The sequence below is a fragment of the Dendropsophus ebraccatus genome, chromosome 4 (assembly GCF_027789765.1).
Source record: "Dendropsophus ebraccatus isolate aDenEbr1 chromosome 4, aDenEbr1.pat, whole genome shotgun sequence".
NCBI lineage: Eukaryota > Metazoa > Chordata > Amphibia > Anura > Hylidae > Dendropsophus > Dendropsophus ebraccatus.
Window position 1 is genome coordinate 148,099,036 of NC_091457.1, and position 288,358 is coordinate 148,387,393.

Genomic DNA, 288,358 nt, shown 5'->3' on the forward strand with positions numbered 1-288,358 from the left:
TGGAGGCCAGTAAAGGCCCAGCAGTAACCAACATGGAGGCCAGGGCAGGAGCAGCAGTAGTCAACATAGAGGCCAGTACACGAGCGGCAGTAGTCAACATAGAGGCCAGTGAAGGCCCAGCAGTAATCAACATGGAGGCCAGTACAGGAGCTACAGTAGCCAACAAGGAGGCCAGGGCAGGAGCGGCAGTAGTTAACATGGAGGCCAGTGAAGGCCCAGTAGTAGCCAACATGGAGGCCAGGGCAGGAGCGGCAGTAGCCAACATGGAGGCCAGGGCAGGAGTGGCAGTTGTAACGGGGCAACATATGCAGTGGAAGCAGAATAATGAGGTCCATGGACAGGCGAGAGGTAGCAGGGCAGCAGGAATGGTGGAATGACCAGTAAGGTCTAGTTCACATATATGCCATAATATAAGCAGAAAAGGTCCTACATCTTGGTGAAAAACAGGACCAAATCCTACTCTGTGGTATCAGAAGCAGGTGTCACAAAGTCCTTATCTCTCCATGTGGCATTCATTTTGATGAAAGTCAGACATTTCACACTATCAGAGGACAATCTGGCCGGACAGGAGAGTATGTCCAAAGTAAATTTAGCGAGTTGTGGCCAGACATTTAATTTTCCCACCCAGTAGTCCAGGGGTTCCGGCACGTAAGCGTCAATCATGGACATCATGCCACCCAAGCTGCTAGAGGAGGATGTGGAGGAGGCAGCGCTGCTGGTGTGGCCCTGGTGGGAATGGCGTGAATGAGAGCGCCGTGTTCCAAAGGTTGCCACTAACTGTGCACCCAGCTCCTCTCTATAAGGGTGAATGAAATCACACAGCTTGTTTCGGCAGGTGTAACACATGACATGCCACTGCTCAAGCTCCAGGTTACACAGGGGAGTCGCCGTGTCCGCCTGCATCAAGAGGAAATCAGTCAAGGCCTTCCTCTGCTCATAGAGCCGGTCCAGCATGTGGAGGGTGGAGTTCCACCGCGTGGCTATATCACAAATGAGACAATGGTTGGGAAGACCATTCCTCCGCTGCAGGTCGAGGAGGATGTGGTGAGAGCAACTTGAATGGCTGAAATGGTTACACAGCTTTCGAGCCATTGACAGCACAGTCTGTAAATGGGATGAAGACTTTAGAAAGTGTGTAACTATTAGGTTTAAAACATGTGCCATACACAGGGCGTGCCTCATACCGTCTTGAGCAGGCGGTGCAGCTCTTCCCCTGTGTGTCTCCTTTCCCCCAGGTAGGCTAGGTGCAGCACAGCGTGACACCTCCGTGCTACACCCAAGGGGTACAAGGAAGGACCACTGGCGGTTGAGGAGGTTTTGGACCTACTGGGGGAGGTGGAGGAGGACCGCGACACAGGAACCCTGCTGTGAAAACGGGGTGGTGTCATCGCCCTTCCCTGGCCAAGTTGCTGGGGGTCCACCGGCCATATTACATTTACCCACTGAGCAGTAATGGACATATACTGCCCTTGCCCATAATTACAGCTCCAGATGTCTGTGGTTACATGTACATGTCTGCTCACTGAATGGCTCAGCGATTGAGCAACCTTTTCGTGAACATAGCTATACATGGCCGACATAGCTGTGTTGGAAAAGTAGTGTCGATTCGGCACCTTCCACCGTGGCTCCGCACACAACATCAGTTCACGGAAAGGTGCTGAGTCGACCACTTTAAACATCAGAGCCTGAAGCACCAGCAACTTGGCCAGGTGGGCGTTCAGCTTGACTGCTGGGGGATTGCTGGGTGCATATGTCTGCCTCCGGAATAGGGACTCCATTATGACAGGCTGCCTACTGCTAGCAACACAGGGGCCACCAGCTGAAGAAGGGAGTGAAGCCACACTCCCTTCCACAGAGGAGGTCTGACTCTGTGAAAGGCCCCCCTGACTACTCCTGCTTCCTGCTGCTGTTGACCGCGGGTCAGCCTGGGCCTACTGTGACCCACTATCTCCCAGGCAGAAAGGTGGTGGCACTTCATATAGGCAGCCATGGAGCTGGCACTTTTTAAAAAACTGCCATACAGGCGAGGTGTAGAGTCTAGTACCGACAGGCTGGCAGGATGGGCGGGCGCTGCCGATACTAGGACCTGCAGTGGAGGAGGGTTCCCCAGTGGCCATCTGTTTGTCCCGGCTACGCTTCAGACTTTTTATTTTACTACTGCTGCCTGTCTGCTTTTTAGTTGTGGCGGGCCTTCTGGCGGACGGATTCCCGGTTGACGAATCCGCCAACTCCTGCCGTGGATCCCATGTAACATTCGATGTAGAATCATCCAGTTCCAGAATAATGCTTTTATCCTCATCAGGCTCCTGCCCAGCCCTCTCTCGTCTACTGCCTAATGCTCTCCTGCCAGGCCTATCATGGGTCTGCTCTGATATTGCCTCCGACACAGCTATACCCTCCACTTAATTGCCCCCTGTCTCTTCCCCCACGTGCTCATGGTCATCAAAGAGCAGTTGGCTGCTCAGATGCCAACAGTTCCCTTGCAGGCGGCGGTTCAAAAGTTAGTGGGATGTTGCTGATGACGTCAGATGGAGGAGGTGGGGGAATTGCTGCTTGCCCGTGCCAAGTCAGGGTTGTGTCCAAGGTACCCACAGATACCTGTCTGTCTGTCTCACTACTCATCCTTGTGGACGTCGAAGTGTGAGCCAGCCACTCCAAGACTGTGGAATTAGACATGTGGACACGACCCTGGTATGACAAAGGAAGCTCAGGCCTGCCACTGGACCCTCTTCCTGTGCTACTTCCTCTTCTGCCCCTTGAGCCAGACTCTCTGCCTTGCCCTCTGCCTGAAACGCTTTGTGAGGTTTCATGCTGCCGCTGTGCCATGACTTTATATTCAAATTATTTGTCTTAGGATAAAACGTATGTCATATACACTCTCACAAGGATTCAACTATTGTACTTGGAATATCTATAGAGCACTTTTTTCAGAGTTTTATTCTACACAAATGCACAAGGTATATTTGTGTCTTAGGATAACACGTTTGTCATATACACTCTCCCAAGGGTGCCAGTATAGTACTTATATATCTGTTTAGCACGTTTTTGTTCTGTTCCCTTTGCTCTCCTATGCCTAATCTATCTATCTTTTGCCCTCTCTATTTTTCTCTCTCAATCACTATATGTTTCTCCTCTCCGCTTTCCTAATAACCTTTTGGTCTTTGCTTTTGTAAAATATCTTCTCAGTAGTCAGTACAGCAGCGTACAGCAGCAGCAGCGTTTTGTCACTGAAGAGCTGTGTGCAGTAACAGTCTCCTTCCTCTCTCTATGCAGACTGCGTGTGACCGCTCTTCTTAAATCAATACCGACGTCACACAGGGGGTGGGCTAGTACAAGATCCCTGCTGATTGGATGTGTTCTGGGCATCATGGGAAAGCACTTTTCCCACCCGGAACACTTCATGCTTTCTAAAATAGCGGCTGCCATTTTAGAAAGCAAGAAAAAAAAATCGGAGGGGACTTTCAAAAATTCAAATTCGACCGGACTCGGACTTTTGGAAAAATCTTAACCTGATCCCATACCGGCCGAACCGGTTCGCTCATCTCTAGACAATACCTATCCTTTTCTAGGGAAACTACTTGTTCACTAACCTGAGCTCTTGTAATAAAGTTCAAAATTTAGGTAAAAGGAGACAAAGGACACCCACAGATACCAGGAGACTTAAGACTTTTTTAGTTTTTTTAAATCAATCTTTATTTTAGATTTAAAAAGAAATACAGTGGTGCCTTGGATTATGAGCATAATTTGTTCTGGGACCGTGCTTGTAATCCAAATCCACTCTTAAACCAAAGCAAATTTTCCCATAAGAAATCATAGAAATGCAGACAATTGGTTCCACACCCCAAAAATAATGATTTATTATTCTGAATAAAATGTAAAACTAATTAAACAAACATTCAGAAACAGCAGAATATGTGATATTATAAGTTACTGTACAGTAATGGAGAGGATAGAAAACACAAGGGCTGACAGAGACTGCAGGGAGCATGAAGGAATGAGCAGTCTCTGTCCGGGGAGAAAGGGGTTACAGCTAGGAAGAGATTACCTCCACAGTCCTGTCTCCTGATGCAAGCCCCAGCCTGAAGTGGATCTGCTATGATTTGGAAGGTGAGGGAGATTTCCTGGGTCAGAGTACAGGGCTGTAGACCCTGCTATGCAGACCATGCCCCTCCCCCACTCACACTCCCACCCAGTACAGGGAGCTCTTAAACCAAAACAATGCTCTTAAACCAAGTCACAATTTTTAAAAACTGTGAGCTCTTAAACCAAAACGCTCTTAAACCAAGTTACTCCTAAACCAAGGTACCACTGTATTACATTCCATATTACAATCTTATTACAATTTTACCCTTGAACCCCCCCCCCATCATATACCCTAGAGGCTGAGCCAACAAGTAATAGACAAAAGAGTAACATTCCCTGTTACTTGTGTCGAACAATCAAGTATCTATCACATAGTAGTTTACGCACAAAGAGCCCAAACCTTATCATTTGGGAGGATAGTGATAGGGATGGTGATTTTCAGTTTCCTTTAAATGTTGTCAATGACCTCCTGCCCTCTCAGTCATCTTACATTTCCAAATAAGGCAAAGAAAATATGCCTCCCCCTCCTCTTGATGTTTAGGGTATTTCCCAGCTCTCCTGTATATAATTTTATACAGGATTTTAGGGGTTAAATATATTTTTATTTATAATGTTAAAGGAGAAGTCTGGCAATTTCTAAAATGTGGCAGCCGGCAGGGGGAAATTGATTCCAAGTAGGAACTTACCTCTCCCTGTGCCTGTGGTGAGCAGCAGGACCGGCCTCGCGACCCCTACCGGGCTCCAGGATCTCCATCGCTGACATGTCACTACACCGGCTGATGGACTGACTGCTCAGCCAGTTAGTGACTGGGGCAGGACGCTGTTCCAGATATTGCTTGGCTGAGTGGTCAGTCCATCAGCCGGCACAGGCCTTCCAGCGGGGTCCCAAGGCCGATCCCACCACTCAACGCAGGCACAGGGAGAGGTAAGTTCCTACTTGTAATCGATTTCCTGCTGGCTACTGGATTTTAGAAATTGAAGGACTTCTCCTTTAATCTGCACCAGTCTTAATAAATGTCCCCCAATGTGACTTGGTGTATATTAGACTTTGAATCCAAGGATCTTCATCTCCCTTCCCTATATCTGTCTTCTATTTCCTCTTCCTCACATTAATTTGTATACAGGTGTAATGTACATATCTAACATTTTTATATATTCGTGATAAGAAATCGGTGTTTCCCCCCTTCTTCCATTTCCAATAAATCTAATACCCAGTGCTCCAAAACATGATAAATTCCCTTTGTTTGATCATTTTTTTTAAATGTGTGTACTACCCCTTTCTATCTCAGCCAGTACACAATCTCAGAATTCCTTATTTGTCTCAAATCTAATAACTTATCAAATCCCCTGTGACGTCCCACACTCCACCAGGAGTACGGGAGGTCAGCTGGGTATTGATTTACACCGCCACCCTGTCCACGTGGGTACAGGAAGACTGGTAAAGCTGCCACCAGCTTCTTGTTAAGATATAATAATAATATATCGGGCCAGAAGCCAGCCCCGAGTGATAGCGTTAGCTTGCGAACAAGGGCGTATGGGTGCGTTGATCGAGACAAAAGAACAGCCACAGATTAAATAGGATATTTAATTGCCTTAAGGGCGCACTAAACAACACACAATATACACAGAATAATATATACAGTGGTCAGAGACAAAGTACAGGTGGTAACACAGACAGTTTTAGCAATTGGTCGTTACCGTAATTTGGGTGGTAAAGCGAAGCATGGGAGGCGTGTGCTTGCTGCGTTGGTTTTCAGGAACTTCTCCGACCTATCGTCATGGCTTCCCCGGACAAAGAACAATGGGTCCTAGCTAGCCCCTGGGATATATACACCTGGCCGCCACGCCCCCCTCCCAGGTGTGGGCTGGTCTCAGCTACTCCCCCTTGGGCTTACAGCCCAAAACCCCTATAACCCCAAAGTGGGTCATATCCTTCTAACATTGGGTCATAGGGAGATGGTTCTGTACCACCGGGTCCGGCTGGGCCCCTAGAACGTTTGGAGACCAAACACGACTCCTTTACCCAGCTCGGTCTACCAGTTCTCCGTATCTCCCTATCCCGGGGTCCCAGAGAGGAGTGAGACACAGAGGGACGTTCGGGTGGGTCAGACGATTCAGAAAATATACTTTCCATATGGCTAGGCCGCACGGAAATTCCATAACTCATTATGGAATTATGGTGCCACTCAGTCTGGAGATATTGCTCTGATCTAGGTAGGGGAATCTGTTATCAGGGCTTTGGATGCCTGTTGGCCTCTCAGAGTAATACTTTTCACACTTAGGGACCTGGAGGGCTCTGGACACTAGACCCCCCTGCGGAGTATGGCTTCCTGGCAGATGGTGAGCCATGGGCTATATTGATATATAGTTATATCAATATATTGATGAACCATACTCCCTTTTCCTCACATCCCTATTTTAAATCCTTTATCTTAATAACCCCTCTACTATTTCAAAATATACTACTATAGACTAAATATACTAGTAGACTACTAAAATATTAACATATTACATTTTTGTGTAAGCTAAAAAAAACAAAACTAGTGAGAATATAATCAAACTGCTCAATGGGTTCAGACAGCTGTAGACTAGTACCCGACTAGCATCTAACATCTCGTACCGCATCAGGAAAAAGATATTAGGCACTGCAGCAAGCAGGCAATGGGTGGTTTGTACTGGCCGCAAGAAGCTTTACCATTCGAGTCACGGGGAATTCACCTTATTGCCACAATACCCCCTGACACATAGGTGAAAAAGTCGTTCCTTATAGTGGCATCCCTGTTCTTTGCTCAGGAACCAAGCCAGAAGCACGATCCCAGCTGGGATCTCTGGTCAGCACAGACAAAAGCCGTGTTAGCGGACATATAGTGAACCGTCTACCTATACACTACGTATCCAGTATATGACTATGTTCACACTACGTAAAATTACGGCCGTAGTTCTCGTCGTCAGTTTTCTCCGGCCGGAATTCAGTGAATTCCAACTGCAGAAAGACCTGTCAGTTCACACAGTGAAGTGAGCGGCTCCGGCCTGTGGGCTATGGTAAGCTCTGATGCGGGTGCGCGCTGATGTGCCGGCATCAGAGCCCTGCGGCCGGAAAGAACATCTGGCCGGTACTTAAGTACCGGCCGAGATGATCCAGCGTGAACATAGCCTATAGCTGTATATCACATTGACTATACTGCAGAGACTTTTACATTTTTAAACTTTGTTTCACTTTTTGGTTAAGATACCAATAAAAGGGGGAGGCGGCCACTGACCGACACGGTGTGGAGTTAGCGTAGGGACCCGTGTGGACCAGAGGACCTGCGCGGTGGTACACGGGGCAATATGGCTTGATCAATTCATATACAGACACTCTGGTGTTGATTTTTAATATAGGCCTAGCGGCATTAGTATCAGCCATAGATGGGATGTGCAGCCGTTCCATTCTCTCCAGTTCGTGTTTTATAGTTCTCCCTCTCTGAACAGCTCGCACTCCTTTATAAGACCCACATGACCAAAATTAGCAGGATATGCCTGTGCTCACATGTCCGGACTTTATGTCTTCCCCATTCTGTGTGAGCAGCAATGGTAAGTGTAATACCATACCCATACTTGTGTCGTTTGGGGGCAGCCTTCCCTGCCGATGGTGCTGGCCGGGTTCTAGTGGGGCTTTTTGGGTTTGGTCCTGTGACATTGGGGTTGCAGGGCCGTTCCATGGCCTCCCTTCCCTGTACGTGCACGCTTTGCGGGGGAGGCGGCCACTGACCGACACGGTGTGGAGTTAGCGTAGGGACCCGTGTGAACCAGGGGACCTGCACGGTGGTACACGGGGCAATATGGCTTGATCAATTCATATACAGACACTCTGGTGTTGATTTTTAATATAGGCCTAGCGGCATTAGTATCAGCCATAGATGGGATGTGCAGCCGTTCCATTCTCTCCAGTTCGTGTTGTAATGTAAACATTGTATACATTATTACATTCAAACAACGTAAAATTTCTATTAATCACGGCCGTGGTGATTAATAAAAATGTCATATTGCACTGCAGTCAGAGGGAATCCTGTATGGAGTATATACACATAGGGCCACATGTATCATCCGGCGAACGGATGATTTTCGGCGGAAAGTGACGATTTGCGTATTTTTTTATACGCAAATGGCCGATTTGCGAATAAAATATTCGCAAATCGGCACTTTCCGCCGAGTACGCCAGGGGGTGGAAAAGGAGCGTGTAGTGGGCGGAACGGAGGGCGCGGACTCAAGAGTCCGCGCGATTTACCATCCGTTCCGCCAAAATGTACGCCGAAAAACCTACTCCAGTCCTCAGCTGGCGTAGGTTTTCGGCGGTGCGCACCGGCGCGCGCGGGATTTATGTAGAGGCAGTCCGCCTCTACATAAATCCCCGTACCGCCGGAGCGTAAAAAACGCCGGACTTAATAAATGCCTCCCATAGTATACACTCTGCCCGGGATCCCTAGCGGCCGCAGTAAAAACAGTCAGTTTTGTGCGGCCGCTATTCATTGCGGCCTTTGTCAGCTATCGTGAATTGGGATGCGGGCGCACACATGTGCCCTCATTCCAAATCGATAGAATTTAAAGTGACAATGTCACCTCCTTTTTGCATTCTGACATCTCTACACAGGTGTAAAGGGTAAATTTAGTGGTTTTCATACCTTATTTTATATCATATGTCATGGTGCTTGTTCAAGTAAAAAGGGAACTTTTATCAACTGCAGATTGTGTTAAGTGGGCGGGGCCTCGCGACATTAGCGCCACTTAGCCCACCTAGCCCGCTCGTTTACTGGGCCTATTCCATGGCCCGATGATCGCCGAGCCACACTCAGCCAATCACAGGCCGCGGCGGTCCCGGCCTGTGATTGGCTGAGCGCTCCGTCAGCTGACAGGCCATTCTGAAGATAGAGCGGCGCAGAAGAAGCCTGGACAGGTTATGTATGATTATGCTGCTGCTGCTTCTCAAATCGTCGGTCGCCCACCGCGCACCGCTATTCAACCGTAGCGATGGGCGGTGGGGGAACAATGATTTTAGGTCTGGCCCTAAATGAACGATCATCGGCTGATCGTTCTCTCTCTTTCACTGAACGATAATCGGCCGAATCGGGCCAAATGGGGCCGATCCGGCCGATTATGGTTACTGTGGAATAGGGCCCTTACAGTATCCACTATGTCAGTAGGTTTATGCTGTCCTATCTCAGGGTAGCACAAACTAGTGACAGAGAAGCTGAACAGAATGATGTATCATTTACATTGCTCTGTGCAGCTAATTTGAAGATATTCTCCTAAATAACATGGACAATAAGTAGGACTCTCCATTATTTGTGTGAAAAAATGTTTGTTTGCTTTGCCTCATGGAAATCAGTATGTTCTATACTCTCCTTGAATATGGACAGTATACAGATTATGGTTATGTGAAGGAGGCCTGAAACCTCCAAAATTCAGTAGAACCATCTTTAGTATCTTCGATGACTGTTGACAGGATTGACGTCTTGGTTTTCAGCGAATTTTGGACATTTAAAGGAGACTGCAAAAAGAAGATACAATTATTATTCCTCCATTAGTCTTCTTACCACATTTATATATCAAAAGGGCTAATGTTTTCTGATGAAAGTGGCATTGGAAAAAAAATTTTGATTTTTTTTTTCTCCATGTGGTTTCTAGTAAAGATTGAAGGTAAATCATTAAAAATATAATATTAGTAGAAAAATGGGTAGAACAACACATTGGGTCTCAATCTATACAAAAGTAGGAAGAATCTCGGCACTCACCAAATGAAGAAATGCTCATTTATTCAGTGGAAAAACATTAAAGGATACAAGAGCTGATGAAGGCTACGAGCAGCAACGCGTCCTCCTGTATCCTGTAATGTTTTTGCACTAAATAAATAAGCATTTCTTTATTTGGTGAGTGCCGGGATTCTTTCTACTGCTCTACCTGGGACGTTACCCTACCTACACACAGTGCTGTCTCTACTACCATACAATATCTACCTATACAACTACCTGTGATCAAGAATCCATTACTCCTTATTGTTACAGACTTTTCACCACCCTATTTATAGATCACTTAAAGGGGTATTCCATCCATGACCTTTAACCCTTACCCGCACGAGGACGTAACGGTACGTCCTCGAGCGGGACCGCGCAGCGACCCTGCTCTAAACCGCAGTGGTCCCAGGTGCCGCTTGTAGCCTGGGACCACCGGTATTAGCGGGCACGGTCCGATCGCCGTGCCCGCTAATACAGTAATCAGATGCAGCTGTCAAACATGACAGCTGCATCCGATTACTGGATACAGCATTTGGTGTCTAGTGGCGGAGATCGCTCCTCCGGGACGTTGTCCGTTACTGAAGCCGGCCGGGGTCTGCTCCAAGATGGTGCTGTCCCCTGCTCGGCACTCGTTTGTTTCCGGCTGCAGCAGCTGAAAGCAAACGAGTGCCGATCTCATTGATCTTTGCTGTATATCTATACAGCAAAGATCTCAATGAGAGATCAAAGTGTATATACTAGAAATCCCCAGGGGGGCTTCTAGTATATGTGTATAAAAAAAAAAAAAAAAAAAAAAAAGGATTGTCATTAGTAAAAAGCCCCCGCCCCTAATAAAAGTCTGAATCACCCCCCTTTTCCCAGGTTTTAAATAAAAGTAAATAAATAAATAAACAAACAAACAAACATGTTTGGTATCGCCGCGTGCGCAATCGCCCGATTAATTAATCACATTCCTGATCTCGCATGGTAAACGGCGTCAGCGTGAAAAAATCCCAAAGTGCAAAATTGCGCAATTTTGGTTGCATCAAATCCCAAAAAAATTTAATAAAATGCGATCAAAAAGTCGTATATGCGCAATCAAGGTACTGATAGAAAATAAACATCATGGCGCAAAAAAATGACACCTCATACCAAAGGATAAAAGCGCTATAAGCCTGGGAATGGAGCGATTTTAAGGAACGTATATTTGTTAACAATGGTTTGATTTTTTTACAGGCCATCAGATGTATACAATATAAGTTATACATGTTATATATCGTTTTAATCGTAACGACTTGAGGAACATGCATAACAAGTCAGTTTTACCCCAGGGCGAAAGGCGTAAAAACACATTCCCCCCAAATAAAAGAAATGCGTTTTTGTTTTTCAATTTCACCACACTTTGAATTTTTTTCTGGTTTCGTAGTGTACTTTATGCAAAAATTCAGCGAGTCATTGCAAAGTACTATTAGTGACGCAAGAAATAAGGGCTCATGTGGGTCTGTAGGTGTAAAAATGCAAGTGCTATGGCCTTTTAAGCACAAGGAGTAAAAAACGAAAACGCAAAAACTAAAATTAGCCTGGCCCCGAAAGGGTTAAAAAAAAAAAAAGCCAGGAAACCCCCTGGTCCTATTTACGGATTTTTTTTTTTTTTTTAATAACCCACCCGCACTCCTCAGTTCTATATTTTACTTACTAAAAGACTTACTAAAGTGATTGTCCCTGGACATGGTTGTAAAATGTAGTGAAGTAACTTGCACAGTAAGTCCAGCTCTCCTGCTCTAATGCCAGCATGCAAGGCGGCGGAGGACACTGCCATTATTTATCATATGCAACGACACATGGACCAGCATTTCAGACTGATTATTCTATGCAGGTTATACGTTTCACCTTTCCTATTAATGGAAGTTTTTCTGAGTTTGAAATAAAGGTCAACAGTAGAGATGAGCGATTAGTGAAATATTCGACTTTCGAAAATTCAAATCGAATAGGCACCAAGATTCGACTATTTGAACTAATAATCAATCCAATTATAATCTTTGGTAAAAAGATTTTGCGGCACTTGGAAGTCCAAATTCGACCACTTGGAGGTCACCAAGTCCCCCATGAAACCTCCCTTAACGATGCAAACACCTCCGGAATGACACTGGGACATTAGGGGGAGCATGCCTGGGTGCACCCAACACCTTAAAATCGCAGTATAATGCCACTCTCCGCAGTTGTGAAGGAAAAATATTTACGACCGATTTACAAATGTTTACGGCAATGTTCACACATTTCGTTCGTATTTCTTGCGCAGCGTTACATACATGATTCCAATTTGTGTCCGTAGAGAGTCATGTTATTGGCGCGTATCATGCTGTGCGAACTTTATTTCCCTTGGCCCTTAGTGGGCTACTGAAACAGTATGTAAAACGTGCCCTTAGTGGGCTACTGGAACAGTATGTATGATGTGCCTTTTTCTGGGCTACTGCAACAATATGTATGACGTGCCTTTTACTGGGCTACTGCAACAATATGTATGACGTGCCTTTTACTGGGCTACTGGAGCAGTATGTATGATGTGCCTTTTTCTGGGCTACTGGAACAATAAGTATCACATGTAGAGATGAGCGAACCTCGAGCATGCTCGAGTCCATCTGAACCCGAACATTCGGCAGCGGTAGCAGCTGAACTTGAATAAAGCCCTAAGGCTATGTGGAAAACATGGATATGGTCATTGTCTGTATCCATGTTTTCCAGACAACCTTAGAGCTTTATCCAAGTTCAGCAGCCCCCGCTAATCAAATACCGAACGTTCGGGTTCGGATGGACTCGAACCCGAACCCGGTTCGCTCATCTCTAATCACATGCCTTTTACTGGGCTACTGGAACAGTATATATCAGGTGACCTTAGTGGGCTACTGGAACAGTATGCATAACGTGCCCTTAGTGGGCTAAACCAGGGACAGTATAAGTCACTTGTACACACAGGGTACTGGAATTAATACACCAACTGATGCTGCTATCATCATCTATTTCTTAGCACTGAGAAGAGCTTTGGATTCAGAGATGACTTTTTCGCTGGATCTTAGCAATGAAAAGGACTTTTTGGTTCTGTAATAAGCCTGCCTAACCAAAACCTATCTCTCCCTGCTCCAAGATCTTTCCCTGGCTAGGTTGAAAGCTCATCTGCGGTTGAGAGGCGGGAGCCAAGTATTTAAGATTCAAGATCATGTGGTTCAGCCATCCAATGAGGGTAGACGCCGTTTTAGCCTGCGTGCATACTCCCAGGGTCCCTCACGGCCTCCCTGCATGGAGATTGGATTAAAAAAAGCGCCAACTACGATGGGAGGGCTTTCGAATGTTTCCCGCGTAATTGCCACACTCGATTGAATTTGAATCTTTCGAATACCGCAATATTTGATCGAATACCATTCGCTCATCTCTAGTCAACAGTTTACTTATTCCTTGTCTCCGATTTATGTTTCTTTGTGAATCTCTGAAGTAGTCTTCAAGTTTTAGACCCATATTTGGAGTATATGCACAACAATGTGGGCATAGCCGGGTGTGCCCGCGCTCCAATTAGCCATAGAGCACAATGTAAAGTATGGCCGGGAACCGTACTTTACTTTGTGAGTACAGGCTATCTTGTGCGGCCGCGGTTCACTGAGTAGTGGTCACGAAAAATAGACCTGTCAGTTATTTTGTGCGCCCTCATAGAACACCGGCCTTAGTCTATCCAGCATGTATACACTACGGGCATTGTACTATACACGCTATATATAAATATACTGTATATGTTTATTGCCCACATACAGCGTGTGAGCATGGCCTAAATATGTGACTGGTAATAGGAAATATGATTTGTTCTGTACATGAAGATACATCAGAGAATACAAGCGCTGCACAATATTCAATGTTGAAATACTACAATTAGTTTTATCACTTACAGCTTATTGCTCATAGTACTGGATCTCTTCAATATAACTGCGAGTAGCGTGCACCCCCAAAACGTTTGGTACTGCTGCAAAGAAAAACGATCAATGTAAATAATCATTTTACATCAATACTCAAACTAATTTTATATCTAATACGTGTCATACAGAATATGAACTTACTTTGGTGGGGTTGTTCTGTCTGCTGTAAAAGGAAAATATCTTGGGTGAATATGTGGCAGTAATGGTATTCACGCTTCTATCTATTGAGATAGACAGACTATAGGTCATGTTCACACAGGGCAGTTTCTAGGTAATTTTGACTACAGGGCGAATCTTGATAAAAGCATCCCCCCCCCCCCCATGATTTACTTGGGTCGTTGCTAGAAAGAAGCAGTGTGTGTATTATGGCATAGTTTCAACCTGTCAAAAGTCATTCAGTGACTCACCGGTGACATCTTCTTTGATCTTAGGAGTCTCCATCCGGCCCAGATCTCCATGATGATTTCTTGCAGCTGCAATTCATCTCTTCTGAACCTACCAAACATGCAGCCGCCCCCCTCCACACACTATCCCCCCTGCAGCCCCCCCCCACACACTATCCCCCCTGCAGCCCCCCTCCACACACTATCCCCCCTGCAGCCCCCCTCCCCACACTATCCCCCCTGCAGCCCCCCTCCACACACTATGTCCCCCCTGCAGCCCCCCTCCACACACTATGTCCCCCCTGCAGCCCTTCTCCACACACTATGTCCCCTGCAGCCCCCCTCCACACACTATGTCCCCCCTGCAGCTCCCCCTCCACACACTATGTCCCCTGCAGCCCCCCTCCACACACTATGTCCCCTGCAGCCCCCCTCCACACACTATGTCCCCCCTGCAGCCCCCCCTCCACACACTATGTCCCCCCTGCAGCCCCCCCTCCACACACTATGTCCCCCCTGCAGCCCCCCTATACACACACTATGTCCCCTGCAGCCCCCCTCCAAACACTATGTCCCCTGCAGCCCTTCTCCACAAACATACACACTACCCCACCTGATCTGATGAGTGCTGCAGCAGTTGTAGCGGCAGCCTCACCTACTGCCCGCCCCAAAGAACGCATGCGCCACGGCCGGGCAGTAGGTGAGGCTTAGGGGTGGGGGGGTCCGGCCAGGTGACGGTCTAGGTGTGGAGGCGCGTGGTGCGCTATCCAACCCAGGCTGTGTGAGGTCCCAGGGGTGCCATCAGTGCCCCCTAACTGTCTGCGCCCCGTGCAGTTGCCCAGCCCTCCCGGTGCAAGAAACGGCCCTGTGTTCACACATTGCATACAGTGGCCATTCTGTGACACAGCCAGGTCATAGAACGCCCGCTGTGTTTTTGTATTGGAATTTGAATTCAATTCTTTTGAATCGGGATGGGACACATTCAGGAGTGCCCCCATTCTAATTACCCATAGCACACAATGTAAAGTGCGGCTGGAGCCGCCCAGTCAATTTCTTGTGGCCTCTATTCAATGAATAGCAGCCGCACAAGATTGACATGTCAATTTTCAGTGTGGCCACATGGAATCCTGGCTGGAGTGTATACAGTGTATATACACTCAGGCAGGGATTCTATAGAAAACAATGTAATTTTATATTTCAAGAAATAGCGTCCGGTGTTGAAAACTGCATAATGGCTGTTATTCATTGAAATAATACAGCGTGTGAACGAAGTCTAAAGGTCATCTTGATGTTGGCCATTTACCTTTTTTACGCCACCACTTTACAAGGCAGATGACAAGGCAGATGATGAGAGCGAATACCACCACCGAACCAAAAATCCCGACTGTCATGTATATGATGATTTCTCCCAGAGCTATAGGGGAAAAACAGACATAAAATCTTAGAATATGAGAGGTGCAATATAGATAATAGATATAGTTGTGAGTAATAAAACACCCAAATAACAGCTTGGGGCTTCTGTATTCCACTTTCCATTACTTTCGCATTTCAGAGTATCGGTTCCATTCAGTGTCCAAGGGTATGTACAAGAAAATGTGCACACTGTGCCATATCCACGATTCTTGTCACTACAATTAGTATCTCCCATTGCTGGAGCAACCAGAGCATCGCACCGCACAGCTACAATAACAGAAAGGGAAATTATAGAGTTGCTAATTTTCAGATCAAAGCAGATATTTACGAGCCAGAAGAAACAACAGCAACCAACCCCAAAACCACACATATATAATACTCCAGAATACCCCACATATAATACTCCAGAATACACCCCCCCATATATAATACTCCAGAATACCCCACATATATATTAGTCCAGAATACCTCATATATATTATATAATACTCCAGAATACGACCCATATATAATAGTCCAGAATACCCCACACATATATAATACCTCACATATATAATACTTCAGAATAGCCCACATATAGAATACCATAATATATATATATATATATATATATTGTAGGGATCTTCCCGGGGGATGGTGTGTTTGGACACAGTTCACATCAGACTTGGACGTATAAAATAACAGCTTGGCGTTTATTTGCAGCATAAACAGTCCAGCAAACAGAAATATAGCAACACCATGCTTTTAAGAGCAAAACAAACAAAAAGGTCTTGCCCGTCTGGGCGCTTACTAACAGGTTGGCTCACCTATCTAACACTTATCACAGTGAGTCTTTCACCTGGATACCACAGGGTATACATAAGCTCCAGCAGAGGCTTTATTCCCAGGTTGCTCCCAAACAGACACCCAGGCTGTTCACTCCTGGCTGAGAGCAAACACTGGATCCTCTGCAGGGCTTTTACCTTGTCAGGCTGATTAGGGTCAGAAACACCTGACCCCAAAACCTGACCTGGATCGGGGGGAGGGAATGGCAAATCCCACTACCAAAAACCTACCTGCCATTCCATGTAAGTCCAGGCCCAGCAATAATGAATAATAGCTCAGCAGCATAACACTGCTGAGCACAGATGCCTCCTGGACTTACCATCTCACGCTACGTATTAACCTGGGCGAGATGTACATCCCCTCGAGCACTTTACCAGTGACATGTCCACATATCCCCCCCCTCTTTTTCAGACCGGAGGGCTGAGCATTTTGTCCCCACAGGCAGTGTACCCTTGATAGGGCGTCAGCATTTGCCTGTAATTTCCCTGGCCGGTGTTCCACACTGAAATTAAAGTTTTGTAGGGACAGAAACCATCTAGTCACCCTTGCATTTCTCTCCTTATTAAGCTTCATCCATGTTAGGGGGGCATGGTCTGTCCTGTGACCTGGGAGAGGACGGCACCTAACCCTGTGTTAGAGGCATCTGTCTGGACTAGAAACTCTCGCCTAAAGTCAGGGGTAACTAGCACAGGTTGTTGACACAAGGCAGACTTAAGGCTTTGAAAAGCCTTCTCGGCCTCTGGAGTCCATGTCACCATTGCGGACTTCGCACCCTTTGTCAGGTCAGTTAGTGGGGCTGCAACTGAAGCAAAATTCGGCACAAACCTTCGGTAATAGCCCGTAATACCCAGGAAAGCTCTGACCTGTTTCTTTGTGAGGGGTTGAGGCCAATTCTGTATTGCCTCAATTTTATTTAGTTGTGGTTTTACTAACCCCCTCCCAATAATGTAGCCCAAGTATTTGGCCTCCTCTAAGGCTAGTGCACATTTCTCTGCATTGATGGTTAACCCCGCATCACTTATGGCATCTAACACCGCCTGGACCTTACAGAGGTGACTTTCCCAATCCGGGCTAAAAATGACCACATCATCGAGGTAGGCAGCGGAGTAATCACGATGTGGCCGCAGAATCAAGTCCATCAACCTCTGAAAAGTGGCAGGGGCTCCATGTAACCCGAATGGCATCACTACGTATTGTAAGAGCCCATCAGGGGTGGAGAATGCAGTCTTCCTTCTAGCCTCAGGAGTGAGGGGGATCTGCCAGTAGCCCTTAGTGAGATCGAGGGTAGTTTTGTACCTGGCATTACCCATCCTTTCTATCAACTCATCTACCCTGGGCATGGGGTAGGCATCGAACTTGGAGATCTCATTTAACTTTCTAAAGTCATTACAGAACCTCCAAGTTCCATTGGGCTTTGGGATTAGCACAATCGGGCTGGACCACTCGCTCTGGGACACCTCAATGACTCCTAGGTCAAGCATACGTTTTACCTCGCATGATACTGCCTCCCTCCGTGCTTCTGGTATCCTATAGGGCTTAAGGTTTATTCTGCTTCTAGGCTCAGTTTCAATATGATGACTAATGAGATGCGTACGCCCTGGGAGGTCAGAAAACTTGTCTTTATTTTTCTGCAGGAACTCCTTAGCTTCCTGCTTCTGGGACACTGATAGGGTGTCACCAGTCTTGACCGGAGGGATTGGTGGTGACAGATGACCAACAGGATTTGTCGCCACCAAGGATTCCCTGTCTTTCCAGGGCTTGATCAAGTTTATGTGATAAACTTGAAAAGGCTTCCTTCTACCTGGTTGGTGTACCCTGTAGTTGACCTCACTGACCTTCTCTACAATTTCATAGGGACCCTGCCACTTTGCTAAGAATTTGCTTTCTACCGTGTGGAACAAGTATGAGGACCCGGTCACCTGGGCTAAATGTCCTGATTCTTGCCGAACGATTGTAAATTCTGCTTTGGCTCTCTTGCGCCCTCTGGAGGTGTTCCCTTACTAGAGGCATTACAGTGGCTATACGGTCCTGCATTTGTGCTACATGCTCAATAACACTCTTATATGGGGTGGACTCACTTTCCCATGTCTCTTTCGCTATATCCAATAAACCCCTAGGGTGACGACCATAGACTAATTCGAAGGGAGAGAACCCGGTGGATGATTGGGGCACTTCCCTAATAGAAAACATCAGGTAAGGAAGTAAGTGATCCCAATCCCAACCATCCTTTTCCACCACTTTCTTTAACATATGTTTCAGGGTTTTATTAAACCTCTCCACTAACCCATCTGTCTGGGGATAATATACAGAGGTACGTAAGGGTGAGATTTTAAACAGTTTGCATAGCTCTTTCATCACTTTTGACATAAATGGTGTACCTTGGTCAGTCAAGATTTCCTTGGGGATCCCCACCCTGGAAAACATATAAAACAATTCCCGTGCAATTGTTTTAGATGCAGTGTTTCTTAGGGGTACAGCCTCAGGATAGCGGGTCGCGTAGTCTAATACAACTAGAATGTACTGGTGACCCCTAGCTGACTTTACAATGGGACCCACCAAGTCCATTGCGATCCGGTCAAACGGTACCTCTATGATGGGAAGTGGGACCAAAGGACTGCGGAAATGCGACACTGGAGCGCTAAGCTGACATGTGGGGCACGACTCACAGTATTTTTTTATATCAGCATAAATCGCAGGCCAATAAAACCTCTGGAGGACTCTCTCCTGCGTTTTATCCATCCCCAAGTGGCCCCCAAGGACATCACTATGGGCCATGTCGAGTACCTGGCGCCGCTACGACTTAGGCACCAGAAGCTGTTCCACAACCTCATCATTAATTTTAGTGACTCTATAGTACAGATCATTAGTCACAGAAAAATGTGGAAACTTTTTCTCAGCTTCTGGTTCCTGAGGTACCCCATTCATAACAGTGACCTGCTCTCTCGCGTTTTTGAGAGTGGGGTCCTGTAACTGTGCAGTACCAAAATTATCCCTAGACACCTCTAAGTCTGGAACATTCTGCGCAGTGGGAGGAGCCTCTTCCTCACCAGCCAGGACCTGCAAAGGAAAAACATCATTTTCATCCTGTACATTTTTATCATTTACCGTGGGTAATGCAATAGACTTAGGGGTCTCCTCACTCCTTTCAGGGGATTGTTGTTTTCCCCATAGAGCCCAGAACAATGGAAAATCACATTATGCATAAGGTTTTTAACCACACCCACTTCATATTGTACAGCGCCTAGTTCAGTCCCGACATTAGCCAGTACTATAGGTACCTTTGTATCACCATGTATGCACACCACACTCATATGTTTGTTGGACACAAAGTCCCCAGCCACCAGACTGGCATGCACCAAGGTGACAAGGCTTCCTGAGTCCAGCAACGCCTTAACAGGGAAGTCATTTACTGAAATGTTGCAGACTTGCGGTTCAGTCTCTAGTCCAGTGACCGCAACAAAAGACGGTTCCGCAAATAGCGACTGACGCCGGCTAGCGTCACACTCCATGGGCTCAGTGGTAAGAGGGCAATGGGCAGACATATGTCCCGTCTCATGGCATCTCCAGCACTGGATAGGGCCTGGTCTCCTTGGCAGGGAGTCCTTTTTAGGGCCACTTAGCCACCTGGGACCACCACCAGTCTTTTGCCCCTGAGACACCGCCTGAGCACTCTTCCCTCTATCAGCACCCCTCCACATTCCCCCAATAGATGGAAGTCTCTTACCAGCTGAAGGCACAGATCTGGCACTCCGGGGAGGTGAAGGTGCTGCAGGAACATCACGGAGGTAGTCCTCAGTCGCCTGGAACCTCTCCACAAGGTTGACAAGTTCGTCGGCACTCCTAGGGTCACCTTGTCCCACCAAGCGTTGCAGATCAGCAGGAAGGGCTCGGAGGTAGCGATCCATCATGACTCTCTCTAGGATCTGGGCAGGAGTAGAAGTGTCTGGCTCCAGCCACTTTCTTGCCAAATGAATCAGGTCGTACATCTGGGACCTCGCTGACTTGTCCAGACTGTAGCTCCAGTTGCGGACCCTCCGGGCACGGACAGCAGCAGTAACTCCTAGTCGGGCAAGTATCTCAGCCCTTAGCCGAGGATAGTATAAATAGGGCGCAATCACTTCTGCCCACTCAGTGGCTGGTAATTTCTCTCTCTCAGCCTCACGCTCAATGACAGTTAAATAGGCCTCAACATCGTCATCAGCCGTCATCTTTTGCAGCGCACGCTGCACAGCTCTTCTCACAGGAAAAGTCTCTGGCGCGGCTGCTGCCACCGGCTGTGGATTAGCTCCTGCAGACGCCTCTTGCTTTGCTATCAGGTGCTCAATAAGTTTCTGTTGTTGAGCAATCGCCTGTTCATGGCGAAGGTTAGCGGCGGTCAGTGCCTGTTCATGGCGCAGGTTAGCGGCGGCCTGATCCTGTCTAGCGGCTGCCTGAGCCTGTTGTTGTTGCAAACTCACTTGCATTACCTGCTTCATCATCTCCTCCATGTTGCTTGTCTGTTTCTGGAGTGAAGCCGCAGCCTTCACCCAGGACGTCCGCAGCTGTAGCCAAGTTGATGCACACCGTTGCCCCTAGCAACCATTTTGCCCGCTCCGCAGCACCAATTGTAGGGATCTTCCCAGGGAATGGCGTGTTTGGACACAGTTCACATTAGACTTGGACGTATAAAATAACAGCTTGGCGTTTATTTGCAGCATAAACAGTCCAGCAAACAGAAATATAGCAACACCATGCTTTTAAGAGCAAAACAAACAAAAAGGTCTTGCCCGTCTGGGCGCTTACTAACAGGTTGGCTCACCTATCTAACACTTATCACAGTGCGTCTTTCACCTGGATAACGCAGGGTATACATAAGCTCCTGCAAAGGCTTTATTCCCAGGTTGCTCCCAAACAGACACCCAGGCTGTTCACTCCTGGCTGAGAGCAAACACTGGATCCTCTGCAGGGCTTTTACCTTGTCAGGCTGATTAGGGTCAGAAACACCTGACCCCAAAACCTGACCTGGATCGGGGGGAGGGAATGGCAAATCCCAGTACCAAAAATCTACCTGCCATTCCATGTAAGTCCAGGCCCGGCAATAATAAATAATAGCTCAGCAGCATAACACTGCTGAGCACAGATGCCTCCTGGACTTACCATCTCACGCTACGTATTAACCTGGGCGAGATGTACATCCCCTCGAGCACTTTACCAGTGACATGTCCACAATATATATATATAATACTCCAGAATACCCCACATATATATATATAATACTCCAGAATACCCCCATATATATATATATATATAGATAATATATAACAGTCCAGAATACGACCCATATAAATAATAGTCCAGAATACCCAACACATATATAATACTCCGGATTACCCCACATATATATATATATATATAATACTCCAGAATACCCCCCAGGTATAAAATACTCCAGAATACCCCCCAGGTATAAAATACTCCAGAATACCCCCCAGGTATAAAATACTCCAGAATACCCCCCAGGTATAAAATACTCCAGAGTACCCCCCTATATATATATATAATACCCCATATATATATATATATATATATATATATATAATACTCCAGAATACCCCACATATATAATAGTCCAGAATACGACCCATATATATAATAGGCAAAAAAGGGGTCAGTGGAGCCTCAGTTACGAGTCTCAAAACACAGGAATAGCCAGATATCTGGGATATCTGGCTATTCCTGTGTTTTGAGACTCGTAACTGAGGCTCCACGGACCCCTTTTTTGCATATTCAAATTTTGTATGGGACAATCAATGGAGACTCGTAAATGAGTACTCCATTGGAATTTTTCACTGTTCTCCCTCAGTTCAGTGATTGTTGTGTTTTGTTGGTCCATATATATAATAGTCCAGAATACCCCACACATATATAATACTACGGATTACCCCACATATATATATATATAATACTCCAGAATACCTCACATATATAATACTTCAGAATACCCTACATATATATATATATATATATATATATATATATATATATATATATTATATATTGTAGGGATCTTCCCGGGGGATGGTGTGTTTGGACACAGTTCAGCAGCACACTTGGACTTATAAAGCAGCTTGGTGTTTATTGGTAGCATAAACAGTCCACAACAGAAATATAGCAACACCGTGCTTTAAGAGCAAAACAAAACAAAAGGTCTTGCCCGTCTGGGCGCTAACTAACACAACAGATCCCCTCTCTGCCACTTCAATCACAGTAGCGCAGGGTATGGACAATCCCTAGCAGCAGTGGTATCTCTTGCTCCCAGCAAATACAGCATGCAGGCTGTTCACTCCTGTCTGAGAGCAAGGACCTGTACACTGTGTGAGCTTTTTACCTTCTCAGGCTGATTGGGATCAGAGCTCACCTGATCCCAAAACCCACACTGGATCGAGGGGGAGGGAATGGCAGATCCCACTACCAACCTATCCGCCATTCCAGTAAATCCGGCCCGGAAAAATAAACAACGACTCAGCAGCATATCACTGCTGAGCAACCAATCTCTCCCAGATTTACCATCTCACACTAAGTTGTAACCTAGGTGAGATGTACCTCCCCTCGACCACTTCTCCTGTGACATGTCTACATATCCCCCCCCCTCTTTTTCAGACCGGAGGGCTGAGCATTTTGTCCCCACAGGCAGTGTACCCTTGATAGGGCGTCCGCATTTGCCTGTAATTTTCCTGGCCGGTGTTCCACACTGAAATTAAAGTTTTGTAGGGACAGAAACCATCTAGTTACCCTCGCATTTCTCTCTTTATTAAGCTTCATCCATGTTAGGGGGGCATGGTCTGTCACTAACCTGAATCTCCTGCCTAGTAAGTAGTACCTCAGGGACTCTAGGGCCCACTTCACTGCCAGACATTCTCTCTCAACAATGGCGTAGTTTCTCGGCCGGGGATAGCTTTCTACTCAAGTACATCACCGGGTGCTCCTCGCCATTCACGACCTGTGAGAGAACGGCACCTAACCCTGTGTTAGAGGCATCTGTCTGGACCAGAAACTCTCGCCTAAAGTCAGGGGTAACTAGCACAGGTTGTTGACACAAGGCAGACTTAAGGCTTTGAAAAGGCTTCTCAGCCTCTGGAGTCCATGTCACCATTGCGGACTTTGCACCCTTTATTAGGTCAGTTAGCGGGGCTGCAACTGAAGCAAAATTCGGCACAAACCTTCGGTAATAGCCCGTAATACCCAGGAAAGCTCTGACCTGTTTCTTTGTGAGGGGTTGAGGCCAATTCTGTATTGCCTCAATTTTATTTAGTTGTGGTTTCACTAACCCCCTTCCAATAATGTAGCCCAAGTATTTGGCCTCCTCTAAGGCTAGTGCACACTTCTCCGCATTGATGGTTAACCCCGCATCACTTATGGCATCTAACACCGCCTGGACCTTACAGAGGTGAGTTTCCCAATCCGGGCTAAAAATGACCACATCATCGAGGTAGGCAGCGGAGTAATCACGATGTGGTCGCAGAATCAAGTCCATCAACCTCTGAAAAGTGGCAGGGGCTCCATGTAACCCGAATGGCATCACTACGTATTGGAAGAGCCCATCATAGGTGGAGAATGCAGTCTTCTCTCTAGCCTCAGGAGTGATTGGGATCTGCCAGTAGCCCTTAGTGAGATCGAGGGTGGTTATGTACCTGGCATTACCCATCCTTTCTATCAACTCATCTACCCTGGGCATGGGGTAGGCATCGAACTTGGAGATCTCATTTAACTTTCTAAAATCATTACAGAACCTCCAAGTTCCATTGGGCTTTGGGATTAGCACAATCGGGCTGGACCACTCGCTCTGGGACACCTCAATGACTCCTAGGTCCAGCATACGTTTTACCTCGGATGATACCGCCTCCCTCCGTGCTTCTGGTATCCTATAAGGCTTGAGGTTTACTCTGCTTCTAGGCTCAGTTTCAATATGATGGTGAATGAGATGAGTACGCCCTGGGAGGTCAGAAAACTTGTCTTTATTTTTCTGCAGGAACTCCTTAGCTTCCTGCTTCTGGGACACTGATAGGGTGTCACCAGTCTTGACCGGAGGGATTGGTGGTGACAGATGACCAACAGGGTTTGTCGCCACCAAGGATTCCCTGTCTTTCCAGGGCTTGATCAAGTTTATGTGATAAACTTGAAAAGGCTTTCTTCTACCTGGTTGGTGTACCTTGTAGTTGACCTCACTGATCTTCTCTACAATTTCATAGGGACCCTGCCACTTTGCTAAGAATTTGCTTTCTACCGTGTGGAACAAGTATGAGGACCCGGTCACCTGGGCTAAATGTCCTGATTCTTGCAGAACGATTGTAAATTCTGCTTTGGCTCTCTTGCGCCCTCTGGAGGTGTTCCCTTACTAGGGGCATTACAGTGGCTATACGGTCCTGCATCTGTGCTACATGCTCTATAACACTCCTGTACGGGGTGGACTCACTTTCCCATGTCTCTTTCGCTATATCCAATAAACCCCTAGGGTGACGACCATAGACTAATTCGAAGGGAGAGAACCCTGTGGATGCTTGGGGCACTTCCCTAATAGAAAACATCAGGTAAGGTAGTAAGTGATCCCAATCCCGACCATCCTTTTCCACCACTTTTTTTAACATATGTTTCAGGGTTTTATTAAACCTCTCCACTAACCCGTCTGTCTGTGGGTGATATACAGAGGTACGTAAGTGTGAGATTTTAAACAGTTTGCATAGCTCTTTCATCACCTTTGACATAAATGGTGTACCTTGGTCAGTCAAGATCTCCTTGGGGATCCCCACCCTGGAAAACATATAAAACAATTCCCGTGCAATTGTTTTAGATGCAGTGTTTCTTAGGGGTACAGCCTCAGGATAGCGGGTCGCGTAGTCTAATACAACTAGAATGTACTGGTGACCCCTAGCTGACTTTACAATGGGACCCACCAAGTCCATTGCGATCCGGTCAAACGGTACCTCTATGATGGGAAGTGGGACCAAAGGACTGCGGAAATGCGACACTGGAGCGCTAAGCTGACATGTGGGGCACGACTCACAGTATTTTTTTATGTCAGCATAAATCGCAGGCCAATAAAACCTCTGGAGAACTCTCTCCTGCGTTTTATCCGTCCCCAAGTGGCCCCCAAGGACATGATTATGGGCCATGTCGAGTACCTGACGCCGGTACGACTTAGGCACCAGAAGCTGTTCCACAACCTCATCATTAATCTTAGTGACTCTATAGAAGAGATCATTAGTCACAGAAAAATGTGGAAATTTTTTCTCAGCTTCTGGTTCCTGAGGTACCCCATTCATAACAGTGACCTGTTCTCTCGCGTTTTTGAGAGTGGGGTCCTGTAACTGTGCAGTACCAAAATTATCCCTAGACACCTCTAAGTCTGGAACATTCTGAGCAGTGGGAGGAGCCTCTTCCTCACCAGCCAGGACCTGCAAAGGAAAAGCATCATTTTCATCCTGTACATTTTTATCATTTACCGTGGGTAATGCAATAGACTTAGGGGTCTCCTCACTACTTTCAGGGGATTGTTGTTTTCCCCAAAGAGCCCAGAACAATGGAAAATCACGCCCCAATATCACATTATGCATAAGGTTTTTGACCACACCCACTTCATATTGTACAGCGCCTAGTTCAGTCCCAACATTAGCCAGTACTATAGGGTAAACCTTTGTATCACCATGTATGCACACCACACTCATATGTTTGTTGGACACAAAGTCCCCAGCCACCAGACTGGCATGCACCAAGGTGACAAGGCTTTCTGAGTCCAGCAACGCCTTAACAGGGAAGTCATTGACCGTAATGTTGCAGACTTGCGGTTCAGTCTCTAGTCCAGTGACCGCAACAAAAGACGGTTCCGCAAATAGCGACTGACCCCGGCTAGCGTCACACTCCATGGGCTCATTGGTAAGGGGGCAATGGGCAGACATATGTCCCGTCTCATGGCATCTCCAGCACTGGATAAGGCCTGGTCTCCTTGGCAGGGATTCCTTTTTAGGGCCACTTAGCCACCTGGGACCATCACCAGTCTTTTGCCCCTGAGCGCTATTCCCTCTATCAGCACCCCTCCACACTCCCCCAATAGATGGAAGTCTCTTACCAGCTGACGGCACAGATCTGGTATCCGGGGAGGTGAAGGTGCTGCAGGAACATCACGGAGGTAGTCCTCGGTCGCCTCGAACCTCTCCACAAGGTTGACAAGTTCGTCGGCACTCCTAGGGTCACCTTGTCCCACCCAGCGTTGTAGATCAGCAGGAAGTGCACGGAGGTAGCGATCCATCACGACCCTCTCTAGGATCTGGGCAGGAGTAGAGGTGTCTGGCTCCAACCACTTTCTTGCCAAATGAATCAGTTCGTACATCTGGGACCTCGCTGACTTGTCCAGACTGTAGCTCCAGTTGCGTACCCTCCGGGCACGGACAGCAGCAGTAACTCCTAGTCGGGCGAGTATCTCTGCTTTTAGCCGAGGATAGTCCTTGACCTCTTGCTCACTGAGGTCATAGTAGGCCTTTTGAGGTTCGCCTGTTAAATAGGGAGCAATCACTTCTGCCCACTCAGTGGAGGGTAACTTCTCTCGCTCAGCCACACGCTCAAAGACAGTTAAGTAGGCCTCAATAAGTTTCTGTTGTTGAGCCATCACTTGTTCATGGCGCAGATTAGCATCTGCCTGAGCCTGTTGCTGTTGCAGACTCACTTGCATTAACTGCTTCATCATCTTCTCCATGTTGCTTGACTGTTTTTGGAGTGAAGCAGCAGCCTTCACCCAGGACATAAGCAGCTGTAGCCCCTAGCAACCGTTTTGCCCGCTCCTCAGCACCAATTGTAGGGATCTTCCTGGGGGATGGTGTGTTTGGACACAGTTCAGCAGCACACTTGGACTTATAAAAACAGCTTGGTGTTTATTGGTAGCATAAACAGTCCACAACAGAAATATAGCAACACCGTGCTTTAAGAGCAAAACAAAACAAAAGGTCTTGCCCGTCTGGGCGCTAACTAACACAACAGATCCCCTCTCTGCCACTTCAATCACAGTAGCGCAGGGTATGGACAATCCCTAGCAGCAGTGTTATCTCTTGCTCCCAGCAAATACAGCATGCAGGCTGTTCACTCCTGGCTGAGAGCAAGGACCTGTACACTGTGTGAGCTTTTTACCTTCTCAGGCTGATTGGGATCAGAGCTCACCTGATCCCGAAACCCACACTGGATCGAGGGGGAGGGAATGGCAGATCCCACTACCAACCTATCCGCCATTCCAGTAAATCCGGCCCGGAAAATTAAACAACGACTCAGCAGCATATCACTGCTGAGCAACCAATCTCTCCCAAATTTACCATCTCACACTAAGTTGTAACCTAGGTGAGATGTACCTCCCCTCGACCACTTCTCCTGTGACATGTCTACAATATATATATAATACTCCAGAATACCCCATGTATAAAATACTCCAGAATACCCCCCTATATATATATAGTACTCCAGAACACCTCACATATATATAATACTCCATATAATCACAGAATAGTACAGAAAGTGTAATCTGACTATATATGGAACCCTCAAAATCAACAATAATCACAGTTAGGATCCTATTAAAACTTAACCTTTAATATATACTAGATTTAAAAATATACTAACACCATAATGTGCGCAAAAGAAACCTCCACCATCACATATTCGGACCCGAAGTCCACACGCCTATATATATATATATATATATATATATATATATATATATACAGTAATAGCCTATATAGACGTCGGTCAACACAATATAATTAGTTCATAGACAGTATATAAATACATTAATAAAAACGTCATGTAAACCATCTAAATAAAGTGCATACGTCCGTACATAGGCCAATTAACAGAGGAGCAGATCCTTGTGTGTGGATAGGTGGTGGGAGTGACAATCCCCATAGCTCCCTATAGGTGCACCACACTATCTCTGCTCGCTCAGGGTGTAGCGGGGTGATCGCCCTAAAAAGGGCGGCCCCTACCCCGTACTACCCCTAACGCCACTCACCCTATAGTATCCCTTCCTAGATACACTCCCGACACCAGTGTTTCGTATTGATACTCATCAGGGGGGTCTCAGTATTTAGACAGGGTGGGCAATATATCAAAAACAAAATAAACAAAATAATGTGGCTAAAGCAGTATAACCCAAATAGGTTAGGGTTACTGCACTCACGTGGCCCAATGGCCTCAGGTAACGGGCGGCGATAATTATGCGGCTCCTGTCCACCTTTCATCAATATGGAGATTCAAATACCTTGCGGTCCAACATGCATCCGCCGCGTCACTCCCTACTTCCGGTTAGGTGGAACGCAGAATGCGCTCCACAGCCGTCACTTCCGGGGGACCGTCAGCTCAATAATCATGTGACCACTGTAACTAGGCAACTATAACACAGTCGCTCTAAAGATATAATATCTGGAGATTTACAAGGAATAGTAACCCAACCCATGTTACAGACACTGGCATATGTATAAACTGAACTATATACAGTAACTTACTATTTACAACCTAACAACGTACTACATAGTACCCGGTGATATTTACATGCAGATATTTACAGAAGAAATAAGAGATGGAGATGCAGCGGGGAACGAAAGGGGGGGCGAGATATAAAAGGAAACAGCAATCCCATAATAGTTCAGGGCATTATGTGGAAAAAATACATCCCAACCATATCTCTTATCATAGAAAACAGGCATAGGTAAGCTGCTCATTTAAGCCACTGGGAAAGACTGTGCGCATCCGGAATATCCACTCCGTTTTGCGCTGAAGTATAAGTCTGTCCCAGTTGCCACCATGAACAGGGGGTTTCACTAGTTCCAATCCTTAAAACTTAATACAAGCAGTATCTCCTGCATGAACCATATTTATATGTCGCGCAATGGGTTTATCGGTCTGATTTATGATATCACGTATATGCTCTCCAATGCGTCGACAAAACTCCCGGATCATTTTACCAATATATTCCAGACCGCAGTCACATGTAGCCTTAGCCTTCTAGCACCTTACGAACCTCACTGGATGCGGCATCGAATGTGCCTATGACTCTGGTGATGGCCTTTTCCTCTTGCTTTTTCTTAGGTACCAGCAACTCTTCCCTCCTGGAATTACCAGCCGCCTGATATGCCTTTCTCAAAACTGCGTCTGGGTATCCCTTTCCTTAAATCTTTCCCTTAGGGCAGTTGCCTGTCTCTGATATTCAATTGGGTTGGAACAGTTTCGTTTAACTCTTAAATATTGTCCCCGTGGTATCCCTAGTTTAAGAGGTTTAGGGTGATGACTATCCCAGGTTAACAACGCATTGGTGGCAGTAGGTTTCCTAAGTATGTTAGTTTCAATTTTCCCACTCTCTCTCCTCTGTATAAGAAGGTCTAGAAACGGCAGCTATGTTTTCTCGATCTCAAAAGTGAACCTTAGTCCAATTTCATTACTATTGAGTAGATCCACAAATTGTACAAACTCTTCTCGACGACCGTTCCAAATCAGGAATATATCGTCTATGTACCTTGCCCATAATCCCACATGCTGAACAAGATGGGACTGTAGTTCACCAAAAACAAGCTCTTCCTTCCACCAGCCCAGGTAGAGGTTAGCAAACGTGGGGGCACAAGGGCTCCCCATCGCCACCCCCCTGAGCTGGTGGTACATCTTCTGATTGAAGAGGAAGAAATTATGGGCAAGGACATATTCAGTCAATTCCAGGATAAACTGATTGTGTGCCTGAAACTGGCACCCACGTGATCTAAGAAAAAATTAAACGGCTCTTAGACCTGGTCCGTGTGGTATGGACAAATAGAGCGCCTCGACGTCAATAGATGCCAACCATGAAAACCTAGAGCAAATAAAAGTGAGATTAAGTGATCAGGTGGAAGTCGCTGAGGGTTTTTCAGGTGAATCTGAGTTCGCTGCACAAGAATTACAACTAAAAAATACGATTGAGCGATATCAATTTCACCTGAAAGAAAGAAAACATAAACAATATAAAAGGGATTCTCAGGACTTCAAAGATAATCAAGCATATACATTTTTGCCAAAGGGCCCTCCTAAGATATCGGAGGCTGAAGCCTCCTCAACTGATACTGAACTATCTGACAGTGACAGGGAAACCAGGAGAGGTGGTTAAAGAGGTGGTAGGGGTAGGGGGAGACTGAGAGGAGGGGTGAGAGGTAGAGGAGGACGCACTGGACAATATAATATTGAAGAAGGACGTTTTTCAGACAGGGCCCCGACAGAGACAGGCTATCCACTTCGCAACCGCAACAGACGCTAGAATCACAGGACAGACTACAAGTTGTTAATTTATCCTCCAGAACCCTTACTGAAATTGAGATGTGTGTGTTAAGTAAGGGGCTTTCTTTTGTTCCTACAACAAGGTATAATCATTTCAATTGGGTGCGTGACATTAATTTGTTTGCAAGTTAAATTAGATGGCATAAGTACTATCAGATTAAGGCAAGAAAAAGGAGTGAGGAGCTTAGTATACCACAGGACACCCTGGCAGGGGTGGAGATGCTTACTTCCCTGTTGTCAGAAGGTGAGAGAGCACGTGGCTTGGGACCATTCACCGAATTAAAGTTGAGAAGTACAAAGATGCCACCCCCCTTTGGTGACATATCTTGTATTGATGTGTTTGTTGAAATGGTCACTAGAGACTTAGAAGTTTTGGAGGGTAAGAAATATCAAAGCAACTGTAGCCATGCTGAGATGCAGGCAACGATGAGCCTTGAGAGGGACGAGTCCATCGTCATAAAACCATCTGATAAAGGTGGTAATGTGGTGGTGATGACTCGTCCCAATACAAGGATATGTGTATGAGGCTTTTGGACGACCGGGAGTGCTACGCAGTTCTAAGTAAGGATCCAACTGCAGTCTTCTTGAAAGAACTAAAGGGACTGGTGGACAGAGCATTTGAGAAGGGTCTAGTGGGGGAAGAGGAGAGATCCTTTCTGATCCCGAAGTTTCCAGTGAAAGCGACCTTTTATGCTCTGCCTAAGCGGCATAAGGGCACCCATCCGCTTAAAGGTCCACCAATTGTGTCGGGCATTAACAGTGTATCTCAGAATGCCGGCATATATGTTGATAAGGTGTTGCGGTCCTTTGTAACTGGTTTAGCCGCATGTACTCGCGATTCTATGGATTTACTGTTAAAAATAGAAGATATCACATTGGATGAGCATGCATGGTTGGCATCTATTGACGTCGAGGCGCTCTATTCGTCCATACCACACGGACCAGGTCTAAGAGCCATTAAATTTTTTCTTAAATCACGTGGGTGCCAGTTTCAGGCACACAATCAGTTTATCCTGGAATTGACTGAATATGTCCTTGCCCATAATTTCTTCCTCTTCAATCAGAAGATGTACCACCAGCTCAGGGGGGTGGCGATGGGGAGCCCTTGTGCCCCCACGTTTGCTAACCTCTACCTGGGCTGGTGGGAGGAAGAGCTTGTTTTTGGTGAACTACAGTCCCATCTTGTTCAGCATGTGGGATTATGGGCAAGGTACATAGACGATATATTCCTGATTTGGAACGGTCGTCGAGAAGAGTTTGTACAATTTGTGGATCTACTCAATAGTAATGAAATTGGACTAAGGTTCACTTTTGTGATCGAGAAAACACAGCTGCCGTTTCTAGACCTTCTTATACAGAGGGAAGAGAGTGGGAAAATTGAAACTACCATAATTAGGAAACGTACTGCCACCAATGCGTTGCTAACCTGGGATAGTCATCACCCTAAACCTCTTAAACTAGGTATACCAAGGGGACAATATTTAAGAGTTAAACAAAACTGTTCCAACCCAATTGAATATCAGAGACAGGCAACTGCCCTAAGGGAAAAATTTAAGGAAAGGGGATACCCAGACCCAGTTTTGAGAAAGGCATATCAGGCGGCTGGTAATTCCAGGAGGGAAGAGTTGCTGGTACCTAAGAAAAAGCAAGAGGAAAAGGTCATCACCAGAGTCATAGGCACATTCGATGCCGCATCCAGTGAGGTTTGTAGGGTGCTAGAAAGGCACTGGGGCATCCTCCTCCTGGATCCGGACATCAGGGAAACGATCAGTGAAAGGCCCAAATCACTTTTAGAAGGGGGCGGAGTCTATGTGATAGACTGGTTAAAAGTCATTATATTCCCCACAATCCCAAGGTACTTGGCTAGAAAGGAAAGTAGTAGGTACCTTCAAATGCTGTGGATGTGTAGTCTGTGCTTATATAAAGGTCAGTAAATCGGTGAAAAGCAATGTGACAGGCAAAGAGTATCAAATGCGGGACTACATCAACTGCAGAACCAGAGGAATTGTGTATAAGGCTACATGTGATTGCGGTCTGGAATATATTGGTAAAACGATCCGGGAGTTTCGTCTTGTATTAAGTTTTAAGGATTGGAACTAGTGAAACCCCCTGTTCATGGTGGCAACTGGGACAGACTTATACTTCAGCGCAAAACGGAGTGGATATTCCGGATGCGCACGGTCTTTCCCAGTGGCTTAAATGAGCAGCTTACCTATGCCTGTTTTCTATGATAAGAGATATGGTTGGGATGTATTTTTTCCACATAATGCCCTGAACTATTATGGGATAGCTGTTTCCTTTTATATCTCGCCCCCCTTTCGTTCCCCGCTGCATCTCCATCTCTTATTTCTTCTGTAAATATCTGCATGTAAATATCACCGGGTACAATGTAGTACGTTGTTAGGTTGTAAATAGTAAGTTACTGTATATAGTTCAGTTTATACATATGCCAGTGTCTGTAACATGGGTTGGGTTACTATTCCATGTAAATCTCCAGATATTATATCTTTAGAGCGACTGTGTCATGGTCGCCTAGTTACAGCGGTCACATGATTATTGAGCTGACGGTCCCCCGGAAGTGACGGCTGTGGAGCGCATTCTGCGTTCCACCTAACCGGAAGTAGGGAGTGACGCGGCGGATGCATGTTGGACCGCAAGGTATTTGAATCTCCATATTGACGAAAGGTGGACAGGAGCCGCATAATTATCGCCGCCCGTTACCTGAGGCCATTGGGCCACGTGAGTGCAGTAACCCTAACCTATTTGGGTTATACTGCTTTAGCCACATTATTTTGTTTATTTTGTTTTTGATATATTACCCACCCTGTTACCAGCACCTATCCACACACAAGGATCTGCTCCTCTGTTAATTGGCCTATGTACGGACGTATGCACTTTATTTAGATGGTTTACATGACGTTTTTATCAATGTATTTATATACTGTCTATGAACTAATTATATTGTGATGACCGACGTCTATATAGGCTATTACTGTATATATATATATATAGGCGTGTGGACTTCGGGTCCGAATATGTGATGGTGGAGGTTTCTTTTGCGCACATTATGGTGTTAGTATATTTTTAAATCTAGTATATATTAAAGGTTAAGCTTTAATAGGATCCTAACTGTGATTATTATATAATACTCCAGAATACCCCACATGTATAATACTCCAGAATACCCCATATATATATATATATATATATATATATATATATATAAAAAAAATACTCCAGAATACCCCGCATATATATATAATACTCCAGAATACCCCACACAGATAGTACTCCAGAATAGACCACATTATAAATAATACTCCAGAATACCCCATATATATTATATATGTAGGAATTCTGGAGTATTATACAATATATATGTAGGGTATTCTGGAGTATTATACAGTATATATGTAGGGTATTCTGGGGTATTATATATATGGGGGTTATCTGAAGTATTATATATATGTGAGGTATTCTGGACTATTATATATATGTGGGGTGTATATATAATACTCCAGAATACCCCACATATATATAATACTCCAGAATACCTCCGTATAATCACAATTAGGATCCTATTAAAACTTAACTTTTAATTATACATTTTTAAAAATCCAACACACCTAATGTGTACAAAACCTCCACCAATAAAATACTTGGACCACACGCCTTTATATAAATGCCAGCCTCTACAGACGACGGTCAACACAATATAATATAGTGGTTATTATAGTGCTTGAAAAGCACTATATTGTAATCAGTATTCTTCTTCCGTTTCTTCTTCTTCCAGCCATTTTTCTGCGCGTAATACAGCCCGAACCGCTTTGTGCACACACTCCATTCAAACTGCGTTTCGAAGCCCTCGGCGTTGTGAGGTGTGCTATCTATTTTTCGTTTCGATCGGATTTGTCGTTTTTAAGAAATTTACGTTTAAAGACCCCGAATTTCCCATAGAAAATAATGGCCCATTGCAAATAATGGCCACACTCTAACCGCTAACAGCCAATCACAGCACATATGCAAATAGCTGAAATATAGCAGCCAATAGGAACTCTAAGGTCTTGTCATGCAATGTATTACACCATCCACAGTCACATGTCCACTATTGGCCAATAGAAGATGTAATATATGGAAGGTCCTTAACCATTTTGTCTCACTGACATGAGTAAGATTGTCATGGTAACCGAGCAATCATCTTTACCATTATAAGTACTCAGATCGCTCTTAAAGGGACCCAGGTCGCCCTTAAAGGAACACAAGTCGCTCTTAAAGGGACCCAAGTCTCTCTTAAAGGGACGGGAGCCATGTCGCTCTTAAAGAGACCCAAGTCATTCTTAAAGGTACCCAAATCGCTCTTAAAGTGGCGGGACCCAAGTCGCTCTTAAAGGGACGGGACCCAAGTCGCTCTTAAAAAGTCCTATGTAGCTCTTAAAGGGATCCAAGTCGCTCTTAAAGAAACGGGACCCAAGTTGCTCTTAAACGGACGGGAGCATGTTGCTCTTAAAAGGGACCCATGTTGCTAGGGCGATCTGGGTCCCTTTAAGAGCGGCCTGGATCCTTTTAAGAGCAAAATAAGTCCTTTCAAGAGCAAAATATGTCCCTTTAAGAGCGACCTGGGTCCCTTTAAGAGCGAAATATGTCCCTATAAGAGCAAAATTGGTCCCTTTAAGAGCAAAATTGGTCCCTTTAAGAGTGAAATTGGTCCCTTTAAGAGCGACCTGGGTCCCTTTAAGAGCAAAATATGTCTCTTAGAGCTAAATATGTCCCTTTAAGAGTGACCTTGGTCCCTTTAAGAGCGAAATATGTCCATTTAAGAGCAAAATGGGTCCTTTTAAGATCAACCTGGGTCCCTTTAAGAGCGAAATGGCTCCCTTTAAGAGCGAAATGGGTCCCTTTAAGAGCGACCTGGGTTCCTTTAAGAGCGACCTGGGTCCCTTTAAGAGCGAAATGGGTCCCTTTAAGAGCGAAATGGGTCCCTTTAAGAGCGAAATGGGTCCCTTTAAGAGCGACCTGGGTCCCTTTAAGAGCAAAATGGGTCCCTTTAAGCGTGAAATTGGTCCCTTTAAGAGTGAAATTAGTCCCTTTAAGAGCGACCTGGGTCCCTTTAAGAGCGACCTGGGTCCCTTTAAGAGCGAAATTGGTCCCTTTAAGAGTGAAATTGGTCCATTTAAGAGCGACCTGGGTCCCTTTAAGAGTGAAATATGTCCCTTCAAGAGCGACCTGGGTCCCTTTTAAGAGCGAAATATGTCCCTTTAAGAGCAAAATATGTCCCTTTAAGAGCAAAATATGTCCCTTTAAGAGCAAAATGGGTCCCTTTAAGAGCGACCTGGGTCCCTTTAAGAGTGAAATGGGTCCCTTTAAGAGCGACCTGGGTCCCTTTAAGAGCGAAATGGGTCCCTTTAAGAGCGAAATATGTCCCTTTAAGAGCAAAATATGTCCGTTTAAGAGCGAATCGGGTCCATTTAAGAGCAAAATGGGTCCCTTTAAGAGCGACCTGGGTCCCTTTAAGAGCGAAATGGGTCCCTTTAAGAGCGAAATGGGTCCCTTCAAGAGCGAATTGGGTCCCTTTAAGCGTGAAATTTGTCCCTTTAAGAGCGAACTGGGTCCCTTTAAAAGCGAAATATGTCCCTTTAACCTCTTAAGGACATATGACGTACCGATACACCGATATGACTTACCGATACATAACAAGTCAGTTTTACCCCAGGGCGAATGGCGTAAAAACACAGTTCCCCCAAATAAAAGAAATGCGTTTTTTTTTTTTCAATTTCACCACACTTTGAATTTTTTTCTGGTTTCGCAATGTACTTTATGCAAAAATTCAGCCTGTCATTGCAAAGTACAATTAGTGGCGCAAAAAATAAGGGCTCATATGGGTCTCTAGGTGGAAAAATGCAAGTGCTATGGCCTTTTAAACACAAGGAGGAAAAACCAAAAACGCAAAAACGAAAATGGGCCCCGTCCTTAAGGGGCTAAGAGCTAAATGGGTCCCTTTAAGAGTGACCTGGGTCCCTTTAAGAGCAAAATATGTCCCTTTAAGAGCAAAATATGTCCCTTTAAGAGCAAAATGGGTCCCTTTAAGAGCGACCTTGGTCCCTTTAAGAGAGACCTTGGTCCCTTTAAGAGCAAAATGGTTCCCTTTAAGCGTGAAATTGGTCCCTTTAAGAGCGACCTGGGTCCCTTTAAGAGCGAAATATGTCCCTTTAAGAGCAAAATATGTCCCTTTAAGAGCAAAATGGGTCCCTTTAAGAGCGACCTGGGTCCCTCTAAGAGTGAAATTGTTCCCTTTTAAGAGTGAAATGGGTCCCTTTAAGAGCGAAATTGGTCCCTTTAAGAGTGAAATTGGTCCCTTTTAAGAGCGACCTGGGTCCCTTTAAGAGCGAAATATGTCCCTTCAATAACGAAATCTGTCCCTTTAAGAGCGACCTGGGTCCCTTTAAGAGCAAAATGGGTCCCTTTAAGAGCGACTTGGGTCCCTTTAAGAGCGACCTTGGTCCCTTAAAGAGCTAAATGGGTCCCTTTAAGAGCAAAATGGGTCCCTTTAAGAGCGACCTGGGTCCCTTTAAGAGCAAAATATGTCCCTTTAAGAGCAAAATGGGTCCCTTTAAGAGCGAAATTGGTCCCTTTAAGAGTGAAATTGGTCCCTTTAAGAGCTAAATGGGTCCCTTTAAGAGCAAAATGGGTCCCTTTAAGAGCGACCTGGGTCCCTTTAAGAGCAAAATATGTCCCTTTAAGAGCAAAATGGGTCCCTTTAAGAGCGAAATTGGTCCCTTTAAGAGTGAAATTGGTCCCTTTAAGAGCAAAATGGGTCCCTTTAAGAGCGACCTGGGTCCCTTTTAAGAGCGAAATATGTCCCTTCAAGAGCGAAATATGTCCCTTTAAGAGCGACTTGGGTCCCTTTAAGAGCGAAATTGGTCCCTTTAAGAGCGACCTGGGTCCCTTTAAGAGCAAAATATGTCCCTTTAAGAGTGAAATATGTCCCTTTAAGAGCAAAATATGTCCCTTTAAGAGCGAAATATGTCCCTTTAAGAGCAAAATGGGTCCTTTTAAGAGCGACCTGGGTCCCTTTAAGAGAGTAATGGGTCCCTTTAAACGTGAAATTGGTCCTTTCAAGAGTGAAATTGGTCCCTTTAAGAGCGACCGGGGTCCCTTTAAGAGCAAAATGGGTCCCTTTAAGAGCGAAATGGGTCCCTTTAAGCGTGAAATTGGTCCTTTTAAGAGAGAAATTGGTCCCTGTAAGAGCGACCTAGGTCCCTTTAAGATCGAAATATGTCCCTTTAAGAGCAAAATAAGTCCCTTTAAGAGCGACCTTGGTCCCTTTAAGAGCGAAATGGGTCCCTTTAAGAGCGACCTTGGACCCTTTAAGAGTGAAATGGGTCCCTTTAAGAGCGAAATGGGTCCCTTAAAGAGCGACCTGGGGCCCTTTAAGAGTGACCTGGGTCCCTCTAAGAGCGACCTGGGGCCCTTTTAGAGCGAAATATGTCCCTTTAAGAGTGACCTGGGTCCTCTTAGAGCGACCTGGGGCTCTTTAAGAGCGAAATATGTACCTTTAAGAGCGAAATATGTACCTTTTTAAGAGCAAAATGGGTCCCTTTAAGAGTGAAATTGGTCCCTTTAAGAGCCACTTGGGTCCCTTTAAGTGCAACAGGGGCCTTTTAAGAGCGACCTGGGTCCCTTTTAGAGTGAAATGGGTCTCATTAAGAGCGACCTGGGTCCCTTTAAGAGCGACCTGGGTCCCTTTAAGAGCGACCTAGGTACCTTTAAGAGCGACCTAGGTACCTTTAAGAGTGACCTGGGTGCCTTTAAGAGCGACCTGGGTACCTTTAAGAGCGACATGGGTCCCTTTAAGAGCGTCCAGGATCCCTTTAAGAGCGACCTGGGTCCCTTTAAGAGCGAAATATGTCCCTTTAAGAGCGAAAAGGGTCCCTTTAAGAGCGAAATAGGTCCCTTTAAGAGCTAAATAAGTCCCTTTAAGAGCTAAATAAGTCCCTTTAAGAGCGACCTGGGGCCCTTTAAGGGTGACCTGGGTCCCTCCAAGAGCGACCTGGGGCCCTTTAAGAGCGAAATATGTCCCTTTAAGAGTGACCTGGGTCCTCTTAGAGCGACCTGGGGCTCTTTAAGAGCGAAATATGTACCTTTAAGAGCGAAATATGTACCTTTAAGAGCAAAATGGGTCCCTTTAAGAGCCACCTGGTTCCCTTTAAGAGCCACTTGGGTCCCTTTAAGTGCAACAGGGGCCCTTTAAGAGCGACCTGGGTCCCTTTTAGAGTGAAATGGGTCTCATTAAGAGCGACCTGGGTCCCTTTAAGAGCGACCTGGGTACCTTTAAGAGCGACCTGGGTCCCTTTAAGAGTGACCTAGGTACCTTTAAGAGCGACCTAGGTACCTTTAAGAGCGACCTGGGTCCCTTTAAGAGTGACCTGGGTCCCTTTAAGAGCAAAGGGACCCACGTTACTCTTAAAGCGACCCAGGTCGCTCCTAAAGGGACCCATGTCGCTCTTAAAGGCACGGGAGCCAAGTTGCTCTTAAAGGAATGGGACCCAAGTCGCTCTTAAAGGGACGGCACCCAGGATTAAAGTTAAATGGAAGTCACTGGTAAAGAGGCGCTCTTTTCAAGCACTATGTATTTCCCTGGAAATGCAAATCTAGTATTATTTTGTAATCCGTATTCTTCTTCTTTCAGCCATTTTTCTGCGATTAATACAGCCCAAACTGCTTTGTGCGCAGACTCCGTTCCAACTGTGTTTCGAAGCCCTCAGCGGTGTGTGGTGTGCTATCTATTTTTCGTTTCGATCGGATTTGTCGTTTTTAAGAAATTTACGTTTAAAGACCCCGAATTTCCCATAGTAAATAATGGCCCATTGCAAATAATGGACACACTCTAACCGCTAACAGCCAATCACAGCACATATGCAAATAGCTGAAATATAGCAGCCAATAGGAACTCTAAGGTCTTGTCATGCAATGTATTACACCATCCACAGTCACATGTCCACTATTGTAGCAGAGGTCAGTCAGTAAAATAGCAGAGCTGAGGGGACGGTACCGTAGTCACTCTTAAAGGGATGGTACCGAAGTCGCTCTTATAGGGACAGTACCGAAGTGCTCTTATAGGGACAGTACAGAAGTCGCACCTAAAGGGACGGTGCCCAAGTAGCTCTTAAAGGGATGGTACCGAAGTCGCTCTTAAAGGGACAAGACCCAAGTTACTCTTAAAGGGACGGTACCCAAGTCACTCTTAAAGGGACGGTACCCAAGTCGATCTTAAAGGGACGGTACCCAAATCGCTCTTAAAGGGACGGTACCCAAGTTGCTCTTAAAGGGGTTTTAAATAAGTCGCTCTTAAAGAGACGATACCCAAGTTGCTCTTAAAGGGGCATTAAATAAGTCGCTCTTAAAGGGACAGTACCCAAGTTGCTCATAAAGGGACAGTACCCAAGCGGCTCTTAAAGAGACGGTACCCAAGCCTCTCTTAAAGGGTCAGTACTTAAGCTGATCTTCAAAGGGACTGTACCAAAGTTGCTCTTAAAGGGAGGGTATTAAGGGTTAAAGTTTCTCTTATAGGGAAGTCACCGTTAAAGGGCTGCTCTTTTCAAGCACCATGTATTTCCCTGGAAATGCAAATCTAGTTTCAATAAATAATTTCATTCTATCGACCACAATACTATCACCCACATGTCTGTAAATAGGCCAATCAATCAGAGGAGCAGATTAATTCATATGGATAGGTGGTGGGAGTACTGATCCCTATCACTCCCTATTAGGTTAGGAGACACTACATGTATAAGATTTGAAGGAATGGAACTGGTGGATATTCCGTATGCGTATGGTTTTTCCCAATGGTCTAAATAATGAGCTCACCTATGCTTGCTTTTTGTGATGCATGTTCCATGTATACGGAGGAGATGATATAGTTTTACTGTGATGCAGGTTATACATGGTATGCTGAGATACTATGCCATATAACTCTCTTTCTTTCTATAATTTAAAGCAACCGTGTTATGGTTAGTGTGCTAAGTAACAGCGGTCACATGACTATTGTGCTGTCCTTCCCTGGGAGATGATGGCGGTGGAACGCATGTTGCGTTTCCCCGAACCGGAAGTAGAGAGTGACGCAGCAGATGCATGGAGTTCCGCATAGTATTTGAATCTCCATTCAAGAGCAAGGTGGACAGGAGCCGCATATTGACTGCCGCCCTTTACCGGAGGCTATTGGGCCACGTGAGTGCAGTATCCCTAACCTATTTGGGATATACTGCTTGAGTTGCCACATTGTTTGCTTTATTTTGTTTTGTATCTTTCCCACCCTGTCCTAATGCTGTTACCCCCCTGATGAGTATCATTATGAAACACTTGTGTCGAAAGTGTATTTAGGGAGGGATAATTCGGGGTGAGTGGTGTTATAGGTAGTGCGTGATAGGGGCCTTCCTTTTCAGGGCGATCACCCCACTACACCCTGAGTGAGCAGGGATAGTTTGGTTTACCTAATAGGGAGTGATGGGGATCAGTACTCCCACCACCTATTTATATGAATTAATCTGCTCCTCTGATTGATTGGCCTATTTACAGACGTGTGGGGGATAGTATTGTGGTAGATAGAATGAAATTATTCATTATTACATAACCACTATATTATATTGTGTTGACCGTCGTCTGTAGAGGCTGGCATTTATATGAAGGCGTGTGGTTCAAGTATTTTATTGGTGGAGGTTTTGTACACATTAGGTGTGTTGGTTTTTTAAAAATGTATAATTAAAGGTTAAGTTTTAATAGGATCCTAACTGTGATTATTGTTTAGTTGAGGACTCCCGAATTGGTCAGATTTAATTTTCTGTACTGTTCTGTGATTATTTATACCTCCATATACTCTAACAGGACACATGGACAGGATAGTACAATAACATTAGAGCGGTTCTGATTTTCTGGATACTGGTGGTAAAGGTTACTAGAGATGAGCCAATACTATTCGATCGAAAAGCTATTTGATCGAATAGTATGCTATTCGAGGTATTCGCCCTCCCACATCCCCTGGTGCTTTTTTCCAGCCAATAAACATACAGGGGGGAGGGACAGGCACTGGAAATAAGCATGATGTTAAAAAAAAACCTCTAATTGTGATTGACTGGCTAAACCATGTGACTCCCTGAATAGAAGAATAATAATTTGAGATTCGTGTCACTTGCTGGTTGGAGCTAGAGAGGAACAGACTGTACACCAGGGAGGGAGAACTTTTAGGTGAAGTTAGGTAGGAAGGAACCCCCAAAAGCCCTTGTTAGGGCTAAAAGTATTAAAAAAAAAAACCAGAGATTTTCAAGCTTTTGTGAGACAGGCAGTGTTTCTACACTGTATAAGCTGTTGTGAGACAGGCAGTGTGTATACACAGTGTGTATACCCACTGATAGTGTATACAGCTGTATACTGTAATTGTGGTATAATACCTTTTATCTTGCTACTACAGATTTGCGCAGTCTGCGTCCAGTGAAGGCGTTGACCAGCCCTTTATTTCTATTGTTGTAAAAACAATTTGATATCCGGTATACAGCTGTAGGCTATGTTCACGCTACGTATATTTGAGGCTGTATGTTTGAGGCTGTATAGCAACCAAAACAAGGAGTGGATTGAAAACACAGAAAGGCTCTGTTCACACAATGTTGAAACTGAGTGGATGGCCGCCATATAACGGTAAATAACTTCCATTATTTCAATACAACAGCCGTTGTTTTAAAATAACAGCACATATTTGCCATTAAATTACGACCATCCACTCAATTACAACATTATGTGAACAGAGCCTTTCTGTGTTTTCAATACACTCCTTGTTTAGGTTGCTATACAGCCTCAAACATACAGCCTCAAATATACGTAGTGTGAACATAGCCGTATACTGTAATTGTGGGATAATACCTTTTATCTTGCTACCACAGATTTTCGCAGTCTGCGTCCAGTGAAGACGCCAACCAGCCCTTTATTCTATTGTTTTAAAAACAATTTTATATCCGGTATACGGCTGTATACTGTAATTGTGGGATAATACCTTTTATCTTGCTACCACAGATTTGCGCAGTCTGCCTCCAATGAAGGCGCTGACCAGCCCTTTATTTCTATTGTTTTAAAAACAATTTTATATCCGGTATATGGCTGTATACTGTATTTGTGGGATAATACCTTTTATCTTGCTACCACAGATTTGCGCAGTCTGCCTCCAGTGAAGGCGCTGACCAGCCCTTTATTTCTATTGTTTTAAAAACAATTTTATATCCGGTATATGGCTGTATACTGTATTTGTGGGATAATACCTTTTATCTTGCTACCACAGATTTGCGCAGTCTGTGTCCAATATCTGGTATACAGCTGTATACTGTAATTGTGGGATAATACCTTTTATCTTGCTACCACAGATTTTCGCAGTCTGCGTCTAGTGAAGGCGCCAACCAGCCCTTTATTTCTATTGTTTTAAAAAAAATTCTATATCCGGTGTACAGCTGTATACTGTAATTGTGGGATAATACCTTTTATCTTGCTACCACAGATTTTCGCAGTCTGCGTCCAGTGAAGGCGCCAACCAGCCCTTTATTTCTATTGTTTTAAAAACAATTCTATATCCGGTATACGGCTGTATACTGTTAGAGTGGGATAAATAAAAACTAAATTGTATTGAAAAAAGTTAAACGGCTACTACAATGCGTAGCGCAAAGCAAAGAGGACAGGGATGCGGAAATGCTGCTGGGGTTTCAAGCCGCGGTCAAGTGATTGGGGATACCGCGCCTGCTTTAGAGGGACGTCCAGTATCGCCAGGGCCGGTTTTAGACTAGATGTGGCCCTGGGCAAAGTTAAAGGTGGGGCCCCAAATGCTGAAATATTTTAGCAACAATTTAAGGTCCCCATACATGTTACTCTTTTGTTGGTGGTACCTGTTGCTCCTGGTGGGTTCGGCCATCAGCGTAAGGTGTATGGGGCTCTCTGGACAGTCCTCTGACAGATGATATCAGTGGACATAGGGGGTCGAGCTTGATGGAAAATCAACGCCCAACCTCTTTGTTCTCAGAGATAAGCCGGCATCAGATCTGTATGGCTATGGCTTTCCCCTCTCATAGAGAACACAGGAACACTCAGATGTGCCAAATTTCTGTGTATGGGGAGGACGGGACCGGATGGGACAGATAATTGTCAGCTGAAGGATTGTTCAGCCAGCAGTTATTGGAAGTGTACGGCCACTTTTAAGGCCGTATTACACGGCCTGATATTCCGCAGAAGCGAGCGCCAATCTGGTAGAATGGAGCTCGCTTAGAGAGCCTACTACATGGCTCTTTTATGATGCAGCAAAAGCTATGGAGGAGATTTATCAAACTGGTGTAAAGAAGAATTGGCTCAGTTGCCCCTAGCAACCAATCAGATTCCACCTACTTAGAATGTGAGTAATGAAAGGTGGAATCTGATTGGTTGCTAGGGGCAACTGAGCCAGTTTCATTTTACACCATGTTTGATAAATTTCCCCCCCTATGTGTATATATACAGTATATCATTAGTGATGTGTGTGCAATCCTTGCTGTATATAGTAAACAATAAAGATATATACTACCTGATTAAGGTCCCCCGGTGTCCTCAGGCCTTGTCTGTGATATATACTACCTGATTATGTTCCCCAGTGTCCTCTCAGAGCGATAGCGTCCTGATTCGGACAATTTTCGCTCCATGTATTAGGGCCCTTACTCAGTTCAGAAGGTTACATGCCGGGACTGCCGCTATATGCCAGGACTGCCGCTACATGTCAGGACTGCAGCTACATTATGGGTCTGCCGCAACATGTTGGGACTGCCGCTACATGTCGGGACTGCCGCTACATGTCAGGACTGCCGCTACATGTCGGGACTGCCGCTACATGCCGGGACTGCCCCTACATGCCGGGACTGCCCCTACATGCCGGGACTGCCCCTACATGCCGGGACTGCCCCTACATGCCGGGACTGCCGCTACATTATGGGACTGCCCCTACATTATGGGACTGCCCCTACATTATGGGACTGCCCCTACATGGCAGGACTGCCGCTACATTCTGGGACTGCCGCTACATTATGGGACTGCCGCTACATTATGGGACTGCCACTACATGCCAGGACTGCCGCTAGTGGTGTAAACACAAGAACTATTTATATGAATTGCATAAAAAAAATAAAATAAAAAAATCACTATAATCAGGACCAAATATTACCTCCATACCGTTATTGAAGAAAACACACTATATATAGGCCAATATTACCACCATAAAAGTGACCGCCCCATAATGACTTTATATACACTATATACAGACCAATATTACCGCCATAGAGTGACCACCGCATGACTCTTTATATACACTATATACAGACCAATATTACCGCTATAGACTGACCACTGTATAATGAATGACTCTATATACACTGTATACAGACCAATATTATGTGTCTGTAACTCTATGGCTGTACTTTTGGTCTGTATATAGTTTATATATAGAGTCATTATGTGGTGGTCACTGTATGGCGGCAATTTGGCAATATCATTATGTGGTGGTCAATCTATGGCAGTAATGACTATATATACACTATATACCGACCAATATTAATGCCAAAGAGTGACCACCGCATAATGACACTTTATACAGACCAATATTATTGCCAAAGAGTGACCACCGCATAATGACACTTTATACAGACCAATATTATTGCCAAAGAGTGACCACTGCATAATGACACTTTATACAGACCAATATTATTGCCAAAGAGTGACCACCGCATAATGGCTCTATATACAGACCAATATTACCGCCATAGACTGACCACCACATAATAACTCTATATACAGACCAATATTACTGCCATACAGTGACCACCACATAACTCTATATACACACTATATACAGACCAATATTACCGCCATAGAGTGTCCGCCACATAACTCTATATACACACTATATACAGACCAATATTACCGCCATAGAGTGACCGCCACATAACTCTATATACACACTATATACAGACCAATATTACCGCCATAGATTGACCACTGCATAATGACTCTGTATCCAGACCAATATTATGTGGCGATCACTCTATGGCTGTACTATTGGTCTGTATATAGTGTATATAGTCATTATGTGGTGGTCACTGTATGGCGGTAATATTGGTCTGTATATAGTGTCATTATGTGGTAGTCAATCTATGGCAGTAATGACTATATATACACTATATACAGAGCAATATTAATGCCAAAGAGTGACCGCCACATAATGACTCTATATACAGACCAATATTACCGCCATACAGTGACCACCACCTAAGGACTGAATACCACCTTATTTTTTTTTCTCACCGTATTGCCTTATATACATAGGAGCTGCAGCCAATCAGCGGCCTCAGTGGTCACCTGCAGCAATTACATAGGACTGATGAGGCCAGAGAATGGCTGCAGCTCCTATATACAGTCTATTCACCTCAACACTTGGAGTCAGCAGTGCTAATACACACACACCATTATATATATATATATATATATATATATATATATATATATATATATATATATACACACACCATTATATATATATATATATATATATATATTCACACCATTATATATATATATATATATATATATATATATATATATATATATACACACACACACACCATTTTATATATATATATATATATATATATATATATATATATATATAATATATATATACACACACACCATTATATATATATATATATATATATATATATATATATATATATATATAAAAAATTGAACACGAGGACGGCACTCCAGTAGTGTATAGTGAGGATTTATTCACCCAATCACAAACAGCTATATATATATATATATATATATATATATATATATATATATATATATATATATACATATATACACACACACACAGCTATATATATATATATATATATATATATATACACACACACACACCATTATATATATATATATATATATATATATATATATATATATATATATATATACACACACACACTCACACACCCATGAAAACACATTATACAGATACAAACCATCCAGTCCACACACTATACACAGGACATGTAACACACACTGCATTCATGCATTATACACCTACATTCATACACATTACACACTACATGTACAGTATACTTACCCCCTCTAGCATGCTGGGTGTAGTGGTGAATCCCCCTCATGTACCTTGCAGCAGCAGCAGGCTGTCATCCTCACCCGGCAGCCCTCTCCTCCATCGTCCCGACAGCTCCACACCAGAGCAGGAAGTCACGTGCAGAGAGGAGCTGGAGGGAGGGGGAGGGGGAGCTACACACACGGAGCAGACACCAGCCCAGCGTCCTGCAGCCTCTGCGTGACCCCTGATGGCAGCAGCCGGGGATCACTGCCAGACGCTGCAGGACGCTGTCTGTGCTCTCCTCTCCTCTCCACTGGAACTGCGGTAGGGGGCCCCTGGGGGATGGGGGCCCTGGGCATTTGCCCTGCTTGCCCCCCCCTAACGCCGGCCATGAGTATCGCACGCATCCACCATCCCTGGCTTTATAGGACAGTTGTGCAGGAGGCGGGGTACACAACTGTCAAGGCCCGATCAGCGTGACCAAGTGTTACGATGGATGTCGGAGAGTGTTTCCAGTCATTTATCCACTCACTCCAGTCTCGAGGCTAGCCAAGAGTCTGACACTCATGTCTCCAAACCTGCACAATTAGTCCATCATAGTCATCCCACCCTTGCCCACTCCGAGGAGCTCTTTTCGGGTCTTTTTCCCCAATTGGACAGTGTTCAAATACTTGATGAATCCCAGGAGCTACCTGAGGATTTTATCTGTAGCAATGCACAAAATCTGGAGCATTCGCCATGTCCAGTTGATTTTGCTGTTGTGGACCGGCAACCTAAAGTCATGAGGACTGACAATGAGGAGACCCCATTGCCGTTAAGCCAAACAGTTGACATGCCCAGTGTGCAGGAGGAGCAGCAGAGTGAGGAGATAGAGGAGGAGGGGCTGGACAATGAAGCGAACAACCCAACCTGGCAAGGGGTGATGTCCAATAGGGAAAGTAGTGAAGGTGTGGAGGCCCGCACCGCACCAAAAAAAAAGGCAGAGGGATGTCCAGAGGTAGAGGACAGATGAGTCAGCGAAGGCAGGCCAGAGTCACCAGGGCTGAAGCTTTTCCCTGAAGCAGCCAGTCGCGCCAAGCTCCCCCTTGAGGTCATGCAGTTCTTTGGTGTGGAGGTTTTTAAATGTTTGTGCAGATGACAAGCTGAGCGCGATGTGCTCGCTATGTCACTCCAAACTGAGTAGAGGCTCGGAAAAGAGCAACTTGACCACCTTGATCATGCGGCATCACCTGGAAGCAAAGCACTGGGCTCAGTGGGAAAGAGCAAGCACAGGAGAACCTGCGCACGGCGTTGCCACTGCTGACTCTTTTCCTGTTCTCTCTGCTAGCGCTACAGTCCAGATCACCACCAGCCAGGACACCTCGCCATCTGCCTGTGCGTCGGCCACTTTAGTGCCTTCTTCACCTTCCTCTTTGCTTGCATCTGCTCCTTTGCCTGCACCATCATGCGCCTCTTCACTGCAATTGTCCATTAGTCACGCATTTGATCGCAGGCGTAAGTACACCTCTACTCACCCCTCTGCCCAAGCCTTAAACTGCCACACCTCCAAATTGCTGGCCATGGAGATGTTGCCGTTTAGGCTTGTGGAGACGCAAGCCTTCCGTGACCTGATGGCAGCTGCCGCACCTCGTTATTTCGTCCCTAGCCGCCACTACTTTTTCAGGTGTGTCGTTGCTGCCTTGCACCAGCATGTATCCCGTAACATCGGGCGGGCCCTAAGTTACGCGGTTAGCGCGTAGGTCCACTAGACCACCAACGCTTAGACAATTGCTTGCGGCCAGGGATGCTATATCTCACTAATGGCTCACTGGGTGAATGTTGTGGAGGCGGATACCGGGTCTCAATCAGGGACAGCCTCCCTCCTCCCCCCACCTAAGATTGCCAGCACGGGCTCTGACAACCCCTCCCTCTCCTCCTCTGTAAAATCGTCCTCAGCGGTGAGCTGGAAACGCTGCAGCACTTGCGTGGGGAGATGTCAGCAGGCCGTGCTCAAGCTTAACAGCCTGGGTGATAAGAAGCACAACACCCCAGAGGTTAAGGATGCCATCTTTCAGCAGGCAGAAATGTGGGACCAGGCGTGGTCGTGTGTGAAAATCGCCGTAACTTGGTGATGGCTCTGGATCTTGGAGAACTCCAACACATTCCATGCCTGGCCCACGTTCCACACTGCTAGCCTTAAAAAGCTACAAAAACACCTGCATTTGCCCGAACACCGGCTGTTGTGCGATGTCAACACTCGCTGGAATTCTACTTATCATATGTTGTCCAGGGTGTGTGAGCAGCAGAGAGCTCTCATGGAATACCAGCTCCAAAACCCATGGGTGCCTTCAACTCAGCTCCCTCAGTTTGCCAATCATGAGTGGCCATGGATGGCAGACTTATGCGATGTTTTGAGGAGTCCACCATGAGGATCAGCTGCGACGATGCCATAGTGAGCGTGACCATCCCACTCCTATGTGTCGTTAAAGAATCCCTCATCGCCTTCAGGGAAAACGCCTTGCACGCACAGGAGACTAGGATGGGAGGAGACGGGACAGAACTAGACAGTCACACTACACTCCTGTCAGCTTCGATTCCTGGAGGAAGAAGAAGAGGAGGAGGCTGTTGGCCACACTGTCGGCGAGGCTAGCGGTGCAGTTGTGTGTGGCCTATTGGTCCAGCGAGGATAGGGCCAAGAGGAGGCAGAGGAGGAAGGGCAGGAGGAAATGTTGAGTGGTCCTTCTGGTGGGGGCAGCAAAGTGATGCCAATTCACAGCCTGGCACATATGGCTGAATTTATCTTGGGCTGCTTTGCGAGGGACAAACACGTTGTCCACATAATGGGGAGCAAGAAACTGGGTTTTCCCAATGCTAGACCCCCAGTATAAAGATAATGTCTCCTCGTTTATTCCAGTAGAGGAGAGGACCACCAGACTACTTGAGTACCAGAGAGAACTGCTGCAGAATATGATGGAGATATTTTTTTACCTTCCATTGCTGGCGGCAGTGATAAGAGTTCCTCCCAAAGCCGGACAACATCCATCAGGTCCACGGCTAACGGGAACACTCTCCAAAGTATGGGACACGTTTATGGCACCCCTCACCAAAGTACCATCACTGCAGGGCCTAGTACGGACAGGAGGGACAAGTATCGGCAGATGTTGCGGGAGTACCTGGCCGACCACAACCCTGCCCTCCTTGATCCCTCGGCGCCCTACACGTATTGGGTCTCCAAGTTGGACATGTGGCTCGAACTCTTATTATATGCCTTGGAGGTGCAAGCCTGCCCTGCCGCCAGTGTTCTGTCTTTAGCGCAGCTGGGGGCATCATCACAGATAAGCGCAGCCGCCTGTCAACTGACAGTGGTGACCGGCCTCATAATATGAGCAGATGATGGGAGGAGTAGTACTAGGGAGATCCGCGGCACCAAGCCCCCCCCCTCAGCCGACATTGCCCCCACACCCACTGCACAGCTGCTGCCGACGCCGGTGCCGCAGGTACCCTCCCCGCATCTGGCCCCCCAGCCGTCGCTAACCTCCCTGGACCAGGCCCCCCAGCCTCTCCCGCCGTCGGTAACTTCCTGGACCTAAATAATTCATAGCTTCCAGGAGCTCTTTTTGACTGTTATATGTAAGAACTTGCTTTATCTATATTAGTTATCTGCTTGTTTTTCTTGCAATCTTATTTTGGGGACTTTAAAACCAATTACCAGTTTTGTGTGGCTACTCATCTAGGATTTTAACGGCTAGTGTGTCTGCATCTATTTTTGCTTCCGCCAATCCTGTTCTGCCTTCACCTATTTAAAGTCATTTCACCTGTATTTGGTGCAATTGTGCGAGATACAAAATGTATGAGATATCCGGACATATGCGATCTCACACTTAGGCCTTACCCACACATCAGTTTTGAAAACAGTTGTTTACGTACCCTCCCATCAGTTTTTGCAGAAAAACTAAAATGTGGATAAGGCTTTAGCTGCAATGACCAATACTGTGCCCACATTCGTATGTCATGACTATTCCATGTTCTACCACGATACAATAACACTATGTATGTCAGATTAGTTACTTGAAGAATAGTTAGGTTTAGAAATCCTTAGTACCTTTACATTGTGGGCTTTCTGCAGACCACCGACCAGGAGTCACACACTGAATTGATGAATTTCCCTCCAAGATGAATCCTTTGTCACAGGTGATGTTACATGCAGCATTATACGGCAGCATTTCTCCGTCACCGGAACAGGCTATTGCTCCATTTTTTGGTGCTGGAGGACGGTCGCACTGAATAGCTGAAAAAGGAAGAGAAAGTCTAAATGATCATCTCAGTTTGGAGGCAACTTCTACTTTGGGAGCAGCAGATATCCAGCATCATTACCTTCACATGTTGGGGGGCTTCCCGACCACTGCCCAGGAGTTGTACAAAGCAATGATGAAGATCCCACCATGGTGAACTCTTTTTTGCAGCTGAAATTACACATGGAATTTTCTGGAAGATGGTCTCCATGATGAGAACAGTTCATTACTCCATTGTATGGCACGTCTGGGCACTCGCATTGAATAACTGTTCAAGAAGAAGAAATATTAGAAATATAGTTGTTCAGTAAATTGATAAGAAAGAAATTACATGTGCCTTTGTATTTACGAAGCCCAGTGTAAAGTAAGGCCAAGTTCTTATATGTCTGGTAAACTGGAGCCAGATGGGAATGCTGGATCCAACAAGCTGGATTTAGTTGTTTCTTTACTAAACATGCATTGTTCATGAAATATTACAATATGTACACTAGTGGCAGTTATTTCTTAATAGAAAAGACCCTATATGCCAAATCCTGCTTGTGAGGTCAAAGACATTCAGATCCAGCGAGGAAGTGAAAAAATGCAAAAGAAAAAAAAATAGATCTATAAATCATCAGCATGTACAGGAAACCCTGATGTGATCCTTACAACAGGTATGTAGTTCAGCTTCTTAAGGCCCTATGACACCAAATGATTATTGTCCATACTTGGCAGATTACTGGATGTTCCGGAGATTAACCGTAATCGTTTGTTAAAACACCACGCTCAGATGACATGCAATATGTTGGCTTATCGCAGTCTCTTAACATGTTGAAACGTCCCGATCAGTGCATCGACGGTCTGCGGCACATCACTCCATGTAGCAGACCATTGTTGACTTCAATGGGCCGCCTGGGCAATCTAAGGATCATCCAGGCAGCCCCTCCCACTGCTCCCCGCTCGCTGTCTGTGTGTGTAATAGTGCAGACAGTGAGCAGGGAACAAGGAGGACACGAGCGCTGACCTGACAGGCGCTCGCATCCTCCTCAGTATTGTGCACTGTAAAATGGTCTATACTCCTTATTACAGCCATGAAGGGTGTGTGAATGTACCAAAAACGCCTAGGTGTCTTTCTAGATATTACATCAGGGGTTTCCTGTACAAGCAGATGGTTTTATAAATAAATGTTCTTTGCACCTTTTTTGTACCAGTTCGCTGGATTCAAATTTCTACACAGTATTGGAGGGTGGCTCCTCTCAAACACAGGAAGGACTTCATAAATGGCAAGCTGGCCTTTCTTTTTCATTTACTATACAGTGGTCCCTCAACTTACAATGGCCTCAGGTTACAATATTTTCAACATACAATGGTCCTTTCTAGACCATTGTATGTTAAGTCTGATCTCAAGTTACAATGCTACAGACCATCAGGATTTGTGGAATATGTGAAAAGGGAAATGATCAAGCAATAAAAGTGGCCATTTCATTGCAGTGCATGCAGTGATCGGCTGTCTAGTATCTCCTCTGTACAGTACCGTGTAATACTACACGTCCTGTGCTGCTCTTTACCTGTGCTAGGATAAGTTGCTCCTTTAGACACCAGGTGAGGGCAGCTTCATTTCATTTATCTGGGACCCTGTGTGATCTGTACAAGACCCTTAAAATGCTCTAAATAGAAAATAATTCATAGCTTCCAGTAGCTCTTTTGACTGTTGTATGTAAGAACTTGCTTTATCTATATTAGTTATCTGCTTATTTTTCTTGCAATCTTATTTTTTTTTTCTCATTTTGGGGACTTCAAAACCAATTACCAGTTTTCCATAGAGATTTGGTCTCAAAATACAATTTATTCAACATACAATGGTTGTTGTGGACATGTAGTGTGGCTATATTTGTGGTTGGTCAGGACAAAATATTGGTGCATTTGACTATATTCTTTGGTCACAAATAATACAGCATATTCTGTTCTCTTTGTTGGTCCTAGCTCTTCTGGTGTCGCTTGGATTCCTCGCTCCTTCAGGTCTCTGTTGCTGGCTTCCGGCCATTGCTGCAGTGTCACCTTTCACCATTAGGGTGCATGTGTGGCTACTCACCTAGGTTTTTAATGGCTAGTGTGTCTGCATCTATTTTTGCTTCAGCCAATCCTGTTCTGCCTTCACCTAGTCATTTCCTCTGTATTTGGTGCAGTTGTGCGAGATACAAAATGTATGAGATATCCGGACATATGCGATCTCACACTTAGGCCTTAACCACACATCAGTTTTGAAAACAGTTGTTTACGTACCCTCCCATCAGTTTTTGCAGAAAAACTAAAATGTGGATGAGGCTTTAGCTGCAATGTCCAATACTGTGCCCACATTCGTATGTCATGACTATTCCATGTTCTACCACGATACAATAACACTATGTATGTCAGACAAGTTACTTGAAGAATAGTTAGGTTTAGAAATCCTTAGTACCTTTACAATGTGGGATTTCTGCAGACCACCGACCAGGAGTCACACACTGAATTGATGGATTTCCCTCCAAGATGAATCCTTTGTCACAGGTGATGTTACATGCAGCATTATACGGCAGCATTTCTCCGTCACCGGAACAGGCTATTGCTCCATTTTTTGGTGCTGGAGGACGGTCGCACTGAATAGCTGAAAAAGGAAGAGAAAGTCTAAATTATCATCTCAGTTTGGAGGCAACTTCTACTTTGGGAGCAGCAGATATCCAGCATCATTACCTTCACATGTTGGGGGGCTTCCCGACCACTGCCCAGGAGTTGTACAAAGCAATGATGAAGATCCCACCATGGTGAACTCTTTTTTGCAGCTGAAATTACACATGGAATTTTCTGGAAGATGGTCTCCATGATGAGAACAGTTCATTACTCCATTGTATGGCACGTCTGGGCGCTCGCATTGAATAACTGTTCAAGAAGAAGAAATATTAGAAATATAGTTGTTAAGTAAATTGATAAGAAAGACATTACATGTGCCTTTGTATTTACGAAGCCCAGTGTAAAGTAAGGCCAAGTTCTTATATGTCTGGTAAACTGGAGCCAGATGGGAATGCTGGATCCAACAAGCTGGATTTAGTTGTTTCTTTACTAAACATGCATTGTTCATGAAATATTACAATATGTACACTAGTGGCAGTTATTTCTTAATAGAAAAGACCCTATATGCCAAATCCTGCTTGTGAGGTCAAAGACATTCAGATCCAGCGAGGAAGTGAAAAAATGCAAAAGAAAAAAAAATAGATCTATAAATCATCAGCATGTACAGGAAACCCTGATGTGATCCTTACAACAGGTATGTAGTTCAGCTTCTTAAGGCCCTATGACACCAAATGATTATTGTCCATACTTGGCAGATTACTGGATGTTCCGGAGATTAACCGTAATCGTTTGTTAAAACACCACGCTCAGATGACATGCAATATGTTGGCTTATCGCAGTCTCTTAACATGTTGAAACGTCCCGATCAGTGCATCGACGGTCTGCGGCACATCACTCCAGGGCCGGGACAAGGAGTTTTGGTGCCCTAGGCAGAGAAGGCAAATGGCGCCCCCCCCCCCCACATTAGAATTGGTTCTCCTCGCACAGTATAATGCCCTGAATGTACCCCCACACTGTATTAAGAGCCCCAATACATACAGTAGTTACCTTATAACACTATTTCCACCATACAGTGATTACGTATTACATGAAAACTGCACTGAACAGAACAGAAAGATATCCCCAATGATACCATTCCGTAATACTGCCACACCTTGACCCCTATCATTACAACCCTATAACTGTGCAGTTACATCCAGTGACTCACATGGGCCGTCTTCTCCGATCTGTCACATTTTCTTTTTCCCTCCATCCAGCCTGGGCCACCTAGAAGTCGTCTTCTGGCTGTGAATCTTCTCTCCAGAATCTGTCAGAGAAACATTTTAGGCTCCAACACATACAGTAGTTAGCCCCCTCTGTACCCCTATATAGTAGTTACACTCCTCTGTGCCCCCATAGTTTTAAGGTGTCCCTGTGCCCCAGTATTGTAGTAAAGCCCCTCTGTGCAGCCCCAATATAGTATAGACTGCTGTGTGCTGCCCCCAGAAATATATAGACCCCCTGAGTGCTCCCCCATAAATATATAGATCTCCTGTGTGCTCCCCCAGAAGTATATAGACCCCCTGTGTGCTCCCCAGAAGTATATAGAACCCCTGTGTGCTCTCCCAGAAGTATATAGACCCCGTGTGCTCCCCCAGTTATATATATAAATCCCCTGTGTGCTGCCCCCAGTTATACATAGACCCCCTGTGTGCTGCCCCCAGTTATACATAGACCCCCTGTGTGCTGCCCCCAGTTATACATAGACCCCTGTGTGCTCCTCCAGTTATACATAGACCCCCTGTGTGCTCCTCCAGTTATATATAGACCCCTGTGTGCTCTTCCAGTTATATATAGACCCCTGTGTGCTCTTCCAGTTATACATAGACCCCCTGTGTGCTGCCCCCAGTTATACATAGACCCCCTGTGTGCTCCTCCAGTTATATATAGACCCCTGTGTGCTCTTCCAGTTATACATAGACCCCCTGTGTGCTGCCCCCAGTTATACATAGACCCCCTGTGTGCTCCTCCAGTTATATATAGACCCCTGTGTGCTCTTCCAGTTATACATAGACCCCCTGTGTGCTGCCCCCAGTTATACATAGACCCCCTGTGTGCTCCTCCAGTTATATATAGACCCCTGTGTGCTCTTCCAGTTATATATAGACCCCTGTGTGCTCTTCCAGTTATATATAGACCCCTGTGTGCTCCCTAACCCTTCCCATATAACAGTAATTCTCCAAAACAGACAAAAAAAACCCCACTTATACTCACCTGGGCCATGCGTCTTCTCTTCACTGCACTCTTGTGGCAGAGTTACCTGCGGTCACAAGAGGCCGCTCTCCCCATCGCATAACAGTGCACCAACACACCCCTGACCCTGCAGAGCATCACATAACAGTCCACCCACACACCCCTGACCCTGCAGAACATCTCATATCTATGCACCCACACACCCCTGACCTGCAGAACATCTCATATATATGCACCTACACACCCCTGACCTGCAGAACATCTCACATCTATGCACCCACACACCCCTGACCTGCAGAACATCTCATATCTATGCACCCACACACCCCTGACCTGCAGAACATCTCATATCTATGCACCCACACACCCCTGACCTGCAGAACATCTCATATCTATGCACCCACACACCCCTGACCTGCAGAACATCTCACATCTATGCACCCACACACCCCTGACCTGCAGAACATCTCACATCTATGCACCCACACACCCCTGACCTGCAGAACATCTCACATCTATGCACCCACACACCCCTGACCTGCAGAACATCTCATATCTATGCACCCACACACCCCTGACCTGCAGAACATCTCACATCTATGCACCCACACACCCCTGACCTGCAGAACATCTCATATCTATGCACCCACACACCCCTGACCTGCAGAACATCTCACATCTATGCACCCACACACCCCTGACCTGCAGAACATCTCACATCTATGCACCCACACACCCCTGACCTGCAGAACATCTCACATCTATGCACCCACACACCCCTGACCTGCAGAACATCTCACATCTATGCACCCACACACCCCTGACCTGCAGAACATCTCACATCTATGCACCCACACACCCCTGACCTGCAGAACATCTCACATCTATGCACCCACACACCCCTGACCTGCAGAACATCTCATATCTATGCACCCACACACCCCTGACCTGCAGAACATCTCACATCTATGCACCCACACACCCCTGACCTGCAGAACATCTCACATCTATGCACCCACACACCCCTGACCTGCAGAACATCTTATATCTATGCACCCACACACCCCTGACCCTACAGAACATCTCATATCTATGCACCCCCCCCCCTGCAGAACATCTCATATTTATGCACCCACACACCCCTGCAGAACATCTCATATTTATGCACCCACACACCCCTGCAGAACATCTCATATCTATGCACACCCCCCCCCTGCAGAACATCTAATATCTATGCACACACACACACACACACCTGCAGAACATCTCATATCTATGCACCCACACACCCCTGACCTGCAGAACATCTCACATCTATGCACCCACACACCCCTGACCTGCAGAACATCTCACATCTATGCACCCACACACCCCTGACCTGCAGAACATCTCATATCTATGCAACCACACACCCCTGACCTGCAGAACATCTCATATCTCGCACCCACACACCCCTGCAGAACATCTCATATCTATGCACACACACACTCCTGCAGAACATCTCATATCTATGCACACACACACACACCCTACCCCTCCCCCTGCTGACCAGTGCCCTCAGTGTGGCTTACCTCCTGCTGATCTTATACACTGCCCTCACTGCCTCATAAACAGCCTAGGAAACTAGCTGCCTCATAGAGCCTAGCAAAGGAAGATAGCTCCTCCCACACTGGTCACATGGGCATGATGTCATCAAAGGTCCTTTACACCTCCTGGACACTCTATTCCTGCTGCTGTATGTAACAGTTACAGTGCAGGGCGGGCCGGCAGACAGGCAGGGGGGCGAGCGGGGGACAGGATGGATGGGTAAATAAATTACTTACCCATCCAGATGGCGCCCCCTGACGTTTGGCGCCCTAGGCCATCGCCTACCCCTGCCTACTCTTTGTCCCGGCCCTGCATCACTCCATGTAGCAGACCATTGTTGACTTCAATGGGCCGCCTGGGCAATCTAAGGATCATCCAGGCAGCCCCTCCCACTGCTCCCCGCTCGCTGTCTGTGTGTGTAATAGTGCAGACAGTGAGCAGGGAACAAGGAGGACACGAGCGCTGACCTGACAGGCGCTCGCATCCTCCTCAGTATTGTGCACTGTAAAATGGTCTATACTCCTTTTTACAGCCATGAAGGGTGTGTGAATGTACCAAAAATGCAGAGGTGTCTTTCTAGATATTACATCAGGGGTTTCCTGTACAAGCAGATGGTTTTATAAATAAATGTTATTTGCACCTTTTTTGTACCAGTTCGCTGGATTCAAATTTCTACACAGTATTGGAGGGTGGCTCCTCTCAAACACAGGAAGGACTTCATAAATGGCAAGCTGGCCTTTCTTTTTCATTTACTATACAGTGGTCCCTCAACTTACAATGGCCTCAGGTTACAATATTTTCAACATACAATGGTCCTTTCTAGACCATTGTATGTTAAGTCTGATCTCAAGTTACAATGCCACAGACCATCAGGATTTGTGGAATATGTGAAAAGGGAAATGATCAAGCAATAAAAGTGGCCATTTCATTGCAGTGCATGCAGTGATCGGCTGTCTAGTATCTCCTCTGTACAGTACCGTGTAATACTACACGTCCTGTGCTGCTCTTTACCTGTGCTAGGATAAGTTGCTCCTTTAGACACCAGGTGAGGGCAGCTTCATTTCATTTATCTGGGACCCTGTGTGATCTGTACAAGACCCTTAAAATGCTCTAAATAGAAAATAATTCATAGCTTCCAGTAGCTCTTTTGACTGTTGTATGTAAGAACTTGCTTTATCTATATTAGTTATCTGCTTATTTTTCTTGCAATCTTATTTTTTTTTCTCATTTTGGGGACTTCAAAACCAATTACCAGTTTTCCATAGAGATTTGGTCTCAAAATACAATTTATTCAACATACAATGGTCGTCGTGGACATGTAGTGTGGCCATATTTGTGGTTGGTCAGGACAAAATATTGGTACATTTGACTATATTCTTTGGTCACAAATAATGCAGCATGTTCTGTTCTCTTTGTTGGTCGTAGCTCTTCTGGTGTCGCTTGGATTCCTCGCTCCTTCAGGTCTCTGTTGCTGGCTTCCGGCCATTGCTGCAGTGTCACCTTTCACCATTAGGGTGCATGTGTGGCTACTCACCTAGGTTTTTAATGGCTAGTGTGTCTGCATCTATTTTTGCTTCGGCCAATCCTGTTCTGCCTTCACCTATTTAAAGTCATTTCACCTGTATTTGGTGCAGTTGTGCGACATACAAAATGTATGAGATATCCGGACATATGCGATCTCACACTTAGGCCTTACCCACACATCAGTTTTGAAAACAGTTGTTTACGTACCCTCCCATCAGTTTTTGCAGAAAAACTAAAATGTGGATGGGGCTTTAGCTGCAATGACCAATACTGTGCCCACATTCGTATGTCATGACTATTCCATGTTCTACCACGATACAATAACACTATGTATGTCAGATTAGTTACTTGAAGAATAGTTAGGTTTAGAAATCCTTAGTACCTTTACATTGTGGGCTTTCTGCAGACCACCGACCAGGAGTCACACACTGAATTGATGGATTTCCCTCCAAGATGAATCCTTTGTCACAGGTGATGTTACATGCAGCATTATATGGCAGCATTTCTCCGTCAGTTGAACAGGCTATTGCTCCATTTTTTGGTGCTGGAGGACGGTCGCACTGAATAGCTGAAAAAGGAAGAGAAAGTCTAAATTATCATCTCAGTTTGGAGACAACTTCTACTTTGGGAGCAGCAGATATCCAGCATCATTACCTTCACATGTTGGGGGGCTTCCTGACCACTGCCCAGGAGTTGTACAAAGCAATGATGAAGATCCCACCATGGTGAACTCTTTTTTGCAGCTGAAATTACACATGGAATTTTCTGGAAGATGGTCTCCATGATGAGAACAGTTCATTACTCCATTGTATGGCACTTCTGGGCACTCACATTGAATAACTGTTCAAGAAGAAGAAATATTAGAAATATAGTTGTTAAGTAAATTGATAAGAAAGACATTACATGTGCCTTTGTATTTACGAAGCCCAGTGTAAAGTAAGGCCAAGTTCTTATATGTCTGGTAAACTGGAGCCAGATGGGAATGCTGGATCCAACAAGCTGGATTTAGTTGTTTCTTTACTAAACATGCATTGTTCATGAAATATTACAATATGTACACTAGTGGCAGTTATTTCTTAATAGAAAAGACCCTATATGCCAAATCCTGCTTGTGAGGTCAAAGACATTCAGATCCAGCGAGGAAGTGAAAAAATGCAAAAGAAAAAAAAATAGATCTATAAATCATCAGCATGTACAGGAAACCCTGATGTGATCCTTACAACAGGTATGTAGTTCAGCTTCTTAAGGCCCTATGACACCAAATGATTATTGTCCATACTTGGCAGATTACTGGATGTTCCGGAGATTAACCGTTATCGTTTGTTAAAACACCACGCTCAGATGACATGCAATATGTTGGCTTATCGCAGTCTCTTAACATGTTGAAACGTCCCGATCAGTGCATCGACGGTCTGCGGCACATCACTCCATGTAGCAGACCATTGTTGACTTCAATGGGCCGCCTGGGCAATCTAAGGATCATCCAGGCAGCCCCTCCCACTGCTCCCCGCTCGCTGTCTGTGTGTGTAATAGTGCAGACAGTGAGCAGGGAACAAGGAGGACACGAGCGCTGACCTGACAGGTCGGCGCTCGCATCCTCCTCAGTATTGTGCACCAGAGCCGGACTGGGGCTGAAAAGCAGCCCGGGCACAAAACCCCCACCAGCCCCCATATATATCGTTGCCCCCCCACACACACCCATTTCGCCAACTATTTCGAACAGAAGAATTTTTAGCTCTACTTAGTCACATTACTTTCTTACATATGTAAAGCCCAGAATTATCACAAAAGAAAAATAAGTGTACACTACCAATATAATCAATAATACTGCCATACACTGACCATATAGTCACCAGATACAAGGTGTACACAGATGTAGCAGACTATTACACCTTCAAGACTACAGAATAGAATATAGCAGTGATATCAGCTACCAGGTGTACACAGATGTTGCAGAGTATTACACCCTGCAGACTATAGAAGAGTATACAGCAGTGATCAAACGCAGTCACAGGTAGAATACAGAACAGTTACAGAGGCTCTGTCCGCTCTCCTGTCATTGTGCTGTTCCCCTATCAGACTCCCAAATATATTATATATATTATCCCTCGCACAGTAAACACTTGCTGTTATTATTACTATGTCACACACTATTAGTACTATTATATAGTGTGTGAGCAGCAGGACTATCCTCAGAAGATGCAATATTAGCTGTCAGCAGGGGTGGACACAGACAGCAGAGGATCGCTGTGCAAGGATGTGCCTGAGCCCCCCATAACCTAAGTATCCCCCCACTCTTGCCCCTACATAAGTGATTACACTGGACTCACAGGTGGCGTCTTATCAGAGTCGCTCACTTTCTTTTTTCTTTCCCATCAGGCCCGGCCATCATGACTATTCTCCCGAGCACAATTCATCTCCACAGAATCTGCCAAAGAATTTAGGCTCCTGGCATTAGCACCATCCTTACTTCTATACACAGTCCCCATGTATTGCCACACACTGTAATAGTGCCCACTCTGTGCCCATATAATAGCCCTCTCTGCACCCCCATATAGTATACATAGCCCCCTTTGTGACCTCATATAGGGTATATATATCCCCACTGTGCCCCAATATAGTATATATATATCCCCACTGTGCCCCCATATAGTATATATATATCCCCACTGTGCCCCCATATAGTATATATATATCCCCACTGTGCCCCCATATAGTATATATATATCCCCACTGTGCCCCATATAGTATATATATATATATCCCCACTGTGCCCCCATATAGTATATATATATATATCCCCACTGTGCCCCCATATAATATATATATATCCCCACTGTGCCCCCATATAGTGTATATATATCCCCGCTGTGCCCCCATTTAGTGTATATATATATCCCCACTGTGCCCCATATATATATATATATATATATATATATATATATATATATCCCCACTGTGCCCCCATATAGTGTGTGTGTATATATATATATACCCACTGTACCCCCATATAGTGTATATATATATCCCCACTGTGCCCCCATATAGTGTATGTATATCCCCACTGTGCCCCCATATAGTGTATATATATCCCCACTGTGCCCCCATATAGTGTATATATATCCCCACTGTGCCCCCATATAGTATATATATATATATCCCCACTGTGCCCCCATATAATATATATATATCCCCACTGTGCCCCCATATAGTGTATATATATCCCCGCTGTGCCCCCATTTAGTGTATATATATATCCCCACTGTGCCCCATATATATATATATATATATATATATTTATTTATATCCCCACTGTGCCCCCATATAGTGTGTGTGTATATATATATATATATATACCCACTGTACCCCCATATAGTGTATATATATATCCCCACTGTGCCCCCATATAGTGTATGTATATCCCCACTGTGCCCCCATATAGTGTATATATATCCCCACTGTGCCCCCATATAGTGTATATATATCCCCACTGTGCCCCCATATAGTGTATATATATCCCCACTGTGCCCCCATATAGTGTATATATATCCCCACTGTGCCCCCATATAGTATATATATATATCTATCCCCACTGTGCCCCCATATAGTATATATATATCCCCACTGTGCCCCCATATAGTATATATATATCCCCACTGTGCCCCCATATAGTATATATATATATCCCCACTGTGCCCCCATATAGTGTATATATATCCCCACTGTGCCCCCATATAGTATATATATATCCCCACTGTGCCCCCATATAGTGTGTATATATCCCCACTGTGCCCCCATATAGTATATATATATCCCCACTGTGCCCCCATATAGTATATATATCCCCACTGTGCCCCCATATAGTGTATATATATCCCCACTGTGCCCCCATATAGTATACATATATCCCCACTGTGCCCCCATATAGTATATATATCCCCACTGTGCCCCCATATAGTATATATATATCCCCACTGTGCCCCCATATAGTATATATACATCCCCACTGTGCCCCCATATAGTATATATATATCCCCACTGTGCCCTCATATAGTGTATATATATCCCCACTGTGCCCCCATACAGTATATATATATCCCCACTGTGCCCCCATATAGTATATATATATCCCCACTGTGCCCCCATATAGTATATATATATATCTATCCCCACTGTTCCCTCATACAGTATATATATATCCCCACTGTGCCCCCATACAGTATATATCCCCACTGTGCCCTCATATAGTATATATATATCCCCACTGTGCCCCCATGTTCGTATGCCCCCTCTATGCCCCATATAGTTTTTAAATGCCCCTTTGTGCCCCATAATGTTCTATGCCCCCTCTTTGCCCCCTACAATGTATAAAGTATTTCTGTGTGCCCCCTTAGTTTTATATGCCCCATATGGTTTTTAAATATCCCCTCTGTGCCCATATATAGTTTTTTCCATGCCCCCTCTTTGCCCTAAATACTTTTCTATGTCCTGTGTGCCCTTGTTATGCTATGCCTCCTCTGTGCCCCGTATTTTGCCACCACCCACAGTGCCCCACCAGCAGTGACCCATCCATAGTGCCCTACCCGCGAAAAACAAACAAACATCATCTTACTTGTCACCCGTTCCTGCCGCTCCTCCCCCGGCAGCGCGCGTCTTCTCGCTCATCTTCCGGTGCAGGCAGCATAGTACAGGAGACTCTGCCTGGGCCGGACGTCGCAGCCTCTATCAGACGTCAGCGTGTGTGTGTGTCTTTAAGACGCACACGCTGACGTCACACGCTGACGTCTGATAGAGGCTGCGACGTCCGGCCCAGGCAGAGTCTCCTGTACTATGCTGCCTGCACCGGAAGATGAGCGAGAAGACGCGCGCTGCCGGGAGAGGAGCGGCAGGAACGGATGACAGGTGAGTTGTTGTTGTTTATTTTTTTTCCCCCTCCCGGCCCACCACGCAGTCTACAGCCCGGCAGCGGCCCTCTGCTACTGATTAAGCAGCACAGCGGCAGAGGACAGCGGCGGTGCTGTTTATTTATAATGTCTTTTTTTTTTTGCAGTCTGGGCGGCCCCCGGACTGGTAATCCGGCCAGCCCAGCGGGCATTTGCCCGGTTTGCCAGATTACCAGTCCGGGTCTGTTGTGCACTGTAAAATGGTCTTTACTCCTTATTACAGCCATGAAGGGTGTGTGAATGTACCAAAAATGCAGAGGTGTCTTTCTAGATATTACATCAGGGGTTTCCTGTACAAGCAGATGGTTTTATAAATAAATGTTATTTGCACCTTTTTTGTACCAGTTCGCTGGATTCAAATTTCTACACAGTATTGGAGGGTGGCTCCTCTCAAACACAGGAAGGACTTCATAAATGGCAAGCTGGCCTTTCTTTTTCATTTACTATACAGTGGTCCCTCAACTTACAATGGCCTCAGGTTACAATATTTTCAACATACAATGGTCCTTTCTAGACCATTGTATGTTAAGTCTGATCTCAAGTTACAATGCCACAGACCATCAGGATTTGTGGAATATGTGAAAAGGGAAATGATCAAGCAATAAAAGTGGCCATTTCATTGCAGTGCATGCAGTGATCGACTGTCTAGTATCTCCTCTGTACAGTACCGTGTAATACTACACGTCCTGTGCTGCTCTTTACCTGTGCTAGGATAAGTTGCTCCTTTAGACACCAGGTGAGGGCAGCTTCATTTCATTTATCTGGGACCCTGTGTGATCTGTACAAGACCCTTAAAATGCTCTAAATAGAAAATAATTCATAGCTTCCAGTAGCTATTTTAAACTGTTGTATGTAAGAACTTGCTTTATCTATATTAGTTATCTGCTTATTTTTCTTGCAATCTTATTTTTTTTTTCTCATTTTGGGGACTTCAAAACCAATTACCAGTTTTCCATAGAGATTTGGTCTCAAAATACAATTTATTCAACATACAATGGTCGTCGTGGACATGTAGTGTGGCTATATTTGTGGTTGGTCAGGACACAATATTGGTACATTTGACTAAATAATGCAGCGTGTTCTGTTCTCCTCGTTGGTCCTGGCTCTTCCCTTCAGAAATGCAAAAAAACTGAAGTGTGGATGAGGCTTTAGCTGCAATAACCAATACTGTGCCCACATGTCATGACTATTCCATGTTCTACCAGGATACAATAACACTATGTACAGTATGTCAGATATGTTACTTAAAGAATAAATAGTAAGGTTTAGAAATCCTAAGTACCTTTACATTGTGGGCTTTCTGCAGACCACCGACCAGGAGTCACACACTGAATTGATGGATTTCCCTCCAAGATGAATCCTTTGTCACAGGTGATGTTACATGCAGCATTATATGGCAGCATTTCTCCATCAGTTGAACAGGCTATTGCTCCATTTTTTGGTGCTGGAGGACGGTCGCACTGAATAGCTGAAAAAGGAAGAGAAAGTCTAAATTATCATCTCTGTCTGGAGACAACTTCTACTTTGAGAGCAGCAGATATCCAGCATCATTACCTTCACATGTTGGGGGGCTTCCCGACCACTGCCCAGGAGTTGTGCAAAGCAATGAAGAAGATCCCACCATGGCGAACCCCTCTTTGCAGCTGAAATTACATATGGAATTCTCTGGAAGATGGTCTCCATGATGAGAACAGTTCATTACTGCATTGTCTGGCACTTCTGGGCGCTCACACTGGATAACTGTCCAAGAAGAAGAAATACAATTGGTAAGTAAATTGATAAGAAAGACATTACATGTTCCTTTGTATTGCAGGGAGCAGGGCACAGCAACTACATAACCTAGATGTGAACTAGTCTTACCTGTGTGTAAGAACCACCCATAGTGGGATACCACACAATTATCAGTTTTTAATAGAGTTTGGGTCAAGATACAATGTATTCAACCAGGGGTGTCACTAGGCATAAATGTCCAGGGCCCAAGCCCCAGACATTTAAAGCCTAGCCCTGAAAGTTTAACCAGCTTGATGGAAAAAAACAAAAAAATGTAACTTACCTGTCACTGGGCGACACGCACGCTCTCCTGTCATCTCCCGACACAGGCAGCGGGGTACAGAGACACTGCCTGCGCTGGATGTCCCTATCCCTGCAGCCTCTCCATCATTCATCATCTGCGTGTGTGCTTGTGTGTGTGGGAGCCATCGGCACCGGAGGGGGGGCCATCTATAATAGGAGTTCTGCACAGGAGGGAACCATCTATAACAGGAGGCCATCTACTAAGAGAGACTACGCAGGGTGCCATCTACTATATAGGTGACCTACACGGGGGCTATCTTCTATATAGGGGAGGCACAGAGCACACTGATGGGAGCAAGCTCACACTAGGGGCCTGTGCACTGGGGGAGGGCAGGTTGGGTGGACAGCCCGGGGTACACTTAATATGCCACTGATATGGGACAGTATTAGGAGAGATAACCTCCTATATGGAACATTATTGGGAAATTAAAGCAGTAATTCACAAAGAAAAAATTCTTTCATATCAACTGATCCCAGCAAGTGCCAGAGATTTGTAGCTTACTTTTTCAAAAAATCTCCAGTCTTCCAGTACTTATCAACTGCTGCTGGTGGTAATACTGTATGAGGTCATGGCACGGCGGTATTACTTTGTTATATTAATATAGTGTTAGTAGGGTTTTCATTTAAGATATTTTTTGTCTATAGGGTACATTTTTGTTAGTGTGTCCTGCATTATAATTTAGATTTATGATGCTTGTAAGAGGAGTGGCATTACTAGTAAATTTCATTAAAATGGGCTAGAATAGATCAGGAATCAGCTTTCTCCATTCTTAACAGTTAGTGCAAACCGCTTGTTGCAAATTGATGCAACTGTTCATTTATGGTGCGTTCACACCTACAGGATCTGCAGCTGATTTTCTGCAGCAGATTTCATTTAAATAACTGAACACAGCATCAAATCTGCTGCAGATCCTGTAGGTGTGATGCACCCTTACACAGGAAAATTATCTGCCAAAGATTTGAAGCCAAAGCCAGGAATGGATTTGAAAAGAGGAGACATCTCAGGCTTTCCTTTATGACCTGATCTCTGTTTATAGTCTGTTCTTGGCTTTGGCTTCATTGGCACATAATCTGTCAGATAATCTTTCTGTGTAAATGGACCCTTAGAGATCCTGTGCCCTAGATGTTGTAGGACTCTAGGAACACTCCTGTATTCAACATACAATGGTCATCCTGGAACCAATTAATATTGTAACTTGCGGGACCACTGTATCCTGTTTGTACCTTTACATCTTGGAATCTGGTGTCTCCACTCTTCTTTTCCATTGTAATGTATTTCCACTGTAGTGTTTTCAGAGTCATCCAGCAAATATCCATCAGGACATGGGAAAATACAATTTAAATACATTGTAGAATTTGCGCGTTCAGTTGAGCACATGACGGATCCATAATTGATTCCATTGATCTCTGCATGGGCAACAACTGGAAAATAAAGTGCATAGTGTTAAATTCATAGAGATAGATAGAGAGATAGATAGATAGAGAGATAGATAGATAGATAGGAGATAGATAGATAGATAGATAGATAGATAGATAGATAGATAGATATAAATCTCAGTGTTTACAGGTGGAGGTGGCTGCACATACAAAGAGCCTTGCAATAAAAAAAATCAAAATGCATGTAGTAGGATCAGTAGTAGTAATAGGCTAGGTTACCACTACGTAAAAAAAGAGGAACGTCTTTCATAAGGACGGTCGTCATTTTGCAAAATAACAGAGGTTATTTGCGCAGTGATGGAGTTGTTATGAATAACACCCATCATTTTTTCATAGTTTGAACCTAGCCATAAAGTGTGAATGAAAAGTAAAATTTGTGCACACCTTAGAGTACACAACTGATCCATAATGGTATTCACTGATCTCTGGACAAGTAACAATTTTAAAATTATATACAGCGGGAGATTTATCAAACATGGTATAAAGTGAAACTGGCTCAGTTGCCCCTAGCAACCAATCAGATTCCACTTTTCATTTTCCATAGAGTCTGTGAGGAATGAAAGGTGGAATCTGATTGGTTGCTAGGGGCAACTGAGCCAGTTTTACTTTACACCATGTTTGATAAATCTCCTCCTATAGTTTTATAATTAGAACTTTTGGATCCTATGAAGATTATATTATATATGATTACACGTTCTAATAAAAAAAAACATTTATCACCATGTTCACGGGTGGAAGCAGCTGTAAATAAAAGCATATTGCAATGAAGGAAATAAAAGGGCAGGTTCTACTCAATGGATGTACAGTAGTAGGATTAGCATTATACGGAATAAAATATATGCCCCTTACCACAGCTAAGTAGGAAAAGGTGGATTGAATGCTTCATTGTGATTAGTATAGTCAGTCACAAGCAGGATGGCAAATCTGTAAAAAAATACAAAAAATATCTAAAATTATTTTTTTTTTATTAAAAAATAAATCTGACACTTTTAGATACAACAAAAGGATATGGACTGTGAACTGAATGTAGCTTCTGAATAAATAGGGCATGGCTTAGGATGCGATACACTAGGGGGTGCTTCTGCCATAAGGCCAGTTGCAATGGTTGCTTTATGTGACGCCACCTGCTGTCAGAAAGGTGGTGAAAAAAACACCCAAGCCCAGCACTTGCTGACAACTGCATTACAATGGGTTGGTTGTCAGCCCTGGCATCAGCGCCTGTGAGGGGCAGGAGCTGCACCTAGCCCTTTAATCTAAGGGCCGGTTCACACTACGAAATTGGCGCTGAAATTCTGTTCGGAACCCCCGCACATTCCGCCTGCTATCTGTTTGCATGGGAGGGCTTGCGCGCCTCTGCTCTCCTCCCCTCTCTTGTCAAAGAATTGACCTGTCAATTCTTTGAGAGGAGAGGCACCAGCCCTCCCATTCAAACAGATAGCAGGCAGGATTCGGCGCCGAGGGCCCTGAGCACTCGGGTGGGGAAGAAAACACTGGGGCACTGCACTGGAGCCAGGTGAGTATGGGAGTTTTTTTAATATGGCATAACGACTACATGGGAGATACTACCTGCAGGTGGGTATAACTACCCAAGGTGACTACCTATAGTAGGATACTACCTACTAATGGGTATAACTACCTAGGGGTAATACCTACAGTAGTATGCCTACATGGGGGATAATACCTACTGGTGTGTATAACTACCTAGGGGGACTACCTACAATAGGATGTCTACATTGGGGATACTACCTACTGAGGGGCTTGCCTATACAGAGAGGCCTAACTACTTCTGCATAAAGGGGCTTAATACTATGGGGCTACACAAAGGCATCTCACTATTTGAGGGGGGGGGGGGGGGCAGAATTGGATTTATATTTTATAGGGGGCACAAGAGGTCTTTACTATTTGGTGTCCATAAAGGCCTAAATAATATATGGGAAGATGGTGAAGAAAAAAAAACAACTCTGATCAGAGGAAATGAAACCTGTGAGTCACAGGATATACGTTACTGCCATCATTTGTACAGGCTGCAGAGAATGTGTGGCACTGGTATCTACTACTAATACAGGGGTGTCAAACTCAAATACACAGTGGTCCAAAATAAAAAAATTGCACAAAGTCGCGGGCCAACTTTTGATTATTGAAGCGTGAATGCTGCGGTCCTGTCAGAGCAGCGCGCAGCATTTCTGCCACTATCAATGGTGTGCATCTCCCAGCATTGTGCACTATGATAAATGACATAATAAATTGCTATGACATGATTAAACCCCAACCCATGTAATAGCCCTCCCCAATAGTCACTTATAGTAGCCAGCCCTCCCCCATGGTCTTATATAGTAGCCAGTCCTCCCCTGTAGTCTCTTATATAGTAGCAAATAGGGATGGTCCAAACCTGCCGAGGTTCGGGTTCTTACGAACCAGAACTCTCGGCAATGATTCTCGCTGTCTTCCACCTCAGCTGGAGGACCGCCTGGAAAACTGGGATACAGCCTATGGCTATGGCTGTACCCCAGTTTTCCAGGCGGTCCTCCGGCTGTATCCACCCTCTTCACGGAGGGGGCAGACAGTGGGAATCATTGCCGAGAGTTTAGGTTCGGACCATCCCTAGTAGCCAGCCCTCCCCATAGTCTCTTATATAGTAGCCAGCCCTCCCCCATAGTCTTATATAGTAGCCATCCCTCCCCCATAGTCTCTTATATAGTAGCCAGCCCTCCCCCCATAGTCTTATATAGTAGTTAGCCCTCCCCCATAGTCTCTTATATAGTAGCCAGCCCTCCCCCCATAGTCTTATATAGTAGCCAGCCCTTCCCCATAGTCTCTTATATAGTAGTCAGCCCTCCCCCATAGTCTCTTACAGGCCCGGACTGATAATCTGGCAGGCCGGGCAAAAGCCCGCTGGGCTGCTCAGATTATCAGTCGGAGGGCCGCCGACCAGCCCCCCTGCTAAGCATACCATCGGCCGAGCCACCACTCACTCGGAGAGCTAGCCCTACCGGCTGCCGCCATCGCCATCTTCATACCACCCCCCGCCCGCACAGGTCGCGGCTGCAGGGAGTTTGTGTGGCCGCTCTGCATCTACCGTTAGCTGCTTACTGGTTCCGTGATCAGCAGCCCGCATCTGATGAAGACCGGCCCCGGAGTCTCACAGCTCCGGCCCTGCGGCGCCTGCATCTCTCTCATCTACTGCTCGGTGGCGGGCAGTAACGGATGACGTCACACGTCCGCCGACGAGCAGTGGATGAGAGAGATGCAGGCGCCGCGGGGCCGGAGCTGTGAGACTCCGGGGCCGGTCTTCATCAGATGCGGGCTGCTGATCACGGAACCAGTAAGCAGCTAACGGCAGAGGACCAGAGAGAATCAAAGAGAATCTGCTGGATCCGAGGTGAGTATATATATATTTTTTTTTTTTACATGAATGCTCCTTCACTTGGGGCCTATAACATGGGGTTACAGTTACAGAGGGGGTTCTATACAATGTAGGGGCTGTACAGGGGGAAAATGCCATGTGGGGGCTACAGAGGGATGCATTTACCATTTACTAAGTGGGGACTACAGGGGGGGGGGGGATAATATGTTGCGGGCAACGCTATAATATGTGGGGGCTGACTACACCAGGACCTATACTATGTGCGGGGCTACATGGGGGGGGATGGGGGGTAATATGTTGAGGCTATGCTATGTGGGGGCTGGCTACACAGGGACCTATACTATGTGGGGGACTACAGGGGGGATAATATGTTGTGGGCAACGCTATAATATGTGGGGGCTGACTACACCAGGACCTATACTATGTGCTGGGCTACATGGGGGGGGGATGGGGGGTAATATGTTGAGGCTATGCTATGTGGGGGCTGGCTACACAGGGACCTATACTATGTGGGGGACTACAGGGGGGGGATATTATGTTGTGGGCAAAGCTATAATATGTGGGGGCTGACTACACCAGGACCTATACTATGTGCTGGGCTACATGGGGGGGGGGGAAGGGTAATATGTTGAGGCTATGCTATGTGGGGGCTGGCTACACAGGGACCTATACTACGTGGGGGACTACAGGGGGGGGATATTATGTTGTGGGCAACGCTATAATATGTGGGGGCTGACTACACCAGGACCTATACTATGTGCTGGGCTACATGGGGGGGGGGTAATATGTTGGGGCTATGCTATGTGGGGGCTGGCTACACAGGGGCCTATACTATGTGGGGGTTACATGGGGGGTAATATGTTGGGGCTACACAGGGACTTATACTATGTGCGGGGCTACATGGGGGGGTAATATGTTGGGGCTATGCTATGTGGTGGCTGGCTACACAGGGACCTATACTATGTGCGGGGCTACATGGGGGGGGGGAATATGTTGGGGCTATGCCATGTGGGGGCTGGCTACACAGGGACCTATAGTATGTGGGGGCCACAAAGGTAAGATATACTTTGCAGGCTACACAGGGGGATGGGCTATACAATGTGGGGGGGCCTATATTATGTGGGACTGCACAGGGCATCTATATTATGTGTGGGGGGCTATATTATTTAGGGGCTGCACATGATGTAAGGTTCTGCTGCTCAGTGGGACCTATGGTATATGGGGACTGCTGCTCAGGGGAGCCTACTATAGGGGAGCATTGAAGTCGCCTGTATAATGACATAGCACAGAGAGGGTCTAATACTATATAGGCACACAGAGCTGCCTGACTACTATTTGGAAGCGCATATTGGGCCTAACTGCTTATGTGGGAGCACAGAGGGGGCACTGTTACTGTGTAAAGGAATGGGGAGTGTAAGGTTATGATTAGGTATAAGGTTAGGATAATGCTGGAGCGTGGAGCCTAAAGTGTTTGTCTCGCAGATTCTGGGGAGAAGAGTCATGGCTGGAGAAATCTTCATCATGTGCTGAGCCAGATGAAAAGAAAAGGAAAAAACTGACAGCTTTGACTACCATGAACGTCACTCATGATTCATGTAGGAAGACGCCGCCTGTAAGTCACTGGATCTAACTGCACTATAGTCACTTTTTGGGCGCATTTACACACACAGGATCTGCTGCAGATTTGATGCTGGGTTCCGTCATTAAGTAACAATGATATCTGCAGCATGAAATCTGCTGCAGATCCTATATGTGTGAATGTACTCTTAAGGCATGTAGATCCTTTGTATAGCTGGATCTCTACCTCTATTTGGTCACTGCTAGAGATGAGTGACCTTACATTAAGTTTAGGTTCACATGAACCCAAATCCTCTGAAATTCATCTCTAGTCAATGCTGAGGTAGAATATTGTATTTTATATACTGGTAGTATAAAGGGAATATTTTTAATAGACAGTACAGCAGTATTATCCAGTCACTGTATGATGGCGGTGGTCATGGTATGTCGGTATTATTTGTCCTGTGTATACTCATTTTATTGGTAATACTTGTGTTCACGTAGTGGATTTTCTTCAGTGACAGTATAGTGGTATTAGTCATGTTGTGATGATGGTAGTGGTCACAGTGTTGAGATATTATCTGTTACTTGTAAACTGTAATAACGGTAGTATCAGTCTCTATAATAGATTGGTCAGTAACAATATGGCGGTAATATGTATAATGATAATATTCGCTTTCTGTATACTAGTGTTGTTTGGTAACTATGACAGCTATTTAGAGATATACAGTATTATAAATTGTCTTATCAGTGCTAACATTATACAGGATATGTGTAATATTATTTTACATATCCTAAAAATTTCCCTAGGACCCTACTTATATATATTATCACCGCTGTAGCCTGTTGTTGCATAATGGACAGGAGATAGATAGATATTCTCAAGAATTCCGCAGCACTTTCTTTAGTGAAAAATCCAAATGTGTTTATTCCATAACGGTCAAAAGATACATGCAACTTTCTGCCTCATCATGAGGCCTTTCTCAACATGCTTGAGTAAGGCCTCGTGATGAGGCAGAAACGTTGCATGTATCTTTTAACCGTTATGGAATAAACACGTTTGGATTTTTCACTAAAGAAAGTGCTGCAGAATTCTTGAGAATATATAGTGGGGAGACGTGGATTCAGCCTCCAGCTGCTGGCACTCCGACTGCATTTACCTACAGTGCACTCCATTGTGGATTTTTAGATAGATAGATAGATAGGAGATAGATAGATAGATAGATAGATAGATAGATAGACAGATAGATAGATACACAGCATTGCTGTGCTGTGTTTCGATAGATACATAGAGAGAGAGAGAAAGAGAGAGAGAAATCCAAGAGTTTGCAGCACTTCCATATGGTGAAAAAACTTGTAAATGCTTGAGAAAGGTCTCGTGATGAGACAGAAACGTTGCACTGGCTGATAATTATTTGAAATAAAATACCACAAGTTTTTTCACCATATGGAAGCGCTGCAAACTCTTGGATTTGTTTGAATAGGGGACGTGGTTCCAGTCTCCATTACTGACACTCCAATCACTTTTTCTGTGAGTGCACTCCATTCTGCTGTTTAGATAGATAGATAGATAATAGATAGATAGATAGATAGATAGGAGATAGATAGATAGGAGATAGATAGATAGATAGATAGATAGGAGATAGATAGATAGATAGATAGATAGATAGATAGAAGATAGATAGATAGATAGATAGATAGATAGATAGATAGATAGATAGATCAGAAGAATACCGCAGCACTCATGGGATAGAATTCAACACAACGTGTTTATTTCCCCAAACCGCGACGTTTCGCTCTCCACACTGAGAGCTTTTTCAAGCAGTGGTGGAGAGCGAAACGTCGCGGTTTGGGGAAATAAACACGTTGTGTTGAATTCTATCCCATGAGTGCTGCAGTATTCTTCTGATTTATATTACCTATACCGGGTGGTTGCTGGTATATACCGCCTGGCACCACATTCATCGCTACACAAGTGCTGCATTCATTCTGAATTTCTTAGATAGATAGATAGATGATAGATAGATAGATAGATAGATAGATAGATAGATAGATAGATAGATGATAGATAGATAGATAGATAGATAGATAGATAGATAGATAGATAGATAGGAGATAAATAGATAGGTAGACTTTGCACCATTCCCGTCAATGGAACTGAGTTGCAATACAACACAACCTAAGGACACAGTGTGATATGGTATGTGGGCTGGTGGGGTGTGAGTGTCAGGGCTGATTTTCAGTCCCAGTCCGGCCCTGGTCTCTTATATAGTAGCCAGCCCTCCCCCATAGTCTCTTATATAGTAGCCAGCCCTCCCCCCATAGTCTTATATAGTAGTCAGCCCTCCCCCATAGTCTCTTATATAGTAGCCAGCCCTCCCCCCATAGTCTTATATAGTAGCCAGCCCTTCCCCATAGTCTCTTATATAGTAGTCAGCCCTCCCCCATAGTCTCTTATATAGTAGCCAGCCCTCCCCCCATAGTCTTATATAGTAGTCAGCCCTCCCCATAGTCTCTTATATAGTAGCCATCCCTCCACCATAGTCTCTTATATAGTAGCCAGCCCTCCCCCCATAGTCTTATATAGTAGCCAGCCCTTCCCCATAGTCTCTTATATAGTAGTCAGCCCTCCCCCATAGTCTCTTATATATTAGCCAGCCCTCCCCCATAGTCTCTTATATAGTAGCCAGCCCTCCCCCCATAGTCTTATATAGTAGCCATTCCTCCCCCATAGTCTCTTATATAGTAGCCAGCCCTCCCCCATAGTCTTATATAGTAGCCAGCCCTTCCCCATAGTCTCTTATATAGTAGTCAGCCCTCCCCCATAGTCTCTTATATAGTAGCCAGCCCTCCCCCCATAGTCTGATATAGTAGCCATCCCTCCCCCATAGTCTCTTATATAGTAGCCATGCCTCCCCCATAGTCTCTTATATAGTAGCCAGCCCTCCCCCATAGTCTTATATAGTAGCCAGCCCTCCCCCATAGTCTCTTATATAGTAACCAGTCCTCCCCAGTAGTCTTATATAGTAGCCAGTCCTCTCCAGTAGTCTTATATAGTAGCCAGCCCTCCCCATAGTCTCCTCTATAGTAGTCAGCCCTCCCCTATAGTCTCTTATATAGTAGCCAGCCCTCCCCCCATAGTCTTATATAGTAGCCAGCCCTTCCCCATAGTCTCTTATATAGTAGCCAGCCCTCCCCCATAGTCTCTTATATAGTAGTCAGCAGGGCCGGACTGGGACTTAAAATCAGCCCTGGCAATCAAACCCCAGCAGCCCACATACCATATCATGGTATATCAATTCTGCTTCATTTAGCCATGTCCCCCACTACTCCCTTAAAGGGAACCAATCAGCCCGTTTGAGCTGATATGGTTCCCTTGAGCATTGTATAAAGTACCTGGAGCGGCCCTGGCACGTACCGTCTGCAGCAGGTGCTTTATAACGGAGAAAATGACTTTTATTCCCCGGCTTGTGACTAGATACGAGCGGGGAAGTAGTCATGGTGGTCGGCTCCCCGCTCGTATCTAGTCACTGCGCTCTGCCTGTCAGCGCGCTCGGCGGAATGATTGACAGGCAGAGAGGCCAGTAACGGACCTCTCTGCCTGTCAATCATCCCCTCTGAGCGCGCTGACAGGCAGAGCGCAGTGACTAGATACGAGCGGGGAGCCGACCACCATGACTACTTCCCCGCTCGTATCTAGTCACGAGCCGGGGAATAAAAGTCATTTTCTCCGTTATAAAGCACCTGCTGTGGCCGCGGCCGGTACATGCCAGGGCCCCTCCAGGTGCTTTATACAATGCTCAAGGGAACCATATCAGCCCAAACAGGCTGATTGGTTCCCTTTAAACATGTGAACTCCACCATCAGCACCTAAAAATAATGATATAACATAATCTGCTGTGGATTTGATGTGGCATATTTATGTGTTTATTTCAACTGATTAAATCAGAAGCATCAAATCCGCATTGGATTAGGTATGAACGTGCCCTTAAAGGGAACCTGGGAGGTCTATACCAGGTACAGAGCTGTAGATCCCAGCGTACAGATCAGGGACCTGACCTTTAGTCCAGTGTAAACCTCTATAATCATTCTTTTTATTACCAGCTGAAGTGTCACAGAGGTGGAGCCACAGCAGCAACTTCTGCCCCCGTCCCTTCCTGCTCTGACTGATGGACGTATAGGTTGGTGCTGCTGCTGCTGCTGTTGTGAAAATTTAGTTGGTAATGAAAAGGACAATTATAAAAGTTTACACTGGACTAAAGGTCCTGTCAGTGATATCTCCCTCACACCTGTCTGCTGAGATCTACAGCCCTAGACCTGGTATGGACCTCACAGATTCCCTTTAAAGGAGAAAAACATGGCCACCTTCTTCCAGAAACAGCGCCACACTCTTCTTCAGTTTGTGTGAGGTATTGCAGCTCAGTTCCATTGAAATGAATGGAGCCAAGTTGTAATACCTCACATAACCTGAAGACAGGGGTGGTCCTGTTTTTGGACAAAAGTTACTATATTTTTTTTAATCCCTTTTATCCTGACTATGTCTGCACTCCATATAATGGCGGTAAAAGTAGTAAGGTTTTAATTATTAAAATGTGTCTGGTTGTGATCTCATGTGTAATCAAAGATACATAATAAGCTGGTAGATAGATATTTCCTACTGGATATCTATCTATCTATCTATCTATCTATCTATCTATCTATCTATCTATCTATCTATCTATCTATCTGTCTCCTATCTATCTATCTATCTATCTATGTATCTATCTGTCTCCTATCTATCTATCTCCTATCTATCTATCTAGAACTTTCTGTGCATGATAATAGTCATAGTTAATAACACCAGTAAGCAAATATTATTCCCATACTGTACACATTTCTGCCATACTGTTTCTAAGCAAACCCACTAATATTGCCAATACTACCAGTATATAAGTAACAAATAATATCACCACACCATGAGCACAGCCAATACCACCACATAATGACTAATACCGCTACACTGTGACTGAACACAATCCACTATATAAAACACTAATATTACCAATAATACGAGTAATACCATCACACCATGCCCACTACCCTCAGCATACGGTGACTGGATACCACTATACTGGCACCAAATAACAGCCACCATATAAAGACCAATATTCTCCCAAAGCAGTGACAATAGAACACAGGTGTTACACTCTGTCCCTCCAGCTGTTACAGAACTACAAATACCATCACGACTGGACAGCTAAAGCATGACGGGAATTGTAGTTTTGCAACACCTGGAGGGCCTGAGTGTGACACCCCTGGTAGTAGGTAGATCCCAGCTGTGTAAAGGTTCTGCAGACCTTATAAGTGATTATAGTGCAATTACATCCTGTAACTCACAGTAGGCGTCTTCTCTGCATGAAGAGACGTCCACTTTTCCTTTTCTTCTCCATCTGGCTCCGGCCATCATGAAGGCTTCTCTGGCCATTACTCCTCTCCACGGGATCTGTCAGACAGACATTTTAGGCTTCTTGCTCCAGCAACATCTTCCTCTATACATCCTCATCTATACATCCCTCCATATATAATAGGCTCCCCTCCCCCGCTGCACATCTCTCCATATAGAATAGCCCCCCTGCTGTACATCCCCCCCATATAGAATAGCCCCCCGTGCATCCCCCAATATAGAATAGCCCCTTCTGCATCCCCAATATAGAATAGCCCCCCCGTGCACCCCCCAATATAGAATAGCCCCCCTGCATCCCCCAATATAGATTAGCCCCCCCTGAACATCCCCCCATATAGAATAGCCCTCTAAGCATCCCCCCATATAGAATAGCCCCCCTGAACATCCCCCCATATAGAATAGCCCTCTGAGCATCCCCCCATATAGAATAGCCCTCTGAGCATCCCCCCATATAGAATATTGCCCGTTTGCAAACCGTTCCCATTGAATAAGACGTCGTTCGGTTGTTCGCAGTAGAATACCCCCGTGCATCCCCCCAATATAGAGTAGCCCCCCTGTGCATCCCCCAATATAGAATAGCCTCCCCTGTGCATCCCTCAATATAGAATATCCTCCCCTGTGCATCCCCCAATATAGAATATCCTCCCCTGTGCATCCCCCAATATAGAATAGCCTCCCCTGTGCATCCCCAATATAGAATAGCCCCCCCGTGCATCCTCCCAATATAGAATAGCCTCCCCCTGTGCCTCCCCCAATATAGAATAGCCTCCCCTGTGCCTCCCCCCAATATAGAATAGCCCCCCTGTGCATCCCCCCAATATAGAATAGCCCCCCCTGTGCCTCCCCCCAATATAGAATAGCCCCCCTGTGCATCCCCCCAATATAGAACAGTCCCCCCTGTGCCTCCCCCCAATATAGAATAGCCCCCCCTGTGCATCCCCCCCAATATAGAATAGCCTCCCCCTGTGCCTCCCCCCTAATATAGAATACCCTTCCCCTGTGCCTCCCCCCAATATAGAATACCCTTCCCCTGTGCCTCCCCCCAATATAGAATAGCCCCCCCTGTGCATCCCCCCCAATATAGAATAGCCTCCCCCTGTGCCTCCCCCAATATAGAATAGCCTCCCCCTGTGCCTCCCCCCCAATATAGAATAGCCTCCCCCTGTGCCCCCCCCCCCCCAATATAGAATACCCTTCCCCTGTGCATCCCCCCAATATAGAATAGCCCCCCCTGTGCCTCCCCCCAATATAGAATAGCCCCCCCTGTGCCTCCCCCCAATATAGAATAGCCCCCCCTGTGCATCCCCCCCAATATAGAATAGCCTCCCCCTGTGCCTCCCCCCTAATATAGAATACCCTTCCCCTGTGCCTCCCCCCAATATAGAATAGCCTCCCCCTGTGCCTCCCCCCTAATATAGAATACCCTTCCCCTGTGCCTCCCCCCAATATAGAATAGCCTCCCCCTGTGCCTCCCCCCTAATATAGAATACCCTTCCCCTGTGCCTCCCCCCAATATAGAATAGCCCCCCTGTGCATCCCCCCCAATATAGAATAGCCTCCCCCTAATATAGAATACCCTTCCCCTGTGCCTCCCCCCAATATAGAATAGCCCCCCTGTGCATCCCCCCAATATAGAATAGCCTCCCCCTGTGCCTCCCCCCCAATATAGAATAGCCTCCCCCTGTGCCTCCCCCCCCCAATATAGAATACCCTTCCCCTGTGCCTCCCCCCAATATAGAATAGCCCCCCCTCTGTGCCTCTCCCCCCAATATAGAATAGCCCCCCCCCCGTGCCTCCCCCCCACCATGGCTACATGTTAAGGGGTTAAAAAAAAAACACACATTCTCACCTGTCACCTCGCTCCCGGCAGCTTCATCCTTCCGGTCCCGGATGTTCAGTCTGCAGCCTCTTCTCCCTGCTGCAGCGCGTCGGCATCTCTTCTCACAGGTCCTCAGCGGCGCGTCAGGGAAGTGACGTCAGCCGCTGGGGTCCTGTCAGAGGTGCCTGCAGACGTGCCTGCGCGCGGCACGTCTGCAGCCCCGGGCCGGCCCTGACACCTTCCAGCTAGGAAGACTGGCCGGCCACAGGAGTGACTGGCAGGGCCGGGGGCCAATGGCTCCCTGGCTCTGTCAGTCAGAGGCAGAGTGCGGCCGCTGCAAACTGTGAGCGTTCATCTTGAACGCTCACAGTTAAAGGGCCAGGGCGCCGGCCCTCTGCAGAGGCTGAATGAATAGCGCAGCGGCCGGCTGCGCTATTCTTGCAGCCACTGCTGGGGGCCGGCGCACATGGGGGCCAGGAACGGCGGCCCCCGGATTGGTAATACTGGCAGCCCAGCGGGCATTTGCCCGCTTTGCCAGATTACCAATCCGGGCCTGGTAGTCAGCCCTCGCCCATAGTCTCTTATATAGTAGCCAGCCCCCCCTCGTAATCTTATATAGTAGCCAGCCCACCCCATAGTCTCTTATATAGTAGCCAGTCCTCTCCAGTAGTCTTATATAGTAGTCAGCCCTCGCCCATAGTCTCTCATATAGTAGCCAGCCCTCCCCCCATAATCTTATATAGTAGCCAGCCCTCCCCATAGTCTCTTATATAGTAGCCAGTCCTCTCCAGTAGTCTTATATAGTAGCCAGCCCTCCCCATAGTCTCCTCTATAGTAGTCAGCCCTCCCCGATAGTCTCTTATATAGTAGCTAGCCCTCCCCCCATAGTCTTATATAGTAGCCAGCTGTTTAGTAGGTGCTGTTTTTTTTTTTGTTGTTTTTTTTTTTGCAAGAAAGTAGCTGTGCTTTTTCTAATTCTGGAGAACACCTTCAAGAAAAAACATCATATAAAGTATTGTTTTACAAGTGTATAAAATGTCACAGCTGGCTTTCTGGAAACAATAGACTGCAGCATTATTTAAAAAAAACGACAGACAAAGAAACCAGAAAAAAGCATACAGTTGTGGCTTTTTAGGGTGTATAATAGGTAATTTACTTTTGTACAAAACTGTGGCCAGCTGCATTTTACTATGGTTTTATTTCTAATAATGAACCGGGACATGACTTTCACTTTTTTTTCAGCAATTTGTTCAATTTTACCAAAAATGTAACAGTGCTGTGATGGTACCACAGCAAAAAAAACTGCAACGTGTGGATAGTAACGAAAATGGCGGTGAGACAGGTAAGGAAATTCTCTGTAAACTACACCCCTCCAAGAACGCTGGTTTTAATAGAGATTCTTACGGGAGCCAGGGGAGGTAGATGTGAAAAAAATTAAAGTTAAACATACAAATGTGTTTTTTTTTAAAAAGCAATTGCTGCCCCCCCAGCCCTCTAGTCCCTAATGGCAAACACGGTCCTGTCTACAATGTCTAAGAATTTTCTTTTTCTTATCCTGCTATAGCAGAAAGCAATAGTATAAGTATAATAGTATAAAAATGAATATTCTTACTGTGTTGAGCAGTCAGTAGTCCGTACTGTGAGGAGTGACAGCTAATCCTTGGAGGTTTTCTGCAGATTGTACTTTTACCGTTTAATTCAGCGAGCAGAGGAAACCAGAAATGTACCAGATATCATTTGCATAAAACAGCAGAGTCTTTCCCACAGAAGTGATGATGAGTTTCTGAGAACCATTTTGAGTCATAAACTAGCCTGGCACTTATTATCTTAGGGTACAAACACACACACCGTATACGCAGCAGATCTGCAGCAGATTTGATGGTGCAGTTTTGATGCTGTGTTCAGTTATTTAGATCTAATCTGCTGTGTATCTGCGGCGTATCTGCTGCGTATCGCAGCAGAAAATACGCTGCGTATACAGTGTGTGTGTTTCTACTCTTATAGTACATTGAAAATGAGTCCTGTCATGTTGTTTCATATGTTCATTGTATTTTAGGGGCCTATTCCACGGAGCGATAATCGGCCGATTATCGCTCCGTGGAATAGAGAGAGATTAGCCGATGATCGTGTCAACGGCTGATCGTTCATTTAGGTTCAAACCTAAAATCATTGTTCGCCACCAGCGCATTGGAATAGCGGTGCGCGGCAGTGACCAACGACTTCAAAACTTCATACCTTACCAGTCCAGGCGCAGGTCTTCTCCTTCTCTCGGTCTTGCGGCGCAGCAGGTTCGGAGTGGGGTTGTCTGAACTGACAGACCGCTCTACCAATCATTGGCCGGAAGTTCAGACAGCCCCGCTCCGAACCTGCTGCGGCGCGGGACCAGGAGGAGAAGACCTGCAGCCTGGACAGGTAATGTATGAAACAAAGGCTTCAAGAAAATTTGTAACGATGTCCCTGCAGCCCTCGCTAAACGAATGTCAAGGCTGTGGAATAGGACCCGTAAACGAGCGCCGATCTAGCAGATCGACGCTCATTCACATCGTTGATCGGGCCCTGCTCGGCCCGTGGAATAGGACCCTTACTCATGCAAGCTTAGATTTTGCTTTAAATTTATTTATCTGTCAGAAACGTACACTTTCCAATATCTGCATTTCCTACCCGGCAAGTGATTCGGGATGGGAGTGCCAAGGATACCCGCCCATCGCAAGCAGCCAATCAGAACAAGGAACGTGTCTCAGCTGCCGGCTCCAGTAATCAGGGACTATCAGGGGCTCAACTGCAAATGGCCCAGTGGGTCTGTGTTTGGAGTTCATGCTGCCCTTGGCACTTTGAGTGCTGACGCCCCAAACCAACACTCCACGGGGTGTCCTAACATTGTGTTTATGTTAACAACACAATGTGAAACACAGTGTTTGAGCACTTTGTAGATGATGTTCACTGCTGTACTAGCTGCAGAGGCTAGCATATATGCTTATGAACTGCAGACAGAACCTGGCCCGGCAAGTTCAGGACCCACCTGCCGATCACAACCACATGTGGTGGCTACAAGTGCAGCAAGTTAGAGTACCCTTCGTTTGCTAACCTTTTTTTACGCTCCATTTTTTGTCTTTCAGATAACAATAGCTAACAAAGTCACTGCGTTATTAACCTGCTACCTACCACCACAGAGCTATTGGGAACTGGGCTGGCACTGGCTGTTTGATAAATCTGTAGCAAATGAACACTTGTAAATGAAAGGAAAGTGCCAGCTTACCCCTCCTATTTTGCATCCAGCCTGGGCTCCCGCTCCAACCAGTGTGTATGTAGATATGGTAGTAGTACTACATTGCTGGACGATGCACTCAAACTTTTGTTTGCCGTAAGCAGTTAGCCTTGGATTCCACTTGAAATTCCGCCCGTAAAATATGAACAGAGCAATGTCCTGTTGTGTTCAATGGGATTTCCACTCTGTTGTTCACACAGTGGAATTTTCGCACTGATTTCACTAGATTTCGAATTCCACTAGAGAAATCTTATAGAAGTCAATGTCACTTTAATTCTGCTTGAATTCTGCCAGAGCTGAATAGGCAAGGAATTTCAAGCAAAAAACTCTTCTTCAATTGCTCACTTATTCCTCACTGTGCACATACCCTTTTAGACCAGTTTAGACCAAGTATTTGCTTAGGATATGTTTCCATGCTGTATTTTTGCTCAGTATTTTGCAACCAAAACCAAGAGTGGGTTGAAAACACATCAAGGCTATGTTGAATTTGAGTGGATGGATAATTGATAATTATTTTAAAATAACGGCTGATGGAGTGGGAAGTGGCTGGTAATCAATCTCGCACAAACACAATGTAACACAACACATAAATGACATTAACCCCTATAGACTTCAATGTGTTGGCAGAAAGACAAGGCAAATATTCTTTTGTGGTATCTTGTGGCCACACAGGGTATGTGGACACTACAGAAACCGTGCAGATAACTTTCAGCAGATCCCGTCTGCGCTCCCGTTTAACCTTTTAAGGACCGGGGCAATTTTGATTTTTGCGATTTTGTTTTTTCCTCCTTGTGCATAAAAGGCCATAGCACTTGCATTTTTTCACCTAGAAACCCACATGAGCCCTTATTTTTTGTGCCACTAATTGTACTTTGCAATGACAGGCTGAATTTTTGCATAAAGTACACTGCAAAAGCAGGAAAAAATTCAATGTGTGGTGAAATTGAAAAAAAACCCACATTTTGTGTTTTTAGTGGATATGTGTTTTTACACCGTTCGCCCTGGGGTAAAACTGACTTGTTATATATGTTCTACAAGTCGTTACGATTAAAACGATATGTAACATGTATAACTTTTCTTGTATCTGTTGGCCTGTAAAAAATTAAAACCATTGTTTACAAATATACGTTCCTTAAAATCGCTCCATTCCCAGGCTTATAGCGCTTTTATCCTTTGGTCTATGGGGCCGTGTCAGGTGTCATTTTTTGCGCCATGATGTGTTCTTTCTATCGGTATCTTGATTGCGCATATACGACTTTTTGATCGCTTTTTATTAACATTTTTCTGGATTTGATGCGACCAAAAATGCGCAAATTTGCACTTTGGGATTTTTTAGCGCTGACGCCGTTTACCGTGCGAGATCAGGAATGTGTTGCAATCCGTAAACAATTGATTTCAATGAGAGGATCCGTAAAAAAATCTGGGTCCGCACTGGGACATGTCATTTTTTTTCCTCGGCATTGATTTTCATCCGGTTCATCTACTGATGTGAATAGCCCAATAGACATTAATGTGCACTAACTCAGATACGGAAATATGGATCCGTAAATTACGGGACGTGTGAATAAGGCCTCATAGTGCAGCTGAGTTAAAAGGGTAATCCAGTATTAGAAAAACATGGCCACCGTTTTCCACAGACAAAATGACTCTTGTCTCCAGGTCAGGTGTGGTTTATGTAGTGGCCAGGGGTGACCTTACTGCGGTTGCCGCGGGTGACGGTGGTACTCCGAGCAGTGTAAGGGGTGTTAAGGCCTTGGCCCCTGAAGCAGACTATCATGTAGATGATGTTCCTAGTTCCTTAACCTGGTTGCCGGGTAATAAGTAATCCATAGACACAGGCTTTTCAATGAACAGTGCTTTTACTAGCAGGAACTTGTAAGTGACAGGATACAGTTCAGTAACAGGCAGACTTTTGGGGAGTCAGTGGACTAGCAAGCTTCTGGAGCTCCAGGGCAATAATGCATCTTTAGAGTCTTTAGTGTGTTGTGCTGCATGTATGCAGGTGTGTGAGGAAGAGAAGACAGACCTGGTTTCTGTAGTATAATTGCGAGGTCCTGGAACTGGACCGGAGGACCCTGTGACAGGAAGCACGGACGTCTTCTGTAATACAACTGGGTTCCGGACACAGGATACTGAAGAGAGGTCCACAGCGTGCAGAGGTTTGGACTTAGGTCTAGTCAGCTTCTCACATAGTGTGTGTGCAGACACTTAGATGCTGCCCTGGGTAATGCCAGGCTTCCACTGACCAGGGATCTGGAAGATTCCCTGTACAGGAGAATTAGCTCCACCCATTGATGACATTCCTCATCACATGCACCAATCGAGCTAGCTTGCTAGTGCTCCTTACCTCACAAGGAATGCTGGGGGACCAGCTTAAGGTGGTATACACCAAATTACCACTTTTACATTTTACATTACCACTACAATACACTAAAGGGAGCATGGGACCGAGGAACAGACAGACAGCATATACCTGACTGGTATGTTACATACTCCCCCTCTTGAAATAAGCCGTCCTCGGCGCTCTGTGCAACACTTTCAGTAGCAAAGCAACACAATACTTGTGGAACGTAAATAAACGTTTGGACTCAGTCTCTGGTGAGCTACAGGAACAAGGGGAGTGTTCTTTCGGGAGAGTCTTTCTTTTGAGGCAATAACAAACATCGTCCATATCCAAAAGGCTCTGGTGAAGCACTCTGAAGAAATAGTCCATTTTTGGAGGAATCTTGGGAAGACCCAGGTGTGAGACTTGAATACAGTTGCTAACTAACTAGCCTGAGCTAACTTTTGTCAGTATACATGTGTACAAAAGAAGAGAAAATTTTATTAATCTCTGTAGCGGGCAGGCGGTGTCCCCCGGGTGCTTCGCTCTGACCGCCTCAGCTCTTGAACTTCTTCTGGTGCAGGAACCTGGAACACTTCCTCTGGAGCAGGAATCTGAAACTCTTCTGCTGGAACAGGGAGGTTGTAAGGCACTGGGCCAGGCATGAGATAAGCGGCTTGAGGAGGTGGTACCGGTAAAGGAGCAGCCACAGGGGGAGCAACTGGAACAGGAACCGGCATCGGACCCTGTGGGTAGAGCGGGATGAGATACTGGAAGGTGCTGGCGGGCCCTTCTGCAACGGGTGGTCTTGATACTTCAACTGCATGCACTGGTGGTGAAGGAGAAGACCTCATTGCCAAATCTTCCTTGGTACAAAGCTTCACCCGGTTTCTATGCACCGTTTGAGGAGCCATCCCTGGCTTCTGAACCTCATACACATCCGACTCTGGAAAGGGAATACCCGTCACTAGGTATGGCTCTGTTTCCCACAAGGAGTCCAGCTTTCCAGCACGGTGATACTTGCGAAGCCACACTCTGTCACCCACTTGAAGTGGAGGGGCATTGGCCATCCGATTATAGGCCTCTCCTTGTCTGTGCTGAGCTTCGCCCATACGATGGTTCACAATCTGTTGGGCTTCTTTCATTCTGTGCTGATGTTCAGAAACCCAGTCAGTGTTTGGCAGAGGATTCACTTCATCTGGGACTTGGATCCCCATAGCCCGATCTTTTGGGAGCTGACCCTGCCGCCCAAACATCAAGTAGTAGGGTGTGTACCCCGTAGAGCAGTGGATGGTGTTATTATAGATCTCCGCGAGTTCGTCCAGGAGCTGGGGCCACTCTGCCTGCTTGGAGACTGATGCTGTTCTGAGCAGGTTTATAAAGATCTGGTTGACCCTTTCACAGAGTCCATTCCCTTGAGGATGATAAGCTGTGGTTCTGAGCTTCTTGCACTGGTGGAAATGACAAAGTTCCTGGAACAGCTGGGACTCAAATGCAGGTCCCCTGTCAGTCAGCACGGCTTTGGGAGAGCCATAATGCCTTACATACTCCCGGTAGAAGACTGCAGCTGTGGTTCTCGCCGTGAGGTCCTTCACAGGGGCAACTACAACCCACTTGGTGAAATGGTCGACCATGGTCAGCGCGTAGGTATAACCTGAGCGAGTTGGAGCCAACTTCACGTGGTCCAGAGCCACCAGCTCATTAGGCCTCTGTGAGGTAATGGAATGTAAAGGAGCTCTTTCACTTCTCCCAGCTTTGCTGAGGTTGCAGGCTGGACACTCTGCCACCCAGTTCTCGATGTCTAGGCGCATCCCGATCCAGTAGAATCTCTGCCGGATAGTGGCCTCAGTCTTTTGCACCCCAAAGTGCCCGGATTGGTCATGATAGAGGTCCAATATTACGCGAGCGTCTCTTCGGGGTATCAGGATCTGGTGGATCCGCCTCCCAGATACGGGATCAAGGGAATTTCGGAGAATGAGCCCTCTTTGAATAAAGAGTTTCTTCCGATGCCGCCAGAGCCGATCGAGTTCCTGGTCAGGGCGGGGACGCTTTCTGCGAGACCTTTTTCCAGCACATAGAGCCTCATACAGCTCTCCCAGAGTTCTAGACTCCTTCTGCAGCAGCAACCACCTGGATACGTCCAGCGAGGGGTCAGACTCTGAGGGGGAACCTTCCTCAGTCGGTGTGGCGACCACTGAGCTCTGGTTAGCAAACCTCTGGTAGAAGGGTGGCATCTCTACATCCTCCCAAACATCATCCTCAGGGGGTTCCTCTCCTTTTGCCAACCGAGACAAGGCGTCAGCGTTGGTGTTCGTCTTGCCACTCCGATATTTGATGTCGAAGCAGAAATTGGCAAGTCTGGATGCCCATCTTTGTTCAATAGCCCCCAGTCGGGCAGTATTCAGGTGAGCCAGAGGATTATTATCCGTGAACACGGTGAAGGGGGTGGCTGTAAGGTAGTCCCTGAACTTCTCAGTCACCGCCCAGACAAGAGCCAGTAGTTCTAATTTGAACGAGCTGTAATTCTTATCGTTTTTCTCTGCACCCCTCAAGCTCCGGCTGGCATAGGCCACGACACGTTCCTGGTTGTCTTGGACTTGGGACAACACAGCTCCCAGACCGTCAAAGCTGGCATCTGTGTATAAGCGGAAGGGTCGACTGTAGTCCGGATAAGCCAGGATGGGGGGGAGAAGTCAACAGGCCCTTCAATGTATGGAAGGCAGTGGCCTGTCTTTCTTCCCACAGGACCGGAAGGCGTCTGTTATAATTCTCTTTCGGGCATCCTCGAAGTAGCTCTGTCAGTGGTTCTGCCACTTGTGCAAAATGAGGAATGAAGCGGCGGTAATAGCCCGCGAAGCCCAGAAAACTTCTGACCTCCTTCACTGTCTTGGGGGTGTCCCATTCGTGGACAACGGAGATCTTCTCCGGATCTGGCTGAATACCCTCAGCACTCACCAGATGGCCCAGGTATTTCACCTTTGGCTTTAGCAGGTGGCATTTGGTGGGCTTGATCTTCAGGCCATGTTGTGTGAGCACCTGGAATACTTCGGCTAGATGGTGGAGGTGCTCCTCGTACGAGCTAGAGTACACGACCACATCATCCAAATAGAGAAGAACGCTCTGGAAGTTCAAGTGACCAAGACATCTCTCCATAAGCCTCTGGAAAGTGGCAGGGGCATTGCAGAGCCCGAATGGCATGCTTGTAAACTCATAGAGCCCCATCGGAGTGGTAAAGGCCGTCTTCTCCCTATCCCCAGGGGCCACCGGGACCTGCCAGTAGCCACTGGTGAGGTCGAGAGTGGAGAAGTAGCGGGCTGAGCCCAGTGCTGTGAGGGATTCTTCGATCCGTGGAAGAGGATATGCATCTTTGTGGGTTACATTATTCAATTTTCTGTAGTCTACGCGGAAACGTATGTTCCCATCCTTCTTCTTCACCAGCACTATGGGGGCAGCCCATGGGCTCTGGCTCTCCTGAATAACGGATGACTCCCTCATTTCTTTCAGCAGTTTCTTGACTTGTTGGTAGTTAGCCGGAGGGACTGGTCGGTGCCTTTCTTTAATGGGTGCATGGTCACCTGTATGGATCCTGTGCTCAATTAGATTAGTCTTCCCAAAGTCGAGAGGGTGTTTACTAAAGGCCTCGTGATACCTCTTAGCCAACTTTCTCACGCCCTCTGTGTGCCTTGAGGGAGTATTGGCATCACCGATGTTCAGCTCTTCCCACCAATGAACAGTGGGGGTGTAAGAGCCCTTTGAGACCGACTTGATGGATTTTTGCTGGGCAATCATCTCTTCATCCAACACATCCTCAGGGTCAATGCAGAATAATTTGGCCACAGTGTTAAATTTACGTAACTTCGCTGGTGTGTCCCCCAAATTAACAAGCCGTACTGGGACTCGCCCGTTCGAAACATTGACTAAGCTTCTGGCAGCTTTAACTAGGGGTAATCCTTCCAGCTGGTATGAGTCCAGTAGAGCAGTGTAGTCTTCATTGTTTACACCGGGTCGAGCCCGACACCAGAGAGTGGTCTCACTGTTGGCAGCCAGGGTGATGGGTCTTGAATCTGTGACTCTTACCCGACAGATCTCCCCATTCTGATTGGCAAACTTCTGCTGAGCGGAGAGCACTTTGATAGTCTTCCGCACCGCCTGCCTGTAGGGGAGGGAAGCAGAGGGGAGAGAGGCATGCAATGCAGCAAGTAATTCAGAAAATACATGACGTATGACATTCATGCCTAACACTACCGCTGTGGTATCTCCCTGAGCCTCCGTAACTATCACACCTTGAGAGGGCAATTGTCGGTCCCCAATCTGGATGGTGGGTTCCCAGTAGCCCACCTGGGTAATGGACTGTCCATTGCCAGCTATAAGGCGTAAGTTGGTTTTACCAACAGGGTTGATGAGACTGTGGTCCCAATGCTGTTCAAAAGCTCTTCTATCGATAGTAGTGACTTGGGAGCCAGTGTCTATGAGAGCTTCAAGTGGGACACCATTTATTTTCAGCGTGATGTAGGGACATTGGGACAAGAATCGATCGACCCACTGCTCCTGCGAGCCTTTGGAGGGACCTCCCGAGGGGCGGCTCTTTGCCTCGGGGGTTGCCCGTTTAACTGATAGCATTGGTATCTGAAATGTCCTCTCCGTCTACAGTGGGTACAATAAACACAATCCTCGGCTGGGGGGTCCTCAGGTGGGGGCTGTTCAACATTAGAGCGGCTGGAACAGGGCCCTGAGTAACTTGTCTGAGTACAGGGGGGCTCACAGGCAACCGGGGGTTGAGTCTTAAATTCTCTGAGAGCCTGACACAGGGAGTCCACTACCTGTGCCAACACATCCAGGGTATTGGGGTCAGACGCCTGGGCAGGTGGAGCCGCCTGCCTGGGGGAACCCTGAGGGATCGCAGCAGAGGTAGAAAACAGAGTGACTGAGTCAGTTGTGTAAGAAGGAGCATGACCGGTGCCGGGAGTGTCAGTACCCACGACTTTCAGAGCCAGTGTTTTGAATTCCGGAAAGGTCATGTGAGGATTCTGGGCCGCCAGCATGCGAAGCTGGCCCTGTACTAATCGGGAGTCCACTCCTTCTATGAACCGGTCTGTAATGATGCCTTCCGCTACTGTGGGGTCCAGCCGATCAATACGTTGTAAGGCCCTATAAGCAGACTGGAGTGCTAAAGCATATTCTCGGAGGGTCTCACCTGACCTCTGACGCCGGTCGTAGAAGTTCAAACGCACCTCTGTTGGGGATTGATGTTCAAACTCCTTGCGTAGCCGGGTCAAGATTTGTCTCACGCTGGTCTTTTCAGTGAGGGGCCAGGAACGGACCTCTTCGGCTGCTGGGCCCTCTAGCTGTCCAAGCAACAGTTGTACCTGCTGATGAGGTGAGAGAGTTACAAGTTCAAGAATCCTAGTAATGTTCTCTTTAAATTCGGAAAAAGAGTGGGGGTCCCCCTTGTACTTGAGCAAACTGGGGGTGCCCAGAAAAAACGTCATTCCAGTTGGGGCCGCAGGGGGGGCTGGAGCCGCAGCAGCAGCGTCAAGTGGTTGGATGATAGGGCCGACATTCCCTAGGGGGCCGGCGGGGTTCTGCACATTCCCATGGTCTGGCAGATTGGCAGCAGCTGCCTGACCTCCGGCACTTGGGTCAGACATGGTTCCCCTTTTAGCTGGCTGGCAGTCTTTGGCACTTTAAGAGCGCGTCGTAATAACTCAGTCTCTGTCCTCCCGCTTCCCCTCTTGAGCAAAGCCCGTTGAGAAATACAATCAAAGGTAGTTCACTTATCTGGTTGGTAAACGGGGGCGGTTCTGGTGCTCTGTAACAGTGCAGCAGCTTGTTTGTAACCTTTCCAAGATGGCGGCATACATGCAGCAATCCAGAGCCAGTGGGCGGAGCTTGAGTCTTGCCGCGCGGGAAAGTCGGTTTAACCTTTTGCAAGCCCGTGATGCACAATTCCAGGTGGATAAAGTCTGTTTTAACACACACAATGTTGAGAGCAGTAGTGATAAGACACAAAGATATCGTTGTTCGTGACGCCAAATCTCATGTAGTGGCCAGGGGTGACCTTACTGCGGTTGCCGCGGGTGACGGTGGTACTCCGAGCAGTGTAAGGGGTGTTAAGGCCTTGGCCCCTGAAGCAGACTATCATGTAGATGATGTTCCTAGTTCCTTAACCTGGTTGCCGGGTAATAAGTAATCCATAGACACAGGCTTTTCAATGAACAGTGCTTTTACTAGCAGGAACTTGTAAGTGACAGGATACAGTTCAGTAACAGGCAGACTTTTGGGGAGTCAGTGGACTAGCAAGCTTCTGGAGCTCCAGGGCAATAATGCATCTTTAGAGTCTTTAGTGTGTTGTGCTGCATGTATGCAGGTGTGTGAGGAAGAGAAGACAGACCTGGTTTCTGTAGTATAATTGCGAGGTCCTGGAACTGGACCGGAGGACCCTGTGACAGGAAGCACGGACGTCTTCTGTAATACAACTGGGTTCCGGACACAGGATACTGAAGAGAGGTCCACAGCGTGCAGAGGTTTGGACTTAGGTCTAGTCAGCTTCTCACATAGTGTGTGTGCAGACACTTAGATGCTGCCCTGGGTAATGCCAGGCTTCCACTGACCAGGGATCTGGAAGATTCCCTGTACAGGAGAATTAGCTCCACCCATTGATGACATGCCTCATCACATGCACCAATCGAGCTAGCTTGCTAGTGCTCCTTACCTCACAAGGAATGCTGGGGGACCAGCTTAAGGTGGTATACACCAAATTACCACTTTTACATTTTACATTACCACTACAATACACTAAAGGGAGCATGGGACCGAGGAACAGACAGACAGCATATACCTGACTGGTATGTTACAGTTTACAATTAAGCTCCATTCACTACAATGGAACTGAGTTGCAAAACCGGCACCCAAACTGGAGACAAGAGTCCTGCCTTCTGTGTTGAGACGGAGAGACCCTGCTGTCAGAGAAGATCATCCCGGCCTGTACTGCAGTACCGGCCAGATAATCTTCACTTCAGCTGAATTAGGATGCAGGCGCATCGGTCCATTGTGTGAACTGACAGGCTCTCTGCAGCCGCTATTCAATGAAAAGCACCTGCAAGACTCGTAAATGAGTACTCCATTGGAATTTTTCACTGTTCTCCCTGACTTCAGTGATTGTTGTGTTTTGTTGGTCTATTTATCATTGCCCCAGTAGCCAGAATCCTGCTCCACACTGACGAGGGGAAAATACCCCGAAACTGCAGTCTGTGGATGGATGCCTAGCCTTGGTAACCCTTGTCTTATGTCGTTATACTCGCCACAGAGTTAGACTTTGACTTACAGGGGCCACCCTGGTGTTTCCCTATTTAGGTTCCAAAGCTCGCAACAGAGTGAGGACCTGAGGGACTACGTATCAGGGTGGTTTGGTGCTCTCCCCACTTGGAGGCACCCCTTGGCAATGGGCTTCCTTCTCTGGAGAGAGGGATATCTGGCTATTCCCGTGTTTTGAGACTCATAACTGAGGCTCCACAGACCCCTTTTTTGCACACCCGCATGACATGTCAGCTCTTTGCGGGGCCGCTAGCGATCATGGCCGTTGTGTATATTATGTGTATACACTCCAGCTGGGATTCCTTCTAGCTGTAGCACAATGTAAGTTCAACATTAATCACGGCATTGTTGAAAATCGGCAACAATGGCCGTAAATAATATTGAACTTACGTTGTGTGAACATAGCCAAAGTAAGCAATAAAGAACTTCCCTGCCTGTCCCGCAGCCCTTTAAATTATTGTTCACATGTTTTTGTTGTGGTACCATCACAGTACTGTTACATCATTGCTACAATTGTACAAATCGCTGTAAAAAAAAAAAAAAACTGCAAAAAATGTGTTTAAACCCATGACCAAAGAGTGTATTCAAATGCAGCAGTCACATCCTTGTTTATGACATTTTTTTAATACTTTTTTATTTGCACATATCGCTGCAGTTAATGGTTTCCTGAAAGCCAGCAGGTACATTTTATACACTTTTAAAACATTGCTTTATATGGTGTTTTTGTAAATGGGTTATCCATGATGATAAGGAGCACAGCTACTTTATTGAAAAAACAGTACCACCCCTGTGTGTGGGGAACCCATGTACCACTGCTAGGTATCTGTATATGTCAGCCAGGACTGGAGTTATTTTGTAACGGGTTATCCTATGCTTTCATGAAGGGTTTATCCAGCCTAAGGCTCCGTTCACACAACGTCAAAAAAGAGAAACGGCGCTTGCTTTTTCTATTGAAAAAGACGTCCGTTATTGCCGCGATTTTACTGACTGCAATGCATTGAAGCCAATGGAATGTCGGATGTCCAATGCACGCAGTGTATAAAATAGCAGACGTTATCTGCACAGACGTCAAAATAATGATCGTGACAATTATTTTTGGACGTCTTTTGAAAACAGCGGGGGTTATTTTTAGTTGTTCACACAGTGTTTCTTTTTTCACTGTCCCTTCTCCATTTTACTATTAAATTCAATAGACTTTTCAATTAAAGACACACCCAAAGGCCAATCAGTCCCCCTGAACTAGAATAATGGACCAACAGCCGTCCCTGCACGGATAGCCAATCCTCAAAATTATAAACTGACAAGAGAAAAAGTTGTGTGAACATAGCCTCAGGCCACAGAGTAAATTTGACAGAATTCCGCGGCAGAGCTTTCGCGGACGATTCGCGGATCTCCACTTCCACGAAATAACATTCAAAGAGTTAACAAACTGACAAAGATTTATCTGACAGATTTTTGAAACCAAAGCCAGGAACAGACTATAAACAGAGAACATGTCATGAAAGAAAGACTGAGATTTCTCCTCTTTTTAGATTCATTCCTGGCTTTGGCTTTAAAGCGACTCTGTACCCACAGTCTGACTCCCCCAAACCGCTTGTACCTTCGGATAGCTGCTTTTAATCCAAGATCTGTCCTGGGGTTCGTTCGGCAGGTGATGCAGTTATTGTCTCAAAAAACAACTTTTAAACTTGCAGCCCGTGCCATATGGGAGTATCTGTGCCCTAACTTTGCACCACCCCTCTGTCCCTCCTCCCCACCCTCTTCATCATTAGGAATGTCACTGGATCATTTTCTCCATGCTGAACATTGCACAGGTCCTTAACAATCATGCCCATGTGCCGTCCTTACACAGGTGGGGAATAGGAGGCAATCTGCCTGGAGCATTCCTAATGATGAAGAGGGAACTCTATTTCCTGGACATATATCTGTATGACAATAACACACAGTATATTTGAAAGGTATTTCATCTACAAAACTAACAATAGGGGGCTTTTACCCACTCAGTATAAATAAATAACCAACTCGTATAACGTATTCGTAATTCATATAACAGATGTTGAGATTATTTAAAAAAAAAATTATTCAGCAATGCAAACTGACAAAAATGGGCTTTTTACCCACCAAGGATAAATTTAACCACTTACTCCTCTGTACCAAAGATTGATTCATCTAACAGACGTTGAGACTATTTTTTTTTTTTTTTAATTATTCAGCAATGAAAACTGATAAAAATGTGCTTTTCACCCACTCAGTAAAAATTTAACCACCAACTCCTCTGTCTCAAAGATTGATTCGTATAACAGAGGTTGAGATTGATTTTTTAAAATTATTCTGCAATGCAGACTGTCAAAAATGTGCTTTTTACCCACTCAGGAAAAATGAAACCACCAACTCCTCTGTATCAAAGATTGATTCATATAACAGATGTTGAGATTGATTTTTCAAAAGATTATTCTGCAATGCAGACAGTCAAAGATGGGCTTTTTTATCCACTCAGGAAAAAATGTAATCACCAACTCCTCTGTATCAAAGATTGATTCGTATAACAGTTGTTGAGATTGATTTTTCAAAAACATTTTCTGCAATGCAGACTGTCAAAAATGGGCTTTTTACCCACTCAGGAAAAATTGGTACCATTGGTGGCAGCGAGAAGAGCCCAGCGGGGAAGACGGAGGTTGTGTTTCAACTAAATTAGGTAGCAGAACATGGCAGAAGAGATGGAGGCATTTAAAAAATGACCATTTGGGGGTCTACGAAGAGGATGAAGAGAAAGAGGTGTATGCATTGCGCATCAAGTTCATACAGGTGTATTTAAAAAAAAAAAGATTAGCTGTAACACTTGGAACACTAGCTGTGGGCAGCAGTAGAATCCACTTTTTAGAAGCAGCAGGCATAGGAACTACAGACGTGAGATGTAATGTAGTGGAAATGTGTTTTTCACATTTTCAAGAAGACATGCTACAGTCACTGACATCGGCAAGGGGGGCAACAAAATGGTCAGAGATCCACACTTTAGGGCCCTATTTCACCGGACGATTATCGTGCAGATTATCGTTAAATTGTTCGAATCTAAACGATAATCGTTCGGTTGAAATGCAGTTAACGAATAACAACCGAACAAGAAATCGTTGATTGCTTTATAAGACCTGGACCTTTTTTTATCGTTGCTCGTTCGCAAATCGTTCGCATTGAATAAGACGTCATTCAGTCGTTCGCAATAGAAACGAACGCAATAGCGAAGAAAAAAACGATCGCAATTACGATCATAAGTAACGATTATCATTCCATGGAAATGAGTGAACGTTTTCAGATCTTTCACAATAGTGGTCGTTTGAGATAATCGTCCAGTGGAATAGGGCCCTCATTTATTTTTATAAATGTCAAATGATCCACATTGTCAGAGGACAGACGGATACGTTTGTCAGTTATCATCCCGCCAGCTGTGCTAAATGTGCGTTCCGAGATAACACTGTCTGCTGGGCAAGATAACACTTCAGGCCATTAATCCAGATTGGACACCCAGAAGTTGAATGGGTCAAGACCAAGTCGAAAAACATTGATGTTAAGGCGCAGATAGTCATAGACCATGGTCTTAAGGTTGTCTCTGTGTGTCATAATGCTGCCCTGCTGTCAGGAACTTACTTGACCGCGCTCAAGCCGGGACAGACAGCGCAGTGCTGCCTTCCTCTCCAGAGCTGGGTGACGTCACGGAGACCCGACGGTGTCCCTGGTTACCAAGAACGCCGCGGGCTCCGTTGTACGCTCAGCTGAGCAGTATCAGGCTCAAGCTGAGTGGCAGACACTGCTGCCACCCGGCTTGCAGCCTGCACAGGTGTTTCAATCAGGACTCAGGAGTCCAGACCAATCACACTCTGGCCTGGGCTCCTGTATTTAAAGAGCCAGCAGTCATTTACTGATCGCTGGCTATTAGGTTAACTCCCTGGTCCCAGCTCCCATGTGTCTTTCCCTGTAAAACCCTTCCTACTCCCGCTGACTGTTTGCCGTGTTATCTGACCTCCCACCTGACCTTTGACGATCCGATTGCCTTCTGACTTTGTGCTGCGCTGCCCATCTGGTTTTCGACTTGGCCTGTTTACTATACTTATTGTGTTTGTCTGTTTGTCTCGTTCTGTGTTCCACTTATTCAGTACAGGGAACGCCTTTGTGGTTGTTCACGGCTGCCTAGGGACGGTTGCGGCAAGTAGGAAGGGACAGTGGGGTGGGTGCAGACCTAGGGCCCACTGTTTTGTCCTGTTCATATTCCGCAATTCTGACACCTTCCTTGCCGGCATTGGTGAGGTGGTAAAAATTGATTGCTAAATGTCAACCAGTAGGGTTTTGCCACACTGCCTGTTGCTGATGCGGCTATTTGTGATTCTACTGCTGATGCTGTTCCACTGTGACATTAGAATGTGAAGACCCAAAAGGTGTCTCGAGTTGGTCAATGAGCATTGTCTCAAAATCTTGCATTCTACAATCAATTTCTGTGGGAGGAAGGAAATTGCTCACTTTGGTCTTGTAACGTGGATCAAGGAGGGTTGCCACCCAGTAATCGCTGTTCATTTTTATTGCATTGATGCATGGATCATGTTGGAAGTAATGTAGAATCCAAGCACTCATGTGTGAGATGCTACCAGGATCTCCCAAGCCTCGGGGTCGAAGGGCACTAACAGGATCTTCATCCTCTTCCTCCTCCTCCTCCTCTTGTAATCTGTGCCATCCTCTTACCAGTGAAGGGTAATCAGTACCGTTTGTGTCCACCCCTGCCTCCTCCTCCAATTCTTCCTCCTGACCGTCATCAAAGGCCTTGCTAGTCTCATGCGCTCTACCGTGGGAGCTGTACTGCTGTCCTGCATCCGCCCTCGACCTAAAACCAGTGTCTAAAGGAGACCTATACAACTGTGAAACAGTTGGGTCCTCTACATCCTCCGGTGACTAAGGTTCCGTGTCTGCCTCCTACTCTTCCTCCTCCTCCCCCTCCTCCATCATTGCTGAGACCTGCTGCTGCAAAGTGCCTAACGCTTGTTCCAGTAAAAATATCAACAGAACGGTGATGCTGACAAGGGCATCGTCTCGACTGACCATTTTGGTGGCCTCTTCAAAACTGGCAAGACTAGTGCACAGATCTTTCATATATTTTCTGCAATGGGCCAGGGCAGGGACATCTTTTCTTGCAAAGAAATGCCTGCTAGGCATCTGATACTGGGGGCATGCAAGGGCCAGAATGTGGCGGAAGCCATCTGTGTCCACCAGGCTGAAAGGCAACAATTCCAAAGCCAAAAGCCTGGCAATACCGACATTACGTTTTTTGGCTTTGGGATGGTTGGGGTGAAAGTGTTTCTTATGCTCCCACAACTGGTACACAGAAGGCTGGCTGCCAGACTGGCAGCTGTACATCGAGCAGGTCACACTGGTGGTAGGAGAAGGTGTGAGCTGTGTTCCTGGTGGTGGAAGGCGGCCGACAGTATTTTTCACTGGAGATGGTGCTTGCCCATGCTGTGCGGCACATCGGCAGCAGAGGGACGCTTTGGCTTGAAAGTGGAGGAGGAGGCAGAAGATGTCACGGTTGGAAGCCCAGGACCTGTGTGGCCTTTTTTCTCCAAGCGACTATTCCACAGCAATTCATGCTTTCCCTGCATGTGTCTGTTCATGCACGGGGGACTTAAACACTTTTTATTTTTTCCTCTACTGACGCGTTGCTGGCAAATATGACATATCAACTCAGTCGGAGAATCAAACACTTGATCAAAAAAGGCCCAGGCTTCACAGGCTCGGGACCTCTTAGACGGCGAAAACCTAGTACCGGTCTCCCTGCTGCCACCACTGACCATAGGTGGTGGAGTAATATCAGCGGACTTCTGCGACTGCCCTCTCCCTTTCTTAGGGCGAAACCGCACTGTAACTACCCCATCCTGCACTGATGATGCCCTCGGCAGCCGTCACTCCAAAGAACTGGATCTGCAATATCATCATGATCGTCATCACAGGTGACTTCCTTTATCTGACAGTCTACATCCTCAAGCTGCGGGCTAGAAGCCACAGGCACTTTCAGGTATTGCTGACCACTTGGTATTTCTGAGGATAGACCAGCTTCCTGATCCTCCTCTGATGGCATCAGCAATTGGGCGTCAGAGCAGACTAAATCATCCTCTTTGGCCTGTTGATCTTTTGAACCACCTTCTGACCCCTACTGCATTGTGTGGTCAAAAAACTCTACAGAATCTGGATTATTTTCAATGGCCTGTATATTGGGTAGGGATATTCTACCCATGTTTGCTTCCAGTTGGGTTGACGATGATGATAATGATATTTGTGGCCGTGACTGAGAGAAAGAGGAGGTCAAAGCGCTTGATTCAGGGTCCGATAATTACTGAAGGACAGATTGGCGACGCTGTTCAGTAATAAGGCACACAGGGAACCAAGCAAGAGATGGCAGGTCTGTCGATCATGCGACTGGCAATGTTCTTGTTTGTATGTTGGCCGGAGCACTGGAAGGAGTGCCTTGTCTCGTACCTCTATCTCCCCTTCCTACACCTGTCATTGCTCGCTTACCACCTCTAGTTCTTACCATGTTCAAAAGGCTAAGTAGGATAGCTATGATAAAAGATATAACAAAAAAATACAGCTCTACCCACTCTGGATAGATTACAGTACACTAATCCTATGTACGATTGATTACTGGGTATAACAGATGCAATTACCGTATTTTCTATCAAATAAGGCGACTGGGCGTATAAGACAACCCCTGACTTTCAATCAGATTGTCAGGGATTAGCCTTATACGCTGGAAAATGTTAACCCCTGCCTGACCGCAGCGCTGCTACGATCAGACAGGGGAGCCGAGCGTCTCTGATTAGACGCTCGGTTGCTTGGGAGGACTTCGGGCATCCCCAGCGCAGCCAGCCGGAGAAGAAGACGCACAGAGGCCGGGAACAGGCCCAGGGGAGTAAACTGTTTGTTTTTTTCAAATGGTCGCCCTATACGGTGGGGATGTGGCCATTTTTGAGCCCCCCCACCGTATGGAGCGACCATACCCGGCGTATAAGACGGCCCCTGAATTCTGACAAGATTTTTCGGGGTTAGAAAGCCGTCTTATATGTCGGAAAATACAGTAATTTTTTTAACTAAAGAAAAATACAGCTCTACCCACTCTGGATAGATTACAGTAGACTAATCCTATGTACGATTGATTTCTGGGTATAACAGATGTGATCACTTTTTGTAACTGAAGAAAAATACAGCTCTACCCACTCTGGATAGATTACAGTAGACTAATCCTATGTACAATTGATTACAATAAACTTGCAGCCTGCAATACTAAACCTATGTATTGCTGTCTATGGATAAGAAAATGCTTGTGGTGAAGAGTTCGAGAAAATCGTGATGTTCGACTCGAACTTAACTTTTCTCGAATGGTTTGGTCATCACTAATTGTAATAAAAGGTCTTTTGTCCCAGGCTTTGGCCTGAGGGTAGTTAGTTAATACATTTGCAAGCTGTAACAATGGGGGTCGTGGATCCTCAGTACCGTCACCAGCGATGGCATAAACCGCACCAGGGAGTGGAGTCTAAGGGGCCGCTGGTTTTCCCCAGAGCCCGCCGCAAGGCGGGATGGGCTTATTGCGGCAGGCGACCCCCAGGTCGCTACCCCTGGTTTGGTTTGCTAGTGACAGCGAGCAAGGTGTAGCAGGAGTAGTAGGCAGGTGACTGTGCAGACGGTGGTCTTAGGCGTAACCGCAGGTGGCAGAGACAATGGACGGGAACCACGGACAAGGGCAACGGACAGGAACAAGGGACAAGGGCAGCGGACAGGAACAACAGGGAGCTGGGGCTAAACGCTATGGGAAGCATGTGGAGGCTCCAACACGAGGGACAGGGCATGCTGGGATTTATAGGGAGCGATTATATGCAACTACCAATTAGGGGCGGATTGGCCCTTTAAATCTGTGACAGCCGGCGCGCGTGCCCTAGGAGGCGGGGACGCGTGCGCCGGCCGGGACAGACGGAGACAGGAGCGGGGCGAGTTAAGGCGTCCCCGGGGGCCGAACTAGCCGCAGCGCCGGGTCCCTGCACATGGACACCGGCGGCTGCCTGGGATAGAGGGGGGTTGCGGTGGCGGCCCGGGACACGGGACATAAGCATGCATTGTGACCTCTGTGGCAAAGTCATTCCACAGGGAGGGGATGGCTTAGCAGCTAACGTCTTGGCTACAAGTATATACTGATGTCACTTTAATTCTGTACTGATCATTTTCCAGCAGCCCCCTACTTATCATCACAGACAGAACAGGAAGTCTAAGTGGGAAGAATAAAGGTTTTAGGGTTATTTTTTATTATACATAGTCGGAATGTATAGACTCCATTTTAGTTTATAGCCTCCATTTTGTATCTCAAAGTTTTGTACAAGGGCAGGGAGCAGCAACAGATGTTCTTGATCACTAAAAGAGGGTATTTTGCCATAAAGCCACCATAAGTGTTGTGATATAAAATTTCTGCTTATACGTCAGGAAATGGCAATCATTCTTTGATACGGCGCTCTAAGTGTCATGGGTGTCATTTCATTCTCAGAGCTCATACTCGGGTGCCTACAATTTGAGGCACAGCTAGGATTAGGAAAAAGGTAAGGGTTATTTTAAAATTAACCGGTTACTCACCCAACATCCAGAGACTACAAAAAACGCTGCAGCAAGGTAAGAAGTACATTTTTGCTTCTATTTTTTACTTTCACTAAGATGAGCACATATATTTTCTCATCTAAGAACCATGATGTTTATGCTCCCCTTGGTGGTTGGTCTTCACACCTTTACTGTGTTTATTGTGGCCGCCATGGAGGGGAGTGTACATCCTGGGATTGTGTTTTGGCAGATGGCCTCAAAGGTCTGATGTACAACAATCCACAAAAACCCTTTTGTGCAACTATGTTCCCCTTTGTATGTGGTTAGAGGGAATGTATCATCAGAAAATGACCTATTGCTTAAATCAAGTTTTCATATTAAACATATTTTAATTGATTAGGGATTCCAGTAGGTTTGGTCGAATATAGTATATAATGCAGTCCATAGGCTGAACACTAGGTGGAGAAAATGAGAATTATTGGGACTTGAACGAAAGGAATGTTATTTTTTTTTACACACTTTATAAATCCCCCTAAGGGACTTATATGTGCAATCATTAGATTGCTTATACTGATCAATGTTGTGCCTTGCATAGCATTGAATCAGTATTATTGGCAATCTTTAGAGAGTTTTCCTAAAGGCAGACTCTATGAGAATATCACAGATCCAACAGGATGGAGGTAAGTATTAAACCTCTGTTAATGTAAGTGATTGGGACCTGATCCGTCAGTGACAAGTGCTTCTCCAGTCACTGACTCCCTTAAATATTTATTGGTAGGCAGCTGTGTGGTCACAGTTGCCTGTAATTATCCCTGGCTGTAGGCACACTAATGTGTGCGGGGCTGATCACAGTGAAGCAGCCCTGCACACATTAAAACCCCCTTCATGTAAGGAAATTTTTTACAATCCGACTGAAATGTTTAGCGGAAGAACTGGCTTGTGGAAGCAGGTGTTCTAAACTAAACAGCTGTCCCACCCACACAACAAGCTGGATCTCTGCCTGGCATAAAGCATAAAACTTTTGAATTTTACATTTGTGGGTAACGAGATGGCCACCTTTGCACAATATGTTCCTGAAGTGGGAACATAGCCACTAAATTGGAACTAGAGTGTCAAAGGAGCTTACATATTGGGTTAAATTGTCACAGAGAAAACTACGAAGGAGAAGACATCCCAAACATACAGTACCTGGGGATCAATGCATCTAGGGGACCCGAGGTGTCACCCTATGTAACTGAAACATTAGACATCTTGTATAGAAGGATGAGGTCTGAGGCTAAGTTCACACTACGTAAATTACGTAACAACGGCCATGATTCTTGCGGAACTTACGTAGTGCTGCAGGCTAAGGGAATCACGGCAAGAGTGCATACACATAGTATACACTCTACCTATCCGTAGCGGCGCTGTAGAAAACTGACATGTCAGTTTTCTGCGTCCGCTATTCAGTGAATAGCGGCTGCAGAAAACCCTGTTAGTTCACACAATGCGACGAGCTGCTCTGGCCACACGCTCCTTAGTGTGCTGTGGGTAGTTCTGATGCAGGTGCACACTGATGCACCCGCATCAGAACTCTGCCGCGCTAAAGATCATCCGGCCAGTACTGCAGTACCGGTCGGGATGATCCAATCTGAGACCAGCCTTTCCGCGACCCGGCCGGGTCACGGAACGGCTGATCTCATAATACATATGATCATAGCCTGAAAATGTGAACAAAGTGATGATTAGAGTTGAGCGAAGCAGCTGTAAATTTGTTTTGCAAGCTTCGCAAATTTGGGGTCAAATTTGTTAAGATTGGCGAATCAAATCCTAACGAATTTCATTAAAACAGCCAAAACTTTTGTTGCTACAATACTGGGTCTATTACAGAAGGAGGAAAAGTGTAAAAAATTGGAAAATCACAATTAAAAAAATTGTCAATCATCCAATTTCCACCAATCCTCTCTTCTCTGTCCCTATATCTCTCTGTTAGTCTCTCCCCGCTCTGCTGTAACTGCCTGCTGCCATCCTGCTCTCTCCTCCACACACAGCCGACTGGCCACCTCCGATACCAAACCACCTTATATAGAGGGGGAGGTACTTACATCACAGAGGGGCCTGCAGCTGATTGGACGGGCACTAGGGATTATTGTTAATCCCTTTATCCCGCCCAGTGACGCTCCAGACAGCATGTGCGGCCCCCATTTTGTTTTGTTTTTTGCAAATTTCCTAACAAATTGACAGGAATTCGCTTTGCAGAACAAAGTGAATTGATGGCCTGATTCACAGCAAATTTTGATTTGCCGCATTCGCTTCGCTCTTCTCTAGTGATGATCATTATAGAATCCCTCAAGTGAAATGTCTTGATGAAATGAATAGCTAAGGCCTGGGGCCTCACATACCGGTCCTGGGATTTGAAAGGTCAGTGTTCTAATGCTATTCTTCAGCGTTCTCTGTGATACCACAGAGAAAGGAAATTGACTTTATTCACCACAGCGGTGACAGTTTTCTCCAGTCACATTGAGTAGGTACAGCGGTAACCACAATTGAGTCATGGTAAATAAAGTTCAGTTTCAACTTTTTGTGAGATTGTAGAGAGCTCAAGAGAATAGCATCAAAACCCTGCTCTCCTGGTCTGTCAGGTCCTGAGGCCATAAAGAATTCACTTTATTGATGACCCCCGTAGATAGAGTGTTTCTGCCCGCCTACAAAGTGTTTACTGCTTTTTCTTCCCCTTCCCTGAAAAGAATACTCAAAACTTGTACAATGGATAAGAACTTTTTTTTTATTTTTAAAAAGTATATGTATATTGACATAAGCACAGAATTCATAAATAAATTATATAAATACCATTAAATATTATTAAATGTCACATCTTAAAAAATAATTAAGAGGATGAGCTCAGCCGCTGCTGTATAACACATTATATACTGTATAACAATATTCAAGGAGTTATAATAAAGAAAGAAATTGAAGCAAAAGACCTGTGGTGGTGTGATAGTGTTGGTGGTCTATCTTCCTTAAGAACGGAAGGATCAGGTATGTTGAAATCCAAGTGCCTGATCCTTCTCTTTTCTATCAACTCCTTTTGGGGGAAAGTTGGAAGGCCCTGAGATGCCTAGATCGTCTAGATGGTCCACCAGTTGGCCAACAATCATTTAATGGCCACTAACCACCATTTCTACATTTACGATGCTCCTTGGTGTGAAACTTTTTCTGAATTTTATAAATACTGTTGGATACCTGAAGGAGTTTTACTAAAAAAAACACATCTATGAGATGTCAATCAGCAAGGTATAAAGGGTCAGATGAGTGGCAGCAAGGCCCGCCATGCTGGCATATTCACTCTCCAGTGATTGACATGCCATAAAAATTTTGGGGCCAACACCAATAATACTTTTTTATACATGAAATAAAAATTATTCTAAGAAAAATACATCTATATTTATCCCATTGGGATGACAAACTTTACAGCCTGTTATAAACAGATACATATCTTATACTGCATTAAAAGATTTCTGATAATCCAGTATGGCCGCCTCCACTATGAATATCTAACCTACAGTACAATAAAGTACATAGGAGGGAAAACTGAATGCAGATGGGGGAGCTTCAGCCTTCCGGCTGTTGCAAAACTACGATTCCCATCATGTCTGTTTAGTTTAGCAACAGCCGGAGGACCAGAGCGTCCCCATCCCTGCTTTAAAGCTTAACAACACAGGGCTTGTGTCTGATGGTATACCCTTTTGATGTGGAAAAGACGCATGATAATACATGTAATGCAGCAGTCTGCAGTCACTGACATCTCCGATGCCCAGGTTTTATCGGTGGTAGAGAAGGTTGACATTTTTGGATAAGACCACTAAACTTCAGTAGTACCATCTTTAGTGTTTCGTATCACCAGTGGCAGAATGGATGTCTCGGTTTTCAATGAGAAATTTTCAAGTGCAAAAATTCTAAACTCTGCAAAAAGAAAAAAAAAATACAGTCTTTTATTTTTTTTCTATCTAGAAAAAAAAATTTCCCCCCCTATAAATGACATTGGAAAATATGTGTTTTTATTTTTTTAGTTTGTTTCCATTGTAGTTTTTATCATAAATAGAATATTTAAGACTGGTAATAGGAAATATGATTTGTATCTTTCATCAGAGAATTTTAAATGTTATACTTGTTAAAGTCACTTACCGCTTCTTACACGACTTCCAAGCTCCCGTCATTATTCTGGTAGACCCCTGCTCCTTCAAGATTTTGGCAACTGCTGTAAAAAAAAGCAAGAAGTCATGTAAAAAAGCAATCTTCCTATAAAACAATACTCAAAATAAAAATGCTATATACTATAATAGGGATCATTAAGAATGTCAACTTACTTTGATGGGGTGAATTTCTTTGCTGCAAAAAAAAAAACAAAAACATATGGTTAATATGTGGCATTAATGATATTCCCTCTTCTATCTTTAGATGTTTACAGCCTATAGGTCATCTTAATGTAGGTCATTTACCTGTTTTCCGCATACGCTTTACAAGCCAGATGATGAGAGAAGCGGCTGACATCACAGAAGCCCCGGATGTAACAATCCCGACTGTCGCATACGTGGCCGTTTCTGGTGAAACTTTCACGGCTATAGAGGAAAGACGGATATAAGACCTTAGAATATGAGATGTCGGACTGGCCCTCCGGTAAGCCCCCAACTTTAAAACCTGCGCATACACTGACTGACATACTGTTTCTCACTGGTTCTTCATTGGTGGGCCCCCAGGATCATTTCCTTTGGTGGGCCCCAGATACCCCAGTTCGATACTGACAATATATATAAAGCAAATGGTTGTAATCTAATAAATCTTACCTTCGCAGGTTGGGGCTTCTGTATTCCACTTTCCGTTACTGTCACACTCCAGAGTATCGGTTCCATTTAGTCGCAGATCATATTCACAAGTGAATTTGCACACTGTGCCATATCCAATATCCATGTGGCTACAATTCATTTTACCCATTGGTGGAGTAACCAGAGCATCGCACCGTACAGCTACAATAATAGAATGGGAATTTTTAGTTTCTAATCTTTTGGTTACTTGGTAGAACGTTACTAGTAGACATGAGTGAACCGGGCTTAGGTTCAGGTTTGTACCAACCCGAACCATTGGCATTTGACTCCCACTGTCTTACCGTTCTGTGGGGAAGGTGGAGACAGCCCGAGTGCTGCCTGGAAAAAAGCCTAGGCCATAGGCTATACCCCTGTTTTCCAGGTGGGACTCGAGCTGTCTCCACCTTCCCCACATAACGGAAAGACAGCAGAAGACTAATGCCCATTGTTCGGATTCGTACCTCGGCCTGGTTTGCTCATCTTTAGTTACTAGTGAGATTTCTAATGCAAATAATATAAATTTACCTTCACATGTGGGAACAGATGACGACCATTCTCCAGATGACTGACAGCTAAGTATGGGAGATCCAATCAACCTGAAGCCTTTCGAGCAGCCAAAGGAACATTGTGACTTGTAGTTTGTTGTATCATGACAAGACACATGGCCGTCCTCAGGAGCAGTCAGAGAGGGGCATTGAATTGCTGCAAAATAATGGAAATAGAGAGGATGAAGCATTGACTTATAAAGACTAAATACTCTCTGATCTTATTCATACAGATGGATAAACACGTTTCACCATTTACCTTCACATCTGGGAGCAGATGACGTCCATGTTCCGGAAGACTGGCAGGTAAGCACCGGAGATCCAATCAATCTGAAGCCTTCCGAACAGCTGAAGGAACACTGGGACTTGTAGTTGGTTGAATCTTGGCAGACCATGCGTCCGTTCCTCGGAGAAGTCAATGACGGGCATTGAACAGCTGTAAGTCGGGAAGGAGCATTGAAAAATATTAATTAGTTCACACCAAATTAGAGATAAAAACCTGTATTATGTGAAGAGTTCTCATCACAAGAAAGTTGTTTGTTTTTTTACCTTTACATAGAGGCGCTGAGGATGTCCACTGTCCAGAAGACAAGCATTGGAGCTCAGATGATCCTATGAGTTCATAGCCTTCAGAGCAGGAAAATGTACAGGTGGAGTTGTAGTTGGATCCATCCTTGCATCCCATAAGACCATTCACCGGGGCGGTCAGGGAGGAGCACTGTATGGCTGATCAAAGAATACTTGGATTTAGGATTTGTTTTTGCTAGTTCGTACAGTGTGTATCTATAGTGTATACGCAGAATAAAGAAAACTCTCTAGCGCCACATATAGGTTCATATCATGTTAACGTTTCAACTGAAACATGAGTAGACATCAGGGTTATGTGTCAATGTAACAGAGGTCTCCCCAGAATATGCTGTGGGCCATTGCTTAGTAAAGTAGGGAGCCTTACCTTGACATTTTGGAGGGTTTTCAGTCCATTGGCCAGTAGCTGAACATTGTGTAGAAGGAGACCCAACCATAGCAAATCCTTCATCACAGGTGAACGTACATGCAGAGTTATATTCTAACATCTCTTCACTGTTCGCACAGTTCATTGATCCGTTCTCTGGTTGTTCTGGCCGCTCACATTGTATAGCTGAGAGACAAGAATGTTCAGGTTATAGGATTAGATTTACAGTAGACAACTTGCTTATACATTTGACTACATGGCTCACAAATAATAGAGCTGAAGGTTGGTCCGCATTAATCCAAGGATATGATGCCAAGATGGACATGCCAGGTGCAAGAAGATAAACATGATGAGCCTAGCTTCCTCTCTATTGCACCATTAGATTTAATTAGACACAGCATCAGACCTACTGTATGGTAATGGTGCCAGAACTGTCAATGAACAAAGCATGCATCAGTTTTTGATTTAGTGAAACCTCGCCAGATAGGAGATATATAAGATTATGTTATCTGACGTATGTGATCTTCCACTAAACTTCAATATTTAAGAATTTGTTCATGACCGTATGCCATGACTATTCCTACCAGGACTATGTTCTACCAGGATACAATGATACTATGTATTTTAGACAAGTTACTTGAAGAATAAGCAGTCAGATTTAGTTATCCTTAGTACCTTTACATTGTGGGCTTTCTGCAGACCACCAACTAGGAGTCACACACTGAATTGATGGATTTCCCTCCAAGATGAATCCTTCGTCACAGATGAAGTTACATGTAGCGTTATATGGCAGTGTTTCTCCATCACTGAAACAGGCTATTGCTCCATTTTTTGGTGCTGGAGGACTGTCGCACTGAATAGCTGAAAAAGGAAGAGAGAAAGTCTAAATTATCATCTCAGTTTGGAGGCAACTTCTACTTTAAGAGCATCAGATATGAAGCATCATTACCTTCACATGTTGGGGGGCTTCCCGACCACTGCCCAGGAGTTGTGCAAAGCAATGAAGAAGATCCCACCATGGCGAACCCCTCTTTGCAGCTGAAATTACATGTGGACTTCTCTGGAAGGAGGTCTCCATCATGAGAGCAGTTCATTACTCCATTGTCTGGAAGTTCTGGGCGCTCGCACTGGATAACTGTTCACGAAGAAGAAATATTATAGTTGTTAAGTATATTTAGAAGAAAGACATTAACAATTGCCAAATCTTAAAACTAATGTATGGTAAGGTCAGTTCTTATATATCTGGTAAATGAGAGTCATCCTGGACAGGAATGCTGGATCCAACAAGCTGGACTTGTAGTCTCCGTTGTTGTCTATGAACACAGCAATGGCCTATGGGTACTGGATAAAAAAAATGTTGCATGCAGCCTCAAAGTAACCATACCAATTCTCTCTTGACATACAAGTAAGTGTCTGTGTTTTTAGTGCTTGATCAAAGACCCTCTATAGCATATCCTGTATGTACCTTTACAATGTGGAATCTGGGATCCCCAGTCTCCATTTCCATTGCACTGTAGATTTTCAGATCCGACCAGCAGATATCCATCAGAACATGCAAAATTACAATTCGACTGGAAGGCAAAATTCCCGTGCACGTGAGAGCACACAACTGATCCATGATCAATTCCACTGATCTCTGGACAAGTAACCACTGGAAAATAAAATGCCTAGAGTTATATTCAGAACTATAAGATGCTCTAATGATTTTATAAGATTTGATAAAGTAAAAAATAACACAAATTACTTACCATGTTCACAGTCTTTGCCAAAAAATCCATCAGAGCAATTGCAGGTGTAGCTATTGATGGTTTCTATGCATTCTCCGTGGTTGTTACAGGAAGAGGTGTTGCAAGCAGCTGCAAAATAAAAGAGCATTGCAATAAAGGAAACAAAAATGTATGTTCTATTCAAATGGCATAGTAGGATTAGTAGTCATTGGACATCTACTAGATCCATGTTCTCCAGACTGTCCAATTGTTGCAAAGCTACAAATACCATTATGCCTTGACAGAGTATGCTGGGAGTTGGTTTTGCAAAAGCCGGAGAACCAGAGGTTGGGGATCTCAATCTTTTCCCCTAAATCTCTATGTGTTATACCAGTCTGATGGCCTTATGTCCTACCTGTGTAACACAGAGCCACTTTCTTCTTACTGCATCGCTCATCGTTCCATTTTCCTGCATCTTTCACTCTTTTTACGTACATCTCGACACAGTCCTCGTTTTTGGTCTCGCTCTTGTTGTTGGGTTCATCCTCAGCCCAATTTTCAGCCTCCTTGGTCAGTTCCTTGTTGGTGCCCACCCAGGTCCATTTGCCGGTCTTAATGTCTTTGCGAATACCAATCCAATAGTAGGCAGGATTAAAGGGTAAGATCTGGCTCAGATGCCTATTCTCTTCTTGGTTTTGAATCGCGACCATATCAGTGTACTTTTGCCGACAATATGTTTTGGCATCGTCGTAGGTCATGATGTGGTTTGAATAGTGATAGGTCCAGGCGTGTGTAAAATATATTGATGAAAAGCCTGTAGGGAAGTAGAGACCATGAGTGAATGACATAAATGACATATCCTTAGATTATCAGTTCTTACAGTATAAAGATTGAATGACATAGAAACATAGAAGATTGTTGGCAGAAAAAGACCACTGGGTCCATCTAGTCCGCCCTTTTAGTATTTGCCTTCTTATTATCTTTGGATAGATTTATGTTTATCCCAGGCAGGTTTACATTCTGTTATTGTAGATTTACCAACCACATCTGCTGGAAGTTTGTTCCACGCGTCTACTACTCTTTCAGTAAAGTAATATTTTCTCACGTTGCTTTAGATCTTTTCCCTCAATAACTTCACTCACTGTGTCCTCTTGTTCTCGAGTTCATTTTTTTTTTCTTATAAACTCTTTCCTCCTGATCCTTATTTAGTGCTTTAACACACTTAAAAGTTATGACCATATCCCCCCTTTCTCTGCTTTTCTCCAGACTTTTAAAAATAAGGAAATCAAATAAGCAATATAAATCACTTACCACAGCAAAGTAGGAAAAGGAAGATTAAATAAGTCATTGTGCTCAGCAAAGTCAGTGACAACTAAGATAGTGAATCTGTAAAAAAAAAAAAAAAGATTATTTTTATACATTTTTACAGAACTAAATACAGAAAAATCTGATAAACAACCAGAAGACAAATGTTACTATGTCTAACCCCAATAATATCAAAATATTTAACACAGAATATTAAACTTTGCTCCAAAAAAAACACAATTTTACATGACTTGCACCACATTTACTATGTGTTTTTTAGGCACTTTTCTGTTGCATCCAAAAAGGTGGATGGTAAAAGGATGCTGCTTTGAAAGAAACAGGGCATGGATGTAGATGGAGCGCTGGTCCAGATTTACTATTGCAAATGTGACAGAAATCTTTTCAATTTATAAAAAATATTTAGTATTTAGGCACTTTTTCACCATTCCTGAGGTATGGTTTTGTTAAAGGTGCTTGGATTAAGATACGATACCGTGATACCCCAAAATTCTATTGCAAAATCCTGGAACTAAATAGTTGTTCTAAATTAAAACTTGCCAGTCTAAGAATGCAATAGATTTATTAAGCAGCCAGAGGCAAAATTACACATCTGGCACCTCCCTAAACTGTTTAATCATTGGCTAATAATCAAGAAAACATCTGTCATATAGATAGAAAGATGATCGATAGATAGGAGATAGATAGATAGATAGATAGATAGATAGGAGATAGATAGGAGATAGATAGATAGTAGATAGATAGATAGATAGATAGATAGATAGATAGATAGATAGATAGATAGATAGATAGATAGATGATAGATAGATGATCGATAGATAGGAGATAGATGATAGATAGATAGATAGATAGATAGATAGATAGATAGATAGATAGATAGATAGATATGTAAAGTAGTCGTCACGGCACTCCCAAAGTAGTGTAGCAAAAAAATATGTTTATTCCATAGAAGTCAGCACAGCAAACAAAAATCAAGTGGCAATGTTTCTGTGGCCTCTCGCCACCATTTTCAAGCCCGTGGCTTGAGGCCACAGAAACGTTGCCACTTGATTTTTGTTTGCTGTGCTGACTTCTATGGAATAAACATATTTTTTTGCTACACTACTTTGGGAGTGCCGTGACGACTACTTTACATATTTAGTGTGAATCCTGTGGTTGGAGGACTTGTGCACTGGCACCCGCTACCTAAGACTGTGCTGCTGATTATACTTCAAGATAGATAGATAGATAGATAGGAGATAGATAGATAGATCGATAGATAGATAGATAGATAGATAGATAGATAGATAGGAGATAGGAGATAGATAGGAGATAGATAGGAGATAGATAGATAGATAGATAGATAGGAGATAGATAGGAGATAGATAGGAGATGGACAGATAGATAGATGATCGATAGGAGATAGATAGATAGATAGATAGATAGATAGATAGATAGATAGATAGCTCTATCCTATCTTTTTATATGAAAGCTAGTGGAAATATGAAATTAGTCGTTGACAATAGCAATAATTGACACCAATCTAGCTAACACCATTATCTTGGAATATTATAGAAGAAGAATATATTGGCTATACTTACAGTGTTGAACAGTCGGTGGTCTGTATTCCTGAAGTGACAGCTAATCCTGGGAAGTTTCCTGCAGATTGTGCTTTCACTGCCAGACTCGTGCCCCTCTTATACAGCTTGGGGAATGACGTGTCTCATTTGCATAAAATAGAAGGATATCTCTCTCTCAACACAGAAATTCCTGACTCGGAAATTTCCCAGAATCATTCCATGTGTTAAAATAGCCTGGTAATCAGTCTCTTACAGAAGACTGGGAGAATGAGCTCATGTTATTTCATACAACATACATTTTTGTATAGATTATGTATATATATCACTAAAGGTTAGGGTCATTTGGGTTACAGGTGAAATTTCAGGATGAGCCTAAAATGCCCTTTAATTTTTACATGTGACCTTATCTAAACTTTTGTATACTCATGTCCAACTGTTCAATGTTTCTGGTGGTGGTACATGTGGGCAGGTGTGTGTGGTGGTGGTGTTACAGTGTACTGGGCAGGTTGTCTAGTGGTGGTGGTGTTACAGTGTACTGGGCAGGTTGTCTAGTGGTGGTGGTGTTACAGTGTACTGGGCAGGTGTGTCTAGTGGTGGTGGTGTTACAGTGTACTGGGCAGGTTGTCTAGTGGTGGTGGTGTTACAGTGTACAGGGCAGGTGTGTCTAGTGGTGGTGGTGTTACAGTGTACTGGGCAGGTTGTCTAGTGGTGGTGGTGTTACAGTGTACTGGGCAGGTTGTCTAGTGGTGGTGGTGTTACAGTGTACTGGGCAGGTTGTCTAGTGGTGGTGGTGTTACAGTGTACTGGGCAGGTTGTCTAGTGGTGGTGGTGTTACAGTGTACAGGACAGGTGTGTCTAGTGGTGGTGGTGTTACAGTGTACTGGGCAGGTTGTCTAGTGGTGGTGGTGTTACAGTGTACAGGACAGGTGTGTCTAGTGGTGGTGGTGTTACAGTGTACTGGGCAGGTTGTCTAGTGGTGGTGGTGTTACAGTGTACAGGGCAGGTCTGTCTAGTGGTGGTGGTGTTACAGTGTACAGGGCAGGTGGGTCTAGTGGTGGTGGTGTTAGGTCCCTATTACATGGAGCGGTAATCAGCCAAATCGTCCCTTATCGATCCGTGTAATAGAGACAATGATAACCCAATGACAATGATCACCAGCTGCTCATTGATTAAGGTTTGGACTTAAAATCGTTGGGCGCCGACCTTGCATCGCTACATTTAATAGCAACTGACAGCTGACAATTCCCCAAACACCTGACACCTTAACTCTCCCCGCTTCCGGTCTTCTCTCCTGTGCTCTGCAGCTTCCCATTCCTGGCGGCTGCAGCGGCTGAGTGACCTGTCAGCTGACAGGCTGCTCAGCCAATCACAGGCTGTGGCAGTCCCAGCTTGTGGTTGGCTGAGCGGCCTGGCAGCTGACAGGTCGCTAACAATGCCCATGCAGCCCTTACTGCCCGATTATTGGGCCATCTAATCCAGTAAACGAGTGACAATCTAGCAAATTGTCGCTCTTTTTCTAAAATGATTGGGCCGTAGTCAGCCTGTGTAATAGTACCCTTACAGTGTACAGGGCAGGTGTGTCTAGTAAATACAGAGCTGCTCTACACTGTGTGAATGGCACAGTGGCAGCCCATACTACCTGTATAACAGTAATTGTGCATTTGCATAAACAGCACAGGCATCTAATGTCATCTTCATGGAGGACAATGCTCCAGCTTATCGAGGTCACAGCATCATTAGGGTAGCGGCTGCTAGAGACTGGGGGACCTCACATGGAGCGGCCACTGCTGGAGACTGGGGGACCTTACATGGAGCGACTGCTGGAGACTGGGGGACCTCACATGGAGCGGCTGCTGGAGACTGGGGGACCTCACATGGAGCGGCTGCTAGAAACTGGGGGACCTCACATGGAGCTGCTGCTGGAGACTGGGGAACCTCACATGGAGCGGCTGCTGCTGGAGACTGGGGGACCTCACATGGAGCGGCTGCTGGAGACTGGGAGACCTCACATGGAGCAGCTGCTGGAGACTGGGGGACCTCACATGGAGCGGTGGCTGCTGGAGACTGGGGGACCTCACATGGAGCGGCTGCTGGAGACTGGGGGACCTCACATGGAGCGGCTGCTGGAGACAGGGGAACCTCACATGGAGCGGCTGCTAGAGACTGGGGGACCTCACATGGAGCAGCTGCTAGAGACTGGGGGACCTCACATGGAGCGGCCGCTGCTGGAGACTGGGGGACCTCACATGGAGCGGCTGCTGGAGACTGGGGGACCTCACATGGGATGGGTGCTGGAGACTGGGGAACCTCACATGGAGCCGCTGCTGCTGGAGACTGGGGTACCTCACATGGAGCGGCTGCACTCTTTTTCTTCTCTAGACCTGAATCCCATAGAAAACTTCATGGGATCAGCTCAGTCACCGTGTACCTTGGAATCTCAATGACCTGAGGGCCTCCCTTCACAGAGAGTGGGATGCCATGCCTCAGCAGACAATAAGGAGACTTGTGAACAGCTTAGTCGTAGTCGTCAAGCTGTAATTGATGCTCAAGAGCACATGACAAGTTTTAGTGACAGTAACATGTTGGGGTATACCCACCACTGGGGGGCAGCTTATGTATCAATAAATTGTTTGAGAAATCACCTTTACTGCTTCTACTTCACACTACAGAATCAGCACTGAAATTCTGCTTGGAACCCCCGCCTGCGGACTCGGACATGTCAATTCTTTGAGCTAAGAGGATGAGAGCAGAGGCGTGCGAGGCCTCCCATGGAAAGAAATAGCAAACAGGATTCAGTGCCGAGTCCACGGGCGGGAGTTCTGAGTGGAATTTCGGCACCGATTCTGCAGTGTGAACAGGCTCTAATGCTGTATGATGTAATATCACTGTATTGGAAACATTTTAGGTTTTCCATAAATTTTTCCATAACCATACACCTAACAGTAGTGCAAATACATATTTTTAATTGAACTCTTCTTCAAACTAGTTATAATGATTTTGTGTTACTTTATTTAAAACTATTTTGACCCTCTAGAAAACACTTGTAATTCCATATAATAAGATGACATAAAATTTTTAAGGAAACTACGCAAATGTGGTTTCGCTGAGTAATTTCCTGGAGATATGAACGGCTGGATGTAAGTGGAACTCTTAAATGTTGACAGCAGAAAATATGCCAGAGAAACTAATATGACAATGCAAACAATAAAGTTTAGAGAACGAGTCAATTTACTCATTTCAAATCTGTCAACATAATATGACAAACACAAAACACAATGTGCCCTAATAATAACACCATACAGTCCCCAAATCATAAGGTCATACAGACTATATACAGTATACCGTCCCCAAATCATATAGTCATAAACAGAACAAATAAAAGCATATAGAGCAACTATCACCATACAGTTCCCCAAATCATGTTGTCATGTTGATCATTAATAGGATCAGCATACAGTCCCCAAATATTATAGCCATATAGAGAGCATACATAGTACCATATCATATAGTAATGTGGACCAAAATCATGTTACATACCACAAATAATAGCATCATACACTCACCAAATCATGTAGTCATAATAAGCAAATACATTACCATATAGAGCCCAAGTTATATAGTCATGTAGGGAAAATATAATAAAATATGAAACATATAGGAGGAGATTTATCAAACTGGTGTAAAGTAGACTTGGCTTAGTTGCCCCTAGCAACCAATCAGATTCCACTTTACATTCCTCACAGATTCTTTGGAAAATGAAATCTGGTGGAATCTGATTGGTTGCTAGGGGCAACTGAGCCAGTTTCACTTTACACCATGTTTGTCCAATCTCTCCCACAGAACCCAAATCATATTGTTATACAAATCCCAAATAATACGGGACATATGGTCCCCCACACTTGTAGGCATATAGAGCCCAACTGATATAGTCATATAGTGCAAATATGATATCATTATACAGCAACTAAACCATATTATTATTATTATTATTATTATTATTTATGATGCCTATATGAAGGATAGCTCTATAGAGGTCACTACTTACTTACTTACCCATCACCACCCTGCTGGTGCAGTGCGATCAGCACAGCAAGGAAGCAGTTAGGTGGGAATTCACAGTATTGCCACTTAACCCCCTTGGGGCCAGACAGTAATCAGTGATCCATACAGTTCGCTGTTACTGTAATGGAGCAGAACACCTATCAAAATGATGAGTGTTCTGCTCCTCAGTCAGGACTTAGCACTTACCGTTCCCTGCTTCTGGCTGTGTCTATAACGGCACTGCAGCCTGTTTTAATGGCCACATGATCACTACAGGCTGCAGAGCAGAGTAAAATGTGATACAGTCAGGGGCCGGCAGAGGTAAGTGTTAGCCTATATTCTCACATTGCGTTTATGTAAAAATGCCTGTCTTAATTTTTGAAAAATAATAATAAAAATAGAAAACACATAGGGCGACATGTATCATCCGGCGTACGGATGATTTTCAGCGGAAAGGGCCGATTTGCGTATTTTTTTATTCGCAAATGGCCGATTTGCAAATAAAATATTCGCATATCGGCACTTTCCGCCGAGTACGCCGGGAGGCGGGGAGGGGGTGTGGAGGGGGCGTTACGGGGGGCGCGGACTCAGAGTCCGCGCGATTTATCATTTTTTCTGCACAAAGATACCCCGAAAACCTACTCCACCTTTCAGGTGGCGTAGGTTTTCGGCTGTGCGCACCGACGCGCACGGGATTTATGTAGAGGCAGTCCGCCTCTACATAAATCTCCGTAGCGCCGGAGATGCGGGGACATTTATAAGTCCGGCGTAAAAAACGCCGGACTTAATAAATGTCCCCCATAGGGTCCTCTGCTTTTCTATAACCAGCCAGGTAAAAACCAAACAGCAACAGCCTAGTATTACCAGGGTGGGAAAAGGCCATTAATTTTGTTCCTTTCCTGCCTAATAATACTAGCTTGCTACTGACTTAGACCAGGAGCAACATGTTTTGACACTCAGGTACTGATGGTACCCAGCTTATCTCAGTACCCTTGTGGTGGTGGATACTGGAGTAATAATGTGGGGGTTAATGGTAGTCATTTTATATGCTAACATCAAACTACTGTTTAGTAATGGATGACATCTATCAGGCAGCTTCTACTACTAATCCTGTAAAGTGAACAATAAAACAAAATACACAACACAAGGTTGTCTGGAAAACATGGATACAGCCAATGACAATATCCATGTTTTCCACATAGCCTTAGGGCTTTATCCAAGTTCAGCAGCCACCGCTAATCAAATGCGGAAAGTTCGGTTTCGGATCGACTCGAGCATGCTCCAGGTTCGCTCATCTCTAATATCTAGTAAAGATTTCATTTTTTTAAGAGAATTTATCTTGGTGATGGTTAGTAAGCTGTAGTTCCAGAAATCCTGTTGTATTTAAAGTGGTAGTAATATTGAGCTATTCGGTGTCTATACCAAAAAGAAGCAAAAACAAACTAAGTAAAACTGAGCTGATTAATGGTGGTAAAAAAAATTTAAGGGGTATTCCACTCAAACATAACTTTTTAAATGTGACTGCTCACGTTGAGAATATCAATTCCTTCTATATTTGATATTATCAATTTAGTCTCCTTTCCCCAGTTCTGAGCTGCTGCTTTCTGCTGAAAACATAACAATCTGTGTGTGAGCTTTTCTCTCCCCCTCCCCCCTCTCCCTTCTGAGACAGATGATGTGAACAAGTCCCTGGCAGGCTATATCTGCAACATTGTAGCTTCTCTGTAATGCTGGGAGGGTTATTCTAAGGCCGAGTTGCTGATGAACTTACTGTGAGTACAAAGAAGCTACAAAGTTGCAAATAAAGCGAGTCAGGGACTTGTTTACATCAACTCTCTCAGAAGGGGGAGGAGTCTTACCATGGGCAGAAATATATCAAAAGTTATGTTTGAGCAGAATACTCCTTTAACTATAGAGGAAAACACTTAGCATAACATACATGAACAATAGAAACAGTATATTCTAAATAATAGCGGCCCATCAAGGAAATACGGTAGGTCACACAATAGGCTCATTAAGAAAGATCAATATGATATCACAGCTGCTTTATCATTACAGTAACTTTTGGAAAAGAGTCAACTAGTCTGGCTCTTCTTCAGTCAGAAATTTTTCCCCTAACGCTAAGCGCACAGCTTTTTCGAGAAGCGTGCCATAGGAAAACCATTAACACTTCCCAGAAGGAAGGAAACCTAACAACTATGATTACTAACCTTTGTGTGCCCTCCGCCAGACCTTATGTCGGCTGCTCCAGGCTCATAGTTAATCTTGGGTGTTTCGCTTTCTGCAGTTTTCTTTGGCTTATGCTGCGGTTCCTTTACTAAAACTGTTGATTTTTCAGTTTATAACAATTATTATACCTAAAAATAACTTCTGTTAATAACTTTCCATTGTTACTCGTATCTTATTTATAGATGGTAGAAAAATCAAAGGCAAAAGAGACCAGCAGCTACTGTAAACCGGGATCATCACAGTAAAATCCCATCCCCCCCCCCTTGGGTTTTGCACTTTCTAGCCATGTTCTGTAAATTGAAAATGTCCCTTATTATATTGCTGGGATACGTTGCAAAATTCACAAAATTTCTAAACTTGTTGTTTCCGCCAGAATTAGACTTCAGAGTTGTTGAAAATAGTAACATAAATTATCATTATCAGCTGAGGCTAGATTCACATTTTTTTGGGGTTGAAAATTTTAGAAGCTCCATGCAATAATCAGTAATAAAAACGGACATTACTGTACGCCATATTGTTGAATCCTTTTCCCATTGAATTACATTATTTAAAAAAATGGATCAAAACATATGTTTTGTTTGTTTTTTTACATATACAATAATGTGGTTGGCTGCGTTTCTCTGTACGTTAAAAATAAAAGTACTGGAACAGAAATGGGCAAAAATGCAGTGTGAACCCGGCCCAAGCCAGAGTTTTGTTAGGCTGGGTTCACACTATGTTTTTAATGTGTTTTTTTTTCATCCATTTTTGCAGAAAACAGATTGAAAAATGGGTGCAATTGTGTGCATCTGGATTGATCCGTTTTTTCATTGACTTCCATCATAAGGCTATGTTCACACTTAGTAAGAGACCGGGCGTTTCGTGACCCGGCGGCCGGTCTCTGAAAAGATCATACCATCATACCAGCCGGTACTGCAGCACCGCCCAGATGATCTTTCGGGCCACAGAGTTTTGATGCACCCGCATCAGAATTCCCCACAGCACACAATGGAGTGTGAGGCCGGAGCCGCTCGCTATATTGTGTGAACTGACAGGGTTTTCTGCGGACAATATTCATTGAATAAGCGGCTGCAGAAAACTAACATGTCAGTTTTCTACGGTGCCGCTAGGGATCCCGAACAGAGTGTATACTATGTGTATACACTCTGGCCGGTATTCCCTCAGACTGCAGCACCATGTAAGTGCCGCAGGATTTCTGCGGCACTTACGTTGTGTGAACATAGCCTAAAAGAGAAAGTATCAAAACGCATCTGTTTTTTTTAACGTACACAAAAATAAGGTCAGGTACGTTTTTGTGTACGTTAAAAAAAAAACATGCGTTTTGATCCCTTTTTTATAATGGAAGTCAATGGAAAAACGAATCAAAATGGATGCACACAATTGGATTTGTTTTTCCATTCATTTTTTGCAAAGACAGATTTAAAAAATGCATTGCAAAAACGTAGTGTGAACCCAGCCTTACATTACCCGGTTAAAGGTGGTAACAATGATTTTCAGGCTCTCACTACTGTTACTGTTCCTTTGACAGTCCTCTCTATTGTGCACAACTATTTCGCATTCTCTCATCTGAGCATGACTATTGCTGGGCTGTTTTCTAGTAGTACACACACAGTGACCTTCTCCCTTACTGCTCTGGCCTTTCAAAGCTCAGTACATACTCCACTCTGCTATGCCACAACATAGTACTGGTAAGTATGCACTGGAGCAAGACTGGGGAAATTTTTGTACAACTGCAACACTGTGTATGTACTTATAAAAGAGACAGCTGTTCAGAACTTTATGGGTGGTCAGAGAAATTGGCATCGGTAGCACAAAAAAAAATAGAAAAGTTTATGCAATATATCAAAGGGGTAATCAGCTCAAAGTAAATTTTTAATATGTTGCTGCCGTAGAGGAGAACATAACAAACAAGCTATTCTTACTTTTACTTTTCCCCAGTGTTATCCTGCGCCATCTTCGGGTCCCCGGCTGTACGATCCTGCCCCCACTTCCTAGAGACGGATTGGTCTCAACAGTGACAGCCTGCTCAGCCAATCACTGACTGAGACAGGACAGTGCCACGGCCAGTGATTGGCTGAGCGGGCTGTCACTGGAAGTGGAGGTGGGATCATTCAGCCAGGACCTGAAGATTAAGTAGGAGGACACAGGGACAGCACAGGAAGATAGGTAAGAATAGGCTGTTTGTTATGTTCCCTACAAGGGCAGCAACATATTAAAAGTTTAGTTTGAGCAGAATACCCCTTTTACGTTATGATTTATAAAAGCAGGAGGTCGCCATCAGTAAACTTACAAAAGTGATCCCTCAAAATGAACATTTCCTGGCATCTCCTGAACTTTCCTGCTATTATCCTTTCTGGCTCACACTCAAGAATTGTTCTCCAGTGAAGTACTATGAATGTTACATTGCGTATACTGTACTTGAGAAATTCTAGTGAAAGGAGAGCAGTGCACTACCCTAGGCTTCCGTATAGGAAGTTTCACTTACTTTCGTAAACTTTATGAATGCATCGGGAAAGGGTTGTAGCCTGCATTTTTCCCAAGTAGGTAACATTGATCGGTGGTTTGTAGCTAAGATTCCATCATGTAATTTCTGCCTAACAATTATACTTATCATTCCACATTATGGGGGCAGCGCCAGAGAGGTCGTAGAAAGTTTACGGTCAAAATATATAAACACTGTAAGGTGAGAGAATGTGGGAAGTAATAGAAAGTGATGAGACATGGAAGTGCCACATTGCAGAGAGCTTTGCAGCAATTGTAATAGAATTATACTGTACAGGGAAGAAGTATCCGTTGTAATCAGGGCCGTTTCTGTTATGAGGTGAAATAAGTTTATTGCTCAGGGCAGCAGATTTTATGGAGTAGCCTCTCTGCTATACACCTCTGACTTCATTGACCCCGTGACTTGTAAATGATAGGTGGACACAGACATAGAATGGAAGGATACTCTGCAGGTATTGGTATATGTGTCAGGCATCACTACACTACAAGTGATCACTGCCCCTTTATATGGAGCACAAGGTGTAATGGTGGTATGACCATGAATAAGAGCACCGGAAGTAGTCACACTGCACTGACTCCTAGTAGTCCCAGCCCTCCCATCCAAATGATCCATTGTTTCATGAAATTTGAGCATTTTTCACATCATTGTGTGTCACACCATTCAATGAATAGTGGCTGCAGAAAACTGACATGTCAGTTTTTTGTGTGGCCACTAGCGAACCCGGCCGGAGCTTATCCTATATGTATACACTCCGGCTGGGATTCCCTCTAGCTGCAGCACATGGTATGTAAAGTATTAACACTTTACTAACGTTGTGTGAACATGGCCTTAGACTGTATGAAGGAAGGGACACCCAAATTCAATACCCAGAATGCACGCCCCATCCAAGGAGTAGTGGGGTGATCGTTTGGGATCGTTTGCTGGATAAAGTTTACCACCTGTATGTGGATAACTTTTATACCAGCATCTCCCTGTTCCGGTCCCTCGCTGCCCGAGCTACTGTAGCTTGTGGCACGATCCGAAAAATTTATGGTCAAATATAAGGACAAACGTGATGTCCCTATTTTGACCACAATTCACAGGAGCCACCCCTGTCCCTGTACCTGGTACCACAAATGGGGTGAACAATCCTGATTGTGTTCTAGACTTCAATCAGTATATGGGAGAAGTTGATCTCTCAGATCAAGTCCTCAAACCATATAACGCCACAAGAAAAACCAGAACGTGGTATAAAAAGGTGGCCGTATATCTGGTGCAGACAGCGATGTGCAATGCTTATCTGCTGTAACGATGTGCCGACCACCCGGGGAAATTCCTTGCATTCCAGGAAGCAGTGATCAAAGCCCTGATATATGGCAGCCATGGAGCGGACCCAGCGCTTCTGGATATGAAGGACCCCGTATCGCACCAGGGCAACATTTTCCAGGTGACGTCCCGCACACTGGAGAAAGGGAGACCCCAGAAGAAGTGCAGAGTGTGCCATAACAGGGGGATCAGGAATGAGGCTACTGTCATCTGCCTCACGAGGGTTTTTTGCCTTCCTCTGGATTAACACAGGAAGAATTTGATGGACTCCTGTCCTTTTCAACCTTATAAACTAATAATTGGCATAGAACCCACAAATAAATTAAAAATTGTCCCTTTTCCCCAACTAAATAGGCATGGCCCCCATTCCCATTAGAGGATGCCATGTTACATTTACAAAGCCCCTGTGCTGCTAAGACAGTAAACCCCCCCCCCACAAGGGACCCTATTCTGGAAACTAAACCCCTTAAGGAATCTAAGAAGGGGGGCAGCGGGATATGGCCCCCTGGTGACTCGCACATTTGTGCTGTGAAAATGAAAATAAAAAAATAAATATTTTCACAGCACGTTTTACATTTGTGCCCGTCACCAGTGGGGTCCATAACTCACTGCACTCCTTGTTAGATTCTTTGATGGGTGTAGTTTACAGAATGGGGTAACTTGTGGGGGGGTTTCACTGTCTTGGCAAAAAAAGGGCTTTGTAAATGCGACATGGTCCTTGAAATCTTACCTTTTGGAGGCTCGTCTTGCGGCCACATGGCACTTTATGTCCACATGTGGGCTATTTCCGTACTCGGGACAAACTGCTCTTCACGTTTCTGTTTTTTTTTCTCTTTTAAACCCTTATGAAAATGATAAATTCATAGCTAGGCAACTGTTTAAGTGTAAAAAATTTAATTTTTACACAACATCATTGATCAAGTCTTGACATTTTTCATTTGAGCAAGGGGTTAAAAGAGAAAAAACAAAACATGTAGAGCAATTGGCCCTGAGTACGGAAACACCCCACATGTGGACATAAAGCACCATGTGGGTTCAGGGCAAGCCTCCGAAGGAAAGGAGCGCCATTTGGCTTTTGGAGGCTGGATTTAGCTGGAATGGATTTTGAGGGCAATGTCTCCCTTTACAAAGCCCCTGTACTGCCAAGACCCAAACCCCCCCCCACAAGTGACCCCATTCTGGAAACTACACCCCTCAGGGAATCTAACATGGGGTGCAGTGAGGATATGGACCCCTTGATGACAGGCACATTTTTGCCGTCACATTGTTCCACATTTGTGTCCCATCATCAGTGGGGTCCATATGCTCACTGCACCCCTTGTTAGATTCCTTGAGGGGTGTAGTTTCCAGAATAGGTTCACTTTGGGGGTTTCCCCAGTTTTGCCAGCACAGGGGCTTTGTAAATGCGACATGACCCTTGAAATTTATTCCAGTGAAATCCAGCTTCCAAAAGCCAATTGGCGCTCCTTCTCTTTGGAGGCTCGTCCTGCGCCCGCTTGCCACTTTATGTCCACATGTGGGGTATTTCCGTACTCGGGAGAAACTGCTCTACACGTGTTTTTTTTTTTCTTTTATCCCCTTGTAAAAATGAACAATTGAAGGCTAGAACAACATTTTTAGGTTAAAAAATAAGATTTTTCAGTTTTCACCCCACAATGTTCTGAAAATCTGTAAAGCACCTGTGGGGTCCAAATGCTCACCGCACCCCTTGTTACATTCCTTGAGGGGTGCAGTTTATTAAATGGTGTCCTTATAGGTGTGTTTTTTAGGTTTTGGCACCCCAGAGCCTCTGCCAACCTGAAGTGGTACAGTCAAAAATGACCAAATATAATGGAGGAGTTGAAATTCACTAGGCGCTCCTTTATATCTGAGGCTTGTGATTGTGTTAAATAGCGCAATAGGGCCACATATGGGGTATTTCTATAAACTGCAGAAATGGGGCAATAAATATTGGGGTGCATTTCTCTGGTAATATGTTTATAACTATGAAAGATAATGGATTACAATAAAATTTCTGCACAGAAAAGTAAAATTTTCTTACACTCTTAGCTTTTATTTCTGTGACTCACCTAAAGGGTTAAAAAAAATTCTGGATGTGCTTTTGCACAGTTTGGAGGGTGCAGTTTCTGAAATGGGGTGCTTTGTGGGGCTTCTTAGCATATAGTCCCCTCAAATACACTTTAAACCTGAACAGGTCCCTTAAAAAAATCAGATTTTAAAATTTTTGTGAAAATTTGGAAAATTGCCGCCAATGTTTTAAGCTTCCTATTGTCTAAAAGAATGGAAAGAAAGTTTAATAAATGCTGTCAACATAAAGTAGACATATTGCTAATGCTATTTAATATATATTTCATGTGGCATAACCATTTTCTGTACAAGCAGAAAAATTTCAAAGTTGGAAAAATGCAAAGATTCGAAGTATAAGATGTCACGAGAAAACAATCTCAGAATCAGCAGGATAGGTAAAAGCATTCCCAAGTTATTAATGAATAACATACCACAGGTCATATTCATGAAATTTGCCTTGGTACTTAAGGCCATTTCAAGCCCGGTCCTTAAGGGGTTAAATAAAGCAGTTCATACTGTATACTGTGTTTGTATTGAAATCAATAATAAAATAGTATGCAGTAAGCTCACTAGCTCTCCCTAGTGTTGGATGCAGGTAGTCAAAAGCTTTTTTTGTTTTCAATTTTTTGTCTATGTTGAAGATTTGCAGCTCTGCGTGGGGAAGAAAATGAAGCTGTAAACACTGTGAAGATAACAGAATGCTTAGCGTTATATGTATGGGGGTATATACAGTATATATACTGTATGTATGTATATATATTAGTGTGCTACTTCTATTGGATTATAGTTGAGCTGTCAAGTCCTCTGGCAACATTTATGCTCAGGAAAAAACAAAGATTGTGGCTTTCAGATCCTTTATTCTCCATATACTTCTTTTGCGGTATGGCGGGCATCAGGACTGAGGAGACAGATGTCACCATAATGAGCGAGATCCGTAAATTTTTGTCTAATGCGTATAGCCGGGTAGTGTTGCGTTGCGTGATGCGTATATACACGGGTAGTGTTGATGGATGGTTGTAGAGATTTTGTTGTCTAGACTATAGGGCTCTGTAATAATTAGTAAGTGTTGCTCTCACAGAGCGCTGTGAAGCATTGTCTTCCAGAAGGACGGACTTCCTCTGTAATCTGGCAGCGCTAATGTTTTCTTAGCAGGGAATTTTCAGGAATAAGCGGTGGTGCTATTCCCATCAATCTGGTAAGGATACCTGCCCTTTTACTAAGAAATAGCTCTACAGTACGATCATCTTATAACATGATATAGTTCCTGTAAGGTGACTGGTGTCTGCTGCATTATTTGTACTATCTTAAAATTTAAAGAGTCAGATAGATCAGATAGCTACCAGTAGGATTATACTTGATATGCTGCATAGGTCAATGTAAAGGTTTAAAATAACTTTAAGAAGCTCTAGAATTCAAATTTGGTCTGTTATAATATGAAGATTAAAAAAAAGCAAGAAAAAGTCCATCTTGGGTTTCATGCACATGACTATAAGAGGAATATGCAAAAGAAGAGCTCGTGGAGCCCCATCTCAAAACACAGGACTAGCCAGATATCTCTCTGGGAAGGACCCAGCTAAGGGGTGGCTCATGTAAGGAAACCACCAAAACCACCATATTAAGTGGCCCTATAAGTCAGTGTAATGACAAGGGAAAAACCAAGGCCAGGTATCCATCCACAGACAGCTGTTTCGGGCAGTTGCCCCTCATCAGTGTGGAGCAGGATTCTGGCTAGGTGGGAGCAATGCCTAGTAGAGCCATAAGAGAAACAGATCGTTGATCTCAGAGAGACAAGCCAAGGTGCTAGGTGCATTGCTCTCTGGGAAACATGAATATGCAAAAGAAGAGCCCGTGGAGCCTCATTGAAGAGTCTCGAAAAACAGGACTAGCCAGATATCCCTCCGGGAAGGACCCAGCCAAGGGGTGGCTCCTGTAAAGAAACCACCAAAACCACCATATTAAGTGGCCCTAAAAGTCTATAAAATGTATCAGTTTTACCTGATCAGGAAATATTGGTCCATTACACTGAGCTGCAGTTTATTAAATGGAGTCCTTATAGGTGTGTTTCTTAGGTTTTGGCACCCCAGAGCCTCTGCCAACCTGAAGTGGTACAGTCAAAAATGACCAAATATAATGGAGGAGTTGAAATTCACTAGGCGCTCCTTTATATCTGAGGCTTGTGATTGTGTTAAATAGCGCAATAGGGCCACATATGGGGTATTTCTATAAACTTGAGAAATGGGGCAATAAATATTGGGGTGCATTTCTCTGGTAATATGTTTATAACTATGAAAGATAATGGATTACAATAAAATTTCTGCACAGAAAAGTAAAATTTTCTTACACTCTTAGCTTTTATTTCTGTGACTCACCTAAAGGGTTAAAAAAAATTCTGGATGTGCTTTTGCACAGTTTGGAGGGTGCAGTTTCTGAAATGGGGTGCTTTGTGGGGCTTCTTAGCATATAGTCCCCTCAAATACACTTTAAACCTGAACAGGTCCCTTAAAAAAATCAGATTTTAAAATTTTTGTGAAAATTTGGAAAATTGCCGCCAATGTTTTAAGCTCCCTATTGTCTAAAAGAGCGACGGCTGCGGCGAAAAAGAAGATGGAAGCTTCTCTCCCCTCGGCGCGGACACAACAGCATGGTGCGCGGCCTTGGGAGCCCTTCCTTCCTCATACAATTGCGCTGGAGACGGAGTGGGGTGGCAGACTGCTCCGTCACCCACTGCCACACCGGGGGCTAAAAAAGGACCCGCCGCAGCCCGCACTGCTCACCCTCCGCAAAAAGGTAACGATTGGAGCAAACAACAGGCGCATATCGCCTCCCCCGGACCCTTGTCGGGCTCGGACGTGGAAACGCGGCATAGATCATCCGCTTCACTTGTATTCCCCCGGTGTCCCTCATCCCCTCGGAGAGCAGACGGGCCACATGAACAGCAGATCCCGGCATCTCCCTCGGTCACAGCACCCCAGGGTCTGAGTGCCTCTTCCCCGCTGTTTATTCCATCATCAGCTACGGCTACACAGCTATCTCAGGAAGACCCCTTTGACAGCCTTAACATCCCAGAGACTCAGCTGACTACCACATTACTTAGGGAGATGCTGTTTGTTTTCCGTGAATCTATTCAACTGAGACTGGATCATACCATCGCGGCTCTCCGTGACTCAGTTTTAACCGCAGAAAAACGCATAATGGCAGTGGAAGGGAAAATTGTTGACATGGTGAAGGTATTCAATGACCTCGTTGACTCTCACTGGCAACTTAGTGAGGAGGTAACTCGACTACGTGCAACACTGACCACAGTGGATGACAAGTCCTGTGCCCTTAACCTCAAGCTTCGGGGTATACCTGACTCTATACTACCACCTGCTGGCCTGGCTAAATATACTTGTGAGTTCATTAAGGCTACACTACCTGACTGCCACCCGAATGGCATAGCGGTAGATTGGGCTGCCGCGGCCGACTCATTTGCCTCCGGACATCCCTAGGGATACATTGGTGCGTGTCCGTCATTTCCATGTCAAATCAGCTTTCCTTGCTGCAACTCGCCAACGTACATCAGTGCCAGCTCACTATTCAAAAGTTGCGGTCTTCCCTGATTTGTCTGTGGCTACCCTGCGTTTCCGCAAGTAATTTGCTCCCGTCACAGCTGTATTGCAAGCAAATGGAGTTCCGTATCGTTGGAGAAGCCCCTTTGGTTTAGTGGCTTTTAAAGGATCGGACTGTGTAGTGATTCGGGACCCGGAGGAGGGAATACAACAGTTGCAAGATTGGGATCTCCCCTGTCCTCTAATGAACAATCCTCTACAACAACAATCTCCGTCCTTACCGCCTTCTCTGAGCTCTATTTCTGTTTGAGTGATCCTTCACTGTGACAGTTTGGGAACTGATGATGATTACCGTGCTATGTGATTGACCTTGCCAGTAGCGCATTTTCTCTTCTCTTCAGCTGATTTAAACTGGGCTATGTGCCCAACACTTAGACCGCGAACATGGGTCACTCCCCGTTGCCCTTAGCGGCCCCTGTGTTATGTTGTTTTGTCCGCATCCCTGTTTGTCTGACCTTGTCACCCCTTTTAGTCTTGTGTCCCCCCCTTCATGTTTATCTGTTAGCTACAGTTGGGTTAGAAGCTGTGCCTTCCCCAAGCGACCCTTTTTATGGTTTGCCTTCTGCCCTCTCATGCTGGATAGTCATTGTTGGACAATATTACTTATAAGAGGTTGTAACGATTCGGCTGTACTCATTATGCATGGTTTTCTAACACCTACACTTCTTCCTTATTGCTTCCTTTTGCATCTCACGTTACTTTAATGCTACTACCTATGTGTTATTATATGGATGTTCTTATGCTACTGTTGCATTGCTATATTGTCATATGTCTTACTACAAGTATACGGATTGAGCACTTTTTTTTTCTCCAACTTGGGGGAGTGTATGTCCCTTACTTTCCCATTCTGTTCTCTTCCCTGATATGTTCCCCTTGTTCCTCCCCCCTTCTTTTCCCCCTCTCTCCCCTATCTTTTCCCACAATGTCCTTCCTCCCTCTCCCTCTCCTCCACCTCCCCCCCTTCCCTACCTGCTTTCCCTCTCACCTTCTTTTCTCCCCTCCTTCCCCCTCCTTCTTTCTCGTCTCCCTCCCACCTTCTTCCCCCGTCCCCGTCCCCCCTTCCCCATTAATGTGGTAACTAGCCATTACATTTGTTGTCAACTGTCATTTTGAACACTGTTGCTTTGTGTAAAACTTGAAAAACTCCTGCCAATAAAAATTATTGAAACACAAGTTACAAGGCAATTCAAAACCTTGGGTTTTTTTCTAAAAAGTTTTTCTTTTTTAAGTTAGTAAAATAAAAGCAAAAAGTATATTATTTGGGTATCACTGTAACGGTACTGACCTACAGAATAATGATAACATATCAGTATGTAGAAGCAAAATCCCTTAATAGTTGCAAAAAATGAGCCCTCATATGGCTCATTATATGGAAGAATATAAGGAGTTACTAATTTGCCAAAAACTTTGTATGAGAAAAGTGGGTTAACCCCTAGACGACCCTGGGCGTACCTGTACATCCAGGGACGCCTACGGGTGTTCAGAGCAGGACCGCCGCGGTCCCGGGTGCCGCATGTAGCCCGGGACCACGGCTATTAGCGGGCATGGTCCAATCTCCGTGCCCGCTAATTAAGTAATCACATGCAGCTGCATCTGATAACTTGTATGCAGCCATCCCTGGTGTTTAATGGGGTGACGTTGTCCCAGAGGAGCGATCCACACATCCAGCTCAGGCCGTGGTCTGCGCCGTAATGGCGCTAATCCCAGGTCGGCACTCGATTGCTTCTGGCTGCAGCAGCCGGAAGCAATCCAGTGCCTATCTCATTGATCTATGCTGTATAACTATACAACATAGATCTCAATGAGAGATGAGTGTAGTTATACTAGAAGTCCCCCAGGGGGAATAACCCCAACCCCAGGAGGAATAACACTTACCCCAGGGGGAATAACACTAACCCCAGGGGAAAGAACCCTAACCCCAGGGGGGCTTCTAGCATAAGTGTAAAAAAAGAAAAAAAATTTTTATTATTAATAAGAAGCCCCCTCCCCTAATAAAAGTTTGAATCACCCCCCTTTTCCCATGTTATAAATAAAAATAAATAAATAAACATGTTTGCTATCGCCACGTGTGTAATCGCCCAAACTATTAATTAATCACATTCCTGATCTCGCACGGTAAATGGCGTAAGCGCAAAAAAATCCCAAAGTGCAAAATTGCCCATTTTTGGTTGCATCAAATCCAGAAACAATGTAATAAAAAGCGATCAAAAAGTCGCATATGCGCAATCAAGGTACCGATAAAAAGAACACATCATGGCGCAAAAAATGACATCTCACACTTCCCCATAGACCAAAGGATAAAAGCGCTATAAGCCTGGGAATGGAGCGATTTTAAGGAACATATATTTGTTAACAATGGTTTGAATTTTTTACAGGCCATCAAATAAAATAAAAGTTATACATGTTACATATCGTTGTAAATCGTAAAGACTTGAGGAACATATATAACAAGTCAGTTTTACCCCAGGGCGAGCGGTGTACAAACGAAATCCCCCCAAATAAAAGAAATGTTTTGGGTTTTTTTCAATTTCACCACACATTGAATTTTTTCCTGCTTTTGCAGTGTACTTTATGAAAAAATTAAGCCTGTCATTGCAAAGTACAATTAGTGGCACAAAAAATAAGGGCTCATGTGGGTTTCTAGGTAAAAAATGCAACTGCTATGGCCTTTTAAGCACAAGGAGGAAAAAACGAAAACCCAAAAATTGAAATTGGCCCAGTCCTCTAAGGGTTAAAGTGGTGACTTATTGCTATGGGCCAATCAGACAGTTTTTATTTATTCCCCTATTGAAAGGTAACATTTTTGGGTGCAAACTGCACTCCATTTTTTTTTAATAACAAAACGTGATGATGGTCTAAAGACTCCAAAAAAACATCTGGCTTTGAGGTTTTAGGGGGGAAAAAATAAATTTGAGATGTGGAGCAACTGTAAGCCTATATAAAACACCTATTCCCCATAATGCTTCCTGTTACATGACCCTGATAGCCACATTAGGAGTCAGGGCCACAGGCTTTTTTCAGCTCAAGCTGCTTCTACAGGAAGCGGACAGACATCTATTAGCCGTCAACCAGCTAAGATTTGCCCTCGGGAGAGATATTAGTATTATACTTTTTCCTACAGAATATTTTTTGGCTTATTCCCGTATCCATCTACAAAGAAAGATAGAATTCCCACAACATTTCTATTGTTACTTGCTGTGTATCCGCTTGTATCTGGGTAAGTTCGGGACTTGCCGTAGAGCAGCAAAACAATATTTTTAAGAAAAATAAAATAAACATGTAGCCCTTGCCAGTGGGAGACCTCAGCTGTGAAAACCAAGATTATTACAGATATGAACTATATATATCAGGGGTCCCCAAACTACGGCCTGCGGGCCTCATGCGGCCCCCCGAGGCTATTTATTCGGCCCCTGCCGCACTTCCACACCGCCGTCGTCATCATCCCCGGGCGGTCCGGGCCCCTTGCACTCTTGGAATCCCTCCGGTCAGTCGCCGGAGGGATCCCCCAGCAGGTGCAGCGACGTCATCACTGCCCCTGCCGGAGGATCCCTCAGAGATTGTTTCCAGGTTACATCTGTGGCGGGGGGTCGGTGGTCCGTGCGGTGCCGAGGAGGTAGCCTGCAGGGCAGATATCTCACACTACTCTGGGATCTGAGGTCCGTTGCACTACCCTCCGGGGGGGGGGGGGGGGGCGGGGGAGTGGGGGGGGAGAGATGTGCAATGGACCGCAGATCCCGGAGCAATGTGAGATGTCTGCCCTGCCGCCTGCCTCCTCGGCACCGCACGGACCACCGACCCCCCGCCCCGGATGTAACCTGGAAACGATCTCTCAGGGATCCTCCGGCAGGGGCAGTGATGACGTCGCTGCACCTGCTAGGGGATCCCTCCGGCGACTGATTGGCTGAAGAGGAGAGAAGAGGCCAGGAGAGATGAAGACAGTATTAGGTGAGTATAATTTATTTTTTATTTTTTTTGTAGCAATGCAGTGGGACATTATAACTATATGGAGAGCAATATGGGGGACAACATAACTATATGGGGGACATTGCAGGGGGACAATATAACTATATGGGGGACAATGTGAATATGCTAAAGAGGAGCCCGTGGAGCCTCATTGAAGAGTCTCAAAACACAGGACTAGGCAGATATCCCTCCGGGAAGGACCCAGCCAAGGGGCAGCTCCTGTTAGGAAACCACCAAAACCACTATATTAAGTGGCCCTATAAGTCAATGTAATGACAAGGGATAAACCAAGGCTAGGTTACCATCCACATACAGCTGTTTCAGGGCGTTGCCCCTCATCAGTGTGGAGCAGGATTCTAGCTAGGCAGGAGCAATGCCTAGTAGAGCCACAAGAGAAACAGATTGCTGAACTCAGGGAGACCAGCCAAACGACAACACTGCCGGCTGCTAATGAAAGCGCTCAATGCAGTGAAGTCCTAGGTGCATTGCCCCCTGGGAAACATGAATATGCAAAAGAAGAGTCCGTGGAGTCTCATTGAAGAGTCTCAAAACACAGGACTAGCCAGATATCCCTCTGGGAAGGACCCAGCCAAGGGGTGGCTCCTGTTAGGAAACCACCAAAACCACCATATTAAGTGGCCCTATAAGTAAATGTAATGACAAGGGATAAACCAAGGCTAGGTTACCATCCACATACAGCTGTTTCAGGGCATTGCCCCTCATCAGTGTGGGGCAGGATTCTAGCTAGGCAGGAGCAATGCTTAGTAGAGCCATAAGAGAAACAGATCGCTGAACTCAGGGAGACCAGCCAAACGACAACACTGCCGGCTGCTAATGAAAGTGCTCAATGCAGTGAAGTCCTAGGTGCATTGCCCCCTGGGAAACATGAATTTGAAAAAGAAGAGTCCGTGGAGCCTCATTGAAGAGTCTCAAAACACAGGACTAACCAGATATCCCTCTGGGAAGGACCCAGCCTAGGGGCAGCTCCTGTTAGGAAACCAACAAAACCACCACATTAAGTGGCCCTATAAGTCAATGTAATGACAAGGGATAAACCAAGGCTAGGTTACCATCCACATACAGCTGTTTTGGGGCATTTCCCCTCATCAGCGTGGAGCAGGATTATATGGGGGACAATATAAATGGGGGACATTGCAGGGGAACAATACAACTATATTGGGGACATTGCAGGGGGACAATATATATGGGGGACATTGCAGGGGAACAATATAACTATATGGGGGACATTGCAGGGGGACAATATAACTATAACGGGGACATTGCAGGGGAACAATATAACTATATAGGGACAATGCAGGGGGACAATATAACTATATGGGGACATTGCAGGGGGACAATATAACTATATGGGGGACATTGCAGGGGGACAATATAACTATAACGGGGACATTGCAGGGGGACAATATAACTATATGGGGACATTGCAGGGGGACAATATAACTATATGGGGGACATTGCAGGGGGACAATATAACTATAACGGGGACATTGCAGGGGAACAATATAACTATATAGGGACAATGCAGGGGGACAATATAACTATATGGGGACATTGCAGGGGGACAATATAACTATATGGGGGACATTGCAGGGGGACAATATAACTATAACGGGGACATTGCAGGGGGACAATATAACTATATGGGGACATTGCACGGGGACAATATAACTATATGGGGGACATTGCAGGGGAACATTATTACTATATTGGGGACATTGCAGGGGACATTATTACTATATGGGGGACATTGCAGGGGGACATTATTACTATATAGAGAGCACAACAGGGATTTGATTATAGTTTTTTTTTTTTTTATAGTCCGGCCCACCAACGGTTTTAGGGACAGTGAACTGTGAAAAGTTGGGGATCCCTGATGTATATTGTCCTTTGCACCTCTGTACATAGGCGTATGCTTTGCATGTAAAGGATCGCTTACTGATACTGTTTTTACATTTATGTGTATGCGGAGGATTGTGATGTATATCTCGCAGGGAAATGATGAAACCAGGGATTTGATCAAGTCACGGAAGATGTTAAAATAACAACTCTGTGGGGTGATTTTTCTAAAGAAAGTATGGTAAGTGATTTGATAATATACTGTCTGTGCTGACAATAAACAAGTTTTACCTCACCGCTCCCCTCTGGTATCCATTTTCCTCACTTCCCTGCAAAGTTTTACCTCACCACTTACCTTTGGCGTTGCGCTTCTAGCGTAACACTCCCCTCCATTTTACCTCACCGCTCCCCATCATTTCCCTAAGAAGTTTTATCTCACCGCTACCTTCCAGCGTCAGTGCCCACAATAAGCAAGTTTTACCCCCTCTGGCATCAATGCCGGCCAGCGCCAGATGACACTCCCCTGCAGCATCCAATTTCAGCATTTTTCTGCAAAGTTTTACCTCACCACTCCCCCTTCGGCGCCCATGCCGACCAGCGCCACGCTTCTGAAGTGACCAATTTTGCCCAGAAAACCTTTTAAACACTGCTATTATAATCTTTTCCAGCTTCATCTGGCTCAATAACGTGTCTTCTAAAAAATTATAATTTTTTTTTGCTAACTAGGCAAATTTGTTGCTAAGTAGGCTTTATGTGCTTTTTTTTTAATGGATGAACCCCCTGTAAAACCAATCTTATCTCCTTTTGAAAATTCATTGACACATTTATTGTTTCCTTGCACTGTGGATGTTTACTCAATATACAAAAAAAAAAAAAAAATGAACAAAGAAGAAAAATGTTTGTGGTGCTAAATTAAATGGTGTTTTTCTATAATTGTGACTTAGATATTAATAACACCTTTTAATAGTAACCAAATCAAGATAATTCTTACTTTTTCCTGCAGCTATAGTGTCCCTGGGTTTTAGTCTAAAGGGGACCCTACACATCTTTTTTTAAATTATTTTAAAAACCGCGTTACAGTGACCCCCAAATATTCAAAATAATAATAATAATAATAATACATTTATTTGTATAGCGCCAACAGATTCCGCAGCGCTCAAAACATTCCCTGCTCCCGGTATGATATTGATACATCATGCTAGGCACTGCAGGGCTTCCCAGTCTACTCTTTATGGAACGTGAGAATAAGCCCTTAGACCAGGGGTCCTCAACTGGCGGACCGCGGTCCGAACCCGGACCGCGGAGGCCAGCTGTCCGGACCCCTGGTCAGACCTCCTAACCGCCCCGGATCCGGTCCGTCCCGGGGCGGTTAGGAGGTCCCGCTCCCCACCGCACTGCCTCCCGCCCTATAGGCGTACTGTCCTTAGATGTCAGTACGCCTGTGGGGCTGGGGGCAGTGTCGGTCCGGTCCCCGGCTGATACGCGCTCTCTGGGGATGTCCCTGGGATTCCCCAGCAAAGCGCGCACCACAGACCTCAGTGTACGCTGCCGGCCTGTCCTTCCCGGAAGTGCAGGCCGGCGGCGTACGCTGAGGTCACTGATGCGCGCTCTGCTGGGGAATCCCCGGGACATCCCTACAGAGCGCGTATCAGCCGGGGGCCGGACCGACGGGAAGAGAAGAAGACAGCCGCAGCAGGGAACGAGGTGCTAGGTGAGTTGTTTTTGTTATTTTTTTTTTCTGTCTGGGGGGCATCTACAAGGGGAGAGCGCACAGGTGGACTATATACTACAGGGGGGACCTCACAGGGGGCTATTTACTACTGAGGGGGCTATATACTACTGGGGGGAGCACACAGGGGGCTATATACTACAGGGGGGACCTCACAGGGGGCTATATACTACTGAGGGGGCTATATACTACTGGGGGGAGCGCACAGGGGGCTATATACTACATGGGGGACCTCACAGGGGGCTATATACTACTGAGGGGGCTATATACTACTGGGGGGAGCGCACAGGGGGTTATATACTACAGGGGGGACCTCACAGGGGCTATATACTACAGGGGGAAAGCACAAGGGGGGCTATATACTACTGGGGGGGACCTCACAGGGGGCTATATACTACTGGGGGGAGCGCACAGGGGGCTATATACTACACGGGGGACCTCACAGGGGGCTATATACTACTGAGGGGGCTATATACTACTGGGGGGAGCGCACAGGGGGCTATATACTACAGGGGGGACCATACAGGGGGCTATATACTACTGAGGGGGCTATATACTACTGGGGGGAGCGCACAGGGGGCTATATACTACAGGGGGGACCTCACAGGGGGCTATATACTACTGAGGGGGCTATATACTACTGGGGGGAGCGCACAGGGGGCTATATACTACAGGGGGGACCTCACAGGGGGCTATATACTACTGAGGGGGCAATATACTACTGGGGGGAGCGCACAGGGGGCTATATACTACAGGGGGGACCTCACAGGGGGCTATATACTACTGAGGGGGCTATATACTACTGGGGGGAGCGCACAGGGGGCTATATACTACAGGGGGGACCTCACAGGGGCTATATACTACAGGGGGCAAGCACAAGGGGGGCTATATACTACTGGGGGGGACCTCACAGGGGGCTATATACTACTGGGGGGAGAGCACAGGGGCGCTATATACTTCTGGGGGGAGCTCACAGGGGGCTATATACTACAGGGGGACAGCGCACGGGGGGGCTATATACTGCAGGGGGAGCTCACAGGGGGCTATATACTACAGGGGGGAGCTCACAGGGAGGCTATATACTACTTGGGGGGAGCTCACGGGGGCTATATACTACTGGGGGGAGCTCACAGGGGGCTATATACTACAGGGGGAGAGCACAGGGGGGCTATATACTACTGGGGGGAGCTCACAGGGGGCTATATACTACTGGGGGACAGCACACAGGGGGCTATATACTACAGGGGAGAGCGCACAGGGGGGCTATATACTACTGGGGGGAGCTCACAGGGGGCTATATTCTACAGGGGGAGAGCGCACGGGGAGGCTATATACTACTGGGGGGAGCTCACAGGGGGCTATATACTACAGGGGGAGAGCGCACAGGGGGGCTATATACTACTGGGGGAGCAACAGGGGGCTATATACTACTGAGGGAGAGCGCACAGGGGGGGCTATACACTACTGGGGGAGCAACAGGGGGGCTATATACTACCAGGGCAGTCACCCCCTTTGTACCTAATATCAAAGGCCTGGTGAGAGAGAAAAAAATGCCAGTTTTCCCGCTAAGCAGCAATTCTGTATATAAATAGTTGAACGTTTGTGACAAAGTAACAAAACACGTTTCTTACTGATGTTCAGCTCGGACCTTCACCTGACAATAGACCCCGGTAAGTGGACCTTCACTAAAAGTTGTTGAGTACCCCTGCCTTAGACTAAACAGTTTAGTAGAGCTCCAAATTTTTAAATGTGTCCTTACGGGGTACTCTGTAAAAAAGAAATTGTTTTCAAATCAACTGATGTCATAAAGTTAAACAAAGATGTAAATTACTTCTATTTAAAAAATTCTAGCCTTCCAGTACTTGGACAGTTCCTGACATGGACAGAGGTGGCAGCAGAGAGCACTGTGTCAAACTGTAAAAAATACACCATTCCCTGCAGGGCATACAGCAGCTAAAAAGTACTGGAAGACTGGAGATTCTTAAATAGAAGTCATTAACAAATCCGTGTAACTTTTGCTTTAATTCTTTTTCTCAGAGCACCCCATTAACTTATTCTTTCAATAACTATTACTCGACTAAAACTACACTAGAATTTGAAGCAAGAATTTTGATGCATTTCTGTCGTACAGTGTGACGACATATTTATAAAGATATTTTCAGTATTGTTTATCTTACACTATATCATATTAAATTATAAACCTATAAACTAATGAAAATGGCAATAAAAATTAAATAATCCTGGGAAAAAATGGATTTTCCTATGTTGCTACTAGCAGTATTTGTATTATTTTCAACACCATTTTTCATGTAAAATGTATATATATATATATATATATATATATATATATATATATATATATATATATATATAATTTTTTTTTATTATTATTATTATTTTTATTTATTTATTTATTTTTTTTCATTTTTTTCCCCTCTAAATTAACTATTATTTTATCATTGGGCAACCTCACCTCTGGAGTCAGGCAGGCAGACTGCTATGAGCCGTGATTCAGCTTTTTTACAGTTTTTTCCAGGGGATTTTCCTTTATTATCAAAGAAAGTTTTCCAGTGGGAGCGTGAATTGACGCTTAGTCATAGATCCTTAGAGGCGATCACCTACGCTTATTCAGGAAGACTAGATGCTGTTAAGTAAGAAATCTTTTATTGTTCTATTGTGCATCATTGTCTGCCGCATGCCGCAGGACGGGACAGAAAACACCCAGAGCTTCTGATTCATTTGTTCTCTTCAGCGTTATAATGTATGAAAACTACTCAGGAAATGCCACTTCTATATATTACTACATTGTGTAAACATTTACGGAATAACTAGCGGTTAATAGGAGATCAGGCTACCTTAAATAACTGGTGGTCAGTCAGAGATCATGCTACCTTAAATAGAAAGAACATTATGTTCAGAATGTAGATACTTTTGCAGGGGTAATCTTCATGAGCTCCGAACATTTAGGGATAAAAATTTGGGTGAAAAAAAAGCACACAGGGTTTGTCATAGATACAGGGGTTTACATAGTGCTGTCACACAGGGCACAAATAACAGTACCACACGGTGGACAAATTACACATTTTCACGTTATTGCTAAAATTGTATGATTACAAAATGGAACACACTTAGAGGCACATTTATTAACGCATCCTTTTTTTTTTCTTCTTGCGCTCATGTTACTTTAAATTTCCCCCGTTTCCTGGCGCTGGATTTATCAAGAGGCGCTGCACGACAGCCTGAAAAATCTATGCCAGCTCAGAGCTGGCGTAGATTTTTGGCCTGTTTTTTGGCTAATCCAGGCACAAATATTGATACTGATTGATATTGATTGATCACCACCCATATGGCGCACAAGGCACAAACGTGGAAAAAAAACCATAGTATATATATATTTTTATTTTTTTTTAAGTTTGCACCAGGTGTAGACCTTGATAAATGTGCCCCTTAATTTTAGTGTGACCCAGGTCCAGTCTCTTGAAGACTGCTATATAACAGCTATACTTACTTGTATCCAGGTCTAGTCTCCTGAAGACTGCTATATAACAGCTATACTTACTGTATCCAGGTCCAGTCTCCTGAAGGCTGCTATATAACAGTTATACTTACCTGTATCCTCGTCCAGTCTCCCGAAGGCAGCTATATAACAGCTATACTTACCTGTATCCAGGTCCAGTCTCATGAAGACAGCTATATACCAGTTATACTTACTTGTATCCAGGTCCAGTCTCCTGAAGGCTGCCATATCCCAGCTATACTTACTGCATCCAGGTCCAGTCTCCTGAAGGCTTCTATATAACAGCTATACTTACTGTATTCAGGTCCAGTCTCCTGAAGGCAGTTATATAACAGCTATACTTACTGTATCCAGGTCCAGTCTCCTGATGGCTGCAATATAACAGCTATACTTACTGTATCCGGGTCCAGTCTCCTGATGGCTGCAATATAACAGCTATACTTACTGTATCCAGGTCCAGCCTCCTGAAGGCAGTTATATAACAGCTATACTTACTGCATCCAGGTCCAGCCTCCTGAAGGCTGCTATATAACAGCTATACTTACTGTATCCGGGTCCAGTCTCCTGAAGGCAGTTATATAACAGCTATACTTACTGTATCCGGGTCCAGTCTCCTGAAGGCAGTTATATAACAGCTATACTTACTGTATCCGGGTCCAGTCTCCTGATGACGGCAATATAACAGCTATACTTACTGTATCCAGGTCCAGTCTCCTGAAGGCAGTTATATAACAGCTATACTTACTGTATCCAGGTCCAGCCTCCTGAAGGCAGTTATATAACAGCTATACTTACTGCATCCAGGTCCAGCCTCCTGAAGGCTGCTATATAACAGCTATACTTACTGTATCCAGGTCCAGTCTCCTGAAGGCTGCTATATAACAGCTATACTTACTGTATCCAGGTCCAGTCTCCTGAAGGCTGCTATATAACAGCTATACTTACTGTATCCAGGTCCAGTCTCCTGAAGGCAGCTATATACCAGCTATACTTACTGTATCCAGGTCCAGTCTCCCGAAGGCAGCTATATAACAGCTATACTTACTTGTATCCAGGTCCAGTCTCATGAAGACAGCTATATACCAGTTATACTTACTTGTATCCAGGTCCAGTCTCCTGAAGGCTGCCATATCCCAGCTATACTTAATGCATCCAGGTCCAGTCTCCTGAAGGCTTCTATATAACAGCTATACTTACTGTATTCAGGTCCAGTCTCCTGAAGGCAGTTATATAACAGCTATACTTACTGTATCCAGGTCCAGTCTCCTGATGGCTGCAATATAACAGCTATACTTACTGTATCCAGGTCCAGTCTCCTGAAGGCTGCTATATAACAGCTATACTTACTGTATCCGGGTCCAGTCTCCTGATGGCGGCAATATAACAGCTATACTTACTGTATCCAGGCCCAGTCTCCTGAAGGCAGCTATATAACAGCTATACTTACTGTATGCAGGTCCAGTCTCCTGAAGGCAGTTATATAACAGCTATACTTACTGTATCCGGGTCCAGTCTCCTGAAGGCTGTCATATAAGAGCTATACTTACGTCTCAAGGTATCAACCAATCAAATGGCTGCCTTCTCTGTATACAGATTACCCTAACTTCCCATGTTTAGTCTGTTTTTTTTTTTCAAAGAGTCTAAACACAGGAAGTGCGGTGTTTTCCATGATAACGAGAAAAAAAATAATGAATGTAAATTGAAAACTTGCTTTATATCACATTCCCTGCTGATTAAGATATTGAAAGTTATGACTTAAATGTAATCATGTTGTCATCATGTTGTTATCATGTAATTATCATGTTGACCTTTAAAGGGAGTAGACTGGCCTCCTGGTTCCTGTTGATGCTATCCCAGCATTGAAGTGTCATTATCGTTGACTTTCAAAATCTTAATCAACATTAGATCTGAAATAATGCAAGCTTTCAATTTACATAAATTTTTGTTTCAGTTATCATGGAAAACGTTGCACTTCCTGTGTTCTGACTGACTTTTTTTTCGCAAAGAGTCAGAAAACAGGAAATCCTGTGTTTTCCAGGCCATCTGAGTGCTCACAGAGAAGGCCGTCATGTTATTGATGGACACATTGAGCCGTGACTCTCTGGCTGGAATTTAATGTGTTTAGTCTCTTCTTTTTTAATCAGCACAAGACTAAAACGCTTCAGGAGACTGGACCTGGATTTTTGGTAAGTATAGCTTTGTTTTACAGCATGATAACAACAAAAAATAATGAATGTAAATTGCAAACTTTATATCCCATCTACTGTTGATATAGATTTTGAAAGTTATATCAGGTACACTTTAAAGCAGTGCTTCTCAAACTTATTCTACTGGAGCCTCACCCAGCAGACCAAGACAATGCCTGGGCCTCACCAGACTGACCAAGAGGATGCCTGGGCCTCACCAGACTGACCAAGAGGGCACCTGGGTCTCACCATCTGTGGTGAAAGTCCATTTAAAAGCTGAAAATAATGCTAGGGCTGCCTTTCACCCATCTGCCAAGCTCTATCTACTAATAAAGCAAGTACAAATTAAATTAATAATGTTGCTAAAATGGAGATTTTGGAGGACTGTGCAGATCATAGTTACTTTTGTGAAAACTGGCTCCCCAGCTGGGCCTCACCAACAACTATGGTGCACCTCACAGTTGGAGAAGCACTACTTTAAAGGGAACCTGTCACATTGGCACCTGGGGCAGAACCCCCCTGAATAAAGGATGATATACTTACCCTCTCCTACTGGTCCGGCTCTGGATGCCAGTCCTGATGCAGAGAAATCGCTGCCCGCTCTTCTGCACGCTCACTATACAAATGAGCAAAGATGAGTTCATAGAAAATTACTGGAGCAGCAGCAAGGATAGGGAGGTTTCTGCCCCAGGTGCCAGGGTTCCCTTTAACTGCCCTTCTCAGCCAATCACTGGCCATATTGGTTTTCCAGTATCAGGGATTGGCTGGGAGGAGGGGTACCTGGAAGGATGATGTTCACTAGAATTCCGCCAGACCATCAGCGTCAGTGCGGCAACTTCAGCGGATGGGGGCGGGTAGATATAGCTTCTTGAAATTTTATGCCAACCCCCATCGACATATATACTTTGTATATCCCCAGATAACTAACAAGTTGGAAATAATGGGATATACCACTTGCAAGTCAATGCAGGATCATAATCTATTGTAAGGAATAATTAAATTAAGGATATCCTATAGTGCAAAGTGCACAGTCTACTATTGGTAGATATAAGACGCAACTCATTGTCTGCTGGTGACTACATACAGGACGGGCTTTTCTTCTTCAGAGCAGTATACTATCTTATAGAGCATAGTCAGGATGTAACTAAGCAATATGATGATACCGACTTGAATGTCAACTTTCACTTATCACATGACCAAAAGGAAAAGTGGTTTGGATGTGATGAATTGTGACCTAGACATTTAGAGACAGCAGAATTAATGTTGTCTGTTTGTCTAAAGTAACATTTCTTATGAAGTAAAGTACATAAAGGAGGAGGGAGAAGTGGAAAGTTATGAAGACAGAGTCCAGCACTTAAAGGGGTTATCCAACGCTACAAAAACATGGCAACTTTGTTCCAGGGACAGCCCCACTCTTGTCTCCAGTTCGGGCGGAGTTTTGCTGCTCAGTTCCATTAAAGTGAATGGAGCCTAATTGCAAACCGCACCTGAATTGGAGACAAGAGTGAGGCTGTCTCTGGAAGAAAGTGGCCATGTTTTTGTAGCACTGGATAACCCCTTTTAACAAGGATAACACTTTACTTAAAACTGTCAGTGCAATACAGTTAAGACTTTTGAAAGGTGAAAGTGCGCCAAAAATAATCACAAAAATACAATGCCTTTCCTTTGATGGGCAACACAGAACTTTTAGTTTTGGTTGCTTGGAGTGCAGATAGTAGGCTAAGAAGTATAGCTGAGTTGGATAGGTTGAGGAAGTGTAGTTGGGATGAGTAGGCTAGGGGGCTGTCTTGGGGACTTTCCTAAAAAAGATGCCCCAACTACCCTACCCTCTAGCCTAAAGCAAGGCACCCCCTTAAAAAAAGGCACCCCCCCAACCTTAAGCTAGGGCACCCCCTGAAAGTAAGGCATCCCCTGAAAGTAAGGCTGCCCGTTGCCAACGACACCACCCAGGACTCACCTAATCCCTTTGTGGAGCTTCACTGCCGGCGCCACAAGCAGCTTGGTCCATGGCCCCCTCGTCCTCGTCACGTTTTGCCACATTCCACCACACGCCCTCCACACGTCCCAACACCATGCCACTGCACGTCCGACGCACGTCCTTATGCACGCCACCGCACAACGCTGCACGTCCCCCTGCACGCCGCCACCCATCCTGCAAGGATGTAAGTATTTTGGGGAGGTCCGGGGGAGATGTCTTATTTCTCTCCCCCCAGCCAGCGGGAAGATAAATAAGACATACCACGAAAATAAGATAGTGCCTGTTTTTGAGTAAAAATTAATATAAGGTGCTGTCTTATTTTTGGGTAAACACAGTACATAGAAGAACCTAGTGTGATAAACCCTTTAGGTTTTAGGGTGGCTACTGATTCTGGTGGTGATGATCATTTGTTTCTCACAACCTTATTAGAACTTGCAGAATCCAGTTAGGACCCCAGAAGAACCAGAAATAGAAGTACAGGCGTTTTTGGGAGCCAACAAGTCATCTTTTTCTCCACCCATAGCACCAGGAGGTTCATTGAAGCTTTTTACTAAATCAGTTTTGTTTTGTTTTTTAAAGAATTTATTACAAAATCAGTTTTGAAGGAAGTTAAAGCATTAGGGCATGTGCACTAGAGATGAGCAATTTTTTCAAAAGCTCGGTCTGATCGGACTTTCGGATTTTTTCGGAAAGTTTGGTCCCACCGAATTTCGGATTTCTTCGGATTTCATTGTTTAAAGCATCTATATGATACAGGGGTTGTGTATTTGGTTGAATTTAGGGCTTTACATGTCAGTAACATCATTATCTTTTTGATATCTCAAACTCAATTTTTTTTTTAGACTTCAATATTTACCATTACAGGATCTATGCATGAAACTCACCATTACAGGGTCTATGCAGGAAATTCACCATTACAGGATCTATGCATGAAACTCACCATTACAGGGTCTATGCAGGAAAAAGGTCACAAATGCAGTGAAGGAGCAGCAGTAGTCATTGGAGGCCAATGGAGGTCCAGCAATAGTCATTTGAGGCCAGTACAGGAGCAGCAGTAGTCAACATGGAGGCCAGGCAGGAGCAGCAGTAGTCAACATGGAGGGCAGGCATGATCAGCAGTAGCCAACATGGAGGCCAGGCAGGAGCAGCAGTAGTCAACATGGAAGGCAGGCAGGATCAGCAGTAGCCAACATGGAGGCCAGGCAGGATCAGCAGTAGCTAACATGGAGGCCAGGCAGGAGCAGCAGTAGTCAACATGGAGGGCAGGCAGGATCAGCAGTAGCCAACATGGAGGCCAGGCAGGATCAGCAGTAGCCAACATGGAGGACAGGCAGGAGCAACAGTAGCCAACATGGAGGCCAGGCAGGAGCAGCAGTAGCCAACATGGAGGCAAGGCAGGAGCACCAGTAGCCAGCAAGGAGGAAAGGGCAGGCACACCAGTAGTCAACCTTGATGCCAGTTAAGGCCCAGCAGTAGCCAACATTGAGGCAAGGGCTGGCACAGCAGTAGTCAACCTAGATGCCAGTCAAGGCCAAGCAGTAGCCCACATTGAGGCAAGAGCAGGCACAGAAGTAGCCAACCTAGATGCCATTCAAGGCCCAGCAGTATCCAACATTGAGGCAAGAGCAGGCACAGCAGTAGTCAACCTAGAAGCCAGTTAAGGCCCAGCAGTAGTCAACATGGAGCCAAGGGCAGGAGCAACAGTAGCCAACATGGAGGCCAGGCTGGAGCAACAGTAGCCAACAGGGAGGCCAGGGCAGGAGCGGCAGTAGCCAACATAGAGGCCAGGGGTGGCAGTAGTCAACATGGAGGCCAGTGAAGGCCCAGCAGTAGCCTATATGGAGGCCAGGGCAGGAGTGGCAGTAGCCAACATGTAGGCCAGGGCAGGAGCAGAAGTAGTCAACATGGAGGCCAGTGAAGGCCCAACAGTAGCCTATATGGAGGCCAGGGCAGGAGCGGCAGTAGCCAACATGGAGGCTAGGGCAGGAGTAGCAGTTGTAATGGGGTGACATGAGCAGCGAAAGCAGAATAATGAGGTCCATGGACAGGCGAGAGGTAGCAGGGTGGCAGCAGCAGCACAAATGGTGGAATGACCAGTACGGTCTAGTTAACATATAGGCCATGATAGAAGCAGAAAAGGTCCTACATCTTGGTGACAACACAACCAAATCCTACTCTGTGGTATCAGGAGCAGGTGTCACAAAGTCCTTATCTATCCATGTGGCATTCATTTTGATAAAAGTCAGACGTTCCACACTATTAGAGGACAATCTCGTTCTCCTGCGACTGACAATATGACCTGCTGCGCTGAAAACTCGCTCGGATGACACACTGCTGGCCAGACAGGAGAGAATGTCCAAAGCAAATTCAGCGAGTTGTGGCCATACATCTAATTTTCCCACCCAGTAGTCCAGGGGTTCGGGGACGTTAGGTGGCAACGTAGAGTCCAAAAACACCTGGACTTGCTGTTTGAGGTGTGCCGCCATGTCCTGCTGCTGTGCGGGTGCTCCTGTTACCCCGGCCTGTGGCTGCATGAAAGCGTGCATCATGGACATCAGGCTCAGACTGGTGCCGCTGCTCATGCCACCCAAGCTGCTAGAGGAGGATGTGGAGGAGGCAGCGCTGCTGGTGTGGCCCTGGTGGGAATGGCGTGAATAAGAGCGTTGTGTTCCAAAGGCTTCCACTAACTGTGCACCCAGCTCCTCTCTATAATAATTCATTTTTTCCTCCCGTTGGGAAGGGTGAATGAATTCACACAGCTTGTTGGGATACCGTGGGTCCTGTAGTGTGGCCAGCCAGAACTCGTCCCATTGACGAATCTTTTGCAAGCGTGGATCGGCCCGAAAGCATATCAACATGCGCTTAGCTATTTCCACCAGGGAATGGGAAGGAGTCCCCGCCTCCGTCTCCACAGCATACTGCCAATGGGTACTGCCTTCATCCTCCTCATAGCCCTGCATATCCTCCTATGGCCCCCCTCTGGTCTGGCAGGAAGGCTCATCTCCTTCTCCTCCACCCGCCTCCCCTAAGAGTTCCTGTGCGTTCAGGTCCTCCTCCTCCTCCTCAACTTCCTCTCCGTCCTCTTCCGCCAAGCCTTCCTCCAGCGACCCAGGCTGTGACAGTGGCAAGACCTCTTCCCCCTCGCCACTGAGTCACATCAGTATCAGCTCCAATACATGAAGCATGGGTATGATGGAACTCAGTCCTGTGTCTTGCCCACTGACCAGAAAGGTGACCTCCTCAAAGGGTCGTAGCAAGCGGCAGGTGTCACGCATGAGCTGACACTGGCCAAGCTCCAGGTTACACAGGGGAGGAAATCAGTCAAAGCCTTCCTCTGCTCATAAAGCCGGTCCAGCATGTGGAGGGTGAAGTTCCGCCGCGTGGCTACATCGCAAATGAGAGGATGGTTGGGAAGACCATTCCTCTGTTGCAGGTCAAGGAGGATGTGGTGAGATCGACTTGAATGGCTGAAATGGTTACACAGCTTTCGAGCCATTGACAGCACAGTCTGTAAATGGGATGAAGACTTTAGAAAGTGTGTAACTATTAGGTTTAAAACATGTGCCATACACAGGGCGTGCTTCATACCTCCTCGACGCAGCGCGGAGAGAATGTTGCTCCCATTGTCACTCACCACCGTCCCAACTTTAAGATGGCGTGGAGTCAGCCACAAGAGGATTTCCGTCTTGAGCAGGTGGTGCAGCTCTTCCCCCGTGTGTCTCCTTTCACCCAGGCAGGCTAGATGCAGCACAGCGTGACACCTCTGTGCTACACCCAAGTGGTACAGGGGAGGAACACTGGCGGTTGAGGAGGTTTTGGACCTACTGGAGGAGGTGGAGGTGGACCGCGACACAGGAACCCTGCTGTGACAACGGGGTGGTGTCATCGCCCTTCGCTGGCCAAGTTGCTGGGGGTCCGCCGGCCATATTACATTTACCCACTGAGCAGTAATGGACATATACTGCCCTTGCCCGTAATTACAGCTCCAGATGTCTGTGGTTAAATGTACGTCTGCTCACTGAATGGCTCATTGAGTCAGCAACCTTTTCGCGAACATAGCTATACATGGCCGGTATAGCTGTGTTGGAAAAGTAGTGTCAACTCGGCACCTTCCACTGTGGCTCCGCACACGACATCAGTTCACGGAAAGGTGCCGAGTCGACAACTTTAAACGGCAGAGCCTGGAGCACCAGCAACTTGGCCAGGTGGGCGTTCAGCTTGACTACTGCGGGATTGCTGGGTGCATTTTAGAAAGCAAGAAAAAAAAATTGGAGCGGATTAAGGGTAGGTGCATACTCTAGAATTAAGAGAGGAATTTCAAGAGAAGTCCGCGCTGCAGGTTCCGCTTGAAGTTCCATCTGCCCCATTGACTCAATGTGAATTCTCAAGTGCAATACGTGATCCTCCCAAAGAATTGACATGTCAATTCTTTGGGCAGATTACGAATTGTATTTGAGAAATCACATTGAGTCAATGGGACAGATGGAACTTCAAGCGGAACCTGCAGCGCGGACTCCTCTTGAAATTCCTCGCTTAATTCTAGAGTATGCACCTACCCTTAATGTAACCTATAAAGTACACATGTAAAATTCAGAGCGGAAGGATCTGATAGTCATGAGGGGTAGTACAGTGGTCATGTCAGTGGCACGTTATAACAGAGAGGCAGGGAGACACCTGGGAGATACTTTGGTGTATCAGGTGGTCTTGGTTACCTTCTAACATAATTTTAGAGCTTTTCCTTCCTCTCTTTTCAATATTTGTGAACAGGGATCTCTTATCGGAAAAAACTGCAGAAAAATTGATCTTCATGTATCCTAAGAGACCTAGATGGTACTTTCTCACAAAAGTCAATGAACCAAACCCCAGACCGCCTCATTCTGGCAGGGATCGGCTCAGTGACTGAAGCTCTCTCTGAATACGTAGATTGGCTGCTCAGGCCTTTACTTCCAGCAATTCCCTCTAATTTATGATGATAGGGGCGAAAATGATTATTTTTTCACTGCCCCCTAAAGAGGAGTACAGGCAAGAAGCTTTCATCTCATTTTCATTGATATGGAAATCCTGTACACTAGGATCCTACCAGTGTTGGACTTGTGTATCTGGGGCCCACCAGAGGAAATTATCCTGGGGGCCCACCAATGAAGAACCAGTGAGAAACAACATGTCAGTCAGTGTTTGTGCCGGTTCTAAAGCTGGGGGCTCACCGGAGAATTCTCCGGTCCTCTGGTGGGCCAGTCCAACACTGGATCCCGCACAAGGCAGATGTCTAGGCGATTGATGAATTTTTGTGAGCTTTAGGACCTTAATATGTGAAAATATGTGTATATACTGGAAAGAGATCCAGAATCAGAGACTGTAGTGCATACGGTACAAAAGATAATACATATTTTATCCCCTTCAAACCGCTAACAATCTAGTAGCATGAGATCTCCCATAGGGGACTGCAATGATTGTCTATTTATTCAATTTTTTCTAAAAACAATCTCTTGATGCTCTATGGCAAGTCCCGAACTTACCCGGCCAAAAGCGGATACACAGCAGGTAACAATAGAAATGTTGTGGGAATTCTATCTTTCTTTGTAGATGGATACGGGAATAAGCCAAAAAATATTCTGCAGGAAAAAGTAGAATACTAAAATCTCTCCCGAGGGCAAATGTTAGCTGGCTGGCAGCTAATAGATGTCTGTCCGCTTCCTGTAGAAGAAGCTTGAGCAGAAAAAAGCCTGTGGCCCTGACTCCTAAAGTAGCTATCAGGGTCATGTAACAGGAAGCATTATGGGTAATAGGTGTTTTCATGGTGAACTTGCTCCACGTTTAATATAATTTTTCTAATAAAACGACTTTTTTTGCATAGTCATGTTTCCCAGGCAGCAATGCACCTAGGATTTCACTGCATTGAGCCCTTTAACCAGCAGCCGTCAGTGTTATCTTTGGCTGGTCTCCCTGAGATCAGTGATCTGTTTCTCTTATGCTGCATTTACATGAAGCGATAATTCGCCCAATCGATCGTTTAACGGTTTTAAAGCAACTATTTGGTTTTTATAACGATCAGCGTTTGGACCAATAAAGTGTTAGAAAAATCGTTATTGCGAACGTTTTTGAGATCTCTTAAGCCCATCTTTCACATAGGGTAAATCTTTAAAAGACTGTTTACACGAAGCGATCTGCGAATTTTTCGCGAACGACGATTTGAGAACAAGTTGAAAGATCAAAATAAACGGTTTCTCGCTCGTCGCTTGATCGTTTACATGGAACAATTATGCCTCAAATGCAATTGTTATTGCGCAAATTCGAACGATAATCGTTCCGTGTAAACGCTATGGCATAGCATTGACCAGTATATTCAATCTAATGATTCAATGTAATAGTACCTTGGGGGGATTTAAAAAGTGTAAAGAAAAAAAATAGGATTAGTCTTACCGGTAAGACTGTTTCTTCGAACCTTCACGACGGCACCATAGGAGGATGGGTTGTACCCTAGGGACAGGAAAAAGCACGAGAGGTTAAAAGCCCCTCCCTTTCCTCCCAGCACCAGTGCCTTTATAACAACCAATAGCACCACGTGAGTATCATATTAACATACAATACTAGGGAGGGATACTGGTGCCGTCGTGAAGGTTCGAAGAAACAGTCTTACCGGTAAGACTAATCCTATTTTCTCTCCTCACCTTCACGACGGCACCATAGGAGCAATACCAACCATTACTCTTAGGGGGGGACCACAGCCTGTAGCACCTTCCTGCCGAAGGACAGATCTTCCCTTGACTGCAGAAGTAGTCTATAGTGTCTTGAAAATGTGTGGGGGGACGACCATGTCGCGGCCCTGCAGATCTGTTCCAGAGAGGCCGAAGCCCTTTCGGCCCATGATGTGGACATCGCTCTAGTAGAATGAGCTCTTATATTAATGGGAGAAGGTAGGTCTTGAGCTTTATAGGCTTCTGTTATTGAGTCTTTTATCCATCGGGCGATGGTACTTTTTGAGACTTTTTTCCCTTTGTTTTTTCCCTGGAACTGGATGAATAGATTTTGATCAGTTCGCCAGGGAGCCGTAGTTTCCATATACTGTAGGACTGCTCTTCTAACGTCTAGAGTATGGAATTTTTCTTCTAATGAATTTTTGGGATTTGGACAGAATGATGGAAGGATAATGTCCTGATTCTTATGAAACTCTGTAACTACCTTAGGTAGAAAAGAAGGATCTGTTTTTAAGGTAATACAGTCTTCTGAGATAGTACAATATGGTTTACGGATAGTTAAGGCCTGGATTTCACTCACCCTCCTGGCTGAACATATCGCGACCAAAAAGACTGTTTTGTATGAAAGAAGTCTTATATTAATGTCTGTTATGGGTTCAAAGGTAGGTTTTGTTAAGCCTTCTAAGACTATATTCAGGTCCCATGGCGGATGAATAGTCTGAGGTTTAGGATTAATTCTAGACGCAGCTCTTATAAACCTTTTGACCCATCTATGGTCAGCTAAATTTGTGTCATAGATTGCCGATAAGGCCGAAACCTGTACTTTAAGGGTGGCTGGTCTAAGGCCTTTAGACAGTCCCGCCTGTAAGAAGTCCAGGATTTGGGCTATGTTTGGTTCTGCCGGAATTGGTGGAGGAGATTTACACCAAGAGGAGAACACCTTCCAGACTTTTAGGTAGATGGAATTAGTTACCTTCTTTCTGCTTTTCATGAGGGTGGATATTACCTCCTCTGATAAGCCTCGGCTTCTTAATATTGTCTCTTCAGGATCCATGCAGACAACTGTAGTTTCTCTGGTTCTGGATGGAGAATCGGACCCTGAAAGAGAAGGTCGGTTACTTGTGGAAGTAGGACTGGCTCCTCCACTGCTAGTGTCTTGAGGAGGCCAAACCAGCTCCTTTTCGGCCAGTATGGAGCTATCAGAATAACCTTTATTCCCTGATCCCTGATCTTCTGGAGCACCTTTGGTATCAGTGGGATGGGAGGAAAGGCGTAAGCTATTTTTACCTTCCAATTTTGTGTCAGGGCATCTACTGCAGTAGGATGGTCTGATGGGTTCAGTGAGTAGAAGTTTGTCACCTTCTTGTTTTTTCTTGTGGCAAACAAATCTATCTCGGGTTTCCCCCAGCGTTCTACTAGTTGACGGAAGATCTGATCTTTGAGACACCATTCCCCTGGATGAACCTGGTGGCGACTGAGAAAGTCTGCCTGAGTATTTTCTGTCCCTTTCAGGTGGGTTGCTGAGAGAGACAGAAGATGAGACTCTGCCCAAGTGAATATTTGTTTTGAAACTGACCATAGGGGATTGTGTTTTGCACTGCCCTGGTGTCTTAAGTGAGCTACCGTGGTGACATTGTCCGATAGAACATGCACATGGGTGTCTTTTAAGGTGTTTTGAGCCGCCTGTAACGAATTCCTGACTGCCTTGAGTTCTTTGAGGTTTGAGGAGTCTTTTAAATCGTTTGTGTCCCAAATCCCCTGAAAGAATTGGGTCCCGACTTGGGCTCCCCAACCTGTCTGGCTTGCGTCTGTTTTTACTATTACCTTGGGTTGAGGGTTCCACTGTACCCCTTTTTGTAGATTCTTTCTTCCTTGCCACCAGCGAAGTGATTTTTTCGTCTGGGGGGTGAGGGAAAACTTTTTGTCTAATCCCGAAGGTTTTTTGTTCCAGGTCTTTAGAATCTGGGCCTGAAGTGATCGGGAATGGGCTTGACTCCAAGGCACCGCTGGGATGGATGAAGTCATTGAGCCTAGAACTGACATTGCCTCTCTCACAGACGTCAGTGAGCTGTTCTTTAGTCTCCTGATTTTTGTGAGGATCTTTTGTATTTTTTCCTCCGGAAGAAATGACGTCTGAAGGGTTGAATCTAGGAGGATTCCTAGAAACACTTTCCTGTGAGATGGCACCAGGTCGGATTTGTCGACGTTGATGATCCACCCTAGAGATGTTAGAAGGTTGCGAGTTGTCTCCAGATCTTGTATCAGCTTCTTTTGTGTGTCTGCTATGATGAGGAGATCGTCCAGGTAGGCCACGATATTTATTCCCTGGAGATGGAGAAAAGATATCACCTCTGACATCACGTTGGTGAAGATTCTTGGAGCCGAGGAGATCCCGAACGGGAGAGCTCTGAACTGATAGTGACGAACCTCTTTCCCTATGAGAATCGCAAACCTTAGATATTTTTGGGAATCCTGGTGTATTGGAACATGATAGTAGGCGTCCTGGAGATCTATGGAGGCCATCAATGCCCTGGACGCTATTAGGGGTGTTGTCGTCTGTATTGATTCCATCTTGAACCTCTGATATTTGACATATTGGTTCAATGGTTTTAGGTTTATAATTAGACGGAAGGAGCCGTTGGGTTTTTTTACTAGAAACAAGTTCGAGTAGTGACCCGCTCCTTTCTCCTTTGGTGGAACTAGGGAGATTACTTCCATACTGTGTAACTTCCTCACGCTTTTCACTAATTCTTTTTGTAGGGGATCTGAAGACTGACGTGAGATTGTAAATCTGTGTGGGGGAGGGTGAGTTAGTTCTATTCGGTAGCCCTCCCTGATGATATTTGTTACCCAGTTGTTGTTGGTAATATATGTCCACACATCTGAAAAGTCCTTCAGTCTTCCCCCTACCGGGCCGGTGTCACTGTTTGTCTTGGGAGGACTTGGGGTTGAAAAAAATATTTCTCCCTTTCCCTCCCTTGGAGTAACTCCAGCGGCCCCCTTTCCCTTTACCGCGGTAGTTGTCCTGAAACCTCGGTCTTTTGTACTGTTGTTTCTTTTGTGGGGGTTTCTCTTCTGGTAAGGCCTTCTTTTTATCTGCCGACTTTTCTATAATTTTATCCAGATGTGTTCCGAACACATATTGACCTTCAAATGGTATACCGCACAGATTTGATTTGGCGGTATTATCTCCGGTCCAATTTTTTAACCAAAGCGCCCGGCGGGCAGCATTGGTTAGTGCGCCATCCTTAGCTGCGAATCGGATGGATTCTGCTGTGGCGTCAGCTAAAAATGCAGTGGCATCTTTTAGTAGGGGTAGGGAGTCTACTATTTGTTGTCTCGGACATTTATCATTTAAATGGCCTTCTAGCTGTTCTACCCAAACATGGAGGGCCCTGGCAACGCAGGTGGCAGCAACGTTATTTTTTAATGAGTACGATACTGTTTCCCAGGATTTTTTTAAGAGGCTTTCCGCTTTACGGTCCATGGGATCCTTGAGCTGAGAGGAATTCTCAAAGGGCAATAAGGATTTTTTTGTGGTCTTGGCTACCTGTGCATCTATTTTAGGAATATCTCCCCACTTAGACGTATCTTCTTCCCCGAAGGGTAACCGTCTTCTAATTTCGCTGGGCACCTGTAACCTCTTTTCTGGTTCTGCCCACTCATCAGTGATCAACTGTTGTAATGTGTCATGGACTGGAAAAACCAATTTGTGCTTGGCTTTCAGTCCCTGAAACATCTTATCTTTAGGGGCTACCTGCTCCTGAACTTGTTCTACACTCAGGGCATCTCTGACCGCTTTGAGTAGGGCAGAGGTGTGTTCTGAGGGAAAGAAGTACTTCCTTATTTCTTCTTTCTGTTCAGTCTCATTATCGCTCATTTCTATTGATTCCTGAATCTGACCAGATTCATCAGAAGACGCGGATGAGTGTCTCCTACGTTTCCTGGATAATGTAGTTTCTTCTGAAGCTGCTACAGAAGCAGAATAACTTGACATGATATCTACCGGTGCATCATTGGATACTACCTGATGGACCGGGGAGACCTGAGGAGGGTTTAGGTCTAATGGAGCAGGAGGAGGGGTAGGTGGAGGTAGCGGCAGAGGAGGAGGAGGGAGTCTAGTTATAGATGTAGCAATCTCCTCCTTCATCATTTTCCTGATATCTTCCAGGAATGATGATCTGTCTTCCTTTATGATTTCCCCAATGCAAGATGGGCAGATGTTTCTCTTGCAACTGGATGACAATTTTGCATTGCAGTTCCCACATCTCCTCTCTGGTGCTCTAGGTTTATCCTTCTTAGGATTAGATTCTTTAGTCTCCTAAGGAGGATAAGCAATATATATATACATCAGATTTAAGAAGATGATAACCCAATGTAAGCACCACCACACTGGCTGTATAGCCATAGCGAGTATATATATCTATATATGTATATATGTATATGTACCCATATGTATATACCCGTAATATATATCATAATTTCTCCTGCACCCATATACAGATTGAGAGTGGAGCAGATCCTCATGGTAATTTGTACTATCAATGTAATATATCACCCATAGTGGAAGACATGCACTGATTTCAGAGGAAAAAACCTGCAGAGTTTGCATGGGAAGCGTGCTGAATGCAGAGCTGCGCATGCGGAAGCGGCCGAAGCCGGTACACTACTCACAGTTACCGCCGTAGCAGTCTTGTCGGACGTGGAGGGATCCATCACCAACAGCGAGACGATCCGACCAGCTCGCGCTGAAGATTTAAACTGTGCGGTCCCGGAAGTGGAGCGCACGGCGTCTGACGTCATCTCCGGAGCGCCGGTCTTCCACGTCACACGCGGGCGACACAGCGTCCTGACGTCACCAGCAGCGTCCTACGTCACACGTAGAACGCCGCAGCCCCCGCGTCATGCGCCGAGCGCCGCGGCGTCCACGTCACAGGTGAGGCGACGCGGCCTTCCCACAGCCGGGATCCCGTCTGCCCATATCCACCGGTGGGGAGCGAAAAATTCGGGTCCCCCCCTTACTGACGAGTACCTGGAGACAGTGCGAGGCTCCCCACGGGAAACGACGGAACTGCTCCTCCCTACGGCTGGCCGTCTGCTTGGAAGGAAGGAAGCCTAGGCCTCGATCGATCCCACGGCCATGGTAAGTCTTTTTTCTTCTTAGAGGGGATCTCTCCTCGCCTTCACGCGGATCCCCTCCCTCTCGTGCCTGCCCTAATGGGACAGGAAAAAGCACTGGTGCTGGGAGGAAAGGGAGGGGCTTTTAACCTCTCGTGCTTTTTCCTGTCCCTAGGGTACAACCCATCCTCCTATGGTGCCGTCGTGAAGGTGAGGAGAGAAAAAAGTTTTTAAATATATGACATAGCCTGTCCCCAATAAAAGTTGAAATCACCCCCATTCCCATTTTAAAAATAATACACATAAACATAAATAAGCATATTATATATCGTAGAGTGCGTAATTGTCCGGTCTAGTAAATAAAATTAGAATATTGTTCCCGCACAGTAAACGTCGGAAACAAAAAGATGGGAAAAAAGGACTGCAGATTTTTTTGTCACATTATGTATCAGAAAAAAGCTATGCCCCAACCAGCCCTGTAAGTGGAAAAATAAAAGCAAAAAAATGAGAAATGACCTGGTCATTAGGGCCAAAATAGGTGAAAGAGACAAGGGGCTAAAGAGACTCTGGAGTCTTTCCTGTAGATTAAAAATCAAGGTGTCTGGAAGAAGAGAGAAGACAAAGGCCCCTCAGAAAGCTGACGTGGTGGCATTGTGCTCTACTGCCACAAGAAGAGAGAAAGGTGAGTGTGGTTTAGGAATAACAAACATGCGATACTTACCTCCCCCAGTCCCTCACAGCCACTGTGCTTACACTTCCCATCCTCAATCCTGTTTCTTCTAGGTTCCTGTGACAACCGACCCCACAGGAGCAGCCCACTAGACCAATCACTACTGAGGCGGGACACCACTATGACCACCGATTGGCTGAGTGAGCTAGTTCCTGTGCAAAGCAGATGAGGGAGTGAGTATTCCATGTTTAATATTTTTACACTACTCCAGTCATAACAAAAATAGAAACATAGTAGATTGTCCGCAGTATACTATTAGTAATTCCTTTCTTATTATCTTAGGGTAGATATATGTTTACCCCAGGCAGGTTTACATTTAGTTATTGTAGTACATTTACCAACCACATCTGCTGGAAGTTTGTTCCAAGCATCTACTACTCTTTTAGTAAAGACAAGAAAACAGAAAGTGCAACAGCAACCTACAGGTGCAAGCGCTTACCGTAAATACTCCCCCCCGGTGTACACACAATAAAAACCTGCTCTATTGATATTAACCCCTTCCCCCAATATGACATCCAGGGACGTCATGAAAAGCAGTGCCAGAACGCATCATGAAGTCCCTGGACGTCATGCATTCCCTGCCTCCCCCCTCTTTCCCTAGTTGAGATCGGGCAGTGGGAAGAGGCTGTATCACACAGCCTCCTCCCACTGCCACTGCCCAGAGAGGAGCCGCGCTCCCCCTGAGCAGTTAACCCCATAGACGCCGCGGTGGGCGCAACCGAAGCATCTATGGGGAGATATGCTTACCTCAGCAGATCGGGTGCCTGGGAGGAGGCTGCGGCACATGCTGCTGCGCTCCCCCCAGGCTCCCCTTCTCTGTCCGCCCCCTCTCCGTGCTCCCCCGTGTGGCCGCCCCCTCCTCGTGCTCCCCCATCCTGAGCCGGCCCCCCTGCCGATCGGGTGCCTGGGAGGAAGCTGCGGCGCATGCTGTTGCGCTCCCCCAGGCTGCCCGTCTCTGCTGCTGAGCCCGCCGAGCCCCCCGTGTGGCCGCCCCCTCCTCGTGCTCCCCCTTCTCCCTCTGCACTTTCTCTCCCCCTCCCGGATCCGTGCGAGTAATCGCGCGACTCTGGGAGGGTATCCATAGCAACCCAGACGCTTCCCAGTGCGTCTGGGCTGCTATGATTTCTAATGATCAAGCCCCTGCACTGAGGCAGGGACCTGATCATTTGAATGATCTGTCAGTGTAACACTGACAGATCATTCAATATATAATGCATTACAGCACTGATCATGTGCTGTAATGCATTATAGATGTGAAAAAGTGAAAGTAAAAAAAAAAAAAACACTAAACACATACATACATATTATAGGGATCTTCCCGGGGGATGGTGTGTTTGGACACAGTTCACAGCAGACTTGGACTTGTAAAATAACAGCTTGGCGTTTATTTGCAGCATAAACAGTCCAGCAAACAGAAATATAGCAACACCGTGCTTTAAGAATAAAACAAACAAAAAGGTCTTGCCTGTCTGGGCGCTTACTAACAGGTTAGCTCACCTATCTAACACTTATCACAGTGCGTCTTTCACCTGGATACCACAGGGTATACACAAGCTCCAGCAGAGGCTTTATTCCCAGGTTGCTCCCAAACAGACACCCAGGCTGATCACTCCTGGCTGAGAGCAAACACTGGATCCTCTGCAGGGCTTTTACCTTGTCAGGCTGATTAGGGTCAGAAACACCTGACCCCAAAACCTGACCTGGATCGGGGGGAGGGAATGGCAAGTCCCACTACCAAAACCTATCTGCCATTCCATGTAAGTCCAGGCCCGGCAATAATAAATAATAGCTCAGCAGCATAACACTGCTGAGCACAGATGCCTCCTGGACTCACCATCTCACGCTACGTATCAACCTGGGTGAGATGTACATCCCCTCGAGCACTTTACCAGTGACATGTCCACAATATATACATAAATAAATAAAGAAATAATTAATTACAATAAATAAATGAAATAAATACATCATAAATAAATAAATAATTAAAATAAATATATATATATATATATATATAAATTAAATAAATATACACATTCCCCATCCCTCTTTATAAATGATCCCTTATAAATGAGATACACATATTTGGTATAGCCGCGTCCGTAATGACCCCATCTATTAACCCGTTACATTAATTATTCCAACCATTTATTGCCATTAAAAAAATAGTAAAAAAACTAACAAAAATTACAACTTTTTGTTAATCCCGCCCCCTAAAAAATAAAGGAAAAACCTATAAAACAGTCACATGTACCCAAAAGGTGTAGCACTAAATATGTTAGCTTATGCCGCAAAAAAAAGGCCCTCACATAACTCCATTGGTTAAAAAATTAAAATATTACCACTCTTACAATATGCAAGACATAAACAGTATTTATAGTATAAATGCCATAAACTATAACAAAAGCTATATAACATGGATATGACTGTAATTGTACCGACCTGACGAATAACGATTACATGTCATATGTGACGTATAGTGAATGACGTACAAAAAAATGATGAAAAACTGCTGCTCAATGGAGATTTTTATTCATACCACCTCATAAAAACTTTTTAAAAAATTATCAGGGTGTCATATGTCCCCCCCGAATGGTATCGATGGAAACGTCAACTTGTCTTACACAAAGATTATGGCACCCCAAGGCCTCCGTGACATGGTATAATGGGTATAAAAAAAACTGAAATTAAAAAAGGCCCCAAAATTCACCAGGTCTCTGTCATGTCTGCGGCTTGTGGTTGAGTCAGGTGACGCACTGCGGACACATATGGGGGATTTCTAGAAACATTGGAATAAGGGGAATAAATAGAGAGTGGTATTTCTCAGTTAGTATTTGCTGGGTTAGAGGAAAAAAATGGATTAAAATGGAATATCTGCCAAAAAAATGAAAATGTTAAATTTCCCCTCCAACTTGCTTACATTTCTGTGAAAAATCTAAAGGGTTAAAAAACTTATGAAATGTCACTTTGAATACTTTGAGGGGTGCAGTTTTTACAGTGGAGAGATTTATGGGGGTAACTAACATACAGGCCCCACAAATCCACTTCAGAACTGGACTGATCCCTAATGAAATCAGAATTTGACATTTTCCTGAAAATTTGAAAAATCGCTGCAGAATTTCTAAGCCCTCTAACATCCTAACAAGAAAAAGGACGTTCACCAAATGACATCACCATAAAGTAGACATGTTGTAGATGTTGCATTAATAATTAGTTCATGTGGCATGCCTATCTTTCTTAGGAAAAGAGAGTTTTGAAGATAAAGAAACATACATTTTTAAATTTTTTTGCGCAAATGTTGTTTTTCACAAAAAACTGCTGAGTGTATCAATCAACGTTTACCACAAACATAAAGAGGAATATGTCACGAAAAAACAGTCTCAGAATAACCGCGATAGTTAAAAGCACCGCAGAATTATAACTACATAAAGAGACACAGGCCAGATTTGAAAAATAGGCCCTGGTCATTAAGGCCAAAACAGGCTGCGGAGGCAAGGGGTTAAGAAATGAGGATCTTAGCAAACTACTTGATCAAACAGATTGTACCATGTCACCACGTTAAGGTGTCCTCAGAGACATGGTGCTACACTAGCACTCTCACACTAACAATGGCCTCTCCTGGGCTAAATAAGCCTACAACTGGGCAGATAGGATCCAAATCTCTATATTTAGCACCCACGATACATGGGTTGAAGGCAAGCCAACTCTTTCAGTAATGTCCCATGGCCTATTAAAAAAAACAGAAAGGCTGGGTTTGAGGGGTACGGGAAGACGCTAAATAAAGTTTACGTACCTATCCTCATGCCTTTTAGCGCCACTCCCAGGTCCTGTTGAGGTCCCGCTCTTCCAGCTGCAACAGTGGTAGGACACAGCCCCAGTCGCTAGCTAGATGAGCAGGCAATCGTTCAGCCAGGCCGTGACATTGCAGCTGGAAGAGCCGGGTAAGTGACATACCTGGATGACAGCGGGCGGTCATCAGCAGGATCTGGGAGCAGCAATATGGAGGCACGAGGGACGAGTATACATTGTTTAATAATTTTACGCACACCCATTGCTGGCTTGCCTGTTTTTATTTTTATGTGACTTCCCATCATGTCCCCATTTCCCTTCAAGTACTATGGAATCTTTTGGTGCTATATAAATAAATATTATTATTATTATTTTATTTTATTTTTTTTTTTAATTTAAAGTTTTTTTATTTTCAAAGACAAGAAAAGAAAGTATACAATACAAATGGGAACTCGGGACGGCAAGTCCCTCTGGGGGGTAGGGGTAAATACAAGGAATGATGTAAATGCACAGAATGCAATCGTAATCGTGAACTGTAACAAAGAACAGTAGGAATGTCAGCATCCGTAACATGACTAGAAAAAAACGGGATCAGTATTCCGGTTGATCTCAGCATAAGTCATTACAAAAACAATGTACTATCATATGCAAGCTGTACTGCAGAGATAGGAGAGACAGAAGCAAGAAGACGACAAACAAAACACACCGGACAGGAGGGGACAAGACAACAAGAGGATCATAAAAGAGAGGCTGTCCCTGGCGGCAAAAGAGGGGGGGGGCACCCTTCGGGCAACTAGGGACAGAAGGACGGTTTCAGGCCGTGGCGGTTCTATAAGAATCAGAATCCAGGAATAGGAGCCATTGGCCCCAAGTGGCCATGTACCTTTTCACTGCTGCCGGGGTAACAGCAATGAGGTCCTCCCTAAAATAAATATTATTATTATTTTTATTATTATTATAGAGGCATTGTCTTGAAGAAAAGAATTTTTAAGAAATCAACAGGGGTTGTAATTTCAACGAGTTTTGCAATATACTTTCTTTATATGTATTTTAAGTTTTCTATGGTTATAGCAACATTATACATACGCCACTAGGGGTCTCCCTTCCTGTCACACTGTTCCCCATGCTCCCTCTGTGCTGAATTCACAGTCCTTTTCACGGTCACAGACATGGCTTGGTATTGATTGACAGCCATTCCTGAGCGGACAGAGCGGGACAAGTCTTCACTGTGCATGTGTACAGCTACTGTGTGTCCACATTCAGTAGCAGAGAATCCTGGGGGTTCTTGCATTGTATGGTCAGCTCACCTGTCACACAGCAACAAAACCTCTGTAACCTCACAATGAGATTATAGTGACTGAATTGTTGTATAACACAGAGCTTTGTCTCCTGATAATATAATTAGCCTAAGTTAATTGCCCTGATATATAACCTGCATGATGTACAGGTGTCTTTCCTTGTGTGAGTGCCCAAAGGACTGGGACTTCCTGTGTTTGGTCTCTTTTTTTTTAAGAGAAATGACCAAATATCCGCACACAGGGAGCATGGAGCACAGTTTGCCTATATGTATAACATTAATTTAAACATAGAAAACATAAATAATAAAAAAAGAGTATATTGGGAAACTACTTGCGATCAAAACCCCTGTTGATTTCTTAGGAAAAAAAATTGAGACAGTACCTCTTTAAGTCTTTCATGAAATATGGACCATATTTTTCTTTTACCCAGGAAACCCGGGTCAGTGTCACTTCTTACGTATGAGGTTGGAGTTTTATAACATTTTACAATCACTTTTAGAAAGATGCATTGAAATATGAGCAACAGCTACAGACCTATATAGCAGGGAAAGTACATAGAATTGACAGCAGATGGCGCTGTGTATAGGCAGAAATAGTGTAACCCACCCAGTGTATAAAATAATGGTTTATTTCCTCTATGGTGACACTCATGTCCTTTGTAGCAAAGAACCAAAGGAAATGCTAAGTATTGGATTTTTTTTGTTCTCCTTTTTATAATATTGCTGTTTTTTTTCTTCTATATTTTACTTTATATATGTCCTTTATTTTCATAGCCATCAAGCAATGTATTTCTGCATGATAAGGATCTATTTACATGTACTGTACTAGATTTCATGGCAGGGTATGCCCTGCTCTCAAGAGCTTACAATCTATGAGATCTATAGTTGCAATCTGTGAGAGTTTATAGTCGCTTCATTCAGAGAGAATCAGAATAGGTGTGTTAAGTAGAGCATGGCCACTAGGGGGAGCCAGTGTTGTATGAAAGAGCAGCAAATAGAAGTGATGATTCCTGTTACAATTTATTATTTAGCCATTAGCGACATCTAGTGGTCATTTAGACCTAGGACATCTATTGCACAGTTGAGGCTTTTTTCTAACATTTAAACATTTAACTTTTTACTGTAGGTTTGGTGACTAGATACTTTTATAAATAACTCGGTGAGGTGGCTACTTCTGGCCTTTTTTAACCCCTTAAAGTCAAAGCCAATTTTCGTTTTTGCACTTTTGCTTTTTCCACTTTATATTTAAAAGTCCATAGCGCTTGCATTTTTTCACCTACAGACCCACATAAGCCCTTATTTTTTGCAAAACCAATTGTACTTTGCAATGACAGGCATTATTTTTCCATAACATATGCTGCGAAACTGGAAAAAAATCATTTGCGCTGTCAAATTGAAAAAAAAAAGGAATTTGTTTGGATTTCGGGGAGTTTTGCATTTACGCCGTTCGCCCTATGGTAAAACTGACTTGTTATATATGTTCCTCAAGTCGTTACGATTACAACGATATGTAACATGTATAACTTTTCTTGTATCTGATGGCTTGTAAAAAATTCAAACCATTGTTAACAAATATATGTTCCCTAAAATCGCTCCATTCCCAGGCTTATAGCGCTTTTATCCTTTGGTCTATCCTGTGTCAGGTGTCATTTTTTGCGCCATGATGTTTTCTTTCTATCGGTACCTTAATTGCGCATATAAGACTTTTTGATCACTTTTTATAAAATTTTTTCTGGATTTGATGCGACCAAAAATGCGCAATTTTGCACTTTGGAATTTTTTGGGCGCTGATGCCGTTTACCGTGCGAGATCAGGAATGTGATTAATTAATAGTTCGGGCGATTACACGTGCGGCGATACCAAATATGTTTATTTATTTGTTTATTTATCTATTTATATTTATAAAATGGCAAAAGGGGGGTGATTTGGACTTTTATTAGGGGAGGGGATTTTTTATTAATAAAAAAACATTTTTACTTTTTTTTTTTACATAAACTAGAAGCCCCCCTGGGGGACTTGTATATAGACAGCACTGATCTCTCATAGAGATCAATGCTGTGTATATACACAGCAAGGATCGATCAGATCGGTCATAGATTGCTATGGCCTGCTGCAGGCCACAGCAATCTATTGCTGAGCCAGGACCAGCGACGCTGAGGCCGGGGCCGGCCAGAAGAACGGATCTCCCCCCCGCGATCGCATCCGTCCCACTAGACACCAGGGACAGGGAGAGCACAGCATCTAAGTGCAGCTGTCAGGTTTGACAGCTGCACTTAGAAACTTAATTAGCCGGCGCGGCAATGGGACCCGCGCCGGCTAATAGAGGCACTGCCCGGCTGCACATGTCAGCCGGGATCAGCGCCGTTCAGAGCGGGGTCCTGGCGGGACCCCGCTCTGAACACCCCCCGTGGCACCATGACGTATCAGATATGTCATGGGTCGCTAAGGGGTTAATCAAGAAAATAAAAGAACACTTTCTACACTCAAACCCTCATAACCCCCATTAATGGTGGGTGCATTTATTACCTCTTTTTTAACCCCTTCAAGACAGAGCCCTTTGATGCACAAAAGTCCAGGTCAGATAAATGCAATGTTCCTTCCCGCCTTCTAAGAGCCATAGCTCTTTTTTTTCCCCCCTACAGGGCTGGCTGGGGTGTCATTCTTTGCGCCATGATCTCTAGTTTTTGATAAAAAATCTGCATGCTACGATATTTAATATGTTTATTTATTTATATTTTTATATTGGGTAAGGGGGTCTTTTAAACTTTTATCGGGAGGGGGTTTATAAGGTTTTTTTTAATAATTTATCTTTTTTTTTTTTACACTTTTATTTACTGTAAAATATGCAATCATTAGATTGCATATACTGATGTATTCTATGCCATAGCATAGCATAGATCAGTGTTATCTGCGATCTATGTATAGAGCCTGTCGGCACATGCAATCGGAACCCCCGCAGCACGGCGGCGGGGGGTCCGATCACTCAGTGACAGATGCTTGATCTGTCACTGAGCACCTTAAACGCCGCGATCGCTATAGATTGCTGCGTTTAAGGGGTTAATGAGAGTTGGCTGCAGGATCGCAGCTGATTCTCATCACCTCCGGCCTTGGACATGGATGTGAGCGGGATCGCTCTCTGTAGCGCTCCCGCTCACATCAGAAAGCCCATGTCAGTACAGGAACGTGTATATATACATATTACTGACGCGAAGAGGTACTGCTATTTTTTTTTTTTCTATTTAGTTGAGGCGTTTGGTAAAATTAAGGTATTTGGTCACTACTAGAGATGAGTGAGTAGTAAAATATTTGAAAGCTCGAAATCCGATTCAAATAGACCGGGACGCTCAACTAATATTTTAATATATTAACAGTATATTTAATTTCAGTTTTTTTGTTGTTGTTTATGTTTTAGCAAAGTTTGTTTAGATCCAAATTTTCGATTGGATACTCGATCGAAAACAAATCTTTCGAGTAGTGCAATACTCGATGGAATAGCTACTCGATTGAGTATTGCTCACTCTCTAGTCACTACGTTAACGGTTTAATTATTGACAGGCCGTGTAATATGACGCAGATGCCTTCTGACGTTGAGCAGGGACTGTTGCATCATTAACTCCTTTCGCTCCGCACGCGACCCATGGAAAGTAAAAGTCTCAGGTTTCCTGTGAGTTTTTCTACCCCTTCAAATCAACAGGTAGCAAATCTGCAGATTTCAGGCAGCATACACTGCATGATATCCACTGCAATTTTGTATATGTTATAGGCCCCCAATGCTTGAAACTTATTTTGTTTGTTTTGTCTTGTTGCCCAAACAAACCAAAGTATCTTTATAGCATATGTATGTCACCAGTGTTATGTTGAATCACTTTTTTATGCAGCACTTTCATGAAGCACTGGCTCCCCCTAGTGGCGATGCTCTATTTAACACAGTTATTCTGATCATAAATGAACTATACAATGTCATAGATTGTAAACTCTTGTGAGCAGGACCCTTACTCCTCATGTCTGACTTGATGGTTATATGTGTATGTCTGTAATGTCTGATTTTGTACTTATTATGTACCCGCAGAATTCTAAAGTTCTAAATTCTACTTAATAATTAATTGAAACTAAATTTTAAAAATATATTATGTTATTATTCGAAGTTGACCATTTACATGACTTCTGTTAAATGTATCTTGCTTTATCTTTATTACACCACAGTGTATGCTTTGTTATAATGTTACAGTAATAATTATATAATTATATGCAGTGGGGCATATTTACCATAGTCCAGTATTTTATACACCAGTGATGGAAGCAATAGACATAATCAAATTCTGCATTTGCGCAGCAGGGGGGGACCGCTGTTAAAGCACTGGCCTTCTCCATCAGGGGTGGCTATAGAAGAGGATGGAAAGGGGTGGGCAGGCTATATGCCACATCCTCATTGCACCTAATAGATAATTTGCATATTGGTTAAAAATTGGTTACACTAGACAACCAGGCAGCAGACCAAGTTAATAGAAGTACCAATCCCTATTTTGTCTAGTACCTTATTGATCCATCCTAGTGGTTTATGGGAGTTTATAGGGGTCACAGCTGCAACAAAGCCAATCATTCAGGGGGCCTGGAGACCCTGCATCACCTCTTTAATGGTGTGTTTACACAGACAGATTTATCTGGCAGATTTTGGAAGCCAACGCCAGGAATGGATTTGAAAAGAGGAAAAATCTCAGTCTTTCCTTTATGACCTGTTCCCTGTTTATAGTCTGTTCCTGGCTTTGGCTTCAAAAATCTGTCAGATAAATCTGTCTGTGTAAACACACCATAAGGCTATCCAATCAACACTTAATGGTGCGTTTACACAGAAAGATTATCTGCCAAAGATTTCAAGCCAAAGCTAGGAATGGATTTGAAAAGAGGAGAGATTCCAGTCTTTCCTTTATGACCTGTTCCCTGTTTATATTCTGTTCCTGACTTTGGCTTCAAAGATCTGTCAGATAAATCTCTTGTGTAAACGCACCATTAGCCTGTCCAATCAAAGATGAAAGAGCAGACAGTGTAGAGACACGCCCTCAGCTGGTCACACCCATTTGGCTATTTACTAATAGATTTTAGTAAGAATAACAGAGGAACAGCAAAACACAAAGCTTTAACAGGTGATCCAGAAGTATTACCAGCTACGATTGCCTAGGAAACCTCTTTAATTATCTAAGACCTATGCATTTTGTGGAAGATTTATCAAACATGGTGTAAAGTAAAACTGGCTCAGTTGCCCCTAGCAACCAATCAGATTCCACCTTTCATTTTCATTTCACCATGTTTGATAAATCTCCCCCAGAATTTGCTTATATAGACAGAGCATGCTCGTTCTACTGATTGGTTGTACCAATCTGTTCTAATGAACACCCAGAGCATGACCAATCAAACCTTTTGACGTGTTCCTAGGACAATTAAAAAAAAAACCTCCAGATCTAGGTTAAAGTCCACCACTCTGCTCTAAAAGCAGTGGTCTGGCTGGGGTATATAAAGATATAATACACATTAATATATATTATACAGTGTATATATATATATAAACTATATCATTATACATCTACATTATAGCAGTCTATACACAAGCCAGACCACCGCGTTTACAGCAGAGCGGTGGTCAGTAATCTAGACAACGCGCTTGTCAACAATGGGAGCGAGAGAGCAGCATATGAGAAGGAGGCGAGTTTTCTAAATGAATTTTTTTGCAATATTTAATCTACAACTATGTATAAACTATGTTGATTGAGATGAGAATACCCCTTTAAAAGCAAAAAGTAAAAGATGCTTACAATCTCACTATATCCACATTCATTTTTATTTTTTTTGTTATCTTGGAAAACACAGCACTTCCTGTGTTGTGACTTTTTTCAAAGAGTCTAAACACAGGAAGTCCCATGTTTCCAAGGTGCTCTACACGCTCACAGAGAAGAAGGCAGTCAGTCGGGGGTCAAACATTCTCCGGTATTTTGAAGAAAATCTATGTTTTCTATGGCCAAGTGACACACTTATGTTAACTGTCAATCAGCAGCTGGAGGGCAGCGGGAGGGGTGTGGCAACCATCCTATTCTCCTGCATATTAGGAGAACGGCTGAACAGAACAATGTAAGTAATACACTGATCTGTTCAGCATTTGTGTCACTAGTTTATGCTGCCCTCATTTAAAGGAAACCAACCAATCAAGCCAAAAACTGCAATACAGCTAAGGAAATGTGCTGGTACATCACCCAGCACGCTTCCCAAACACACCCTTGCAACCTGCGCCCCCTGCTTAATTAATCCGGAATCTTACATTTATAAAGTCCCACGCTGTATGCTAATTCCGTCCAAGTAGTCATCTTGGCTGTGGCTCCTCCATGTAGTCACGGTCCTGGGCGGGTTGCAGTGCTATAATCACGCCCCTATGGACGTGATGGAAAGCACTGTACACTGTAATGACACCCGGGGGCCAGCATTACACACAGACATATATATATATGCGCGGTGTAGTAAAGACGACATGCAATGCCGCCCCCCGGGTGACGTCACAGTGTACGGCGCTTTCCATTACACCCAGAGGGGCCTGATTATAGCGCTGCAACCCACCCAGGACCGTGACTACATGGAGGAGCCACAGCCCAGATGACTACTTGGATGGAATTAGCATACAGAGCGGGACATTATAAATGTAGAATTCTGGATTAATTAAGCAGGGGACGCGAGTTACAAGGGGTATGTTTGGGAAGCATGCTGGGTGATGTACCAGCACGTTTCCTTAGCTGTATTGCCGTTTTTGGCTTGATTGGTTCCCTTTAGGCTGCATTCCCACGTTCTGTGGTCCTGACGGATCACGGATGTGGAATGTATGTACCGGAATCCCCCCCGCACCTGGACAGCATCTGTAATTAGATGCTGGGAGCGGGGGAGACTGTGACTGTTATGAATACAGTCTCCCCCGCTCCCAGCATAACAGTCACAGTCTCCCCCGCTCCCAGCATCTAATTACAGATGCTGTCCGGGTGCGGGGGGGATTCCGGTACATACACTCCACGTCCGTGATCCGTCAGGATCACAGAACGTGGGAATGCAGCCTTAAGGTAGAATAAACCTAGTGACAGATTCCCTTTAACAAAGGGATATTTGCTTTGAAAAGGGGTATTCTGTATGAGAATTATATTTGACTAAAAGAAATAAAACTTACTAGTACAGTGCTAATGTATGTTTTGTGTGATTTTGTGAGGATGCCATAAGGCTCTAGTCCTTTGTATTCTGAAGTCTCTAGCGAACTAAAACAAGAAATTTATTAAGAGTACCAGTCACTGGAGATGAGCGCAACTGGCGCATGCTCAAGTCTGACCATTCAGCATTTGAATACAGAGTTGGATGCCTAAAACACTATGGATACAACTATGCAGAACGAATGGATTAGAGCAGGGGAAGGGAACCTTGGCTCTCCAATTGTTGCAAAACTACAATTCCCATCATGCCTGGACAGCCAAAGCTAAAGCATGATGGGAGTTGTAGTTTTGCAACAGCTGAAGAGCCAAGGTTCCCTACCCCTGCACTAGAGCATGCTGCAACTGAACACCATTGGGACGAGTACCCTTATGGGGGGAGTTTTGTTTTAGCAGTCTATGGATTCTATGGAAGTATTTATAGTCAGGTCTTCTGATCTATAGAGAAGAGGTCCCTCCTTCTCAAGGATCTTATAGAAGAAAAAAAAAAAATCTTCTTTCACACAAAAACAATAAAAATGTATTGCATAGGTTTGCCTTATCCAAACTGAAGGAAACGCCAAGAACAAACATCTGAATAATCAGAGAAATCAATGACTCCAGCTGCGTCTTTATCTCAATAAGTTAATGTTTAATCAAATCTATCACATTTAAATTAAATGGTGTAAATTTGCTTTTCCACCATCAGGCGGAAACTTTATTGACAGATTCTTGAAATCACGTAAGAAAATACTGTTATAAATGCATCAAACTGTATGACATACATCTGCTGCCTATCAGCAAACTTACTCCTGACTCTCAGGAAATCTACCACCATTTGTCATGGAGAAAAACGTAATCGTTTTCTAAAACTAAATATCCCTGCACTCTTCCCTGGAAATTGCTTATTCACATCAACCAGTGTTTTTTCCTGCCATGAAATACTATGACATAAAATGACAATTTCTGTAAAAAATTTGTTCAATGTCCCAATTAAAAAAAAAAAAAAAAAAAAAAAAAAAAAGTAGATGTAAAATTAAGTCTTCAGAAATGACTTGAACAGTAAAGTCGATTGCTTATACACAGGGATGCACAGCAGCGGTTGTCTATGTAATGTCGTTCACTAAGAGAACTTTCCGGCCTGTGGAGGAGGTCCCAAGAATCCTCCTGCCTGCTTGGTGGCAGCCCGGGAAGGTGCAAGTCCAAGCATCTTCTGGATATTCTGCGGACAAAGAAATTACATATTTGTTACTTTTCATATAATCTAAAACTATGAAATTCATAGTCAATGCCTAATTTTTCAAAACGCCATCATGTTGCCGCAATAAGCTCCGCTTTCTTTATGTGCACTTTGGTCGGTTCTATGTACTAGAGGCGGGCCTGGCGCACCCAGTGTTAATGATATCCCCTCCCCTCGGTGATGCGCATCCATTAACTCCATTAGAACCCTATCTGGCCGCATCAGTAGGGAGGGGATATCATTACACTGGGGAGCACCAGGCCCACCTCCAGTTCATAGAGTGGGCTGATGCACAGGAAGAAACCAGCCCTGATCGCGGAAATCGGTGGCACTGACCAGGTAGTGAGGGAAAAAAAAAATTCACTACCTGAACTGGTACAGTTGTCAAGTATGCACGGTGCCTTAACGGGGAAATTTCCAGCCTTTACCACTTACCCCCATAGAATAATATTATAGACACCCCTTTTTATTAATTTTATTGCACAATTTTTATAAGGGTTTTTTTCCCAATTTCTCTGTAAAACCATGATCAGCAGGAGCTGCAATATGTGATGTTATGTACCCAGGTCATAGTGAATAGTTGAAGGGGTAGTGTCACGAAGCAAGGGTGGTAAAATCAGATATGTACTCTGTGTGTGTGTGTGTGTGTGTGTGTGTGTGTGTGTGTGTGTGTGTGTGTGTGTGTGTGTGTATATAAAGGAGAACAAATATGCAGTTTTTTTGCAAAGTAGCTTCCATCACTGTACCATTTGAATTCCCCATGGATCTATTATCTCCCTGGTTTCTTCGCTGAACTGTGACCCTGCTGTTGCCAACAGTGCAGACAAATTCCCACAATCCCCCTTGCTGCATGTCAAGTGAAAACCTACTGCCATTACTAAAGGGACAGATCATGTGACGGCGATTGAAGTGAGTGAACCGGGGGCAACAGGTTATAAAACACAGATGGGGGATTAGTACGTCTACAATTTTTAAACAATACATTTAAATAAATGCTCGCGTACACGGGAAATATGTTTCATTTAATATAATGCATCAGTGCAGACTTCAGGTAGGGCCACACTGTTTTTGTAGTCCATTTAACGTATCCGTTGTATTGGGGGGGGGGGGGGGGGAGGAATGTATGGAAAAATGTCTGCAACTGCGCATAAAATGGACTTAACAAAAAAAAAAAAAAATTTTTCTTAGCGTACACACAAATGTGGTTAAAGGGGTTACCTAGCGCTACAAAAGCATGGCCACTTTCTTTTAGAGACAGCCCCACTCTTGTCTCCTGCTTGGGTGGTGTTTTTGCTCAGTTCCATTGAAGTGAATAGAGCTTAATTGCAAACCACACCTGAACTGGAGAAAAGAGTAGGGGGAAAGTGGCCATGTTTTTGTAGCGCTGGATAACCCCTTTAAGCACATTTTTGTGTACGTTAAAAGTAACCATTTAAAAATAGGTCCATTAAGTGAACCTACTCTTAGTGTTCTTTGTGACACAATCCCTTTAAAGATGTTGTCCAGGGAAATCTTAAACTCCCTGTGACCTAAAACATTAAACAAGCCCCCCCCCCCCCCATCTCCTATGGGGAGAGATAATGAACACCATTTGTCCTTAAACCCCTCGTCCCTGCTCCTCTTTCTCACAGTGATCTGAAGTCATATGGGGACAGCACAGCTTCCCCTCCTAACTTAATCTCAGATCAAACGTTATATTATTTATACCTGAGGGATCTATCATTGACCTGAAAGCTTCACCTGTGACACAGCATGTCGGTGCACATGTGGAATGTAGCATTATTATACATGACTATACATATTAGACATCAGCAGTCCCATCTGTGTGTCACTGTAGTAACACAAACAGCAACAGAAGCAGTGACGTCCGTGTGCCATCTGCGGACCATGGAGTATCACAAGTAATGAGACTGTCTGCTTTCTTTAACTCTCCCCACAGATTTTGGTGTAGTTATAAAATGTATGATTATATCTGTTGATTTATTATTTTGAGAGAAATACAAGGTAATATTTTTTGGCTAGAATTGCCATTTAAAGTGACACTCTCACTCCAGTTTTTTTGTTTACTGTTATAGGCACCATCAGTTACAGACAGTGTCACCAAGACGGGACTTAGCTTCCGCTGAACCAACAGACACAACCGAGCTACCTGGGTAACCCTGGCAGAGGCAGGGTGACTATATGAAGCTGCAGCTACGCCACAATGCCTACTTATCAAGTACCCCTTTAAAAGGTTCCTATACATATAAGACATGTGTTGCCCAAAGGCACCAATTCTTGCCCTCTTATATGTATGGCAACCTTTAAATAAGAAGGAAGCAATATACTAACATATTTCCATAACCAAGTATTCTCTGCACATGCAAATCTTATGCCATGAGGCATAAAAAAATACTTTCGATCAAGAGAACCGGAAGATGTATGTGTCTGTCCGTCCTGGATGGCCTCAGACATTATGTGGCCGTTCAAGTAATGTAACACAGAGAGGGAACATGCTGGTTGTGGCTTCTCCTGGCTTTTTCTCCTTATTGAGGTCTGTGTTTTGTTCTTTGTTTTTAAATAATGAAAGGTACATGGGGGCTATGTTCACACTACGCAAGTTTCCGTCCGTAGCGCATTCCGTGAATAAGCGGACGGAGATTTACGTAGTTTGCGTACAATGGAAAGTATACGATCTACGGCTGCACAGTTCACACTACGTAAGAACTTACGCCCGGATCGTACACGGCGCTGTAAAAAAAATGAACCAGACCATTGTTTGAAAATGCTTTAATTTACGCCCGTAGCGTAACATGTGGTCCCGTACGTAGTGGTGATTTCTTCATTTTTGCACTTTTCTTTGCCGATCCAAAAGGTTCTGTGGGGTGTCCGGGGCTAGCCGAAGATTTCCAAGTAAAAGACCGCTGTCAGATCGATACGTAGGGCGCTCGGTAAGCGTAAGTAGACTACGGGCATAAGTTCGCGGACCGTACGTAGCCGGCCGCAACTTACGTAAATCCCCGGCCGGAGTTTAACACGTATATGTCCGGCCGCGACCGGACATATACGTAGTGTGAACATAGCCTTAAAAGGGTAGTGCACAAAAGAATTTTTTCTTTCAAATCAACTCCTGCCATGAAGTGCCAGAGATTTGTTTTCTCTCCTGTCTGACACAGTGCTCTCTGTTGCCTCCTCTGTCCATGTCAGGAACTGTCCAGAGAAGGAGCAAATCCCCATAGAAAACCTCTCCTGCTCTCCAGACTGGAAATATCCACTTCCTGCTGGGCATACAGCAGCTGATAAGTACTGGAAGGCTTGAGATTTTTTAATAGAAGTAAATTACAAATCTCTGGCACTTCATGGCAGCAGTTGATTTGAAAGAAAAAATTTTTTGGTGCACTACCCCTTTAACCCTTTGAGGACCAGGCCCAAAATGACCCAGTGGACCGTGCAAATTTTGATCTTAGTGTTTTCGTTTTCCCCTCCTCCCCTTCTAAGAACTCTAGCACTCTCAGTTTTCTATCTACAAGCCATGTAAGTGCTTGTTTGTTACAGGAATAGTTGTACTGTGTAATGGCGTCTTTCATTTTACCATAACATGTATGATGGAATCCCAAATATATTATTTATGAAAATATAAATAGGTGAAATCGTAAATAAGAATGCAATATGGTAACGTTTGGGGGGTTCCTGTGTCTACGTAATGCACTATATGGTAACAGCGACATGATACAATTATTCTATAGGTCAGTCCGAACACAACCATATGCAGGTTACACAGATTCTCTAATGTTATATATATTTTTTTTTATGAAATCCTTTTTTTTTGGCAATTAAATATTAATAAAATGGGCCTATTGTGATGCTTATAACGGTTTTATTTTTTCACCTACGGGGCTGTATGGGGTGTCATTTTTTCCGCCATGATCTCTAGTTTTTATTAATACCATATTTGTGAAGATCGGACGTTTTGATCACTTTTTATTGATTTTTTTTAATATATAATGTAACATAAAATCGGTAATCTGCGCACTTTTTCCCCTCTTTTCGTGTACGCCGTTACCGATCACAATGACGCTTGTTATATTTTAATAGATCGGACAATTCCGCACGCTACGGTATATTATATGTTTATCTATTTATTCATTTTTATATGTTTTATTTATATAATGGGAAAGGGGGGTGATTTAGACTTTTATTGGGGGAGGGGTTTTGGGGTACTGTAATAGTGTTTTGAACTTTTTTTTTTTTTACACTTTTGAAGTCCCTTTGGGGGACTTCTACATACAGTACTTTGATTTCTACACTGATGAATGCTATGCCATAGGCATAGCATTGATCAGTGTTATTGGCGATCTGCTCATTGAGCCTGCCTGTGCAGGCTTAGTGCAGCAGATCGCCGATCGGACCGCACGGAGGCAGGTGAGAGACCTCCGGCAGTCCGTTTCAACGATCGGGACCCCCGCAGTCACACTGCGGGGGTCCCGATCGGTAAGTGACAGGGGACTCCCCCTGTCACTTACACTTCAACGCCGCGGTCGCGCCGTGATCGCGGCGTTTAAGGGGTTAATGACACGCGGCAGCGCGATCGCTGCAGTGTGTCATTACCGGTGAGGTCCCGGCTGCTGATTGCAGCCGGCCCCCACCTGCTATGAAGCGCGCTCCGCTATGAAGCGCGCTCCGCTCCGGAGCGCGCTTCATAGTGGGAAAAACACCCAGGACGTAAGGTTACGTCATGGGTCGTCTGGGGACAGACTTCCATGACGTAACCCTACGTCCGGGGTCATCTAAGGGTTAAAAAGTGTATCTGTCTTAATAAAAAAAAAAAAAAACTTTTGACGTCATAGAGACATGTCAAAAATTTTGATCGGCCCGGTTCAGACCTGAACTGATCAGGAGATAGACTGGGGAGAAGATGCGCTGCAGCAGGTCCACTCTCCACTCTGAATTAAAAGAAAAAAAAAAAGTCAGACTTATAATGGGCTCCATTTTAACTCGCACTGCAGTTGTGGTCTTCTCCCTGTGCTCTCTCGATCGGTATGGGTGTGAACACTCAGACTGATCAAAACTTTTGACATGTCAAAAGTTTTTTATAACGACAGGTACACTTTTAATAGGTAAGTGACCTGATGACAAACCTATACCTTTTGATTCCACAGATCTGGATCTCTCTGAAAATACTACCATTCTAATAATAGGCCCTTTTATGCAATATTATACATTTCTGTAGTGGAGTATAGATTTCTTAAGGAATATAAGAAGTCAAGAACATGCAGCCCATGCCTTAAAATAACACAGGATAAGAAGATGTTAATCTACCACACCTAAGTTTGCATTCCCACAGTCAGGGCCTCTATGCACAGGAAAAGTAACAAGCTCAGACACAGGATCTGCGTGCTTCCCCGAGAAGGGAACATGACAACAGATGGAGCATCCTTAGCTGCAGGAGAAAGTGTCGCTGAGAAATCCGTGTAGGATGTGAAAGTCATCACATGTACAATATGGGGAGGAAAGAGCTTTCTAACAGGCCTGGGCAAAGCCTGGCCTTAGTCCTAAGCAGAATGCAACACAACCCTGCAAACATTGACTATATGGTCTATAATGCAGTTCACAATATTCCATATAGACAAGTAGTTCTCAACTTTTCTATTGTTGTGACCCCGTAATACAGTTCCTGATGTTGCAGTGACCCCTAACCAAAAAATAATTTTGGTGGCTACCTTAGGGCTAGGTTCACACTATGTAACTGTGCGGCTGTATTTTTTATGAGGCTGTAAATGTGCGGGTGAAACTCCGGCCGTGGGAAAAAATAGACATGCGGCTCAAAACATACGGTCATTTACTTGGAAATCTGGTTCAACTAAAAATAACAAATAAAATCTTAAGAAAGTGATGCAAACACCTCTGGATGCATCTGGGAAAGCAGGGAAACAGTTTACATGAATTGCTATTACCGGGGTTTGCGATCCTCTGCACTAATGCCGATGTCTCTCATGGTTACTCTATTAAAATAATAAAACACATTTTCGTTGTAATAAAGTGCCTTTCGTTTTTCACTAATTAAATTTAAACGAATCCATCATTTTGCAATTAAATATACTGTTAAAATAAATAGATATATAAATAAATGTATATTTATATATATATATTTTTTGACAGTATATTTAATTGCACAATGATGGATTCGTTAGAATTAAATTATTGACCAACGAAACTGAATTTATTTAATCGAAAATGTGTTTTATTAATTAAATATAAATTAGTACAGGAAGCTCCATAAGCCGTTAATTCATATGCCGGCAATAGAGCTTTCTGTACTAATCATCACTTTACTTTAATGAAAACATCAAATGTTTCTTCTAATTATGTTGTGACAATAGCATTATTAGAAGAAACATTTAGAATTATATGTGCGCTCAGCTGATTGGCTGATCGGCTGAGCGCACATATAATGAGCCGGTCCGCAGAACAGTGACTTCATTGTGCTGCGGACCAGCGAAGAGGACACATCGGGGTGAGTATAGAGCTCTCCCCACCCCCTCCCCAGCACTGCACCCCTCCCAGCAAGGAAGGGGGGGGTCAGTTAACCCCTTCCTTGCTGGGATGGGTGCAGTCTGACATCAGTCTGGCCCCCAACACCCATCATTGTGAGCGGTGTTGTGCACCTTACAGTATGCAGTATCTTTACCGATCGCTGCTTACAGTCTGGCCCCCAAGGGGTTAAGGGAGGATGTATTGCATCCCCCTTAACCCCTTGGGGGCCAGACTGATGTCAGACTGCACCCATCCCAGCAAGGAAGGGGTTAAGTGACCCCCCCTTCCTTGCTGGGAGGGGTGCAGTGCTGGGGAGGGGAGAGCTCTATACTCACCCCGATGTGTCCTCTTCGCTGGTCCGCAGCACAATGAAGTCACTGTGCTGTGGACCGGCTCATTATATGTGCGCTCAGCCGATCAGCCAATCAGCTGAGCGCACATATAATTCTAAATGTTTCTTCTAATAATGCTATTGTGATAACATAATTAGAAGAAACATTTGATGTTTTCATTAAAGTAAAGTGATGATTAGTACAGAATGCTCTTTTGCCGGCAATATGAATTAACGGCTTATGGAGCTTCCTGTACTAATTAATATTTAATTAAGAAAACACATTTTCGATGAAATAAATTCAGTTTCGTTGGTCAATAATTTAATTCTAACGAATCCATCATTGTGCAATTAAATATACTGTCAAAAAATAAATATATATATATAAATATACATTTATTTATATATCTATTTATTTTAACAGTATATTTAATTGCAAAATGATGGATTAGTTTAAATTTAATTAGTGAAAAACGAAAGGGACTTTATTACAACGAAAATGTGTTTTATTATTTTAATAGATTAACCATGAGAGACATTCTGTATTAAATTATTGACCAACGAAAGGGACTTTATTACAAAGAAAATCTGTTTTATTAATTTAATATATTAACTATTAGAGGCATCGGCATTCGGCATCATTGACGGCTATTTTTGAAGTACCAATCCTCGGCCGCATGTCCAGCCGCAAACAATGGTCTTGTTCATTTTTTACGGGTCCGTTTACGATCGGGCCGTATATTCATACATAGTGTGCACTGTGCAGCCGTATATCCTATATTTTCCAGCGTACGCACGAACCACCAAAAATACCGCCGCAAATACAGCCGCACAGTTACATAGCCTGAACCTGGCCTAAAACTGTATATTTGCTACAGTTATTATTCGGAATGTAAATACCTGATATGCATTGTGTATTCTCATTGGTGCTTTGTGTACTGTGTAATGATTACACACAAAGCACCTTACACAGTATTGTGTGTGTACTGTTTTTACATTTTAAACCTTTTTTACACCACCAGGCTGTCTCGCAGGCTCTCTTGCCTCTTCGCCTCCTAGGACTCCAGCACTTGCTGCGTCCACCCACTGATGACGTCAGCAAGCGTTGGACACACGAAATGCACTGCTATGGACTGTGGAGCATTCCACCTGCTTCCCCTGCCCCATATGGATGATGCAATCATGTCTGCGCATGCATCATGGCATGCGTTCCAGCTGAACAGCGCTGCTGCAGACGGTAGCGCGACTTCTCAGCGGCTAAAGCCATCGAAAATATGTATTTTCCTATGGCTTTATAGTACAGTATTTTTAGCATGAGCATGGCTTTATATATTTATACACATACACACTGGGAAATACTGTTTATCACTCCATGTCACATGCTGGATAAAATACTGATCCCTCCCTACTTTAACCACCTACCTGTCGGATAGACATAGTGCAAAGAATATAGAGGAAAATAAAGGAGCAGTCGGTGTAATCCTCTCCTAACAGGTTTCTGTGCGACAACCCTTGAATATAGGAGAGGGGGACGAAGGGTAATTTTGCCACAACGCGACCATCAAAACTGAAGGGAGAAAAAAAAGTAATAAGTCATATTATTCAAAAGCTCTGCTTGGAGAATTTAGTATAAACTTTAGAAATTGCTTATAACTAGGTATGGTTTCCTACTATAGATATTAGTGATAGCAGATGTAAAGTGGCCCTGAGCACAGCCCTGTATAACAGAGAAGCAGACGGAAGAATCTCTGACGGTCGCTCCATTACGTTCACACTTGAAGTAGGATGGACTGTGTACAATTATATACTTGCAGGAAGGAGAGCTGTGAGCAGGCTTCCTACATAACAGCTCCATCAACTTCTAATGACGTGTTTTCCTTCCTAAACATCCATTCCTGAGCTGCTGTCCCCAAACAGAAGTCACTTATAACCCACCCTCAAACACCTGCCTTTCTAGCTACATTAAAGGGAACCCGTCACCACTCTTGACATGTCAGTTTTTGTAAATACTCTCAGCTCTGTGAAGTGCAGTTCTTATTCTTACTAATATTGTATGACTAAATAACCAAGTGTATTTAGTAAAAAGTACAGGTCAGGAGAGGTGATGGCTCCTCTTTATGGATTGTTTAAAGCAGAGAACCTACTAACTTGTTAGAGGGGTCTCTACATGAGAAAACTGACAAAGGCTTCCCCCATCAAGGACCCATAGAGATCATGTATTCTGTGGCTGCAAGGGTTTAAAGGGGTAATCCAGTGCTACAAAAACATGGCCACTTTTCCCCCTCTCTTGTCTCCAGATTGGGTGGGGTTTCAAGCTCAGTTCCATTGAAGTAAATGGAGCTTAATTGCAAACCACACCTTAACTGGAGACGAGAGAGGGAAAAGTGGCCATGTTTTTGTAGCGCTGGATAACCCCTATAATTTCCCACAGATTAAATAAAATACACAGTGAATAGAGATGAACGAACCCATCCGAACCCGATCGTTCGGCATTTGATTAGCGGTGGCTGCTGAAGTTGGATAAAGCTCTAAGGTTGTCAGGAAAACATGGATACAGCTAATGACTATATCCATGATTTCCACATAGCCTTAGGGCTTTATCCAACTTCAGCAGCCCCCGCTAATCAAACGCTGAACGATCGGGTTCGGATGGACTCGAGCATGCTTCAGGTTTGCTCATCTCTAACAGTGAACATTCATATCAGTGCATTGCTTGATCGATCATTGCTACCCTATACATAACGGACAGTATACAGCCACCTATAACATATTGCATAACTTACATTGAGTTGAACATGCCCATCAAAGCCGTGAAGCAGAAACCAATAGCGAACATAGACTTCATACGGACCTACAAACACAGTTATTGAGCCAAGATTATTAACAGGTGTGTAAGGAAATGCAATAAAGCCATTAGATGACAATTATACAGAAAATCATCGCCTCCATCAACAATTGTTAAACTTCCTAGATGGCATGAACAACGGTGAATGCAGCATTCAGGTGGTTGGAGGGCTGCTGCACGTACCTGGCCTCTGGTCCCTCCCCGCCATCAAAGTGATGTCAAAAGTTTTAGGCTTTATTCACACGTCTGCTAATTTTGTGGACCTATGGACAGTGAATGGCTGTCCTGGATTGTTTCCCCATCTGGCATGATGTATCAACATCATGCTGGCAGAGGGGAAAATGTTTGATTCTCTGCGGCTCTGTAATGTCCGGAACTGGCCAGAGCAGATGTTTTCTATGGGGATTTGCTACTGCTCTGGAAGCAGAACACACTACTTCTTGCAGGACAGCTGGTAAGTACTTGCGATTTTTAAATAGAATCTGGGTCTGAGACCCCAACTGATCAGGAGAACAAGCGAGGAGCAGGAGCGCTGCATTTCCCCTCTGTCTTCTCTGACTTATAATGGAGCTGCCTAGACAGATCACTGAGAACCTGGGAGTGATATGGACTACTGCGCATTTCTCTCATCTCATTCTCTTCAATGAAATCACTTTTCTTTAAGTCCTTGAGACATGTCATTTTTTAATATTACGTACCATAGACAAATCACGATTATTGTTCTTCAGCTTTTCTTCTTGACGTTCTAGAATAAAAAGAAGTTACAAGTTATTTCCATTTTACTCATGACAATTTAATCCTGCAGAGTAACTTTGGTACCGTAATAACATTTTACTTTTGTAGCATTCAACATGTTTTGCATTTGCAAAGTCTTTCTTATCGGCTCAGCTAAGCGTGCCTGTGTTGTCAGTGGAAAGTGGGGGTAAGCCACTGCCAGACTACTCTGGTGGAAGTTTTTATGCCTCAAAACAAAAGGATCAGACAGTTTGAATCAAACATGACCAATCCTTCTTCTCCCGATATATGCTATCAGAGGGAAAGCAGTGAGGTCGCCATACACATTTGGTTGGTCTGCAGGTATGGCTGACATTAACCTTATGCTGTACAGCCAATTTCAGTATCAGACTTTTCAATCGAGTTAGTCGACCATTACTGGCACTCATACAAGAAGAGCTGTCAATCATTTTGTAGATAGAAGAAAGCAGCATTTATCCTGCGCTATACATAAAAGCACAGTATTTAGAAATTATATTTTCTCACGCTCAGCAACTCCTCCCTCCCCCAGATAAAGAGACTAGACAGACAGAGCCGCTGCCAAATGCAAATATGTATGCAGCCTTAGGCTCCATTGTCATCTGTGCTGAAAGCTACTGCAGGAGACTCTGTCACAAATTCCGACATATGATGGGGAGAGCAGCGCAGCATGAAAGCACTATTCCTCCTGACGCCACAATAGGACCTGATAGATCCCACTTTAAGTCAATGGCTCAGGTGTCAGACTCTCAGCTTTCCAGCTGTTGCCAAACTACAATTCCCATCATGCCTGGAGAGCCAAAGTTTTAGCCGTCCAAGCATGATGGGAATTGTAGTTTAGCCACAACAGGATGACCAAAAGTTTTAACCCCCTGGCCAATGGGGTCTGTTAAAGGGAAACATTGAGAGATTGAAGAAACTGAAGCATTGTGTATCTATGTATACTACAAACTTTGAGTTAGAAGCCAAAAAGTAATATTACCTATCTTTTTCTTCTGTGTGCGTCCAGCAGATTCTGTTATAGCTTCCTTCTTCTTTTCCACTGGAAGAATAAAGTGGCACAAAACATTAACTGCAATGTTCATTTTCACCCAATCTCAGGGATATATCGACACCTAGAAATCTCCATCTCTCCTATTAACAGGATAGAACACGCAGAGCGGCCAATATGTATATACAGTACATCCAGCTATATAGGAGATTAGCAGCCCAGAGTAACAGCTCTCTCTTCACACATACAGACACCCTTAAAGGGGCTTCCTCACCAAGACAAACCTTGCCCATATGTGATCAAGGGCATACAGGCATCACAGAGAGGTGCCCTCTATAAGCCAGAATGGGGAACCACTCCCAAAGCAATTCTGGAGCAGAGTTGTAATACCACACACAACCTGAGGACAGGGGTGGTGCTGTATTTGCACTTAAGTAGTAAAATTCACCAGTTAAGTCTATACATGCATCTACTGTAGGTATGGACACCATTACAGACACTGGAGGAAAGGTTACTTACGTTTTTTACTTTGCTTTTCCACTTCAGCTTTTAACCTCTTGTATTTATCTGTCCTGTAAACTAAAACCCATGTGATACCTAGAGGAAAATGAATGGCAGATTGTGAAAACTTGTCATAGATACATAGCCCTATATACAGACACTTGGGGAGATTGCACACTACTATCTTCTATTCCAACCTGCTTACGATATACAAAGTCCAGCTAGTGACAAGATGGCTACTGGACATTTTTTCATGGCAGAAAAGTCACGTCGCCATCTTTTTTCCACTGTCAATTTCAACTCTGTGTAGCAGAAGATCTGTATAGCCTACAAAGCCCACCGCATATTACATTACTTTTTTTTATTCATACTCCAATACCGAATCTGCTGCAGTGTACGCATGAGAGACAAGATGTGTAAATGCAGCTTTAGGCTGGGTTCACACTACGTATATTTCAGTCAGTATTGTGGTCCTCATATTGCAACCAAAACCAGGAGTGGATTAAAAACACAGAAAGGATCTGTTCACACAATGGTGAAATTGAGTAGATGGCCGCCATATAACAGTAAATAACGGCCATTATTTCAATATAACAGCCGTTGTTTTAATATAACAGCAAATATTTACCGTTATATGGCGGCCATCCACTCAATTACAACATTGTGTGAACAGAGCCGTTCTGTGTTTTTAATCCACTCCTGGTTTTAGTTGCAATATGAGGACCACAATACTGACTGAAATATACATAGTGTGAACCCAGCCTTAGGGTGCGTTCACACGTACAGTATCTGCAGCAGATTTGATTTGCTTTTAATCTGCAACTTTAAATATGTGCCATCAAATCTTCCGCAGATCCTGTACGTGTGAATGCACCCTTAGGGTGCCTTCACACACCGGATCCGCAGCTGATTTTACTCCAGTTCATCCCTATGAGAATACATACTCGCAGCTGGATTGACATCCCGCTGCGAGTATGTAAATTAATCCCCACCAGCCAGAGCATACATCACCTGCTCCCCGCTCTGGTTTGCTTTAGGGGTTCCTGGCGTCTGCTCATCCCGGTCAGCCAATCAGTGCACTGTCCCGCCGCAGCCACTGATTGGCTGAGGGGGACGTCCAGCCGAGAACCCCTGAAGCAAGCTTCAGCACAGAGCAGGTCATGTATGCCCAAGCTGGCAGGGGTTTAACTTAAAAACTTGCAGAGGGATTGTATGTATTCTCATAGGGATGAACCGGAGTGAAATCTTCTGCGGATCCGATGTGTGTGAAGGCACCCTTAGGGTGAATTCACACGTGCAGATCTGCTGCACATTTGATGCGGTGTTCAGTCATTTAGATAAAATCTGCTGCGGATCCGCAGCAGAAAATCTGTTGCGGATCCGCAGCAGAAAATCTGTTGCATTATGGTGTGTGTGCAGCTACCTTTTGGCTATGTTCACGAAGTATTTTTGCTCAGTAATGTGCAACCAGGAGTGAATAGAAAACACAGAAAGGTTATGCTCACACATTGTTGAAATTGAGTGTATGGCCGCCATTTAACAGCAAATAATAACAGTTATTACAAAACAACGGCTGTTTTAAAATAACAGCAATAATTTGCCATTAAATGGCGGCCATCCACTAAATTTCAACAATGTGTGAACAGATCCTTTCTGTGTTTTCGATTCACTCCTGGTTTTGGTTGCAAAATACTGAGCAAAAATATTGTGTGTGAGCATAGCCTAAAGGTGGTTGGCCAGTGGTTTCTAAACAGATGATCTCTTCATTCCCCTACTCCCTGCAGGAGACTCCATGGACCTATAGTGGGCAGCAAGGCAGAGATCGGAGAGAGGTGAAGAGGGAATCGCTCAGCTGCACACCTCTTCCCCGGCAATGTCTTGACTCCCAAATAATCAAAACTTGTGGCGTGTCTCTGCATCGTGAAAGGTGTAAAGTTTAATTACATGATCAGGGACAAAAGAAATGCAATGTTTCAACCCAATGGGTATTTTTCAAGCATCAATCTGCTTGAATTAAACAGTAAGGTTGAAAATCCACTTTTTTTTTGTACTTGATCATGTAATTTGCTAAGTCTATATTTGGCTTGTCAGCCTATATGTAGCCTATAGCTAGCAGCTGCAGTCTGCTGACAAACCTAAAATCACAGACAACTGATGTACGTAAGTTTGGGAAGCGCCCCCTTTATTGGTTTGTGTTAGCTTTTATAGACAAAATATAGGGCATTATTACTACTACTCAGGCACAGTGTATTCAGGTATTGCAAACTTAAAGTGTCACTGTTTCTTTTCTTTTTTTTTTTTCAATAGTCCAGGCGATTTTAAGAAACTTTGTACTTGGGTTTATTAGGTGAATATGCCATTATCTGCATTCAAAAAAGCCTTTCCCCAGGTCCCCCCCCCCTCTCATCCACTGCTCATTATCAGGAAATCTCAACTCTTTTACATCACTCGAGCCCTGTGTAACCTATGGAGAGGGGAGATTAGTCGCCAGCAGAGAATAAAGGATTACACAGTGGGAGCTGTCTGTTCTATGGAGAGGGGAGGGGGAGGAGTGAGATAAGTCGGCAGCCGAGAGCAAAGAAAAGGATTACACAGTGGGGCCTGTGTGAAAGCCGGTATTTAGAGGTCAGAGCTGACTGTCAGAGGAGATAGCCGGGTGACGTAGCTGTAAATTAACTCTTTGTTGTCCTGTTTTGGTGTCTTATCTCCCTCCACCCTCCCCTCTCCGTAGAGAACCATGAAGACAAAGGGGGAAAGCTTCAAACTGCTTTTTCATGATAAAAATGCATTTTTTGGCTAATAAAACCAATTACAAAGTTTCTTAAAATCGCCGGTACTATTGATTTCTGCAAGAAAAAAAAAAATCAAACAGTGACACTTTAACATATGCATCAGGGTTCCTGGAAAGTATCATTGTATGCCAGAGTTTACATTTCTTTCAGACCATGTTTCAGTTAGCTCTGATCATCTTCTAATTCAGATTATATAAACAATAAAGGAGTAGAATGGCACTGTGTTGACTTCCAGTCAGTAAGCTTCCAGCTCGAGGGTGCACGACTCAGGTAACCGACCCCAGGTACCATCAGAACAGTAACGTAGAAAGGAAAGAGACGGCACTCCGGAATAAAGTGAAGGTGTATTTAATTCACCCAACATGTGTGGCAACGTTTCGACTCTGCTCTAGAGTCTTTCTTGAGAAAGACTCTAGAGCAGAGTCGAAACGTCGCCACGCGTGTTGGGTGAATAAAATACACCTTCACTTTATTCCGGAGCATATATATATATATATATATATATATATATATATATATATATATATATATATTTTAGTCCCACAAGGTCACAGTGGCAGCAGGTAAAATCACTTACATAGTTACATAGTTAATACGGTTGAAAAAAGACACATGTCCATCAAGTTCAACCAAGGAGGGGATGGATACAGGGAAGGGGGAGGGGTGATATGTTCTATACATATGCATCTATATTATTTTGGTCTAAGAACTTGTCTAGCCCTGTTTTGAAGCCCTCTACTGTTTTTGCTGTGACCAGATCCTGTGGTAGACTGTTCCACAGATTCACAGTTCTCATGGTAAAGAAGGCTTGTCGCCTCCGGAGATTGAACCTTTTTTTCTCCAGGCGGAGGCAGTGCCCTCTTGTCCTTTGAGGGGGTTTTACCTGGAACATCTTTTCCCCATATCTCTTGTAGGGGCCATTTATATATTTAAATAAGTTAATCATATCTCCCCTTAAACGTCTCTTCTCCAGACTAAACAAATGTAATTCTTTTAATCTCTCCTCATAACTAAGATGCTCCATTCCCCTTATTAGTTTAGTTGCCCGTCTTTGTACCCTCTCCAGCTCTAGAACATCCTTTTTATGAATCGGGTTCCAAAACTGGACGGCATACTCCAGATGGGGCCGCACCAAAGCTTTATAAAGCGGTAATATTATATCCCTGTCCCGAGAGTCCATGCCTGTTTTAATGCATGACAATATCCTACTGGCCTTAGAAGCAGCTGACTTCACCTAGCCTTATCAGATTAAACTTGGATTTCATCTCACTACAGATGCTGTTGAACTCCTGCACCCCGGACTGTGGGCTTCCCAGCGTTCACCCAACATCTACTCAGTGGCCATATCGGACCTGGCTCCCTGGACCCTTTCTTCTCTGTTGTCTCTGCGGCACATCCAATGTTTTATATTATAATGACATTGATGCTTTAAATGTATAACTAATCCTAGGTATAATCCTTAAAGGGGGACTCTATCCACCAGATACTGTACCTCTGCATAGGTTAGGTGGTAATAATCATCACTGGGGGCCCCAAGGTCACAAGAACATTGGCCCCAGGACCCCCATTCCTGCCCCCAGCTGCTCCATTCATCTCTATGGGACAGTGACAGCTGAGCCCTGTGTAGTCATCTTACAGCCCCATAGAGAGAGCAGGTGTGAGAGGATTAGGGGCCCCCTGTGGCTATGAGGCCCCAGCTATCACCTATTATATAGACAGGTGATGTATCTAGTAGGATAACCCCTATATAGGTGACTACTTCTCCCAGCAGCCTATACAGACCAGTATACACCTAAGTGCTGGGCTTAGAGCAGCGCCCGTTCATTTCCCGGTACTCACCCTCCGCCAGCAGCGCCGTGCACACCGATATGAACACGATGAGCACGGTGTCCGCGAACATAGTACTCATGGTGCCGGAGAACCGAGCCAGACGCTGGAGAAGCCAGTCAGCACTGCGAGCGTGACGTCACCACGCACAGCGTCCCTTACCGGAAGTGAGCGGCGTGCTGGGAGGGAGAAGGCTGCGGCGTAAGGACTTCCGGCCGATCTGACGTCACGTGACGCTCAGCCTGCTGCGGTTATAGGTCAAGGGATTGTACGGCTCCTCGTATGCGTTTTTCCAGGGCTCTTGTGCGTGTGACTATAGGGGAGATTTATAGCAATGTCTTACAGTAAGATTCTCTTTGCTGCCAGTAGCGACCAATCACAGTTCACCTTGCTGTGGTGAAGTAAAAGCTGAGCTGTGATTGGTTGCTATGGGCAACAACAATAATCCTAGTATATTATAAAACCCAACCTTGCAGGTTTCCGAGCCCTCCCAGTTCAGTAAGCAGGGTGCAGTGTAGTGAGGTTACCTGCACTTGTTTCATTCATTGTGCCTGTGATTCGGGCAGCATGAAACAACTGACAAGTTTAAAGTAATTATGTTATACCCCCTACGTTAAAGGGGTACTCCAGAAAAAATGTTGTCTTTTAAATCAACTGGTGCCAGAGATGTGTAATTCTGTTAATAAAAAAAAAATCTACAGTCTTCCAGTATCAGCTGCTGTATGTCCTGCAGGAAGTGGTGTATTGTTTCCAGTCTGACACAGTGCTCTCTGCTGCCACCTCTGTCCATGTCAGGAACTGTCCAGAGGTTTTCTATGGGGATTTGCTACTGCTCTGGACAGTTCCTGACATGGACAGAGGTGGCAGCAAAGAGCACTCTGTCAGACTGGAAAGAATACACCACTTCCTGCACGACATACAACAGCTGATAAGTACTGGAAGACTGGAGATTTTTTTTTTTTTTTTTTATATAGAACTCATTTACAAATCTCTGGCACCGGTTGATTTGAAAGAAAAAAAATAGCTGGAGTAAAGGAGAATACCTCATGTCTACTAACATAATTGTACTTTCAGGACTCATCAGATTAAGTATTTTTGAAGATACATTCATTTAGTAAACTTGCCTCTTCCTCCTGATAGGCTGCTTTTTCCTTCCCATTGCTGACAGATTGTTGTCTAGGTTACAGACCAGCTCTAAAAACTGTGGTCTGGCTGCTGTATATATAGCTATAATGTAGATGTGCACAGATACAGTGTATATATACAAAAATAAGTCCAATATCTATATATTCACCAGTCAGACCACTGTTTTTAGAGCAGAGCTGTGGTCGGTAATCTAGACAATGAGCCATCAGCAATGGCAGAGAAAGAGCAGCATATCAGGAGGAGGCAAGTTTGCTAAATGAATGCATATGCCAAAATATATAACTTCACAAGCACTATGAGATTAACCCTTTTAGGACCAATTCAGATAGCACCTTAAAGAGGACCAGTCACCCCCCGTCCCGGGGTGACAGGCTCCGGAACCCCAGCTAGATCCCCTTATACTGACCTCATCTTGCCGAGTCCTGTAGCCAGTCCCGGAAGTGGGATGAGGTCAGTATAAGGGGATCTAGCTGGGGGTCAGGAGCCTGTCACCCTGGCACGGAGGGTGACAGGTCTCCTTTAACCCTTTAAGGACAGAGCAAATTTCGATTTTTGCGTTTTCGGTTTTTCCTCCTTGTGCATAAAAGGCCATAGCACTTGCATTTTTCCACCTAGAGACCCACATGAGCCCTTATTTTTTGCGTCACTAATTGTACTTTGCAATGACAGGCTATATTTTTGCATAAAGTACACTGCGAAACCAGAAAAAAATTCAAAGTGTGGTGAAATTGAAAAAAAATACGCATTTTGTTTATTTGGGGGAAATGTGTTTTTACGCCATTCGCCCTGGGGTAAAACTGACTTGTTATATATGTTCCTCAAGTCGTTACGATTACTATGATATGTAACATGTATAACTTATATTGTATCGGATGGCCTGTAAAAAATGTAAACCATTGTCAACAAATATACAACACTTAAAATCACTCCATTCCCAGGCTTATAGCGCTTTTATCGTTTGGTCTATGGGGCTGTGTGAGGTGTCTTTTTTTGCTCCATGATGTGATCTTTCTATCGGTACCTTGATTGCGCATATACGACTTTTTGATCGCTTTTTATTACAATTTTTCTGGATTTGATGCGACCAAAAATGCGCAATTTTGCACTTTGGGATTTTTTTGCGCTGACGCCATTTACCGTGCGAGATCAGGAATGTGATTAATTAATAGTTCGGGCGATTACGCACGCAGCGATAGCAAACATGTTTATTTATTTATTTATTTACTTTTATTTATAACCTGGGAAAAGGGGGGTGATTCAGACTTTTATTAGGGGAGGGGGCTTTTTACTAATAATGACATTTTTTTTTTTACTTTTACACTTATACTAGAAGCCCCCCTGGGGTTAGGGTTATTCCCCCCTGCGGTTAGGGTTATTCCCCCTGGGGGACTTCTAGTATAAGTGCTTTGATCTCTCATTGAGATCTCTGCAGCATAGATATGCTGCAGAGATCCATGAGATAGGCACTCGTTTACTTACGGCTGCTGCAGCCAGAAGTAAACGAGTGCCGAGCCGGGGACGGCACCATCTTGGAGCGGTCCCCGGCCGGCTTCATTTACGGAGATCGCTCCTCCGGGATAACATCCCGGAGGAGCGATCTCCCCACTAGACACCAGGGATGACGCTGCATCCGATTACTTTATTAGCGGGCACGGCGATCGGACTGTGCCCGCTAATACCTACGGTCCCGGGCTACACGCGGCACCGGCGCGGTTCAGAGCGGGGCCGCCGCGCGGCCCCGCTCTGAACTCCCTTACCGGCATCAGGGCGTAAATTTACGCCCGATGTCGTTAAGGGGTTAAGAACAAAAGCCCATTTTTTAAATCTGACCAGTCTCACTTTATGTGGTTATACCTCCGTGATATTATAACTTATCCCAGCAATTCTGAGATTGTTTTTTTTGTGACATATTGTACTTTAGGTTAGATGTAAAATTTGGCCGATATCCGTACAATTTGGGTGTGAAAAATGCCCACGTTTCTTGAAAAAAAAATGACAAAATTAGTAATTTTCATTTTTTTTTTCCCACGTTCACTGTTCGGGTTTAGTTATGTGATAGTTTTATTACCAGCGTCATTATGCACGCGGCAATACTAAATATGTGTACTTTATGATTTATTTTTTTTTTTACATTTATTAATGCATTGGGGGCTATGGGGATTTTATGTTTTGCACTTTGTGTGTGTTATTTACTTTTTTACTTTATTTTACTGTCCCACCATGGGGACATCACTATTTGATTGACTGATTACAGGCACATTACATTACATTGCAAGGGTGCATTTACACAGAGAGATTTATCTGACAGATTTTGGAAGCCAAAGCCAGGAATGGATTTGAAAAGAGGATAGATCCCAGTCTTTCCTTTATGACCTGATCTCTGTTTATAGTCTGTTCCTGGCTTTGGCTTCAAAGATCTGTCAGATAAATCTGTCTGTGTAAACGCACTATTAGGCTGGGTTCACACTACGTATATTTCAGTCAGTATTGTGATCCTCATATTGCAACCAAAACCAGGAGTGGATTGAAAACACAGAAAGGCTCTGTCCACACAATGTTGAAATTGAGTGGATGGCCGCCATATAACAGTAAATAACGGCCATTATTTCAATACAACAGCCGTTGTTTTAAAATAACAGCAAATATTTGCCATTTAATGGCGGACATCCACTCAATTTCAACATTGTGTGAACAGAGCCTTTCTGTGTCTTTAATCCACTCTTGGTTTTGGTTGCAATATGAGGACCACAATACTGACTGAAATATACGTAGTGTGAACCCAGCCTTAGGCTGAGCCTGCTCAGCCACCGTAGCTAAGACACAGGAGGCTTCCTGGTGTCATAGCTACCATCCGTTCCCATCCATTCCGATGGGAATAGAGGAAAGATTCTCCCTCTATTCTACACTATAGGCGCTGCGATCGGCGTGATCACAGCACTCATAATGTTAACTGCCGCGATCTGCGCGGGTCGTGACAGTTGCAGCGGGTGCCTGGCCATCACTGACAGCTGGGACCTGCCGCAGGATGGCACGGGCGCAGGAGCGTATAACTGTACGTCCTTAAGCAGCACAGACTTACTGTTACATCCTAGGTCCTGAATGGGTTAAAAAGGGGTTGTCCAGCGAAAATCTTCCTCTTCTTCCTCACTGGTTGTCTTATGGTGCGTTTACACAGACAGATTTATCTGACAAATTTTTTAAACCAAAGCCAGGAATGGATGTGAGAAAAGGAGAAATCTCAGTTCTTCCTGAATGACCTGTTCTCTGTTTATAGTCTGTTCCTGGCTTTAGCTTCCATAATCTGACAGATAAATCTGTCTGTGTAAATGCACCATTAGTTTTGGAGGCAATCCAGGCACATGCCTCCTCAGCCGAGAGCAACCTGTGGGCCATTTTTTTGTTTTTTTCTTTAGAGTGCTTTTACACACACCCAATCCGCTGCAGATCTAGTGTCAGAGCATCCCTATGAGAATACACACACACAGCGGGAATGACATTCTGCTGCGTGTATGTCTGCGGCCGTGGGATAAGTTGCATACACGCAGCGGGATGTCATTCCCGCTGCATGTATGTATTCTCATAGGGATGCTCCGACACTGGATTTGCAGCGGATCCGTTGTGTGTGAAGGCAGCCTTAGAGGGGGGGTATGTGTTATGCTTTTACACGTGTGTTAGTGTGTGTGTTTTATGTACTGGCGAATCTCCTCGGCGAGCAGAGAAGGAGATTTTGCACGTGATCGGCTGGCCAGTTGCTACCGGCCAATCACAGGTGATCTGGGGCACGTTGCCACAGGCACATAATGCCCAAGCACTGCACCAATTACCGCTCAATTCCGGTATACCCGCCCCTTATACCGGAATATTGCTGTGATTGGCCGTTCAATTCTGAGTGGTCAATCACAGCGATCGCCGTCACGGGGAGGGGGCGGGCGTGATGATGATGCCCCCTACATGACACAGGAAGATGGCTGCTGTAGTAAACAGCAGCCATCTTCCCCAGATTGTGACCAGGCGTCTCGCGGCGCCCCGTTAAAGGACCCGCGTACCGGTACGTCATGGGTGGGCACTCCCTTCTTCACCAGCTTCTGGTGGGCGGAGTAGAGAGTAATTCCCCTTCCTCATTGGTGGAGCAAGCTGCCTGCTCTACTAATGAGGCGGGGAAACTGTCAGCACAGCCTCCACCGATCGCAGCTGAATTGTGCAGTTAGTGAAAGTAACACCCTGAATCGAGCACTACTTTCACTAACAAGGTAACAAAACCAGTAGGCCAACGATTTCGCAGGTTGCCACTCTAGGCATTGGACCACGGGTACCTTGCAGCAAATACAGCCCTAGTAGGGATGCACAACCAAAGCCATATATTTGGCTGTCCAGGCATGATGGGAATTGTAGTTTTGCAATAGCTGGAGACCCGAAGGTTCCCCCCCATCTCTGCTTAAATCACAAACAAACATAGGCTTTCTTCCAGAAACAGCACCACCTGTCCTCAGGTTGGGTGTGGGGTTTTGCAGCTCAGTTCCACTGAAGTGAATGGAGCTCAATTGTAATACCACACACGGACAGGGGTAAAGCTGTGCTTTACTAAATCCTGCATAACCCCTTTAACAAGCCTATTACACAGCTGTGGTATGGGGTGGGTGGGCTGCATAAATAGTTGCTAGATTTTCTGTACGGCCCTTTACGGCCATCACTTGTCTGCGCTCGGTCGTGATGCCTGTAATCCCGGGTGCATAGTTGCGATCCCGGGAATATGCGGCCAGGATATTCCAGATAGATTCCCTGGAATATCCTGGCTGCGTATTCCCGGGATCGTAACTATGCACACGGGATCACAGGCATCACGATCAATCGAACTGCTTTCGGACCAAAAGACTGGAAGGTTCGCTCATCTCTACCTATCACACTGATGTGAATTCAACATATTTCTAAGCCTGAATACCCTGTTTATTGAGCGCTGACCTACAAGACCTACAGTGGTGATATTACACAGGGATGAGTTTTACCTAGCCAGAGGCATACAGTAATTTTTTGTGCATACACATGAAATATCTAAACCATTCTGGCCAGAGTCCTGATATTAAGTCGTAATAAATAAATGCAGTTTGTTCAAGTAAAATTTTATTTTTCTCCTTTTTTTTTCCAATGTTTGTACTTTTCATATCTGTGGCACCCAGATAGCAGATCATATAATAACTTGACCCACCTAGATGTCTGTAAGAATCAAAAAGAAAAAAGAAAAAAAAGCAATATCACAGGAAAGAAAGTAAATACAATAAATATCTGCCAACTTCAAATACAATGAAAATTTCATTTGCCCTGTCCACACCCCCTGGCATGTGAAGAGGACAAGAGTTTTGGTCTGCCGAGTTTAGAACCACTATAAACTTTACACAAGCAGAATCCGATGCCGGCTTAATTCCAAGTATAACCCAATACACGCTCACCATTTCTTCTCCATAAACACTTTAAGGATGCCAAACCTCTGAAAAAATACTTCTGTGGCAAATAACTGAAGTGTACAGAAATTCACAACCAGACAAAATAGGAAGAAATGGAGAAGATTCCATGGAGATGCATGTAGTCACTGTTAAAGTGTTCAAGTTTTAATAACTGCGTAGCCACCATACCATTCCCCTAATTTACTTACAAAAAGGGAAACAAAAACATTTATATAAAAAAAAAAAATTCCCATCAGCGAACTAAGCCACCGATATTCAACTCCCGCACAGACACCAGCAGATCCCAGCAGGTTTGGTTCTAGTTGCAGTAGTCAAGTAACACTTTCTTGCAGAGCACTTTGTCAGCAAGTAAATATGCTGTAGGAAAAAAAATTATTCTTTTTTTTTCTCTCGCTTCAAATAAAGCCTTTTTATCCTCGTCCCTCTCCATGGTACAGCTTGCAAGGAACACGCATTGGTTGGTGTGTATAGAGATTCCATTTTTTTTTTCGCTGGGCACTTTTTAGTGAGGTCGACTGCTGCTGGACTCTGAGGAATGCCTGCTCCGATGGCTGCTGTAACCGTTCGTGTAACCATTGGTCTGACGCTTCGATAAACCACCATTTAATATATCCTGAATGTGCTGAACGATCAGGTTGATGGCAACTGTGAAGGAATAAGAGGAATAGCTTAGAAAGAAAAATGTATGTCATACGGCACTTTACTACAATCTTTTCGTATTTGGGTGAAAAACATCAGGTACAGAAAAAACTTTCAGTAAAGTCAAGGGGAAAAAAAAAAAAAAAAAAAAAACTACAAATGGTGATTATTTTTGGCCTAATGTCCATTCTACATGAAAGGAACCCGTTAAAGGGTTCGACCCCCCGTCGAAGTCCCAGACAACGTCTTGTGGCCGAGAAATTCCAGTCGAAAGCCGAGTCCGACGTGCAAAGAGAAGGACTGGAGCAGTTGTTCTCTATGGGCGTCGGACACATCCCCAATGGGGATTTCTCGGCCGCAGAAAGGGGTACGGGACCAGGACTTTTTGGAAGGGGTAAGTATAAGGACTCCACTGGGGGGGGGGGGGGGAGGGGGGGGGGGGGGTCAGGCGGGCCTCAAATGTTGGGCGTTTGATTCCCCCCAGCTGCAGAAGTTGGCTGCCGCCCTAGGGAGCTCTGTAGAATGTGGATTCTATGGAAAGCCCATGGAGTGCATCTTCTGGACATGGCAGGTAGAACAAGCAACCAGCTAAGCACTTATCCCCATCAGTTCTAGATATCAGTAGGGATCTTAGGACCCAGCCCCCTACCAAAAATTTTACATTTGATAGAGAAATTGTTAAAGTGGAACTATCAGCAGGTTAGACAAATCTAACCTGCTAATAGCCCTCTAGTGTACAAGGGGCGACAAGGAGGAAGGTATGTGTGAAGGTTCCTGTGCAGGTAGTAGTTGAATCCACAGCCTTAAGCACCATTAGGAGCACTACCCCGCCCCCATTGCACCGATCTGGCCCGCCTGCACCATTGATTATCATTAGAAGGAGTGGGCTGACTTGGCACAATGAATGTGGGGCAGTGCTCCAGGCCATGGATTCAACTACTTACTGCACAGGAATGGCGCCGAGAAGGAAGGCAAGAGACATACCTTCCTCCTCTGCAACCCGTACGCATTACGGGGGCTATCAGCAGGTTAGATTCATCTAACCTGCCAATAATTCCCCTTTAAATATTTGATCATCTTCACCAGCATATGCGGCCAAACCCTAAGGGTTCCGATGAGAAGACAACAAACAAAGAGGCAGTTTCACGTGCACTTTGCGTTTCAGCAGATTCCATTCTACAAGTCGCCATCCCCGCACTGTTCGTATCTAAGATTTAAATGTGGAAGTCAGATCCTCCAGACAAGGAAAAATTGTCACTCGGCAAGAATCAGAAATGAAATAACTGGAATCTTACAGCAGTAGAAACAAAAAGGAACAGGGAAAAGAATGGAAAGCTGCTCTAAAGGACTTGTCTTATCTATTCATGGTCAGACCACCAAAGCTATGGCATTCAGTTGCCGATCAGGAGCCTACACTTACACTGAAATACAGTGTGTGCTTAGTCATGTGCTGACACACAAACATGAGAAGCGAAGATGAATGGCTGAATAAGCTGTATAACACGAGTCCTGAATCAGCAGACGCTTCTGCCGACATATACTGACCCCAATGGCCTTGTGCTACTTACCCAGGTTGTCAGCACCTCTGGGAATGATCACATCAGCATATTTCTTGGTCTACAAGACAATGAGAGAGAAACCACAGAGATTAGAAAGCATTAAGAGCTCTGGTGCAGCATTCTATCCGCGGCTGATTTCTTTTGGACGTTCTAGGAAAGCAGACATTAAGTAAACAGAACTTCTCCTAAGTACGCCAAGTCTAGCACTTCTAATACAACAGACATATTCAGGCTAGTAAACTTAATCACCTAAAAACAGCATATTATAAAGCACACGTTTCAAACTCAGGCCCTCTGGCTGTTACAAAACTACAATTCCCATCATGCCTGGATAGCCAAAGCTAAAGCTTTGGCTGCCCATGCATGATGGGAATTGTAGTTTTGTAACAGATGGAGGGCCCGAATTTGACACCCCTGTTATAAAGGGTCCTTTTTTTCTGTAAAATATGACAGATAACTGCTGAGATATGCCACTGCTTTCTACGTATGAAGGGGGTGCGGCAGAAAGTTGCGGTACAGCCTCAATCAAGTGACTTATGGCAAACACTTATTGTGACACTCAAAGGGGTACTTGAGCAAAAAACTTTCAGATCAATTTTTACCAGAAAAATTATACAGAACTGTAAAGTTTTTTTCTATTTGAGCTGCTGTATGTCCTGCAAGAAGTGGTGTATTCTTTACAGTCTGCTGCCACCTCTGTCCAACTCAGGAACTGTCCAGAGCAGTAGAGGTTTTCTATGGGGATTTGCTGCTGCTCTGGACATCTCATGTCACAGACAAAGGTGGCAGCAGAGAGCACTGGAAGGACTGACTGGAGAGAATACACCATTTCCTGCCGGGCACACAGCAGCTGATAAGTACTGGAAGACTTGAGATTTTTAAATAGAAGTAAAGTTACAAATCTGGATTATTATTTTATTATTATTAGCCAGCGTGCCCCTTTAAGCAAGCACTGCAGCCTCTGCATAGTTTACCAGGCACAGTGCTCATGTTCTGTAGTGGCCATGTCTGGTACTGCAGCTCAATCCCAGACTAAAAAAAAAAAAAAAAAAAAATAATAATAATAGGAATAAGCAAAGGTGATGTCCCTTTCCATCAGTTGATCGGCAGGAAAGCCAGGTATGTTAACATGGGCACAAATACAATAGACTGAAATGCACCAATTTCTGCATCTAAAACAGTACAGTGCGACTGTCCAAAATAGAGGTCAATGGAAGTGGGGGAGAGAATCGTTGGTATGGTCGACAACCTGTACAAAGGTCACTACCATTTATTGTAATCCTGCTTGTGACCATCAGGCCCGGGCTACACTGAGATTTTTTGCAGTGCTACCAGATAGACCACATTACCAGTCCATGCTGAGCTCTGTGCAATCTTGTAGACTTTGAGGTCAAAGCTGAGAAGTAATCTCTACACAACAGGAAGTGTCGCCTATTATAAAGCTCAGTGGTCGAAGTGAAAACTGCCAGATTGACTATAAAAATATACAAAAGTATTAACAAAGAAAACTAGAAAAGCGTATTCACTTACAGGCAGGCAGAATTCTTCGAAGGCCGGCTTCACAAATTTTATGTATTGCGAGAGAACCTGCTCTAAATCCCGACCTCGTTCATTGATGTCTCTCAGTACTGCAAAAAGGAAAATATATAATAGGCCAGCATGTATAACAGACTACTATAAAACCGTATGAACAATATTCACACATACAGCTACTCTGAGTGGGTGCTCAACCCTTTTGTCCTAAAGTGTTCCCGTCATTTCAGGTGACTTTTTAGGATAAGCTGTGTGTACATGAGGAGCAGCACTATATCTGAGGTCTATGGGAGTGTCAGGATAAGCTGTGTGTACATGAGAAGCAGCACTAGATCTGAAGTATATGAAAACGTTGGGATAAGCTGTGTGTACATGAGGAGCAGCGCTATATCTGTCGTCTATAGGAGTGTCAGGATAAGCTGTGTATACATGAGGAGCAGCACTAGATCTGAAGTATATGAAAGAGTTGGGATGAGCTGTGTGTACATGAGGAGCAGCACTAAACCTGACTATTCTATAGCTTCTACAATTTTAACTCTGCATTTCTTTGTGGCATTTTCAACATTTCATAATTTGCAGCATTGACAAACGGGCAATAGTGGAAACTGTGAGCCCGATAGTACCTGCAAACCTCAACCACAATCAACAACAATATAACAATTAAAGGGAAACTATTAGCAAGTTCAAAGCTTCTAACCTGCCCATATGTCCCCATTGCGCAGGTGGCACTTAGGGTTAAGGTACATTTCTTACCTTCATCCTCTGCGCCATTTTTTTGCTATTAGAAGTTTGAACCTTATGCTAGTTAGGCATTTTGGTGCACTGGCCGGCTGTGACGGATCAGTGCACTGGAGGCAGTAGTCCCACCCCCCAGTGCACCAAAACGCATAATTAGCATAAAGATTAGACTGTTAGGCCTAATTCACACGTCAGTATTTTTCATCCATTTTCCCGGACCAGGAAATACAGACTCCATTACAACCATTTACAATGGTGCTATTCATACATCCATTTTTTTTTTTTTTTTTGCGGATCCGCAATCCGTGACAGAAAAAACGGACATGTTGTAATATGGTCCGTAATTACAGAACGGACACTCCAATAGAAGTCTATGGAGAGCACTAAATTTGCGGAGAGAAAAGTGCGATCTGAAAAACCATCCATATCTCGGATCCGTTTTTTTTTTGTGACATCACCAAGCTCCTCCTGCCAGAAATATCCTGCCTGATAGGAACGACTGTAAAAATGGCCCCCAGACGACCAGGTGACCTTTTTTAGGAGCGTTGGGACAGCAAATGACATCGGATTAAAAAACGGAACACAATACGGATGCAAAACGGATGATTTTTTTGCGGATGAAAAATAGAGGATCCAGATTTTCATCCAGGAACATATACTGACGTGTGAATGTAGCCTTAATAGTATGAAAAAGGCGCAGAGGATGAAGGTTTAAAAAAAAAACAAACAGACAGACTAGCAGGCTAGATTCATAGCATATGTGGATCTGATATATCACGCACTCCGACTAGATGGGACACACCTCTTCTCGACAGCCTTGTGTCCGCATCTGTATCCACAAACAATTTCATCTGGAACATGTCCCTGATTTCTTGAACGTAAAAGGCCAGAATTCCCTCGAAGAGTATTACGTCTGCCGGATAAACTGTTACAGACTCCTCTTTCCTTGGGGAGAAAAGGGAAATAGTAATAATAGTAATAGAATGAAAAAAAATTTTTTTTGGGGGGGGGGGGGGGGGGGGGGGGGGGGGGGGGGGTATATAGACAACATTGGTGCGCACGGCAGAAACAGAGCCACTTAAGTTTCATTAGAGGCAACTAGTACATTGGGGACTCTGGTTTGAGACCACATTACATATTCAAATTAGCTCTACATCCAAAAGGGGTTTTCAGGGCTAAAAGAGGTTTCCCCGAATCTGCTCAGGGTCAGGTTACAGAGCGTGAAGCTTTGTGGTGAAATGCCAGCTCTGCCAACGTCATGTATCAATATGATGCCGGGAATGCTGATTGAGGGAGATTTATCAAACATGGTGTAAAGTGAAACTGGCTCAGTTGCCCCTAGCAACCAATCAGATTCCACCTTTCATTCCTCACAGACTCTTTGGAAAATGAAAAGTGGAATCTGATTGGTTGCTAGGGGCAACTGAGCCAGTTTCACTTTACACCATGTTTGATAAAATCTCCCCCCATGGCGTTTAAAGGGAATCTGTCAGCTCCTGGGCCCTACCTGAGGTGCTGACAGTGTGCTGTAGCTGGCAGTCCCCCAGTGAGCATGGTGCCTTTTTGGTAATTATCCGTGCAGCGGATTATGTACAATCTTATGTCTCCTACTGTACTTAAAGGACAATTTCGGCGGGACCCCCCCCAAAAAAAAAAAAAAAAAAAAAAAAAAAAAAAAAACACAGACAGACACCATACTCACCATCCCTCCGGTGACTATCGCCACTCCATTCGCCCGCTGTCCGCCTCACCGTCACCTGCCTCCGCCGTCCAGCGATGTCTCTTGCTTCCGGGTCCATGAGAGAGAAAAGGCTGCCAGTGCGCTTGCGCACCGGCAGCCTTTTCATTGGCTGGAGCGCATCACATGGCTTCAAGCAAGCTCAGCCAATCAGGGCTGAGCAAGCTGGAAGCCATGTGATGCGCTCCAGCCAATGAAAAGGCTGCTGGTGCGCATGTGCACCAGCAGCCTTTTCTCTCCCATTCACTCTCAATGAAGACGCCGAGGAGGAAGAAGACCCGGACCGCCCCCAGCTCTGACATCACCTGACACCAGAGAAGAGGACCGTGACGACCGTAATAGGTAATGTATATATTCTTTAACTTCCGGGGTGGGGGGTCGGAAAGTGGGGGAAGGGGGCCAGACCGGGTATTTAACCACATTACAAAGTTATATAACTTTGTAATGTGTGTTAAATAAGCCAAAAAAAAATTTCGCCGGAGTTGTCCTTTAAGAGTCACAGAGCAGTTGTTCGTGCCACACTCTCGCATGCATCCTCCTCCCTCTTCATGAATAATCAATGCTGCCCGGCCTACTGCTTAGTTGTCAGATTGCAAATCAGTCCTCTGTAGTCAGTTTATGTCTGAAAGAATCTCTTCTGTGTGTAGGAGCTGTGGTCTAGGGGTAACTCTCCTGTCTAGAGACCTGCCAGCAGTTCATTCTCTGGTTCGAGTCCCCCGATGGAAATTAAATAGATGTGTTTTTTTTTCTCATTATTGTATCATTTTAAGGCTATGTTCACACACAGTATATTTGCTCAGTATTTTGCAACCAAAACCAGGAGTGGATTGAGAACACAGAAAGGCTATGTTCTCACACTGTTGAAATGGAGTCAATTTGGTTGCAAAATACTTACCCAAAATACTGTGTGAACATAGCCCTAAAAAGGATACAATAATGAGGGGGGGGGGGACACATCTATTTAAAGGGGAACTCCGGATAAGAAAAACTTGTTTTCTAATAAAAGTACATTATAAGTTATATAGATGTGTCTATACAATGTATTACTGTATCTGTGTGGTTCTTCCACACTGGTAGCTGATAGAAATCCAGGAAGTGAAGAATAATGGCCTCTTTGCCAATCAAATTGTCTCCTGCTCCTTCTGATCTCCCCCCTTAGGAGACAAATCTTCCATGCCTCTGTCTCACATTGTGTGTGTTTGCTGATGATGCATAATGGGGGCAGGGCGTGATGTCACAGGAGGCTTGGCTGGATAACCCAATCCCCTGACTGATTCACCATTTCTAACTGTCCAGAAGCAGCTGCTGCACTAATTTTCCTGATTGTAATGGGTGGGGCCTGTGATGATCACATGAGGGAAAGCATTGCATTCTGGGAAATGCCAAACCAGGAAAAACAAACACAAAAACAGAGCAAACACCCCCCCCCCTCCCCCCCCCCTCAAAAAAAATGGATTTTTGGTAGTTTCAAAACTGAGACAGGTAAGTAATGCTATATGATTCTGCAGAAGTTTCATTTTTTTTAACCTCTACCTGGAGTTCCCTATTTAATTTCCATCAGGAGATTTGAACCACAGAATGAACTACTGGCAGGTCTCTAGACAGGTGAGTTACCCTCAGACCACAGCTCCACCACAATTGGATGAAGAGATTCAATTATACCTGAGTGTTTCTTTCAGACATAAACTGCCTACAGAGGACTGATCTGCAGTCTGACAGCTGAGCGAGCAGGAGGCCGGGCAGCATTGATTATTCATGAAGAGGGAGGAGGATGCATGCCAGAGTGTGGCACGAATAACTGCTCTGTGACTCTTCATCACAGTAGGAGACATAAAATTGTACATAATCGGCTGCATGGAAAATTACCAAAAAGGTACCATGCTTACTAAGGGGCTGCCAGCTACAGCACACTGCCAGCACCTCAGGTAGGGCCCAGGAGCTGACAGATTCCCTTTAAATTTTAGTGGTAATGTAGTGATACAGCTGTGCGGGTGTATCTGTACAGTCCCACAGAGATTTTAACACTCACAGCTCTCCTGGCATCACAGCTTCACGCTCCGGAACCTCCATGGATTACGGCGAGTGGGAATAAGCCCTAAGGAACCTTTTGTACGGCCCTGCCTTATGGTGCGTTTACACAGACAGATTTATCTGACAGATCTTTGAAGCCAAAGCCAGGGATGGATTTGAAAAGGGGAGAAATCTCAGTCATTCCTTTATGACCTGTTCCCGGTTTATAGTCTGTTCCTGGCTTTGGCTTCAAAGATCTGTCAGATAAATCTTTCTGTGTAAACACACCATTATGATCAGTGAGATCAGCGCTCGTTGCAGAGCTTTTACAATTGGAGCCACATTAATTAACTGCTAAATTTTTAACAAATGCAGTATTCAATATTCTATATACTATTCAATATAAAAAATATAGGTCCTATAGCTTGCATATTATGAATTAAAAATTAAGATGACAAAGCTAAACTAGGAGGGATATAGGGAGGCTTCAGGAGAACGAAAACTCAGAAGGTTTTTTCCCCCCTTAAAGTAATAAAAGTTGACAGGAAGAACATTGTGTGACACATCCAGAGTGACTTTAGACCACTGGAATTTATACACCCCCTCATATTGCAGGATTCCATGACCGGTGGGTGGTGATCTCTGCAAAATCTGTCAATGGTCATTGCTAGCTTCTGAAAAGGAACTTTTTTTTTTTTTAAAGTGTACAATCAGTTCAAAAATCAGCAATAATCAATTTAAGTATCTCTGCAGAGCCTCAGATCCCAGTTGTGGACAGAGGGAAAAAAAAAAAAAAAAAAATTATTGTCACTTTCTTCCAGGAACAGCGCCACACCTGTATACAGGTATTGGAACTCTGCTTCATTGACGTGAATAGGGCTGAGCTGCACTACCACACACAACCTTTAGATAAAAAAAAAAAAAAAAAATTCTTCTAATCCTGGACAACCACTTTAAAGTGTAACTGTCAAGTCACCTTAAAGGGGTTGTCCAGCACTACAAAAACCATGGCCACTTTTGCCCTATTCTTGTCTCCAGGTTGGGTGGGGTTTTTAACGCAGTTCCAGTATAGTAAGCGAAGCGGAATGGACTGGAGACAAGAGTGAGGCAAAAGTGGCCATGTTTTTGTAGCGCTGGATAACCCCTTAAAAAACTGTTTTGATATGTCCTTCATAAATCATAAGTAGTTTGTTTCTACCCTGCAGACTGACTGTTCGGTCTGGACTGTCCTATGATACTATTACAAGGCTTCAGAAGCTAAAGACTATAATGGAAGAAAGGTGATGCAGACCTCCCAGCAAGACTGGTGTCATAGTGGGCACTCTAGATTCCATAGACTGTAGTCTGTAGTCTGGACCTCCCCCTATAGCAGCAGGGAGAATGCTATTAGAGGCATAACTCTAAAGTAATACTCCATGTATACGATTTATTATTTCAGGCCAAGTAAAATATTTGCTCCATAGCTAAAGTAAATGTCTGCATTAAAGTGGTGCTTAATGATGACCTCAAATTCCAAAGCTATGAAGTCTCTGCAGACATAAGGCGCCATGTTTTAGGGAGGAAGAAGAGCGCTATGTATGGACCCTTCACCGGCACGTAAAGCCGTTCTGGAAATTCTAAGAAATGTCTGGAATGCAGAAATACAGATTGCAGTAAAATACACTGTAATACGCTCTGTTACTGTTCAGACAAGACCTTAAAGCTAACAGGTGTCCTAATTGTTTAACCTTAGATGTTCCTTCTAGGGGTGCGTTCACACGTAACGGATCCACAGCAGATTTCTTGCTGCGGATCCCTGCCCTGTACGCTCATGGGCAGACAAACTCACAGCGGGATGCACATCGCACATGTATGTCCACAGCGCGCCCTGTTAACCCCTGCGGCCACCGGAGCGTATTCTTCACCTGCTCCCCGCTCCGGCTTGTTGTGATCTGAGCCTGGCTGCAGTAGACTGACTCCATAGACTTACAAAAGAGATAATCTCCTGCAGCAAGAGGAGGAGTGAAGCACTTAGCCAAGTGCTTCTTCCAGCACATCTTCCACCATCTAATGATTGTTGGAAGTCTGAGAAAGTAGTCCCTGACTGACCGAAACTTTTATAAAGACCCAAAAGTTAGTTTTTTTTATTTGACAGGGACACCACTTTAAGGGTGCGTTCACACATACAAAATCTGCAGCAGATTTAATGGCCCACATTAGGTTCAATACAAATCTGATACAGATCCTATATGTGTAAACGCACCCTAAAAGGGAACCCATTACTAGATGCATCTTATGCAAGGACATCTATGTAGGCATATTTCGTTGATAGCTAGGGACGAGTGCCAAGGCACCCACCAATACATTGCTTTTAGGTGCCCCAATATCAAGAAGTAAGATTACTGGTCCAGTCAAGGCATATACGGTAAATATATAGTGAAACCTCTTGCCGTTTGATACAACTACCTAAAAAGAGATGACCAGTATGCATAACATATCATGGCGCCGAAACATTGTCCAAGGAAATGTAACCTAGATGAGGGAGATTTATCAAACCTGGTGTAAAGTGAAACTGGCTCAGTTGCCCCTAGCAACCAATCAGATTCCACCTTTCATTTTCCAAAGAGTCTGTGAGGAATGAAAGGTGGAATCTGATTGGTTGCTAGGGGCAACTGAGACAGCTTCACTTTACACCATATTCATACCTCCCAACTGTCCCGGATCTGGAGGGACAGTCCCGATTTTGGGGTCATGTCCCTCCGTCCCGGTACAGCCCCCATGTGTCCCGCCGCCCCCCGCACCTCACACTGGCAGAACAGGAGACATCGGCTTCCTGCTCTGCAAAGACTCTTGTGGCCGAAGGCGTCATTCTGCCTCCGGCCACAAGAGGCCGCTCTCTCCCCCATAGCTCCTGCCAGGGCCGGATTATCACAGCTCTGTGGTGCGCCCCCTATACAGTATCAATACCTGGCAGTGAGAGCTGGTGCCGGAGGAGGAGGCTGCCGGGGTCCAGGAAGGGGGCAGAGCACATGACCTGCATCACCAGGGAGAGAAGAGCAGTGGTGAGTGCTCCGGGGAGGGGGTGTCTGGGGGTTCTGTCAGGTGTCCCTCAGCTGTACATGGTGCTTATCCCCCCTCCTTCCCCTGCACTCAGTGCCCCTGGGCTTGTTCCCCTGAACCTGCTGCTCTCTCTCCCATCTATCTATCTACCTCTCTATCTCTCTATCTATCTCTCTATCTCTCTATCTATCTCTCTATCTAGGAGATAGATAGATAGTAGATAGATAGATAGATAGATAGGAGATAGATGATAGATAAATAGATAGATAGGAGATAGATAGAAGATAGATACTGTAGATAGATAGATAGGGAATAGATAGATAGATAGGAGATACGATAGATAGGGAATAGATAGACAGATAGATAGGAGATAGATAGATAGCAGTAGTGGATTATAATAGGGGCTTTTGGGCGGCAGCCCGGGGCCCTGAGCTCCTGGGGGGCCCATGACCACCCAAAAAGACTTATCCTTTCAGTGGTGTACTGTCTCCTGGCTACACTTCCGCCATGATTTGCAAAAATCACAGTTTTTTTTATGGCAATTTTGCACAAATCAGGGCATCATGACATTATCTATCCTGTGCTATGAATGCCAGGCTAGTGCTGCCATTGTTAAAGTGGGGTGGGGGGGCCCAGGGTTGGTGAACAGCCCAGGGCCTATGGTAAAGTTAATCCGCCCCTGAAGATAGATAGATAGATAGATAGATAACAAATGTCAGCAGCACAAGCCATGATGTTGGTGCCAGCAAATTAAATCTTGACCAGAGATAGATGTCTATACCATACGTATACTTCACGGCACTCCAACTTCTATGTTGCAAAAGAAGTGTTTATTCCATCAACGTGCAAAGCATTAACAAATGGTGCAGCACAGCAAACAGTCACAAACGTGACGTTTCGGCGAGTCAATCACCAATCACCATTTTTGAAAATGGCGATAGACTCACCAAAACATTGTGTTTATTACTGATTTAGGGGCGTGTCTTGGGGTTTAGGGGTGTGTCTTTTGGTGAGGTTAGGGGCGTGTCCATGTCCCTCTTTCCTCTCAGCCAAAGTTGGGAGGTATGCCATATTTGATAAAATTGCCGCCAGATTTTATATTTTCATAGTGTATTATTGAAAGTTTTAGTTTTTGGGTTGTTGGGTTTTTTTTTGCATTGCCAACTTCTGTTCACTTGAGATATACATGTCATCTCTCTATAGATAATTTTATCACACAACACTAATCTTTTTTCCAGTTACCTGGAGTGGGTAACAAAGTCGTAAACTGGGATCTGCACAGTTTTCCCTTCCATGAGCTCTCGGAGAGTCTTCAAGATTAGTTCATTGTCGAAGGCATCTGAGAAAAAAGGAACGGTAAGAATTCAGCCAGAAAGGACGTCACTGTACAGTATAACTCTACATAAGGAAGAATACATTAACTGTAGGAAAACTATCACCTGTCACAGCTTCAGCTCTTAAAGGAGAAGTCGGCGAAATTTTTTATTTAAGGATTGTATTGCCCCCCAAAAGTTATACAAATCCCCAATATACAAGCACTTCCCCTAATAACTGTAAAGTGCTTTTTTTCCCTACACTTACTACTGCACCAAGGCCTCACTTCCTGGATAACATGGTGATGTCACTTCCTGGATAACATGGTGATGTCACGCCCCGACTCCCAGAGCTGTGCGGGCTGTGGCTGCTGGAGAGGATGATGGCAGAGGGATGCTCAGTGTCCCTCCAGTGCCCTGTGTCCCTCTGCCATCATCCTCTCCAGCAGCCACAGCCCGCACAGCTCTGGGAGTGACACCACCATGTTATCCAGGAAGTGACATCACCATGTTATCCAGGAAGTGACATCACCATGTTATCCAGGAAGTGAAGCCTTGATGCAGTAGTAAGTGCAGGGAAAAAGCACTTTATAAGCATTTCCCTTAATAAGTGTATTTTAGGGATTTGTATAACTTTTGGGAGACAATACAATACTTTAATAAAAAATGTCGCTGGACTTCTCCTTTAAATAGGCACTGTCACTTTAAAAATTTTGTCATCTCTACGACACGAACAATGCTTTCTAAATTGATGGGGGTCTGAGAGAAGAACATTCTGATGGAGGTCTGAGAGACGCCAAGACCCTTCTCTTCAGTCTCCACGCCACGTGACCAAGACAGATTCCCAATGCAAATCTATGGGATCATATAGGTTCTGCGGACAGTGGTAGGAAGAGAAGTGCTAGGCTGTGTGCTTCTCTCCCAGTTTGTCCTAGTGATTTATCTGGGGGTGGGGGGTGGGGGGGGGACAGTGGACTATAACATGGCATAAACCATGTTACATAAGCCCAACACCCCCTGAACTAGAGTAAAGGCCCCACTATCCACTATTAAAGTTGTTCTTGGACTTTGACAATTCACTATACTTTCTGTTACATAATTCCCTGAATCACAGATCCTTCATGCCTGAGCTATACTGGCAGAGTTATTACAGCTCCAGGAGTTTATCACTCTCTCGGGGTGAATGAATCAGTTTCCTTCTAGCAATTGATGCAATTGGTGCTATGTAATACGCATCCCTTCTTGGAACATACAAGGCTGGGTGACAATGGAAAGAAAACGTTCGCATTGAACTATTTAATAAAAAAAATATATATATATAATACACGCAGGCCAGATGCTGTACGCTTACAGCACACTCATTTGGCAGGAAACCTTGTTCTGGCCTCAGGGAAAAGGAGGAGCTGTGTGGAGCCATCACTGTCTGCAACAATCTATTGGGAGTTTAATACATTTTATAGATCAAACCTTCCTGGATTATTATTATTATTATTATATAAAACCTTAATAAAGCAGCAGCCAAAAACTAACATAACCACTATAAAGTCTCCGCTTCTCTATAAGGTTACGTTCACACAGCAGATCAAAATCTGACCTCTATTTCTACAGCAGAAATTCAAGGCCGACATTCAGATTTCCCCTGAGGAAATGCACTAGATCCACAAGAGGAATTACCCTACTGTTATTTAATGGGGCTAATAGTCAGTCTACTGTGAGTTTTATAAAAGTTCAATCTCGGCACTCACCATAATGCTTCCTAATTTTTTATTGTAGAAAAAAAGTCCATCACAAAAAACAATGGAAACAGGAAGTTTCGGCGTCAAGCCTTCCTCAACTGTTGAAGAAGGCTTGACACCGAAACGTTCTGTTGCCGTTTTACTTTGAGATGGACTTTTTTCTAAAATAAAAATTACAAAAGCATTATGGTGAGTGCAGAGATTGAACTTCTATATCATTGTAATTTCTGTGCGCACCGCCCGAGACACCCTAGAGACTTTTTTCTACTCTGAGTTTTAGACACAGTTTTGATGCTTTTATGATAAAAGGAGTGCGGCTTAAAGGGGGTCACAATATGTGCCAAAAGATGCGCCAAAATCCTGGCACAGTTTAAGCCAATTTATAGTTTAAACTAATACTAGAATGTGGCAGATTCATCCTAAGCATTCTTAAAGGGAATCGGTCACTAGGTTTATTCCGCCTTAAATGAGGGCAGAATAAAGAAGTGACAGAAATGCTGAACAGATCAGTGTATTACTTACATAATTTTGTTCAGCCGTTCTCCTAATATGCAGGAGAATAGGAATCTTGCCACACCCCTCCCCCCCCCCCCACCCTCCAGCTACTGATTGACAGTTCACTGCCTATACACAGCATGGATAGATAACTGCCAATCAGCGGCCAGTGGGTGTGCTGGTGATCATGAATATCTAGGACTACTAGGCTTATGCACATTATTGTCCATGTTATCCAGGAGCTGCACAGAAACAACGTAAGTTATATATGATTCTGTTCAGCTTCTCGGTCACTACTTTATGCTACCCTTAGATAGAACAGCATACACCACTGATAAAGTTTAAAAAATAAATAAAATTTAGACACGTGCTAGAGATGCGTCAAAGACTTTGTGAGGTCTGAGTGTTCTCTCTCCAAGACAGAGATGGTTCTGTAGACTTACAATGGGAGTCCATATGGGTTACATGGCCTAGATGATTGGTGGTGTTTTGGAGCGGGTGTAATCACAGTCATCACATGGCAGCTGATAACCTTCCTCTCCTACTCGTGAACCTTCCTCTCCTACTCGTGAACCATCATCCTCCTCCGTATAATTTATAGCCGGTCTGACAATAAAGATGCAGCAATTAACAGCTCTTACCTGGGTGATCAAAGTTGAATTGACCTTTGAGAGCTTTACCCTTCTGCTCGGGGGTCAATATGCGGTAAAAGCTGTCCTGACTTATCATAACCACCTGCTTCTGGTGATGGTCCACCTCGTTCTGCCCCAGGAGCTGCACAATCTTGGAACATACCGATGACTGCAGAAGAAGAAGAAGAAAACAGATGTCTATCATATAAGCATCTCACGCAAGCCTAGAAAGGAGCAGATACACCCAATGTCCTGATATCACACCACAGCAGGAAGCAACACAAACACGTGAAGAATACAGGAACCCTCAATGTGACCTGTGCCCGAGATCGTAAAAAGTTATAAGTTATTGTAATAAAAGTCAGATGGGGACTAAAGATAACGTGGCAGAATGCCAAGATGTGGCAATCGACGGAGGTTACCTTTATCTTTTTCCATTATAAAGACGGTGTACAAACCTTTCGGATTTAAGGCCTTAGTCACACGTCCGCATAAGTTCTTAGTATTTGCGGATCCGCAATCCACACCGTAAAAAAATAAAAAAATTGTAATGACTTGAAGTGTCATCTGTAATCGCGGTACAGACAATAGAAATCTATGGAGGCCTCCACATTTTGTGGAGACCGCCATAGAACTCCACAAAACCATCCACCAACCATTCACTATTTAAAGTGACTGTACCACCAGGCCCAGGCTGAAGCACTGAGGCGGGCCAACCCACCCTTAGTGGGAAGAAACCCCAGCCCCTCCATGACGTAACTCCATTAGAATCAATGGAACCCTATCAGAGCGGCGGGGGTTTCCTCCCACTAAGGGTGGGTCAGCCCGCCTCCAGTGCTTCTGCCAGGGCCTGGTGGTACAGTCACTTTAAGCTCCTCCTGGTTGGTTGGGACAGCTCGCTTTTTTTTTTTTTTTTTTTTTTTTGCAGAGCCACAAAATAAGGAGCACAATAAGGATTCTCTACAGATGATATTTTACGGATTGTGGAAATAAAAAAAAAAAAAAAATATATAATAAAAAAAAAAAACACAACCCACACACACGTGGATTTTTTACACAGCGGCACTACACTACAACCCCCATTCTCCTCCTGGACATGAGGGAAGTTGGAATCTCCAATCTGGAGTGCAGCCAATCCTTTTGTTAGGGCCCGTTTATACAACGGAATCTGCGCCGAAATTCCGTGCAGAACCCCCGCGCTGACTCATGCCTGCTATCTGTTTGAATGGGAGGGCTCGCTCACACGCGTGCGCGCCTATTCAAACAGACAGCAGGCAGGAATCTGCACAGAGTGCGTGCGTGGGGGTTCCACATGGAATTTTAGCACAGATTCCGTAGTGTAAACAGGCCCTTACAGTTTGCCCATCAGGATTCGCTAACCATTTTTACGCCTATTTTTTTTTAGCAGGCTTGTCCAACTGTTTGGGTTCGGCAATGTTCTCTGAACCAGAACGCAAGGCATTAAAATCCCGGTGCCTGGAGAAGTTGGATACTGCCCTAGGGGGTCTTGAAAAACATGGATACAGTCATAGGCCATAGGCTGTATCCATGTTTGCCTGGCAGCATCCAACTTCTCCAGCCACCACTAATCAAATGCCGACATTTGGGTTTGGACGACACTGAGGGCACTGGAGGTTCGCTCATCTAAAAAGGCAACTGTCCAGCAATACAACCTGTAAAATACAATGACATAGTGTACAGTGATTACCAGCAGTGAAAGCCTTGGCACCTTCAGACGACAGCTGTGAAGAAAGTGACATTGAAGCCCTAGTGAATTCTCCGGTACGGCGGTCTTTTTCATTTTTATGGGCAGGAAAATGTTACAATTTACAGTGCAGCTTCCTGTTTTTCCTAAGTAACAAACACCGTCCTGGTCACCACAGTCAGGGCTTCCTCTTTCAAGGATCAGAACACACCGGGCTCGAGAAACTAAACTTCCCCAGCCTACACAATGAAAAAAAAAAAAAGTCGGACAATGGGCGCGTCAGAGGAGGCACTCACCAGTTATTAAAAAGATTTCGGGCAAAAAACAAATCGTGGCACTGTAACAGAACCATGATTTGTATAAATTGGGAGCAGTAGAGCGCCTTTCACAGCCCGCTAAACCCGCTCAACACTAATCAGGAGATAGTCGGGAAGAGAGCGTGGCGGCCATGCCATTCAATCCCGGGCTGTATTCCCATTCCAATCACGGAAAGTCAAGAGTCATTTTTAGCGACAGGTACTCTCAGAGGTTCATCCCCTGCGTAGTTTTTAGAGCATTACTAGCCAATACTGGTTTTGTTAGGCCAGGTGTTATATCACAAACTCCATTGTTTTTTCTTTTCTCTTGTTAAAATTGACACTATGACAAAAACCCAACATTTGGTGCCTGTCAGGTGATGGATCTAGTGCTGATTTCTTCCCCCATTTTTCTATTCCTATAATTACAGTTCCCACAGCTTGTCACCTACACACCCATTATAGCAAGTTATGCAGTACTATGGCGGTGGCAGATCATCCTACAACAGTATGAAAAACTGGTTTGATAATTCTTCCTAAAAGCTGCACATCGACATACTATCCGGACATATTGTATTCTTTGGCTCCCTGCCAACTATGGGCAGCCCATGGATGCCACTCTCTGAGTTGTCAATACCCTATGTGTCCATGGTTGTGCTGACCATAAAACCAATATGGTCATGTTCACAAGACCTAATGACAGCAAGGGTGGCAAACTCAAATACACAGTGGGCCAAAATTAAAAAAGTTGGACAAAGTCACGGGACAACCATGATCATTATTGAAGCGCGAATGCAGCGGTCCTGGCACTGTCAGAGCAGCGTGCGGTGTTCCTGGCACTGTCAGTGATGTGAGTCTCCCAGCCCCGTGCAATATGATACATGACATGATAAATTGCTATGATATGAATAAACCCAAACCCATGAAGTAGCCAACCCAACCAAAATTGCCCCACATATTAGCCAGCCCTCTCAATAATGCCCAAATAGTAGCCAACCCGCCCAAGTGTCCCATATAGTAGCCAGCCCTCCCTGTAGTCTCATATAGTAGCCAGCTCTCCCTATAGTCTCATATGGTAGCCAGACCTTCCTTGTAGACTCTTAAAATAGCCAGTCCTCCCTCAGTCTCTTATATAGTAGCCAGTTCTCCCTCATAGTCTCTTATATAGTAGCCAACCCTCCCCCATAGTCTCTTATATAGTAGTCATGGCTGCCCAGATGTAATCCAAATTCTGGATTGCCTGGCGGGTCAAAAATAATGGCACCATGGGCCTAATTTGGCCCGTGGGCCAGAGTTTGACATGACTGCTGTACAGCATAGTAAGGATTCTAATAAAAGCAATGCTAAATGAAACGAGTGAAAGTACAGTAAGTTTGGGAAACCACAAGTACTCAGCATTTGACTCCCGGTGGCTGAGCACTTGGGGTTTCACGAATCCAAACGTACTGTAGTTTTGCTCATCTAGATGCTAGTCCTGAAGCATCTGAGTCATTTTAAAGTGGCTACAAAAACATGACCACTTTTCCCCCCTCTCGTCTCCAGATTTGGGGGAGGGGGGGTTCAAACTTAGTTCCATTGAAGTAAATGGAGCTTAATTGAAAGCCACATCTGAACTGGAGACAAGAGGGGGGAAAGTGGCCATGTTTTTGTAACGCTGGATAACCCCTTTAATTCTCCCAGATGTCATGTACAGTATGGGCTCAGGCTTCACAGTTCTGTACAACCTGGAACTTGCATTGAACATACAGCCATGTCTCTATTGGAATGTCACCCCTCCCCTCCCTTACCTGCCCGAAGCACAATATATATTTATATAGAGAGATTCAGACAAACATTTTAAATGGCATTTACATCAGACAAGAAATCAATCACATGCTATTTTCTACTGGAGCAAGTATCTACAAGTAGAACGGATAGATTTTTTTGGGGTGGCTAGACCTGTTTCTCAGAAAAGAAGCGTCGACCTCCTCAGTGTGAAAACTGCAAGATATCAGGATTCTTCCTTTTAAATAAATTAACATAACTTTACTTTCATATAAGTTGTACTTTAGGGTCTACTTGTCCTTTAAGAGACGGAGCTTCAGAATAAAATATTTAAGTGCAGCAAGCCTTCAAGCACCATGACGTGGCTTCCAATAGCGTGTTACACCTAAGTAGGGAAATTCCATGAAGTCAGAGCTGCATAAACATAGAACGATATGAGGTTGCGGTGAGCCAGGAATACAGAAATGTAGACAGTAAATAAACTGTGGGAACTGATAGGGGGCAGGAAGGGCGAATCCAGGGAGTCGTGCACCTTGGAATCTACTACAAGCACTTGCGTCAATGCTTCAAGAACACGGCAGAGCAGGCTCCTCTGCGTTTGTATAGTGCTGAAAGTGGTCTGCGGCCTACAACGTTAATATTTTCTAATCCCTCCCAATGAGGTATAAGATGGCAACATGACATTACAAGTGGAACATACCAGTGCGAAACAATCAAACTCTATCAATTCTCCTTAAAACAGACTTTGTATTCACTTATTCAGAGTCCGGAATGGAAAGTACAAACGGCAGCTGTATAAATATTCATGGTGACTCCACTTTCCAGACCCAATCACCTAGGGTCAATGGCGAGCTTTATGGTTCAACTGGTGATTATTTCTTAATTGAATACAAAATGATAAATTAACCCCCTGAGCGACCTATGACTGGGTGCACATCATAGGCAGCTGTGTGTTCCAGTTCCATGACGTATGTTTTTATAGTGAAGATCTCACGGGTGCCGTCAGTGCACCCACAAGATTAGCGGCAAGAGCCCAGCTGTGTTATAACTTTAACCTCTTAGATGCCATGGTAAATATTGACCACAGCATCTAAGTGGACAGAGAAAAAAGGGGCACCTGCTGTCATGTTTCCTCGACAACCTAAAGTTCCGGCATCAGCTGCGTCTGCACGCCAACGCTTTATAGTGACTCTGCACCCACAATCTGACCCCCCCCCCCCCCCCCCGAACCGCTTGCACCCTCGGGTAGCTGATTTTAATCCAAGATCTTTCCTGGGGTCTGTTCGGCAGGGGATGCAGTTATTGTCCTAAGAAACAGCTTGTAAACTTGCAGCCCTGTGTCAAATTGATGTGGCCTAAAGGGTCTATGCCCTAGGCCAGAACCGCCTCTGAACCCATTTCTCCTATTTGTCTCCTGTCTGAACACTGCATGAGTTGGAATGTTAAGGCACCTGTGCAGTGTTCAGAGAGGTGATGAATAGGAGAAATCCTGCCTTGAGCATTCCTTATGGTGAAGAGGGCGGGAGGAGGGATGGAGGGACGGTGCAGGCCTAGGGAACAGACACTCTAGGCCACACCAATGTGACACGGGGCTGCAAGTTTAAAAAGCTTTTTTTAGCACAATAACTTCATCACCTGCCGAACGGACCCTGGGACATATCTTGGATTAAAAGCGGCTATTGGAAGGTACAAGCAGTTTGTGGGGGGGCGAGGCGGGGGGGGGCAGATTGTGGGTACAGAGTCACTTTAAAGGCTCCACTTGTGATGGGTACGCTTTAACTCTCTACATGCCACAATCAATAGTGATCATGGTCTCTTAGGAGTTTTGACAGACGCCCATCCTGTCCAGGTTCTGATCCGCTTCGTGTGGCTCCTATATTAGATCTGTACTAGCAGAGTGCCAATAAAATAGTAGACCGCAATATAGTAGTATTAGAGTGTACAGTCCAAGTGATCAAACTACTCCTAGTACAAGTCCCCTAGGGGGATTCAAATAGTGCAAGTAAATAAATAATAGTAATAAATAAAAAAAATAAAAAAAAGTTTAAAACTAAAAATTTACATTTTTATATTTTATACTAAAATGGCAGACTAAAAGGACCAAGTGGTCTTTTTCTACCAACAAGCTTCTATGTTTTTATGTAAGTCACATAGTAGGATTTGCCCACCACCTAGTAGATAGCTGTATTTTTTATTATATTCTTACCTCTTCCTGATGAACCATGAACTAGTGAAACACGTTGGAAGCAGAAGCAATTATAAAACGACGCCTCGGTAAATTATTCTTGAGCTACTACTTATGAGACTAGTATTTATCATAGCCTCAGAGTGCAGCAACTTAAAGTGTTTGCCGTCGGGGAAAAAGGTAAAAGGTACTTTTTGTTTATGATTAGAGATGAGCTAACCGGGTTCAGGTTCGAGCCGATCCGAACCCGAACGTTCGGCATTTGATTAGCTGGGGCTGCCGAACTTGGATAAAGCTCTAAGGTTGTCTGGAAAACATGGATACAGCCAATGACTATATCCATGATTTCCACATAGCCTTAGGGCTTTATACAACTTCAGCAGCCACCGCTAATCAAATGCCGAAAGTTCGGGTTCGGATGGACTCGAGCATGCTGGAGGTTCGCTCATCTCTACTTATGATCAATGACTCCTGACCCAATATTCATGTGACTCCCTAGAGCTTAGGTGTATCTTTTTATCAGTATCCTGAGCTGCAAATATAGATGACAATCAGATACATTGTGAACATGTTTTTTTTTTCTTTTTTGTGGAAAGCATGTCTACAATGGATCCTATCAGTTAAGGAAGGGGGGGGGGGGGGTCTGGGAAAAAAAAAAAAAAAAAAACACATGTGTGCATGAGACCTAATTCAGATTAATATGTCTGGGCCACTGTGTAAGCTTATGGAGCAAAGTTTTTACAATGAGAGTTTAGGGCACCATGACATTGGGCAATTATTGGCTGAACAGGCCAATGTCGCCTTGTGTAATAGGATAGTGATTATCCAACAAACAAACACTGCTTTATTGGCTGGTCGGTCCATTATGGAGCCAAATAAATAAGCAGACTGATCGATCATTGTGAAGTCTGTAAAGGAACGCTGATCATCCAGATTGGCGCTCATTCACATCCCAATAGTGTCCTGACAGGGAGCAGATGTCCATTCTCCTCCAGGCATTGAGTCTCCCAGAGACCTGATAGATTTATTACCAGCAGTACCACGAGGACCTAGTGACCCGCAGAGACAATGAGCAGGAGCCTGAGGGCCGGTGATGTAAAATCCAGCTGTCCTGGGTCATATACTTTATTATTTTCCCTGCACCCCTACGCTGAACGCAGCCTCCGCCACTTCAGAGACATGCTCGTTTCTGGAGTAACAGCCCGCTCAGCCAATCACTGGCCAGAGCAATGTATCGACTGGCTGAGCGGGCTGTCACTCCCAGTGGAGGAGGCTGTGGTCGGCGTGGGACCCGGAGATAACTGCAGAAGATACTGCTCTGTCCCGACAAACAGCCCATGTAAAATTGCCAATGACCAGCCAACGAATGAGAGAACGTTTTTTTTTGGCTGGTCGCATCTTTTTGTTTGGCCAATAAAATGATTGTTATCGGCTACATGTCATCCTGTGTGCACATAATGATGAGACTAAATGGCCGCATCAACAGTCAAACAATAATTTGTCCAGACCAGCCGTGCAATAAATCAAGTTGTCTAAAAGACTCTAAAAACAACAAGAGCCAATCACAGGGATCGACACTGGTTATCTACAACCTGTTATATAAAAGGGCCCTTAGCACTGCAGACCCCCAGTCATCTGATGCTGATGAACTATGCCAAGGACAGGTCCTCAATAATAACGTCCAGGTAAACCCATTAAGAATAAAGAAAAAAAAAAAACCATGTGCAAACATGAAAAAAATTCTGTAAAACAATTAAAAAGAAAAAAAAACAAACAAAAAAAAAAAAAATAAAACACCATGACAGGCATCTGTAAAGGACTCAGCATGTGCAACAATACTGGAAACACATGACTGCAGGACAATACAGCTGGAAGAACACATGAACCAGTCAATAAAATAAATAATCTCAGATCTCCTCACATTGTACTGCACGTGTTTCGGCATCTGATCCAGCTGCTATAGGGTTAAGTCTTGCTTCACTCACATTGTCTGCGCGAGAGGTGGAGGGGACTGGAGGGGAATAACGTGAAGACTTGACCTAATTCCCAAAGGCTGCAGTATCAACAGTTTAATGTGACAACGCACAGTCCGGCCCCACCTAACTCCTCCAGTCTGGCCGACATCAGCCACCCGAAACGACACGACTGCTCACAGTAATAACACAGCACCGGCGGGCCTGGGATCACGACACCCGCTAGATGCCTGAGCCAAACTGGAGAGGGTCTGAAGATGGGCAGAAGGGCTTATTCAGGTCATCTTAGTAACATGCCATACTTTTATTTTTTTATTTTTTAAAGGAGAGAATACCCCTGAATTTAGATCGTTGGATTTTGGAAAAACATTTTGCCTTACAGAAATCTTGGCAAAATATAATATGCAGTCTAAAAAAAAAAAAAATACACTATCGTCTCAAAAAGTCCATGTATAAAGTAAGTATAAAACTAGGGCTATGCTAGGTCACGAGCAGAGGTGATTGTAACTCTAAAGTGCTCGTGTCTGATCATTCAGAATTTTATTACCGGTGAATGAAGAAGTTGGATGCAGCCCTAAGGAGTCCTGGAAAATATGGATACAGCCATAGGACATAGTCTGTATTAGGGATGGTCCGAACCTGCCGAGGTTCGGGTTCGTATGAACCCGAACACTCGGCATCAGATTCCTGCTGTCTGCCCGCTCCGTGGAGAGGGCGGATACAGCTGGAGGAACGCCTGGACAACTGGGATACAGCCTATGGCTATATCCCAGTTTTCCAGGCGGTCCTCCCGCATCCGCCCGCTGCACGGAGCGGGCAGACAGCGGGAATCATTACCGAGGGTTCGAGTTTGTACGCACCGGAACCAAACTCTGTTCGGACCATCCCTAGTCTGTATCCATGTTTTCCAGGACTCATTAGGGCTGCATCCAACTTCTTCAGCCACCAGTAATTAATTCAGGGGTGTAACTACCACCATAGCACCTGCTACGGGGCCTGCCACATCAGGGGGCCCATCCATGCAATACATGAGGCCTCTGAGCCATCATCATACTACCCAGGGAGATGCCTACTATGGGGGATAATATGTACTGAGGTGTAGGATACTAGGGGAGATGCCCATTTTAGGGGACACTATCTATGGGGGGGTACCAGGGGAGACACTAGGGAAGATGTCTACCATGGGTGGGCACTATCTACTGGGGGAATACCAGAGGAGATGCCTGACATATGCTATCTACAGGAGGAAGGTTAGGGGGCATTACCTACAGTGGGATGGGGAGGGGGCCCCAATCAAAGGTTTGCTAGAAGGCCCAGCCCTTTCTAGTTACGCCCGTGAATGAAATGCTGAACAGTCGGCACAAGCATGCTCGAGTTACGCTCATCTGTCATGGCCGTTATTCCTCAGTCACTCACTATGAGACTGCCAATTGCTGTACGCCGCCATGAGTCAACAACCTCACAAGTAAGCAAGAGACCTCTGTCCTGGTGACTATTGGGGGTCCCAGCAGTCAGATCCCCCTACAATCAGATACTTATTAAAGGGGTTATCCAGTGCTACAAAAACATGGCCACTTTCCCCCTACTGTTGTCTCCAGTTTGGGTGGGGTTTTGAAACTCCGTTCCATTGAAGTAAATGGAGCTGAATTGCAAATTGCACCTGAACTGGAGACAACAGTAGGGGGAAAAGTGGCCATGTTTTTGTAGCACTGGATAACCCCTTTAACTATCCTCTGTATAGGTGATAGACTTTAATATTGGGATAACTAAGTTTTTGGGGTCAAATCCAGGAATGGATTCTCCCAATTTCCTTCACTTCTGGCTTTGGCTCTGAATCCTGCATGTGTAATTCCAAGCAGATTCCCTACAATCTGGAGAAACACGTCGAGTCTGTCGATAATGACCAATAAATAAAGTCCACGAACAGATCTCGTGTAAACTCCCTAATATTGTCGGTGCTACTTTTTTCTTTTTCTTTTTTTACACGGGCTATTAAGCCGCATTTCTACACTACGAAATGGAAAATCTGTATACAGTAACACAACCTCTGTATATCAGTGCATTCCTAGATAGGAATCTAGGGGAAAGTTGTGAACATCCCAATTGGAGATGCAGTGGTGGCCATGATGGTTGTTAATAGGAACATAGAAAAAGCAGAATAAACATATTGCTAAACAGAAGCTGCAGAGAAGGGGATTTCCCATTGCAGATCAGTTCTTACAGTCTGTCCGTACATACTAAAATCACTGTTAGCAGGAACCACTGACCAGCTGGACCTCCTGACTCCCTCATATATGGTGGTGGGGAAGTAAAGGATCAGGCAGTTGGGTTTCAACAAGCCTGATCCTTATTTGTCAGGGTAGACATGTTGCCAGCAGAGAAGACTAGCAGCACCTTACTGCCCTCTCCCCACGGCAAGTATTCCAACTATCCCTTTGGTCCCCCCACCCCACATTACTGGACCAAGCATTTATCCAACTGCTCGATCCTTATAGCCATCAGTGGAAGAGTTGGGACACACACACACACACACACACACACACACACGATGGTTTAGATCACAGGTGTCAAACTCAGGCCCTCCAGCTGGTCCAAAACTACAATTCCCATCATGCCTGGACAGCCAAAGCTAAAGCATGATGGGAATTGTAGTTTCGGAACAGCTGGAGGGCCTGAGTTTTGCTGCATTTACATGAAGCGATAATTCGGCCAATCGATCGTTTAACGATTTTGAAGCAACGATTTGGTTTTTATAACGATCGGCGTTTAGACTAATAAAACGGTAGAAAATTCGTAAGAAAAATCGTTATTGCGATCGTTTAAGCCTATCTCACACATAGGGTGAGTCTTTGAAAGCCTGTTTACACGAAGCGATCGGCAAATTTTTAGCAAACGATCGTTGCTTCATCGTTCGCTGTGTTTACACGGAACGATTATCGCTCAAATGCGATCGTTATTGCAGAAATTCCGTGTAAACGCAGCATTTGACACGTGTGGTTTAGAGGACATTCATTCAATGTGTGCAACCACCTTTAGGGTGCGTTCACACTTACCGGATCCGCAGCGTATTTTCTGCTGCGGATCCGCAGCAGATTTAATTAACATAACTGAACACAGCATCAAATCTGCACCATCAAATCTGCTGCAGATCCTGTAGGTGTGAACGCACCCTCAGGGTACAAACACACACAGCGTATACGCAGCAGATTTGATGCTGTGTTCAGTTATTTAGATCAAATCTGCTGCGTATTTGCTGCGTATCGCAGCAGTAAATACGCAGAGTATATGCAGTGTGAGTTTGTACCCTCAAGAGGTTATGCAGAATTTGGAGAACCATAGCGGCTCTCTTGTCTGCAGTTTCCTTGTTTCGCTGCAGCTACAGGTGCTAAATAGAGACAAGCTGCAATACCACACACAATCTCTGGACAACGGTGGCGCCATTTTTAAGAAAGTAGCTGTTTGTCTAAATCTGGAGAACCCCTTTAAAAGTAGTACTCTATAGCACCATTGCTAATATACATTTGAAAAATAGTAATTTTATTACAGGTTTTATTCCTGAATTATCAACTCTTTTCAACTAAATCATACAGAGTCCTCCCTGTGGGTCGGAGGTCAATCTCCTGTTTTCCTATAAGCCTCACATTGAGTGTGCTGTAGGACAGCATATGGCGACAGGATTTCAGACTTTCCCCGAAGATGCCGTATAATGATTTGACCCACACGCTGACTCTTTGAATCATACAGTATCCTCCCCTATGGATAGCAGATCAATCTCAGTTTATATGCATTTCTATGAAATCCCCACACTGAGTGTGTTATAGAGTAATAAGATACCAGATCAGCCAGAAGATGCCGGATGATTCAGAGAATTAGAGCGCAAGTCACGTCATACAGTGGAGGCCAGGATATGATGATTCAAGAACAACTGATAGGCCTGGGTTCATATTTACATTGCTTTTTCCATTCATTTAATCCATCATTAAAGCAAAAGAATGACACAGGTGGAGTCGGGGGGCTCAAGAGACCCTACAGGGCCCTTTTCTGACAGTATTTTTTACAAAATCAGTCATGGAGCCTGCGACGCAGATGTGAACGTAGCCGAAGAAACATAACTGATATACATTAGACACGGGGCAGAGGATTAAACATTTTCTGATGGTTGCGCCGAGCCGACACAATTACGTCAATCAGGCCGCAGGCACCTCCAATAAAAACCAGCCATTCCTCCTTGTTTTACAAGAACCCTCCAGTAACTTTCTCAGAACTAGAGCAGGGATGGGGAACCTTCAGCCCTCCAGCTGTTGCAAAACTACAATTCCCATCATGCCTGGACAGCCGAAGCTTTAGCTTCGGCTGTCCAGGCATGATGGGAATTGTAGTTTTGCAACAGCTGGAGGGCCGAAGGTTCCCCATCCCTGAACTAGAGAGTCGCTGGTGGTCATCAGAGCAGAGGGCGCACATGGCAGACCATGCCATCACTGCCTGTCAGGCATTCCCGGTATGGATTACTCATGTGCTCCTCCAAGGGGCCCTCTGCTCCAGAGCACATGGGAAGAAATAAGGATAAGAAATCTGATCTGTACAGTATGGAGGAGCCCAGGCCACATGACTCCAATATAGATAGGAAGGCTTTCTGCTATCTCCTGTCCATGCCTATAAAGGGTTAACCAGACTAGAGAGGGTTAACCAGATCCGGATGCAGCATGTTGCACACGTTAGGAGCAGATCTCCACGTTCTATCCTTGTTTGTTTATTTATTTATTTTTTTTGTTACAAAATAAGTTCCAGAGCGACCGTTGGTGAATCTCTAGTCTCCCAACGGTCGGAGGGGATCGGTGACGTCACAGGCGATGGAAACAATTCATTAAATAGGACTTGATGGCATATAAGGATTGCGCAATGATACAGTGATGTGTAGTCATCGCCGGGCTCGCCCCTCTGCCCATGGGTGGCGCCCTCGCTCCCCTTTGTTGCCGGCTGCCATGTGGCTGTCAGGAGCCATTGTTATGCTGCCATCATGACAGCACCAGCTGCTGCCTCCATGCTCCCCGTGCTGTCACCCCCCGCCCTGTCACCCGCTCACACTCACCTTGCCGCTGGCGGTTCCCCCGCTGACTCCGATCAGGAAGGGCTGTCCGTCCGGCGTGTGCTCCGGCAGAGCCTGCTCGCTGTCCCCGGCCATGCTTCCCCGAGTGATCCCTCCCTCCAGTGTGTGTGTGAGTCACGTCTGTCCGCTAGGAGTGAGTGTGTCTGCTCCTCCTCCTCCTCTTCGTGGTGATGCCCTCATCTCTTATTTGAGTAGTCGGTGGGGGTTGGATCTAGAGACCTTGTCACAGTGCACCCCCCACCCAGACACCGACTAGTCGGCACAATGCCAGGCGGCTGCTGCTGGAGGGGTGGGGAGAGGGGTGTCACTGAGGGTCACAATGGCTTTCATCCTCCTCCTCTTCCTGGAGATATGCAGCTGCCAGGATAAAGGAGCCTCAGGGGGTCTGTCTGGGGACTGTGATGGTGGCCAGAGTGGCAACTTATTCCAGTAATTTATAGAGGAATTCATCTCATTGTTAGTAATTGATCGAAAACTAGACGGTTTATCGTTAACCTGAAATCGTTCACCATATTATGCTGTGTTTACACGGAACGATTATCGTTCGAATTTTCGCAATAAAGATCACATTTGAGCTGTAAACACAGCAAACGATCAAGTTACGAGCGAGAAATTGTTCATTTTGATCTTTCAACATGTTCTCAAATCGTCGTTCACTAAAAATTCGCAGATCGCTTCGTGTAAACAGTCTTTCAAAGATTCACCCTATGTGAAAGATGGGCTTAAGCGATCTTAAAAACGATTTTTCTTACAAATTTTCTAACGATTTATTTGTCTAAACGCTGATCGTTATAAAAACCAAATCGTTGCTTCAAAATCGTTAAACGATCGATTGGGCGAATTAGCGCTTCGTGTAAACGCAGCATTACACTGAGCGATGGTTGTTAGATACGTTACTGTGATCGTTTACTCCTTCTGATCCCAGCAAAACAATAAACAACGTGCAATTACACTGAACGATTAGTGAACAAATGCGCAACTTGAACGAACAAACCTGGAATTACAGCGATTACAACGATTAGAGATAATTTTAGGTTCAGATCTAAATCAACGATCAACGCCATATGAACGATTTTTTGATCGTTGCCTGCAATTACACAGAATGATTATTGTTTAAATTCGAACAATATAACGATTTGTTGGGTGCGGTTACACCAGGGATGGGGAACCTTCAGCCCTCCGGCTGTTGCAAAACTACAATTCCCATCATGCCTGGACAGCAAAAGCTCTCTGCTGGTGACTAATCTCCCCGCTCCATAGAACAGACAGGGGCACATCTGATGCAACAAGACAAGATTTCCCAATAATGAGCAGTGAATGAGAGGGGGGGGGGACCTGGGGAAAGTCTTTTTAAATGCAGAAAATGGCATATTTGCCTAATAAACCCAATTACAAAGTTTCTTAAAATCGCCTGGACTAATGATTTCTGGAAAAAAAAAACAAAAAAAAACGACAGTGACACTTTAACCCTTAGAAGACTCGGCCAATTACAATTTTTGCATTTTCGTTTTTTCCTCCTTGTGTTTAAAAGGCCATAGCACTTGCATTTTACCACCTAGAAACCCACATGAGCCCTTATTTTTTGCGTCACTAATTGTACTTTGCAATAACAGGCTGAATTTTTGCATAAAGTACACTGCGAAACCAGAAAAAAATTCAAGGTGTGGTGAAATTGAAATAAAAAATTGCATTTCTTTTATTTGGGGGAACTGTGTTTTTACGCCATTCGCCCTGGGGTAAAACTGACTTGTTATATATGTTCCTCAAGATGTTACGATTAAAACGATATATAACATGTATAACTTTTCTTGTATCGGATGGTCTGTAAAAAATTCAAACCATTGTTAACAAATATACGTCACTTAAAATCGCTCCATTCCCAGGCTTATAGCGCTTTTATCCTTTGGTCTATGGGGCTGTGTCAGGTGTCATTTTTTGCGCCATGATGTGTTCTTTCTATCGGTACCTTGATTGCGCATATACGATTTTTTGATCGCTTTTTATTACAATTTTTCTGGATTTGATGCGACCAAAAATGCGCAATTTTGCACTTTGGGATTTTTTTGCGCTGACACCGTTTACCGTGTGAGATCAGGAATGTGATTAATTAATAGTTCGGGTGATTACGCACGCGGCGATAGCAAACATGTTTGTTTATTTATTTATTTGTTTACTTTTATTTAAAACCTGGGAAAAGGGGGGTGATTCAGACTTTTATTAGGGGAGGGGGCTTTTTACTATTAACAACACTTTTTTTTTTTTTTTTTACACATATACTAGAAGCAGAGATCCACGAGATCGGCACTCGTTTGCTTTCGGCTGCTGCAGCCGGAAAAAAACGAGTGCCGAGCCGGGGACGGCGCCATCTTGGAGCGGTCCCCGGCCGGCTTCAGTATCGGAGATCGCTCCTCCGGGACAACGTTGTCCCGGAGGAGCGATCTCCCCACTATACCACCACCGATCATATGCAGCCGGTAATCGGAGGCAGCTGTCATCTTTGACAGCTGTCTCCGATTACCTGATTAGCGGGCACGACGATCGGACCGTGCCCGCTAATAGCCGCGATCCCGGGCTACATGAGGCACCCGGGATCGCGGCGGTTCAGAGCGCGGCTGCCGCGCGGCCCCGCTCTGAGCGCGGGGAGGCGGCCCTGGACGTAAGGGTACGTCCAGGGTCGCCTAAGGGTTAAGCATTTTTATTGCTTTTGAGGGTATTTCTATGCAGTTTTTTGTTTGTTTTGCGGCCACTTTCTCACATTTTCAAGTCTTTTGATGTTTAAGGCTATGTTCCCACACAGTATTTTTGCTCAGTATTTTTTAACCAAAAGTGTGGATTGAAAACACAGAAAGGCTAGGTTCACACACTGCTGATATTTAGTGGATGGCCGCCATTGAATGGCAAATAACGGCTGTTGTTTTAAAATACCAGTAATCATTTGTCGTGGCAATCCACTCAATTTCAACAGTGTGTGAACATAGCCTTTCTGTATTTTCAATCCACTCCTGGTTTTGGTGGGAAAATACTGAGCAAAAATACTGTGTGTGAACATAGCCTAAAATTGCCTCAAAAACAAGTACGAGCCGTGTTACATCCAAATGAAGTACATGTCCCTTCTTCTTTACAGCTATAGTAGTTACATAATATATACAAATATATATATATATAGACAAAGGAATGACGGTGACCTCAGGGAGAACAACCAAAACACAGCAGACACCACAACGTGTTTCTCAACATCGGTGAACCTAAGAACATTGCCCCTGGGAAGACAAATATGCAAAAATACTGCGCAGACACCATCATGTTTTTCTAAATGTCTGTCAGATACCCAGACCTTCTACTAGAAAGGGACAACCAAGCGAAGCGGGCTCCAGGGGGGTATCCAGTCAAGGAAACCAGCTCCAAACAAACCACAGTCAAGCATGTCCTGACCTGGGAAATACCTGAGCAAGGTATCCATCCACAGACAGCTGTTTCGGGGTGTTGCCCCTCATCAGCGTGGAGCAGAATTCCGGCTGGTGGGAGCAAAGCCTAGTGCATTTAAAGGACTGGATGGATACCATGCTCCGGTATTTCCCAGGTCAGTTTATACTTGACCGTAGCTTGTTGGAAAGTGGTTTCCTTGCCTGGAGACCCCCCTTAGCTTGGTTGTTCTTTTCTAGTAGAAAGTCTGGCTAGCTCACTGACATTGAGAAACAGTGTTAGGCTGGGTTCACACTATGTATATTTCAGTCAGTATTGTGGTCCTCATATTGCAACCAAATCCAGGAGTGGATTGAAAACACAGAAAGGCTCTGTTCACACAATGTTGAAATTGAGTGGATGGCTGCCATTTAATGGCAAATATTTGCTGTTATTTTAAAACAACGGCTGTTATATTGAAATAATGGCCGTTATTTACTGTTATATGGCGGCCATCCACTCAATTTCACCATTGTGTGAACAGATCCTTTCTGTGTTTTCAATCCACTCCTGGTTTTGGTTGCAATATGAGGACCACAATACTGAGTGAAATATACGTAGTCTGAACCCAGCCTTACATTGCAACTCCGACATAGCAAACTGCAACACATCAGGGTAAAAAGATAGCCTTTACCCACCCCTAAAGTCACCACCGATGTAGTGTCCCCCTGCCAGAGGAGCAAAACTTCCCCATTCCTACTCTAGATGGAGACCCCCACCACCACTACCTGTCCTCTATGAGAGGTACGTGTCCCCCAGACCTCGGACCTACATTTATTAGACATTTATGACGCATCCTGTTGACGCATGGAACAAATGGAACAAGAAAAATGTAAAATTATAATAAAAAAATACAAAAAAGTGTGATTGAATGCTGTGGAGGATCAGTGTAGCTCAACGATTCTCCTTTATAGGAAGTGTGGTGTGACCAATACCGACACCGCGGCATGTTAGTACCGCACTGCGGAGCGTTGCCAAATGTTTATTAATAGTGTTTGGCATCTGCTGGTATTTTATGCAATAACACTGATGTCATATGGTTTCATACGCTTCTTCATGTTTCCATAATAAATCTGCTGCTAGGTAGAGGTTAAAGGGTTATATAATCTTATATAAGGGAACCAGTTAAAGTGAATCTTTCCCCCCCCCCCCCCCCCCCCCCCCCGACTGAGGCGGAGGCTATCATTTCCTGGGCCTAAAGGCCCTTTTACATTATCTTATTTCTCAGCCAGGAGCGTCCACAAATGAGTGCCATCAGCGAGATACGTGTTTGTTTGCTGCACCTTTACATGGCATGAGAGAGCTGCGGACGATCCTTGTATCGTTTGAGCAGCCCTGGAAACTGACAGCAAAGATATACATATATCTGTGCTGTCAGTTTCCAAATCACACAGCAGTACATACTTACCTTGTGTGCTGCTGCTGTGATCCGACATCCTGTTCTCTTGTTCTCCCGTCCAGCCGCTGTCTTCAGGCCCCTCCTCCTCCAGGTGTCAATCGTTCTGTAGGAGGCGGCGCCTGAAGACATAGCAGCTGGACCAGAGAGACTGAGAACAGGATGTAGGATCACAGCAGCAGCGCAGTGGGTAAGTATGTACTGCTGTGTGATCTGGAAACTGACAGCACAGATACGGTACTGTATATGCATATCCGTGCTGTCAGTCTGCCTTTATTATTATCGGTCTCACATACTCTGTTTACACAAGAAGCTTTAGCTTTGGCTGTCCAGGCTTGATGGGAGTTGTAGTTTTGCAACAGCTGGAGAGCCAAGGTTTCCTACCCCTGCTTTAAAGAATTGGATTGTGATGCATCTATTTGATATTCCGTTTGCTAAGATTAGAAATATATCTTTCTCCCTTCATTTTGGATCATGTCATGTGGGCAGTATGTCTTCTTTTTCAGGGTAAGGCACGGGTGTCATACTGTGGCTCTTCAGCTTCTGCAAATAGAAAGAGTGACTGCCCCTTTAAGAGGCGTCGATCATCGCCACAAACTTCCTAATCGAAAAAACATACGGGATGTTCCATTTTGACACTTGTCATCCATTAGACCTGAATAAAAGGTGTGATTCCCCATTGCATTACAGAATATATTCAGATGACGCTTCCATGATCGGGTGCAGTAACTTGTTTTGTCAAGCACATAAAACCGGTATTTGTAGTATAGTCGTGTTTGATCGTGTGTATTATGTAACGTTGTATCATGTGACGCTCCAGCAGCCGCTCCATGTGAGGTCCCCCAGTCTCCAGCAGCAGCAGCGGCTCCATGTGAGGTCCCCCAGTCTCCAGCACCCATCTCATGTGAGGTCCCCCAGTCTCCAGCAGCCGCTCCATGTGAGGTCCCCCAGTCTCCAGCAGCAGCAGCGGCTCCATGTGAGGTCCCCCAGTCTCCAGCAGCGGCTCCATGTGAGGTCCCCCAGTCTCCAGCACCCATCCCATGTGAGGTCCCCCAGTCTCCAGCACCCATCCCATGTGAGGTCCCCCAGTCTCCAGCACCCATCCCATGTGAGGTCCCCCAGTCTCCAGCACCCATCCCATGTGAGGTCCCCCAGTCTCCAGCACCCATCCCATGTGAGGTCCCCCAGTCTCCAGCAGCCGCTCCATGTGAGGTCCCCCAGTCTCCAGCAGCCTCTCCATGTGAGGTCCCCCAGTCTCCAGCACCCATCCCATGTGAGGTTCCCCAGTCTCCAGCACCCATCCCATGTGAGGTCCCCCAGTCTCCAGCACCCATCCCATGTGAGGTCCCCCAGTCTCCAGCAGCCGCTCCATGTGAGGTCCCCCAGTCTCCAGCAGCTGCTCTATGTGAGGTCCCCCAGTCTCCAGCAGCCGCTCCATGTGAGGTCCCCCAGTCTCCAGCAGCCTCTCCATGTGAGGTCCCCCAGTCTCCAGCAGCCGCTCCATGTGAGGTCCCCCAGTCTCCAGCAGCCGCTCCATGTGAGGTCCCCCAGTCTCCAGCAGCCGCTCCATGTGAGGTCCCCCAGTCTCCAGTAGATGTCCCCCTTTAAGTAGTCCCCATATAGCAGATATCTCCCTGCGAGATGTTCTCATATAGCAGATGTTCTCCTGTGAGTAGTCCAGATATAGTATATGTCCCCTGTGAGTAGTCCCCATATATTAGATGTCCTTCTGTGAATAGTTCCCATATCACCATGTAGTAGATGGCCCCCACGATGACTAGACTGAAATAAAATAAACAAACTCACCTCACACACGCTCCCCCATTGCTGCTTCTCTCCCGGCTCAGCTTTCTTCTCCTGTTACAGATGCTGCTTGTGCCAGAAGTTCTGACCTCCCTGAGTGAGGGTCAATTGCATGTGCATCTTAAAGGGAACAAATCACCACGAAATCAAACCAGAAGCTAGTAACATAGCATCATATAGCCAGTAGCAGTGTTCCCAGACAGATAAATACTGTATTCACGTTGCATATACTCTCTGAAAATTAAGTTGAAAAACTTTCCACGCTGTATGTAAATTACAGCTATCTAGTCATGTGGATGGTCCGCCGGCACCAAGGAGTCACCGGTGCCGCAAACATTCGTCTGTAAACGTGACTGTGGACGTGATTCTCTGTTTTTAGAGCCCCTGAAGTCACTGAGGGGGCATCCTGTAATCTTCCCTGTCCGACGACATCATCATTGGGCCATACCACTGGGCCATTTACAATATGGCTGACTTGGTCAACAATAGTCAATAAGACTAGGCTGATGGGGAGTGGATGGCACTGCTGCCCCGCTCTCTCTCTCTGGCTGTATCTCTCGATCCCAGAGAGTTTTAGCAGTGACACCCGGTGGGATCAATAACTTTTGACATGGCTGATGACTGGTCAAAAGTTATTTTTTGTGACAAGTACTCTTTGACCTCTTGCGTGTGTGCTTTTCCTGTCCCTATGGACCCTGACTGCTATGTTGTGAAGGTTTTGGAGAAACTGGCTTACTGGTAAGGCTAATCCTATTTTTTGGAGGATGGAGGGCAGGATGGAAAAAAAATAATTCTACAAAGATTATTTGAATTTTATTTTATTTTTTTCCTTTTTTAAAAGTTTGACAATCCAATGTCAAGAACATGTTTTTTGCTAAGGGTTGTTACAAAAGCAACTTTTCTTAATACTTTTACAAAATACTTTTTATCATTATTATTTATTATTTTTAGACAGTTTTTTTTAATTTTATTTTATCTTGTAATTAAGATTACAGATTAGGGTTAGGGCTCGTTCACACAGAGCAAAAGCAGCTGAATTTCTGCGCTGAATCAGCGCTGAAATTTCAGCCGTTAAAATAGGTGCAGAGCTAATTTCCATTGTGTTGAATGGAAATTCTGCTCTGCAGTTCACACGGTGGAATTTCCGCGCTGACTGTTCCGCGGTTAATCCGCTTTCCGCCAGAAGAATGAACATGTTCATTCTTCTGCTAGCGGAAGCCTATACAAATCAATGGGGCTCTGATTTTCTGTTTCAGCGTGGAATATGCGCTTATTCAGCATGTAATACAAGCGGAAATCAGCGCGGAAATGGGGGGAAAAAAGGTGGGGGAATCCCAAGACAACCCAAAGGAGGTGATACCAGGGGTCCACAAGAAAGAAATGACAATGTCAGCATGCATACAGCAAATGACCACAGCAAAAGTTTCCCAAAAAAACCCATACATACATACATACATACATACATACCTCTGAAATTAGTGCATCTCCATCAGTTGCAAAGCAGTGATGTTTTGCCATTTCTGCTCAGCTTCTCTCTGCTCAGCTCCTTCTGTTCTAGAAAATTCAGGTACCATATAGTCTAGTCTGCAAAGTCTGCTGAATTGTTGTCGGCACCTTCCTCTATTACTCACCGAATACTCGCTGAATTTCAGCGCTGTTTAAGCGCTGAATGCATGCAGAATCAGTATCAGTGCGGATTCCTCGAGTATTCCACGCTGAATTTTTCAAGAGCTGATTACGAGCTGAACACTTTCCTAACGGAATACGCAGGGATTTCACTTACATTCTGCTGGACATACAGCAGCTGATAAGTATGAGAAGACTGGAGATTTTTAAACAGAAGTAAATTACAAATCTATATAACTTTCTGAAACCAGTTGATTTGAAAGAAAAAGATTTTCGCTGGAGTACCTCTTTAAAGTGGATAGAGGTGATTTTTCCCCCCCCCTATCTGAGAGCAGAATGTGGTAGCGGGACAGACACTGAGCGGAGAGAGGGGATTCTGCCTGATTTACATACCCTTACAGAGACTATTAGATGGCTCAATGATCATACGGCAAGGGATGTATACATATCCTTAGTGATGTCCGTGCAGCCCTTGCTTTAAAGGGGTATTCTGGCGTACATATAAAAAAATACAGAAATTTTGCTTACATGTCCACACTCCCCTGGACGCCACCCCTTCCCCAGGCTTCAGCCGTGCATCCCCTATTACACAGTCAGCAGCCAAGAAACTTGTTAAAAGACAACGTTCGGCCGATTGCTCGCTCCTTGGCTGATGGCTGTCTTTAAAGGGAATGTGCAAAAGAACACTGCAGAGACACCATCACATGTCTCGACGTCAGTGAACTAGCCAGACCTTCCCTCCGGGAAGGAACAACCAAGCCAAAGCGTTCTCCAGTCAAGGTAACCACCTCAGCAAGGTATCCATCCACAGACAGCTGTTTCGGGGTTTTTGCCCCTCATCAGTGTGGAGTAGGTTTCTGGCTAGTGGGAGCAATGACTAGTAAGTGCATGCAAAAGGACGCTGGTTGACCTCAGGGAGATCAACCAAAACACCGCAGAGACACCATCACATGTCTCAACGTCAGTGTATTCTAGAACATTGCCCCCTGGGAAATCGAATATGCAAAAGAACACTGCAGAGACACCATCACATGTCTCGACGTCAGTGAACTAGCCAGACCTTCCCTCCGGGAAGGAACAACCAAGCCAAAGCGTTCTCCAGTCAAGGAAACCACCTCAGCAAGGTATCCATCCACAGCTGTCTGTGGATGGATACCTTGCTGAGGTGGTTCCCTTGACTGGAGAACGCTTTGGCTTGGTTGTTCCTTCCCGGAGGGAAGGTCTGGCTAGTTCACTGACGTCGAGACATGTGATGGTGTCTCTGCAGTGTTCTTTTGCATATTCGATTTCCCAGGGGGCAATGTTCTAGAATACACTGACGTTGAGACATGTGATGGTGTCTCTGCGGTGTTTTGGTTGATCTCCCTGAGGTCAACCAGCGTCCTTTAAAGGGAATGTGTCATCAGAAAATAGCTTCTTCTTATTATTATTATTGTTGTTGTTATTATTTATTATTAACCCTTTGAGGACCAGGCCCAAAATGACCCAGTGGACCGCGCAAATTTTGATCTTAGTGTTTTCGTTTTTCCCTCCCCCCCTTCTAAGAGCTCCAGCACTCTCAGTTTTCTATCTACAAGCCATGTAAGTGCTTGTTTTTTACAGGAATAGTTGTACTGTGTAATGGCGTCATTCATTTTACCATAACATGTATGACGGAATCCCAAATATATTATTTATGAAGATATAAATAGGTGAAATCGTAAAAAAGAATGCAATATGGTAACATTTGGGGGGTTCCTGTGTCTATGTAATGCACTATATGGTAACAGCGACATGACACTATTATTCTATAGGTCAGTCCGAACACAACCACATGCAGGTTACACAGATTCTCTAATGTTATATATTTTTTTTTATGAAATCCTTTTTTTTGCCAATTAAATATTAATAAAATGGGCTTATTGTGACGCCGTGTACGCCGTTTACCGGTCACAATGACGCTTGTTATATTTTAATAGATCGGACAATTCCGCACGCTACGTTTATCTATTTATTCATTTTTATATGTTTTATTTATATAATGGGAAAGGGGGGTGATTTAGACTTTTATTGGGGGAGGGGCTTTGGGGTAGTGTGTTAGTGTTTTGAACTTTTTTTTTTTACACTTTTGAAGTCCCTTTGGGGGACTTGTACATACACTACTTAGATTTCTACACTGATGAATGCTATGCCATAGGCATAACATTGATCAGTGTTATCGGCGATCTGCTCATTGAGCCTGCCTGTGCAGGCTCAGTGTAGCAGATCGCCGATCGGACCGCACGGAGGCAGGTGAGAGAGCTCCGGCAGTCCGTTTCAACGATCGGGACCCCCGCAGTCACACTGCGGGGGTCCCGATCGGTAAGTGACAGGGGACTCCCCCTGTCACTTACACTTAAACGCCGCGGTCGCGCCGTGATCGCGGCGTTTAAGGGGTTAATGACACGCGGCAGCGCGATCGCTGCAGCGTGTCATTACCGGTGAGGTCCCGGCTGCTGATTGCAGCCGGCCCCCACCCGCTATGAAGCGCGCTCTGGAGCGGAGCGCGCTTCATAGCGGGAAAAACACCCAGGACGTAAGGTTACGTCATGGGTCGGCTGGGGACAGACTTCCATGACGTAACCCTACGTCCAGGGTCGTCTAAGGGTTAAATAATGTCTTTCTTTTTAACATATTTTAACCCCTTAAAGACAGAGCCAATTTCGATTTTTGCACTTCCATTTTTTTCCTCCTTGTGCTTAAAAGGCCATAGCAGTTGCATTTTTCTCCTAGAAACCCACATGAGCCCTTATTTTTTGTGCCACTAATTGTACTTTGCAATTACAGGCTCAAGTTTTTCATAAAAAAACAGTGCAAAACCAGAAAAAAAATAAATGTGTGGTGAAATTGAAAAAAACAAAACAAAAAAAAACAACACATTTTGTTTATTTTGGGGGTATTTGTTTTTACGCCAATCGCCTTGGGGTAAAAATGACTTGTTAAATATGTTCCTCAAGTCGTTACGATTACAACGATATGTAACATGTATAACGTTTCTTTTATCTGATGGCCTGTAAAAAATTCAAACCATTGTTAACAAATATACAGTGGTGCCTTGGATTACAAGCATAATTCGTTCCGGGACTGTGCTTGTAATCCAAATCCACTCTTAAACCAAAGCAAATTTCCCCATAACAAATCATAGAAATGCAGACAATTGGTTCCACACCCCAAAAATAATAATTTATTATTCTGAATAAGATGTAAAACAAATGAAACAAACATTCAGAAACAGCTGAATATGTGATATTATTAAGTTACTGTACAGTAATGGAGAGGATGGGAAACACAAGGGCTGACAGAGACTGCAGGGAGCATGAAGGAATGAGCAGGGCAGATGTGGGCACATACATGCAGCGCTCTCTGTCCGGGGAGAGAGGGGATACAGCTATGCAGAGATTACCCCCACAGTCCTGTCCCCTGATGTAAGCCCCAGCCTGAAGTGGATCTGCTATGATTTGGAAGGTGAGGGAGACTTCCTGGGTCAGAGTACAGGGCTGTAGACCCCACTGTGCATGCCAAGCCCCTCCCCCACTCCCGCTCCCACCCAGTACAGGGAGCTCTTAAACCAAAGCAATGCTCTTAAACCAAGTCCCAATTTTGAAAAAGTGTGAGCTCTTAAACCAAAACGCTCTTAAACCAAGTTACTCTTAAACCAAGGTACCACTGTATGTTCCTTAAAATCGCTCCATTCCCAGGCTTATAGCGCTTTTATCCTTTGGTCTATGGGGCTGTGTCAGGTGTCATTTTTTGCGCCATGATGTGTTCTTTCTATCGGTACCTTGATTGCGCATATACGATTTTTTGATCGCTTTTTATTACAATTTTTCTGGATTTGATGCGACCAAAAATGAGCAATTTTGCACTTTGGAATTTTTTTGCGCTGACGCCGTTTACCGTATGAGATCAGGAATGTGATAAATTAATAGTTTGGGCGATTACGCACGTGGCGATACCAAATGTTTTTTTAATTTTTTTTATTTATAACATGGGGAAAGGGGGATGATTAAAACTTTATTAATAGAGGGTTTTTTTGATCAATAATAACACTTTATTTATGCATTTATTTCATATACTAGAAGCCCCCCTGGAAGACTTCTAGTATAAGCACACTGGTAGAGCATAGATCAATGAGATCGGTACTCGATTGCTTTCAGCTGCTGCAGCCAAAAACAACAGAGTGCCGAGTCGGGGTCAGCGCCATCACGGTAATGGCGCCGACCCCGGCCGGCAAAGGATGTTTGGATCGCTCCTCCGGGAAAATGTACCGTGGGGGCGATCTACCCCACTAGACCAGCAGGTATGAGGGATAGCAAGCAATCAGATGCAGGTGTCAACTTTGACAGCTGCATCTGATTGCTTGATTAGCGGGCACGGCGTTCTGACCTTGCCCGCTAATAGCCGTGGTCCCGGGCTACAAGCGGCACCCGGGACCACGGCGGTTCAGAGCGGGGTCGACGCGCATCCCCCCTCTGAAGTCCCCGAGGCAACCACACGGCGTAAATATACGCCCTGTGTCGTTAAGGGGTTAAAGAATTTTCTATGCTTTCCCCCTCTAATTTTCAATTTCTACATTATAAAATAGTCCTTAAATCTTGCAATTTTCATTGTCACTACTGGAAACAGGACACCAAAAGCGGGACAACAAAGAGTTAATTTGCAGCTACATCATTGGGCTATCTCCTCTGAAGTCAGCACTGACCGCTCTGACCTCTGAATACCGGCTTTCACACAGCTCCCACTGTTTAATCCTTTGTTCTCTGCTTTCTGCTGCTGACTAATCTCCCTCCTCCCCCTCCCCTCTCCATAGAACAGACAGGGGCAGGTCTGATGCAACAAGATCTGATTTCCTGATAATGAGCAGTGAATGAGAGAGAGGAGGAGGGGGGACCTGGGGAAAGTCTTTTTGAATGCAGATAATGGCATATTTGTCTAATAAACCCAATTACAAAGTTTCTTAAAATCGCCTGGACTATTGATTTCTGCAAAAAAAAAAAAAAATTATGACAGTGACACTTTAAGATTTGCCTCGCTATATCAGCTACGGAAGCAGAGATACAAGCTGCATGTTTTATAATCCTATGGCGTAAGGAGCCGCAGGATCCCGGCATGAAGAACATAAATATTATTCTGACTGTTCCGAGTAAGGAAAATGTTTTGCCCAGGCTTGTTTGCATTATCGCTAGGGCTGTATCCACAACACATTTGGCTTTAGAGACGGCGATATATGTCAGGAAATAAAATAAAATATACAGTATACATTAGCAAAGGCTTTTAAGGGATCGTAGATGCCAAAAGTCTGTCCTTAAAAAGTTTATAGCGAAAAGGATGCACCTGTAAACTGGCTGTGTACTGAAAAAGATAAAAAAAAAATGTCAGCTGGAGCTCTGCTGTGTTCTCATTGGCTTCTTCAGTTTTTTGCCTTTTGAAAGAGTGAAGCATTCTTTAGCGTATAGGCTTTTATGTGGTTTCCTGTTACTTTTAAAGCAGCATATTTATTTTTCTGCATAGGAATGTCATGAGGCTTGAATTCAGCTTAGTAAGAAAAATATCCCAATATATACTATGTGGCACCCATTTACTTTAGTAAAGTGAACCTAGAAGGGTTGTACAGTCCCAGGATTAAACATGAAAAAAAAAGAAGTCATACTCACCTGTGCCCATCCCCACAGCTGCCGCTCCTACTCTCCCAGTCCCTGACATTCAACGTAGGTTATTAGTTCCTGTGATGTGTCAGCGCTGCAGAAGCTGCCTGCTCATCCAATCACAGGCCAAGACACATTACCAAGGTGGTGTTGGCATTTCATAGGTACCAGGAAGCAGCTGTTAGTGTCAGGGACTGGGAGTGTAGAAATGGCAGCTGTGGGGCATCGGGGCAGGTGAGTATGACTTTTTTTTGATTTATGGTGTTTTGGGGGGCTGGACAGCCCCTTTAATCTACTAATGACCCCATTCAGTCTGTATTCTGAATGTGAACATATTTTGAGGGACTAATAATAAAGTCAGTCCTGGATATATGTGGGAAGGTACCCTATGTAGTCACTCGTTCAGTCTATTAAAGTAAGTAGGCCAGCTGCGAGCACTCTGCAGTCTTCATCAGGGTTCCTTTTTAAATGATATTTTGATGTATACCGTAAGCATTGTCCCCCTATCCCCCAGCACTTCTCAATAAATCCATTGTGGGACACATTTAGTTAAAGGGGTACTCCAGCAAACAAACAAAAAATTATTTCAGATCAACTGGTGTCAGAAAGTTGAATAGATTTTTTTATTTACTTCTATTTAAAAATCTCAACTCTTCCAGTACTTATCAGCTGCCTCTTGTCCTGCAGGAAGTGGTGTATTATTTCCAGTCTGACACAGTGCTCTCTGCTGCCACCTCTGTCCATGCTAGGAACTGTCCAGAGCAGCAGCAAATCACCATAGAAAACCTCTTTTGCTCTGGACAGTTGGTGGCAGCAGAGAGCACAGTGCCAGACTGGAAAAAAAGACATTACTTCCTGCATGACATACAGCAGCTGATAAGTACTGGAAGACTTAAGATTTTGAAATAGAAGTAATTTACAAATCTGTATAACTTTCTGACACCAAATGATTAAATAAATAAATAAATATATATATATATATATATATATATATATAGAAAATTTCTATTTCTATTTATAATTCTATAAAATTATATATATATATATATATATATATATATATATATATATATATATATATATGCAAAAGTCTGTTTGTTGGTCAGCTCACCTGCTGTGGTATAGCCGTCGGTGCACGGTAAGACCCGGAGCCAGGGTCACAGCATACCAGAGAAAAAAGAGTCCAGCACCAGGTCGGCATATACCATTAAAATTCCATACTTTATTAGACAATCTTCACATAGGACAGTAATAAAAGTTTACGCGTTTCAGCGCTTCTCGCGCCTTGTTCACAACTGAAGCATGATACATACAAGCTCATATTGCTATATAAAGGGTAGTGCTGTACATCACATGACATCACATGACATGACATTCAGTGGATCGGTCGTTATATAGATGACTTGGTCCTGGTGTGGAAGGATTCGGAGGATTCCTTCAAGCTATTTGCTGAGTATATAAATAACAATGAATATGGTCTGAAATTTACAACATGTTTTGGAGGTAATGAAGTATCCTTCCTGGATGTACGTTTGGTGGCTGACACGAACAATAATTGTGTACAGATTATGCCATATAGAAAGGATTGTGCAGGTAATTCTATATTAATGGCTACATCTTGTCACCCACCACACGTCATCCAGAATATGCCCTATGGGGAGTGTCTAAGGCTCAAAAGAAACTGCAGCAAGCAAGATACATATGAATTGGAGTTGGAAAAACTAAAAGACAGATTTAAGGAAAGGAAATTTCCGCAAGAAATTTTGGATTCAGCAATAGAGAGGGCAGCATTAGTGAGTAGAGAAGATCTGCTGAGTGAGGAATTGTCTAATAGGAAAAATAAATCTAAGGACAGATCGGACAATAAACAGGTAGTCTTCGTTACCACCTACAGTAAACAATTTTCTAAAATAAGTAAAATAATAAAAAAATATTTACCACTGTTGTGGCAAGATGACAAACTGCAGGTGATGACGAAAGGAGGAGTCAAAGTAGTGTCTCGCAGAGCCCCCACCATAGGTATGACTCTATCCCCAGGGCCGGTTTTAGACAAAATGTGGCCCTGGGCAAAGTTGAAGGTGGGGCCCCAAATGCTAAAACATTGTAGCAGCAATTTAAGGTCCCGATACTTTTTTGTCAGCGGTTGGCGCGCTGCTCGAGGTGGGGTGATCTTCTGTGACCTTAAATAAGACCCCTCTGTGCCCTATATAGTAGATAGGTCCCTCTGTGCCTCCATAGTACATATAGTCGGTATCCCTCTGTAGGTAATTCTTCTGGTAGTTACCTCCACCACCCAGTATGTAGTATCCACCAATATAGGAGGCATCTCACTGTAGGTTTTACACCTGTTAGCTAGCCCCCTGATAGTTGCCCCCTCAGCAGATAGCAGCTCCCCTGATAGTTAAATGCCCCCCCGCCCCCAGCACATAGCATCTCCTAGGGCTGGGGTGATGTGGGCAAAAAATAAAATCTCGTTTTTTCTTTTCTCGATTTTTTTTATTTATTTTTTGATGGGTGTAGTAGTATAGGCATAGTGGATAAGGGGTGTAGCAATAGTAGAAGCATATAAGATGAGGGGTGTAGTAGTAGATAAGGGGAGTAGCAGTTTTGGGAGTAGTAGTAGTATCAGGAGTGGAGGTAATAATAGCAATGGTAGTAGAGCAGTATTGGGGTAGTAGTAGGGCACTATTGGGGGTAGTAGTAGAGCAGTATTAGGAGTAGTATTGATGGTGGTAGTAGTAGGGCACTATTGGGGGTAGTAGTAGAGCAGTATTAGGAGTAGTATTGATGGTGGTAGTAGTAGGGCACTATTGGGGGTAGTAGAGCAGTATTAGGAGTAGTATTGATGGTGGTAGTAGTAGGGCACTATTGGGGGTAGTAGAGCAGTATTAGGAGTAGTATTGATGGTGGTAGTAGTAGGGCACTATTGGGGGTAGTAGTAGGGCAGTATTAGGAGTAGTATTGGGGGTAGTAGTAGGGCACTATTGGGGGTAATAGTAGAGCAGTATTAGGAGTAGTATTCGGAGTAGTAGAGCAGTATTAGGAGTAGTATTGGGGGTAATAGTAGGGCACTATTATTGGGGGTAGTAGTAGGGCAGTATTAGGAGTAGTATTGGGGGTAATAGTAGGGCACTATTGGGGGTAGTAGTAGGGCAGTATTAGGAGTAGTATTGGGGGTAATAGTAGGGCACTATTGGGGGTAGTAGTAGAGCAGTATTAGGAGTAGTATTGATGGTGGTAGTAGTAGGGCACTATTGGGGGTAGTAGTAGAGCAATATTAGGAGTAGTATTGGGGGTAGTAGTAGGGCAGTATTAGGAGTAGTATTGGGGGTAATAGTAGGGCACTATTAGGGGTAGTAGTAGAGCAGTATTAGGAGTAGTATTGATGGTGGTAGTAGTAGGGCACTATTGGGGGTAGTAGTAGGGCAGTATTAGGAGTAGTATTGGGGGTAGTAGTAGGGCAGTATTAGGAGTAGTATTGGGGTAGTAGTAGAGCAGTATTGGGGGTAGTAGTAGAGCAGTATTAGGAGTAGTATTAGGGGTTAGTAGTAGAGCAGTATTAGGAGTAGTATTGGGGGTAGTAGTAGAGCAGAGGAGAGATATGGGGGTACTTTATCATACAGGATACTGTGTGATTCAGCACCCACCTCCATCATGTACTGCTCAGGGCCTGGTGCCCATAGATACAGAGGGAGGAGGGCCCTGAACAGTATATGGTGGAAGGGGGGACTGCATCATACAAGATCCCCTGCCCCCTTCCTGTATACTGTTCGCTAGGCTAGTATATGGGGAGGGGGTTACTGTTTTATAAAGACACCCGAGGCTCCGCCCACCCGCGGCCGTAAGCACCGCCCCCTGGCCGCAAGTCCCGCCCCCAGTCTCCGTGACCCTCTAACCCCCCCCCCCCCCCCCGCGCCTCCCCAACACCCCCCCCCTCTATTTCTTTACCTGGGCTTGCCGTTCCTCCTCCTCTGTAGGGCACAGGCAGCTCTGCAGGAGGGGCGCTCCGTCCTCACAGCTCAGCTCCTTCGTTCATTAGTGGAGCAGGGGAGCTGCTTGTGCTGCTCTGCTTCCTGCTCCACTAATGAACGAAGGAGCTAGGGGGCCCCTGGGGGATGGGGGCCCTGGGCAAGTGCCTACTTTGCCCCCCCCTAACGCCGGCCCTGTCTATCCCCCTCACTTTATGTTAGAGAGAAACCCAGGGAACAAACCTGGCTAGATGTGAAGGGGTCATATAAGTGCGGACATCAGCGATGTATAACGTGTTCACATGTTGCGATTTCCAAAGAAGTAACATCATGTTCTAATAATAATACATATAAAATCCAAAGTTACATAAACTGCAATACAACCTATGTAGTTTATGTTGCTACCTGTACACTCTGCAATGTACAGTATGTGGGGTGCACATCCACCAGCCTCAAAATGAGAATTAGGAAACACATATCAGATGTGCGCAATGAGGTGGTGAATGTATCATCCCTAACCAGACATTTCAGGGAAACCCATGCTGGAAAGGTACAGTCCCTAAAAGTTATGGGCATTGAGAAAATCTGTCCACCAAAAAGAGGAGGCTCTCTGAGACGTAAACTATTAAATAGAGAATCCTTCTGGATATTTAGACTAGGAACGAGAGTCCCAGAAGGTCTGAATTCTAGACATGATCTGATCCTGACATATTAAGGTCTATAAATATATTGTCTGGTGCTTTATATACTACATTTATTGTAAGCAACCTTCTAGCCATGCTTTCAATAACCTATATGATGTATGAGAAAAATTGGTTATATTCACTTCCCACTTTGAACTTACTCCTTAAGGGTTAACCTGCTTTCCAAGCCTGTGAAGTTTTTAACATGTGTTATATGGTTCTTAATTGGGGGTTAGTCATGTGATGTACAGCACTACCCTTTATATAGCAATATGAGCTTGTATGTATCATGCTTCAGTTGTGAACAAGGCGCGAGAAGCGCTGAAACGCGTAAACTTTTATTACTGTCCTATGTGAAGATTGTCTAATAAAGTATGGAATTTTAATGGTATATGCCGACCTGGTGCTGGACTTTTTTTTCTCTGGTATATATATATATATATATATATATATATATATATATATATATATATATATATATTGTGGACATGTCACTGGTGAAGTGCTCGAGGGGATGTACATCTCACCCAGGTTGATACATAGTGTGAGATGGTGAGTCCAGGAGGCATCTGTGCTCAGCAGTGTTATGCTGCTGAGCTATTATTTATTATTGCCGGGCCTGGACTTACATGGAATGGCAGGTAGGTTTTGGTAGTGGGACTTGCCATTCCCTCCCCCCCTCAAACCAGTGTGGGTTTTGGGATCAGGTGAGCTCTGATCCCAATCAGCCTGAGAAGGCAAAAGGTGTGCTCAGTGTACAGGTCCTGGCTCTCAGACAGGAGTGAACAGCCTGCATGCTGTTTGGTGAGAGCTGGGAAGACAGCCGCTGCTGGGGCCTGTTCACACCCCGCAATACTGCCGACTGAAGTGTCAGAGAGGTAACCTGCTGTGTTAGTTAGCGCCCAGACGGACAAGACCTTTTTTGTTTTGTTCTTAAAGCACAGTGTTGCTATATTTCTGTTATGGACTGTTTATGCTGCAAATAAACGCCAAGCTGTTATTTTACAAGTCCAAGTCTGCTGTGAACTGTGTCCAAACACACCATCCCCCGGGAAGATCCCTACAATTGGTGCTGCGGAGCGGGCAAAACGGTTGCTAGGGGCAACGGTGTGCATCAACTTGGCTACAGCTACTTATGTCCTGGGTGAAGGCTGCTGCTTCACTCCAAAAACAGTCAAGCAACATGGAGGAGATGATGAAGCAGTTAATGCAATTGAATATGCAGCAACAACAGGCTCTGACAGACGCTAACCTACGCCATGAGCAGGCTCTGACAGACGCTAACCTACGCCATGAGCAGGCTAATCGGCAGCAACAACAGGCTCTGACAGACGCTAACCTGCGCCATGAGCAAGCATTGGCCGCACAACAACAGGCTCAGGCAGCCGCTAAACAGGATCAGGCAGCCGCTAATCTGCGCCATGAACAAGCGATGGCTCAACAACAGAGACTTATTGAGCACCTGATAGCAAAGCAAGAGGCGTCTGCAGGTGCTAATCCCCAGCTGGTGGCAGCAGCCGCGCCAGAGACTTTGTCTGTGAGAAGAGCTGTGCAGCGTGCGCTGCAAAAGATGACTGCTGATGATGATATTGAGGCCTACTTAACTGTCTTTGAGCGTGTGGCTGAGCGAGAAAAGTTACCTTCCACTGAGTGGGCAGAGGTCATTGCTCCCTATTTAACAGGCGAACCTCAAAAGGCCTATTATGACCTCAGTGAGCAAGAGGTCAAGGACTATCCTCGGCTAAGAGCAGAGATACTCGCCCGACTAGGAGTTACTGCTGCTGTCCGTGCCCGGAGGGTCCGCAACTGGAGCTACAGTCTGGACAAATCAGCGAGGTCCCAGATGTACGACCTAATTCATCTGGCAAGAAAGTGGTTGGAGCCAGACACTTCTACTCCTGCACAGATCCTTGAGAGGGTCGTGATGGATCGCTACCTCCGCGCACTTCCTGCTGATCTGCAACGCTTGGTGGGACAAGGTGACCCTAAGAGTGCCGACGAACTTGTCAACCTTGTGGAGAGGTTCCAGGCGACTGAGGACTACCTCCGTGATGTTCCTGCAGCACCGTCACCTCCCCGGAGTGCCAGACCTGTGCCGTCAGCTGGTAAGAGACTTCCATCTATTGGGGGAGTGTGGAGGGGTGCTGATAGAGGGAAGAGCGCTCAGGAGGTGTCTCAGGGGCAAAAGACTGGTGGTGGTCCCCGGTGGCTAAGTGGCCCTAAAAAGGACTCCCTGCCAAGGAGACCAGGCCCTATCCAGTGCTGGAGATGCCATGAGACGGGGCATATGTCTGCCCATTGCCCTCTTACCACTGAGCCCATGGAGTGTGACGCTAGCCGGCGTCAGTCGCTATTTGCGGAGCCGTCTTTTGTTGCAGTCACTGGACTAGAGACTGAACCACAAGTCTGCAACATTACTGTAAATGACTTCCCTGTTAAGGCGTTGCTGGACTCAGGAAGCCTTGTCACCCTGGTGCATGCCAGCCTGGTGACTGGGGACTTTGTGCCAAAAAGACATATGAGTGTGGTCTGCATACATGGTGATACAAAGGTTTACCCTATAGTACTGGCTAATGTCGGGACTGAACTAGGCACGGTACAATATGAAGTGGGTGTGGTTAAAAACCTTATGCATAATGTGATATTGGGGCGTGATTTTCCTTTGTTCTGGGCTCTATGGGGAAAACAACAATCCCCTGAAAGGAGTGAGGAGACCCCTAAGTCTATTGCATTACCCACGGTAAATGATAAAAATGTACCGGATGAAAATGATGCTTTTCCTTTGCAGGTCCTGGCAGGTGAGGAAGAGGCTCCTCCCACTGCGCAGAATGTTCCAGACTTAGAGGTGTCTAGGGATAATTTTGGTACTGCACAATTACAGGACCCCACTCTCAAAAATGCTAGAGAGCAGGTCACTGTTATGAATGGGGTACCTCAGGAACCAGAAGCTGAGAAAAAATTTCCACATTTTTCTATGACTAATGATCTCTTATATAGAGTCACTAAGATTAGTGACGAGGTGGTGGAACAGCTTCTGGTGCCTAAGTCGTACCGGCGTCAGGTACTCGACATGGCCCATAATCATGTCCTTGGGGGACACTTGGGGACAGATAAAACACAGGAGAGAGTCCTCCAGAGGTTTTATTGGCCTGCGATTTATGCTGACATAAAAAAATACTGTGAGTCGTGCCCCACATGTCAGCTTAGCGCTCCAGTGTCGCATTTTCGCAGTCCTTTGGTCCCACTCCCCATCATAGAGGTACCTTTTGACCGGATCGCAATGGACTTGGTGGGTCCCATTGTAAAGTCAGCTAGGGGTCACCAGTACATTCTAGTTGTGTTGGACTACGCGACCCGCTATCCTGAGGCTGTACCCCTAAGAAACACTGCATCTAAAACAATTGCACGGGAATTGTTTTATATGTTTTCCAGGGTGGGGATCCCCAAAGAAATCTTGACCGACCAAGGTACACCATTTGTGTCAAAGGTGATGAAAGAGCTATGTAAACTGTTTAAAATCTCACACCTACGTACCTCTGTATATCACCCACAGACAGACGGGTTAGTGGAGAGGTTTAATAAAACCCTGAAACATATGTTAAAAAAAGTGGTGGAAAAGGATGGTCGTGATTGGGATCACTTACTACCTTATCTGATGTTTTCCGTTAGGGAAGTACCCCAAGCGTCCACAGGGTTCTCTCCCTTCGAATTAGTCTATGGTCGTCACCCGAGGGGTTTGTTGGATATAGCGAAAGAGACATGGGAAAGTGAGTCCACCCCATACAAGAGTGTTATAGAGCATGTAGCACAAATGCAGGACCGTATAGCCACTGTAATGCCCCTAGTAAGGGAACACCTCCAGAGGGCGCAAGAGGGCCAAAGCAGAATTTACAATCGTTCTGCAAGAATCAGGACATTTAGCCCAGGTGACCGGGTACTCATACTTGTTCCCACGGTAGAAAGCAAATTCTTAGCCAAGTGGCAGGGTCCCTATGAAATTGTAGAGAAGATCAGTGAGGTCAACTACAAGGTACACCAACCAGGTAGAAGGAAGCCTTTCCAAGTTTATCACATAAACTTGATCAAGCCCTGGAAAGACAGGGAATCCTTGGTGGCGACAAAGCCTGTTGGTCATCTGTCACCACCAATCCCTCCGGTCAGGATTGGTGACACCCTATCAGTGTCCCAGAAGCAGGAAGCTAAGGAGTTCCTGCAGAGAAATAAAGACAAGTTTTCTGACCTCCCAGGGCGTACGCATCTCATTAGTCATCATGTTGAAACTGAGCCTAGAAGCCGAGTAAACCTGAAGCCCTATAGGATACCAGAAGCACGGAGGGAGGCGGTATCATCCGAGGTAAAACGTATGCTTGACCTAGGAGTCATTGAGGTGTCCCAGAGCGAGTGGTCCAGCCCGATTGTGTTAATCCCAAAGCCCAATGGAACTTGGAGGTTCTGTAATGATTTTAGAAAGTTAAATGAGATCTCCAAGTTCGATGCCTACCCCATGCCCAGGGTAGATGAGTTGATAGAAAGGATGGGTAATGCCAGGTACATAACTACTCTCGATCTCACTAAGGGCTACTGGCAGATCCCACTCACTCCTAAGGCTAGAGAGAAGACTGCATTCTCCACCCCTGATGGGCTCTTCCAATATGTAGTGATGCCATTCGGGTTACATGGAGCCCCTGCCACTTTTCAGAGGTTGATGGACTTGATTCTGCGACCACATCGGGATTACTCTGCTGCCTACCTCGATGATGTGGTCATTTTTAGCCCTGATTGGGAAAGTCACCTCTGTAAGGTCCAGGCGGTGTTAGATGCCATAAGTGATGCAGGGTTAACCATCAATGCAGAGAAGTGTGCATTAGCCTTAGAGGAGGCCAAATACTTGGGCTACATTATTGGGAGGGGGTTAGTGAAACCACAACTAAATAAAATTGAGGCAATACAGAATTGGCCCAAACCCCTCACAAAGAAACAGGTCAGAGCTTTCCTGGGTATTACGGGCTATTACCGTAGGTTTGTGCCAAATTTTGCCTCAGTTGCAGCCCCACTAACTGACCTGACAAAGGGTGCGAAGTCCGCAATGGTGACATGGACTCCAGAGGCCGAGAAGGCTTTTCAAAGCCTTAAGTCTGCCCTGTGCCAACAGCCTGTGCTAGTTACCCCTGACTTTAGGCGAGAGTTTCTAGTACAGACAGACGCCTCTAACACAGGGTTAGGTGCCGTCCTCTCACAGGTCGTGAATGGCGAGGAGCACCCGGTGATGTACTTAAGTAGGAAGCTATCCCCGGCCGAGAAAAACTACGCCATAGTTGAGCGAGAATGTCTGGCAGTGAAGTGGGCCCTAGAATCCCTGAGGTACTACTTACTAGGCAGGAGGTTTAAGTTAGTGACAGACCATGCCCCCCTAACATGGATGAAAATAAACAAGGAGAAGAATGCAAGGGTGACTAGGTGGTTTCTGTCCCTACAAAACTTTAATTTCACTGTGGAACACAGGCCGGGGAAATTACAGGCAAATGCTGACGCCCTATCTAGGGTACACTGTCTGTGGGGACAAAATGCTCAGCCCTCCGGTCTGAAGAAGAGGGGGGGGATATGTGGACATGTCACTGGTGAAGTGCTCGAGGGGATGTACATCTCACCCAGGTTGATACATAGTGTGAGATGGTGAGTCCAGGAGGCATCTGTGCTCAGCAGTGTTATGCTGCTGAGCTATTATTTATTATTGCCGGGCCTGGACTTACATGGAATGGCAGGTAGGTTTTGGTAGTGGGACTTGCCATTCCCTCCCCCCCTCAAACCAGTGTGGGTTTTGGGATCAGGTGAGCTCTGATCCCAATCAGCCTGAGAAGGCAAAAGGTGTGCTCAGTGTACAGGTCCTGGCTCTCAGACAGGAGTGAACAGCCTGCATGCTGTTTGGTGAGAGCTGGGAAGACAGCCGCTGCTGGGGCCTGTTCACACCCCGCAATACTGCCGACTGAAGTGTCAGAGAGGTAACCTGCTGTGTTAGTTAGCGCCCAGACGGACAAGACCTTTTTTGTTTTGTTCTTAAAGCACAGTGTTGCTATATTTCTGTTATGGACTGTTTATGCTGCAAATAAACGCCAAGCTGTTATTTTACAAGTCCCCAAGTCTGCTGTGAACTGTGTCCAAACACACCATCCCCCGGGAAGATCCCTACAATATATATATATATATATATATATATATATATATATATATATATATATATATATATATAAAATTATATATATATATATTTGCCAGAGTGCTCCTTTAAGCCGGAGTACAGATATGCTGGTGTTGAAAAAATCCCCTATAAATATATATTGTGCTCTCCCCGTAGGTTTCCATTTCACAAATATCAAAAGAGATGCCTTATATAATTTGTAAGGAAGCGATCTAGCTTCTGAGTGCGGCAGCTAGACATCTGAATATAATGTAGGCTACAGACATAATGTGGATAGGCCTAAAATAAGTAAGACGCTCATTTCCAAACAGAAATAAAAAGAAAACAAAAAAACCACACAAATGAAAGCTCGTAAAATAAGCCTTTACATGACTGGCCTTAAATCCTCCGCTACAGCTTCACTTACGCATCAAGCAATAACTCGAAACCAAATAATGATTTCTCACATGCCGGGACATGAGACGTCTCAGGGAAGAGAAGCACAGGACACTATCACTCTGGGAAATCCTCTGTTTTTAGACCCAGATTACAAGTACAGTGGTGCCTTGGATTATGAGCATAATTGGTTCCGGGACCGCGCTTGTAATCCAGATCCACTCTTAAACTAAAGCAAATCTTTCTATAAGAAATCATTGAAATGCAGACAATTGGTTCCACACCCCAAAAAAATGATTTTTTTTTTTTTATTCTGAATAACACGATCAGATGAAACATTCAGAAACAGCCGAAAATGTGACATGCCATCAGCATGTGGTGTATAATGTATAGTAAGTGCATAATAAAAAAAAACGGCCACAGTTTGTAGATACAGGATGACCACAATGGGGAAGGGGGGGGGGGTGTTTAGCATGGAGCAATCGGGAAGTGAGAATCACAGAGCTGTGCAGGAGGACAGTGACAGAAACTTTTCCATACAGCAGTGTGTAGTGTAAGTGCAGGCAGATTATAGCAGCAGTGTGTATTGCTAGCTGAGTGTGAGTGCAGGCACATTATAGCAGAAGTGTGTATAGCTGAGTGTAAGTGCAAGCACATTATAGCAGCAGTATAGCTGAGCATAAGTGCAGGCACATTAAAGCAGGAATTGAGAGTGTGGTAAGCCCCCGGATGATGTTGTAGTGGTGGGACGGCCGGTCACTTGCTAGATGGAAGTGTGATGCCACTACTGCGGTTGATGGCCAAGATACAGCCGGACCTTAGCATTTTGTCACGTGACACCAGTGCCTGGTGGGCACACAGGTGTGATGGCACGCCTGCTTTTAGAGTGTAAGGCCGGTTTTACCCTTTTCCCCTGTAGTCAGTGTCCTGTCGGGTTGCTGCAGGGTCCCTTGGGATAGTGTAGCCACGGGTGGACAGAGTGGTGTAATGATCCTCCCAAAAAGTGGTAGGACCACAGAAAGGGGAGATGTCCCAAAGTTGCGGTATAGGTGCTGTGCAGGTGGTAGTGAATAATCACAGACTCAGGTGATAACATTGGGGGACGGATTCAGGAGCGGCATTTCTATGCCAGGGAGACTACAGGAGTTACGCTTGCAGCACTCGCACTTTATATTTATTCTCATGCTCCCCTCTGATACCTATCTGCTTCCCTTATAATTGTATTGTCCAGGTGGGATCTGTGGCGTACCCATACCTTATACATTTATATGTTTTTAATCATGTTAATTTTTGAATATGTTTAATAAAGCATTTGTGATTTGAATATTTGTAGTGGTGCTCTAATAGGTGGCACAGGCCCCAGACCTCATTACCTGAGATGAGCGGAATAGGCAGAGTTTTCTGGTTACACCGGCGCTGCGAGATGGAGTTCATAGACTTTACGTAACTTTGCTCCACCCAGATCAGTTCCAAGCTCTTTGGCTTTTTAATGGATACTGTCCCACACTGAAGAACTCCTAGTCCACGGCGTGGGTTGAGATGATCTGTTGGCTAGTCCTCTCCTGAAGAGTTTAGCACTGCCAGTGGCATAGCTATAGGGGTCGCAACGGTCGCCATGGCGACCGAGCCCCTACGCTAGGGGGGCCCGCCGGCCCCCCTCGCCACTTCCTCCTGTGGGCCCCCAGCCCACGCACATAACTGATGGCACTTGCTGTCATCTGACTGGATTTCTTACCTAGTCAGATGACAGCAAGTACCAGCGTCCTCTCCTCCTGCCTCCTCCGTGCAGGCGGCGCTTCAACTGAGAGGATCGCGCTGCTGCAATCCACCTCTCATCTCCTCATCACTGTGAGCGGCTCCTGCAGGGTGGAGGCCTCTCCCCCAGGCCAGGTCACAGCGCTGTGCAGCAGGAAAGGAAAGCATCAGTGAGTATGGGGTCGTGACCTGGCCTAGGGGAGGGGCCTCCACCCTGCAGGAGCTTATATTCATGAGAAGATGAGAGGAGGATTGCAGCAGGACGGATCCACTCAAGTTCCTCAGAGGTGAGGTGCTGACTGTAGGGACGCTGTGATCCTCCTCTCCTCAGTGGTGTAAACAGGATCCTGCAGAGCTGAGGGGTATGGGGATCCGAGCAGGGGGAGGAGCCTCAGCCCTGCAGGACCCAGCATACACCATGGAGGAGAGGAGTGCAGCATTACTGGAGTAAGTGGGGGGATATGAAAAGATACCACTACATACATATGTATACACACACACACAGAGGGGGAACATGGAGGGATACTGGTCTGCTAAATACAGGGGGACATGGAGGGATACTAGTCTGCTATATACAGGGGGACATGGAGGGATACTGGTCTTCTATATACAGGGGAGCATGGAGGGATACTGGTCTTCTATATACAGGGGGACATGGAAGAGTACTGGTCTGCTATATACAGGGGGACATGGAGGGATACTGGTCTGCTATATACAGGGGGACATGGAGGGATACTGGTCTGCTATATACAGGGGGACATGGAGGGATACTGGTCTGCTATATACAGGGGGACACAGGGAGGAGTACTGGTCTGCTATATACAGGGGGACACAGGGAGGAGTACTGGTCTGCTATATACAGGGGGACATGGAGGGATACTGGTCTTCTATATACAGGGGGACATTGAGGGATACTGGTCTGCTATATATAGGGGGACATGGAGTAGTACTGTCTGCTATATACAGGGGGACATGGAGGGATACTGGTCTGCTATATACAGGGGGACATGGAGGAGTACTGGTCTGCTATATACAGGGGGACATGGAGGGATACTGGTCTGCTAAATACAGGGGGACATGGAGGGATACTGGTCTGCTATATACAGGGGGACATGGAGGGATACTGGTCTGCTATATACAGGGGAGCATGGAGGGATACTGGTCTTCTATATACAGGGGGACATGGAGGGATATTGGTCTGCTATACACAGGGGGACATGGAGGAGTACTGGTCTGCTATATACAGGGGGGTATGGAGGGGTACTGGTCTGCTATATACAGAGGGACATGGAGGGATACTGGTCTGCTATATACAGGGGGACATGGAGGGATACTGGTCTGCTATATACAGGGGGACATGGAGGGATACTGGTCTTCTATATACAGGGGGACATGGAGGGATACTGGTCTGCTAAATACAGCGGGACATGGAGGGATACTGGTCTGTTATATTCAGGGGGACATGGAGGGATACTGGTCTGGTATACACAGGGGGGACATGGAGGGATACTGGTCTGCTATATACAGGGGGGGCACAGGGAGGGATACTGGTCTGCTATATACAGGGGGACATGGAGGGATACTGGTCTGCTATATACAGGGGGACATTGAGGGATACTGGTCTGCTATATATAGGGGGACATGGAGTAGTACTGTCTGCTATATACAGGGGGACATGGAGGGATACTGGTCTGCTATATACAGGGGGACATGGAGGAGTACTGGTCTGCTATATACAGGGGGACATGGAGGGATACTGGTCTGCTAAATACAGGGGGACATGGAGGGATACTGGTCTGCTATATACAGGGGGACATGGGGGGATACTGGTCTTCTATATACAGGGGGACATGGAGGGATACTGGTCTGCTAAATACAGCGGGACATGGAGGGATACTGGTCTGTTATATTCAGGGGGACATGGAGGGATACTGGTCTGGTATACACAGGGGGGACATGGAGGGATACTGGTCTGCTATATACAGGGGGGGCACAGGGAGGGATACTGGTCTGCTATATACAGGGGGACATGGAGGGATACTGGTCTGCTATATACAGGGGGACATGGAGGGATACTGGTCTGCTATATACAGGGGGACATGGAGGAGTACTGGTCTGCTATATACAGGGGGACATGGAGAGATACTGGTCTGCTATATACAGGGGGACATGGAGGGATACAGCTGTTGAGTCAAAGGTTAGAAAACAATTAGAGAATGACACAGTACAGTTCATCATTAATAGGGGGCAGTAGTACAGTACATGAGGGGACACAGTGCCACATTAGGGGGCATCACCTTAGAGTGACTATAAGGGGGGGGGGGGGCAAATAAAATTTTGCACCAGGGCCCATCAGCCCCTAGCTATGCCCCTGAGCACTGCATAATGCAGGTGTGGTGCTTCAAGAAAGAAGTTTGTAAGAGGTGACTGTCCTGCGTCCTACCAATGCGGGGTACTGACTAACACTAAGACTTGTTCGGGGGGACCTGACAGGGGGCCAGGGCCCAGGCAAAACCCCTGTGGAGACCACACGCCCGCAGTACAGTTATGCTTCCCTAGCTTGTTTCGAAGCGATCTGAGGCAGGTCATTTACTTGGAAATCTTCGCCCAGCCCTGTAAACCACACAGAACCTTTTGGATCGAAAAATCAAGTTAAATTTGGCTGGAATAAGTACTTCGTACGGGACCGCATGGAAATCCACGGCCGTGAGTTTTAACATTTCCGTCCTCAAACAATGGTCTTGTTTATTTTTCACGGCGCCGTATACGATCCGGCCGTAAGCTCATACGTAGTGTGCACTGTGCGGGCGTATATCGTATACTTTCAAGGAACGCATCAACCTCAAAACTACGTGCGTATATTCGCGGTTCGCACTATGGACGCATTCATAGGCAGTGTGAACATAGCCTTAAGCTACAATAGGACTACAAAAAGTACAGACTTTTATGAAGGGTGTGGATAATAGTAACACCCCTTGTGGGACACCACAAGAGGATGGAAAACACAAGGGCTGACAGAGACTGCAGGAAGGATTGAGCAGGACAGATGTGGGCACATACATGCAGCGCTCTCTGTCCGGGGAGAGAGGGGTTACAGCTATGAAGAGATTACCTCCACAGTCCTGTCCCCTTATGTAAGCCCCAGCCTGAAGTGGATCTGCTATGATTTTAAACGTGAGGGAGACTTCCTGGGTCAGAGTACAGGGCTGTAGACCACCCTGTGCAAGCCATGCCTTTCCCCCACTCTACCTCCAACCCAGTACAGGGGGCTGTTAAACCAAAGCAATGCTATTACACCAAGTTACAATTTTGAAAAACTGAGCTCTTCTTGCAAAACGCTCTTAATCCAAGTTACTCTTAAACCAAGGTACCACTGTACTCTGCCCCGGTCTCTGGTGAAGCTGTGTTGTGGATGCTACCTCTGACTAGAAGCGCTCACCCTGCACCGGCTTGGCTCAGCTACAATTACTTTCCCATCTCCTACATTGTTACATGTAACAGGTTCGGGTGCACCGCGTGTTTTATTCTGGTTTTATTGATGCTTTTTGACAAAATATCTTCCGTTCAGTACAATAAATACAGTCTTGCAACAAAGCCACAAATGGTGTTGCAATAGTTGTCATATAATAATAATAATAATAATAATAATAATAATAATAATCTAAGAATAACTATGATGATGGAGGGGCAGGAGGAGGATGAAGTGGGAAGTAGTATGATGATGGAGGGGCAGGAGGATGAAGGGGGTAGTAGTATGATGATAAAGGGGCATAAGGATGAAAGGGTGAAAGGGATAGTAGTATGATGATGGAGGAGCAGGAGGATGAAGGGGGTAGTAGTGTGATGATAGAGGGGCAGGAGGAGGATGAAGGGGTAGTAGAATGATGAAGAAGTGGCAGGAGGATGAATGGGGTAGTAGTATGATGATGGAGGGGCAGGAGGATGAAGGGGGTAGTAGTATGATGATAGAGGGGCAGGAGGAGGATGAAGGGGTAGTAGAATGATGAAGAAGTGGCAGGAGGATGAATGGGGTAGTAGTATGATGATGGAGGGGCAGGAGGATGAAGGGGGTAGTAGTATGATGATATGCGGTGCAGTTGCATCACATGGGCACAAACTACCAGTATATACAGTCAGTCAGTAGAGTGCTATCTCTGGGCCACAGCCTGCTGTAAGTGGGGTGTGTAATATACTCGGGACCTGATACTGGGGTGTGTAATATACTCGGGACCTGATACTGAGGTGTGTAATATACTGGGGACCTGATACTGAGCTGTGTAATATACTGGGGACCTGATACTGAGCTGTGTAATATACTGGGGACAAAATACTGGGTGTATAATGCACCTTTTGTGTTGTTCTTCCTGTAAAATTCTAACTGTAAAATTAAAAAAGCCACACCCCACAAACCACACCCATGATAGGTCATGCCGCACCAAGACCACATCCACAATAAGCCACACCCCTTGTTGTCAATGCTAAAGTTTCCCTGGAAACATTTGTCAAATTTTGGCAAAATATATATATATATATATATATATATATCTTTCAAGAATTCTGCAGCACTTCCTTTAGTGTGAAACAATCTAAAGTGTATTTATTCCATAACTGGTAAGAAATTACATGCAACGTTTCTGTCTCATCACAAGACCTTTCTCAACATGCTTGTAACGTTGCATGTAATTTCTTACCAGTTATGGAATAAATACACTTTAGATTGTTTGACACTAAAGGAAGTGCTGCAGAATTCTTGAATTATTTAGTGGGGGAGACGTGGATTCATTCTCCAGCTGCGTATTTATCTATATCTGGATTTAATTAATAGCTTACCCCTTAGTTATCTTTATTCTAAACAAAATACTCAGAGTGGTTTTTACATACGCCCCCTCCCCCCTGATTGGGGCAGCTATTACACCCCCGTCACCCCGGGACGGCTCTCACAGACCACGCTTACGCAGATCTTTCCCTCCCCTACCCCTTGGACGGCACTCAGAGCGGCTCTAACATTACCATCTGCCCTGGCACTCAGAGACCATCCCTTCCCCACTGGGACGGCTCTGACAGACCAACCTTCCACACGGCCCCCCTCCCGCATGGGCCCCATAGCAGCTGCGTGGTCTGCCTCCATGGTAGCTACATCACTGCTGGTTGCTCTTCTTTTAATCCCCTCTAACTCCTTTATGTCTTTCTTGTACACTGGTACACAGTATTATATATGTGATGATTTGGAAAGTGGAAGAACTACAGTGGTGCCTTGGATTACGAGCACAATTCGTTCCGGGACCGCGCTTGTAATTCAAATCAATCTTAAACCAAAGCAAATTTTCCTATAAGAAATCATTGAAATGCAGACAATTGATTCCACCCCCCCCCCCCCAAAAAAAAATAATGATTTATTATTTTGAATAACATGTAAAACAAATGAAACAAACATTTATAAACAGCTGAATATGTGATATTATAAGTTTCTGTACAGTATAGCAATCAGCATGTGGTGTATAATGTATAGTAACTGTATAAACCTGATAACACAGCAGTTTGTAGATACAGGATGGAACTGCAGATCCCCATAATGCAGTAGTGTAGTACAACAGGCTAGAATAGAGAAGCAAGGCTGCTGTCAGAGGTCTGTGTGGTCACATGACAGCAATGGGGAAGAGGAGTGTGTTCAGCATGGACCAATCAGGAAGTGAAAATCATCAACCTGTGCAGGAGAAAAGTGACAGAAACTTTATAGCAGCAGTGTGTATAGCTGAGTGTAAGTGCAGGCATACTATAGCAGAAGTGTGTATAGCTGAGTGTAAGGATACACTTAATAGCAGCAGTGTGTATAGCTGAGTGTAAGTGCAGGTACATTATAGCAGGAATGGAGAGGATAGGAAACACAAGGGCTGAGAGAGACTGCAGAGAGCATGAAGGAATGAGCAGTACAGATGTGGGCACAGTATAGCAGCAATGTCTGTCCGGGGAGAAAGGGATTACAGCAATGAAGAGATTACCTCCACAGTCCTGTCCCCTGATGCAAGCCCCAGCCTGAGGTGGATCTGCTATGATTTTGAAGTTAAGGAAAACTTCCTGGGTCGGAGTACAGAGCTGTAGACCCCACTATGCAGACCATGCCCCTCCCACGCTCCCACCCACTACAGGGAGCTCTTAAACCAAAGCAATGTCCTTAAACCAAGTTACAATTTTGAAAAACTGTGAGCTCTTCTTGCAAAGCGCTCTCAATCCAAGTTACTCTTAAACCAAGATACCTCTGTATTTCATTATTGTATACACCAATGTTCTTTTTGATGCCTCCAAGATCTTATTTGCCTTGGCAGCAGCTGTCTGACACTGGTTGCTTCATGCCCAGTTGCCAGTGTTCCCTCTGTGCAGAATACAAGCTCGGGGCATTTACACCTGTCAAGTGTCTTAACTAATAATCTGTAAACCAAGAGGTCAGATTTAGAGCCCGGAAGCCAGTTAATTATTATCTATAGGAGAAAGCATAGTAAACCTATTACAGGAGTGTGGATGAGCACAGTCAGGAGGGCGAACTATGTTATAAAGAAAAGCTATAATATTTCCTTAGTCCTAAGGCTCCCGTGTGACCTGTTATGGAGCTATAACAAGGAAAAACAGAATATACACTGGATATGTAATCAGGCATTAGCTAGAATATACTAGAGCATTCTGATTGAGGGTTAGAGCTCTGGGGTCCCTCAGGGTTCAAGTAATTGGGGCTGGGTTGTCCTTCCCCATACATCATGTGAAGTATCACTTAAAGGGATAGTTCACAAAAAAAAAAATCTTGGGGTAAAAAAAAAAATCTTTCAAATAAACTGGTGCCAGAGATTTGTAATTTACTTCTATTAAAAAATCTCAAGTCTTCCAGCACTTATCAGCTGCTGTATGTCCTGCAGGAAGTGGTGTATTCGTTCCCATCTGGAGAGCAGGAAAGGTTTTCTATGGGGATTTGCTACTTCTCTGGACAGTTCCTGACATGGACAGAGGTGGCAGCGGAGAGCGCTGTGTCCGAAAGATTACAACACTTCCTGCAGGACATACAGCAGCTGATAAGTACTGGAAGTCTTGAGATTTTTTTTTAGAGAGGTACATTACAAACCTCTGGCACTTTATGGCAGCAGTTAATTTAAAGTGTCACTGTCGTTTAATTTCTTTTTGCAAAAATCAATAGTCCAGGCGATTTTAAGAAACTTTGTATTTGGGGTTTATTAGCTGAAAAATGCATTTTCATCATGAAAAAGCAGTTTGAAGCTTTCCCCCCTATCTTCATGGTTTTCTATAGAGAGGGGAGGGGTGGAGGGAGATGAGGCACCAAAACAGGACAACAAAGAGTTAATTTACAGCTACATCACCGGGCTATCTCCTCTGAAGTCAGTACTGACCTCTCTGACCTCTGAATATGGCTTTCACACGTCCCAATGTGTAATTCTTTGTTCTCTGCTGGTGACTAATCTTCCTCCTCCCCCTCCCCTTTCCATAGGTTACACAGGGCTCAACTGTAAAAGAGTCGAGATTTCCTGATAATGAGCAGTGAATGAGAGAGAGAGAGGGGGGCTGGAGAAAGTCTTTTTGAATGCAGATAATGGCATATTTGCCTAATAAACCGAATTACAACGTTTCTTAAATTCGCCTGTGCTATTGATTTCTGCAAAAAAAAAAAAAACGACAGTGACACTTCAAAAGAAAAATAAATTGGGGTGAACAACCCCTTTAATAAAGGAAATGTGTCAGCAGATCCATGCTGCCCTAACAACGGGCAGCATCAAATATTGACAGGTCTCCTCATTGATTGACAAGTTTTTTCCTATTTTCATAAAGAGTAGGGATAAGTAACCTGCGGCCCTCCAGCTGATGCAAAACTACAATTCCCAGCATGCCTGGTCAGCCAAAGCCAACAGCTAGAGGACAGAAGGTTCCCACCACTGATATAAAGAGACCTGTCAATCAAGCCAGATGGGCGGGGAAATGTAACCACAGAGCACTGACACTCTTGTCCAATGTCCAACTGTGTACAGAAGTCAAGGTAGTTTGTTGTAGTGAGGACCCGTTTCGTTATTTCGTAACATTGGGACGGCATGAATCTATGGACAAGCTCTCTTTAACTAAGGCTACGTTCACATTAGCGTTTGACCATCCAGCACCATTCCGGCTACCTTTTCCGTTTTAGAGAAAGCAAAACGGAAACTGTCGGATCCGTTAAAATCCCCATAGATTCCCATGATATATTAGTGTGCTCCGTTTGCCCTAATTGTGCTCCGTTTGCATGCAATCCGTTCAAGATCCGTTTTTTTGAACGGAAGAAAAAATAGTGTTTGCAGTATTTTTCTTTCCGCTTAAAAAAAACGGATCACGAACGGAAAGTGCACTTCCGTTTTTTTTTACATTGTAGTCAATGAGGACTGATCTAAAACGGAAGGTATTTCCGTTCACATCCGTTTTTTTCATCTGTTTTTGCACTGAGCATGCGCAGAAGCAGGAAGAAACCAAAGAAGAAAAATAAACGGATAGAAAAACGGATGCTGATGCAAACTGATGTACAAAAGTCAGTTTTTTTAAGCCAGAATACAAACAGACTATTAAAAAAAGATGAACATTTTGCAATCCGTTTGCATCAGTCTGCTCATCCGTTTATACTCATCCGTTTAATTAATATGGACGGATCCGTTAGAAACAAAGAAAAACGCTAGTGTGGCCGAGCCCTTAGGCTGGGTTCACACTGCGCTTTTGCAACCTGTTTTTTTCATCCGTTTTTTTGCAAAAAAAACTGATGCATTTGTGTGCATCCGTTTTGATCCGTTTTTCCATTGACTTCCATTGTAAAAAAAAAAAAAAGGATCCGTTTTGTTTGTTTATTTGATGGAGACAAAAACGTAGCTGACACTACTTTTGTGTCCGTCCAAAAAAAACTGATCCGTTTTGATCCGTTTTTTTTTTTACAATGGAAGTCAATATAAAAACGGATGCACACCACACCACTTTCTTTCATCCGTTTTTTGCAAAAAACGGTTGGAAAAAACGAATTGCAAAAACGCAGTGTGATCCTAGCCTAATCAGTACACGGATAGTAGGATAGGAAACAGATGGAGGGGCATCTTAAAGGGCTATTACAAGCATACAAAATGTTTATAATGTAGTTGGGTGCTTTCAAAATAAAAAATATAGCATACTCACCTGCAGCCATCCCCTACACTGCTGTTCCAACAGATCCCAGTCCCAGCTGCTCCCCCACTTGGCCAATCACTGACTGAAGCAAGTTACCATTGCATCGAGTGATTGGCTGATTGGACACTTCCTGCAGGAATAACACAGCAAAGAAAGGAGGGACCAGCGGTGAATGGAAGGTATTGGAACAACAACCCAGAAGCTTGGGTAGGGTGAGTATGCATTGTTTTATATTTTTCAAGTTCCCCAACTTATAACATATAACATTTTGTATGTCTGGAATACCCCTTTAATTACAGACTGTCTGACTAGTGGGGAGGAAGAAAAAATTGCTACTTAGCTCATCTTTATTATTATTATCATCTTTATTGTCATCATTATCACATGGATGCATTATTAAAGGTCCTAAATATTTGAGGACTCCAAAGATCTCTAGCTATAGCTGGGAGAAGCGCGTGACAGTGTGCTTTACTCCCCAGCTTTGTGCTTTATCTAATCTATTGTAGGAGTCAGGCTCCGTAGACTTATAATGGAGGCCATCTCCTGCGGGGGAGTGGGGGAGTGATGCACGCTACCATGCCCTTCTCCCAAATATATATACAGGTAAGTGTAGGCCCCAGCAGCAACACCCGACCGATGAAAAATATTGACCTGTCTGTGTGATAGATCGAAGGTTTTTCTAAATAATAGTGTCGCTTTAAAGGGGTTGTTCACCAAAAAAATGTTTCTTTCAAATCAACTGGTGCCAGAAAGTGACAGAGATTTGTAATTTACTTCTATTAAAAAATCTCAAGTATCCCAGTACTTATCAGCTGCTGTATGCCCTGCATGAAGTGGTGTATTCTTTCCAGTCTGACACAGTGCTCTCTGCTGCTACTTCTGTCCATGTCAGGAACTGTCCAGAGCAGCAGCAAATCCCCATAGAAAACCTCTCCTGCTCTAGACAGTTCCTGACACGGACAGAGGTGGCAGCAGAGAGCACTGCGTCATACTGAAAAGAATACACCCCTTCCTGCAGGACAAACAGCAGCTGATAAGTACTGGAAGACTTTTTTTTTGCGAACAACCCCTTTAAAAGTCCTTTTTACATTTCATCAGATAATTAATGTTATTATATCACTGTGTATTGGTTACCAAACAGATCAATGTGATAGGTAAGTCTACCGTTTACTTTGGCTTTCCTATCTGGTTGTTTTCAAAGAGGGCAGGAAGTTAGTGTGGACTATTAGTGGTTTGATTTGTTTTGTTTCATTTATTTATTTATTTATTTATTTATTTTTTTGTTCAACGTTTTTCACCCCAACTTTGTTCTCTTCGTTGAATTATAAAATAGCTTTGAGGGGTATTATAATATTAACATGAAGAGGGAGATTTATCAAACACGCTGTAAAGTGAAACTGGCTCAGTTGCCCCTAGCAACCAATCAGATTCCACCTTTCATTCCTCACTGTCTCTTTGGAAAATTAAAGATGGAATCTGATTGGTTGCTAGGGGCAACTGAGCCAGTTTCACTTTACACCATGTTTGATAAATCTCCCCCTATTGTTTTATTGCTGATTTCCCCTGTTCCCTCTCTGTAGAAATGATCTTGGTCTGTGAAGACCCAGCAGCCCCTGCAGATACCTGGCACCTGGTGAGCACATAATCTCCAGGACAGGAAGCAGGAAGGATCCTTTCAAATCAACTAGGGTCAAAAAGTTATATAGAATTGTAATTCACTTCTTTTTAAAAATCTCAAGTCTGCCAGTACTACTATTAGCTGCTGTATGTTCTGCAGGAAGTGGTTTCTTTCTTTCCAGTCTGACACTGTGCTCTCTGCTTTAGAGTGTCCTGGCTGGACGCCCCTTCAAATGTATCTGTATTCTTTTTTTGGGACATCTCACATGTCATCCATCATCCTCTTTACATTACTTAAAGAGAACCAATCACTGGCGAAAATGATTTTTTTTATTCCCTAATTAGATTATTATATTATAAATATAATATTTGTAAATATAATTAATTAATTTTAAAGCTGCGTTTTTTAAATATTTCTGTTTTACTTTCCTGCCTCGCGCCGCCTCTTTTCAAAAGAGCCGGCGCGAGACCGGAAACTCCCGTCATGCAGAGCGGCAGCAAGGCCGGTGGGGGCCCGCCATCTTGATGACGTCACTTGCGTTCCACCGCTGGAACGCAAGTCACGTCTTCAAGATGGCGCCCCCCCCGGCCTAGCTACACCCAACAAGCGGATTAGGTAAAGTATAAGACTGTAAAGGCAGTCTGTATCTTCATGAAGTCTATTTATGAAGATACAGACTGCCTTTGCAGTCTGTATCTTATGCCTTACCTACTACTCTGTGCCGATGCAGCAGGGCCGGCGCCGCCATCTTGATTACGTCTTTGCGTTCCACCGCTGGAACGCAAGTTATGTCATCAAGATGGCGGCGCCGGCCTTGCTGCACAGAACAGAGGATTAGGTAAAGTAGAAGATACAGACTGTAAAGACAGTCTGTATATTCATAAATAGACTTCATGAAGATACAGACTGCCTTTACAGTCTGTATCTTCTACTTTACCTAATCCTCTGTTTCTGTGCAAGCAAGGCCAGGCGCCGCCATCTTGATGACGCAACTTGCGTTCCAACGGTGGAACGCAAATGATGTCATCAAGATGGCGGCGCCCGGCCTTGCTTACACAGATACGAAAGAGTAGGTAAGGCACAAGATACAGACTGCAAAGGCAGTCTGTATCTTCATAGATAGACTTAGGGAAAGATATACTTTAATATTAGGGACAGTGAAATTTAGATGATAGGTTCTCTTTAAAGATCTCTCTTTGAGACCTTACCTCGCCGCGCTCCTGTCTCCGTCTGTGCTGGCCGGCGCGCGCGTCCCCGCCTCCTAGGGCGCGCGCGCGCCGGCTGTCTCGGATTTAAAGGCCCAGTCCGCCCCTACTTGGTTAGTTGCACTAATCACTCCCTATATATTCCAGCCCTGCCCCACTACAGGTGTTGGAGCCTCTGCATGCTTCCAATAGCGTTTAGCCCAGCTCCCTGTTGTTCCTGACCTTAGTCCTTGTTCCTTGTTCCTGTCCGCAGTCCTTGTCCCTAGTCCCTGCCCGCTGCCTTCCCATTGTTCCTGAGTCCTGTCCGCCACCTGCGATCACGCCTACAGACCTCAGCCTGCACTATCTCCTGCCTACTGCTCCTGCCACGCCTCGCCTGCCGTCACTAGCAACCAAGCCAGGGGTAGCGACCTGGGGGTCGCCTGCCGCAGCAAGTCCATCCCGCCTTGCGGCGGGCCCTGGTGAAAACCAACGGCCCCTTAGACTCCGCTCCCTGGTGAGGTTAGTGCCATCGCTAGTGACGGTTCAGTGGATCCACTACTCCAGGCGTTACAGTAGGCTCCAACCATGGATCCCGGCGAGGTGCCTGATCTCCGTGACGTAGCCAGAGTGGTCGCTCAACAGGCTCAACAAATCCAGCAACAGTCGCAGCAGATCCAGCAACTGACTGCCGCCTTACAGCAGCATACTACAGCTCAGCGCTCACCACCTCCTGCAGCCTCTTCGAGACTTCGACTGGCTCTCCCGAGTAAATATGGAGGCGATCCCAAGTTGTGCAGGGGATTCCTGACTCAATGCACCATGCATATTGAACTCTTAAGTAGTCAGTTTCCCACCGAGCGCTCTAAAATGGCTTTCATCATCAGCCTATTGGAGGGTAGAGCTCTGGCCTGGGCCACGCCCCTGTGGGACCGAGATGATCCTGTTGCTGCCAATCTCCAAACCTTCCTGACCGAGTTTCGCTCCGTCTTTGAGGAACCTGCCCGTGCTTCTTCAGCTGAGACTGCTCTCCTCAACCTCTCTCAAGGGAGCTCCTCTGTTGGTGACTACGCCATCCAGTTCCGCACCCTGGCAGCTGAATTAGACTGGAATGAGGCCGCTCTAATAGCCACCTTCAAAAAGGGCCTATCTAGTCGGGTGAAAGACGTGCTCTCCGCCCGCGACCTCCCTACATCTCTGAACGATCTAATCCTACTGGCTACTAGAGTCGACAACCGATTTTCGTAGAGAGAGGAGGAGGTCCGGCAAGAACGGCGACTAAGCCTGCCCCGTCGCCATCACCGCCTAGCACCGGTTTTTCAGAATCCTGTTGCTCCTGTACCCCAGTCGACTCCTGAGGTTCCAATGCAAGTAGAACGAGTTCGCCTGACTTCTCATGAGAGGGCTCGCAGACTAGAGCTGAATCTCTGTATCTATTGCGGTGGCTCTGATCACTTCCGGCAGAGATGTCCCCAACGTCCTCAGTGTCCGGGAAACGCTTGCACCTAGGTCCGGTAGGAGAGGCCTCCCTAGGTGTGAATGCCACCTCTCCAAGATTGTCTATGCCAGTTTCCATCCAGACACCCTCAGGACAAATTTACCAGACTACTGCCTTCATCGACTCCGGGTCTGCGGGCATTTTCATTGCAGCTACCTTGGTCCAAAGATGGCGGCTACCCATGATCCAGCTAGCCCGACCCCTGTCTATCTCCTCGGTCACGGGCGAGACTCTTGCTGAAGCTGTGCTCTACCAGACTGCACCTCTAGTCCTTCAGGTGGGCGCTTTACATCAGGAGAAGATCTCCTTCTACGTCTTGCGCCATTCCTCTTCCGACATCCTGCTGGGTCTACCTTGGCTGCAATTACCTACCCCTAAGCTAGACTGGAGAACCGGGGAGATTCTCAGTTGGGGTCTGGACTGTCCTTACCGGTGTCTGAAGCTTCCTCAGCCCAAGTGCTCTGTGACGTCACCTGACTCCGTCAAGCCTCTACCCGGCCTACCGGCAGAATACCAAGACTTGGCTGACGTCTTTTCTGCCAAAGAGGCGGACTCTCTACCCCCTCACCGGATTGTCCCATAGACCTCCTTCCTGGAACTTCTCCTCCACAAGGTCGGTGTACCCTCTCTGAGGCCATGTCTTCCTACATCCGGGAGAACCTACAGAAGGGTTTCATTCGCAAATCCCCGTCCTCCTCTGCCTCTCTCTCCATCCTCTGAGGTCCCAGCCGTGGAGGAATTGTTATCTGACCTGCAGTCGATCTGGGAACAGACTCGACAATCTTTGCTCAAGGCATCTGACCGCATGAAGGACCAGGCGGACAAGAGAAGAAGACCTGCCACAAATTTTCTCCCAGGTGACAAAGTCTGTCTCTCGGCCAAATATGTCCGACTCAAGATTCCCAGCTACAAGTTGGGTCCTCGATTCCTCAGTCCTTTCTCGGTTCTAAAACGCATCAACCCTGTCACCTACAAACTCTGCCTACCCCCTACTACGCGGATTCCGAACGCCTTCCATGTTTCCCTCTTAAAGCCAGTGGTCCTCAACTGGTTCTCCAATAAGTCTTCGTTCACTGCTCCACAAGCCGTCTCTGACGACGTCTACATCGATAAAGACATTCTGGCCATGAAAACTGTCAGAGGGAGACGGTTCTTCCTAGTGGACTGGAGAGGATTTGGTCCTAAGGAGAGGTCCTGGGAACCCGAGGCTAACATCCTGGACCAAGATCTCATCAAGAGGTTCCTGCAGGCAAGAAAGAGGGGGAGGCCAAAAGGGGGGGGGGGTACTGTCACGGCCGCGGTGGCGTCCCGTGCTCCGGGCTGCCGCCGCGACCTCCCTCTGCCCCATGCAGCCGCCGGGGTCCTTGTGCAGGGACCCGGCGCTGCTACCTGTTCGGCCCCGGGGGACGCCTTACCTTGCCCCGCTCCTGTCTCCGTCTGTGCCAGCCGGCGCGCGCGTCCCCGCCTCCTAGGGTGCGCGCGCGCGCCGGCTGTCTCAGATTTAAAGGGCCAGTCCGCCCCTAATTGGTTAGTTGCACTAATCACTCCCTATATATTCCAGCCCTGCCCCACTACAGGTGTTGGAGCCTCTGCATGCTTCCCATAGCGTTTGGCCCAGCTCCCTGTTGTTCCTGACCTTAGTCCTTGTTCCTTGTTCCTGTCCGCAGTCCTTGTCCCTAGTCCCTGCCCGCTGCCTTCCCATTGTTCCTGAGTCCTGTCCGCCACCTGCGATCACGCCTACAGACCTCCTGCCTACTGCTCCTGCCACGCCTCGCCTGCCGTCACTAGCAACCAAGCCAGGGGTAGCGACCTGGGGGCGGGCCCTGGTGAAAACCGGCGGCCCCTTAGACTCCGCTCCCTGGTGAGGTTAGTGCCATCGCTAGTGACGGTTCAGTGGATCCACTACTCCAGGCGTTACAGTGGTGAACCATATTTTTGTGTACGTTTTTTTCAAAATGTAAAAAAAAAATAAGCCGTTTTGATCCATTTTTTTCAATACAGTAAGTCAATGGAAAACCATCTGTTTTTGCATCCTTTTTTTTTTCATAGAGCGGATACATTAAATGGATAGCAAAATCGTGATGTAAACCTAGCCTTATAACTTAGCAGTTTTCCCCTTCTATGTATATATGCCAGACCTGTTCCTAAAACAAATCCACAGGAACACAGGGCTTGTTCAACCTACTATTTTGCTCTTTTTTAACAATTATCCGTCATTTCAAACTATAACTTTATTCAATCCTGAAGTGTTGTTCTTTGCCACTAGATGGCAGTGTTATAATATACTGTGGTAACAGTGGGACACCTTATACTTCATTACAGCCATAGTAAGTAAGCCATAGTAGTAAGTCTGTGTTGTCTACTTGAGATTCTATTCTCCACCAAACTATCCTGTCTACTAAATAAACACATAATAGGATGACAGAGATCACCAGAAATACAGGTTTAAATGTATATCTGCCTTAGATGTCTGTGTTATGTACAGTTTTTTTAAATCTTTATCAGTATTTCATCATGTATTGTGTTTTTTTTTGCACATGGTTTCATTTACAGGCATAGCGGCAAGGCACAGTTGCATTACATCACTGTGTACCTTATCCCTGTACTGTGACATCACTGTGTGCAGGGGCGTAGCTAGGATTCACAGCGCCCCATAGCAAAAATTTGTAAGAGGCCCCCTCCCAACGCACAACACAAAGCACTGTAATATATATATATATATATATATATATATATATATATATATGTGGCAAAAAAATAAAATCTCTCAGAATCCTGGCAGCAGCCACAAAAGTGACTGGCAGAGAGGGGAGCCAATGGCTGCTTGCTCTTCCAGACCACTGTTTGTAACTGTAAGGGCCCAATAGAAACTGTTATGGTTAAATACATAGATGCAGGGGCAGACTACCTTCTGCTTAACCCCTTATGTACTGCGGTATGTAAGTGACCCAAAGTTCAGACGACAAAGTTCTCTGCTTTACTGCAGGTGCACTGATAACCCCTGACCTCTGCATGGAGCTGGCACATTCTCCTACTTGATTGCTGCAGGCAGCCTAGAACAGAGGTCAGATAGGTCAGGGGTTATCAGTGCAGTGAAGCAGACTCTTTGTCTTGTGCTTGTTAACCCTTTTTTTGTGTTGCATCGTGTAAGTAAACACTGAATCACTTACAGACTGCAGTACATAAGGGGTTAAGCAGAAGAACACAGGAGACTCTTATCTTCCCCCCCTGGCCCCCCTGCTGCAGGGGCCCAGTAGCAGCTGCCTACCCTACCTCTACCCTCTATGGTAGCTAGGCCACTGACTGTCTGTATTATCCCTGTACTGTGACATCACTGTGTCCCTAATACCTGTGTTTGATGTCACTGAATAGATTGTCTTTGTACTTTGACATCACTTTATCCTCTGTTACATGAGACATGACTTTGTGCATTTCCCCTGGCGGAGGGGATTACCCATGGCATCACTGCGTATAATATTTCTATACAACACTCATGCAACATTTATAATGTTATATCACACAATAGACATATAATATTATATCACACAATAGACATGTATAATGTTATACCGCACAGTAGACATATATAATGTTATATCACACAATAGACATATATAATGTTATATCACACAATAGACATTTATAATGTTATATCACACAATAGACATATAACATTATAAATGTCTATTGTGTGATATAACATTATAAATGTCTATTGTGTGATATAACATTATACATGTCTATTGTGTGATATAATATTATATATCACACAATAGACATATATAATGTTATATCACACAATAGACATATAATATTATATCACACAATAGACATTTCTAATCCTCAGTGTTACTTGCCGTGGTGAAGAGATAGAAGATTTCTTGTCTTTTCTTCCATACACTTTGCTTAACTCGCCAGGAGGAGTGAGGGAAGGAGCCATGACAACAGCTCAGAGCGCACTGCTGGCTCACACAGGTGGTTGTCTCTTTTATTATTAAAGGAGTGTATTAATCCCACATGGAGACCGCCGAGTCCTGGGCAGGGGGCCGGGTGCGGCCCTTCAGCCCTGTTCCGGGGACTGTGTCGATGTATGGGGCCTCAGTATGGAGCTCTATCCTAGAGATATTCTACCTAGAAGCCATGATCCTGCAGGAGGAAACCTCACTAATAATGTGTCTGATGGAAGAAGCCCAAGGAATAGTCCAGAATTAAGGAGAAACCCTTCCATATGCTTCTATAATGAACCAAAGGCATACAAGGGTCTATGGAAGCCATACTACAGAGGGTGTATGTGGATCCATGCACTAAGGTTGTTATAGATGAAATTTGGAATTACTATTTTGTTCATGTTTAAATTAATTTAACAATTGTGCTTCGAAGTTCTTGGTTGTACAAGTTACAAACCTGATTCTTCCATATCAGAACTCTTCCTTAAAGGGATTGTGTTATCAGAAAATTATATTGTTTAAATAATGTTTTTATGTTAAACAGATTTTTAAAGAATATTGTGTGGTGACATTTCTTACTAATTTTCAATTATTTTATCTACACTACCGTTCAAAAGTTTGGGGTCACCCAAACAATTTTGTGTTTTCCATGAAAAGTCACACTTATTCACCACCATACGTTGTGAAATGAATAGAAAATAGAGTCAAGACATTGACAAGGTTAGAAATAATGATTTGTATATGAAATAACATTGTTCTTACATCACACTTTGCTTTCATCAAAGAATCCTCCTTTTGCAGCAATTCCAGCATTGCACACCTTTGGCATTATAGCTATTAATCTGTTGAGGTAAGCTGGAGAAATTGCCCCCCACGCTTCTAGAAGCAGCTCCCACAAGTTGGATTGGTTGGATGGGCACTTCTGGCGTCCCATACGGTCAAGCTGCTCCCACAACAGCTCAATGGGGTGGTGATCTGGTGACTGCGCTGGCCACTCCATTACCTATGATAGAATACCAGCTGCCGCTTCTGCTGTAAATAGTTCTTGCACAATTTGGAGGTGTGTTTAGGGTCATTGTCCTGTTGTAGGATGAAATTGGCTCCAATCAAGCGCTGCCCACTGGGTATGGCATGGCGGTGCAGAGTGATAGCCTTCCTTATTCAGAATCCCTTTTACCCTGTACAAATCTCCCACCTTACCAGCACCAAAGCAACCCCAGACCATCACATTACCTCCACCATGCTTAACAGATGGCGTCAGGAATTCTTCCAGCATCTTTTCATTTGTTCTGCGTCTCACAAACGTTCTTCTTTGTGATCCAAACACCTCAAACTTGGATTCATCCGTCCACAACACTTTTTTCCAGTCTTCCTCTGTCCAATGTCTGTGTTCTTTTGCCCATCTTAATCTTTTTCTTTTATTGGCCAGTCTCAGATATGGCTTTTTCTTTGCCCAAAATCCTGCAGCCTCCTCTTCACTGTAGATGTTGACACTGGTGTTTTGCGGGTACTATTTAATGAAGATGCCAGTTGGGGACCTGTGAGGCGTCTGTTTCTCAAACTAGAGACTCTAATGTGCTTATCTTCTTGCTTTGTTGTGCAACACGGCCTCCCACTTCTTTTTCTACTCTGGTTAGAGCCTGTTTGTGCTGTCCTCTGTAGGGAGTAGTACACACTGTTGTAGGAAATCTTTAATTTCTTAGCAATTTCTCGCATGAAATAGCCTTCATTTCTAAGAACAAGAATAGACTGTCGAGTTTCAGATGAAAGTTCTCTTTTTCTGGCCATTTTGAGCGTTTAATTGACCCCACAAATGTGATGCACCAGAAACACAATCTGCTCAAAGGAAGGTCAGTTTTGTAGCTTCTGTAACGAGCTAGACTGGTTTCAGATGTGTTAACATGATTGCACAAGGGTTTTCTAATCATCAATTAGCCTTCTGAGCCAATGAGCAAACACATTGTACCATTAGAAGACTGGAGTGATAATTGCTGGAAATGGGCCTCTATACACCTATGTAGATATTGCACCAAAAACCAAACATTTGCAGCTAGAATAGTCATTTACCACATTAGCAATGTATAGAGTGTATTTGTTTAAAGTTAGGACTAGTTTAAAGTTATCTTCATTGAAAAGTACAGTGCGTTTCCTTCAAAAATAAGGACATTTCAATGTGACCCCAAACTTTTGAACGGTAGTGTATATTATAAAATAATCCTGATATCTTGCAGTTTTCATTCTCAACACTGGGGCTAAAACTAAGCAGAGACTTCCTGTTGTGTCTATGGTAAGAAGAGGAGGCTGCTGTAAAGTGATCTGTGCAGCACTATGTGACACTAGTAGATAGAGGAGACAATAGCAGATCCCTGTGGAATTACCTCCTCAAAGGTCACAGAGCCCGCTCAGTGATGTTTCAAATTTATCTCAAGGTAACTGAGTCTGTCTATTTTTATCTATGTCCATGAGGCTTGCTGTAAAGCATGTCACTAAATGCTGTTAAGAACAGCCAATGCAATATGGCAGCTCCTATAACAATGATCAAAAAGTGTGGAAACATTGAAATAAAATAACCATTTTTAGTATCTGTCTTTAATTAGTGTAATACATTTTAGGTGACACATCCCCTTTAAAGGGATACTTTGGGGAAAAAAATCATCTGGTGTTAGAAAGTTATACAGATTTGTAAGTTAATTCTATAAAAATCAAGCCTTCCAGTACTTATGAGCTGCTGTATGTCCTGCAGAAAGTGATGTATTCTATCCAGTCTGAAGCAACGCCACCTCTGTCTGTAATAGGGACTGTCCAGAGCTGCAGCAAATCTCCATAGAAAACCTTTTCTGCTCTGGACAGTTCTTGACATGGACAGAGGTGGCAGCAGAGAGCACTGTGTCAGACTGGAAAGAATACACCACTTCCTGCAGGACATACAGCAGCTGATACATACTGGAATACTGGCTATTTTTCAATTAAATAGAAATAATTTACAAATCTCTATAATTTTCCGACGTCAGTTGATTTTAAAACATTTTCTTTCTGCAGAGTACCCTTTTATATGCAAGAAGAATTAATTCTGTGTATTAATTATTTAATAGAATTAATTAATTTGTTCTTCTTCGTATGGAGACTTCCAGCCAGCATAGGAGTTTCATAGTCCAGACAGTGCTCCCTGGCAAAAGGGAAATGCAAGAAGAATTCTTTCTCCACTGGAGGGAAGACAGATGGCTCTCTGGTGCCACCTGGTGGAGGGAGCTATTCTGTGCCTCTTAATATGTTATTCACTCTATAAATTTTGCTTTCACTTTTCAGCTCTGTCTGTTCTAACTCTAATTTCCTTCCATTACAACTTTAATCCCTTTTCCTCTACTGAAAACATAAATAGTTAATGCTCCCAGGACATTGCCTCTAAGACGGCCCGCACCCTCTGAGCTCATGTCTGATCAGGATATAGCTACTTCCAGAATTTGTGTCTATTAATGTTTTCAATATTCCAGGAAAACGCCTCAATTCCTTTATAATTTCTTCACAAGTAGCGTTAGTCACTGGGGGACATTCACTACTTAGTGTAAAACTTAGGATTTTTATGCAGAGTATTCGTCTGTTTTTTACCCTGTTGAATAGGACTAATTTAACCCCTGGACGACCCATGACATAACTTACGCCATGGAGCTGCTAGGGGGTTCAGAGGGGGGCTGTGTGGCGGAGGAGCAGTCCCTGCATCTGAGCTGGCCGGGGTCTGCGCCATAATGGCACTGATCCCGGCTCGGTAATCTATTGTTCCTGGCTGAGGTAGCCGAGAGCAATAGAACACCGATCTCATTGATCTATGCTGTATATCTGTTCTGCATAGATCTCTATGAGAGATCAGTGTAGTAATACAAGAAGTCCCCCAGGGGGAATAACCCTAACCCCAGGGGGAATAACCCTATTTCCAGGGGGAATAACCCTATTCCCAGGGGGACTTCTTGTTAGTGTGTAAAAAAGAAATGTTTTTTTTTATTAATAAAAAATCCCCTCCCCTAATAAAAGTCTGAATCACCCCCTTTTCCCATTTTATAAATAAAAATAAATATTTTTGGTAACGCCGCATGCAGAATTGCCCGAACTATTAAATTATCACATTTCTGATCTCGCATGGTAATTGGCGTTAGCGCCCAAAAAATCCCAAAGTGCAAAATTGTGCATTTTTGGTCACATTAAATCCAGAAAAATTGTGATAAAAAGTGATCAAAAAGTCGCATATGCGCAATCAAGGTACCGATAGAAATAACACATCATGGCGCAAAAAATGACACCTCACACAGCCCCATAGACCAAAAAATAAAAGCGTTATAAGCATGGTCATAGAGCAATTTTAAGGAACATTTAAAAGTTTTAATTTTTTAAAAGCCATCAAATAAAAAAGAAATCAAACAATTAAACATATTGTTCTAATCATACTGACTTGAGGAACATATATAACATGTCAGTTTTACCCTAGGGCCAGCGGCGTAAAAACAAACCCCTCACAAAATATAAAAAAATTGCTTTGTATTTTCAATTTCACCACACATATAATTTAATAATATAATCTGCTTTCACAGCATATTTTATGCAAAAATTAAGTCTGTCATTGCAAAGTACAATTAGTGTTGCAAAAAAAAAGGGCTCATCTGGGTCCTTAGGGGGAAAAATGCAAGTGCTATGGCCTTATATACACGAGGAGGAAAAAAACGAAAGCACAAAAATGAAAATTGGCCTGGTCTTCTAAGGGTTAATTAACGTTTCATAAATCTGTGAATAAAATATTCACATAAAAATTGTGCGAACAAATTCACCTGGTACTGACCGGACGAAGGCCTGCATCGGTTTGTGAGACTTTTTTTTTTTAAAAAGGACGCTGATTCTTCCTGATGTCATCACCTGGTGACGAAACATGTTGAAGGGGCAAACACATTGATTTTACAATCGATAGCAAGGGTATTAGAATGATCCCAGTACTGCAGACTGGGTATATGAGATACAGAATCATCTTAGGATCCTGTGATGTATATAATTCACCTTAGCATCAGGGTTTTACAACTTTTTTTTTTTTTTACATCTTACAATAGTAAAAGTTACATTATAGGGGTGGGTGTTGCCATAAAAGGGGTGTCTTTGCCCCAGGCTTCTGCATGAACTTTTTGGTTGACTATATCATATTGAGTTTATTTGAGTTTGCAAATGATTAATTGGGAGCAAATCCCAGATTATGCAAATTTTTGGGTGAATACTCAAAACAGGCTGATTTAAAAAAAATTACATTTGATAAAAATCCCCCTTGTCCTCAGGCCCATTAAAGTGAATGAACCCAAACTGTAATACCATACACATCCTGAGGACATGTGTGGCGCTGTTTATGGAAGAAAACAGGTCCCCAGTATATTACACACCCCACTCAGAGCAGGCCGAGAATCATATGATGCAGCTGCACCCCATATCATATTACTACCCCCTTCATCCTCCTGCCCCTCCGTGATCATATTACTTCCCCTTCATTATCCTCCAGACCCTCCATCATCATACTACTACCCCCTTCATCCTCCTGCCCCTCCATGATCATATTACTTCCCCTTCATCATCCTCCTGACCCTCCATCATCATACTACTACCCCCTTCATCCTCCTCCTGTCCCTTCATCTGTATTTAAAACAAAAAAAGCTATACTTACCTCACCAGTATGCTTCCTCTAGTCCCCCAGAGACTCCTCTCCCTACTCTGCATGAGTGACATCACTCGCGCTGGAAGGAGCGGGGCTTCCCGGGACACACCCGGTTCATGGTTTTGCTGGGGCTGTCTCCTCAGAATCGGGACAGTCCCAGCAAAACTGGGACTTTTGGCAACTATGTTAATGTCTCGGCACCCCACTGAATTGGCCGGCATGAAACAGGTGAGGATTTATTCATAAAACTATAAGTAGATTGATGCCTTGTTGAAGCAATGGAAATCCATGTGACTACTTTGGATCGATAAAAATAGAAAAAGGTAATAAAGTTATTTTAATAAAACAAGATATAAGAAATGACAGCTCAGCGTATATATATATATATATATATATATATATATATATACATATATATATATATATTAGGTCAGACTGCAGGATACGTTATAATAATATATCACACTCTGCCATAATTATATAATTGACTCTCATTGTCTTCTCGTCATATTTCTTCTTCTAGAAGTACAATCTGTTCATAATAATCCTCTAGATTGGAACAATTTCTTTTTTAATCTCTGAATCTGTGCACAGGGCACATTGTTAATCCAAGCTGGGAGGAGACAGCTCGTGGCATCTGGAGAAGAATTAGTAGCAGTGGGTTCAAAGATTGTTCTACTGATCGCTCTATTAGGAACAAAAATCTCCAGATCTGAAGACTGAGAAGTGTGTCGGCTAATGGAGGCCAGAAAAACAATGAACAATGAAAACCTAGATCGATTCTAAGGTCCCTTTTCTAGAATAATAGATAAATGTCTCTGTATGTTTTCTTTCATTTATAGTATATTCATCTGACTCCTTATCATCAATAAACAATGATTGCCAATGAGCCATACACATATTTGCATAGCTGGTAACAAATTTGGGGGGATAAACGCATGATGGTTAAAGGGGCACTCCACTTATTTAACCCACCCTTAATCTAAGTTTGTTTGTAATAGGTTTCTATTACATGAATTGGGCTTTTTGTCTACAGCACATCCTGACTCATTGCCTGGTCCACGCTGTCTCTACTCCTATGTCCTCTCCCTCCCTTCTGAGACCAAAGTCACATGATCTCTGTCTTTTCTGTTGCCAGGCAAGCTGCAATGCCTCATCTGTAACCCTGTCTACCACTGAAATCACACCAATCACTAGTCAAGGGTTGGGGAAACAACAGAACAGTAAAGCCTCCTGAGCAGTATAGGGGAAAGGAAACAGTTATTTCATCTCTCCCTTTCTAAGATAGATAGATAGATAGATAGATAGATAGATAGATAGATAGATAGATTCTCTGGAGAGAGGGATATCTGGCTATTCCGTGTTTTGAGACTCGTAACTGAGGCTCCACGGACCCCTTTTTTTGCATATTCAAATTTTGTATGGGACAATCAATGGTGACTCGTAAATGAGTACTCCATTGGAATTTTTCACTGTTCTCCCTGAGTTCAGTGATTGTTGTGTTTTGTTGGTCTATTTATCATTGCCCCAGTAGCCAGAATCCTGCTCCACACTGACGAGGGGCAAATACCCCGAAACTGCAGTCTGTGGATGGATGCCTAGCCTTGGTAACCCTTGTCTTATGTCGTTATACTCGCCACAGAGTTAGACTTTGACCTACAGGGGCCACCCTGGTGTTTCCCTATTTAGGTCCCAAAGCTCGCAACAGAGTGAGGACCTGAGGGACTACGTATCAGGGTGGTTTGGTGCTCTCCCCACTAGGAGGCACCCCTTGGCAATGGGCTTCCTTCTCTGGAGAGAGGGATATCTGGCTATTCCCGTGTTTTGAGACTCGTAACTGAGGCTCCACGGACCCCTTTTTTTGCATATTCAAATTTTGTATGGGACAATCAATGGTGACTCGCTGAGTTCAGTGATTGTTGTGTTTTGTTAGATAGATAGATAGATAGATAGATAGATAGATAGATAGATATTTTGATTCTCTTCATTGTACATCACTATAGATGTCATGTAAAGGTCGAAGGGATTACTGATGCACTTGGCTTGCAAGAAACAGTAGCAGCAATGAAGGGGTTATGCTAAGCACTGAGCTTTTTCTGGTGTATCTGCTTAAAGGGTTGGGGGGATTACAATGCAACACAACACTGTGGACATACAGCAGTAGGTACATTGATATTTATAAAAGGGACAGCTGACCAGAACTGTATGGGTGGTCAGAGATGGGGGGGGGGGGTCTTGATTTACCTTTCAGGAACAGTGTAAGTCATCTTCAGCAGGCAGACTGGCTCAGCTTTCTGATACACAGCTCTGGCTCATTCCTTTACATAACAGTGGCTAATCCCGCCCCCTTTCGTGTGTTTTGTCTTGTGTCTGTTACTAGAGACAGATTTCCTGTAACGACAGGCTGTCGACAGAATGTTTCAGAGAAGGAAAACTCCCAGGGGTCAAGACTTTAAGACTATCTTTTGTGGGGTATGGAGTCATTTTTGGTAAGTGAAGTGATTTACAAATATTTATACCTCTGAAAATGTGTAGTCCTGCCTGTTTTTAAGATACTCGTTTGACATTTTATTGTAAATAGCAGTCTATATACAGTACTCTGACAAGCTGCACATCAAAGAAGATACACTGGAGACAATACATTTTCTTGTTGATATAGTGGCACTTTTATGAATTTTTAGGTAAAAAGTATATCACAGAAATAACTGGATGTTCCATATACACATCATACTCCTTTTATCTAAAATATTATCCATCCAACCCCTTTCTAACAGAATGTGCCGTTGGGTAATAGATCTACTATAAATAGGGAGCAAGTATCCCCATCTGATCCGTACAACTTTTTATAATAACCGTCTTTAATTAAGATAACAACTTGCATGTTTTCACCTATAGGGTGTGTTCACACGTTCAGGTTTTTAATTGCAATAATTGAATAGAAAACAGAAGATAAATGGAAAACGTGAATAAAGGAAAGACTGAGACTACTACCGGCTGTGTATTCAATAATTGTAATTAAAATCCTGAATGTATGAACACACCCATAGACTTAAACATTGTTTTATATATCCTTTAATCTATTGTCTATAATAGTTACATCTTCGGCATCTTTAAAGCTTCAGAATTTCAAGATTACTAATGGTTTTCCAGTTGAAAGCACCACTGCACTTATGATTTGTATTTTTTAGAGAAAATTTACTAAAAACATCATGCCTGTTCTTTAAGGGGGTATCCAATGTACTACAAAAACATGGCCACTTTCTTCCAGAGACAGCACCACTCTTGTCTCCAGTTCAGATGTGGTCTGCAAATAAGCTCCATTCACTTCAATGGAACTGAGTTACAAAACCTGCACCCAAACTGGAGACAAAGTGGAAGAAAGTGGCTATGTTTTTTTAGCACTGGATAACCCCTTTAAAATATACTTTAAGGGTGCCTTCACACGTACCGGATCTGCAGCGGATTTCACACTGTGAGTGCTGCTGTGCACTGATTGGCTGATGAGAAGCGAAGGGAGCCGGGAGCTTCAAACAGCCGCGGTGCCGAGCAGGTAATGAATGCTTCGGGCTGGGGCTGCGGGCGGCCAGGGGTTAAAGGGGTCAGGTCACATATCTGAAGCGAAATGAAAATTGCAAACTCGCAGCTTGAAATCTACTGCGGATCTAGTGCGTGTGAACACACCCTTAATAGTGAATACTAGAGATAAGCACAACTGGAACATGCTGGAGTCCAATCGATCAGCAATCTGAAGCTTGTTTTGAACATGGCTGCCATATAATGTGACTAGAGATGAGCGCAACTGTTGGAGTCGAGTATGTTTGAGTTGTGCTCATCTCTAGTAAATACCATAAAGCCTGACAATAACCGAAGCTAAATCTACAGACAATCAACCAGTATAAAATATACCACCAACAAAGGTTCTGTTACCAATCTTTCATAGTGGCTCCAGGCTGCTCCGACATTCATATCTGTAACATGATTGTGTATGGAGGGTAGACAGAATTCATAAGGGGAGACTTATCACACTGGTGTAAAGTAGAATTGTCTGAGTTGCCCCCAGCAACCAATCAGATTCCACCTTTCATTTTTCAAAGAGTCTGTGAGAAATGAAAAGTGGAATCTGATTGGTTGCTAGGGGCAACTAAGACAATTCTACTTTACACCAGTTTGATAAATCTCCCCCATAGTCTTTCCCTATGCTCACCCTATACTTCCCCTACCTTTCCTTCAGATAAAGCTTAAGAACCACTTTGTTATCTTAGGTAGGCAATTGGTGATGACAAAAAGAAAATATTCTAGTCCCAACATGTTTCCCCTTTATTAAAGTTCATCAGGGAGCCTCAGTCATTTCTATATTTGTATAATAGATATAGTAATTAAAGTGGTAAGTGTGAGTGTTAAGTGTGATGTCACAGTGTTTTACTACAGAGTCTCTGAGGGACCAAAAAAATCCTTGAAATACATACATAGGGGGAGATTTATCAAACATGGTGTAAAGTGAAACTGGCTCAGTTGCCCCTAGCAACCAATCAGATTCCACTAATCTGATTGGTTGCTAGGGGCAACTGAGCCTGCTTCACTTTACACCATGTTAGATAAATCTCCACCATATAGTATTAATAATAATAAGTTATTTTTTGCTTTGATGCAAACTTTAAACCGGTATTTAAGGCCGATTGTTTTACTCTAAACCAATCGAGACCTTAAATGGAAAAGCTTTCTCCTTGTTTTTCAGCAGTTTTTTGTGTAATTTTTATTTGATCCATATGCCTGATTTACATACTGTTCTTTCTTTACAGATGAAATCTAAGGAACTTTCACTCCTGGATGAGGAAAAGATTTATTATTAATGGGTTTGCCTCTTGATTTTTTAAACATTTTGGCCAGGCTGGGCTAAAAAAAAAAAAAAAAAGAAAGTAGTACTCATCTGCTACACTCTTCCAACATTGCTATTCCAGTCTATGCTGCTTATACCAGTATGCTAATTCAGTCAATTAATGAGTTGGGTCATTGCAGCGGCCAGTGATTTGTCTGAATGAGCACTTTCTTGTGTTGTCACCAGAAAGTGTTCACTAGAGTAGCTTGGACTAGGTACCATTGAAACAGTAGTGGGGGCAATTATGACAGGTGAGTACTGCTCTTTTTTTTTTTTTTTTTTTTTTTTTTTACCCCAGCCTAGGAAATTACCAGACAACCCCTTTAAGTCCTCACTTTTGTAGAAAGTGGATATCTGCTTTGATAGGGCATACTATAGGGTTACTATATCAAAAGGGATTCTTTAGCTATATCATTGAGGGTCCATTCCCGGACTGTTTGTGCTGATATAATATTGCTTTATAGTTTGGATTCCATCATTGGATATAACATTACTCTCACTTCTCTCTTTTGTGTTTCCATTGTAACTAATCCTTTTCCCCTCATTTCATATATGCTTTTTTAATTTATTGTCCTCTAGCACTTTCATCAATTTTTTTAATGTTTTTTTAAAATTTCACATCATTACCGACTTCTCATAGTTTTTCTGACATTTCAGTGAATGTTCCTGGTAATCTTCCAAAGCCTTAAACGTCTCTGGCTTCAATTTAAAATCTTCAGTGTTCTGGTTAATAGCATTTAATTTCCCTTTTCTCTTGCTAATAATAAAACTCAGGGAAATAAAACTGCGTTCAATAAGGAAATGTTCCCTGTCACTATGGTCATCAATATCTTCTGAATTAAGCGGCAGCTGCAACATAAATGCTTCAGATCACATTCAGATATAATTTGTTCAAGGGGGGGGGGGCTACCAATATGGGATCGATGGTGGTCTGACATTCTCTGCCAAAAGTATGGTGATCAGTTTAAAAAGTCAAAGAAAATCCCTTAAAATAATGTATCCTATGTGGTTATGATTTAACATGGGACGTTCTATGTGAATCAAAGTACTACCCAGGTCATGAGCTAAGCTGATGTCCTTAAAGGGAACTTGTCATCAGAAAATGACCTATTGTTTACAGAATTTTTTTATAAACTTTTTTCAAATTTTCTATCTCTGTAGATTATAAAATAATCCTAAAATCTTGAATTTTCCATTCTCACCACTAGGCCTAAAACTAAGCTGACTTCCTGTCCTATTTGTGATGCTAAGACGGAGGCTGCTGGAAAGTGGTCAAAGGTGACTCCAGTACATAGAAAAGACAAGAGCTTTCACATACTTAAAGGGAATCTATCATTTTTCTGACCCGACCCAAGGTGCTGACAATGAGATACAGATGACACTGCCCTAGTAGACATGGCACATTTTGTATAGCTGTCCGTAAAGGATATTTAACACAATCTTTATTTTCTTATATAAGGGTCTGTTCACACTGAGTAAAACGGGAGCAATTCTGCCCGGAGCTCCCGCCGCAGACAGCACTTGTAATTCCGCCTGCCTCAGTTTGTCAATGCGATGCTTTATGCGTCTCCGCTCTCAGTTGCTCTCCGCTCAAAGAATTGACATGACATTGACATTGAATTATTTGAGGGGGCGAGGCATCGCATTGACACACTGAGGCATGCGGGATTCCAAGCGGGGCTCTGTGCGGAATTCCGCCACTTTTGCTCAGTGTGAACTGACCCTAAAAAAGAGTCAAAGAGGAGTTGTGGCTCCACATATGTGCCGTGCTCTGACATGCCTCACCATTCCTCTTCCTTCCTCTTCTCTATGAATGCATATTCTGGTTCGGCCTCCATAACAGGGGCCGTGCGCATCCTGCATCCTTAACCCGTGCAGGCGCTGTACCCGGGAAGATTGGCTCACTTTAGCTGAAGGAATAGGTGTTATACTGTGTCACCCTATGAGGCGCTCTGCCTTGTTGTTTTTTTCTATTTCTTTGCTTTACCACTCCTCTTTGACTCTCTTTTACTTTAGATCCCATTGTGAACACTCAGGCAGAAGAAAAAAAAAAGGATCAATATTTTAACGCATTTAAATAAAGATCTATTCTATCGTTTTAACACCGAACTCAGTAATAAAAAAAAGCTTTCATATTTTCTATATTCTTTAATCACAAAGGGTTCGCTAAAAGGGTGATAACATATTGTCCAAAATGCAGTCTTCTTTGAAAAAAAGAAATAATAAGTGCATTTGTGCTTTCACATGGAAAGTTATTAGTGATCTTAAGATCCAGAAGCCTAAAAGATGCAATCTGGAAAATGTAACAAAAAAACAAAAAACAAACAAGCTTTTAGAGAGCTACAAAACAATAAAAATACAGTTTTAAAGCCTGAAGATAAAGGCTGGCAGATTGTTATCTTAAATAAAGATGATTGCAATAAGGAGATATACCGACTTCTGTCATCGGGATACTTACCACTTGTAAAAAGGGGGAAAATACTGTAATACTTTTTTTTATTTTTTATTTTTAAACAAAAATTGACTTTATTTTAAGCAATGTTACTTGACTGTATTGAATTTTTGTCATTACCTGCTTTAGTTTCCAGCCATTTTGATTGCAGATTCATTACACCACTCTTACCGCTACATCTTCACAGCGTGTGGAAACGGCTCTGAGTAACAACGATAGTGCAGTGTAGTGCAGGTTTGTCTGAACTGAACCCTTAACGAACTGTGTGGTTCAGCAAGTTTGCTCATCAACACTTACCTGTCTGCGCTCCTCCTGTGTCCCCCTGTGTCGCTGTGTCATGTAACTGACCCGGGGAACCCTAAAACTAGACTGAACAGAAACAACAGAAGCCAAGTAGAGTTTAGATGGGCTAGGGAAGGGAAGTATATTAAATACATAAAAAATAAACTGGAAAACCCCTTTAAAGTTTCACTGTCGTATTTTATTTTATTTATTTTTAAAATCAATAGTACAGACGATTTAAAAAAAACTTTGTAATTGGGTTTATTAAAGTGGAACTCCGGATAAGAAAAACTTGTTTTCTATTAAAAGTACATTAAAAGTTATATAGATGTGTCTATACAATGTATTACTGTATCTGTGCGGTTCTGCCACACTGGTAGCTGATAGAAATTCAGGAAGTGAAAAAAAATTGGCCCCTGTGATGATTCACATTCTCCTGCTCCTGCTGCTATCCACCCTAGGAGACAAATCTTCCATGCTTCTGTCTCACATTGTGTGTGTTTGCTGAGCACAGGCTGATGATACAGACAGGGGGCAGGGCGTGATGTCACAGGAGGCTTGGCTGGATAACCCAATCCCCTGAGTGATTCACCATCTCTGACCGAACAGAAGCAGCTGCTGCACTAATTTTACTGATTGTAATGGGTGGGGACTGTGATAATCACATGAGGGAAAGCATTTCATTCTGGGAAATGCCAAACCAGGAAGAACAGAAACACAAAACAGAGCAAACCCCTTCCCCCCCCCCCCCAACTAATGGATTTTTGGTAAAAAAAAAAAAAAAGGGATAGACAGGTAAGTAATGCGTTATGCTTCTGCAGAAGTTTAATTTTTTTAAACCTCTACCTGGAGTATCCCTTTAAGCAAATATGCCATTATCTGCATTCAAAAAGCCTTTCCTCAGGTCCCCCCTTCCTCCTCTCTCTCATCCACTGCTCATTATCAGGAAATCTCGACTCTTTTACATCAGTTTTGCCCTGTGTAACCTATGGAGAGGGGAGGGGAGGGAGATTAGTCGCCAGCAGAGAGCAGAGAACAAAGGATTACACAGCTGGACCTGTGTGAAAGCCGCTATTCAGAGGTCAGAGAGGTCAGTGCTGACTTCAGAGGAGATAGCCCGGTGATGTAGCTGTAAATTAACTCTTTGTTGCCCTGTTTTGGTGCCTCATCTCCCTTCGAAACTGACACTTTAACGACTATTAAACGACACTGACACTTTAAGTTCCAAAAGGTAGATAAATATTTGTTTCATTTATTGGAAAACATTCCGAGGCGATTCTCTATTTATTTGGAGCAGGGCCATGAAATTTTAAAGCATTATAAGTAATAACTGGAACATTTTTTTTTCTTTTCGAATCTATTAACAGTCAACATAATTTTTTTTGATTTGCAATTTTTTTTTTTGTTCCTAATAGAACAATCAGAACAAAAACTGACATTCAAACCCACTCATGCTGATTGTTATATAGATGCCACGAGCTGTCATTTCTGTGCTTGGATTAATAATGTCGCCTGTGGACAGTGCCAGAGATTAAAAAGAAACCGTTCTAATAGAAAGGGTTATTAGGAACAGAGTGTTCTCCTAAAACAGTGTTTTATAGAGAAAAAATATGAGTGATTCAATTATACGCATGGTCAGAAGAACAGATCAGGGAATAGTGACCGATATAGATATAATGGGGGAGATTTATCAAACATGGTGTAAAGTGAAACAATGCCCTTTTTACTCTTTTATATCTGTGACTGCTATTTCTATCTAGTTCCGAACTTTGCAAAAAGTTCGGAAATAAACTTGGTTCAGAAGATTTGGTTTGCTCGTCTCGTAGACATGTATAGACACGTATGACTACTCTGGAGAGACGTAATAAACGTGTATGCAAAAGGCCCAAACTTTCCTTTTTCTCATCATACGATGTTTTAATGTGTGAATACGGTCTCAGAGACCTTGTTTAATAATCATGTGAAGAATTGACTTGTTGCTTAGTCGTAGTGAAGCACTTAGCAAATTACTGCCCGGTAGCCACAACGCCAGCTGTGCTCCAGGTAGCGTGTATGCGTTACCCCTGCTTATTGTTTCCCTAAAAGGTTACATGAATGTTAATTACTATAGGCTCTTCCATTATTTATTTGGCATATTCCATTCTGCTCATCCTCTTGCACATCAGCTGTTGTTTCTTCTCCGGTTGCGTTGGTGACAAGTAAAGCCTGGGGGTTGTTTTGATGCAGTTGTGTCTCTATGGTTAGTCCTAACAGACAGGGCCTGGTTACTGGGGTGGACAGTGATTAAAGGGGCATTCCGCTCAAATATAACTTTTGATATGTTGCGGCCCATGGGTATAACATAATAAACAGAGTATTCTTACTTCTGAGACGGATACATCTGGGGGTGAAAGCCAGCTCAGCCAATCATTGGCCACGGCACCGTCCTGACTCGGAAGTGGAGTTGGAATCGCCAAAAAAATGACATAGGAGGACTTGTGGAAAGGTAAGAATACGCTGTTTGTTATGTTATATGTTATGTTAAAATTTATATTTGAGCGGAATACCCCTTTAGTCACTGTTCATTACAGTAACTAGGCCCTGTCTATTAGGACTAGCCATAGAGACACACCTTTATCGCGGTGTTCCAGCCATAGGGTAAAGATTGATATGCTGCTGGGGCAGGGGGGAAATAAAAAAAAGAACAATACTTACCTTACCCTGATCCCCCACTGCTCCCATTCAACTCACCTCTAGTCCCTGACCATTAGGCATGGCTTGAACGTTCATGTGTTCTCTGGTGTCAGCTTATCCCTCTGAAAACAAAATGTAGTTATGTAGTGAAAATTCATCATGCCCAACCCCTTTCTCCACTGACATGATCTGACTGCGGCATCATCAGGGATGGTTTTAGCCTTTTTTAGTAAAAAATGTTTGGGTAAGTTATAGCAACACTTATATATCTTGGAATCTGATTGGTTGCTAGGGGCAACTGGGCCAGTTTCACTTTACACCATGTTTGATAAATCTCCCCCCATATGTTCTATATCACCTTATTAATCACAAACTAAAGAACTGTTGATAATTTTTCTTCCCTTTCAGGAAGACGTAGTATAGCGTTCCTGCTTCCAGACATGCACAGATCGGCGTGACACAATTATGTTGGAAGCCATAAAATATTAATCATTCCCTTAGTACCTCAAGGACAATATATAATTTTAGCTCTAGGTAACAATACCGACATCCAATACTTCAACTCTCCGAGAAATAAGTTGTCAGTGAACGTTTCTGAAGACTACGGCCGAGATGATGAATGATGACATGAAAGGAGCGTATAGAAGAAAGACTACAGCTGTAATACACCGCTCAGATAGCGGATGTCTCTTCCAGTAAGACTTCATGTGTGTGTAGATGACAGATCCCTGCAAGTTACAGGAGGACACCCTCAGATGACAGATGCCAAAAAAAGAAGACTTTGTCAGGACTAGAAGTGAGAAAAAATACTAAAATATAGGATTCTTACAGAGATGGAAATTCTCCAGGTCTGGCTGTTATGCTAAGTTTACACCAGGCGATTAACGATTTCGAAGTAACGATTTTTTTTTTTATAACGATCAGCGTTTAGACGGTACGATATATCGTATGGAAAAATCGTTTTGCGATTGTGCGCCCGCAGCCCGCCCCCCCGCTCAACCGCAGTACCCCCCCCCCCCCGCTCCGATCGCCCCCACCGCCGCGGCCAAGAGCATACATTACCTGCTCCGCTCAGCAGGTCTTCCGACATTGATTCAGCTCCGTTACCTGCTCCCCTTCAGCCAATCAGTGCGCTGAAGAGGGGAGCTGGGGATGTCGGAAGACCTGCTGCGCGGAGCAGGTAACGTATGTTCTTGGCCGCGGCAGTGGGGGCGATCGGAGCGGCGGCGGGTGAGGGTGGCGATCGGAGCGGCAGGATGGTGGCGATCGGGGAGGCGGGGGTGGCGATCGGAGCCGATTTATGAACATGTTAAAAGATCAAAATGAACGATTTTTTGATCGTTCGCCGCGTTTACACGTACGATTATCGTTCGAATTCGATCGTTATCGCGAAAATTCGCCCGATAATCGTTTCGTGTAAACGGAGCATAAGGGTCCATTTACAAAGGAAGATTATCTGACAGATCATCTGCTAAAGATTTGAAGCCAAAGCCAGGAACAGACTATAAACAGAAATCAGGTCATAAAGGAAAGCCTGAGATTTCTCCTCTTTTCAAATCCATTCCTGGCTTTGGCTTCAAATTTTTGGCAGATAATCTGTCAGATAATCTTTCTGTGTAAATGGACCCTTAAACTACATAAAACAACATCCTGGTTACCTTACAGGTGCTTCACCGTGTTGGTAGCCAGACTAGTTCATATGTAAGAAGGGCCAAGTCTGATGTGATGGTTAAAGGGGTACTCCGAACAAAGAAATTGTTTTCAGATCAACTGGTGTCAGAAAGTTATACAGATTTGTAAATTACTTCTATTTAAAAATCTCCAGCCTTCCAGTACTTTTCAGCTGCTGTATGTCCTGCAGGAAGTGGTGTATTCTTTCAAGAGATGAATGAATTTGCAGTAAGAATGAAGCAAAGTGCTTCATTATCTCTGAAATCTGATCATCAGTTGGCTGCCTTTTAACTGACTGACGCTCTGTGCCGCTCCTCCCCGGGTGCTGGGAAAAGACCTTCCAGTTTCCCAGGAATGGATCCAACTTTTCCCAGTACCCGGGGAGCGGATTGCAGAGATAACAATGCACTTTGTTTCATTATTACTGTAAATTTACTCATCTCTAATTCTTTCCCTTCTTCCAGTACTTATCAGCTGCTGTATGTCCTACAGGAAGAGGTGTATTCTTTCCAGTCTGACACAATGCTCTCTGCTGTCCAGAGCAGTAGCAAATCCTCATAGATAGTGTTGAGCAAACTTGCTAAACACTCTGCATTTGACTCCTGGGTCTGGAGAAGTTGGATACAGCCTTAGGGCTGCCAGGAAAATATGGATACAGCCTATGGCCTATAGCTGTATCCATGTTTTCCAGGACTCCCTAGGATGACATCCATCTTCTTGAGACAAACTCTCCTGAACAGCTGATCAGCGCAGGTGGTGGTTGTCAGCACCCCTCCAATCAGTGACTGATGAGCTATCCTGTGGACTCCACTCCTAAGTGTGTATGACATGTGTCCTATGTGTGTATGACGTGTGTCCTATGTGTGTATGATGTGTCCTATGTGTGTATGATGTGTCCTATGTGTGTATGACGTGTCCTATGTGTGTATGATGTGTCCTATGTGTGTATGACGTGTCCTATGTGTGTATGACGTGTGTCCTATGTGTGTATGATGTGTCCTATGTGTGTATGACATGTGTCCTATGTGTGTATGATGTGTCCTATGTGTGTATGACATGTGTCCTATGTGTATGTGACATGTGTCCTATGTGTGTATGATGTGTCCTATGTGTGTATGACATGTGTCCTATGTGTGTGACGTGTCCTATGTGTGTATGACGTGTGTCCTATGTGTGTATGATGTGTCCTATGTGTGTGTGACATGTGTCCTATGTGTGTGTGACATATGTCCTGTGTGTATGACATGTGTCCTGTGTGTATGACATGTGTCCTATGTATATGACATGTGTCCTATGTGTGTGACATGTGTCCTATGTGTGTATGATGTGTCCTATGTGTGTGTGACATGTGTCCTATGTGTGTGTGACATGTGTCCTATGTGTGTATGACATGTGTCCTGTGTGTGTGTGACATGTGTCCTATGTGTGTGTGACATGTGTCCTATGTGTGTGTGACATGTGTCCTATGTGTGTATGACATGTGTCCTGTGTGTGTGTGACATGTGTCCTATGTGTGTGTGACATGTGTCCTATGTGTGTATGACATGTGTCATATGTGTGTGTGACATGTGTCCTATGTGTGTATGACATGTGTCCTATGTGTGTGACATGTGTCCTATGTGTGTATGATGTGTCCTATGTGTGTGTGACATGTGTCCTATGTGTGTGTGACATGTGTCCTATGTGTGTATGACATGTGTCCTATGTGTGTGTGACATGTGTCCTATGTGTGTATGACATGTGTCCTATGTGTGTGACATGTGTCCTATGTGTGTATGATGTGTCCTATGTGTGTATGATGTGTCCTGTGTGTATGACATGTGTCCTATGTGTGTATGATGTGTCCTATGTGTGTGATGTGTCCTATGTGTGTATGACATGTGTCCTGTGTGTATATGTGTCCTGTGTGTATGACATGTGTCCTATGTGTGTATGATGTGTCCTATGTGTGTATGACATGTGTCCTATGTGTGTGACGTGTCCTATGTGTGTATGATGTGTCCTATGTGTGTATGACTTGTCCTATGTGTGAATGACGTGTGTCCTATGTGTGTATGATGTGTCCTATGTGTGTATGACATGTGTCCTATGTGTGTATGATGTGTCCTATGTGTGTATGACATGTGTCTTATGTGTGTATGATGTGTCCTATGTGTGTATGACATGTGTCCTATGTGTGTATGACATGTGTCCTATGTGTGTATGACATGTGTCTTATGTGTGTATGATGTGTCCTATGTGTGTATGACATGTGTCCTATGTGTATGTGACATGTGTCCTATGTGTGTATGATGTGTCCTATGTGTGTATGATGTGTCCTATGTGTATGACATGTGTCCTATGTGTGTATGACATGTGTCCTGTGTGTGTGACATGTGTCCTATGTGTGTGTGACATGTGTCCTATGTGTGTATGACATGTGTCCTATGTATGTATGATGTGTCCTGTGTGTATATGTGTCCTGTGTGTATGACATGTGTCCTATGTGTGTATGACATGTGTCCTATGTGTGTATGACATGTGTCCTATGTGTGTATGACATGTGTCCTATGTGTGTGACATGTGTCCTATGTGTGTATGACATGTGTCCTATGTGTGCGATGTGTCCTATGTGTGTATGACATGTGTCCTATGTGTGTATGACATGTGTCCTATGTGTGTATGATGTGTCCTATGTGTGTATGACGTGTGTCCTATGTGTGTATGATGTGTCCTATGTGTGTATGACGTGTGTCCTATGTGTGTATGCAAAAGAACACTGCAGAGACACCATCACATATCTCGACGTCAGTGAACTAGCCAGACCTTCCCTCCGGGAAGGAACAACCAAGCCAAAGCGTTCTCCAGTCAAGGAAACCACCTCAGCAAGGTATCCATCCACAGACAGCCGTTTCGGGGTTTTTGCCCCTCATCAGTGTGGAGTAGGTTTCTGGCTAGTGGGAGCAATGACTAGTAAGTGCATGCAAAAGGACGCTGGTTGACCTCAGGGAGATCAACCAAAACACCGCAGAGACACCATCACGTGTCTCAACGTCAGTGTATTCTAGAACATTGCCCCCTGGGAAATCGAATATGCAAAAGAACACTGCAGAGACACCATCACATGTCTCGACGTCAGTGAACTAGCCAGACCTTCCCTCCGGGAAGGAACAACCAAGCCAAAGCGTTCTCCAGTCAAGGAAACCACCTCAGCAAGGTAGCCATCCACAGACAGCCGTTTCGGGGTTTTTGCCCCTCATCAGTGTGGAGTAGGTTTCTGGCTAGTGGGAGCAATGACTAGTAAGTGCATGCAAAAGGACGCTGGTTGACCTCAGGGAGATCAACCAAAACACCGCAGAGACACCATCACGTGTCTCAACGTCAGTGTATTCTAGAACATTGCCCCCTGGGAAATCGAATATGCAAAAGAACACTGCAGAGACACCATCACATGTCTCGACGTCAGTGAACTAGCCAGACCTTCCCTCCGGGAAGGAACAACCAAGCCAAAGCGTTCTCCAGTCAAGGAAACCACCTCAGCAAGGTATCCATCCACAGACAGCCGTTTCGGGGTTTTTGCCCCTCATCAGTGTGGAGTAGGTTTCTGGCTAGTGGGAGCAATGACTAGTAAGTGCATGCAAAAGGACGCTGGTTGACCTCAGGGAGATCAACCAAAACACCGCAGAGACACCATCACGTGTCTCAACGTCAGTGTATTCTAGAACATTGCCCCCTGGGAAATCGAATATGCAAAAGAACACTGCAGAGACACCATCACATGTCTCGACGTCAGTGAACTAGCCAGACCTTCCCTCCGGGAAGGAACAACCAAGCCAAAGCGTTCTCCAGTCAAGGAAACCACCTCAGCAAGGTATCCATCCACAGACAGCCGTTTCGGGGTTTTTGCCCCTCATCAGTGTGGAGTAGGTTTCTGGCTAGTGGGAGCAATGACTAGTAAGTGCATGCAAAAGGACGCTGGTTGACCTCAGGGAGATCAACCAAAACACCGCAGAGACACCATCACGTGTCTCAACGTCAGTGTATTCTAGAACATTGCCCCCTGGGAAATCGAATATGCAAAAGAACACTGCAGAGACACCATCACATGTCTCGACGTCAGTGAACTAGCCAGACCTTCCCGGAGGGAAGGAACAACCAAGCCAAAGCGTTCTCCAGTCAAGGAAACCACCTCAGCAAGGTATCCATCCACAGACAGCCGTTTCGGGGTTTTTGCCCCTCATCAGTGTGGAGTAGGTTTCTGGCTAGTGGGAGCAATGACTAGTAAGTGCATGCAAAAGGACGCTGGTTGACCTCAGGGAGATCAACCAAACCACCGCAGAGACACCATCACGTGTCTCAACGTCAGTGTATTCTAGAACATTGCCCCCTGGGAAATCGAATATGCAAAAGAACACTGCAGAGACACCATCACATGTCTCGACGTCAGTGAACTAGCCAGACCTTCCCTCCGGGAAGGAACAACCAAGCCAAAGCGTTCTCCAGTCAAGGAAACCACCTCAGCAAGGTATCCATCCACAGACAGCCGTTTCGGGGTTTTTGCCCCTCATCAGTGTGGAGTAGGTTTCTGGCTAGTCAACCAGCGTCCTTTTGCATGCACTTACTAGTCATTGCTCCCACTAGCCAGAAACCTACTCCACACTGATGAGGGGCAAAAACCCCGAAACGGCTGTCTGTGGATGGATACCTTGCTGAGGTGGTTTCCTTGACTGGAGAACGCTTTGGCTTGGTTGTTCCTTCCCGGAGGGAAGGTCTGGCTAGTTCACTGACGTCGAGACATGTGATGGTGTCTCTGCAGTGTTCTTTTGCATATTCGATTTCCCAGGGGGCAATGTTCTAGAATACACTGACGTTGAGACACGTGATGGTGTCTCTGCGGTGTTTTGGTTGATCTCCCTGAGGTCAACCAGCGTCCTTTTGCATGCACTTACTAGTCATTGCTCCCACTAGCCAGAAACCTACTCCACACTGATGAGGGGCAAAAACCCCGAAACGGCTGTCTGTGGATGGATACCTTGCTGAGGTGGTTTCCTTGACTGGAGAACGCTTTGGCTTGGTTGTTCCTTCCCGGAGGGAAGGTCTGGCTAGTTCACTGACGTCGAGACATGTGATGGTGTCTCTGCAGTGTTCTTTTGCATATTCGATTTCCCAGGGGGCAATGTTCTAGAATACACTGACGTTGAGACACGTGATGGTGTCTCTGCGGTGTTTTGGTTGATCTCCCTGAGGTCAACCAGCGTCCTTTTGCATGCACTTACTAGTCATTGCTCCCACTAGCCAGAAACCTACTCCACACTGATGAGGGGCAAAAACCCCGAAACGGCTGTCTGTGGATGGATACCTTGCTGAGGTGGTTTCCTTGACTGGAGAACGCTTTGGCTTGGTTGTTCCTTCCCGGAGGGAAGGTCTGGCTAGTTCACTGACGTCGAGACATGTGATGGTGTCTCTGCAGTGTTCTTTTGCATATTCGATTTCCCAGGGGGCAATGTTCTAGAATACACTGACGTTGAGACACGTGATGGTGTCTCTGCGGTGTTTTGGTTGATCTCCCTGAGGTCAAC

At 44.6% G+C, this 288,358-nt stretch overlaps 5 protein-coding genes across 9 annotated transcripts in view; all 5 read right to left on the reverse strand.

Moving 5' to 3' along the window:
* LOC138789351 (uncharacterized) overlaps nt 1-1,778 on the reverse strand; it is a 16,684-nt gene extending 14,906 nt beyond the window's left edge. The window contains exons 1-2 of the mRNA XM_069967958.1: nt 1,614-1,778; nt 625-1,023 (exon numbers count right to left, since the gene is read on the reverse strand). Coding sequence (XP_069824059.1) covers nt 625-1,023; nt 1,614-1,778 — 564 coding nt within the window. The remainder of the gene's footprint in view (nt 1-624; nt 1,024-1,613) is intronic.
* A 3,876-nt stretch (nt 1,779-5,654) lies between these two features.
* Nucleotides 5,655-115,792, reverse strand: LOC138788970 (P-selectin-like). 4 transcript variants are annotated; one of them, XM_069967417.1, is made up of 16 exons: nt 115,745-115,792; nt 68,373-68,447; nt 67,311-67,508; nt 65,568-65,753; nt 65,296-65,481; nt 59,725-59,910; nt 59,453-59,638; nt 53,851-54,036; nt 53,579-53,764; nt 51,224-51,409; nt 50,952-51,137; nt 15,715-15,855; nt 15,479-15,589; nt 13,934-13,955; nt 13,766-13,839; nt 5,655-9,610 (listed from the first exon to the last, which is right to left on the reverse strand). In XM_069967417.1, exons 2-15 carry the CDS (start codon nt 68,407-68,409, stop codon nt 13,794-13,796), a joined length of 2,043 nt encoding a protein of 680 aa, XP_069823518.1. In that variant the 5' UTR covers nt 68,410-68,447; nt 115,745-115,792; the 3' UTR covers nt 5,655-9,610; nt 13,766-13,793. The 4 variants fall into 4 exon arrangements, with proteins under 4 accessions (XP_069823518.1, XP_069823517.1, XP_069823520.1 ...); XM_069967416.1 differs by lacking the exon at nt 115,745-115,792 and adding an exon at nt 81,319-81,392; XM_069967419.1 differs by lacking the exons at nt 15,715-15,855; nt 115,745-115,792 and adding an exon at nt 81,319-81,392.
* On the reverse strand, nt 104,022-112,256 carry LOC138788968 (E-selectin-like). 2 transcript variants are annotated; one of them, XM_069967415.1, is made up of 16 exons: nt 112,169-112,256; nt 110,577-110,651; nt 109,681-110,079; nt 109,308-109,415; nt 109,025-109,210; nt 108,509-108,694; nt 108,235-108,420; nt 107,560-107,745; nt 107,157-107,333; nt 106,867-107,043; nt 106,588-106,764; nt 106,045-106,224; nt 105,700-105,819; nt 105,568-105,589; nt 105,386-105,455; nt 104,022-105,163 (listed from the first exon to the last, which is right to left on the reverse strand). In XM_069967415.1, exons 2-15 carry the CDS (start codon nt 110,611-110,613, stop codon nt 105,392-105,394), a joined length of 2,205 nt encoding a protein of 734 aa, XP_069823516.1. In that variant the 5' UTR covers nt 110,614-110,651; nt 112,169-112,256; the 3' UTR covers nt 104,022-105,163; nt 105,386-105,391. The 2 variants fall into 2 exon arrangements, with proteins under 2 accessions (XP_069823516.1, XP_069823515.1); XM_069967414.1 differs by having other exon boundaries at nt 105,386-105,458.
* Nucleotides 115,793-168,595: 52,803 nt separating the features above from the next.
* Nucleotides 168,596-185,942, reverse strand: TMCO1 (transmembrane and coiled-coil domains 1). Its single transcript, XM_069968960.1, has 7 exons — nt 185,770-185,942; nt 181,157-181,234; nt 180,629-180,688; nt 179,592-179,638; nt 178,832-178,899; nt 177,471-177,615; nt 168,596-169,186 (listed from the first exon to the last, which is right to left on the reverse strand). The coding sequence occupies exons 1-7, from the start codon at nt 185,837-185,839 to the stop codon at nt 169,088-169,090; spliced, it is 567 nt and encodes a 188-aa protein (XP_069825061.1). The 5' UTR covers nt 185,840-185,942; the 3' UTR covers nt 168,596-169,087.
* Nucleotides 185,943-192,582: 6,640 nt separating this feature from the next.
* Nucleotides 192,583-221,003, reverse strand: UCK2 (uridine-cytidine kinase 2). The gene is made up of 7 exons (XM_069967421.1): nt 220,807-221,003; nt 207,804-207,963; nt 204,861-204,957; nt 197,634-197,776; nt 196,091-196,188; nt 194,570-194,618; nt 192,583-193,007 (listed from the first exon to the last, which is right to left on the reverse strand). The coding sequence occupies exons 1-7, from the start codon at nt 220,897-220,899 to the stop codon at nt 192,865-192,867; spliced, it is 783 nt and encodes a 260-aa protein (XP_069823522.1). The 5' UTR covers nt 220,900-221,003; the 3' UTR covers nt 192,583-192,864.
* Nucleotides 221,004-288,358: the final 67,355 nt, after the last annotated feature.

Coding starts and splice junctions, on each gene's coding strand:
- LOC138788970 (XM_069967417.1), bottom strand. CDS start 68,409: ATGAAGCATTCAATCCACCTTTTCCTACTTAGCTGTG. Junction 59,911..65,295: donor AGAAAGCCCACAATGTAAAG/GTACTTAGGATT, acceptor CTTCTTGAACAG/TTATTCAATGTGAGTGCCCA. Junction 15,856..50,951: donor AGAAAGCCCACAATGTAAAG/GTACTAAGGATT, acceptor CTGTTATTGTAG/CTGTGCGGTGCGATGCTCTG.
- LOC138788968 (XM_069967414.1), bottom strand. CDS start 110,613: ATGACTTATTTAATCTTCCTTTTCCTACTTTGCTGTG. Junction 110,080..110,576: donor CCTTTTCCTACTTTGCTGTG/GTAAGTGATTTA, acceptor ACTTCCCTACAG/GCTTTTCATCAATATATTTT. Junction 106,225..106,587: donor ATCTGTTCCCACATGTGAAG/GTAAATTTATAT, acceptor CTATTATTGTAG/CTGTACGGTGCGATGCTCTG.
- TMCO1 (XM_069968960.1), bottom strand. CDS start 185,839: ATGAGTACTATGTTCGCGGACACCGTGCTCATCGTGTTCATATCGGTG. Junction 178,900..179,591: donor ATAATCGTGATTTGTCTATG/GTACGTAATATT, acceptor CTGTGTTTGTAG/GTCCGTATGAAGTCTATGTT. Junction 169,187..177,470: donor GCACTATGTCTATCCGACAG/GTAGGTGGTTAA, acceptor CTTTGTCCGCAG/AATATCCAGAAGATGCTTGG.
- UCK2 (XM_069967421.1), bottom strand. CDS start 220,899: ATGGCCGGGGACAGCGAGCAGGCTCTGCCGGAGCACACGCCGGACGGA. Junction 207,964..220,806: donor GGGGAACCGCCAGCGGCAAG/GTGAGTGTGAGC, acceptor CTTCTTCTGCAG/TCATCGGTATGTTCCAAGAT. Junction 194,619..196,090: donor TCGAAGAATTCTGCCTGCCT/GTAAGTGAATAC, acceptor ATTGTCTTGTAG/ACCAAGAAATATGCTGATGT.